This window comes from Panthera leo, chromosome D4 (genome assembly GCF_018350215.1).
Source record: "Panthera leo isolate Ple1 chromosome D4, P.leo_Ple1_pat1.1, whole genome shotgun sequence".
NCBI lineage: Eukaryota > Metazoa > Chordata > Mammalia > Carnivora > Felidae > Panthera > Panthera leo.
Window position 1 is genome coordinate 1,400,383 of NC_056691.1, and position 283,960 is coordinate 1,684,342.

Below are 283,960 nucleotides of genomic sequence, written 5' to 3' on the forward strand. Positions count from 1 at the left end.
AATCTTTCTAATATGTTACCTAATTCCTTCTGCTAGTGTTTTCTAGCATTCCCGCATTAGGACTTCTGCCTTAATTTCCATAAAGGGATCTTGTCGTGCTGTTTTCTTTTTTATAATATCTTTGCCTGGATTTGGTATCAGGGCAATGGTGACATAATATCATAAGTTAAGAAGTATTCTTTCCTCTCCAGTTTTCTAGAAGTGTTTGATAAGGATTTGTGTTAATTCTTCTTTACATATTTGGTAGAATTCATCAATGAAATCATCTGCTCTTGTGATTTTTTTGTGAGTTTTTTTAGTAGTGATTCCATCTCCTTATTAGTTATAGGTCAATTCAGATCTTAAATTTTTTCATGAATCAGTCTTAGTAGGCTTTATGTTTGTAAGACTTTGTACATTTCATATAGATTATACCATATTTTAGCACATACTTTGTATAGTACTTGTAGTAACTTTTATTTTTGTAGAATTATTAATAATGTTACTACTTTTACTTTTTTTAGTAATTTGAGTCTTCTTTATTTCTCAATCCAGGCTATCATTTGTAAAATTTGTGCATCTTTTCAAATCAACAAATTTTGGTTTGTTGATTTTATCTATTACTTTTTCTATTCTCTATTTTATTTATCTCTGTTCTAATCTATATTATTTTTTTCCTTCTGCTAGATTTGAATTTAGCTTTTCTTCTTTTTCTAGTTCCTGAAGTTATAAACATAGGTTATTGATTTGAGATCATTCTTCATTTGAATGTAAACATTTATATCTATAAATGTCCCCCTTAGCATTGCTTTCACTGTATCTCATAAATTCATTTTCACTCATCTGTAATACCTTCTAATTTCCTCATGATTTCTTCTTTGATCCATTGGTTATTTAAGAATGTGGGTTTTTTTAATTAATTTATTTATTTTAATATAATTTATTTTCAAAGTGGCTTCCATACAACACCCAGTGCTCATCCCAACAAGTCCCCTCCTCAATGCCCATCACCCACTTTCCCCTCTCTCCCACCCCCATCAACACTCAGTTTGTTCTCTGTATTTAAGAGTCTCTTATGGTTTGCCTCCCTCCCTCTCTGTTTGTGACTTTTTTTTCCCCTTCCCTTCCCCCATGGTCCTCTGTTAAGTTTCTCAAGATCCACATATGAGTGGAAACATATGGTATCTGTCTTTCTCTGACTGACTTATTTCACTTACCATAATACCCTCCAGTTCCATCCACATTGCTGCAAATGATACCCCAATGTTTATAGCAGTGCTTTCAACAATAGCCAAATTATGGAAAGAGTGTAAATGTTCGTCAACTGATGAATGGATAAAGAAGCTGTGGTTTATAAGAGTGTGCTGTTTAATTTCCACAAATCTGTGGAGTTTCCAGTTTCCTTCTTTTATTGATTTCTAAGTTCATTTTGCTGTGGTTGGAGAAGATTGTATGATATCTGTTTTAATCTGTTGGTTTTTACTATGAATACTTAATTACTTAGTTTCTCCCTCATTTTATAGACAGTCTGCTGATAGTCTTACTGAGGATTTCTCACACATATAAATCCCTTCTGCCTTGCTGCTTTCAAGATTCCCTCCTTGTCTTTGCCTTTTGACAATTTGATTATAATGTATCTTGGTGAAGATCTCTTGGAGTTTATCCTACTTACAGTTCATTCAGTGTCTTGGATTTGTAAATTCATATCATCCATCAAATTTGGGAAATGTTTGGCTATTATTTTTTTTAAATAGTCTCTTTGCCTCCTTTTCTATCTTTTCTTTTTCTGGAACTCCCACATGGATATATTGGTCCACTTGATGGTATCCTACAAATACTGTAGGCAGTATTTTCTTGAAAAATTTTTGTTCAGTTTTTTCTTCTGTTTCTTTTATTCTATTTTATTTTTTAGAATTCACTCTTCTTGGTATACTCTGATCCTCCTGTGTCTGTAGTTTGATGTCTGACACTAGTTTGAGGGAAATCTCAGTCATTATTTACTCAAATTTATCTTATGTTGCCTTGTCTCATTCTTCTCTGTCTGGTATTAACATGACACATATTTTATCCCATATTTTTCATTTTGTTTCTGTTTGCTTGTCAGTTGTAAAGTTTCTATTGATATACATTGCAGCTCAGAATTTACTAGTTTATTAATAAGATTTTCAAAATAATTTTTCATTTCTGTTAAAGTACTTTTAATCTCTAGCATTTCTTACTTATTCTTTCTTAGAGTTTCTACCTAATGCTCATATTACCCATTTGTTTTGCTGATTGTCTACTTTTTCCATTAAATCCCCTAATTATTAATCATTATTATTTCACATTGCACCAACACATGCACAGAGTAGTTAAAAAGTATGTAGTCTTTTTGGAGGTATGATTTTCATTTTTTTTTTTTTTTTTTTTTTTTTTTTTTTTTTGTCCTGTAAGAGAGCTTCAGTTTTGGAAACTACCAAAAACCCTATTTCTACTTTGGATAGTTCCACAGAGTACCTCTAAATTATCAGCACACTGCTGCAATGTATTTATTATCTTAGAAATATGTTTGTTAAGTATTAAGTAAATTTTTTAATTTTTGAAAAATTTATTTATTTTTGAGACAGACAGAGAGAGAGATAGCATGAGTAGGGGAGGGGCAGAGAGAGACAGAGACACAGAATCCAAAGCAGGCTCTAGGCTCTGAGCTGTCAGCACAGAGCCTGATGCTGGGCTCGAACTCACGAGCTGTGAGATCATGACTTGCGCTGAAGTCAGACACTTAATGACTGAGCCACCTGGTGCCCCATAAATTTTTTAAGTTTTTAATTTTGATTCCAGTGTAGTTAAAATACAGTGTTTACATTAGTTTCAGGTGTAGAAGATAGTGATTTAACAGTTCTATACACTGCTCAGTGCTCATTGTGATATGTACTCTTAATCCCCTTCACCTATTTTACCCATTCTCCAACCCAGTCCCCTCTGGCAACTGTTTGTTCTCTGTCCTTAAGAGTCTTTTTCTTGGTTTGTCTCTCTCTATCTTTTTCCTTTGCTGTTTGTTTTCCTTCTTAAATTCCACATATGGGTGAAATCGTATGGTATTTGTCTTTCTCTGACTGACTTATTTTGCTTAGCGTTATACTCTCTAGCTCCATCCATGTCATTGTAAATCATATATGTAAATCATACATATATGGAGCTAGAGAGTATAATGCTATATATATCTCAGATATATATCTCACATTTTCTTTATCCATTCATCTATTGATGGACACTTGGGCTGCTTCCATATTTTGGCTATTGTAAATGATGTTTCTATAAACATAGGGGTGCATGCATTCTTTTGAAATAGTGTGGTTTTGTTTTTTTTTGGTAAATACCTAGTAGCATATTACCGGATCGTAAGGTAGTTCCATTTTTAATTTTTTGAGAAACTTCCATACCGTTTCCCACAGTGGCTGCACCAGTTTGCATTCCTACTAACAGTGCAACAGAGTTCCTTTTTCTCTACTTCCTTGCCAACACTTGTTGTTTCTTGTGATTTTGAGTTTAGCCATTCTGATAGGTGTGAGGTTGTATCTCATTATAGTTTTGATTTGTATTTCCCTGATGATGAGTGATGTTAAGCATCTTTTCATGTGTTCGTTGGCCATCTGGATGTCTTCTTTGGAGAAATGTCTGTTCATGTTTTCTGCCTATTTTATAATTGGATCATTTTTGCATTGCATTTGTATTGAGTTGTATCAATTCTTTATATATTTTGGATACTAACCCTTTATCAGATATATCATTTGCAAATATTTTCTCCCATCATGTAGGTTGCCTTTTAGATTTGTTGTTTCCTTTGCTATGCAGAAGCTTTTATTTTTAATTTAACTTTATTTTTTATTTTTTAAAATTTACATCCAAATTAGTTAGTATATAGTGAAACAATGATTTCAGGAGTAGATTCCTTAATGCCCCTTACCCATTTAGCCCATCCCCCCTCCCACTTACCCCTCCAGTAACCCTCAGTTTGTTCTCCATATTTATGTCTCTTTTGTTTTGTCCCCCTCCCTGTTTTTATATTATTTTTGTTTCCCTTCCCTTCTGTTCATGTTTTGTCTCTTAAAGTCCTCATATGAGTGAAGTCATATGGTTTTGTCTTTCTCTGACTAATTTCACTTAGCATAATGCCCTCCAGTTCCATCCACGTAGTTGCAAATGGCAAGATTTCATTCTTTTTGATTGCCAAGTAATACTCCACTGTATATGTATACCACCTCTTCTTTATCCATTCATCCATCGATGGACATTTGGGCTCTTTCCATACTTTGGCTGTTGTTGATAGCGCTGCTATAAATTTGGGGGTGCATGTATCCCTTCGAAACAGCACACCTCTATCCCATGGATAAATGCCTAGTAGTACAATTGCTGGGTCATAGGGTAGTTCTATTTTTAGTTTTTTGAGGAACCTCAATATTGTTTTCCAGAGTGGCTGCACCAGCTTGCATTCCCACCAACGATGCAAAAGAGATCCTCTTTCTCCGCATCCTCGCCAACATCTGTTATTGCCTGAGTTGTTAATGTTAGCCATTCTGACAGGTGTAAGGTGGTATCTCATTGGGGTTTTGATTTGTATTTCCCTGATGATTAGTGATGTGGAGCATTTTTTCATGTGTTGGTTGGCCATCTGGATGTCTTCTTTGGAGAAGTGTCTATTCCTGTCTTTTGCCCATTTCTTCACTGGATTATTTGTTTTTTGGGTGTTGAGTTTGATAAGTTCTTTGTAGATTTTGGATGCTAACCCTTTATCTGATATGTCATTTGCAAATATCTTCTCCCATTCTGTTGGTTGTCTTTTAGTTTTGCTGATTGTTTCCTTCGCTGTGCAGAAGATTTTTATTTTGACGAGGTCCCAGTAGTTCAGTTTTGCTTTTGTTTCCCTTGCCTCTGAAGATGTGTTGAGTAAGAAATTGCTGGGGGCAAGATCAAAGAGGTTTTTGCTTGCTTTCTCCTCGAGGATTTTGATGGCTTCCTGTCTTACATTGAGGTCTTTCATCCACTTTGAGTTTATTTTTGTGTATGGTGTAAGAAAGTGGTCCAGGTTCATTCTTCTGCATGTCGCTGTCCAGTTTTCCCAGCACCACTTGCTGAAGAGACTGTCTTTATTCCATTGGATATTCTTTCCTGCTTTGTCAAAGATTAGTTGCCCATACGTTTGTGGGTCCATTTCTGGGTTCTCTATTCTATTCCATTGATCTGAGTGTCTCTTCTTGTGCCAGTACATACTGTCTTGATGATTACAGCTTTGTAGTATAGCTTGAAGTCTGGGATTGTGATGCCTTCTGCTTTGGTTTTCTTTTTCAAGATCACTTTGGCTATTCGGTGTCTTTTCTGGTTCCATACAAATTTTAGGATTATTTGTTCTAGCTCTGTGAAGAATGCTGGTGTTACTTTGATAGGGATTGCATTGAATATGTAGATTGCTTCGGGTAGTATCGACATTTTAACAATATTTGTTCTTCCTATCCAGGAGCGTGGAATCTTTTTCCATTTTTTTGTGTCTTCTTTAATTTCTTTCATAAGCTTTCTATAGTTTTCAGTGTATAGATTTTTCACTTCTTTGGTTAGTTTATTCCTAGGCATTTTATTTGTGTGTGTGTGTGTGTGTGTGTGTGTGTGTGCAACTGTAAATGGGATCGATTCCTTGATTTCTCTTTCTGTCTCTTCATTGTTGGTGCATAGGAATGCAACTGATTTTTGTGCATTGATTTTATATCCTGCAACTTTGCTGAATTCATAAATCAGTTCTACCAGGTTTTTTGGTGGAATCTTTTGGGTTTTCCATATAGAGTAGCGTGTCATCTGCGAAGACTGAAAGTTTGACCTCCTCCTGGCCGATTTGGATGCCTTTTATTTCTTTGTGTTGTCTGATTGCAGAGGCTAAGACTTCCAATAGTATGTTGAATAACAGTGGCGAGAGTGGACATCCCTGTCTTGTTCCTGACCTTAGGGGGAAAGCTCTCAGTTTTTCCCCATTGAGGATGATGTTAACGTTGGGTCGCTCATATATGGCTTTTATCATCTCGAGGTATGATCCTTCTATCCCTACCTCCTTGAGGGTTTTTATCAAGAAAGGATGCTGTATTTTGTCAAATGCTTTCTCTGCATCTATTGAGAGGATCATATGGTTCTTGTCCTTTCTTTTATTGATGTGATGAATCACGTTGTTTTGAGGATATTGAACCAGCCCTGCATCCCAGGTATAAATCCCACTTGGTCGTGGTGAATAATTTTTTTAATGTATTGTTGGATCCGGTTGGCTAATATTTGTTGAGGATTTTTGCATCCATGTTCATCAGGGAAATTGGTCTCTAGTTCTCCTTTTTAGTGGGGTCTCTGGTTTTAGAATCAGGGTAATGCTGGCTTCATAGAAAGAGTTTGGAAGTTTTCCCTCCATTTCTATTTTTTGGAACAGTTTCAAGAGAATAGGTGTTAACTCTTCCTTAAATGTTTGGTAGAATTCCCCTGGAAAGCCATCTGGCCCTGAACTCTTGTGTTTTTTTTGGCAGATTTTTGCTTACTAATTCGATTTCCTGACTGGTTATGGGTCTGTTCAAATTGTCTATTTATTCCTGTTTCAGTTTTGGTAGTGTGTGTTTCTAGGAATTTGTCCATTTCTTCCAGATTGCCCATTTTATTGGCATATAATTGCTCATAATATTCTCTTATTATTGTTTTTATTTCTGTTGTGTTGGTTGTGATTTCTCCTCTTTCATTCTTGATTTTACTTATTTGGGTCCTTTCCTTTTTCTTCTTGATCAAACTGGCTAGTGGTTTATCAATTTTGTTAATTCTTTCAAAGAACTAGCTTCTGGTTTCATTGATCTGTTCTACTTTTTTGTTGTTGTTGTTGTTTCGATAGCATTAATTTCTGCTCTAATCTTTATTATTTCCTGTCTTCTGCTGGTTTTGGGTTTTATTTGCTGTTCTTTTTCCAGCTCCTTAAGGTGTAAGGTTAGGTTGTGTATCTGAGATCTTTCTTCCTTCTTTAGGAAGGCCTGGATTGCTATATACTTTCCTCTTATGACCACCTTTGCTGCGTCCCAGAGGTTTTGGGTTGTGGTGCTATCATTTTCGTCTTCTCCCATTCTGTAGGTTGCCTTTTAGATTTGTTGTTTCCTTTGCTATGCAGAAGTTTTTATTTTGATGTAGTCCTCATAGTTTATTTTCGCTTTTATTTCCTTTGCTTCAGGAGACATATATAGAAAAACGTTGCTACTGCTGATGTTAGAGACATTACTGCCTGTGCTCTTCTCTAGGATTTTTATGCTTTCAAGTTTCACATTTCGGTCTTTAATCCATTTTGAGATTATTTTGGTGTATAGTGTAAGAAAGTGGTCTAGTTTCATTATTTGCATGTGACTGTCTAGTTTTCCCAACATCATTTCTTGAAGAGACTGTACTTTTCCCATGGCACATTCTATGTCTTTGATTAGAAAGTATAGTCCTTTATATTGAAAGTAATTTTTGAAGTTTATTTATTTTTTATCTCTACACCCAATGTGGAGCTCAAACTCATGTCCCCAGTATTGAGTTGCATTCTCCTTCAATTGATAGGTATGTATTTATTTCCATTTTGTTACTTGTTTTGTAGTTGTTTTTCTAGGTTTAATCTGATCCTTTCTTCTCCTGCTCTCTTTCACGGTTTTGCTGGCTTTCTTTACTGATATACTTGGATTCCTTTCTCTTTATTCTTTGCACATATATTACTAGTTTTTGATTTTTGGTTACCCTTCGGTTTGTATATAACATCTGCATGTAGCAGTCTATATTAAATTGATGGTCACTTAGGTTTGAACCCATTCTTTACCCCCCCCCCCCGCCATGTTTTAGGTATATGGTGTCACATTTTACATCATTTAATTTTGCGAATCCTTTGATTTTTACAGAAATACTTGTTTTTACTGCTTTTGGTTTTCCTACTTTTGTACTCTCACTTTTGGTCTTTCCTTTCCACTCAGAGCATCCCCTTTAATATTTCTTGCGGGCCTGGTTTAGTGGTCACAAACTCCTTTAGTTTTTGTTTGGGAAACACTTTATCTCTTTTTCTAGCCCAGATTATAGCCTTGCTGGATAGAGTATTCTTGATCCTTTCAGCATTTTGAATATATCATACCACTCCCTTGTGACCTGCAAAGTTTCTGCTGAAAAATCTGCTCATAGCCTTATGCGCTTTCCCTTGTAACTGTCTTCTTTTTTCTTGATGCTTTTAATATTTTTTCTTTGTCACTATATTTTGCCATTTTAATTACCATGTATCTTGGTGTGGACCTCCTTGGATTGATTTTGTTGGGGAATCTCTGTTTCTCCTGGATATGGATATTTGTTTCTTTCCCCAGATTTAGGACATTTTCAGCTATTATTTCTTCAAAGAAATTTTATGCCCCCTTTGCTCTGTCTTCTTCTGGGATCTCTATATTGTGAATGTGATTACACTTGATGGAGTTAATGAGTTCCATATGTCTATTCTCATTTAGCATAACTTTGTTCTCTCACTTACTCGGCTTGATTACTTTCCATTACTCCCTTTTCCAGGTCATTAATTAGTCCTCTGCTTCCTTTAGCCTGCTATTTATTCCATCAAGTACATTTTTAATGTCAATTATTGTGTTCTTCTTCTCTGATTGGTCTTTTTAATCTCTGTGTTAAGAGTCTCACTTATGTCCTCCACTCTTTTCTCAAGTCCCGTGAGTACCTTTATGACAATTATTTAAAATTCTTTACCAGGTATATTACTTATCTCCATTTTGCTTAGGCCTCTTGCTGCAATTTTGTCCTGTTCTTTCATTTGGGACATATTCCTCTGTCTCCTCATTTGCCTCTCTGTGTCTATTTCTGTCTTAGGAAAGTCAACTACATTGTTTGCTCTTGAAAAAAACAGTGTGTGGTGCACACTTTTAACAAGGTGATGCTGGTTCTCCTCCACAGGGGATACACAGCTGCTGTAGAGACAGGGCTGGCCAGTGCCACTCCACAACACCTGAGTGGGTGGGGGGGTGCAGTTTAACAAGGTGCACACATCCTCTGTGGGAGGTTGGGAGATACAGTGTTGGCAAGATTTGCACAGGTATTCTTGGGGAGGGGACCTGCAGCCCTAGGACTGAGGCAGGCCTAGCTGGAGGGCTGGTATGGGGCAAGTTAGGTGGAGAATGCCTGCACAGCACTGGTTCCTGGGCGGGGGGGGGGGGGGGGTTGGACACGAGAGATGAAAGTGGCACCTGTCCATTCCTCTGCCCCTGGAGAAGTCCCTCAGCAAACTCTGAGATTAGTAACTAATTATCCCATATGCCGCCAGGTGTTTTTCAAACTGCTGCTTCTAAGCTGTATTTCCATAGGTTGCTTCTTGTGATGTCTCTTTAAGAGCAGGGACTCAGCTTCCTATCACTCTCTGGAATCTCCTAGACACAAACCTACTGAGTTTTGAATTCCAGGCTTCAAGTCCTCCTGGTTGTAAGAACTCACTAAATTCAGCCACTCTGATTTTCAAAGCCAAATGGTATGGGGATTCGTCTTCCTTGTGCAGGCTCCTTGGTGTGACAATTTGTTTCTCACCCCTCTCTGCACCAGCAGCTTGCTCACTGCAGTGACCAGACATGTGGGTTTTAGCTCTGCACAGTGTCTCTGCCCTTCCTACATACACTCTTTGACATGTCCTCTCCTCTACATTTAATTGTGGGGTTTGTTCTGGAGCCATTTTCTGGGTTATTAGCACTGAATGTTATCTAGTTTAATCTGTTGGATGATGTCAGTTTAGGGTCCTCCTACTCTACCATGTTACTGAGAAGTGAAATTTAAGTAAATTTATCTTTTCAATCCACTATTAAAATAATTGCCAAAGGTGACATATCAGGGGACCAGAAGGTGCTAGGAAGGTTACTTAGAAGAGGATTTACAAACCAAGAACTTTTAGATATGGGTAAATGCAAAGCATAAGGCACTCTGTGGTAGAGATAATAATGTAACCCCGAAAGCTGTCTACATCGTATTCCTCAGAATCTGATCTGTCATTATGCATGGAAAAACAGAATTTTCAGATGTGATTATGTTAAAGAATAAACTCAAGATGCATTATCCAGGTGGGACCAATGTATCATAGTGGTTCACATACAAGAGAGGCAGGAAATCAGATGTGATGACAGACATAGAGATCAGAGAGTAAAGAAGATGATACGATGTTCATGGCCTAAAGGAAGAATGGAATTCAGGCAAGGAAAGCAGGTGGACTCTTCAAGCTGGAAAATGTGGATGAAGCCCTACAAAAAAGCAGCCCTGTTGAAGCCAGGAATTTTCCCAGGGAGTCTGATTTTGGACTTACATTTTCCAAAACCATAAACTAATGATGTGTTGTTTTAAGCTACCAAGTATATGGAGAATTCTTACATCAGAAATCTAGTAGAGGGGCGCCTGGGCGGCTCGTCGGTTAAGCGTCCGACTTCGGCTCAGGTCATGATCTCACGGTCCGTGAGTTCGAGCCCCGCGTCAGGCTCTGTGCTGACAGCTCAGAGCCTGGAGCCTGTTTCAGATTCTGTGTCTCCCTCTCTCTCTGCTCCTCCCCTGTTCATGCTCTGTCTCTCTCTGTCTCAAAAATAAAATAAAACATTAAAAAAAAAAAGAAATCTAGTAGACACAGTAGACTGAGGTTAGTTGCAGTCTAGCCATTACCACTTCCAGATCCCAAGGAAGAGAGGAAATATTGGCTGGAGGAACCCTAAAAAGAGTCATGCAGGCTAAAGCACTTATAAGGGATGTGGTTTTAAGCTCTTGCACAGAGCCACTTCAGGTACCATCGTCAGGAAGGAGCCATGAGATAATTGCCCTTAGTCACATTGCATCCTTCAGTCTCATCCAGCTTCCCCAGCAGCTGAACACAACGAAAACTGGAAGGAAGGGGACATCCTGGAGGCTAACACTTCACAGCTTTCCTATGGGTCTGGACTCTGACTTGAGTCCTGGACCCAGATGGAAAATGCATAAAGGAGCCACATGACACCCCCCACGCCCCGCCGCCAGGTTGTTGGTGACTTTGTGTCTCTGCCTGTACTGTCACTCCTCTCAGACACATTCCTGCCCTCTGCTTTTCGGCCCACTCCAACTCCATAGTCCCACTAACATCCTGGAGAGCCCATGTCTGCTCCCAGAATGGACGTCGCCTGGGACAGCACAGGGTCAAAGCCCCACCGAGACCCGCTGAACCGGAATCTGATTGTAACAAGGTGTCCAAGTGATTGCCACGCTGCTGAAGTTCAGACAGTCTTGTAGGCCACACCCCCACCTGGACGTTACGCCACCACCCCAGGCCCCACCCGCCCGCCAGGATTGCCTGCTAGCGCAGAGTACCATTGCTTGTTTATTTGTTCTCTGTCGTCTGACCTGCCCCTGCGCAGAATGTCAGCTCAGAGGGTCCGCAGGCCCCCGAGGCTGTTTGTTCCCTTGCTGCCTCCCAAGCCCCTAAGCGGTGCCGAAGACATCGAAAAAGCTCAAGAAACATTTTTAGAGAAACGCATGCGAATGAAAGCAGTGAAGCACACACCCAGGTCAGATAGAACCGAGTCGCGTGTCCGCTCATTGTCCCTCCATGAGTCCCGGGCCCCGTGTGGCCCGCTCTGTCCCAGAAGGCTCCGTCCTGTGGGCTGCACAGCCGAGCCCCTGACTGCCCAGTGCTCCAGCAGTGGATGGCCGGGCACAAGAGAGCAGGTGGGGCGGGTTCCCCGGGTCCCTGGACAGCTCCTCTCTGGTTCAGGAGACACCTATTCCCCACCCTCCGTACAGGCCCAGGGTGGGAGCAGTGCCCCCACTGCCAGCGTGTAGGGGCCTCAGCACCCCTTGTCCACCGTTCCCTCCTGTCTGCCCCCAGTCCCCACCCTGCTCTCCTTTGTGTGCCGTGTAGGGATCTTCGGGGTGTGTACAAATGGTGTGTGCGGATGTGTCCTTTCCCACATTGCGTATCTAAGTTCTCTCTCAAGACTGAGAGCTGTCTTGGGGGGCCTGGATGGCTCGGTCGGTTAAGGGTCGGTTAAGTGTCCAACTTCGGCTCAGGTCATGATCTCGTGGCTCCTGGGTGTGAGCCCTTTGTCGGGCTCTGTGTTGACAGCTCAGAGCCTGGATCCTGTTTCAGATTCTCTCTTTCCCTCTCTCTCTGCCCCTCCCCTGCTTGCTCTCTCTCTCTCTCTCTGTTTCTCTCTCAAAAATAAACATAAAAAAAAAAAAAAAGACTGAGAGCTCTCTCTACGTTTCCACTTCGTCTGCACTGTGCCTGTGTGTGCTTGTGTGCGTGGGTGTGTTTGCATCAAGGGAAAAAGTTTCCTTGCATCAGTTCAGCCACGATGAAACAAAGAACATCTTTGAAGACAACACGATGTCAAAACATGGAAGGTAGGAAACAAACGCTTGCAAACTAGCAACTCCCCTAAGGTCATCTGTGAACAGAAGCACTAAACCAATCACAACACGAAGTTGGGATGGAGTGGTTTGTAGTTTATGGATCTTTGCTTGTGTGTTTTCCAAATGCCAAAATTCATGAGTTACGTTTACGGATAAACGGGTAACAACAGCAAGATGGAGTTTGCTGTAAGTGCCCCCTCCCATGTCACACGCCCGGAAGGTCGCAGCACTGACCCTGTGCAGCTCCAGGGGTCACATGACCTGGAAACGGCGGCGTCACGGGAACCACGCTGACCAAACCTTTACCGGAAACCACCAGGTCACACTCATGCGCTCTAGGGGACTGCGCGAAGAACCGTCAGCGTCGCCAAAAGAAAGAAGTACTGAGCTGACCTAAGGGAGCAGTGGGCGTAGCATGGCGGGGGGCGGGGGGCGGGGGGCAGAGGAGGGGCGCAGGAGGCGTCGTGCCCTGGCGGTGGGCGTCCAGGGCCCGGCTGCTAGGAAGTTGCGTCCGACCTGCAGGCGACCCCCGGCCCTGGAGGCCTCGTGGCGCACCTCCGCTCTCTCCTGGGGCACCTGGGGACACCTACCCGGGGGCTGCAGGAGGAGCAGCAGGCGCACGCACGAGGTCCCCGGGGCACAGGCGGGACCGCGGCCCCGAAGGCTTGGGCCACCCTCTGCCTGACGTGGTGGCTTTGTCTCCGCAGCTCGCAGACCTCTCTCTCCGCCCACAGAGCGGCACTGCGGCTGGTCGTGGGAGGAGGTGCTCCTCCGCAATTCTCTGCGCGGGCCCTCGGCCGTCTTCTTGCCGCGTGTCTGTCGCGGTCGCCGACGTGACGGGCGACGGCCCGCCCCCTGCGCGCCTGGGGAAGACGCTGCGTCTCCCCGTGCACGTGCTGCGCCTGCTCCCCAGCCCGCTTTCTCTCCAGGTGCGGGACGTGCTCTGCCCGCACGTGGGGCTGGACGGGAGCGGCAGCTGCGGCTTCTGAGCGTCCCGTGCCAGCTGGGCGTTGTCCCCGTGCAGACTCCTCTCAGCTTGGAGACGAGTTAAGTGTCCCGTGAGCTCCGCGATCCTCCGCTTTCCCTGCATCATTTCCCTGGACGGCTCTTCTTTCTCCGCTTCGGGAGAGTGCAAGGGTGCTTGGAAGTCACCACGGCCGGCCGGCGCTGAGGAGCTGAGGATGGAGGGCCTGCTGACGGTGGCCGCGGTCGTCTCAGGTCTCTGCCTCCCCGCTCCCCGCTGCTCCCGAGCCCCGCCCCCGCCTTCCACGTGAGGCCCAGGGAGCCCCGGCTGGCGCGGCCAGCATCTTCTGCGTGTTCTGGTCCGGGGGGTGGAGTTGGCTCCAGTCTCGCCGGCGACCCGCTGGCCTCCAGGATTCCGCAGCTCCCGGCGTCCTTCGTCCTCCCCCTTTGCCTGCGCTCTGCGCTCTGCGCCTGCAGCTGGCGGGTTCCTGGGCCCGCGGGTGGGCGAGTCCCTGCGGGTCAGGGCTGTCATTGGAGCCGGCTGTTGTTTTCCTGCCGGGGGGCTCTCCGCAGTCCCGCGATGCTCCTGAGACACTACTTCCCTCCTTGCCCTGAGAAAGGTCCACAGTCTGGCTCTTCCCGCCTTCCTTAAGCAGTCGCACCACGTGCTGCACTGACGACCCGCTGGGATCTCCAGTCACGGCAGCCAGAGCCACGATTTGTAATGTGGGAGGGCCGGCCTCCCCCCCACACGACCTGAAGGATTCAAGGGCTTGTGTCTCTGACCCCCTCTCTCCCAGGCCTCTCCCGGTCACTTCACCCTGGCACATCGCCTCCCAAGCAGCCCCTTTGCTCTCCCTGAGCCGGGTCGACTCATCACTAGGAGCACCACCACCGCAGTGCGTTCCAGGATGTCCCGGCAAAACCTGAGACTGCCAGCACCTGAGCCACACTTTGGTACATCACCAGCAGGCCAGCCCACAGCTCTTCCAGGACCCGCTGGGGAGACACTTCGGTGGCCACCAGCTGGCCGTCCATGCCCTCAAGGGCCTCTTAGCTCTGCCTCCCATCACCAGTGTCCTGTGGCCACCACTGACCACTCGGAACCCCGAGGATGGTTCTGCCGACCATCCTCTTGGCAACCAGGGCTGGCCTCATCCCCCCTGTGGAGGGGGCAGCTGGGTTCTAGAAGACCCCGCTTCCTGCCTTTGCTCTGCTCACTGCACAGACAGAAATGGAGACTACTTAACACGGTGAGTGGCGGATGTGGACGTGCTGGCTGCGGCCTGGAGCTCGGGCCTCTCTCGGCCCACTTGGCCCCACAGCACTCCTGGAGGCTCACGGCAGGCCACGCCTTTCCCCTTCTCTGCACGTGTGTGTGTGTGTGCGTCAGGCAGGGGACTTGTCCCTCGGTGAGGCTAGTTGCCCCCATTCTCAGAAGCCTGGTCCTGCCACAAAGCTCCCAGGGTCTCCCCCTCTGAGGCTCCCTCTGTCGTGGTCTTTGGTGAATGTCAGTGCGGCTGCGGCTCTGGACCGAAGGTTGTCACCAGAGCTCCCAACCCAGAGCACAGATTTCCAGTTGTAACAACACACGAGACAAGGTGGAACCGGCAGGCTCTGAGAGTCTTGTGGAAGTTTGGTGCAGCCTGTTTCCCACGTTGAGTCCAAGTGTCCCAGAAGTGGTGAGCCACTGTTCTGGGGGTGACACAGGGACCCACCCTCCTTCCCGACTGTGGCCCTGCCATCCTTAGTTTGTTCTTGTCCAGGTGTCCCTGGGACAGTCTCAGTTCACAGAGTCATCTTCGGAAATGGCCGTTGTGCAGAGTCCGATCCTTCTTGCCTGAATTTGGTGCCTCTCATTTGGTTCGACCACGTCTCCCTGTCCTACCCTCTCTAAAGCAGACCCGGGCTCAGAGCCTCCTGACCCATGCCCTGGATGGAGCCGTGAGGGTCTTGACCCCAGAGCCCTGTCCGCAGAGGAAATGAGAGAAGCTCCAGCTGAGGCCATGGGGGTTTCCTGCGGGGACCCTGTGCCTGCAGAAGAGGGTCTGCCAGCTGGGGTTGAGGGGAAGAAGAGGGCAGAGCCCTGAAGTGAGAGGCATTGCATTGAACCTGTAGATTGCTTTGGGGTGGTATGGGCATTCTGACAATATTAATTATTCCTATCCATGAACATGGTATATCTTTCTATTTGTTTGTGACATTTTCAATTACTTTTATCAGTGTTGTATAGTTTTCAGTGTACAGGTCTTCATCTTCTTGGTTAAATTCATTCCTCAGTATTTTATTCATTTTGATGCAATTGTCAGAGAGATTGGTTTCTTATTTCCTCTTTCTGCTACTTCATTATTAGTGTATAGAAATGTAACAGATTTCTATATATTGATTTGGTATCCTGCAAGTGTACTGAATTTATTAGTTCTAATAGTTTTTTTGTGTGTGGAGTCTTAGAGTTCTCTCTATATGGTATCATGTCATCTTCAAATAGTGATATTTTTACTTCTTTCCTACCAATTTGGATGCCTCTTATTTCTTTTTGCTGTCTGATTGCTGTGGCTAGGGCTTCCAGTGCTGTGTTGAATAAAAGTGGTGACAGCAGGAATCCTGGTCCTGTTCCTGATCTTAGAGGAAAAGCTCTCAGTTTTTTACCATTGAGTATGATGTTATCTGTGGGTTTCTCATATATGACCTTTATTAGGTTATTAGGTATGCTTCCTCTAAACACACTTTGTTGAAAGTTTTTGTTGTGAACAGATATTGAATTTCGTCAAATGCTTTTTCTGAATTACTGAGAAGATGAAATGGCTTTTATCATTCATTTTGTTAATGTGGTGTATCACATTGATTTGTGGATATTGAATCATTTTTATATCTCTGGAATAAATCCCACTTGATCATTATCAATGAGCCCTTTAATTGTATTAGTAAATTCATTTTGCTAATGTTTTGTTGAAGATTTTATATTTATGTTCATTAGGGATATTGGCCTTTAGTTTTCTTTTTTTGTAATGTCTTTATCTGGTTTTTGTATCAGGGTAATGTTAGCCTTATAGAATGAATTTGGAAGATTTCCTTCCTATTCTATTTTTTTTTGAATAGTTTGAGGAGGATGGGTATTAACTCTTCTTTACATGTTTGGTAGAGTTCTCTTGTAAAGTCATCTGGTCCTGGAGTTTTGTTTGTTGGGAGTTTTTTGATTACTGACTCATTTTGTTTTTACTAGTAATCTGTTCAAATTTTCTATTTCTTTTAAATGTATTCTTGTAAGATTGTATGCTTCTGGGAATTTATCCATTTCTTCTAGATTATCTAATTTGTTGGCATATAATTTTTCCTAGTAGTCTCTTATAATCCTTCATTTTTTCTTGGTGTCATTTGTTACTACTTTCATTTATTTTTTTAAGTTTATTTATTTTGAGGGGGAATGGGCAGAGAGGTAGGGAGAGTGAGAGAATCTCAAGCAGGCTCTGTGTGGAGCCCAATGCAGGGCTTAATCCCAGGAACCATGAGATTATGACCCGAGACAAAATCGTGAATCAGATGCTTGACTGAGCCATCCAGGTGCCCCACTACTTTTTCATTTCTAATTGTATTTGTTTATATCATCTCTCTTTTTTCTTGGTGAGTCTGTTGGATCTTGGTTTGTCAATGTTGTTGATCTTTTCAAAGCATCAGCTGCTAGTTTCACTGATCTTTTCTATTTTTTTTTTTTCTCCATTTCATTAACTTCCCCTTTGATCTTTATTATTTCCTTCCTTCTACTAACTTTGGGTTTTGTTTGTTCTTCTTTTTGTTCTTCTTGTTTGTTCCTTTAGGTGAGGAATAAGCTTGTTTATTTGAGGTTTTTCTTATTTCAAGGTAAGCCTGCATTGCTATTACCTTCCTTCTTAAAAGTGCTAAGTGCTATTGCTGTGTCTCAAAGATATTTAACTATTTCATTTTAATTTTCATTTTCCACCATGTATTTTTTTAATTTCCTCTATGAATTTCTTACTGATCCATTGATTATTTAGTAGCATGTTATATAGCCACTATGTATTTGTGTGCTTTCCAGATTTTTCTTTTATAATTGATTTGTAGTTTAATTCCATTGGTTGGAAAAGACACATGATATAATTTCAATCTCTGTTAATTTATTGGGATTGTTTTGTGGTATGACATGTGATTTATTTTGAAGAATGTTCCACAAGCGCTTGAAAAGAATGTGTATTCTGCTGTTTTGAGATCAAGTTTTCTGAATATATCTGTTAGGTCTATCTGTTCCAATATGTCATTCAAAGCTCCTGATTCCTTGTTGATTTTCTGTTTGGATTATCCATCCACTGATGTTGGTGGGTGTTAAAGTCTTCTACTATTATTCAGGAGTTAAGATGGCAGAGGAACCAGAATTTCCCTTGTCCCTCAAAACACAGCTGTCTTGAGATCAGATCACTTGGAACACACAGGAAATCAATCTGCAGAGTGGCGGAAAGATCTCCACAGGTGGAGGGACACAGCTTGGCAGGATCAAGGTGCACGTATGTGAATTGGGGAAGATAAAACAGTGTAGGCATGGAGGGGAGGGTACCCCTTCTGTGGAGAGACAAAAGGGAAAGACAGAGAGTCTGTGGAATTGCAGTATTGAGTTAGTACAAGAGGAAAACCACTCCAGACCACAGACTGGGGAACGAGAAATAGGGAGAGTGCCAGGTTCTATTTTGCAGTTTCAGGAGCTGAAGACCAGAGTTTGCAAAAGTACATGACTTTCTCCAGGCTTCTGACTTTCTCTAGACTGAAGTTGCCTTCATGTGTCCATGCCTGGAGGGGAGGGAGCCAGCCCCAGACAAGGTAGTGATCTCAGGGGTGCACTGGGAGAGAACAGTCCTCTTCCTCGAGTAATGTGAGAAGAGGGTTTATTGCCTCCCCAAGGACAAAAGACCCTGCAGGCACCAGCCAAAGTTATTTTATCAGCAGGACAGAGTGGCACATTTCCAGAACACGTCTGTGGTCTGTACAGTGCAGGGCCCTTTAAGACGTCAGGTTTTGAAACACAGCCAAGTGCCTAGGAGGCGCACGAGACTGTGGAGCAGGACAGGCCAACAGCCCTGCTACTCTGAGGGCTGCCTGAGCAGCATGGTTTGAGACACCTGGTCAGGGGAGGAGAGATTGGGGTGTTGCCATTTGCCTCCCCATCTCCAACACAGTGGGGTTTCAGGGAACAGCACAGCTGCCCACAGTGGAGGTGGGACCCACTTATACCAAACCCCGCCCCTCTGTGTCTAGTAACTGCTTATCTAGCAGAGTGAGACTGACACTGACCCAACCAGACAGCTTCTGCTCCAGACCAGCACAGGCACCGGTCCCATGTGCCAACAGACAACTGTCCTGGGGTTTTGCATGTTACTCTGTCATTTTCTATTTTTTCTTTTCTTTTCTTTTTTCCTTTTCTTTCTACCTTCTTTTTTTCTTTTGGAATCAGGTTCATAGTTTCTGATTTGGGTTATATATATATATAATCTCTTTCTGTTTTGTTTGTTTAACCAGGCATTTATATTCTATTCTTTTTACACTTTTTCTATATCTCCTTCTTCTTTATTTTCCTCTGTCTCTGGATTAAGCCTTATAATTTTTTTTTTATTCCCTACTTGTTCTTTTTCTTGCCCCTTTCATTTTTCTCTTTGTATGGGATCAGGCCTCCCCCCTTTCCTTTTTTCCAGGGTTACTTCAACAAACAATCAAAGCACACCTGCTAGAAGGTCCAAACACTCCACCACTACGAGCAAGGAGGATCTTTGTAGAGGACTGACTAGTGGGATAGAGCAGCCAAATGCAACAAAAGAGTGCATACAACATAGTCCAAAAACACTTCCTGAAGTACCAGGCCCTGGACAGTGTATGGTCCCTTTTTAATAGAGCAGTACTCGCAGGTGCAGAACACATTATAAGCTATTAAAACACATAAAAGACAAAAACCTAGCCAAAATGATGAGACAGAAGAATTCTCCTCAAAAGAAAATCCAGGAAGAAATGATAGCCAGAGAATTGCTCAAAACAGATATAAACAATGTATCTGAACAAGAATGTAGAATCACAGTCAAAGACTAATAGCTGGGCTTGAAAAAAGCATAGAAGACAGCAGAGAATCTATCGCTGCAGAGATCAAAATCCTAATAAATAGTCATGATGAATTAAGAATTACTCTAAATAAGAGGCAAAATAAACTAGATGCAGGGACAGTGAGGATGGAAGAAGCAGAGGAGAGAATAGGTAAAATAGAAGATAAAATTATAAAAATGAGGGTGAAAAATGAGCTGAAAAAAAGAGGGTAAGGAAATTACTAGACCACGAGGGGAGAATTAGAGAGCTAAGTGACTCCATGAAACAAAATAATATCCATATCATAGGAGTTCCAGAAGAAGAGCGAGAGAAACATACAGAAGGCTTATTTGAACAAATTATAGCTAAGAACTTCCCTAATTTATGGAAGGAAACAGGCATCCAAGTCCAAGAGGCACAGAGAACTCCCTTCAAAATCAACAAAAACAGGTCAACACCATGACATATCATGGTGAAACTGGCAAAATACAAAGATAAAGAGAGAATTCTAAAAACAGCTAGGGACAAATGGGCCTTAACCTACAAGGGTAGACACATAAGAGTAGCAGCAGACCTGTCCACTGAAACTTGGCAGGCCAGAAGCGAGTGGTAGGAAATATTCAATGTGACAGATAGGAAAAATATGCAACCAGGAATCCTTTATCCAGCAAGGCTGTCACTCAGAATAGAAGGAGAGGTAAAGGCTTTCCCAGACAAACAAAAACTGAAGGAGTTCATGACCACTAAACCAGCCCTGCAGGAAATCCTAAGGAGAACCCTGTGAGCAGAAAACAATGAAGACTACAAAGGACTAGAGACATAACCACCAACGCAAACCTACAGGTAATACAATGGCACTAAATTCATATCTTTTAATAATCACTCTGAATGTAAATGGACTAAATGCCCCAATCAAAAGACATAGGGTATCAGAATGGATTAAAAAACAAGATCCATCCAAATGCTGCCTACAAGAGACTCATTTCAGACCTGAGGACACCTACAGACTGAAAGTTACAGGATGGAGAACCATCTATCATGCTAATGGACATCAAAAGAAAGCCAGAGTAGCCATACTTATATCAGACAAACTAGATTCTAAAACAAAGACTGTAACAAAAGATGAAGAAGGGCATTATATCATAATTAAGGGGTCTATCCATCAAGAAGAGCTAACAGTTGTAAATATTTATGCCCCAACTGTGGACGCACCAAATATGTAAGTCTTCTACTATTATTGTATTACTTTCTATTTCTTTCTTTGTATCTGTTAAGAGTTGCCTCCATGGTGGGTGCATAAGTATTTACAATTGTTATATCCTCTTGTTGGATTGTTCCCTTTATCATTATGTAGTATTCTTCTTTATATCTTATTACAGTCTTTGTTTTACAGTTTATTTTGTCTGATATAAGTATTGCTATTCCAGCTTTGTTTTTGCTTCCATTTGAATGATAAATGCTTTTCCCAGCCTTCACTTTCAATCTGCATGTGTCTTTGGGTCTAAAGTGAGTTTCTTGTAGGCAGCATATAGATTGGTGTTGCTGTTTTATCCATTCAGTTACCCTATGTTTTTTTTTTTGAACATTAATTTCATATAAATTTAAATAATTTCTTGATAGGCATGTACTTATTACCATTTGTTACTTGCTTTTTGGGTGTTTTTATAGTTCTTCTCTTATTCTCTTCCCTTGTGGTTTGATGGCCTTTTGTGTGTGTGTGATACGTTTGGGTTTCTTTTTCCTAATATTTTGCATATCTATTACAGGTTTTTGAATTATGGTTAATATTTGGTTCACATATAACACCATATGTTTATAGAAGTCAATATTAAGTTGATGGTTGCTTAAGTTTGGAACCCTTCTTAAAGCACTAAATTTTTACTGTTCCTCCTTCCCACCTTTTATGTATATGGTGTCACACTTTACATCCTTTTATTTTGTGAATCCCTTGACTGATTTCTATAGATATAATTTATTTTACTACTTTTGTGCTTTAATCCCTGTACTAGTTTTATAAGTTTTTGATCTGCTACATTAATTATGTTTGTATTTATTTTTGATATTTTTTTCCTTTCGTAATTTTCTTACTCCTCATTATGGCCTTTTTTTTTTCCACTCGAAGAATTCTCTTTAATGTTTCTTATAAAGTTGGTTTAGTGGTGATGAAGTCCTTTAGCTTCTGTTTGTCTGGTAAATTCTTTATCTCTCTTTATATTCTGAATGATAGCCTTGCTGGATACAGCATTCTTGGTTGCAGCACTTTGAATATATCATGCCATCCCCTTTTGGCCTGAAAATTTTCTGCTGAAAAATCTGTTTATAGCCTTATGTGTTTCCCTTGTATGTAACTGTTTTCTTTTCTCTTCCTGCTTTAAAAAATTCTCTCTTGGGACGCCTGGGTGACTCAGTCAGTTGAGCCTCCGACTTCAGCTCAGGTCACAATCTCGCGGTCCATGAGTTCGAGCCCTGCGTCGGGCTCTGGGCTGATGGCTCAGAGCCTGGAGCCTGCTTCCGATTCTATGTCTCCCTCTCTCTCTGCCCCTCCCCCATTCATGCTCTGTCTCTCTCTGTCTCAAAAATAAATAAACGTTAAAAAAAAATTTTTTTTTAAAGTTCTCTCTTTATCATATCCATGAGATACCTAGGAATAAACCTAACCAAAGAGGTAAAATATCTTTACTCTGGAAACTATAAAACACTGATGAAAGAAATGAAAATGACACAAAGAAATGGAAAAACATTCCATGCTCATAGATTGAAAGAACAAACACTGTTAAAATGTCTACATTACCCAAAGCAATCTACACATTTAATGCAATTCCTATCAAAATACCAACAGCAATTTTTATAGAGCTAGAGCAGAAAATCCTAAAATTTGTATGGAACCACAAAAGACCTTGAATAGTCAATGAAATCTTGAAAAAGAAAAGCAAATATGGAGGCATCACAATTCTGGACTTCAAGTTATATTACAAGCTGTAGTGATAAATACAGTATGGTACCAGCAGAAAAATAGACACATAGATCAATGGAACAGAATAGAAAACCCAGAAATTAAACCACAACTATAAGGTCAATTAACCTTCAGCAAAGCAGGAAAGAAAATCTCATGGGAAAAAAGACAGTGTTCAATGAATGGTGTTGGGAAAACTGAACAGCATCATGAAAAAGAATGAAACTGGACCACTTCCTTACACCATACACAAAAATAAATTCAAAATAGATTAAAGACCTAAATGAGACAGGAAATCACCAAAATCCTAAAGGAGAACATAGACAGTAACCTCTTTGACATAAGCCATAGGAACTTCTTACTAAATATGTCTCTTGAGGCAGGGGAAACAAAAGCAAAAATAAACCATTGAAATTTCATGAAAATAAAAATGTTTCTGCACAGGGAAGGAAACAACAAAATTAACAACCAACCTATGAAATGGGAGATTTTTGCAAATGACATATCTGATAAAGGGTTAGGATTCAAAATATATAAAGAACTTATAAAACTCAACACCCCAAACCAAATAATCCAGTTTAAAAAATGGGCAGAAGACATGAACAGACAATTTTCCAAGGAAGACATACAGATGGCTAACAGACACGTGAAAATATGCTCAATATCACTCATATTCAGGGAAATTTAAATCAAACCCACAATGAGATATCACCTCACACCCATCAGAATGTCTAAAACCAACAATACAGGAAACAACAGGAATTGGCGAGGATGCAGAGAAGGGGGAACTCTTTTGCACTGTTGGTGGGAATGCAAACTGGTGCAGCCATGGGGAAAACAGTATGGGAGGTTTCTCAAAAAGTTAAAAATGGAACTGCTCTACAATCCAGCAATTGAACTACTAGGTATTTACCCTAAGGATACAAAAATACGGATTTGAATGGCTACATGCACCCCAATGTGTATAGCAGCTTATCAACAATAACCAAATTATGGAAAGAGCTCAAATGTCCATTAAGCGATGAATGGATAAAGATGTGGCATATATTCCAATATAATGGAATATTACTCAGCCATTAAAAAGAATAAAATCTTGCCATTTGCACAATGTGGATGGAGCTAGAGAGTATTATGCTAAGTGAAATAAGTCAATCAGGGAAAGATGAATACCATATAATTTCACTCATATGCAGAATTTAAGAAACAAAACAAATGAATGTGGGGGTGGGGAATAGAAGGGCAAACCAAGAAACAGACTCTTAATTTTGGAGAACAAACTGGTGGTTACTGGAGGCAAGGTGGATGGGGGAGATGGGCTGGACAGGTGATGAATATTAGGGAGGGCATTTGTGATGAGCACCAGGTGTTGTAGGTAAGTGATGAATCACTAAGTTGTACACCTGAAACTAATATTGCACTGTATGTTAATTAGCTGGAATTTAAATAAAAATTTGGAAAAGTAAAAAGATAAAAGAGAAAAAGTAATAACTGTAGTATTCATTTCTAAAGCCAAGTCTATACATTCCAATATAATTTGCAAAATAGTCTTTGATTATATTTAGTACAGTATACAAAAACCAATACAACATGAAATATTTTGTTTCAGGACAGTTATTTAATGGAGAGGTATTTGATGAGTATGTCTTTTTTGAAAGACAGATATGGACAATATCAAGCCAATAGGACTGATTATTTTCCCCTTATGATTGATAACAGTTTGGTTGATAGCACTCTTTATGGGAATTATTTTCTTACATTTAAAAAATGTAAACTAAAAATCTTAGCTTTGTCTTATGAAAAATTAAATAACGTTATTTATATTATTTATTTACGATTTTATTTATTTTTATTTAATAATTACATATTTTTTATGTACTTGTCAATTTTCAGAAGATAGAGAGTATATTCTTCTGGAATTTAGAAGAGAATTTCATGCAGGGCTTACTTAATGAGGTGTGACTAGTGTTACAGAAATGAAAAAAAAAGGATGTTGAGGGACCCAGGGACTAGCAAGTGTGGGAAGTTGTTACCAAACATAGCCTGAAAGTGCAAGTGTTGGAAATGATGTTATTGATCAGTGTGCTGGAGCTATTGAAGAGAGTTATTATCTGAGTAGGATTCAGTCCCCGATAGACAGGGAATGTGTGGAGATTGACCCTGAAATCTCTTCCTCTTTCCCTTTGACTTTTACCCGTTGACCAAACCCAACCAAAGCAGACAAAGAAGTAAAGCCTACAAGGATCAGTCTCTGATGCACTGAGCAAAGTAGAGAAGGACAGAGGATGAACGGAGCAGGGAGAGCCAAAAGGAAGTTAGTAAGCTATGTTAAAATACAAAGTTACCTCTGTGGTCTTAATATGAGAGATTTTGAAAATTATTAGGTGGGTATTACCAAGATGGTGACCCAGGAAGCTCCTGAATATTCCTCCACCCTTGAAGCAAAACAAAATACATGGATACACACAAAGAAAATACCTTTAGGAGAAATCCAGAAACTAGCTGAGTGACTCCTACACATCAAGTGACTGAGAAAATACGCACATTGAAATAGGTAGGTAAGGCTAAGACACATTCTTACCATAAACCCTACATCTAGCATAGCACCTTATACTCAGGATGAAACCCACAACTCCCAGCATCTGCCTGAGGAGTGAAGAGTTTGGATCATGCTTCACGGACCCAGCCTTTAAGGTTACCACCTATGGTATGGGCCTTTAAATCACCTAGCTTTGATAGTGAACAGGGCTTGCATTCATGAGTCCCACAGAACCATAGAAAACAAAGAAGTATTTTGTTGTCGATGTTATAAGTCATTGTATAACTGACATATAACATCGTATCACTTTCAGGTATAAAGAAAGTTGCACTCCCTGCAACTATACCCTTGGGCTCAGTGTAGACGGAACTGGTAAAAATGTCCATCTCCCCATTTCTCCCTGCAAAGGAACTGATTGCATACTTTTCAAGCTGCTGCTTAAGTCAGGTTTCTGATCTGCCTTTGTGTGGGAGCTCCCTGGGATCCACCCAGAAGCTGAGAGAACTGGTGGTCACTCTCATTTTCCTCTGGCTTATTCCAACAGTAAAACCAAATCTCCAGCTTCTCTCTAGAAAGAGCTTTTCATACATCTAGCACCCCACCTGTTAAGGCTGCCATCTAAATGAAGAAACAAAATGAATATATTATAAATAATAGAGCAGGAAAATCTCTAAAAACTGACCTTAATGAAAGGGAGATAAGTTATTTACCTAACAGAGGTCAAGTTAACAGTCATAAAGATGTTTATCAAGGTAAGGATAGAAATGCTTAAACAAAATGAGAATTTAAATGAAGAGAAAATATTAAAAAGTGCCAACAGAGACCATAGTACAAAAGAATGAAAACTACATTGAAAAATTCAATAGAGAGATTCAATAGCAAATTAGATCAAGTGGAATAAAGGATCAGTGAACTCAAAGTCCTGTGGAAATCACCCATCAAAGGAGGGGGGAAAATCAAGAAGATAGTTTAAGGGACTTATAGAACACCATGAAATGGATATACACATTATATGTGTCCCAGAAGGAGAAGATAAAGAGAAAGCAGCAGGTAGCTTTTTCAAAGAAATAATGGCTAAAAATTTTCTAAACCAAGGAAAAGAAACAGATATTTAGATTTAGGAAGCTGAAAGACGACAACATTAATACCAATTCTTCTCAAACTCTTCCAAAAACTTGAGGAGGGAACACTTCAGTACTCATTTTATGAGGCCATCATTACCCTGATATGAAGCTAGACAAGGACACTACAAGAAAGAAAATTATAGGTCAATATCTCTGGTGGACATAGTTGCAAAAAATGTTCAACAAACTATTAGGAAACCAAATCCAACAGTGCATTAAAAGGATTATACACCACAATCAAGTGGTATTTAACCTTGGGATGCAAGGATGGTTCGTCATATGCAAAGCAATAAATGTGATACACTCCAGTAACAAAATGAGGGATAAAAATCATATGATTATTTCAATAGATGCAGAAGAGGCATCTGACAAAATGCAACATTCTTTAATGATAAAAACTCAGTAAATTAGGTATAGATGGAATGTACCTCAACATAATAAAGGCCATGTTTGACAAGTCCACAGCTAACATCATACTCAATGGTGAAAAGCTAAAAGTGTTTCCTCTAAGATCAGGAAGAAGACAAGAACATCCCCTATCCCCACTTCTATTCAACACAGTACTGGAAATCCTAGCCAGAGTAATTAGGGAAGAAAAGAAATAAAAAGCATCCAAATTTAAAAGGAAGAAGTTAAATTGTCTCTGCAGAAGACATGATTTTGTATACAGAAAACTTGAAAGACTCCACTAAAACCCTGTCAGAACTAATAAACTCAGTAAAGTTGTAAGATACAAGATCAGTACACAAAAATAAGTTGTGTTTCTATACACTAACAAACTATCAGAGAGATAAATTAATATAATCCCATTTACAATAGTATCAAAAGCAATATAATACTTAGGAATAAATTTAACCAATGAGGTGAAGGATCTGTACACTGAAAACTATAAAACACTGATGAAAGAAATTGAAGACATAAATAAATGGAAAGATATTCTGTGTTTATGGATTGGAAGAATTAATATTGCTAAAGTATCTATACTACTCAAAGAAATCTACGATCTTTAACAAAAGAAGTAGATTCCTATCCTTATCAAAGCAATCCCTATAAAATTCCAATGGCATTTTCAATAGAAATTTCAAAAAATCTAAAATGAATGGAACCAGAAAAGACCCTAAAAATCTCAAGTAATTTTGAGCAAGAAGAGCAAAGCTGAAGGCATCACTCTTGCTGACTTCAAAGTATATTACAAAGCTACAGTGATCAAAACAGCATTATATTTGCATAAAAACAGATGCATACATCAATGGAACAGAATGCAGAACCCAGAAGCAAACCCATACACATAGGGTCAATTAATTTGCAAAAAAAGATGCCAAGAAAACACATGGCAAAGGATACCCTTTAATAAATGGTGTAGGGAGGGGCACCGGGGTGGCTCAGTCAGTTGAGGGTCCGACTTCAGCCCAGGTCATGATCTCACAGTTCATGGGTTTGAGCCCCATGTTGGGCTACCTGCTGAAAGCTCAGAGCCTGGAGCCTGCTTTGGATTCTGTGTCTTCCTCTCTCTCTCTGCCCCTCTCCCGCTCATGCTCTCTTTGTCTCTCAAAAATAAATAAACATTAATAGAAAAAAATTTTTAATGGTGTTGGGAAAACCGTATAACCATATGCAAAAGAAGGAGACTGAATCCCTATTTAATACCATTCACAAAAATCAAGTCAAAATGGATTAACAACTTGGATGTTTACAGTGGATAAGCTTTTTATTTTTTTAGAAAAATATTTTATTATTATTTTTTAATATAATTTATTGTCATATACATACAGTGTATACACTGTGCTCTTGGCTTTGGGAGTAGATTCCCATGATTCACCACTTACATACAACACCCAGTGCTCATCCCAACAAGTGCCTTCCTCAATGCCCATCACCCATTTTCCTCTCCCCCCGCCCCCCCATCAATTTTCAGTTTGTTCTCTGTATTTAAGAGTCTCTTATGGTTTGCCTCCCTCTCTGTTTGAAACTACTTTTTTCCCCTTCCCTTCCCCCATGGTCTTCTGTTAAGTTTCTCAAATTCCACATATGAGTGAAAACATAATGATATGTGTCTTTCTCTGACTCACTTATTTCACTTAGCAAAATACCCTCCAGTTCCATCCACATTGTTGCAAATGGCAAGATTTCATTTTTTCTCATTTCCAAGTAGTATCCCATTGTATATGTAAACCATATCTTCTTTATCCATTCATCAGTTGATGGACATTTGGGCTCTTTCCATAATCTGACTATTGTTGATAGCGCTGCTATAAACATGGAGGTACACGTGTCCCTATGAAACAGCACTCATGTATTCATTGGATAAATTCCTAGTAGTGCTATTGCTGGGTCATAGGGTAGTTCTAGTTTTCATTTTTTGAGGAACCTCCACACTGTTTTCCAGAGTAGCTGCACCAGTTTGCACTTGCACTAACAGTGCAAGAGGGTTCCTATTTCTCCACATCCTCGCCAGTATCTGTTGTTTCCTGAGTTGTTAATTTCAGCCACTCTGACTGGTGTAAGATGGTGTCTCAATGTGGTTTTGATTTGTATTTCCCTGATGATGAGCAATGTTGAACATCTTTTCATGTGTCTGTTGGCCATCTGGATGTCTTCTCTGGGAAAGTGTCTATTCATGTCTTCTGCCCATTTCTTCACTGGATTATTTGTTTTCTGGCGGTTGAGTTTGATAAGTCCTTTATAGATTTTGGATACTAACCCTTTATCTGATATGTCATTTGCAAATATCTTCTCCCATTCTGTTGGTTGCCTTTTAGTTTAGTTGATTGTTTCCTTTGCAGTGCAGAGGCTTTTTATCTTGATGAGGTCCCAATACTTCATTTTTGCCTTTAATTCCCTTGCCTTTGGAGATGTGTCAAGTAAGAAATTACTGCAGCTGAGGTCAAAGAGGTTTTTTCCTGTTTTCTCCTCTAGGGTTTTGATGGTTTCCTGTCTCACATTTAGGTCCTTCATCCATTTTGAGTTTATTTTTGTGTATGGTGTAAGAAAGTGGTCCAGTTTCATTCCAGTTGCTGTCCAGTTCTCCCAGCACCATTTGTAAAAGAGACTGTCCATTTTCCATTGGTTACTCTTTCCTGCTTTGTCAAAGATTAGGTGGCCATACATTTGTGGGTCCAATTCTGGGTTCTCGATTCTATCCCATTGGTCTATGTGTCTGTTTTTGTGCCAATACCATACTGTCTTGAAGATTACAGCTTTTTAGTAGAGGCTAAAGTCTGGGATTGTGATGCCTCCTGCATTGGTTTTCTTTTTTCAACATTACTTTGGCTATTCGGAGTCTTTTGTGGCTCCATACAAATTATAGGATTGTATAATTCAGCTCTGAGAAGAATTGTGGTGCAATTTTGATTGGGATTGAATTGAATGTGTACATTGCTTTGGGCAGTATTGACATTTTAATAGTATTTGTTCTTCTAATCCATGATCATGGAATGTTTTTCCATTTCTTTGTGTCTTCTTCAATTTCTTTCATAAGTTTTCTATAGTTTTCAGCATACAGATCTTTTACAACTTTGGTTAGGTTTCTTCCTGGGTATTTTATGGTTCTTGGTGCAATTGTAAATGGGATAGATTTCTGAATTTCTCTTTCTGTTGCTTCATTATTGGTGTATAGAATTGCAACCAATTTCTGTACATTGGTTTAATATCCTGCGACTTTGCTGAACTCATGTATCAGTTCTAGCAGCTTTTTGGTGGAGTCTTTCGGGTTTTCCATGTAGAGTATCATGTCATCTGCGAAAAGTGAGTTTGACTTCTTCTTTGCCAATCTGGATGCCTTTTATTTCATTTTGTTGTCTGATTGCTGAGGCTAAGACTTCCAACACTATGTTAAACAACAATGGTGAGAGTGGACATCCCTGTCATGTTCCCGATCTCAGGGGGAAAGCTGTCAGTTTTTCCACATTGAGGATGATACTATCTGTGGATAAGGTTTTTGACATTGGTTTCAGCAATGAGTTTCTGCATTTGGCACCAAAAGCATAGGCAACAAAAGCAAAAATAAACAAGTGGACTATATCAAACCAAAAAGCTTCTGCACAGCAAAGGAAACAATAAAAAATATAAAGGCAATCCATGGAATGGGAGAAAATATTTGCAAACCTCATATATGATATAGAGTTAATATCTAAAATATAAAAGAAACTCATACAACTCAATAGTAATAATAATAATAGTAACCCAATTAAAAAAGAGGCAAAGGACCTGAATACACATTTTTCCAAAGAAGACATACAAATGGCCAATTGGTACATGAAAAGGTGCTCAACTTCACTAATCAGGGAAATGAAAATCAAAAGGAGATATCCTCAAGAAAATAAAAATAGAACTACCATATTTTCCAGCAATCTCACTTCTGGGTATATATCCAAGGGAAACAAAGTCAATGCTTTGAAGAAATATTAGTACTTCTATGTCGACTGCAGCATTATTATAATAGTCAAGGTATAGAAATGGACTATCTATCTATCTATCTATCTATCTGTGAAGGAAGCCCTGTCATTTGCAACAACATAGGTGAAACTGGAGGGCATTATGTTAAGTGAAATAAGCCAGACAGAGAAAGACAAATATTGTTTCATATCACTTATATGTGGAATTAAAAAAAAAAGTTGAACTCAGAAACAGAGACTAGAATGGTGATTTCAGGACTAGGAGGTGGGAAATGGGAACAGGTTAGTAAAGGCTACAAATATTGTTATAAGATTAATACATTCTGAAGATTTACTGTACAGCATGGTGACTACAGTTGATATCACTGCATTGTGTAAGTGAAATTTGCCAAGAGGGTAGATCTCAAGCACTCTTAGAAAAGGCAGCTATGTGAGGTGATGGATATGATTGTGGGAATCCTTTGATAATGTATACATATATCTTTTTTAAAAAAAATTATGTTTATTTTTGAAAGAGAAAGAGAGAGAAGAGTGTGAGTTGGGAGGGGCAGAGAGAGAGAGGGAGATACAGAATCTGAAGCAGGCACCAGGCTCTGAGCTGTCAGCACAGAGCCCAATGTGGGGCTTGAACTCAGGAGCTGTGAGACCATGACCTGAGCCCAAGTCGGATGCTTCACTGACTGAGCCACCCAGGTGCCCTGACAATGTACACATATATCACGCCATCACATTACACACTTTAAGTATATTACAATTTTATGTGTCAATTTTACCTCAATAATGTTGGAAAAATTATTTAAAATAACACACAGGGGGTCCTGTGTGGCTCAGTTGGTTAAGTGTCTGACTCTTGATTTTGGCTGGGGTCATGATCTCATGGTTCTTGGGTTCAGGCCCCACTTCAGGCTTTCTGCTGTCAGTGCAGAGCCTTCTTTGTATCCTGTGTCCCCCTCTCTCTCTGCCCCTCCCCTGCTCACACTCTCTCTCTCCTTCTCTCAAAAATAAATAAACATTAAAGAAAAAATTTTTTTAAAAACCACCTGCACAAAAAACGAAAATAAAATTCCTTAGTGACCATTGGACTTGGGATAATGTTATCTCCCATTCAAACTATTCTTCAGGTTTTTAATTCAATATTTTCTCTAAGCGTAGAAAGGCTATGGGCCAAAGCTACTTGGTGGTTCTGCTTGAAAAGAATCTATATTTACATATTTAAGATTTTCTAAAGAGAGTTGGAACTTTTAACCTCTTCACAACTGAGATAAAACAGGATTATTTTTCTTTAAACACTTCCTCTATAGTCTTAGCAATTTAATTTAGGGGAAAGTCTAATTCTTATAACAATACTAAACTTCCCATTCAATTTGCTGAATTCTTTATGCTTCATATCTGAAATTTAACAATGTATTACTAAAATTTTAGTGTTACTTTCTTTTATTACCTATAAAAGGCAGCATTTTTAGCAAAATGCCTTAAAAGTATTAATAAAAATTGACTTCATTATCATTTTTTACTTTGAATTCATTGAACCATGTGGGAGTTAATCTTTTGGCCCTTACACATGCAGAACTCTTTAGGGATCATTGTGTGTTTTGTGCATGGAAGAATTAGAGAATTGGGCTTTTGGTTTATTTCTCCAATATTCATTTGAATTGCCCTTGCTTCATTTTCAAAAAGTAGTTTCCTGGATCTCTATTCACTTGTGTACTGCACTCTCTCTTTCCCTTTGTGAATTTGGACAATTCATACCCCTACCCTGTTGGTTTCCAGAAGTTCTGGTCTAGGAACCATTGTTGCTTAGCAACAGGTTAATGAGCTCTTCTTTTCTGTGGTACACTACAAAAGAGCTGATGAGAACCTCCACATACACATCAAACAACCACAGACACTGTTTCTTAAGCTGTATTATTGATGGATTGTATGAGTTTGTCTATCTTTAAACTGCAGCAAGATAGAAAATGTATGTTTTAAAATCAAATGTTTCCTATTTACATAACTTGCTTGACTTGATTTTAAAACAATCTTTTTTCTTAAGAAGAATCCTTTTCATTGAAATAACCTAAATCTTTTCTCGCTATGTTTAAACCAAAAAAAACCAGGCATGATTTTAAGCTGATTACAAAAATTCTTCCAGGATACCTTTTCTTACCAAAGTTTGCTTCATAAAAATAGCATTTTGAATAAAGAAAGTAATGACAAATTAGTCTTTGTATATCTTAAATCAAATTTAAATATACAGCAGAAGCCAATTTGGGATTTGGAAATGCAGTACACCATATTTTGAGAAATCAAAATCTTTTCAAAAACACCTTTAGGAAATGCTAAAGTCAGGTTCTACTGAACTGGGGAGCAAAGGAAGCAAAGGCAAAGTTTGGTGTTTTCTCATTTAGTAATAAAATATCACAACATTGAGGACTCTTCACTTGCCAAACAAACTGTTCTAAAAATCCCTGTTGCTAGGGAAGGACATAAAAAAGAATGCTGAGGGGCGCCTGGGTGGCTCAGTTAGTTAAGTGACTGACTCTTGGTTTCGGCTCAGGTCATGATCTCATGGTTCAGTTCATGAGTTCAAGCCCTGGGCTAGGCTCACTGATGACAGTGCAGAGCCTGCTTGGGATTCTCTCTCTCTCCTTCTGTTTCTGCCCCTCCTCCAGCTCAATCTCTCTCTCTTTCTCTCTCTATCTCTCTCAAAATAAATAAATAAACTTTTTAAAAAATGCTGAAGTCACTTGGAAAAAAATACTTGATTATCTAAAAAATAATAATAATAAACTCAAGGGGCACCTGGGTGGCTCAGTTGGTTAAGCGACTGACTTTGGCTCAGGTCATGATCCCACAGTTTGTGAGTTCAATCCCCAGGCTCTGTGCTGACAGCTCGAAGCCTGGTGCCTACTTCAGATTCTGTGTCTCCAACTCACGCTCTCACTCTCTCTCAAAAATAAATAAAACATTAAAAATAATAATAATAAACTCAAGCTTAAATTTTATAAGATTTTAAAAGTTTTGATACTTCTTGTGCTGGCCAAGACAGTGTAAGCACACTATGGCCTACTTCTCCCACTCATTACAACTAACATTTCTGGACAAAATTATATATCAACTCCCTGTGGACTCTGAAAAGTAAATAGTGACAGAAAAATTGGAGGGTGGGAATCAACACTCAAGAAGAAGTACTCTTTACAGGAATGAGTTTCTCAGACTATTCCAAGCTTTGACATGAAAGTGGTCCCAGTCACAGAACTCCCTCCCCACTCCCCCGTTGTCACATGCAGCAAGAACTCCAAGAAAAGCCCTGTCTTTCTGGCCAGAGGTCCAGGAAAGGATTTTTTGTGAGCCAAAGAGATTTCAGGGGGAAATCCCTGTGTGTATTCTCACTCTCTCTCCTTGATAGGTAGATAGATACATAGATGGATGGATGGATGGATGGATGGATGGAGATATAGGTTTGGTTATAGATAAAAATAGAACATATCTTGCTCTTTTTTTCTTTCTCAGCCCTACTTGAGGGAGACCCCAGTTCTGGAACTATGAAAAGACAGGATGGGCAACAAAAAGTCCAAAAAGTTTCCTATGATTCAAATAGTATGTTGGGGAATTTATAGGGAAGAGAACTAGAGAAGAGGAGCCCTCAATGCTGCACATGACCTGGTGCAAGTCCTGGGCTCGGACCTAAGCTGTACATGCACAGACAGCCCCAAAGACGTGAGCAAAAGCTCTGAAATCAGAGCTGTCATTGGAACCACCATCCACAGAAGAAGACATGGTTTTCAGTCTGTATTTAACTGGGTTAATTGCCTACTTAAATCAATATCCTCCAGGGGATTATAACAGGTTGCAGTGTCTGACAACATAATATTCAAAATGTCCAGGATACAATACAAAATTCCTGGAGACACAAGGAACCAGGGATATATCATTTATTCACAAGGGAAAAGACAACACATGTCAAGCCAAAAATGATACAGATTTTCGATTATCAGACAAAAACTTGAAAGCAGCTATTATAATTATAATATTATAAGCTCTTAATATAAATAGGAAGAAATTCTTGGCAGAGACACAGAATTTCCAAGTGGGAATTTTGGAACTGAAAAATATAATTTCTGAAATTAAAAAACATGTAGTATATGGGCTTCATAGCAGAACAGATATCACAGAAGAAAGAGTCCGTGAATTCAAGACAGATCAATACAAATTAACCAATCTGAGAAACACTGAGAAAAAAAAAGACAAAATGAACAGAGCTTCAGGAATCTGTGAGACAATGTGAAAAAAAAACCCTAGTATTTTTGTCATTTGAGTCTAAGAAAGATGGGGCAGGGGGAATTGGTGCAGAAAAAAATATTTTGAAGAAATAATTACTGAAAAGTTAAAATCTGGTGAACAAAATAAATGTACAGGTTCAAGACACCCAGCAAAATCCAAGATGCTCAGTTTGTCGTGGTCTAACTGCTTAAAACCAAAGACAAAAAAAAATCTTGACTGCAACCAGAAAAACAAAACATCACATTCAATACAGGGAATAACAACTTGAATTGCAATAAGCACAGATGTCTGATAAAAAAATCGTGTAGGCCAGAACACAGTGCAACGATACCTTTAGAGTATTAGTGGAAAAGAATCATCGGCCCAGAATGATATGCAGCGACAATACATTTCAGAAATGTGCTGGTTCTAAGACGTGTGCACAGTTTCATCGACGCTCTTTCACTTCAATAGTGGAGCCTACTTCCCGTCCCCTTGGGAGCGATCCAGTATTGGGGATTCACCTCCAGTTAATGTTATACGGCGGAAGTGACACTTCATGATTGCGCAATTTCAGTTACCACCCTCTAGTTGATAGTAGTGGGCGTGGACATCATTGGAGTTTCAGTTACCACGGCACAGTAACCATATAACGGCACAAAGTACAACCTGGCCGCAAGCTGCTGGGGCTCCTCACGAAACTGCGAAAGCAGAATGCTGAACAAAAATCAAAATAGCTGCACTAACGCTTCCGTGAAGCTTGATTTTAACCCACGGAACCTTTTCCCTCCCTCCCGCAAACCTGCCCATGTCGATTCTTAGCTTTTTGTTCCAGGAACCTGGTACCACCCTGAAGACATGGTGAACAAGGCTGGCGGCAAGTACGCACTTTGTGTCCAAACCAGCTAGCCCCTGTATTTTTCTGTAAGACCCCAGCCCCTTCCTCCAGGTGGGCTTGCAATTTTGAAGGCCTTAGCCTGCAGCAGCCTCCCTGGCCTGGCCAGGCAATGAAGCTATTATTCCTCTTTGTCCCAGACTCTGTCTTCATGTTATACTTTGGCTCCAAAGCGCAGAGGTCGGTTTTTGACGACGCTCAGTCCACCCGTCACTGTGTAAATAACAGATGGCGTCATGCTCAGTGACCCGTGAAGTCACTTCTTGCAGAGTCTGTTGGTGACCGGTCACCATGCACCTCAGTTGACGCACAGACGGTGGAGCATGTGGTTGTGCTGCTCCCTTATCTCCAGGGAGAGACCCACATGACAGTTTATAAAAGTGGGTCAGTGAAGGTGAGAATTTGAATCCAACGTAAAGGGGGTCGTTGGAGAAATAGGGGACCATAGCATGCCAGCATTGCCGTCTTGCAGGGCCCCAGATGTGCTGCCAGAGGGACCAGTCAAGGTGAGGGTATCAAATATGTCAGGAAAGGGCGGTGACAAAACGTGTGAGGATGTCCCGTTCAAGTCACCTGGAGATATTTTATGACGTTAAAAGCACAAAGGAGAAAATGTTGAAAGCAGATCCGGACTTAAAGGATTATGACAAGCTGTCACATAAGTCATACAACTTATGAAAAAGGCAAGCACTCCTCAAAAGACTCTTAATAAACTTCTTACAAAGACAAAAAACACCACTTTCTCTGTATTGCTAGTGTTTGCAGTTGCAGGGTACAAAATAAATATTAATTTTACTGTCTTATTTTCTTATACGTTTATCACTGACAGTATACGTTTTTAATGTTTTTAATTTTAATTTTTAATTTAATTTTTAATATTTTCTTTATTTTTTTGAGAGAGAGAGGGCGCAAGTGAGCGAGGAGCAGAGACAGGGGGAGAGAGAGAATCAAGGCTCACCCGAAGCGGGCTCAAGCTCACCCTAAACGGGGCTCAAACTCACAAACAATGAGATCATGACCTGAGCCAAAGTCTGATGCTTAACTGACTGAGCCACCCAGCAGCCCCGAGTTTTTAGTGTTTTTATGAAACTTTCTAGAAGTCACAGAAACTCATAATTTCACTCATTGATTACCACGATTGCACAACACAGTTTAGCATGCCTGGCCATTTTTACAGTTTCATACTGCTGCGTAAAGCAAAGACTGTCTGCTTTATTATGTTAGGAGACTCTGTGTGCTAAAAGTCTAAACAGTTCTCTGGAGGATGCAGATATTTTTGTTTCAGCCGGCCATCACGGGGTCAGCCTCACACCACACAGGCCTATCTTGCCCTCTGTTGGTGGTGGTTGCAATGCTGGTTAATTTTCAAAGTGCTGCTGCTTTGCCTCACACATGCAGCTCCTGGCTAAGCACGGACATGTGTTTGCTCGCACACAGAATTGGGGAGCTCCCTTTCCAGCACTCTCCTCTCCAGGATGTCTCCCAGACTCTCTGGCTTCCAGAGGCTGCTTTACCTGGGGTTCTTGCTAGAAAGATGGGGTTTCTCCCTGATTATTACCTGCCAACATGCCCCATGATTTTGTCAAAAGGAACTGCCCTCGGGCAAAATGAAAGAAAATGGAGGAAAAAAATAAACATACATTTCATCCACATTCTTCGGACCACAGGTCACTTCTTCCCGCCTTCCGGCTAAAAACACAGTCCTCTCAGGGATGAGCTTACTGCTATCTTGTTGGCCTCTGCAGTGCTTCACAGCTAGGGTAAAGTTCAGGTCAAGACTGAGAGAGAAAAAAAAAATTGGGAAGAGACAGATATCACTGCCATACTGTGTGGCACACAGGAGCCCAACTACCAGACTTTTAAAAGAAAGTTCCAGACTTGTTTCCTATCAACAGTGTGAGAGTTCCAGCTCCGCCACACCTTCATCCTCACTTGGTAATAAGCACTGTTCATTTTAGCTATTCTAGTAGGGGTGTAGTAGGATCTCATGGTGGTTTTTAAAAAGCTTTACTGAGACCTAATTCACATGTGACTCATCCATTTAAAGCTTGAAATTCAATAGTTTTGGTATATTACAATACTAATTTGTTTTAAATTGTGGTATGGTAAAATACATATCAGATAACATTTCTCATTTAACCGTTTTTAAGCGTACAGTTGGCTAGCTTTAATTGGATTCACAATGGCGTGCAGCCATCACCACTCTCTACTTCCCAGACTTTCATCACCCCAAACACAAAATGTACCATTAAGCAATAACTCCCATTTCTTCCATCTCCCCAGCTCCTGGTAACCTCTGATCTGACTTCTTTCTCTGTGAATTTGATCATTCTTCATATATCATTTAAGACAAATTATATAATACCCTTTTGTGTCTCACTACTTTCGCTTTGCATATTTGCTAGGCTCATCCATGTTGTAGCAAGTATCAGTACTTCCTTTTTATAGCAGAATAATATTCCATTGTGTTTATATACCACATGATTGTGGAATGATTGTGTTATCAATCCATTCATCTGTTGATGGACATTTGTGTTGTTTCCACCTTTTAGCTAGTGTGAATAACGCTGCTGTGAACATTGGCATACCTGTTTGAGTCTGTGCTTTGCATTCCTTCGGATAAATACATAGGAGTGGAATGCTGAGTCACATGGCAATTCTATTTTTATCTTTTTTTAAATGTTTATTTATTTTTGCAAGAGAGAGCACATAGCGGGGGGAGAGGCAGAAAGAAGGGGACAGAGGATCCGAAGCTGGCTCTGTGCAGACAGCAGAGAGCCTTATGTGGGACTCGAACTCAAGAATCCACCATGACCTGAGCTGAAATTGGACGCGTAACTGACTGAGCCACGCAGGCGCCCCCATTTTTACCTTTTTAAGAAACCAAAAAACTGTTTTCCATTGTGGCTTCAACATTTTTTATTCCCACCAGGGATATATGAGAGTTCTAATTTCTCTACATTCACATCAACATGTAATATTTTCCATTTTTTAAAACTGTAACCATTCTAGTGTGTTTATCTCAGTGTGGTTTTGGATTGCATTTCCATAATGACAAGTGATGTTAAGTATCTTTTCATGCTTATTTTCCATTTGTATATCTTCTTGGGAGAAAATCTATTCAAATCCTTTTTACTTTTGAATTGTGTTTGGGGTTTTTGTTGTTGATTTGCAGGAGGTTTTTTTAAGTTTTTATTGAAATTCCAGTTAGTTAACATATAGTGTAATTGATATTAATTTCAGGTGTACAATACAGTGATTCAACACTCCATACAACATGTGGGGCTCATCACAACTGTGCAATCCTTAATCCCATCACCTATTTCACTCATTCTCCTACCCCACCTCCCCTCTGGTAATGATCAATTTACTCTCTATAGTTAAAAGTCTATTTCTTAGTTTGCCTCTCTCTCTTTTTTCCCCTTTGCTCATTTGTTTTGTTTTTAAATTATACATATGAGTGAAATCGTATGGTATTTGTCTTTCTCTGATTGACATATTTCACTTAAGTGTTATACTCCCTAGCTCCATCCATGTTGTTCAAATGACAAGATTTCATTCTTTTTTATGGGTGCATAATATTCTATTATACACACACACACACACACACATATATATATATATATATATATATATATATATATATATATATATATCTCACATATTCTTTGTCCATTCATCAGTCGATGGACACTTGGGCTGTTTCCATAATTAGGCTATTATTTGAAAATGCTGATGTAACCATTGGGGTGCATGCATCCCTTTGAATTAGCATTTTTGTATTCTTTGGGTAAAAACCTGGTAGCATAATTACTGGATTGTAGGGTAGTTCTATTTTTAACTTTTTGAGGAAACTTCATAATGTTTTCCAGAGTGGCTGCACCAGTTTGCATTCCTGCCAACAGTGTAAGAGAGTTCCCTTTTTCCACATCCTTGTCAATATGTATTGTTTCTTGTGTTGTTTTTAGCCATTCTGACAAGTGTGAGGTGATATCTCATTGTGATTTTGATTTGTATTTTCCTGAAGATGAGTGATATTGAGCATCTTTTCATATGTCTGTTGGCCATTTGTATGTCTTCTTTTGAAAAATGTCTATTCATTTCTTCTATTTTTAATTAGATTATTCATTTTTTTGGTATTGAGTTGTATAAATGCTTTAAATATTTTGAATACTAACCCTTTATCAGATATGTCATTTGCAAATATCTTCTCCCATTCTGTAGGTTGCCTTTTGATTTTGTCGATTGCTTCCCTCGCTGTGCAGAAGCTCTTTTATTTTGATGAAATCCCAATAGTTCATTTTTGCTTTTGTTTCCCTTGCCTCAAGAGACATATCAGTAAGAAACTGCTGTGGCCAATGTCAAAGAAGTTACCACCTATGTTCTCTTCTTGGGTTTTAATGGTTTCGGGCCTCACATTTAGGTCTTTAATCCATTTTAAATTTATTTTTGTGTATGGTGTAAGAAAGTGGTCCAGTTTCATTCTTTTGCATGTTGCTGTCCAGTTTTCCTAACACCATTTGTTGAACACTATCTTTTTCCCATTGAATTTTCTTTCCTGCTTTGTTGAAGATAAACTGACCATATAGTTGTGGGTTAATTTCTGGGTTTTCTATTCTGTTCTATTGATCTATGTGTCTATTTTTCTACCATTACAATACTGTTATAATTACTACAGCTTTGTAATGTAACTTGAATTCTGGAATTGTGATGCCTCCAGCTTTGCTTTTCTTTTTAAAGGGCACTTTGGCTATTCAGGGTCTTTTGTGATTCCATGCAAATTTTAGGATTGTTTGTTCTATTTCTGTGAAAAACGCTGCTACTTTTTTTAAGTTTATTTATTTATGTTTGAGAAAGAGACGGCATGAGTAGGGGAGAGGCAGAGAGAGAGGGAGACAGAGTATCCAAGGAAGGTCCACACTACCAGCACAGAGTCCGACGCGGGGGCTCGACCCATGAAACTAGGAGATCATGACCTGAGCTGAAACCAAGAGTTGGATGCTTAGCCAACTGAGCCACCCAGGCGCCCCAATGCTGTTGTATTTTGCTAGGACTTGCATTAAATGTGTAGATTGCTTTGGGTAGTATAGACATTTCAATAACATTTGTTCTTCAAATCCATGAGCATGGAAGTCTTTCCATTTCTTTGTATTATCTTCTATTTCCTTCATCAGTGCTTTATAGTTTTCAGAGTATAGGTCTTTCACCTCTTAGGTTTATTCCTAGGTATATTATGGTTTATGGTGCAATTGTAAATGGGATTGTTTTCTTAATATCTCTTTCTGCTGCTTCATTATTAGTGGATAGAAATGCAACAGATTTTTGTAGATCAATACTATATCCTGTGACTTTATTGAATTTGTTTATCAGTTCTGGCAGTTTTTTGGAGGGATCTTTTGGGTTTTCTATATATAGTATCATATAACCTGCAAATAGTGGAATTTTTACTTCTTCCTTACTTACTTGGATGTATTTTATTTGTTTTTGTTGCCTGATTACTGTGGCCAGGACTTCTCATACTATGTTAAATAAAAATGGTAAGAGTGGAATCACTGTCTTGTTCTGATTATAGGGGAACAATTCTCAATTTTTTCCCATTGAGGATAATGTTAGCTATGGGTTTTTCATGTGGCCTTTATTATGTCAAGGCATGTTCCCTCTAAGCTTACTTGGTTCAGGGGCGCCTGAGTGGCTTAGTTGGTTAAGTGTCTGACTCTTGATTTCACCTCAGGTTGTGATCTCACAGTTCATGAGTTCAAGCCCCATGTCAGGCTCTGCTCTGACAGCATGGGGCCTATGTGGGATTTTGTCTCCCTCTCTCTCTTCCCCTCCCCTACTCATGCTTGCCCTTTCTCTCTCTCTCTCTAAAAGTAAATAAATAAACTTAAAACCTGCTTTGTTGATGTTTTTTTAAATCATTAATGGATACTGTATTTTGTTGAATACTTTTTCTGCATCTATTGAAATGATCATCTGGTTCTTATCCTTTCTTTTATTAATGTGATGTTATCACATTGATTTGTGAATATTGAACCCCTTTGCAACCAAGGAATAAATCCCACTTGATTGTGGTGGAAGTTTTTTTTAATGTATTGTTACATTCAGTTTGCTAATATTTTGAGAATTTTTGCATCTGTGTTCATCAAGGATATTGGCTGGTAGTTCTCTTTCTCAGTGGTGTCTTTAATTGGCTTTGGTATCAGGGTAATGTTGGCCTCATAGAATGAATTTGGAAGTTTTCCTTCCATTTCTATTTTTTTGAATAGTTTGAGAAGAATAGGTGTTAACTCTTCTTTAAATGTTTGGTAAAATTCCCCTGGGAAGCCATTTGGCCCTGGACTTTTGTTTGTTGGGAAATGTTTTTTATTACTGATTCAATTTCTTTGTTGGTTTTAGGTCTGTTCAAACTTTCTATTTCTTCCTGTTTCACTTTTGATAATTTATATGTTTCTAGGAAGTTGTCCATTTCTTCCAGGTTGTCTAATTTTTTTGCATATAATTTTTCATAATATTCTCATATAATTGTATTTCTTTGGTGTTGGTTATTTCTCCTCTCTCATTTGTGATTTTATTTATTTGGGTCCATTGTCTTTTGTTTTTGATATGTCTGGCTAGAGGTTTTTCAATTTTATTAATTTTTTCAAAGAACCAGTTCCTGGTTTCATTGATCTGTTCTTTTTAAGTCTCTATATCATTTATATCTGCTCTAATCTTTATTATTTTCTTCCTTCTCCTGGCTTTAGGCTTCATTTATTGTTTTTTCTAGCTCCTTTAAGTATAAGGTTAGGTTGTTTATTTTAGATATTTCTTTTGTCTTGAGGTAGGCCTATATTATCTATACTTCCCTCTTAGGACCACTTTTGCTGCATCCCAAAGATTTTGTACCATTGTGTTTTCACTTTCATTTGTTTCCATGTTTTTAAAATGTTTTCTTTTATTTCCTGGTTGACCCATTCATTGTTATTTAATCCTTGTGTATTTGTGCTCTTTCCAGATTTTATCTTGTGGTTGACTTCTAGTTTCATTGCATTGTGGTCAGAAAAGATGCATGGTATGCCTTTGATCATTTTGTATTTGTTGAGACCTGTTTTGTGACCTAATATGTGATCTATTCTGGAAAATGTTCCATATGCATTTGAAAAGAATGCATATTCTGCTGTTTTAAGATGAAATGTTCTGAATATACCTATTAACTCCATCTGGTCCAGTGTGTCATTTAAAGCCAGTATTTCCTTGTTGATTTTCTGTTAGATGATCTATTGATGTAAGTGGTGTGTTAAGGTCCCCTACTATTAATGTATTATTGATTAGTTCCTTTATGTTTGTTATTGTTTTATATTATATATTTGAATGCTTTCATGTTGGGTGCATAAATATTTACAATTGTTGTATCTTCTTGTTGTATTGTCCCCTTTATGATTACATAGTGTCCTTCTTTATCTATTATAGTCTTTGTTTTAAAGTCTATTTTGTACAATATAAGTATTGCTACTATAGCTTTCTTTTGACATCCATTTGCTTGGTAAATATTTCTCCATCCCCTCACTTTCAATCTACAGGTGTCTTTAGGTCTAGAATGAGTCTCTTGTAGGCAGCATATAGATGGGTCTTGGGTTTTTTTTTTTTTAAATTTTTAAATGATTATTTTTGAGAGAGAAAGAGAGTGCAATCAGGGGAGGGTCAGAGAGAGAGAGAGAGAGACACAGAACCTGAAGTAGTCTGCAGGCTCTGAGCTGTCAGCACAGATTCTGATGCAGGGCCTGATGTAGGACCTGAACTCATGAACTGTGAGACCATGACTTGAGCTGAAGTCTATCACTTAACCAACTGAGCCACCCAGGCACCCTGGGTCTTGTTTTTTTTAATCCATTCTGTCACCCTATGGCTTCTGATTGCAGCATTTAGTCCATTTACATTCAAAGTAATTATTGATAGATATGTATTTATTGCCATTTTATTACTTGTTTTCTATTTCTAGAGATTTTCTCTGATCTTTTCTTGTCTTTGTCACCTTTTATCTTTCCTTTCCACTCAAAAAATCCCCTTAATATTTCTTGCAGGACTGTCATGAACTCCTTTAGTTATTATTTGTCCGGGAAATTCTTTTTCTCTCCTTCTATTCTGAATGATAGCCTTCCTGGATAGAGTATTCTTGGCTGCATATTTTCCCCATTCAGCACATTGAATATATCATGCCACTCCCTTCTTGCTTGTGAAATTTTGTTAAGAACTCTCCAGCTAGCCTTATGGTTTCCCTTTGTAAATTGAGTATTTCTTTTGCTTTCTGCTTTTAAGATTTTTTTCTTTATCACTATATTTTGCAAATTTGATTATAATATGTCTTTGTATTGGCTTGCTTTTGTTGAATTTGATGAGACTTCTTTGTGCCACCTGGATCTGGATGTCTGTTTCCTTCCCCAGATTAGGGAAGTTTTCATCTATTATTTCTTTTTTTTAATTAAAAAATGTTTATTTAAGAGAGGGAGAGAGAGAACGAGAGAGTGAGCAGGGGGAGAGGGGGAGCAGAGAGAGAGGGAGAGAGAGAATCCCAAGCAGGCTCTGTGCTCACTGTGCAGAGCTGGACAGGGGTCTCAATCTTACAACAGTGAGATCATGACCTGAGCCAATATCAAGAGTCGGAGGCTTAACCAACTGAGTCACCCAGGTGCCCCTTAAGCTATTATTTCTTAAAACAAATTTTCTCCTCTGTTTTCTTTCTCTACTTCTGGGACTCCTATAATATGAATATTATTCTATTTGAGGGAGTCACTGAGTTCCCTAATCCTATTCTTGTGTTGCCTAATTCTTCCTTCTCTCTTTTGTTTAACTTCATTACTTTCCATTACTTTGTCTTCTAGGTCATTAATTCATTCCTCTGCTTCTTTCAGTCTGCTGTTCATTGCATCAAACCTGTTTCTAATCTCATTTATTGCACTCTTCATCTCTGATCATTTCTTTTTTAACTCTTTTATTTCTATGGTAAGAGTCTCACTGATGTCTTCTATTCTCTTCTCAATCCCAGTAGTATCCTTATGATTGTTGATTTAAATTTTCCATCAGGCATGTTACTTATATCTGTTTTGCTTAGATCTCTGACCATGACCTTATCTTGTTCTTTCATTTGGGATAAATTCCTCCATCTTCACATTTTGTCTAAGTCTCTGCCTTCTCTGTGTTAGAAAAGCCAGTTATTTATCCTCCTGCTGAAAGTAATGGCCTTATGAAGAAGAGGTCATGTAGTGTCCAGGGCCAGGTTCTTCAGGGCGTGTCTCTCTTGTATGCTGCATGCACCCTGCTACTGTGTTATGGCTGCTCTACCCTTCAGGCCAGTCTTGTGCAGATGTTTGGTCCCTGGAATGAATGTGATGAGTTTTAATTAGGTGTGATTTGGTCTATTTGTGCAATGAGACCTGACACCACCTCCACCATAACAGGCCCTACAGAACTCTCTGTTTGGGAGATGTGGTGTGAGCAGGTGTTTATGCTGGTCTTCTGGGGGAGGGGGTCTGCCACACTGGGACTGAGGTAAGCATGACCAAGAAGGGCAGTCCCGACAGAGCACAAGGGGATGGGGCTTGGTGTAAGCAAGTTAGGCTGCCAGTGTCAGCACTATGCTGCTTCCCACAGGTGACTCTGTATTATGCCAAGACGTTAGGGAGGGAAATGATGCTGGCCTGCTCCTTTGTTCCTAGAGAGGCATCTCTGTCTATGCTGCCTCTCAGGGAAGCATTCCAAGAAGAGCTCATAATCTCCCCACTTTGTGCCCCAGGCACTCTTCAGATCCCTGTTTCCATGCTGTCTGCCCAGAGTTTGTTTGCCTACCTTCCCTCCAGGAGTAGGGCAGGGCCCTCAGGGTTCTATCCCATCCAAGCCTGCTGACCTTTAGAACTCCGGCTTTAAGACCAGCTGGCTATAAGCACACACAAAATTCAGTCTTTCTTATTTTCCAAGCCAATGGCTTTGGGGAAACATTCCCCTTGTGCATTCTCCTGTGTGCCCCTCTCTCCCTCTCACCCTTTTCCATGACCATGCCTCCCTCCTGTCTTCTCTAGAGCACTCATTATTATGTTTCTCCCCTAAACCACATCTCTGCACTTCCTACCTTCTTTGAGGCCTTTTCTCTCCCTTTAGTTGTGGAGTTTGTTTTTTCAGACTTCAGATCAATTTCTGGGGTATTAGGATGATTTGATAGTCATCTAGTTTTGTTTGTGGGATGAGGCAAGCCAGGGTCATCCTACTATGCCATCATTTTCCTCTACTGAGATCACTCTTGTTTTTCTAAATTTTCTAATTTCTTAACACCACTTTTGCTGTGTTCCATAAGTTTTTGTCTGTTGTGTTTTCATTTATATCCATCTCTAAATTTTCTTACTTTCCCTTGTGAATTCTTCTTTGATCCATTGGTTGCTGACAAGTGTGTTGTTTTAGTTTCACAATTTGGTGAATTTTCCAGTTTCTTAATGTTGTTGATTTCTGTCTCTATTTCTATTGTGGTTGGTGAAGATACTTTGTATGATATTTATCTTTTAAAATCTATTGAGACTTAGTTTATGGCCTGATATATATATATGGTCTGTCCTGGAAAATGTCCCAAGTGCACTGGAGAAGAATGTGTATACTGTTGTGTGGAGTGTTCTGTAGGTGTCTGTTAGATCTATTTGATACATTGTGTTAAGTCCTCTATTTTATTACTTATGTTGTCTGGTTATCCTGTCCATTATGGTGAGTGGGATATTGAAGTCTCCACTTATTATTGTAAAATTCTTTACTTCTCCTTTCGATTCTGTGAATTTTTGCCTCATATATTTGATGATCTGTTTGGGTACATAAATGTTTTATGTACCTAATGTTTTATTGAAAATTTTATAACTATATAATGTTTTTCTTTGTCTCTAATTTTTTTGACTTAAAGTTTATTTTGTCTGCTATTGGTATAGTCACTCCTATAGTTTTTGATTACTATTTGATTACTTTTTACATGTAATATCTTTTCCATTCTCACTTTCCAATTTTGTCTTTGTATCTCCAGTCTCTTATAGAAGCATATAGTTAGATCATGTGTTTTTAATCATCCTTCCAACCTCTATCTGTTGATTGGAGAGTTTAATTCATTTACATTTAAAGTAATTTCTGGGGCTCCTGGGTGGCTTGAGCGTCTGACGCAGCTCAGGTCATGATCTCATGGTTTGTGAGTTCTGGTTTGCTGCTGTTAGTATGGAACCCACTTTGGATCCTCTGTCCCGCCCACTCTCTGCCTCTCTCCTGCTCATACTCTCTTTCTCTCAAAAATAAATAAACATTAAAAAAAATAATAAAGTAGGGGCACATGGGTGGCTCAGTTGGCTAAGCGTCTGACTCTTGATTTCAGCTCAGGTCATGAACTCACAGTTCATGAGTTTGAGCCCCACATCAGGATCTGTGTTGACAGGATGGAGCCTGCTTAGGATTCTGTCTTCCTATCTCTCTGCCCCTCCCTGACTTGATCTCTCTCAAATACAAATACACATTAAAAAAAATCTTAAAAAAATAAAGTAATTACTGATAAAAAGGCACTTCTGTCATGCTACTTGTTTTCTCTATGGTCTACAATTTTTGTTGTTATTTTCTGCATTTCTGCCTTCTGTCTTTTGGTTTTTTGTTGTTATAAAATGCTTAATTTCCTTAATTTCTTTTTGTGCAGTTACCATGGAGATTACATTTATCAGCCTAAAGTTGTGACTTTCTAATTGTAATTTATAGCTGCTTAACTCCAATAACATTCAAAATCTCTGCTCTTTTACAGCTCTATTCTGCCCTTTTTAGCTGTTGATGTCACAAAATTACATCTGTATACATTGCCTGCCACAATATATAATAATTCTTTCAAATGCGTTACTGTCCTAAGTCATGTAGAAAACGTTATTTGGAGTTGTAAATCAATGGTACAGTAATACTAGCTTTTACACCAATAACTGTTCTTTCTTTTAATGTATTAGTCTCTTAACTCATGTAAAAAACAAAAAGTACAGTTACAAACCATTATTACAATAACACTACCTTTTAAAGATGCCCCTGTATTTACTTTTATTGAGATCTTTGTTTCTCCATATGGCTTTGAGTTACTATCTAATACCATTTCGTTTCACCTTGCAGGACTCCCTCCAGCAGCTCCTGCAGGGCAGGTCTAATGGTCATAAACCATCTCAGCTTTTATTCTCTGGAAATGTCTTGATTTTCCCCTCATTTTTGAAGAATAGTTTTGCTGGATGTAGGAATCTTGGTTGATAGTATTTTTGAGCACTTTGAATATATTGGCCCACTGTCCTATGACCTCTACAATTTCTGATAAGAAATCTGCAGATAATCTTATTGGAGAACTTGTATGATTTGCTGCTTTCAAGTTTTGTTCTTTGTCTTTTGAGAGTTTGATTATGTGTTTCAATGTGGGTCTGTAGCTTCATCTTACTTGGAGTTTGTTGAGCTCCTTGGATGTTTATATTCATGGCTTTCATTAAATTTGAGAAGTTTTCAGCCATTATTCAAATGTTTTCTCTGCCTCTTTCACTTTGCTTTCTGGGACTCCCACGATAAGTATGTGGCTACATTTTGTGTTGTCCCATATTTCCTTTAGCTCCATTTCTTTTCTTCAATCTTTTTGCTTCCTGTTCCTCAGCCTGAATAATTTCCATTGTTCTATCTTCAAGTTCACTGATTTTTCCTTTTGCCTGCTCAAATCTATTTTTGAATATTGCTAGTGAATTTTCAATTTCAGTTATTGTACTTTTCAGCTTCAGAATTTCCCTTTTTAGGTTTTCTCTTTATAGATATGCCTATTTTGTTCACACCTCATTTTCTTGATTTTCCCTACAACTTCCTTTAGTTCCTTGAACATATTAAGACAGTTGTTTTAAAGTATTCGTTTCATATATCTTATTAAGTTTATTTCAGGGGCAAATTGTCAAATTGTTTTTCCTTTGAATGGGCCACACTGTCCCAATTCTTTCTATGCTTTGTGTGGATTTTGGTTGAACACTGGACTTTTGATTCTAATAATCTGGGAAGTCTGGTAATCAAGTTTTCCCCTTCCCCCAGGGTTTTCTGGGTTGTTTGTTTGTTATTGTTTTGGGGATTTTTGTTTTTGTTTGTTTGTTTGAGGTTGTCTCTGTGCAAAGGATCAGCCTGAGGTATAAATATAATATCTTCTTAGGTCTTTTCTGAGCCTTTCCTTGGGCAAGTGCAATCATTTTTAAATTTTCTCTAGCCATGCAGTTATTTTTGAATATCCAATCTTTAAAGTCTGGCTCATGAAAGGGGAAAGGTGAAAACTGAAGGGGTGAGAAAAGAGCACTGGCCATTTAAATTTCCTGGAAGTCAGCTCAGCCAGAGGGGGAGGGGCTTGTAATGGGGGAATCATGAGGGGTATGGGGAGGGGTGCAGCAAAAATGGCTACCTATCTTTTTGCATCAGAAGCAACAATCAGCAGTGAGAACACAGATCACCAATATTTGGAAGACAGGGCCCTTTTTGTCCACCCTCGCTCCTAGAGGCTGTATGTAAGCTGCTCCAAGAACATGCACACAGCTGCCTGCCATGTGGCTGGGGTGGGGATGGGGTAGCTGCTACTGTGTTAAGAGCTGAAATTGACCAAAATTAACCAAAATTTACCATCCAAGCCTTCCTCTGTAAGTTGCAATGCTTCAAAACATTCCAGAATTCCAAAATAGTTACATCAGATTCTGCCAGTGCCATTTTTGTCTAGATGGGAGACTTGATTCCTGGTGATCCCTACTCCACCATCTCCGTGGAATCATTATCTAGGTTAATTTTAAATTACTATTGAGGGAAGACCTTTTTTTAGTCCTCTAGGTGATGACTTTGGAAGATGTGATTTTCCAATCTGTTGAGAACAGGCACTACTTCTGGTTTTGTGTGAACCTCAGGTACTCTACCCTCCCACCCTGCCCAAAGTTTTTTCCTCTGCCTTGGGTAGCTTGCTCACATGCATGCACTAGTCAATTCTCAGCTGAATATTTCAAGATGATCATCTGCAGATCTCTCTTTACAGCATTCCTCTCTCCAGTATTCTACCCTGAGAATTCAAGCCACTTTGTCCAACTCAGATTCCCAGTTCTATCCCCTCAACTTGAGGAGGCTACCAGGCTCTGTGGGTTCCCTTACTTATATCATGGCCCAGAAACTTCCACCAGGGCAGTGAACTAAGTCAATTGTAGGGCTCACTCACTTTGTTCTTCATTTTTCAAAGATCTCTGTTCATCATTGACTAATGTTCAATGTCATAAGAACAATTGTCCCCCTTACTTTGTCTCAGTTTTTTTGGTTGTTGTTGTTTCAGGTGGGAGGATAGTCAGTCCCTATTACTACATCTTGTCTGATAGTGAGACTGAAGCTCTAATTTGAAATTAGTATCTTCCTCACATGATCTCTTAGGACATATTCTTTGATTTCTCCATTGGTACTAATCAATGTCTTTCCCAAAGGTTGGCTTTGGTCAGTCTAACTTTAAGAAAAGGGAAGAGAGATTTAGATAAGGTGATGAGTGTTCTAGAAATCAATGCTGAAATCACAAACCGGGGCTCAAGGGCAGAATCCAGCCCACAGCCTATTTTGCTTCGCTTAAACAGTATTTTTTAAATGGGATAATTGTAAATAAAGATCTGGATTTCTGGCTTTCCTGAAAAATGTGAAGTCTGGCAATGCTGGCTCAATAGTCCTTTAAGGTTTTTAAAGTTTGTGCATGCACCTCTGCAGGCGCTGGAGAAATTATCGAACACCATGCAGGCATTAAAAAGAATTAGAGGGGTGCCTGGGTGGCTCAGTAGGTTAAGCGTCTGACTTCAGCTCAGGTCATGATCTGGCAGTTCGTGAGTTCAAGCCCTGCATCGGGCTCTGTGCTGACAGCTCAGAACCTAGAGCCTGCTTCAGATTCTGTGTCTCCCTCTTTGCCCCTCCCCTAATCACACTCTGTCTCTCTCTCTCTCAAAAATAAATAAACATTAAAAAAAATATCTTTCTTGGTAATAAAAGTTATCTTTATCTTTTATCTTTTTATAGTAGACTGTGAACTTTTGGAGAGGAAGATAGAAATCTGAGTCACAACATGTACTTGACAAATATAAAAAATATGAATGCTTAATAAGCATCTACCTAATGGTTAAATTTTTAAAAGTTAACTTTATTTACCATACGATTGCTAGACTTATAGGTCATAGAAATGTCATGGAAAAATAGCATATGTTTATAGCTGTAAGGAGTTCATGATGTTTCTTAGGAGACCTTTGTGAAAAAATACAGATACTAGTTTCTTAATTAAGTGAATCATGGTGAGTTAAATAAATTAAAAAAAAAAGACAGATGAATCAAATTTAGACCTGGCCAGTTCCTTACCCATGTGGCTCAGCAGTGATTCAGCATATAATTTCACTTAAGATTTAGAAGGCATGGCTTTATAGTAACTGTGTCTTTTAAGGACAGGGTATAGGAAAGGTCTTATCACGTATGTCATGAACACATGTCTATTTTGGATATTCAGCATTACTTTTCCCTTCCTAAGGTACATAGATGTCTTTCTCAGAAGTTGTATATAGTTTTGGTGAGATGATCAATCCAGGTATATTCTTCTTCATATTAAAATCAAAGGAGCCATATTCTTTTTGCTGTGAGGCTGGAGACATTTGGTCTATTCAACTCTTTTTTTTTTTTTTTTTCCCTATGATTTTGAATCTTAAGCAAGTGACTACAGGACAAGGGAATATTGGAGTTCATTATGTTACCTTCAGTGCCCCAAATGTATTTTTACATGACTAGTGCTTGCCATCCCTCATTTCTGCCCACTTCTAATCCTCGTTCCCCAACTTTTGTAAATTGATTTCTACTTTTTAAAAAATGTTTTATTTTTGAGACAGAGAGATACAGAGCATGAGTGGGAGAGGGGCAGAGAGAGGGAGACACAGAATCCTTAGCAGGCTCCAGGCTCTGAGCTATCAGCACAGAGCCTGATGCAGGGCTCAAATCCACAATCTGTGAGATCATGACCTGAGCCAAAGTTGGACGCTTAACCAACTGAGGCACCCAGGTGCCCCTATAAATTGATTTCTGAGTCCTTAATATCTGTATAGTAAATGCCATTTTGCTTATATTAGAGGGAGTTGTTTCAGTTGCTTGTAACATAAGAGCCCAAACCCTACAGTGTAATATGCTATCTTGCCTGTCCAGTTGACCAGGCTGTGTAGTTGGCTACAAGTTAATGTGAGCAACGTGGGAGAGAAGTCTGCTACAATGGTTTACACAGGCTTGGGCTGCATTCACAGACCTACCCAGATCCCAGGAAGTCAGTCTTGATGTACACTGTGCTGATCAGGCAACAACTTGGGTATCTGGTGTGAGCAAATATTCCTAAGACTACTGACACACTGGAAAGGCATATCTTATGTATGTCCTAGGTGGTAAGAGCTCTACAAACTATGTGATAGAAATAGTGTGGGCTGAAAAATTGAAAATGCAGGGTAGGAGCGTTATAATTTCTATATTTCTGCAAGTGCTAGCCATCCATCAGAGCTGAAGAGATTTTTTTAAGAGAAGGCAATTTGTAAACTATAAAGCATTGTGCAAATGTGATGTTATGTTGAAGTATTACTAAGTAACTCATTGAACAAATTAAATGTAAGCCAATACGATGCAAGGCTGATGCAATTGCTCAGCTCTTTAGGAATTAAGATCTTTCGATATAGTAGCCACTAGCCACTTGTAGCTATTTAATAAGAATTAGGTGAAATTAGAAATTTAGTTCCTTGGGTTTCCTGGGTGGCTCAGTCAGTTAAACATCTCACTCTTAATTTCGGCTCAGGTCATGAGCTCATGGTTTGTGAGTTGAAATCCCACATTGGGCTCTGTGCTCATGGTGTGCAGCCTGCTTGGGATTCTCTCTCTCTCCATCTCTTCCCCTTCCCCACTTGTGCATACTCTCTCTCTCAAAATAAATAAACTTAAAAAAATTTAGTTTCTCAGTTGTATACATCAAGTGCTCACTAATTACATACAGCTAGCAGTTACCATATTGGACAGGATAGCTCATTTTTCCTCTATTACAGAAAGTTCTATTGGACAGTACATCTCAAGAAAAACAAATGCTAGGATAAGATTAGTGAGTCTATTGTCTCTTCTATTTTAATGACACGGAATATTTTATTTTGAAATATAGTGTTTCCTGGTTTGACAAAACTGGAAGTATCTGTACTGAAATCCTTACTCCCAGTTGCACTGATGTGGAGATGGATGCCCTAGCCCTTCAGCCAGGGCTGGGGCTGCCTGTACCCCCATCTGGGACTTGCTGCAGAGAGGGATGGGAGGAGGCAGTGGTGAATAGAGAAAGAGCAGCGGTTTCTTGCTTTCAGCTCTTCCCAGGCTCAGGCTACTGCTCCACCCTGAAGGCATCTGCATTTAAGGCAGAACTGTCTCCCTGCATTCCCCAGGCACTTGTGCTCTGTAGCTCAGCAGGCAACCCTGACCTCTTCCTTTGGCAGCAGAGTCTGTGCAGGGACCTTGGGCTCAGTTTCCAGAGAATGACTGTGTGTTCCTGTGTTCGAGGCTACAGAGTCTCTGGAGGCAGTGAGGTTCATGTGTTCCAGCCTGGTCAGGCCTGTGCTCTTCATACTCTGGTGTGAGAGAAGTGCTCCTTTCAGAAACATTTTGTATGGTTTGAACAAATGTAACAGATCATTTAATGATTATAACTAGTCTCTAAATAATTAAATCTTCAAATGGTTTTGTACTTAAGAATGGAAATTCTTAGTTAAAAAAAATAAACTTCTCATTTTCATGTATATCATGCTGGGAAATAAAATTTAGTTTACAAAAAAAAAATATCATAATTTTGAAGATTCCATCAGGCAGTATTTAAGGGATGACTATTAAGGTCTTCTATCCAAATAAGAGAGACTATATGCCCAACCGAGTACTGTCTTCCAAAGCATCCCTTGGATGTTTGTCCCCTTTTCCTCAGCAGCTCCCAGTGGTGAGGGTGGGAGTAAAGACAATTTGATGCCGGAGTGTCCCATGTCAGTAAGGACGGACGTCTGGAGAAAGAGGTCTTTGATGCCCGGGAAGTGTTGGGAAGGTGGCTGGACATTCCCACAAGTGGTGGAGAAAGGACACAGGCAATCAGTCCTTTGCAGACTTCAGAAAGAATGGACACCAACAATTGTAGATTTTCCTGGGAAGGGAAAATTGTGGTGATAAGGAGTGCAGTAGCCCTTCAGCTAAAATGGTCACCAACCGGGGGTGCCTGGGTGGCTCAGTCGGTTGAGCGTCTGACTTCAGCTCAGGTCATGATCTCACACTCGTGAGTTCGAGCCTCGTGTCCGGCTCTGTGCTGACAGCTCGGAACCTGGAGCCTGCTTCGGATTCCGTGTCTCCCTCTCTCTCTGCCCCTCCCCCACATGCACTCTGTCTCTCTCTGCCTCTCAGAAATAAAGAAAACTAATAAAAAAAAAAATTAAAAAAAAAAGTCACCAACCGATGATGTAAAATGTTTCTTGCCATGCATTTGGGAACTTCCGCTACACTTGAAGAGTGCTAGAAATGTGAATTTATAGAAATCTGTTTATATTTTCCCATTAACTTACAATTAAAACATTTTTTTTACATTTATTTATTTTTGAGAGACAGAGACAGAGCACAAGTAGGGAAGAGGCGGCGGGGGGGGGGGGGGGGGGGGGGGGACACAGAAACCAAAGCAGGCTCCAGGCTCTGAGCTGTCAGCACGGAGCCGATGCGGGGCTCGAACCCACAAACTGCCAGATCATGACCCGAACCAAAGTCAGATGCTCAACCGACTGAGCCACCCAGGCACCTGACTTATAATTTAAAACTATAATTGTATATGCCTGTTTAAAAAATTATGGTTGAAAGAGAAAATAAATTCACACCTGTGAATAGGACTTTTAATCCATATAACTAAAAACAAAAAGCACTTTCTAATTCCAGAATACTAAAACAACAACAACAACAAAATCTTCAAGACTGTAGATATGTGTGTGTGTGTGTGTGTGTGTGTGTGTGTGTGTGCGCGCACTTCCAGGTCATTTAAGTTGACAACAGATTAGAGCTTTAGTACTAGGTAAACATTACAGGTTCAAATCCCAAGCAGGGATTAATGTTTTCTGCCCAGGTCACGGATTCCATGCTTAGCTGTTCCAGCCTGCTGTTCTCCCAGTATATGCTAGTGATTATACGAGTGGGCGCAGAGCCAACTTTCACCTTCCTTGAAGCAATGAAAACTTACCTTTTATTGCTGGTGGACAGAAGCCTCAACTAGGTAGATTATTAATTAAAGGTGTTATTCTACTATAAAGCACTTTACTTTGGAAAGGATCATGTAAATAAGACAGACAGTATTTTCGCTGTAGATGAATTGATCAATAATGAATTGGCTGAAACATGAAAGAGCTGAAAATAAGTATTTGTCATTGATTTTCCATGCATTGATAATTCTGCACACCATGGGCTCTTTATCTATTAATCACAACTTTTTTCTGAGATTTCATTTTGTAATTTTTGTGAGGCATAGGGCCTTGTCCTTTTTAGCGTTATTGTTTGTTTTTTCCGATTTTTCCCTCACTTATATGGCAATCTCCTGGTGAAATTAAAAGTTTTATCATGTGGGGTCTAAGTGAATTGTCCAAAGATAAAGTGGTTGGAAATGAAAGTCCCCAATCATAAGTTGTCATGTGCTGTGAACCCAAGAATATAATTTTTTACTAAATTTTAATTACAGATAATTTACTGTAAAAGTAATGATATTCAAAAAATTTAACTGCAACCAACCCCCAACTCTGAGTTGAGGATGCAGATTACATAAAAGATATGTCAGCCAAACATTTTAACAGCCACTAATGTTAGTCAAAAAGAGAAAAAATTAGTTTTTTAAAAGGTGAACACATAGTTAAATAGGGCAAGTAAGCATAATGAATTTTATATTTTATACTTATGAAAGTGAATTTTAAAGTTTCAAAAAGTAAAATAACTTGTCCATGTTCTCAAGCATAAAGTCTATATAATTATAGTTAAGCAAAAGTATTAAATATAAAAGCCAACATTTACAGAGCATTTGCTGTGTGGTAAGCACACAGATTATCTCATTTAATCCTATAACAATCTGAGAGGTAAGGACTATTAACATCTTCATTTACAGATGATAAAAACCGGGGTTTAAAAAGGTTGAGTAATTTGCATAAGGTCACAGAGCTGGAGGAGACAGATGTGGCAGTCTGACTGCAGAATCCTAGTACTTCACACTGTCTTAAGGTGAAAAAAACTTATTCCCTGAATCCCAGATACCGGCACTAAAGCATTTAAAAAATTAAAAGCAGGGGTGCCTGGGTGGCTGAGTTGGTTAAGCAGCTGACTTACTGCTCAGCTGGTGAGATCGCTGACAGCCCAGAGTCCGCTTGGAATTCTAGCTTTCTCCTGCCTCTCTCTGCCCCTCCCCCACTCGCACCTTTTCTCTCTCTCTCTCAAAATAAATAAACTTAAAAAAAAAAGGTTGTCTTTATTTATTTATTTACTTTTTAAAAAATTTTTTTTTAAATGTTTTTATTTATTTTTGAGACAGAGACAGAGCATGAGCAGGGGAGGGGAAGAGAGAGAGGGAGGCACAGAATCTGAAGCAGGCTCCAGGCTCTGAGCTGTCAGCACAGAGCCCGACGTGGGGCTTGAACTCACTGCGAGATCATGACCTGAGCTGAAGTCGAACACTCAACCGACTGAGCCACCCAGGTGCCCCTTTATTTATTTTTTTAATGATTATTTATTTTTGAGAGAGAGAAAGACAGAGCAAGAAGATGAGGGGCAGAGAGAGAGGGAGACACAGAATCCAAAGCAGGCTCCAGGCTCTGAGCTGTCAACACAGAGCCTGACGTGGGGCTCCAACTCAGGAACTGTGAGACCATGATCCTGAGCCGAAGTCCAACGGTTAACCGACTGAGCCACCCGGGTGCCCCTAAAAAAAAAAAGGTTGTCTTTAAAAAAATAAATAATTAAAAGCAAGCATGTTTAAAATAAGGGCAGCACATAGTGAAGGTAAACATGGAATGCAGTGCTATAAATGAAAATACAGTGAGTGATTAAAACTATCAACCTTGTGGGGCGCCTGGGTGGCTTGGTCGGTTGGTTAAGCGTCCGACTTCGGCTCAGGTCACGATCTCGCGGTCGGTGGGTTCGAGCCCCGCGTCGGGCTCTGTGCTGACAGCTCAGAGCCCGGAGCCTGTTTCAGATTCTGCGTCTCCCTCTCTCGGTGACCCTCCCCCGTTCATGCTCTGTCTCTCTCTGTCTCAAAAAAAATAAATAAACGTTAAAAAAAAAAAAATTAAAAAAAACAAAACAAAACAAAAAAACTATCAACCTTGTGAGCCTGCAGTGGGTTACAGAAGGAAATGTGGCTACTTCTGGGGTGTCAGTATTTAATGTGGCCTTAAATGGCTAACTGCATTTCTAAATAGCACACAATCCTGGCTTCAGCACTAATTTGGTGCATGGGTAAGTGGCTTAGCTTGCACAGTCTGTTTTTAAAAAATTAAACGTTTTTATCAAGATACTAAGAACATTTTACTTATGTATATATCACACTGGCTTGTATTTGAGGTGAAGTTATAAGAAAAGAAATGAAAAAAATCCCACTTGCCTTTTCAGGGACGGAGAGTATGGGGGCTTCTTGGAGCCGCATGGGCGCAGGCTCCATCTGCTCTGCACCTGCTGTCTGGGCTTGCTCCTCTACGGAGGTTTCTTCAGAAAAAGAACAGATGGGAGGGCTGGAGGTAAGTAAAAATGCCACTTTCAAACCCTGAAGAGTTCTGAGTTTCCAAATGCTTCGTTCTGCAAGACATTAATCTGTTTTTTAAAATGTTTTATGGCAGCGCATATGCTTACAGCGTTAACCTCATTTTACAAGCAATTGCGACAGAGATGTGGAGCAGAAATCACGAAAGGATCTCCTTCCAGAAGATGCTCCCAGAGCGACCGGGGTTTGAACCGCTGTTCTTGCGAGGGGCCGCCCAGCTGCTGGGAAGCCAGGAGGTTCGCAGTTGGCACCAACTAGAAAGGAGGCACTTGGGGCGCTGTGACGGACGTGTCCCCGCTCAGGGGTCATCAGTGGTCACCTGGCACTAAGCCGCGGGGCTACACCTGACCTGCGAGTCTGGCGATCAAACCGGCTCCTCGGTGGGTGGGCGGGGTCTGAACCGCCCGCCCCCCCCCCCCGCCCGCTCTCCCCGAGAGGCCGGGGTCCGAGGCCACTCCGGTCGTCAACCGCATCTGCAGGGTCCTGTCCCTCGCTAACCAAAGATGGAGGGAGCCCGTCCCTCCATCCAGAGCACACGCAGGAGCGCAGCGACCTGGTTGCTCCCTCCACCCTGGACACAGCCACCTGCTGCTCCTCGCTCACCCCGACCTCCAAGCTCTCACCAGCCTGCCCCCTTTCCCTCCGCAGTCACCGGCCACAGCGCTGGTTTCGCCTCGGGGTGACGGCTCTCAGGGACCGGACCGGGTCTCCTCGGGGTGACGGGACCCGCGAATGCGGACGGGGTGTCCTCAGAATGACTGGACCCGGGGACGGGGGTCTCCTTAGAATGACGGGGCCCGCGGAGGAGGACTGGGTCTTCTCGGACCCGCGGACGGGGGTCTCCTCGGAGTGACGGGACAAGCGGACGGGGGCGGAGGTCTCCTCCGAGTGACGGGACCCGCGCGCCCCGGGACGGGGTTTCCTCAGAACGAGGGGACCCGCGGCCGCGAGGCCTCCAGGGCGCCCCCTCCCGCCCCCCCGGGCAGGCCGCGCGCCCCTCCCCGCGGGCCGCCCTCCGCCGCCGCGCGGCCGGGATCCGGGCTGGGTTCGGGCCCCGCAGGCCGCGGCGCCGCCTCTTCCGCCCTCCGCCGGCCCGCGTGCGTCAGCCTGCGCCGCCCCGCCCCGCCGCCGCCGCCGCCGCCGCCGCCGCCGCCGCCGCCGCCGCCGCCGCCGCCCGCGCGAGGCCGCCTCAGCCTGGCCCGGGCCTCGAGCGGCGCACGGCGCAGGTCCCTCCCGCCATGGCCCTGGGAGGCGGCAGCACATGGCGGCCGCAGCGGCCATGAGCGCGCCCGCGGCCCGCCCCGGCCCCCCCTAGAGCCCGCCGCCGCCCCGGCCGCGCCACGGCCCCGCCGCCCCCGGCCCCGCCGCCCCCGGCCCCGCCGCCCCGCCGCCCCGCGCCCGCCGCCGCCGCCGCCATGGGCGTGCAGGGCTTCCAGGACTACATCGAGAAGCACTGCCCGAGCGCCGTGGTGCCGGTGGAGCTGCAGAAGCTGGCCCGGGGCAGCCTGGTGGGCGGCGGGCGGCAGCGGCCCCCGCACACGCCGCTGCGCCTGCTGGTGGACGCCGACAACTGCCTGCACCGCCTGTACGGCGGCTTCTACACCGACTGGGTGAGCGGCGGCCAGTGGAACCACATGCTCGGCTACCTGGCCGCGCTGGCCAAGGCCTGCTTCGGCGGCAACATCGAGCTCTTCGTCTTCTTCAACGGCGCGCTCGAGAAGGCGCGGCTGCACGAGTGGGTCAAGCGGCAGGGCAACGAGCGCCAGACGGCGCAGCAGATCGTCAGCCATGTCCAGAACAAGGGCACCCCGCCGCCCAAGGTCTGGTTCCTGCCGCCCGTCTGCATGGCGCACTGCATCCGCCTGGCGCTCATCCGCTTCCACGTCAAGGTGCGGCCCGCGGGGGCCGGGGCCGGGGTCGTCGCCGCCCCCCGCCCCCCCCCGGGATGGGGGGAGGGGCGGGAGCAGGGCGCAGGCCGGGCGAGTCCGGGGTCGGAGGGCGCGGGGGCGCAAGATGGACGCGCGGCCTGGCGTCCGGCGGGCGGGGGAGCCCGGAGCCCCGGCCGCGCCGCGGGCTTGCGAGGTGCGGGCCCCCCACCCTCCCCTCCGCTCCGGGCGCGACGCTCGTCTCGCGGGTGACCGTGCTCGCGCAGCAACAGGTTTTCGGTGCGAGCGAGTGGGCTGCGCGGCCACGCGAGGGGGTCCCGGCGGGGCTGTGCAAGCCGCTCGCTGCTGTCACACGGCGTCCTAGCCGGGGACAGCCTGCCGGGGCCTGCCGAGGTGCACCGCTTTCGAGAGGCGACACGCGCCTTGGGTCCGGGTTCCCTCCGAGACGACACTTTTGAGAGAAATTGTCCGAGTTTTGTGTGCGCCAGATTTCAAAGAATTGTGAGATCTGACATGACGGAATCTCGTCGGTTCTGGGACTTACAGTCTTGGGTTTTGTGCATCTGTTGCGAAAGGCGTAGCGGCAAGAGTTAGGGCGAAGGGGAACGGGAACCCGATTTCCAGGGATGATGTCTCCGCACGGGGGGCCTCGGCCACTTTGGGCCGGGCACCCCGGTAATCAGAGCCTCTGCTGTCCCTTTGGCAGAGGGCTCCACGCTGCACCCGGGCCAAGGGCAGCTTCGGGACCCAGCAGCCACTGCAGAGATAACATGCAAATCAATGACCCTGGGCTTCGTTTGGATTGCTTCCTCGTTCATTGCTTTTTGTAAAAAACTGGGGGGCTGTTTTGGTTTTCTGGCTCTGGCCACCGTGTCTGTCTTACAACTTGTTTGTCTTGCCATTATTTCTGCTCGCAACCGCTTGAGCCCAAAGTTTCTGAAATTCAGTCTTCCTGACTGCCTGAGTTGAGATGGTGGTGGGGAAGCCTAAAGTGATAGCGGAAGTCCCACCCCAACCCTGTTGCAATTGGTGACGGGGTTTGCGAGTCTGCGGGTCGAGGCGGCTGGGAGATCGGGGATTGGTGTGTGGGCCTGGCCGAGACACAGCCAGCGTCCCCTGGGAGTTTGGGTGAGCGCCTAGGGCCGCTGGCATTTTCTGCCCTGGAGCCCGGGCTCAGGGAAGTAAGGCAGCCTGGACTCCCGGCCGAGATCCACCTCCTGACTGTGTCCGAGAAGTATTCCGAGAGGAAACTAGCGCTGAAAAGACAGGATGAGCTTTTGGTCAGACGACTTTCAAATATTAGGAAGGATTGGATTCGGTGTGTCTATCTTTGAGAGCGCTGCTGAATTCTTTATTTAACTGTAAAAAAAGTTTATCTTTGCATCCCTGTGAATGTGTGGCTTGCCTACTAGGTGCTCAGAAGTTTGACCAATGTGTGAATGTTTGGACACTAGATTTAAGATAATTTCTTCCACTTAGCTTTCCAGACACAAGACGATATTTTTTGCTTTAGTTAAGCTTTTGATTCCCAATATAGAAGCATAGTATAGTGTTGGTTGCTCAGGTTAGTGCAATAATAACTCAATTACCTGGAGGCCGCTTGACCTGGCGGTCTCACCGTTTTGGAAGACGTCTAAGAAATTTAGCTACTAGAAATTTCTCAGCAGCCAAACAAGAGATCAGGAAGTTTTGGTACGGTGACCCCCCCCCTCCCCCCCCCAAAAAACCCCACAAAAAACAAAACCAAAGCTTTCTCTTTCCTCCTCACTGGAGAAGCAAATCTCCTTATAGACTGCCCTCTTCTTTTCAGATGTGGTTCTGATAAGCTTGGTTATCTGTTTCTAAGGTCAGCGTGAGAAAAGGGTGTAGAGGAAAGTCTGCCAGAGGCAGGAGCACCATTAATAGCAAGAAGTGACACTTCAAAAGGGAGAAGATTAAAAAAAGCCGTAAAAATCAGACATAATTCTGGGGCTACTTTGGAATAAGGAGAACAATTTTATGTATTTGAGGAGCCCCTGAGGGTTCTCTTAAGAGAATGGAGCGATGTGTACTATTTTTAAAAGATGCCCATTAAAATGGTTAAGTAAATTAAAAGCATGAGAATATATCACTGTATACCTGTTAGAATGGCTAAAATAAGCCATACCAACACTACTAAGTGCTGGCAAGAATGCTGAGCCTCTGGAAGCAGTTCACGTGGCTGGTGGGCATGCATGCGGGCGCACCACCCTGGAAAACAGTTCCGCAGTTAATGTTAAATATACATTCACCCTGTGACCCAGCAGTCCCTCTCCTGGGTAATTACCTAAGGAAACTTTTGTTCATGCAGGAACCCTACTTTGGTGTTCCTGGCAGTTTTATTCATAATAGCTAGTGCTGGAAACAAACGAAATATCCTCTAGTGGGTGACTAAACAAACTGGTCCTTCCATAGGGTGCAGTCTTCCTCACCAATGAGAGGGAGGAAGTATCGATACAGATACAGACAACTACTGGGATGAATCTCTAAGAATTTATGCTGAGTGAAAGAAGGCAGGCTCAGAAGGTGTGATTCTCTTTCTATGACATTCCCCTGAAGATGAGGCTGCATTGATGGGGACCAGATGAATGGTTGCCAGAGGGGTGGGGTTGGAGTTGGGCGTGGACATAAAGGGACAGCAGGAGCTTTTTGGGGTGATGGAACTTTTCTGTACCCTGATGGTGGTGGCAGTTACGTATTTTAAAACATACAGCTACACGTCAGAAGTAGTAAAAGTTCATTTTACTGTACGATAACCACAATTTTTTTCTATATAAATTATATAAAATTGACAAAGGAATTGACGTAAAATCTCACTCTATGTAATGTTGGGCACGTGAGGCACATGTCTTATAAAAATCTGCCATCTTGTTGGCCTCCTAGGCTTTTGTAAACTGGCAGAAAGGCTTAATTTCCTCAGTTTTGCTTAGAGAAACCTTTTTTGACTTAGAAGACTATGTCTTTGGTAGAGTAATAATTGTAATTTTTTTGTACAGTAATAATGATATATTTTTAACCATTAGAAGTTGGCGTATGAATCGGCTAATTTTGTTGAGGTGTTTGGACTGCCTGGCCTGAACTTGGCTTCTGCTAGGTACTGGGAGTGTTTCCTCTTGTGTATTTTGAGTCATCACAACCTTTGAAACTTCAGTGAGGGACTGATTTATTTAAAAATCTTGGTGGCATTAAATCCCTAGACCTTTTCTCAGTGATCCTGCTGCAAGACTGGAGTCGGCGTGCGGGTTTAAAATGAAAACCTTCAGATCTTACCCTGAGTCGGGGCTCTAGCGTGTTTACTTAGAGCTGACATAAGAAAGCCGAGATGCTGTTTTATGACAGTGGAAGTCTGTGAGTGAGATTCGGCTGTGACTTGAGATTTGGGGGATGACAGTCCCTATCCTGGCGTACCTGGTGGGACAGGGACCGACTTGTGGACAGGGACCGACTTGTCGGGTGCCTGCCCTTGCTGGGCCCTTTCACAGAGCTGTCTCATTTGGCCTGCGCAGGGTTTTGTTACTCATTTTGTATGGAAAGAGACAGAATTGCTGAGTAGGCGACATCGGGGGACAAGTAACCAGTAACTTTCTCAAGAGGGAAGTGCGGAGTTGAAGGCAAAGTTCAGTTTCTTTGTGTAAGAATGCCTCGGGGGTGTGCCTGCCTGCAGTTCACTCCCAGGTCAGATCCCATAGCACAGCGCCTCTGCTCTGTTTTCCAGCCACTGTGGGAGTGGGAGCAGCAGGGTTTCTGCCCAGAGACGCTAAACACCAGCAGTACACCTTGTTCTCAAGGACCTCAAATTGACCAGGGAATACTTAGGTTCAGAATTGACCACATTACAAGTAAAACCAGTCATCCTTTTAAAATCCTTAGTTTAAAATATTTACTTTCTTCCATTGTACGGGTTTTAGGCTGGCTTATCTCAGCCTAAGGTCTTCAGGGTTCATCCACGTTGTAATGTTGTGTCAGTTTCCCTCCTTTTTAAAGGCTGCGTAATATTCTGTGGACCGTCCATTTGGTCTGCCCACAGAGGCTTGGGTTGCTTCCCGTTTTGTCTGTTGTGAATAATGAAGAATGCTGCAGTGAACTTGGGTGGGCAAAAATCTGACCGAGTCCCTGCTTTCAATTCTTTTGGAGAAGTGCCCAGAAGTGGAATTGGTCGTTGTATGGTAATTCTGTGTTTAATTTGTTGAGGAATTGCAATGCTGTTTTCCACAGCAGCTGCCTATGTATGTTTTATATTATACTTTGCACAATAATATACTACCAGTAGTTTCAATTTCTTGACATTATGATCACAGACTACATTATTCAGCTACTTGCTTTTTTTTTATAAGGATGTAAAAAACTTTCCATGTCTATATGGTTCTAATTCTTTTATTTTTTATTTTTTTTTAATGTTTATTTATTTTTGAGAGAGAGAGAGAGACAGAGTCAGAGCGTGAGTAGGGGAGGGGCAAAGAGGGAGACACAGAATCTGAAGCAGGCTCTAGGTTCTGAGCTGTCAGCACAGAGCCCGATGCAGGGCTTGAACTCACGAACTGCCAGATCATGACCTGAGCTGAAGTCAGACGCTTAACCTACTGAGCCACGCAGGCACCCCTCTAATTCTTTTTAATGCCTGCATGGTGTTCGATAATTTCTCCAGCGCCTGCAGAGGTGCATGCACAAACTTTGAAAACCTTAAAGGACTATTGAGCCAGCATTGCCAGACTTCACATTTTTCAGGAAAGCCAGAAATCCAGATCTTTATTTACAATTATCTCGTTTAAAAAATACTGTTTAAGCCAAGCAAAATAGGCTGTGGGCTGGATTCTGCCCTTCAGCCCCCGGTTTGTGATTTCAGCGTTGATTTCTAGAACACTCATCACCTTATCTAAATCTCTCTCCCCTTTTCTTAAAGTTAGACTGACCAAAGCCAACCTTTCCCCTCTGTCTGCCTTGTTCGAACCCTTTTCAGTCATCAAAGTGCTCCCGTTTCCTGGGGCTCCTGAAATAAGATAATAGTCTGCTTCTCTCCATTACATGTTCTTCCTTCTCATAATCCCAGCGTCGCCCCTTTGAGGGTACTGCTGTCCGTGTGCTCATGCGGCACCTGCCTGGTCCCGTGGCCTGCACAGACCTGACGGACAGCTGGTGGTATGCGCTTGAGACCGAGTCTACCAAGCCCCATTCACACAGCTGACCACGCACCCCCTGCCTCCTGTCCTTCACATCCAGTGGCCGTTGTGTTTGTGTTTGTGCTTGAGCTTTAGCCACCCCAGAGCAGGACCCTGTACTTAGTGGGAAACTTCACTGTTGACTTCAAATGTCGTCTCCCCTCTGCAGCCCGACCCCTTTTGAGCTGGTCTTCACTGTGTTTCTGTTCCACCCTTTGTGCACTTGGTCTGATGCTGCTTGTAGCCCTAGCTGGTTCGAGTCTCATGACTGTCCACTTCGAGGTTATGCTCCTTGCCTAGAGTCCCCCCCCCCCCCCCCCCCCCCCCCCCCCCCCCGGTATTTTGAGCCCCAGCCTGCCTGTCCCTCCACCAGCCCGGCCACCTTCCACGTGCCCCACTCCTCCTCCTCCTCCTCACTCCAGTACCGCCACCATGTTAACTCACCACGTGGAGCCACCGGGCCTAACAGGCGCTTGTGCAAACGCATCGGTGGTTGTGAAACGAGATCATCATGTGTTTACCACTGTTGGGAAAAAATGATATAGAATAATAAAATTGAGCACAAAGTACAGCGCAAGACTTATACTGAGGGTAGATACCGTTTCATTCACCTGTGTCTGGGCAGTCGTCAGAGTCGCATCTGCATTGTGACCGGCCTCCCACACCCGTCACTTCACTGGTGGAACTCATCCTGCACACCATGTCGTGCCGCCTGTGGGCCCCTCGGGTCAGTCATTCCTGCCAACATCTTGAACAAACCATTGATCCAGACTCCGTGTTGAGGCTCAGACCCTCCTGTGATCTGAGCTCTTTCCACCTGCCTGCGTGGCTCCCGGTTCCTGTGTTGTGCTTCATCAGCGCTCCAGCCAGCCCACTCACTGCTTCCCCAGAAACGGCCTGCTTCCCCGCTCTTCTCGAGGCGCTCCTTCGTGTCTAACTGCCCACATCTGCTGGTCGGAATTTTGCTCATACTTTAAAGCCCATCTCAGGCACGGCCTTCCTTCACAGAGCCTCTGATGTTCCCAGAGGTAGGCCAGGGACAAGCGCAGCGCCCTGCTTTCCTGCGTTCCACCTTGTTGTGGCTACCCGTGTGCGTATCCCCAGCTGTCAGCTCCTGCAGGGCTGGGACTCCGTTCACTCCCGCGTGGGTTTAGTATGGGTGTCGAACTTTCTAGTCACATATTTGCTTTGTACTATTTATATAGACAGAGAAATTTCATTATTTTCTTCTAACGTCTGGATCAATGCCATTATGTAAGACTTATTTTCTCACCTTAAATTTCTGATAATCTCTTTTCTGACTGGTTCCCAGTGATGATTCTTCTTCCCTTTGGCAAATACTGAGTGCCTGTTACTGGCCAGGCATGGAGGAGCGACTACATAGGAAAGAAAGGAATCCTCCAAGGAACTTAGTCTACTGACAGGGGGCTTGTTCATGAAGACTTCTCAAGTGTCACCATCTTGAAATAAGGTAGATCGATCTGAGTTTCAACTTCATAAATTCTGAAACTTAAATTTTCATGTATTGGAGGGGCACGTGGGCAGCTCAGTCAGCTAAGTGTCTGACTTTGGCTCAGGTTATGACCTCACGGTTCGTGACTTTGGCTCAGATTATGACCTCACGTTGGGCTCTGTGCTGACAGCTCAGAGCCTGGAGCCTGCTTCGGATGCTGTGTCTCCCTTTTTGCCTCTTCCCTGCTTGCACTCTGTTTGTCTGTCTCTCAAAATAAATAAACATTAAAAAAAGTTAAAGTAAAAATTTTCATGTAATGTATTTTGGAGTAACATTTTTAACAAGGACAGGATTGCTAGGAGTTAGCTGAAGCTTGAGGAGATTAGTATAGTAGGCTAACTAAACACTGAGGACAAATAATGTTGGTGTTTCTTTTTTTAAAATTTTTAAAAAATTGTTAAATTTTTAAAAAGTTTATTTATTCATGAGAGAGAGAGAGACAGACAGACAGCATGAGTGGGGGAGGGACAGAGAGAGAGGGAGACACAGAATCTGAAGGAGGCTCCAGGCTCTGAGCTGTCAGCCCAGAGCCTGATGGAGAGCTCAAACTCACAAACTGTGAGATCATGACCTGAGCTGATGTCAGATCCTTAACTGACTGAGCCACCCAGGCACCCCAGTTTTTAAAGTTGATAAAGTTTAATTTACGTGTTCGTTATGACATCCACACTCTTACTTGTTTTTTTAGTGGAGAAAGAAAACAGTTTTATCATTGGATAAGCAGTGGCATCAAGGCAATCTATTAAAGAGATCGCAACAAAAAAAAGAATCTCAGCCTGTCACATGGCCTGCAGCCACAGTCTGTGCTAATGGTGCGCTCTGATGTTACCGTCTAAAGGAAAAGTAAAACCTCTGTCTTTTGACAAGTAGGAAGTTACCTCTTGGAGCCAAGTGTCTAGGCTTCCTGAGAGATTGGGGAGATGGGACACAGCCCTCCTTTTATTATTATATGTTTTTAATTTTATTTTTTTAATTGTGGTAAACTATAAAGGTTTTTTTTTTTTTTATACCGTTTTAACCATTGTTAAATGTACAGTGCAGTGTCACAGAGCACGTTCACTGCTGTGCAGCTGTCCTCATCACCCATCTCCAGAACTTCTCATTCTCCCAGACCTAACCTTGTCCCCACCAAACACTAACTTCTGTCCCCCACCCCCTCCCAGCCCCTGGCACCCACCACCTGCTCTCTGTCTCTGAATTTCACTGCTGTAAGGACCTCATGTAAGTGGAGTTGCCCAGTATTTGTCCTTTTATGACCAGCTTACTTCCCTGACCATGGTGTCCTCAAGGTTCATCCATGTCATAGCAGGTGTCAGGATTTTATTCCTTTATAAGGCTGACTAATATTCCATTGTGTGTACACACCACATTCCCTTTATTTATCTGTCGATGGACACCTAGGTTGCTTTTGGCTATTGTGAATGATACTGCTACGAAAATGGGTGTACAAATATCTGAGTTTCTGCTTTCAGTTCTTTGGGAATATGCCTGGGAGTGGAATTCCTGGAATGGAGGGTGGTTCTGTGTGCAGGTTTTTGAGGAATGGTCCTGCTGTTTTCCATGGTAGCTGCGCTATTTTACATTCCCACACCCAATGTGCGAGGCTTCAGTTTCTCCACATCCTCATCAATGCCTGCTTATTTATGTTTTTTTTTTTGTGTGTGACAGTAGCCATCCTAAATGGGTGTTGAATGGTATCTCATTGTGGTTTTGATTTGCATTTCCTTTATGATTAATGAAGTCGAGAATCTTTTCATGTGCCACTCCCTTATTTAAAAAAAATTTTTTTTAATGTGTTATTTTATATTTGAGAGAAAGAGAGAGAGAGAGAGAGAGAGAGAGAGACCATAAGCAGGGGAGGGGAAGAGAGAGGGAGACACAGAATCTGAAGCAGGCTCCAGGCTCTGAGCTGTCAGCACAGAGCCCGATGTGGGGCTCGAACCCATGAGCAGTGAGATCATGACCTGAGTCGAAGTCGACGCCCAACCAACTAAGCCACCCAGACGCCCCTCCACTCCCTTATTTTAAAAGAAATTCTTTTTCCTGGCTTTTAAGACCACTGCAACCAATTCTTAGAGAATACAAAAGAGATGTGTAAGGTAAGAAGCTGTTCAGCTCTGATTCCAGATTTCATGATGGGTGAGACGTAGTTTTAGACATCTCTAATGTATGTTATAACTTTAAATTGCTCTTTAAACAACAGTAAAAACCTTCCACCAAATCGGAGTTAACTTTTACGTCCTTGTTCCTGTGCTGGACTTGAGCAGGATCTCACCCACCTAGGACCTGGTTACTAGAGCTCAGATCAAGGTGTCGTTTTTGAAAAAACAAAAGAATTTAGGTGACTCATATCCTCTTATGTTCAGGTTAACTGACATCTTCTAAATCTCATAGGTGGCAGGAGGGTGTGTCGCATTCTTCCCTAAGCTGGCGTGAAACCATTCTAAACAAAGACCTCACACGGTATTTTTGTTTTCTTTATATCAGAAGATCTATTTAAGACAACTCACTGTGTTTCAGGTCCCATATGTTTGAAAAGTGTGAAGAAGCCCATCCTTTCTCACACAGTTTCTTAAAGACAAATGGTAGCGGACTTTTGTCAGCACTTATTGATGAATGACTGAGCTGTTTACAGGTAGTAGCTCATTAACTGTCGCTGCTGCCCTGTGAGATAGGGAGGGCATGATTTGCAGATCAGGAAGGGAAAGTGCAGGAAGTGTTAGAGCAGTGGGGCTCACCCACCTGGCGCCAGAGACAGAAACCTTCCTGTGCCAAGTGCCTTGACCCTGGAGATTAGGAGTATGTAGCAGTGTGAGCTCGTCATCTGACGGGACCGTCCCCATAGCTGTTGTCAGCATTAATAAGTAGCTATACTCTCAGAGTAAGCTTGGGGAACTTTTTGGTAAGCATTTCTTGTGAAAATACAGAGTTCTAATGGACATGCCTTTTTTAATGACACGCATGAGATGAGAAGATTCACCTGGGGTTTGGAGGCTGGAACACAGGCTAAGTGTCGGAGGCTGCATCGAGGCTCAGTGCAGCGTCCCTCACTGGGACCAGCGGCGGGCGTTTTGCCAGCTGCTGAGGCTCTTCCACCCCGATGGTATGTGTTTCTGGAACCAGGTGGGCATGGAGGCAGGCGAGGCGCTTTGTGCTTCCCACGTGGTTCCCAGCCAGGGGCCGGAGCCGGAGCCGGTGCTTGAGTTGTGCGTGCAGGGGCTCTGGGGTGCACCCCACATCTGCCCAGCAGTGGCAGCCACAGCGAGTCAGTGAAGGCCTAGTGCCTTTAAGGTGGTGGTGGTGGTCTCGGGGAGCCAACCCAGGGTTTTCCTTACTGAGGCTATACACAATTCCAAGTTTGGCTCGCTCTGGGGGAGGGGAGGCTTTACCCCCTACTACCACTCGCTTGTAGGAAGGAAGGTCTCAGGGCGTTGTGCTTTAGCTTGCTTTATAGTTTCTTGGAGTTAAGCTGAAATAATTATCCCAGTATTGTATGTGATAATTTTTACTCACTTCTAAAATTAGAATTAAGAACTAGGTGTACCAGTTTCGTTGTATTGCGCCCAGTTTGCGCCTGGAGCTGGAGGCCAGGGAATCAGAGAAGCAGGTGCTGTCCATGGGCAGGTCAGGTGGGAGGCGAGCCCGGGAGCGCAGGGTTTGCAGGCTCAGAGAGAAGGTGCTTGGAAGAGAAGGACAGCCAGTGCCTATCAGACCCTGCTTCTCTGAAGCTTAACCTCTGGCATTTAAGTAAAAAAAAATTGTTTTTTAATTTTTGAGAGAGAGCAAGAGCGAGAGTGAGAGACAGAGAGAATCCCGAACAGGCTCCATGCTCAATGTGGAGTCTGACATGGGGTCCATCCCATGACACTGGGATCATGACCTGAGCTGAGATCAAGAGTCGGACGCTCAACAGACTGAGCCACCCAGAGGCCCGTGTGGCATTTAATTTCTATCTTTAATTAAATCATTACTTCTCAAGTCCTGTTTTGATGCAGCCTAGACCCTTGTCCTGTCCCCAGCTGACCTTGCACTGACCCAGTCCTGCACCCTCGCTTTGATCAGGCTCTGTGATGCGGGTCCTGAGGCGTTGTCCACGGGCCCTGGGCAAGTGGACTTGGTTCACATGGTTGTGGGTCTGTAATGACCCAGGCTCACCTGTGGTGGGCTCTCCTGCTTCCCGAAGCCCCACCATCTGCGGAGAGAGATGTTTTCACATAATAGGCTCTTTGACTGTGCTGTTCATGCCCGTTAATGCTTTGTTCACCTGGCGAAGTAGCTTAAAATAGTCTTCCAGCTGGTGTCTTGTAGACTGTTGACTTTTTTCTTTTTAAAATAAACTTCTTACTGTGGAATAATTTTAGGTTTATAGAAAAGTTGCCAAGATGGTACAGAGAGTTCCCGAATATCCTTCCCTTTGCTTCCGTGCGTGGTAACAGCCTGTGAGCACGCACAGTCGTCAAAACTAAGAAGCTCGCTTCGGTGTGCACGGTGAACTGGGGTGTGCTTCGTTCCCATCTCTTCCCTCCTTCCACCTGGGGCCTTTTAGGCTCTGGGCTGATCTGGGGTGCCCTGTGGCCTTCAAGTGTCTCGTCTCCCCGGGCCCTTGTGGGCCAGGACAGCTCTCAGCCTCTGCTTCTTTGGTGACCTTGGCACTCTGGATCCGTGAGCAGCTGTTTTGTAGGCTGGCCTCCAGTTTGGGCTGCCTGATATTTTCTCGTGGTTTTTTTTTGGGGGGGGGGGGGGCCCAGAGGTGCAGTGCCCTTTTGTCGCGGCGTACCATGCTGGAGTCTGCCGGCCTCTGCCCCGGGACACCACTTCATCCTGTTTGCTGGTTTGCTGCTTCGCTGCTTCGGAAGTGGTCTTTTAGGGCAGCCCCTGTTTGAGGGGCTGGTGTGGGTGAGCTTCAGCTGCTGGGGAGGGATTTCACGTTATTGCTGGAATTCTTCTGTAGGGCATCTTCTTCCCCTTTGTTTGGACTCTTATAGGCCCGTGTATCTGTCTCATACTTTGGGGTAAAACCCAGCATGACATTCTTTATTTTCTTGCGCACGCTGTTCCAGCTTTGGCCATTGGGAGTCTTTCGGGTGGGTTCCTGTGTCCTTCATTTTCTGAGCACCTCCTTCCTTTCTGGTACACAGGTATGTGGCTGCAGGCCTGTCTTGGATTTCCCTGCCCCAGCATCACCCATTTTTCTCAAGGGCCCTGGTTCCATTTAGTGAACGGAATTTAGAAACCAGATGGAGGTGGGGTGTTCTTGCTCCTAAGGTGTGGCTTTTCAGCCCTTGGTTGACAGCTGGGAGCTGTGCATGTGCTCACTTACGTCTGATGATTTCTCTGCCTGTCTGTGTTGTCACCTACACACCAGTTCGTAGGATGTCTCCATGGCTCAGCTGGCACCACAGGGTTGTGCCAGCCTCCTCCCTTTGCCCCAGCGTAACCCCGTTCTCTGACAGTGGGACACCTGGCTCGTCCACCACACATGAAGTGGTCTCAGTGCTGTCACCTGCACCCCTACACCCTCGAGATACACATTACCAAGAGGGGTCAGTCCTGTCTGATCTGGTTTTAATTTGCATATGTTAAAGTTCATTCTCAGTGTGAGATGTGCAGTTGTATGAGTTGGACAGTGCATAGAGTCATGTGTGTCCACCACCCAGACCTCTGGCTCTTATCTGTGTCCTCTTGTGGTACGGCCCCAACAGGCTTTCATCACTCGCCTGTTGGGGAGGATTGTGTCTCTGTCACCTTGTGGTCTTGAGGCCATGTTGCCTTTCCTCAGTTAAAGGCATGGTATTTTTTTTAAAATATAATTTATTGTCAAATTGGTTTCCGTACAACACCCAGTGCTCATCCCAACAGGTGCCCTCCTCAATGCCCATCACCCATTTTCCCCTCTGCCCCACCCTGCATCCACCCTCAGTTTGTTCTCAGTATTTAACAGTCTCTTATAGTTTGCCTCCCTCCCTCTCTGTAACTTTTTTCCCCCCCTTCCCATCCCCTATGGTCTTCTGTTAAGTTTCTCAGGATCCACATATGAGTGAAAACATATGGTATCTGTCTTTCTTTGCCTGACTTATTTCACTTAGCATAATACCTTCCAGTTCCATCCATGTTGCGATAAATGGCCAGATTTCATTCTTTCTCATTGCCACGTAGTATCCCATTGTATATACAAACCACATCTTTATCCATTCATCAGTTGATGGACATTTTTTAAAGTTTATTATTTTATTTTATTTTTGTTTTATTTTATTTATTTATTTTGAGAGAGAGAGGGACAGAGAGAATCCTAAGCAGGCTCTGTGCTGTCAGCACAGAGCCTGATGTGGGGCTTGAACTCACTAACTGTGAGATCATGACCTGAGCTGAAATCAAGAGTCAGTTGCTTAACTGACTGAACCACCCAGGTGCCCCAGGGCGTGGTGGGTTTTAATGGTGGGAGACAATACCAGCATTTTGGAAGTTGAGGGAAACTTAAAGACCTATGAATTGTACATTCCTGGCTTGGCAGATGAACTTCAATCCAGAACTGGGACCTAGGTGTTCTGGTTCTGTCCCCCCTTGCCAGCACTCAGGGTGCCTGAGGTGGAACCATGAGCAGAACCGGGGGGGGGGGGGGGGCGGGGCGGGGTGGCCCTCCTTGCTTGGAGGTTTGAAGTCTGTGCTCATGGGCTTGGTTCCTTCATCTTTTGTTTTATGAAGTTAATTCTCTTGGACAGCTATTTGTCTCATGCTGGGTATACTTTGAGGGAGGATTAAGGTATTGTTAATGATTTGCAGATTAGTGTTGTAGTGACTTAACAAGAACTCATTCACTTTGCCTTTTTTATAACTTTTTATTTTGAGAGAGCTAGAGAGAGAGAGAGCACTCATGCGCGCACTTGAGCAGGGGAGGGGCAGAGAGAGAGGGAGAGAGAGAATTCCAAACAGGCTTTGTGCTAGCAGCACGGTATGAACCGTGAGATCATGACTGGAACCAAAACCGAGACTTGGATGCTCAACCAATTGATGAGCCACCCAGGTGCCCCAAGTTGACCAGTTTTTTGGCCATTGAAATATACACACTTACTGGCAGGCTCAGGGGTGAGCAAGGACGTCACTAATACAAACATATGCACTCCTTACATGAATGAGTGGCATGTAAATTGTCTCTGTCTACCCAGCCATCCTCTTTGCTAGCTATTTATTTATTAAATTAGAAAAAAGATGTTTATTTTTGAGAGAGAGAGGGTGTGAGCAGGGGAGGGACGGAGAAAGAAGGAGACACAGAATCCAAAGTAGGCTCTAGGCTCTGAGCTGTCAGCACAGAGCCCGACGCGGGGCTCGAACCCATGAACTGCCGGATCGTGACCTGAGCCGAAGTCGGATACCTAACCAACTGAGCCACCTAGGCGCCTATTAATTTTTTTCTTTTAAGGAAGTTTTCATTAAGCATAATTGCACCATCCCGACAGAACTGGTGGCATTTGCTTTCTCCCTTCAGTGCTTTCCTACGGAAGCAGCTCTGCGTGGCTCTGCACAGGGGCTTGATTCTGAACGGTTTGCTTGTGGGAAGCCTTCCCCACGTTTGCCTCCAGCACAGTGGGCTGCCCTGTTGACCTGGCTCATGGATGTTCAGTCCCTTTCTCCTGAGGAAGCCTGTTCCTTGGACCCGTGTTATGCTCCCCACGCTTGTTACCAGTGCACTGGTTTCTTAGGCTCCCTTTCATGGAGTAAGGTTACTGGGTCAAGTAGTGCGAACGTTTTATGGCTCCGGAAAAATGCAGGTTGTTTCCTCTGAGTTTTACTCCCATGGTCTCCCGTGCTCACCTCGGTCAGTGCACCTGCTCTTCCCCCTGGAGGGCCCGTGTGGGCGATGGCACAGGGCTGGCCCTGCTGCCCTTCCCGGGGGGGCTGTGACCGGCCTGTGGGTACTCAGGAGCACTGCCCCTGCCTCAGTGTCCCGGGAGAGCGGTTTCATCAACTCCCTCCCGGGACACTCAATATTGAGTGTACGGTGTGCGGCTCCTGCACGTAATTCTGTGCCCTGTCCACAGGGTGCCCGGCTCTGGAGCAGGCAGCCACGCTGCCTCTTCACCTCCTCGGAGGGGTGGGGGGCGAGGGGTGGCCACTCACAATCTCCTCTCATTTTGGGGCTTCCGGGCAGATTGTGAAGATTTATGATGAAGGATGCCTGGATGACAGCCGGGGGTTGCTGGTGGTTTAGAAGTACTTTAGGACATTGCTGTCATTAGAAAGTTCTACGTCCTGAAGTGATGGGGGTTGGAGGCTTGGGCTGGGAGATGTGGAGCTGGCCTGATGTCAGAACTTTTTAAAACTGTACTTTTCCATGTTAGTGAAGGGACGAAACTGCGTTCTTCTAAGACCTTGTTGTTAGATGAAGGGACAAAACTGCGTTCTTCTAAGACCTACAAGTGAATTGACTGTATGTTATATTTTTCTTGTGAGGTAAAACATTTTTATCAAAATATTTATCAAGAGAATGCAGGAAGTTACTTTTCCTTTATGCATATTTCCTTTCAATATGCCTTGCTTCTGAGTGAGATTTCATTATAACTAACTTTCCAACAAAATATGTGACTACTTGTCCTGTGAAATTTGGTGAGAGATGGGAGAGATTGTATGGTCCTACCCAGCAGGTGACCAGTGAGCACTCACTGTTTGCAGGTAATCTAGTTTTAATTTTAATTCAGTATAGCCACTCATTGGACAGTATAGTTCTAGAAATTTATGTTTAAGTAAATTTACATTTATGTTTTTCACCTTTAGGGCTCTTTGGGGAGTTAATTTTCCGTTGTTAGCTGTATCATGGGATTTAGTTTAAAATTCTATTTTCTTTCTTTCTTTTTTTTTTTTTTACATTTTTAAAGTAGTTTTTTTTTTTTAAGTTTATTTATTTGTTTTGAGAGAGAGTGTGAGAGTGAGTGAGCACAAGCATGGGAGGGTGAGAGAGAGAGAGAGAGAGAGAGAGAGAGAGAGAGAGAGGGAGAGAATCCTAAGCAGGCTCCATGCTGTTGGCACAAAGCCAGATATGGGGCCCAAACTCATAAACTGTGAGATCATGACCTGAGCTGAAATCAAGAGTCAGACGCCTAACTGACTGAGCTACCCAGGCGTTCCTAAAATTCTGTTTTCTCAAATACCTTAACTATTGTAGAAACAAACAAACAAAAAACCCTGCCAGATTTCAGTTGGTTAAATCAGTTTGGGAAACAGGAGAATTGATTGTCTTTGACTTCATATATTTTAGGAAGGTGGTTTTCAATGCCTTTTGGTATGTTTTTGGGAGCAGAGAGATTTGCAGAGCCTTTTACTTTTCTCCCGGTACTGCCACTGCCCTTCCCTTAGCATGCTGCCGACCCGGAGATACGGGGGGCAGACCACTCACAATGAGAGAGCCAGTACAAGGAAAGAAGCCATGGCTTGTGGTTTTCATCACTGAGCAGGCAATGAGGTTAGCCCTGGTTCCCATGGCGGTCCTGTGCTGGGGCTGCACTGCCAGCTCTGGTCCTTTGCACGGGGTAACCACATTACAGTGATGTTTGGGGTAAATGCTCACCCTTACTACTATCCCCATGTGCCAAGTGCTTTAGGGTGTAAATAACTAGTGGATTGGTAGGTGGTGGGTAACATGTGGCTTCTGTGTAAAAGACCAATCCTTCTGACCTATTTGACTTATTCCTACTTGGAAGAAATTATTTGGTTTCCCCAGGGTGGCTGGCTTCTCGCTGTCTCTTGCTTTGACACTTCTTTATTTTCTTCTTCTGTCCCTTTTTGCTCTTTCTGTTTTCCTTCATAATACTGTAAAGGGAATCAACTGGCATTGTGTATTTTGAAGCAGGTGATCTTTGAAACGGAAAATTAATTTGCTGGCTAGCTGGGATTTTGGTTACCGACCAGGAGATGGTTCCCACAGAGATTTCTCATGTGCGCCACGTGCCGTGCCCTTTATTGTGGTTTTTTGACTCTTTGGCCCTTTTGGGTGTTTCTGTGTCTGGGATTTGCAGATTTTGCACAGGGGAGTCTGTGTGGGTGCTGCAGCGGGGCGGATCTGACCGCGTGCTCTTCTCTCTTGCACAGGTGGCTCAGAGCATTGAGGACCATCACCAGGAAGTGATCGGTTTCTGTCGAGAAAACGGCTTCCACGGCTTGGTCGCCTATGACTCCGATTACGCGCTGTGCAACATCCCCTACTATTTCAGTGCCCATGCCCTCAAACTGAGCCGGAACGGGAAAAGTCTCACCACGAGCCAGTATCTGATGCATGAGGTCGCCAAGCAGCTGGACCTGAACCCAAACCGTTTCCCTATCTTTGCCGCTCTGTTAGGTAGGTGGGCAGTGTGAAAACTGCTTCATTTGATAGGGTTCTACACTAGGAACACACTGGTATTTAAAAAAAAAAAGTCAGTGTTGGAATGTTGTGGATTATACTTAACCAGGGAATGTGCCCCTCCTCAGTAGTATTCCTTACTCAGTATTATTTTTTGGTGCAATTGATAATGTGCTTCTTTTGTTCATACATATTTGTTTATGTGTTCTGTTCAGGCTGAACAACTAATTTTGGGAATAAATTCACTGATACTTTGGGGAAAGTGACATTTTAAAATCACCAATGTTAAGCACATTCTCACTATGGAAATTAGACATTTAACCCTTTGGCACAAATTATGTTTGTTTCCGAAGAAAATACGTTGTGCAGTTAGCGCTGTCGCTTTCCTGCATGTTGGGGACGCTTACTGCTTTGAAAGGGAAACAACAGACATAAGCTATCTTGCCTTGTTTCTAACACCTACATTTCAAGTAGATGTATAAATATCTTTAAAAACTTCCTTGGAGGAATGCTTCATGCTGGATGCCTAGAAAAGACGAACTCTTGTTTTGATTAAAATTTGATACATTTGTTCCTGTAAAAATGACTTTCCGATAGGTATTATATTCTCTGTCACTTTTGTTTGCAGTTTGCAGTTTTTTTCTTTCTTTTCTGTCCATCCTGGTCTGGTACAGCGTGCATATCTACAGCTGCTTGAATACCCAGCTCTAGAGGCTGCTTTTCTAAGAATCATGATCACGATGTGGGTGGGTGTGCTCCGAGCAAGGCCCTCCTGTGACTGTGGCCTGTGGGCCACAGTGGCAGGTAGGGGGCCGCTTGGGACACACAAGTGGTTGTGTGTGAACGCTACGTGGTCTCCAGATTAGTGGGATCTTCCTGTGCATTCTGTGTTCTCTGCATTCTGTTTCCTCTGGAGTGTGTAAAACGGCAATTATACTGTGGGCTGTTTTTAGATTTCTATGTATCAGAACATTTATAAACATTCCAAAAGGTTTTACATAATTAAAAATTACACTGAAGGAGCCACAGTTTTTCATGTATTATTTGGAGTAGCATTTCAAACTGTGTGTAACCACATTAGTCAAAAATTCTGATTTTGAAAATTGTCCTTGTTTGAATCTAATCTCAAATATATGCTGTTCAGTACTTGGTATTTTCTGTCCATTTCTGACTTGGGATTTTGGAGAATTAAAACTAATTTTCTAAGTATAGTTTCATATTTTCAAATATTATAATGCAAAAGGTATTTCTCTGATGTTAAAAGTGATTATGTAGATGGGGATATTATGAAAAACTTTATATTAAATATTATACAAAATGACTGCGGCATATTAATTGAACTTAAATGAGTTGGAAAATTGTATGCTTCCAGAATATTGAATCCCTTAGCTAATTTGCAATATGGGAAGGTATTCATTTATTATATTTAAGAAACGTTGAATATATTTTTGTGGAGATAATTTAAGCTCTGTATTCTTCTAGCTAAATTATTATGTGAAATTTTAAAATAAATGAAAAGCAATAGTTAACATTTTGAATAATCTAATAATGAATTTAGGGCTTGGAGTTTCTATAAAAATTTAGATAAGTTAAAAAAATTTAGACAAGTTATAGGTAAGTTCTTTTTTTTTTTAATTTTATTTTTTATTTTTTAAAATTTACATCCAAGTTAGTTAGCATATAGTGCAACAATGATTTCAGGAGTAGATTCCTTAGTGCCCCTGACCCATTTAGCCCATCCCCCCCTTCCACAACCCCTCCAGTAACCCTCAGTTTGTTCTCCATATTTATGAGTCTGTTCTGTTTTGTCCCCCTCCCTGTTTTTATATTATTTTTGTTTCCCTTCCCTTCTCTTCATCTGTTTTGTCTCTTAAAGTCCTCATATGAGTGAAGTCATATGATTTTTGTCTTTCTCTGACTCACTAATTTCACTTAGCATAATACCCTCCAGTTCCATCCACGTAGTTGCAAGTGGCAAGGTTTCATTCTTTTTGATTGCTGAGTAATACTGCATTGTGTGTGTGTGTATGTATGTGTGTGTGTATATATATATACACACACCACATCTTCTTTATCCATTCATGCATCGATGGGCATTTGGGCTCTTTCCATACTTTGGCTGTTGTTGATAGTGCTGCTATAAACATGTTGCATGTGTCCCTTCAATACAGCACACCTGTATCCCGTGGGTAAATGCCTAGCAGTGCAATTGCTGGGTCGTAGGGTAGTTCTATTTTTAGTTTTTTGAGGAACCTCCATCCTGTTTCCAGAGTGGCTGCACCAGCTTGCATTCCCAACAGGTAAACTCTTAATTGGGTAAACATTTTTAGTTTAGGTTTGGTGTAAAGGTTTCAGTGTTCTCAACTGAGAAAGGATATTTCCTTTCCCTTGTTGTAACAGGAAGAGCAGCTATAGGAGTTGTTTTGTTGTAGAGGTTGGGTAGAATATTCAATTAAGTATGTGACCCAGATTTTAACAGACTGTTACTGATGTTGGAATTGACTTCATATTTTTTTTCAAATAGAAGCTTCACAAAAATCCAAGACATGTCCTACTTCACAGTAAAGTTCTGTGCAGGTGTGAGCACAGGAAAGCAGTGCAAAGCTCAGCAGGACAGTAGGACTTAACTCTGCTCCTCAGGACTCCTGGATTGTATACTTGTATGTTTAGAATATTAAGGTTAATTAATTAAGAACTCACCTTGTTTTGCTTTCCGTTAGCAGCCAGTTAATGAATCTGGCTTCTCCGTGTGGAGGGGACTAAATCATGATCTAAAAAATCACAGAATTATTTAGGAAGTTACCACTTTTAAATATCACCGAGAGAAGTAACATACTAATGATGTTGGTATGCTGGCATTCGAGAACTACAGTGAAGGGAGAGTGTTCCCCAAAAATGTGGTTTCTCAGCTGGATGCGATTCTTGTTTTTGACATAGCCCTGGTGATAGGGCACCCAGCCGAGTGGCATTCCTGGTGGTAGGGTGGGCTGTGCTCCGTCATCTGTTTGCGGGTGGTGGTGGAAGTGACCAGAGGAGGTGGCACAAATCATTAACCTAGCTCAGAACGATTTTGTAACTGTGCACTCTGCCTCTGCTGTGGAGCCCAGGTGACAGAGTGTGGTTTGAAGCCTGGGGTCTCACGAGCAGATGAAAGCTGTATCCGTTAACCCCCGCAATGTCAGACCGACCTGAGTACCTGGCGGCCAAGCGGCTCAGGCTCTGTACAGTTTGTTCACCTCGAATGCTGTGGGAACTGTCCTGTCCACATCATGCGGCAGCTGCAAGAGATCTGCCTGCTGTGTGTGGTTCTCTAGTAAAAGATGAAGAAGCATTTTCAGTTTTTCTGTGGAAGTTTTACGTGACGTGTCGAAGGAGGCAGTCTTGCGAAGTCCTCGCAAAGTCTGAAGTGAAGCTGCAGAGGTATCTGCAGATGATGATGCGTGTGGTGTTGCCGGCTTGCCCCGTGTCGCTGACGCCGTGTTCCTCACTGTGCCGTGTCTGTGTTGCAGGGAATCACATTCTACCTGATGAAGACCTGGCTTCCTTCCACTGGAGCTTGCTTGGCCCAGAGCATCCTCTAGCCTCACTTAAGGTACAAGTTCATTTCTTCTCCAACATGGGTGGTCATCAGCTTTTGAGTTTGCTGTAATTTTAATATGTGAATGACATTCCTTTATCGTTGAAGGAAACAGCTGCACAGCTAGGATCGCACCCATCCCCTCCCTTCCGGGTCCGCACCGCCTTAGAACACACACACACACACAGCCTCCCTTATCTTGTTCCCAACCCTACACTTTAGGGAAATTTGTGAATGACCTTAAAAATTCTCTTGGAGGAATTCACACTGTGTTCCTAGGTAGGTGGAGATCTTTTAGCTATAGGTTTTTAATATTGTTTTACAAACATTAATATTTTCAACAGGTGATACAGTTGCCTGTTACTTGGATCATATCTTAGCACATTTTGATAAATTTCATAACTCTATAATCTAAAATTGTAAAAGTCTAATTAAGGCTTTAATGTTTTCTGAGTGATGGAAGAGACCCAACCAAGTTCATCAGAGAAGTGTTCCCTTTGTACTGGTTTTGAATGCTTCGTCTTTTTTCTCTCTCTCGCCTTCCTGTTGCGACCGTGATGAGCGTGGGAAAGCTGTGCTTCCCGCTTCTCTAACGTGGGAAGTTGGAGTCTAACGTGGACTCAGAGTCCCCTTTCCTGGCGGATCGGCACCGTGACCACAGCTGCCATCTGTCAGGTGCCGATGGGAGGTCTGCTGGGCAGCCTGGGCCTCGGCTCCTGCAGTGAAGGGGGCTACTTGCCATGCTTCCCGGAGGCACAGCTCCCTTGAAATTCTGCCTCCTGTCAGAATTACCTTCCCTTCACAAACTGTCTCCATCCGTGTTTAGGTTCAAATTGCTTTTTGTGATTTAACTTGGAGTGAACTTTGGAGAAACCTGATCATTCAAGGGAAACTCTTTATTGCCTCTTTGCTCCGACTCCTTGCCGCCTGGACCCCGCTCTTCGTTGTGCTAACAGTTCTCGGGCCCCGGGTTTTCACCTTCCGTCTGAAAGTCCGTTTTTCTCCTCTTGTTAGAAATTACTTGTTTTCCTTGCTTTTTCTGTGCTTGAAGGAGAGTAGCTTTCTCCTGCTGTTGGCCGCAGTGCTCTTCCCGTGTCCTCATGGATGAAGTGCTGCGGTCTGTGGTCCGGGTGGCCCCACTGCTGATGTATGGCCTGCAGGCAGGTGCACTTGCGTTAGGTGTTGTGCTCCTCAGGTTTGCCGAACAGGAGCTTTTGTAAGTGGAGACGAAGGGAAGCCTGGCTTAATACAAGGTTCGTGCAGTTGTGGATAGCGGCGGAGAGGCTCCCGGGACCCCAGACCATGTGTGCATCTCGGCCGAGCTGGCCTTGGTCACGTGTCAGAGGTTAGACGGCAGCACTGTTTGTGGGGTTATTGGGGAACCAGCTCAGTCTGCTGGCAGGTCACTAACATCATTAGAGTGTGTCTTTCCTAATTTTGTGTTAAGAAAAATGTTAAGTATGTAAAAAATTGAGATGGACAACGTCCATCCATGTATCTAATTGGTTCTACAGTTAACATTTCGCCAAGAAGTAGATTTACATCTGTCTTTGCTTTTTAACTCCACTATTTGGAAGTTGCAGATACCCTGCCACTTCACCTGTGAAAACTTCAGTTTATATCATAATTACCTAAAATTAAGGCTAATGTATCTTAAAGTTTATTTATTTATTTTGAAAGAAAGTGAGAAAGTGTGAGTTGGGGAGAGACAGAGAGAGAGGGAGAGAGAGAGAATCCCCAGCAGGCTTCGTGCTGTCAGTAGTGCAGAGCCCAACGTGGGGCTCGAGCACCTGAACTGTGAGATCCTGACCTGGTCCGAAACCAAGTCAGTCGCTTAACTGAGCCACCCAGATACCCCGAGGCCAATCTCTTTCTTACTTCTCTTACTATTATCATGTCAACTGCATGAACAGGAATTCCCTAATCACTTAGGATTAAGTTCATACTCAAATTTTTCCACTGTTCCTGTAAGGCATTTGTGGCGTTGTTTGTTGTTTTCGTTTAGTCAGGATCCAGTCAGGTTTTATGCATTATCATCATGTGTATTTTGAGTATCAGCTGGGGGTTTTGTGGTGTGATGGAGAAGCAAGCCGCAGTTAAGTTTTCAAGGACTTGATAAGTTGTAGGCATTTTAAAGTCACATTCTAAAATGCAAGCACATCTGCTTTGAGTTCACATATCGCAGAGCTTTTTTGTGTTAGTCCTTTACACACACAACATCTGTGTGCTGCGATGTCATTTAGGCCCCGCGACACATGTTGGGAAGTGGGATGCGATGGTCTCCTTTCTCACGAACATCGCTGCTGGATCCCGCTGTCCGTATCCTGTATGCTTACTCCCACTCGTGAAAGTAACTAGGTGACTTGAGAATTTGGTTAGTTGTTGTGTGTAACCCTTTCTCCTGATTTTTAGCAGTCTGTGGTATACACAGCTCTCACAGGCATCTGATTCATGTCGCCAAGTGCACTTGTTGCCCTTCCTTGTCCTGCTCTGTAGCATTTCACCAAGGTCATCCCCTCCAGATTGCTCTTCACAGAGGGTGGGCATTACATGAACCCGCTGCCTAGTGAGCCCGGAGCACCCCTTGCCGTGGAGCACCACAGTCTTCCCCTTCCCCCTGCGACCTCCCCGTCCACAGCTCCGGTTGTTAGGCGAGCACGCCCGGGGTGGGCCTGTGGGTGCAGCATAGCGCAGACGACCCGGTTGCAGGGTGATAGCTGCAGACAGCGGGCTGGGAGGGGAGCAGAGCTCTGTGTGCCGTGTTGATGATCAGGGTTGTGTTCCCCGCAGTGAGAGGGCAGTGGTGGACATACTCAGAACCTGGAATCTCCCAAGGGCAGTAGAAAAGCGGAGGTGAAGCAGCTAGGCAGGATCCTTTTCAGATCTTTCGTTTCCATAGAAGAGGTGCTGGGAAGGTGGCATCATGTTTCTCAGATTTGATTTGTCAGTAAAGAATATTTCATTTGTGTTCAGGACAGTAGGAGGCCATGTTATATGATGGAAAATTCCAGAACCAGGGATGGGGCCTTTGGAGCCCGGGTTAGTCAGCCCTGGCGGGAGTATCCCCTGGCCATAAGCATGTGCTGAGTGGGCTGTCTTTCTTTAATGTGCTTTTTGAGTTGTTACTGCTGTATGATTTTGAGTCCTAGTAAGTGGTGGAAGTTTTATTTTGAGTAAGCACTTAGTTGTTTTAGTTTTAAAAATGTTTTTAGGTCGGACCATTATTTTAATGGTTTTTGTGTTCCTAAACTTCATGTTAATTTTCACGCATTTGGTGTTTTTATCCCCATCAGTTGTTCTGACCCACGGGTGTCTCTGCCACGGAGCCCCTTGTCCACCTGTTTGGTTGAGCCCCTTTGCAAGTGTGTGCTGGCCTTTCCTGTCCCCAGACCCCCCTCACGTGTTGGTCTCCCCCGTCGTGGACGGGCCTCTGTTCTGTGTTCAGCACCACACCCCAATTGTGGTCAGTGGGTAGTGCTGGTGTCCTCTAGGCCCCCCTTCCTGCGCGGTGCTTGGAACACCCCCATAGCTCCCTGGCTTGCTTCCGCCTCTTGTGGAACTCTGTCCACGTTAGCCTGTGCGTGCCCTCCTTTCTGATTCGAATACCCTGCCTTCCTTCAACCAACGTTACCTCTCTCTGAGGCTTCTGGACACCAGGATGACCTGTCAGGTCACATCAGGAACATTTTATCTTAAATTTTATCTATAGACTTTAACCCAGAGTTCTTTGCTCTGAACATGTGTGCACACGTCTGTTTGGACCCGATTCCCCTTTCTCTCAGGTGTGTGCCTGGGGGCCAGAATTGCTGGTTACGTGAGAGCTCTGTGCTCAGCTTCTCGAGACGCGACCAGGATGCTTTCTGTTAGTGGCTACACCGTTCACTCCCTTCCCAGCGGCCTGTGAGGTTTCTGATTTCCCCGAATCCTCACCAACGCTCGTTATTGGCTCTTTTATTTTTAGCTGTCCCAGTGGGTGTGATGTGGTTTTGATTTGCATTTCTCTGATGAGTAATGATGTTGGACATCTTTTCCTGTGCTCCCTGACCATTTGGTTATCTTCTTTGGATAAATGTCTATTCAAGTCCTTAGTCCATTTTTCAATTGGGTTGTCTTTTTATTATTGAGTTGTAAGAGGGGTGTGTGTGTGTGTGCCCTTTTTTTTTTTCTTTTGTATTCTGGGTACACAGGTGTCATCGGACACATGATTTGCAAATACTTTCTCCCATCCTGTGGGTTGTGCTTTTAAAAACTTTCTTGATGTGGCTCTTTGATAATTCTTTTGAGATTCAATTCATCTCAATACCACCTTTCACTGCTCCTAGTGACTCCACTCAGTCACTTTCTGTCATTTAGGGGAGCCTTGGGGGACCTTGCCAATCTTCCTCTTTACCTTGCAGAGCCCTTATGAGCTCAGTGCACAAGGGCAGCCAGACAACTTGGCCGCACATCCTCTGCCTCCTGGGCCCAGAGTGCTGCCCTGGGTCTCCTCCCAGAAGAGCTCCGTCTTCCCTCCTAAACTTCACTACCCCTCCCTCTGTTACCACCCCCTGCTGCTGGTAGTGTTCTCACGCGCTGACACTCGCTGTTGGGCCTCCGGGGGCCCGCCACTCACCTGCCGGTGTCTCCCTTCCCCCGGGAGCCCGAACCTCCCGGTGGGCCCTCGCCAGCTGGTTGGGCAGCTCCACCTGCCTCCGGCTCCGTGTCCACCTCCTCCCTCGATGGGAGTCGTGGGCGGCGCCGTCCCTGGCTGAGACCACACCTGACCTGACAGTGAAAATGTACAGTCGCGGCTGGGGAAGGACCTAAACAAACGGAAATAAGCACTGCGCTCATGGATTCAAAGACTTACTTAGATTTTACTACTTCCCTATCAGAATCCTAGCAAGCTTGTGTTTTTGTAGAAATTGAAAACTGAGCTTAAAATTCACGTGGAACTGCAGAGGACCTAGAATAAACCACAAGAGTGTTGAGAAGGGACAAGAGAGTTGGAGGGCTTCACATCTCCCTGTGAGGCTGTGCTAACCCAGGAGGTGTGGTCCTGACACGGGCCAGTCACTGGGTCAGCAGAGCGCAGTAGAGCCCAGTGGAGGCCTGGACACGTGGTCGGAAGGGGGAAGGGCTGGTGTTTTCAGTAACTGGACATCCCTGTGCAAAAGTGAAGAGAATATAAACATCAACTCCAGAGTAAAAATCAACACTAGAGGAAACGTAAGAGGAGACCTTTGTGACCTGGACTGAGGCAAGGATTTCTTAGTGAAGTGCATAAAAAGCAAGTGGCTGAGGGAAAGGAACAGAGTGTGTCTCTGGTAAGGAACCCGTGGCCAGAATTTGTAAAGGACAGCGCAGTAAGAAGATACAACCCAGCCAGAAAAGATGGGGGCACGTTTGAACAGGCATTTTCTGGAACGTCCAGTAGGTGCACAGAGGCCCTCCGCGTCATTAGGGAATGGCGGTGGGACCGCCACTGTGGCCACTGCTCTGCCAGGTGATTGCTGGGAGCACAGCCAAGCGGCCACCCGGATGTGGCCGGGCAGCTTCTTACAACTTTGAGCACGCACCTGCCATGTGACCCACGGGACCTCAGACCGACCCCACGGTTGGCTGGTGAATGGTGGGTGGAAGGGTCACACAGGGAGGCCTGGGAGTGGGGAAGGAGCAGACTTCTCTTCACCGAAATGGCAGATGCCAGACACTGAGGAGCTCTCTGAGACTCCTGTGTGAGCCCAGAAAGAGTGGCGCCCGGAGAGGAAGCAGAGGGCAGTCGCTGTCTGGGGCTGGCTGTGAGGGCACGGGGGCCATGGGGCTGTGGAAGGGCTCTCTTTCCAACTGTGTGGCGGCGGCACTGAGGTCTGCCTTCCTCAGAACACGGTGACCTGTCTGCCTGAGGCTGATGGGTTTTATTGCACATAAAATACCTCTGTAAAACGGATTTGAAAATCACGGTTCCCGGTGTGAACTGGACTGCAGGTGTCCGCAGGTAACCCTCCCTCCTGAACGTGTCGTACACATGCGTTGCTGTCTTCCAGGCTCTCCTGGTTTTACTGCCCCCACTTACAGGCCCTTCACCCCATGCGGGGCTGCCCCCGCTGCCCGTTCCCCCGGCCAGGCCCACGGCCATGGCCCTTTTCCGCTCGGTCCGAGGCTGGTCTGTGCTGTGTTCTCATCCGCGGCCCTGCACACCCGCCCCTTTGCTCTCGTGGACCTCGCTTTGTATTTGTGCTCCAGTCTTCCCCACCTCCTCCCAGCTCCCTGTTGCCCCACATGTCTCCTGAAGATGGTCTCTAGTAATGTGTCCAACAGCTTAACCCCGTGTTGAATTTGGGCCGCCACAGTTGGCCTTTGTTCAAGGCTGCTGAGGACACAGTTGACATCCATGAATTAATGAATGGTTTTCACCTCCCGGGGGCATGAAACACTCAACCCTCAGCCCCCCCTGCTCTCCTCACCCTGGCAAACCCCTGCCTTGCTTCCTGGACCCCAGCCTGGTTCTGTGTGCCTCATGTGCCGTGTCCCCTCCCTGACTCCTGTTGTGTGTGGGTTCCCGAGGGTCCACCCGCACCGTGCTGTGGCCTCATGCTTTCTGGCACGTGTCGATGACCATCCAGTGGACCCAGTGTCCAGCGAGACCCCTTCCCCGACTGCAGCGTGTGTCTCACCCCCACCCACCAGGGCATCTCTGTGTCCACACCAGATGTGGCCCTCCAGCTTGTTGTCCGTGTGGGTTTATCCTGTTTCTTAGAGAGTGATACCAACTGGCCCTGTGATGTCCAGGGTAGAGTTTGGCGGGTGTCTCTGATTCTTGCCCCCTCCTGCATCTGGTCTGACTCTTCCTGACCCGCCCTGCCCTTCCTGACCGCCTCTGGTGGCACTGCTCAGCTGTGTGTGGAGCCCTGGGCCCTTAGGCCCCACTTCCCCACATCTGACATAGTCTGACCTCATACCTCTCCTGCGCCTGGTCTTTCCGTGGCTCCCTTCGTCAGTAGCGTGGATTTGGGTTTCATGGGCCTGTTGAAAAAAAAGGATGGGGGGGGAGGGCTACTGTAGTGTTGCCTGTTCTTAATTAACCATTTCAGTAGGAATATCAGAAGGAAAAGAAGCTCGCCACCTGCCATTGCTTCATAGGAAAGACGTCTCAACCTTAGAAGAGGTGTCACTTAGACGGTTGGAGACCAGGGTGTGGTCTGCCTTGGGGCCGTGGCCGCGCCGCTCACTGGGTGCTTCCGCGAGTGCCTTGGTGGACCCCTCTGTCCTGTTGGGACATCCAGAGTGCACCACACGGCGGTGGCCTGAGGGTGAAATGCAGTGATGCTTGTCTGCGGGGTTCTCTGAGGGACCTCCTGGAGCCCGGCCAGCAGGTGTCTCCACGTGAGCCTCTGACGTCCGGGCGTTGAGACGCTGCTCCGTATGTACCGTCCTCACACTTTGCAGCTTTCCTAATGGTGATGGGGGGTCAGGTTCTGCTTCAGCAGAGCCGTTAGTGAAACTGGTGCCTTCCTCTCACCTGTCTTCCAGCGTGCGGCCAGGAGGTCGTGTGGGAGCCGCAGTACCAAGCCCCAGAATCATGGTTTTGTGGTGTGTTTATTCGGTTAGTGTGCGAGTCTGTGGGAATTGACATGGCTCCAGAGCTCAAGCCAGATGCTGTGCAGCGACCGGCCTGAGGGGGACCGAGTAGCCATGACAGTCACCCTGTCCTGGCAGGTGATGTAACAGTGATGTGCGTTCCAGTTTGCTTGTGGCTTCATGTTGAGCAGTTAGCCGGATGAGAGGATAAAGAATTGAACATCCATGCACTTGCAGAAACATACATGATGGATGGATAGCATTTCTGCAAAGTTTGGACACAAGCTGAGAGAGATCTTCATGAAGGGTGTTTTTGTTCCTGTTTTTTTCACTTAGTCAAAATTTATTTTAGACTAACCAAAATGGTAGCACTGTACCTGTGTAAATACTTGATGTAAAACTTCTTGAAAATGTTGATGTTATTACCTAATCCCTAACGGCACGCTATAAGATTTTCAAAAGCAAAATAAAATACCAGTGAACCTTGACATAATTATGATGACATAATTATTAGCAGAATAAAAATACAACTACAGCATTTTCCAAACAAAACAGAGACACGAATCTGTTGTAATTGGCATATTTTTACCTTTGCTTCACTTTCAAGTATTTGGATTTCTAACATTTATATTTTCTAAGTATCTTTATAAAAAAATATTTTAAGTCACAAACTGTATTGTTTACCATAAACTAATGTGCTACGAAGTCAAACGTCCAGCTACATGCATCCGTCTCCCCATCTGGTGTCCCCTCTAGACGACCTTTTCAAATGTACTTTATAAATATTTTCGCTGAAGTCAGCTGTGCAGCCCTTTGTGCAGGTGGGGACAGCGGTGGGTGATGAGGTATCCCCTGTGGTGACCTCCTGGGGGCTGCACACCCACACGCTTGTTGCTGTGGGTGCTCCACGAATGTCTTCTTGTTTCCACGAACATCTGAGATTTCAGATTCCCATCAGTATAATCAGTATAGACTTCAGTGGCCCCGGATCATCTATTCTGTATGAAGGAAACAGGATAAAGATTACTTTAAAAAAGTTTTTTAATGTTAATTTTTGAGAGAGAGAGAGAGAGAGAGAGAGAGAGATGGTGTGAGCAGGGGAGGAGCAGAGAGAGAGGGAGACCCAGAATCCGAAGCGGGCTCCAGGCTTCCAGCTGTCAGCATAGAGCCTGATGCGGGGCTCGAAGTCACGAACCGTGAGATCGTGACCTGAGCCGAAGTGGGACACTTAACTGACTGTTCAGTGCCCCATGTAAAGATTATTTAACCAACAGGTGAAACTTCACTGTTGGCTCTGTTCCCCGGGCCTGGAATACCGCATATCCTGGGGTTCAACTGCATGTGTGCACGCGTCTGTGATGCAGTGTAATTGGCTCTTGACTAGTTCCCAGGGTGTGTGCGGGGGTACATTTTCCTATTCGGAAGCTGGTGTACGTAAACCTGCTCAGCGAAGTCGTATATCAGAATGCCGATGCTCGTTTCCTGAAGATGCGGCAAAGATGCACGTGCCGCGCCGCTCACGGAGCAACGGGCGTGGGGTGGGGGGAACACATTTGGGCTCTTGTCAGCATGCCGGCGTGAGGTGCAAAGACAAGAGCCGAAGCGAAGAAAAATTCTCAGAATATTCGTTCTCTAAAAAGGAGAAAAAAGTCATCCAACACAAAAATATGATCTGTGGATTTGGGAACACCCATTTTCTTTGTTTTAAAAAGCAAACAAAACGCGTGAATGGGATTGAAACCTCCGAGGAGCAGGGCAGGATGTGTGCAGAAATGGAGCATGGGCCAGTGCCTTGACCTCGTGAGAGAAACGACTGATTGTACAGCTAGCTTCCCCTTGTCTTTGCGGCTGTGACACCACGCGGGATGCCCCGCGTCCACACAAGGTGGCCGAAGCCTTAGCCCACAGGACACTCACCTGCCGGTGTGCTGTCGGTCACCTCTGGAAGGGAGTTGCCGTTTCAGTGGAAACGTTTCATCCCATCATGTGAAAGTCGAGGCCCTGTCAGATGATCCTTTCTGGTGGCACGTTTCAGAAAGTGTTAGAGGAGACTTTAGCGTAATCAGCATCCATCTGGGAGAGAGTCTTGGATTTTAGTGGAATCCTTTGCGGCTGTGACATAATGCATTTAACATTTGAAATGTCATGTGGTAACTGCGTTGTGTCATTTATTATTGTTATTTTTTGATGTTTTATTTATTTTGAGAGAGACCACAAGCGGGGTAGGGCTGACAGAGAGAGGGAGGGAGAGAATCCCAAGCAGGCTCCGTTCAGTCTCCTGAACTGTGGGGCTCGATCTCACCAACTGCAAAATCGTGACCTGAGCCGAAGTCAGGAGTTGGATGCTTAACCGACTGAGCCACCCAGACGCCCCTGCTTTGTGCCTTGAAGTGACTTTGTGGAAAAATGTTTGATTTTTTGAAACGTAACCGAGATGACATGACAGACTTACGTAAGTAGTGAGACACTAGAGCATGGCTTAAAGTTGATTCTGTAGTGGGACCCTCGTTATTTCCTTCTTTAGGGATGGGAAGAGATTGTTTTCTCGCGGTGCCAGATGCTAACTCAGGTTGTGGCCCTTGAATGATTAGTACCATAGGGAGGGGGAATCGGGGCCCATTGCTGCCTGTGACGGCCGCTGCTTGCTGCACTGAGAGGCGTGTGGCGAGGGCTTCCGCGGACTTGGTTGTGTCCCCGCACAGTGGGTGTGTCCTGTGCTGACACCACTGGATTCCGAGCAGCCCCAGCAGGGGCACGGGCCTGTGGGCATGTGAAAGAGCTGCCTTCCTGAGCGCCTTCCACACCCTCCACCTGTCCTGACCCACGGGAGAGAGCGGCACAGTAGGAAACGGGCCCGTGGGGGAAAGATGAGGCTCCGTGTAGGCGGCCTCGGCTGAGGGAATTTGTGTGGAGGTGACTGCCAGCTGCCACCAAGCAGCGCCTGCTTACCACTGGTTGTCCTGTCTGGGAGCAGGGAGCCGCTCTGGGAGGTCTTTTCTAGCTCCAAATTTTTGTTCCTTTGCTTGCAAAGCAAGTAACTGACAATCACTGAAATTACTACAGAGTGCTGTAAAAAAGTGCATAATCATAAACGTTTGCTTTTTAAAAAAATATTCATTTATTTATATTGAGAGCAAGAGAGTGGGGGAGGGGCAGAGAGCAAGGGAGACAGAGAATCCCAAGCAGGCTCTGCACAAAGCCCAACATGGGGCTCTAACTCACAAACTCTGAGATCATGACCTGAAACCAAAATCAAGGGTTGGATGCTTAACCGACAGTCACCCGATTGCGCCGATGTTTGCTTTTTATTTATTTTAAAAGTATTATTACTTTTAATTTTCTTAATTTTTTTTTTTTTTTTTTTGAGAGAGAGAGAGAGTGTATGAGCGGGGAAGGGGCAGAGAGAAAGGGAGAGAGAAAGAATCCCAAGCAGGTTCCGTGCTGCCAGCACAGAGCCCAGCATGGGGCTTGAATCCACAAATCATGAGATCATGACCCGAGCCGAAACCAAGAATGCTATGCTTAACCAACTGAGCCACCCAGGGGCCCCTGCTTTTTAATTAAACAGAATTTGCTTTCTATCCTTGGACACAGAAAGTACATGTTTCCAACTTTAATTTAGGTATACTATTGCATTTTATTTAACTTTTGTCTTTTTTCCTAATGTTAAGCTTTGGGCTAAAGTTAAAGTACAACTGCTGAAAGAAAAGAAAAAAGGAGGGGCGGCTGGGTGGCTCAGTCAGTTAAGCATCCAACTCCGGCTCAGGTCATGATCTCAGGGTCTGCTGACAGCTTGGTGCCTGGAGCCTCCTTCGGATTCTATCTCCCACTCTCTCTGCCCCTCCCCCACTTGTGTGCGTGCACTCTCTCTCTCTCTCTCTCTCTTTCAAAAATAAATAAACATTAAAAGAAAAAAAAAAGGAGAAGTGGGACTTTCATTAAAATATTTTGAAGCCCAGGGGCGCCTGGGTGGCTCAGTTAAGCATCCGACTTCAGCTCAGGTCATGATCTCGCCATCTGGGAGTTTGAGCCCTACGTCAGGCTCTGTGCTGACAGCTCAGAGCCTGGAGCCTGCCTCCAGTTCTGTGTCTCCCTCTCTCTCTCTCTCTGCCCTTCCCCCGCTCACTCTCTGTCTCTCAAAAATGAATAAACTTTAAAACAAACTTTTTAAAAATATTTTGAAGCTTGTCGCCAAGGAGCAAACATTTCATTTGTGTGGTTTGAGTGTTAATTTTGATTTAAGATTGACAGTGACATCTTGCTCTAACTCTCCTGTAGTTGCTGCGCTGATGGGGGAGCTGCATGCTCTTCTACAGCATCTTTGGGAAGATTTAGCCATGTAAAATGATGATGCTTTTTGAGGGTCAGCAAGTCCTGATGCATTTTTTTACCAGCTGAGCGTCTGCAGAGATCCCTTTGTGCATGTGGCATGTATAGATCTAGAGAGCCAGGAGCCATATTTGGGGTGGCCAGGATCTTCAGGGACTTTTTTCTTTCTCCATTGGGTTGGTTCTCTTAGCACTCAGTTTTCCAGCCTGTGGGAACATGTGATTTCTCCCATATGTGTCACGGCAAGGTTTTTTTCCCTTCATTTTCTTCTTCTTCTTTTTTAATGTTTTTTTGAGAGAGAGAGAGAGAGAGCAAGCATGCACCAGAGCCAGGGAAGGGCGGAGAGAGGGAAAGAGAGCATTCCAAGCAGGCTCCATGCTGTCAGCTCAGAGCCCGACGTGGGGATTGAACCCACAAACCATGAGACCATGATCTGAGCTGAAATCGAGAATTGGGCACTCAACTGACTGAGCCACCCAGGTGCCCCAACGCAATGGCAAGGTTTTTAAGGAAAGTACAAATTAAACATTGTCAAGAGTGTTAGAAGTTTAATGAATGGGATGTTTGCAAATATATCCATATTTAAATGTACTAGGAACCTTACTACTAAAAGGAATTCTGTGGTAAATCCTTTTGAGAATTCTATAATCTCTCATTCAATGTTTTGAGGTTATAACAGTTCCGTCTGAGTTTTAGAAGTTGTTTTGTGTGCTCTTTCTTCCCGAATTAAAGCTTCTCGTGTGCACTGAGTCCCCCGTTGTGTGCCCTGAGCCGAGCGCACATCCTGCCATCCCCTGGGCCTGGCCGGGGCTGCTGGAGTGAGGGCATCCGGGTTGTGGGGACTTCCCTGCCCCTCAGGCAGCCTTGGGGGCGGGCGCAGACCAGAGATGGTCCACAGGAGCAACGGTGACAGATGGTCCCCTTCACTGAGGCGGGATAGACGGTGTGCACCGAGGACAGTTGGCCTGTGCTGCCCAAGTGCTCCTCCCCCAAGTGGGGCTAGCCCTTTTCATATTTTGTCCACTTTTGTATCACATTCGTTCTGTTCTCACCGTGTCGTCATTGGTCTGTCCTGTATGTAACATCCTCACACTACAGCCAGCTTACCGTTGTGGTCTGATCGTAGGGTCTCAGCGTGCTGGGTCGCACCTGCTCAGCCAGGCCCACGCCGCATTGCTGTCCCTGTTTCCGTGTGCGTTCACTGAGGGGAAGATGTTCCGTGAGGACAGCGTGGGGCTTCTGTTCTGACTCCTCTCCTGGGCTGCCACCAGCTGGCCTTGCTCCTGCCCCGCCGGGGGGCCATACACCCCGCCAGTGGGAGAGCAGACGGGACTTGTGTTCCTCCCAGACTGGCTGGGATGTGCTGTTTCTGGGGTTCGTCCCCGTGGAGGATGTGCGAGCCAGTGGGCTTTCATTTTCATGGGGTGCTGGGTTTCTAGGACTGAGCGTGTGATCTATGTCCACAGATGTGTGCGTGGCTCTCTGCAGGCCTCCTGCTGGGATGTGCCTTCACGAGCACTAACGACCGGCACACTGGGGCCTGAGAACGTGACTCGGACGTGGCAACCAGTGCTTCCAGAAAACCTGTTGTTTGTGTAAAACGAGAGTGATTGTTGTGTGTGCATCTTGAAAATTTTCTTGATGACTTAAAAGTGTAAATGGTTTTCTGGTGGGTCTTCCATGTCATGTGCTCAGGCTCAGGTTTTCTGATTTTCTTCTTTTGTGTGTTATGTGTGTTGTGTCTTAAAACAACTCAGATTTGTTATCTTATGGTGCTCAAGGTCAGAGGTTCACAGTCAGTCTCACTGGGCTCAATCAAGGCGTCAGCAGGCCACGCTCCTTCTGGAAACTCTGGAAGGGTGTTTCCTGCCTCTTCTAGCATCTGGAGCCACCACACTCCATGGCTCATGGCCCTTCCTCACTTCTTACCTCTGAGGCCAGCTGCCCTGCGCCCCGTGCACCCTAGAGGACTGTGGTGACGCTGGGCTTACCTGGACAGTCCCACGCTGGTGGGCAGGAGTGGACAGCTCTGGAGGCACAGGGTCTTTAGGGGCCTTTGTGGTCTTTGTGGCTACATATAGGAAATCAAGGTTATTTCATGCTGTCGTTCGGGTTTTTTTTAATTGCCAGAAACATAGTTAGTACCTGATTCATCTTTATTTCTCAGAGAAGGGCATTACTGTAGTTATAGCTGAAATTGGATGTTTTTTCATAGTTTTTTAGTTTTCACGAAAGAGTCTAAAGCCTTTTTTTTTTTTTTTTATTCTGTTTAATTTTTGTAGAATCTGCTATTCTCGGATAATATAATATTCCGCCACTTACTCCGTGTGTCTTTACCAGACATGGCCCTCAGCATTGGCAGTCAGGGATACCGTTTCCCTCCCGTTCAGAGCCGACTTGCCTTTCTGTGGTGCTCGGGCACCTGGGCTATGATCACCCAGCACTGCCTCCTTTTGGCCGTGCGGGAAGAACGGAAGTGTCTGTGGCCCAGCCTCTCGCGGCACGTTCACTATGGTGGGGCACAGGGTTCTGGGCTCGGAGTTGACGGGAGCCCGGCTGCAGACATGTCGGAGTTAACACATGGCTGCCAGGCTCCGTGTGGCCTTGCTGGGTGGAAGTGGCTGGCTTGTATTTAATGGTTCCCGCGCCAGTCTTCGGGCCGAGACTCACAGCAGGGTAATGAGCGGCTGTGTAAGGAAGCGCTGCCTGCAGCTTCCGGCCCCTGCACGTGGGATTCATGTGCTGACCCGTGTGCTTATTTCTCAGGTCCGGGCTCACCAGCTAGTCCTGCCGCCCTGTGATGTGGTAATCAAGGCTGTGGCCGACTACGTCCGCAACATCCAGGACCCCTCAGACTTGGATGCCGTAGCTAAAGATGTGTTCCAGCATTCTCAGGTACGGGCTTGGGAGGACGCCTGTGAGGTCTGCTGCTCCCAGATTCTTTACCGTGATCGGGACCTTTCTCCTAAGAAGACAGACCTGTCACGTGGGCTGAGTAGAAGTGAGGACATGACTTGTCCATCCTTTCGGGCGATGGTCAGGGATTTCTTCCACCTTTTTCTGGAAAGGAACGTGAGTGGGTCAGGGTAAATAGAAGACGTGAGGTTGGTGTGAACTCCCTGCCTCTCTGGAAAGGTGAAACCACTGCCCCATTTGCGGGAGATGGGAAGGAAACCCTCTCCCGGCAGCAGGGGAAGCCTGGGACCCCGCGGGCTGCGTTGCAGACCCGGCTCTCCTGACTGCGTGCCAGGAGTCAGTCTGAGTAGCGTTTGATTCATTGATTTTCCAGGAAGATTTTAACGTTATTCTAATCTGTTGGTAACTTGAAAGCTGCAGGTTATGACACATGTGCTGAATTGTGAAAGTATGTTCGTGCACATGACCAGTGGCATGTGATTTACAAAGGTTTTCCTACGTTTATTTCAGTCTAGAACAGATGACAAAGTTATTCGATTTAAGAGAGCAATTGGATATTACTCAGCGACTAGTAAGCCTATGGCATTTCACCCACCACATTACTTAGGTAAGTAAATCAAAGCCTCTGTGAGGGTTGCTGACATGCAGTCATCGAAGAGATTTAAATGTTGGCCCGGTAGTCTTGGAGGTTTCTTCATGTGAAGTGAGGCATCCACAGTTACAGGGACGCATAGAGCCGAGGCCCCTGGGAAGACTCTGCAGGAGCCCCTGCAAGGATTGAGGAGCAGGAGAAACGGACCTGGCAGTAGGGGTGGGCCGGGGGGTGTCCAGGCGTGCTCTGCGGGGATGCCCTCTGGGCCACTTCAGCAAAGCGGATGGCTGTTTTCTGTTTTGTTGCCTAGGTTTTTTTGTTTTTTTGTGAAAGACCAAATTTGACTCAGATTTGAAATCGGGCAATAAAAATAATTATAAGCCATTTGCCTGAGCCTGCTTGGGAGTAATGCTGTCATGGGAGGCTGTGAAGCCGAGTGGACCTGCCAGACTCCTTCCTGAGTCCAATGGCCTTTCTCTGGGCCCAGAGCCATGGAGCTCTGAGAGATTGTGCTGTTTGCCTTCAGTTCCTGGGGTGGTTAGCAAGCTCCACTGTTTACTGGTTTCAAAAGATTAATCCCAGAGTCAGAATGTCCCAGATAATTGTTCTTTATGTGGTACGTTTGTTGGCTTGCTTAGGCATAGCGCTGCAGCAGTGTGCATGGGGGGCCCATAGGTCACAGGTGAGTGCTGGCTGCTGGTGGCAGTCTCTAGGGTGCCGAGTGGCTGAGGAGGGGGGGGTGGCATTGGCTCTTCTGCTGGCCTGTCTGCTGTGACCCACGTAGGGCGGGGCTTGTCTTCCTGTGCCTGGGACATCGCAATTTCTGAGTGTCACTGTCCAAGGCCATCAGCTACCAGCCATTATGTCTCAGCACCTTGCTTTAACTCTCTGCGCACCGGCTCCCGCCCCTCCCCTAGCAGTGTCGGGTCGGGGGCAGCCAGGGCCCCACCAGCCACCTTTACCCTCCTGTTCCTGTAGGAAGGTATTTGACCGAGTGATTTAATCCAGGAAGAGCTGTTGAACCAGGACAGTGAGAGGACCGTGGTTTGGGGTCACTCTGCTGGACAGAGGGTGACATGGTGGGGCAAGGTCACATGGGGCCGTGGACACCGCCGGGACAGGTGACAGGCAGGGTCTGACGCCAGGGGCGAACATTCTGACCCCACGGCCTCTGGCCTCAGGCTTCCTGGTTACGGAGATGGCTGCCTGGATGCATGTTAACATGGAAAATATACATGACATGCTCTGTGACACTGTTCTCAGGGGGAGGGGGTCTAGAGAAGACAAGGAGCGGTCTGCAGCCACAGAGCTGAGGAGGAGCTCGCAGAAGGGTGTCCTTGCCCCTTGTGTGTCTGCCCTGACGCCTGGTCCTCGTGTGGCATGGTAGTCGAAATGGTCGCTGCAGTGCACCTGGGACTAGAACGTTGATTCAGGAGGGGAGGCAGGACGGAGAAAAAGGTACTAGTTGGCGCTGGTCTGAGCTGCTAACAGGGTTGGCAGTGTGCAGAAAGACAGGATGGGCTTTAAATTTGCTTTTAAGTTTGTGCTGCTGAAAAACTTGTAGTGTCATATGAAGTGCTTTCATGTTCTTAAGTCATCAGACAGCACGTGAGGTAAGCATTTTATGGATGAAGGTGACACTCCCGGAATTTAGTTTCACTTCCTCTCAGTGGGTTTTGGAGAGCGGTGGTGGACTGGTGAAGAATTTGAGTGTTTGGGGCGATATTTTCCAGCAGGTCAACGTGGGCAGTAACCAGCCGTACAAGCCTTCTCTGCAGCGTCTCCTGGCGCTTCTGACTGTGGCAGAGACCTCAGCCACGGGGCAGGGGTTTGGGGCAGCGGAGAGTGTGGGGTGGCAGGAGTGTGGCCTGAAGTGTGTGGTGACCCAGGACAGAAGTCAGGGCAAGACTGGGCAAGGAAGGTGCGTTTCAAGTTGCATACACAATTTGGAGCCAGCAGAAACCGAGTCATGCGAAATTGCCTGTGTTGTTTTTTTTCCTGACAAATGGAAAGAAACAGTAATGTGAAGATAGTGCCTTTTGCCTGTTAAGTGCTGTTAGGTTCCCGCTATGGCACTGAGCAGGGAACGGAGAGCCTAGAAGGAGCAACTTGGAACGGGGGAGAGGCTTTCTCTGCAACTCAAGGTAGAACCCAACACATATTTTCCATAAAAATGTTTTTGTAAGCAGTAGACAGATCCGAAATGGTCTTTTTTGACCTTGGTCCTTTACATTATTGTCTAGGAAGACACATTCAGAGTTTTCAACGACCACTGTTGGAAGGTAACTTTCTCATTCATTAGAACCTGTCTGTATTAATCATTTTAGAAACAGGAATATGTATAGCTTTATAGATCTTTTAAGCATCATGCTAGCCCTTGGAGGCTGTTGGGAGTGAAGATGGGGAGAGTTGGCTCTAACCAGAGCTTTCTCAACCTGGTTGGAATCGAGGTTCTTCCCCAGAACTGCGATATCCGGGTCTTCACAGGGCCTCAGGAACCTGTGTCTTCCAAAGGAAAACCTCCCTAGTCCGGCCCAGGTCAGGTGGACCAGTGCTGGGCAGGGCTGCCGGGTTCAGGCATCTTCTTCTGAGCCCCGGTCCTCTGCAGCATTGAGGAAGCCTCTGCTCTCCGCACAGGGGCCGAGGGTGTGGAGTTCACAGGGGGAGATGCACACTCACCTGCCCCGTTGCCCCACGGGGCTGGGAGGCCTGGTTTGCACAGCGTGTGGTCCTTTTCAGGGTGAAAGATGGACCCAGTCCATACTGTCACTGTAGAGTGGGCCCCCAGAAACTATCTGTTCTTAGGTGGGTTTCTAAAATCAGTTACAGGTGAAATTAGTATTTATTTTGTGGGAATTTATTTGTCAGAAACACGGTATTGGGACCGGGGACCTAGAGATGGTTATGTTTTGTGCTTTCCGCCCCAGCACACGGTGCCTGCCACGTCCACCAGAGTCCCCAGTCTGAATGTAGGCGCACGTAAGACATGTCAGAATGGAGTTGGCAGCAGCGTGTGTGGTTCCTGGATGAACCATACTCCTTAGACCCTGGCTGTGCTTCAGAATCATTGCTGGAATTTTTGAAAAAAAACGACAGAGCTGCTAGAGGCCCACCCACCTCAGGTCTGTGAATGGAGATGTTGTAGGCTCTAGCGATCCTGGTGTGTTTGTTCAGAGCTATGTGAGTGAAACCGAGGCCCAGTGAGTCTGAAGATACATGTGTGTTGTCTTCCTGGCCTCCCCCGTGAAACGTCGATGAGCTCCTGCTGCACATTCTTCAGAACCGCCGAGGTCTGGAGCACCGACAGCACCACGTGCTGGTGAGGAGGCAGCGCGGCAGGAGCGCCCGGTCACAGCTGCCGGGAACGCAGACCGGCCACCGTGGATGACCACGTGATGGTTTCTTGGGAAACTGCTCATCCTCTTACCATAAGGTTCCAGCAGTCACGCTCTTTGGTATTTACCCAGAGGAATTAAAAGCTTATGTCCCCACGAAACTCTGCACACGATGTGTACGGCAGCTGCACTCATAATGCCATGACTTGGAAGTAGCCAAGGTGTCCTTCAGCAGGTCAACGAGTAAAGAAATGGTAGGCCCTCCAGGCAATGGAATGTTCTTCAGTGCAAAAGAAAACGGGCTATCAAGTCAGAGAGACGTGGGTGAACCTTGATTGCATTCACGAGGTGAAAGAAGCTGATCTGAAAAGGATTCCGCCTGTGTGACATTCTGGAAAAGGCAGAACTGTGGAGACAGTAAAAAGTCCATGGAGGGATGAACAGGGGGACGATAGGATTTTAGGGCAGTGAGACTATCATGTGTGACATTGTAGGGGTGGATGTATGTCCGTGTACGTTTGTCCAGCCCGTAGAATGAACACGTAGAGGGAACCCTAACGTAAAATGTGGGCTCTAGTCAATAAGCACGATGTGTCAAAACGGGGTCATCCGCGATGACTGCTGTGTCACACTGACTAGCAAGGTGTACGGTGTGTGTTTCTTCCCTGAGTTTTCCTTACACCTAAAGCTGCTAAAAAAATAATGTCTTTTAATTGAGAAAAATCTCCTTGATGCATCTGGCCCGTGCCAGCACTTGCCGGGTGCCGGGCAGCGTGGCCGCGCAGGCATGCGGTCCGGGCCCTTCCTTGCACATGAGTGAGATGCGGCTCCCATGGCATGTGAGCAGGTGGTTCAGACTGAACCGATGCTGATGAAGTCAGGCCCTGTTCTGCTTGTGGAACTAGTGTCTGAGCTGAGGTTTGAAAGTAGAGGAGGAGTTGAGCATGGTGATAATGGGGAGGAAGTCTCTTCCCTCAGAGGAGATGGAGGAGATGCGTGTGCGCCGGCCCTGAGGTGGAGGCGCTGGGTGTGCAAGGAGCCCAGGTGGCGGCGAGGGGAGGAGACGGCAGGGGCAGGGGTACAGTTGGGTCCCGGCACGGCCCAGGCTTCAGACTTACCGTAGGGGCAGTGAAAGAGGGAACGGGTTGTTACAAGTTGCTTTGTAACTGTCACACACCCCTGTGTGTGTGTGTGTGTGTGTGTACAGTCAAAACCAACTTCAGGGGAATGTTCCCGACAGCCCCTCCCCATCTCCCCATCAGGTTCCCTGCCCACCAGCTCTCCTAATTTTGTATCAGTGGTTCTCTTTGCCTTATCGTGTGTACCCCGAGTGCTAAGTGGAGACGTGGAAGAAGGCAGGCTTCCCTGGGGGGCTCCGTGGGTGGAGTGGCCCTGGCCCGGGTCAGGGAGCACAGGTGGAGCCAGGAGTAATGTGGGCTCGTAGGAGATGGGAGCAGTGTGGCAGGAACTTGTGTGGTCGGAGGTGAGGAGGAGGCTCCCGGGGCTCCCCCAGGTGTGTGTGGCCCTCAGCAGGTGCAGGGAATCGGAGGACAAACCGGCTGCTACCGCCCTGAGGGACGTGGAAGAGGGTGGGGTAGGCGGCGGGAGCGGCCCACCCCCCAGGCCTAGTAAAGGGTAGGGCTCGGAATGGGAGGGGATTGAGCGGGCTTGCACTGTCAGAAGTGGGGGTCTCGTGGCACCTGGTGCACGCGTGGGGGCTGTGGCAGGGAAGTCGGGGATCTCAGAGGGCTTCGCAAGTCACCGGCCCCAGAGCCTACAGGCCAGGGGAGCCTGCCGGAGCAGGACTGTGCCGGCCTGTCAGAGGCGGTCTCCCGGGGCTGTGCCGGGACGGGAGCTGCCACCAGGAAGCCGAGACCTCTGGGTGCCCACGTCCTTGCTGGCCTCCTTCCACCAGACCGGCCGCAGGCTGTTGATGGCCGGTGACGGGTCTGCAGGAGAGCATACCTGCCTGCTCTCTCACCTGGGAGGAGGGGGACTTGCTGTCGGCGTCTGGGGGCCGGGGCTCGAGAAGGTGCGTGTGCAAATGTGAGGGAGACGAGGGCTGGTCGGTGACGTCATCGGACTGTCCCATCAAGTGGCGCTGGGCTTTCTGTGTTAACAGTCTCTTTGTAAATACAGCTCTACCTCCACACAGCATACCTCCCAACACGTCGGGGCAGGGTCAGCAGATGTCACCCCAGAAACGGAGACACTGTGAGTAGAAGGATGTGGTCCCCACAGGGCTTCAGCTGATAAGGCAGGTCCATCTCTAGGAACGCAGGGTCGCCCAGGCATGACCACGCAGATGCAACGGTCACGCGACCTGCTAGGAGCAGAGAGTGATGGCATCTTCACCTGCGCCAGTGGGGCGAGTGCGAGTGAGGAGCCCACGCTGCCCTGTTCTGCCCTGTCCGATGCCACCTTGGCTGGCCTGCCACTGCGCTCACCCCTGGGCCTCGGGGCCATGCGGGACGGCCCTACACGCTATAGACGACCTGCCTGCTGCCGGTTGGCGGTGCGTGGCTCAGGCCCATCGCCCCAATCACCGTATGGAGGTCTGCCTTGGTCCCGCGGGGCAGGTGCTGCGCCATCCTGGCTGCTGCCTGTGCGTGTCCCCTGGAGCACTTCCAGCGTTGTGCTATCGTAACGATCACTTTTTAGCATCCCCAGATGTTCCACACTGTACCGTTGCTCTACTTGACTAGTAAGTTTTTGAAATTTGGCATTTAAAAAACATTTACGTGATAGTCATATAGTTCTTACCAAAGCCACCATTCCTGTGGTCTCTGCTTAAGCTTTTTTGTTACGGAAAGACTAAATGTGACAGTGATGCAGAGGGCAGCGTCATGAGCAGCTGTGTGCCCACTGGACGGCTTTAACAGATGGTAAAGTTTGTTTCACATCTTTCTTTAAAGAAATACATTATTAGGCTTTTCTGGAAGTCACATCTATCTACCTCAAGCAGGTTTTTATATTTTCCTACCTCATACATATGGAGTAACAAATGGTGGTGTTGATCTGTAATCAAATGCCGTGTTGCACGTGTCATTCTGCCCTTGCTGTTTTTGGCGATGTGACCATGTTCATCTCTTTCTGTTTTTATCTTGTAAAAGCCGATGTGCATGGGATTAACGTCAAGCCCCCAGGGGTCTGACAGCGCATTCCGCCGCAGAGAACCGTGGTGTCTCGTGTGGAACGGAAGGTCTGCTTACTCTTCCTCCCTTTCGAGTCTTGAGCATCGTCCTCAGACTCACAGTGTTTTCCCAGGACCTTTCATTCAGATTTTTGTGAGTTTATTTTAGTCCATGTGCTATGAAGTGATACAGGCCATCTGGTCTCATGTCTTTTTGAAAGGTCGTTTTTTTAAAAAAACCTGAAAACCAGTCATTTTTTAGGAACTGAAACCGCATCTGCCTTTAGCAGCCGCTCGGCAAGGTGTCTTTGGGAGGTGGACCCGCTTGCCGTGGGGTCTCCTGGTGGCTTCTCAGGGCGCGGTGACAGGAGGGCACGGCCTGTCCGGTCCGCAGTGGACAGAGACTGGCTTGTTCTGTCGGGCTCACACAGCCACGTGGGTGGTGTGCCTTCCTGCCCCCGTCTCCGTCGGCCCACATGCACGGCGTTCTTTGCTGCGGGGCGCTGCCATTCCCGCTCAGAGGGAGGGGGCCAGGGGCTAGACAGATTTGGATATGACTCAGGACGCGTCCATCACTCGTGAGACCCCTGCTCTTGAAGACTCGGGCACCGCGTGAGCTTTGGCAGTGCTGCACCCCGTGAGGTCCACGTGTGCTGCCCAGACTCGGCAGCGGTGGAGGTGCTGGGTGAGCACCCCGGTGGCTCCTGGCCCTGGGAGCTCTGTGCCCACAGTGCCGTGGTCAGGAAGGCAGCCCTCATCCTGGGGAACCGCTCGCGTTCCTGGAGTTTGGGGCTCCTGCTGGCCCGAGTGGCTTCCCCGGGGTCCCTGGTTCTTTCGGGTGCCCGCTCGCTTTTATTAGCAGAGCTGTGCGGAGCCTGCTTCTCTCCGGGTGACAGCCTCTGGCTCCTCTCGGGAAGGCCTTGCCTGGTGTCAGCTGCCCCAGCCGCCCTGAGTTCTGGGAGCTGGTGCTTCTGGAAACTGACAGCGTTCGGCCCCTCCCGCCTCTGCCTTCACGCCGGTCTTTGGCCCGTGGGGCCTGCCTTCCAGAGGTTACTCATCTGGAAGAGGATGGAAATAAGTTACACAAAATTCTCCTTCATGTGGCTTTATGTCTTAACTTCTGTAGAATATCACTATTGAGTAAATACATCCCTTTGAATACAGTTAATGGCGTTGGGAAATTTGACCTTTTTTGTAGGTCTTGAAACCTAGTATTGGTGATAGGGAACATATTGACTTACTCTTTGAATCTGAATTTTCAAATCTGTGTTTTTTATGCCACACCTGAAAATCGTGCATCGCGCTCATCGGCATTAGAGAATTTAAAAATTCGTTACTTCGTCACTCTTGTTGGTTTTGGCTAGCGTGGCTTCTCTGTGGTAACGTGCCTGGTGGTCAAGTCCGTGCTGGCTGGCCGGGCTAGCTGGTTCCCGGCAGAGCCTCCCGGTCGACACCGTTCCTTCCAAGATGTGTGTGGTCTTTAGAGGCCGCTGGGGGGGGGGCGGGGGGGCGGGTTGCTGGCAGCATGTCATCCCGGGTGGCTCCCATGGCACGCTGTCCGGCCGCCGTGTGTGTTTTCCTCATCATTCGCAAAGAAGTCTCTAAACATTGTTTTCATCATGAGAACATTTTTCATACGGCGACTAAATGCCTTTTTCACGTGCCTCTCTCAGTCTGTGTAGTCTGCTAACAACAGCTTCTCTTGATAGAGCATCTGTGACAGGAGAACAAGGACCCCCATGCGTAGCCGGGGTCAGTCCTGAGAGGCGTCCTTGTCACGCAGCACACAGTGCTCCGCTTAGTGGTGCGAGGGCACTGAGAACCAGAACTGGTACACAGGGAGGCATGCCGCGCGCAGAGGCAGGCCTGGCTTATCGGGCAGTTCTCCAGCCTTCAGAGAAGTGTAGACAGGTTAATTCACTTATTAGACTGGGTTCTGAGAGATTAGTAGCTCACTTTGCAGGTTCTCAAAGGTTTATTGGAAGTCAGTGACTTCAGTATGATTTTAGAAAATGTTCTTTCTTTGGAAATCTTTGTTCTTAAGTTATGGTTTGTTTTTAGGGAAAGTCTGTGCTTTTCAGGAAGTTTGTAGTGCATGATGGTCAAAATTTTAGGGAAACAAAAGGGTCCCCTTCCCTTGAATGCTGCTGTGTATTGGCATGGCCGATGTTCCGCGTGCTTTCTCAGAAGTTTCGTGGAGCAGGTCAGCCACAGGAGGCAGTAAATTGCACTTCTCACAGTGATTTGGGGTGTAGTGTTAGAGCTCGAATGGAGTTCATAGTGTTCTTTGCAACCGAATTTGGCCACAATTCAGAATCACCCGAGAAGGGACTTAACCAGTTACAGCATTGTGAGTCTCCGACTTTGAGGCTCTAATCTCCTGGGTCGGAACTGTTTGATCACAAGTGTCTCCTCGTATGCTTGCGTGTGCATATGTGTATGTGGGGTGAATATGTGTGTATGTGGGGTGAACATGCATGTGCACGTGTGTGTATTTGGGGTGAGTGCGTGTACATGTCTGTGCAGCGAATGTGTGTGTGTGCGTGCATGTGGGGTGTGTGTATGGGTGAGGGTGCATGTATTTGTGATGAACACGTGCATGTATGTAGGGTGAGTGCGTATACGTGTACGGTGAATGTGCGTATGTATATGCACGTGTGGTGGACGTGTGTGTGAGTGCAGGCACATGTATATAGGGTGAGGGCGTTTGTGTGTGGTGAATGTGAACATGTGCATGTGAGTGTATGTGAAGTGAGCGAATGTGCATGTGTTTGCATTGAACGTGTGTGTGTATGTGGGGAGAGTGAGTGTATGTGTGGTGAATGTGTGTGCCTGTGCATAAGTGTGTGTGTGGCAAAAATGTGTGCACGTGCACCTGTATGTGTGGTGAGCATGCGTGTGTGGGGAGTGTGCTCTGTGGTGAATGTGTGTGTGCGTGTGTGGTGAGTGTGTGTGTGTGGTGAGTGAGTGCATGTGGGGAGTGTGTGCGTGTGGTGAGTGCATGTGTGTGAGTGTGCTGTGTGGTGAGTGTGTGTGTGGTGAGTGCAAGTGCATGTGTGTGATGAGTGTGCTATGTGTGATGAGTGTGGTGAATGTGTGTGTGGTGTCAGTGCATGTGTGGGGAGTTTGTGAGTGGTGACCATGCATGGTGTGTGTGTGTGTGTGGTGAGTGTGCTGTGTATGTGAGTGCGTATGTGTGGCGTGTGAGTGTGCATGGTGAGTGCATGTGTGGTGAGTACAGTGTGTGGTACGAGTGTGTGTGTGGTGAATGTGTGTGTGGTGTGTGGTGACCACACGTGGGGTGTGTGTGTGTGGGGGGGGCAAGTGTGTGTGTGTGGCAAGTGTGCATGTGGCAAGTGTGCGTGTGTGGTGAGTGTGTGAGTGATAGCACATGTGCCGGCACCATCACTCTCAGCTAGTTGCCCTGCAGTTGTGGAAGTGACATCTCGAGCTTCCCTCCCAGCAGGCCGTGGGCTAGGCACTCGGAGATGGGCCCTCGCATTGGACCGTGACCGTGGCCTCCGGGTGCGTGGGTACCGTCGGGGGGAGAAGTTAGTCACCGTCCGGTGCTGCCTGCACCAGGTGGTTCTGGGAGCTCCGGTTAGGCACTGGGGGGAGTTCAGAGAATGGGAGGGAGGGCTTGGGTTTAGGGATGCTCGTTCGTTCTTATATTTATTTAAACGTGTCTCGGAGAGTTGGCGGGGCGGGGGGGGCAGGGAGAGGTAGGGTTTGTGGGCTGCTGGTTTTCCTGGTGTCGCCCAGATTCTGAAGTTGGAGGAACGCTCTACCTGGTAAAGGATGTTGGCGTCCAGGGGTCTCTAGGCTTGGTTTTGTTGGGTTTCCAAACAAAGCTTAAGGAGGAGATGGTGTAGCCTGAGGGCCCCGTGTCTGCTGTCTGTCCCCACTGTTTGGGCTGTGGGGACACTCAGGGCTCAGGTGCCTGAGGCCTGACTTCATAGGCACCCCATCCCTGGCTTGTGCGGGGGAGCAGAGCCTTGAAGGGTGTCTTCTCATTTTTATGACATTGCTAAGTAGTTTATGGTATTTGGAAGTGTTCTGACGTTGAGGCCACGGGCCCCGTCAACACACGTTGGTCACCACGTGTCATGCTGGCCGATGGTGCCCTCTCAGGCTCCGGGAGACCGAGGTCGTGGGCATGCAGGTGTGTGGGCCCGCGGGCCCAGCTGATCGTCCTGCCTCCCGTCTGATGTGGGGCCTGGTCCTGCGTGTGTCCACAGCCATGTCTCCGCACGCTTGTGCTCGGGGCTGTGCTGGCACGGTCAGCACGAGGGGTGGCAGAGTGAGTGCGGCGTCCGTAGGACAGGTGTATAAAGTCACGTTCTGAGAGCACAGATCCCAAGTCCGGTCCATGATGTATGTGAAGCGTGCGGCCTGGTTGTGGTTTTGCCTAACGGCTGCAAACTAAGTGTAGGGGCAGCACCTGCCACATTTCACCGTTTGTATCAAGAAGCTTGTCAATAGCTGAAAACTGAATTTTAGTCTCAATAGGAAGATTCCATTGCCTCACAGACGTGAGGGGAAGGGTCTGTCCCCACTGTGTCCCTTCGGAGCCTGTAGTCTTAGGGCTTTGAGAAGCCGGCAAGGGGCGGAGGGAGGGTGGTCCGGATGCCTGCAAGTTAAAATCCTAGCTTCAGTCTGTAATGTTGATCACCGTAAAATTAACTGTGTTTTAATGTTAAACATGAATTTCCAAAGGTGTTTGGGAAGCGGGATCAGTGTTGTGTTATCCCCTGAGGAGGGACAGGGCAGATGGGGACACGTGCTTGCCACTCTGGTGTCCTGAGCTCGTGCTCTGCTAACAGCTGCATCGTTCTCTTTCCTTGTCGACGGAACAGCCAGACCAAATCCGTTCGGAATGCCTGGGATAGTGCCACCGTATGTCCCCCCCCAGATGCTCAACATTCCGCAGACCTCTCTGCAAGCAAAGCCTGTGGTGAGTCCTCCTCCCACCTCCCACTCCCTGCTCCCAACCTGCCTGCCTCGGGGGCTGCTGCCCTTGGAAGCTGCACAGGCATCCGATTTTGGCGAAAACTAAGATCATTTCTGAAGCTGTCAAGCTGCTCTGTGGACCAAGTGCCAGTGTTCGTTGAATTAAAGCTTAGCCAAGACCAGGCAGTGCTGACCGGAGTGCGCGCGTGACCTCTGCCCTCTCTTTCAGGCCCCGCAGGTGCCCAGCCCAGGTGCCGCGGGCCAGGGTCCACACCCGTACAGCCTCGCTGAGCCGGCCCTCACGTTGGAAACGAGTGGGAAGAGTCTGACCGAGCACAGCACCTACAGCAACATTCCTCACGAAGGAAAGCATACCCCGCTGTATGAACGGTCGTCCCCGATCCACCCAGCTCCGGGCGGCAGCCCCAACCACGTGGATTCAGCCTACTTTCCAGGGTCTTCTACGTCATCGTCTTCCGACAATGATGAAGGCAGTGGAGCGGCTGCAAAGTGAGTGGGTTGTGGAGCAGCTGTGGCTTCCCCGGGGTCGGTTGGCTGTGTCAGGCGCATCAGGCAACCTGGGCTCTGGGGCGGTCGAGAGCTGTGCATGGAGGCGTGGGGGTGTTGTTTGTTGCAGGAAGGCGATGTCACTGTGCACGGGTTGGGCTTCTTGGACATGGGCGAGGGGCAGTCAGACGCTTCCTTGAGGCTTCACAGGCTGGAAGTCTGTGCTCGTCAGCTGGGGCCTCGGGCCACTCCTCTGCCTCAGTGGAGGTTTAGGAAAATTGGTTCGTGTGACCCCTTAGACGTGGTGAGTTATCTGGTAAAGTGCTGCTGACTCTTCCTTTCCCCTGGCCTGGGGGACCCCAGTCTCACCCCCGAGAAGCATTTTAAGTTAGACGCTGGTGGCTTCTAGTCTTCGCTCCTGGATTGAGGGGACCTTGAATTTCCTTCCCTCCTGAATTGAATCTAGCAATTCAGATCTCAGCTCAGCAGCTCGTAGACCGTTCCTTAAATCATGCTGTTCGCCTGACTGGAACCAGAGAAAGCTGCAGTCAATGTTGGAGTCATTGCTGGAGGGGAGTTTTTTTTTTTTTTCTTAAGTTTATTTTTGAGAGCGAGAGAGTGAGAATGAGAGCAAGTGGGGGAAGGGGCAGAGAGAGAGGGAGATAGAGCATCTCTAGCAGGCTCTGCACTGTCACCACAGAGTCACATGTGGGGCTCAATCCCACAACTCTGGGATCATGACGGAGCTGAAATCGGGAGTTAGATGTTAAACTGACTGAGCCACCCAGGCTCCCCAGTAGAGAGGAGTGTTTTAAATGTGTGTCCCCGAGTAAATGAATTTTTAAATACGTAACTTGTTAAGAGTCTGATCAAGAAAGTTTTCAGTGCGCTATCTTCCTTCTCTTCCTAAAAACTCTTGAGTTTTAAGAAACCTGACTCACAAACAAGGAAGAAAAGGGGAAAGGAAAGGAAAGGAAGGCCTTTCTTATTTCTTCATCTCCTCTTCTTCACTGCACTCTGGCTCGTGGCTGGACATCCAGGGCCCCTTGGCCCTCCATCCATGGAGATGGTTTCTCGTCTTCTGCAAATTCGCACTAGGCCTGAAGGCTGAGGCTAGACGTCCCCTCTCTCGTTCTTCCCTCCATCTGTAGAGTGGATGCAAGTGTCCCCTGACCTCAGGCAGGAGTTACCGAGGGCTTTGCTGCCATGCAGGGGCTGTGTGCTCCGTGGAGCAGTGGTGCATAAGTCCATGCGGTTCTGAAATCCCGACGTGAAGTATTAAGCTGCACTTCGCGTTCATTTTTCCCAGTTAACTTTCTGGAAAGGGCGTATAGTGGAGACTGTGACTGGGCCGGGGCCTGGGATCGTGTGTGTGCAAATGAGAACAGCTGGTCAAGTCTCAGAAGCCCTTCCGCACTGAAATTCTAAGGCACTGAGTTCTCTGTTAATAACTGGTACAGATTTGGTCTAGTGAGAGACATGCTTTCTAGATGGCTGGGAGCAAGGCCCAAAGCAGGAGGGTGTGTGCCTGGGCCACCTGCGGGGTCCCCCACAAGTGTGGCCAGCCGCCTCATGGGGCTGGGAGATGAGGGGGATACTTGCTGGAGGGCCCTCAGCTCTACCCTGACTGTGTCACTTGTCTGGCCCTACCCTGTGCTTTCATGGTGCTCTTTGGGGGAGCTGCTAGAAGGGGGCTTCGTGTCTGGGGCAAGCATCCTCAGCCTCAAATGCAGACATTGGGAGGCCTTGTCGGCCTGTCACACTTGAGTTTTCTTGAATCTGCTTCGCCTCCCTGTTTATCGTGATCAGCAGACATGTTAAAACAGAGAGGAGGAGGGAGGGAGGGAGAGGAGGGGGATGGCTGTTGTGCCCGAGGCTTTGGGGCCAGACGCCAGGCAGAGCAGGACCTGGGGCAGCCCTCACAAACGTCCCTGGCCCGCATTCCTGGTCTCCAGCGTGAGCTCTCCAGCCTGAGCGTGTTGTGTGTTGTGTGCACTGGCCACGAGCACAATAGGGTGTCTCTATTCTGGCTCAAAATCTTGGTAGGAGTGGGAGGTCATGACTTGCTTTGGTTTGGACTTGAATTGGGACCTCTGGACTTGGATCTGTTGTTGGGATGGTCTTCAGGGAAGGAAGTACATTAAGCCAAGGGGCACTGAGCACTTGCTATGCGACGGGAACATGGCAGCTGTTGGCATGTTTCTGATGGATGGTGCTGATAGGTGACAGGGACCACTACTGAACAAAAGCGGACCGACCTGTCCCCTCCCCCAAAGCATGCTAGAAATGAAAAAGACAAGTATTTCAAGTAGCAAAGAATATAACATGCAGTTCACAGAACAAACACAGGTGATCAGGAAGCATAAAAGATGTTCACTCTCACCAAAGAAGAAAAAAAGGAATGTTAAAACATAACGAGGTACCTTTTTGTGTAACCTATAAAGTTAGCAAACATTTATTTTGAAAGATAAAGTTCAGGGGATGCAAGGCTTCGGCAGACGGAGAGGCTCTCCTGGCATGTCCGGGGGGCACAGCTCCCTGCCACGAGGAGGACATGAGGTGCGCCATGAGCACTGCAGGTGGGTGCGCTCACGGCCACCGCTCAGGTTCACACGGTGGCACGTGAACCACGCGTGCTCGGCAGGCCCGCCCCTTATCCCCCTGCTTGCATACCTCGGTGGCAATCTTGGCCCTGGAGGCGGAGGGGCCATTGTTGTCACAGGTGCCTGCGGAGCCCCGGGCCAAGGGGAATTGGGCTTCCTTAGTAGGCATGGCTGCCGCCCAGGCTGTGCTGGCTCTCTCACCGTGGCCCTGTTTCTGTCAGAGGACAGAGGCACCTGAGGATTATTTTCTTTCTTTCTTTTTTTTTTTTAATTTTTAATTAAAAAAAAAAATTTTTTTTTAACATTTATTTATTTTTGAGAGACAGAGCATGAGCAGGGGAGGGGCAGAGAGAGAGGGAGACACAGAATCCGAAGCAGGCTCTAGGCTCCGAGCTGTCAGCACAGAGCCCGACGCGGGGCTCAAACCCACAAACGCGAGTTCATGACCTGAGCCGAAGTGAGACGCTTAACCGACTGAGCCACCCAGACACCCCCCCGAAGATTATTTTCAAGTGACGAAAAGAAATATTCTGCTTTCTAACTCCGTGTTTTTTCTCCTGTTTTATTGGAGTGTCATTAGCACGTACTTCTTGCCCTATTCTCGGTTAAGTCTTTGTGAAACGAAAACTAAGGCACTTGTCTTTCTTCCTGGCCTTTGTCAAATCTTTGTAGTCTTCTTTTGGTAGAATTAAAAAGTATGATGGAATCCTTGTGGAGGTGTTTGTCTTATATTATTTTCACATATTCATTGGCTTTTAGATACTGAATCTGTTCTGAGTTTGCTAATTTAAAGTTTTTAGTTCTTTGTTCTGTATGTTTTTCTAAGAAATACGGAAATCTCTGTACAAAGTCAGAGAACTGAGACGTTAGAAAATACGGTACAGGAAGTCTCTCAGGAGCCACCTCTAGAGACACAGGTGTTTTCACAGACAGGTGAACACACAGGTACCTTGTTTTTCACTGCGTGTCCTAACGTGACTTTCTACTCATGGGGTCTGATCTTAGGGTCAGCAGCTTGCCTTCTTTCTTACACGTGGTATGCTTCTGTAATAGTGTGTTCATGATCGTGCGTGGAGACGGGAGTGTGCGTGTGTACACTGTGCATCGCTTCCATGTTTGGCTGTGATTACTGACATCTTGAAATGGATGTTTGAAAGTCCTGTTAGGAGAGAACATGAATATAACATCTCTGTGCTCTGTGGCATTGTTTGTATGGATTGCTGTTTCGTGTTCCTGTGCACGTGGGTGTTGGTATGGGGTCAAGGTGGCATCTGTCAGATAAGATTTGCCGGCCCCTGTGAGTCCTGTGGGATCAGATCTCGTCTGTGGAAGGTCCCTGTCGGTGCCGAGGGCCTGCACACCACTGTGGGCACACGGTGCCGTGGGGACCCAGGCCCCAGCCTCCTGTGGCTGGTCACGCCAGGTTTTGGTGGCCTCGTGGTTGTGTGGCCTGGAACTCACTGGGCCAGGCGTGAATGGAAAGCGTCTAGCTTGTTTGTGAATTGAATCAGCTGATGAGTAACCACAGTAAGTGATACGTAGCACCACTATTTTTTCGGAACGCCAATTCCATTTTAATGTGAAACACCTCAAGAATTTCATTCTGTGCCCTTGACCTAGTGGCCCAGGAAATGTGCTTCCTCTGCCAGGTGGTAGTGATGTTAGGCTGCTTGTCTCCTATTCTTTGTCCTCTCAGGTTCCTTTCCCAAAGAAACGTGTGGTTCACAGAGAGAGCTACATCTTACCCTGCCTGATCGCCCCCAGCCCCCGACAGGCTCAGCACAGCTGCAGCCTTTTCTGTCCAGATTCTTACCCTCTTTATGTGCTAGAGTAGGGCAGCATACCTTGTGTATCCTCATAAAAACAATTCTGAGTCACTTTTATGTGTTGGTCAGGTGTAATCCCGGAGACGGGTGTCTTCGTGTGTCCTGGCCGTGCTCTGACATGTATGGGTGTTTTGTGTTGAGCTCGTCCGCCTGTGTTAGGGGTTTGAACCCTCCCTCGATGGCGGAGAGTCGTGAGGAGTCCTGGCAGATGCATGAGAGGCACACATGGACGTCCCATCTGACTGTTGGGTAGGAATTGGAGCATCACTTTCCGTGTTCCCAACTTCGTGTGTGACAACCTGAACGTGTGACATTAGCTTAAATCAGGGCATTAGGAGAATGTCCTTGCAGGGGTGTTGGGGGTGTGACTCGTGGTCCCCCATCCTGGTGCCCAGTCCCCCGTGCTCTGTGGTGGGAGTCTCAGGCCTCCTCAGGGCTCTGCGGGGCTAGGGTGGGAACAGGTGCGCGTCCAGGCCCCTTCTGTCCCAAGCTGGGGAGCACACAGAAATGAAGATGTGTGCATGCCTGTTGCAGGCTGGCCGCACTCGGTCACCACATCTGTGACCTCGTGCATACACTGGGTATTTCTACTGGGAGTTTGGTCTTTTATCTTTCTTTCCTGTTTTGTTGCCTCCCTTCTGGTTTTATTTGCCTTCCCTCCTTCATTCCTGTTGACAAGTCCCTCAGCTCGTGGTCAGTGCCCCTTCGGGCAGCCTGCACCCACGTGGTGGTGACGTGAGTGAGAAGTCAGCATGTGGGCCAGACGCTTTCACCTCCGGTGCACGCAGACACCAGCACCGCGCCAACGACACCCACAGGCAGGAGGGTCAGGTTTGCTGTCTCCCCTGTGTTCAGTGCAGGATGACCCCAGGTGTCCTGCTGCAAAACGAGCCCCGCAGAGTCCGGTGACGTGTGCCGGCCTCTGTCCTCACCACTGTTCTGGGTGTGCTGATGGCCTGCTGCGACCCAGTCTGTGTACAGTCCCTTGGGATGGCCTCATCCCGTAGCGGCACAGGGTCACTGGAGGGATGGCGGGCCGCGGTTGGCCTCCAGTCACTGTTGCCGTGCTGCACATGGGTCCTTTCCCTTCCCTCTGAGCCTGACTCCTGTCAGCAGAATTCAATGTGAGCTTGCAGGCTTCCCGTGGCCTGTGTGGGTCCCAGCAGGTCTCTCCAAGGCATGGCTGGTGACAGGTCGCCTTTCTGAGCAGTTGTGGAGAGTGAAACCAAAATGTGTGTTCTTCGAGGCAAGGCGTCTGTCATACACCCAGTAGCTTGTTTCAAGTTGTAAAGTGACATAGTCATCCTAGTGAGATGTTCTGGACTTTGGAGAAACTCGCTTTTGACAAGATGCTTTTCAGGCAGAATTTTAGATTTTATAGTATGGTTATTAGGAGGCCATGTGATTATCTAGATTAGGACATTACCTTTAGTTTGGTAGTGACCTATAAACAGTAACACTGGTAGTATATGTAAACGTAGGTTCTGTGTGATCTTCGGTGGGACAAGCTTTCCACTTCGGTAGCAAGTAGGGCATGGCCGCCCTGCCCTGCCCCATGCTTGCCGGCGTCGGGCCCATCGTGAGGGTCTCGTGCTTACGGGGCTGCATGTTTGACGAGGCTCTGTGTTGAGCTTCGTGTGGTATGGAGGAGAAGTCAGGCTTAGGCCGTCTCCGCCATATACCTTTTGGCTGTGGTTCCGTGATTCCTTCTTTCAGCCGTTGGCTACCTGCTTGGCGGTGGCGTGAGTGCTTATCTTCACGGCGTGTGTAATCTAGTGATGGAAATGGACGACAGTGCAGTGCCAGTGTGACGCACGCCGTGAGGGACATGGCCGTGAGAATAGCAGACGGGCTGGGTAGGGAAGCCTGCAATGAGGGGACGTGGCCGCCAAGGCCTGAAAGATGAGGCGTCATAAATCAAAAGCTCTTCTGTCGTGAAGAGAGGGGCTGGAAGTCCCAACAGAGTGCGGGGTCCCTCTGCCTCGCCAAGAGCCTGTAGGACACAGGACTTCCCGGAAGTCTGTAAGAAGAACATGGTGCACTTGCCGCAATGAAGGAGGAAGCGTGTGGACGATCTGTGCAGGCGGCCCCAAGAGAAGATGTCACACGTGGAGAGGTGCCCGTCTCCATCTTCGTCAGGGAAGTGCAGACCACCAGACCATGCTGGGGGTCACCGCACCCCAAGAACGACTGCCAGGGGAGCCACAGAAGACTGGGCGCATTCAGGGCGGTAGCTGGACCAGAGCCCCAGCGGCAGTGTGCTGTCCCGGGGGCTCATCTAGCAGGGATGCTGGGTCCAGGCCTCTGGACGCGGGTGGCGGGTTTCCAGGGCACTCAGAGCCTGGGAAAGTCCCGAGTGTGCTGTGAGAAGTCTCGTAACCCTTACCCTTGGGAGGGGGTCTGGAGCGGGGCGAGGGGCAGCCTCCGGCGGGTCAGCCATGCCTCACTTTGGTGACTTGCATGCGTGCTCAGTTTGTGGACATCTGCTGAGCTGTGCCCTTGTAACTGGTGCATGTTTTTATAGGTATATCCTACTTCCAGTGTCTAGAATTGTGAACGATAGAGGTTACGTTTCTTTATAAAACCTATAAGTATCTGAGTAATTTGTTCTAAAGTTTCACTAGATAAATGTCACTGACTTTTTAGTGAAAAAGTACATAAGCGTCTCTATTTATGCCACGTTTTGGATCACTGCAGTGCCGCTAACCTTTCCTTCCCGGTGCTGGAATGCTCCTGCTGGACGCAGCACAGCTGACAGCTTGTGCGCCGAGCCCTGCTCCAGGCCCTCTGCCCCCACAGTTGGTGCCTTGTTCTTGAGTTTAAACAGAATGATCTTGGAATGATCGTTGTGCTCCTGGAATACTCACGTTCAGTTTGGTGCCTCCTCATCGCAAAGGATCCTTCTAGTCTTGCAAAGCTGTGGCCTCAGAGGGTACAGATGACTCGGACCGAGCACTGGTCGCCCTGAGTCCTTGCAGAGGACCAGGAACTGGACGCCGGGCAGCTGTGCAGTGTCCCTTCACATGGCTGGGACCGAGGAGCCGGATCGGGCTCTGAGAGGTGCCGCATGGGGACTCTTGTTTACTGTGGGCGCCTGCTCCTCCTCTCTCCTTCTTTTTGCCGTTTGTTTGGTTTGGTTTGGTTTATTTTATTTTATTTTACTTTTTTTAGTAGCAGAACTGACATGAAGTCTGTTGGAAGATGGGAGAATCAGTGGGTCTTAAAAAAATCTGTCACTTGAGTCTGTTAGGAGGCAGGTCCAATAAATTGCGCTCTTCCCTGGCCTGCCCTGTGGCCAGCACTGATTTCAGAAGCTGGTTTGGGCGCGGGCCCTGTGGGGAGGGATGGGGGGAGGAGCCCTGCCAGGAGGCAAGGGAGGCCCATCTGCGGGGAGATCCTGTCCGTTCCCCGAGCCCGTGGTGAGCTTCCGTTTATGTTGTGGTCTGCGGTCTACGGATGAACAAAAACGTTTATGAAATAATGCCATGTGTACCACGTTTACTGCATTCTGTTCCATTTCAGTGTTTACAAAATGCCGGTTGAACTCTTCTGGAGATACTAATGGGTCACAACCTCCAGTTTTTAAAAAAATGCCGATTGGAATACCTCAATCTGGCCTGTGAGATGCTCAGTGCTCTTCCTGCTGTCCCTTTCCACACCCTGATTTTTACTGCTTTCCAGTGGAAGCTGTCCCCCAAATCCCATTCTGCCGCCCACTCTCTGAGCGCACTCCCTCTCCTGGGCCACCTCCCTGCGCTCCCAGGGCCTCTCGGAGAACAGGCCGGGCGTCCCGTGTCTGGTTTCAGCACGTGATACGTTACACATATTTATGAATGATGAGGAATATCCGAGCCAGATAACATTTAATCCTCCTCTGCCTGATCTCTCTCAGTGGAGTGTGATTGTTTTATCCTGTTTCTCCAAGACGACTGAACTCCTCGGAGGCAGGGCTGCGCTGCCCGCTCTGTGGCCCACCCTGTCACCTTTGAGGCGGGTGCTGAGGTTGGGTTAGGTGCTCTGTGTTTCCTCTTCCAGGGAGTGACTGTTGCTGCCCAACCGAGTAGGCCGAAAGCGCCCCCAATGTAGGGCTGTCTCCGGAGGTGGTTTGTTGGGGGAGGCGAGGTCAGTAAAGCTGAGGTGTCGCTGAGTCTGTGGGCTCCACGTGGGCTACTGTGGTGGAAGGCCCACGCCATTCAGTAACCATGTTCCTTTTGTTTATGTTCAGCCATATCAGCGGGAACAAAATTGGCTGGGAGAAGACGGGAAACCACTCAGAGCCGCAAGCACGGGGAGACCCAGGAGACCAAACAAAGGTAGTGGGTTGGCATTTATTCCTTCACGTTCTGACTCTTTGAGCCTGTGATGTTAGGAATTGGTTTAAAGCAGAGTACTCTCTCTTTTAAAGCATGTTATGAGTAAGAGACACTGGCATGGGGGTGTCACACATTTTGGGGATGGGAGGGGAAGGGGTCACATTGGTGAGGGGGTCACAGACATGGGGGTGGGGGTCACAGATGTCTGTGCAGGGGAGGAGGTCACAGACATTGGTATGGGGGAAGGGGTCGCAGATGTCAGTGTGTGGGGGGGTTGGGGTCACCAACATGGTGGGGAGGGGTTCATAGAGGTTGGTGTGAGGGATAGGGTCATAGATGTGAGGGGAGGGGGTCACAGAGATAGGGAAGGGGGACGGGGGGCATCCTACTGTCTCACGGGGCGGGTTGAGGGCCTGGTGGAAATCCTCCCATCTGCTGGCACATGCTTTTGTCAAGACCCAAAGCCTTGCAGAGTTCTCGCCTCCTGCAGGATTTTGTGGGGATTAAATGAGAAATCACTTGGGATGTGCAAGTTAAAGATGAAAATAAAGTAAATTCCATTCCCCATTTGGTCTGCCTCTGCCTGTTGCTAGTGATATCTAGAAATACCTTTAACTACAGTCACGTCTGTTCCCACATGCGGTCACTTAGGATGTGCCTGTCTCTAGCAGGAGAGGGCTTGTTTTCTGCACAAGGTGACACAATGTAGGAAATTCATTTAAGACTCTGAAATACGCTCGCTTTTGAAGGGTTATCCTATCAATAAGCAACAGAAATGCTTGCTGGATGCTGGTTTTTAGCAAAGCACCTTCCAAAATTTTTAGCTATTATTGTGTCTATATTCTGAATGGAGAGTATAGAAAACACTTATGAGTTATCCTTGAGTTTTTTTTAAGACCAGTTTTGGTACTTTGTGTTTTAAAGGATAAAGTTAAGCACTTCTATACCATTGTAAAGAATAACGTTTTGTATCAAAACAGAGAAATGTGTATTCCTTAGATTGGCACAAAGTCAAGCAATATGCAATTATTATTTCCAGCATTTGTCACGAGAAAGAATAACTCCGTTTATTGTGCAAATAATAATTGGTCTCAGCAAACAGTTTGGACTTGGCTACAGTTTATAAAGACAACAGGAAGGGTGTCCCTTTGCCCTCCATGTCCTTAGCTGCTGCCTGCCACCTTCCGTCCCTGAGTCCCCCACTCACTCTTTCCTGTGCAGCTTGCACACATTCTGTTTTGGCGGTTGGTTGTTACTGAGTGGGTATTTTTTCATAGTGTTTTACTGTGTACATATTTCTGTCATGTAGGTCTGACTCCTCAGTTTTAATGGAATTAGCTTGATTTTTGCTTTATTTTTTGGTAAATGGTTTCCTGTGCGTACTTAATTTGGGGCTTTGTAATGACAGAAGAGAATGCCCAAGTTAGGGTTTCTGTTTATTCTCCCACTGCCGGCCGTGGTGGTGAGGAGTAGGTGTGAGCCCCTGTTGTGTGCACTGCTGGGCAGGGACACAGCCTTTCCGGGCACCCCCTTTGTCATCTGGGCAGAGGACCTTGCCTTCTTGGCACTAGGCAGGGTCTCCACGGAACTTGAATCACACGGATGGGCCACACGGGCCACACGGAGCAGGTGGGACAGGGTGGCTTCCCAGGGGTCAGCAACCACAGAATGCCACTTCCCCCCTCAGGGGCCCTGGGGACTAGTCATGTGAGGGGGGTCACCCGGCAGAAGGTGCAACCCCCCCCCAACCCCCCTCCCGCCCCGGGCTCAGGGGGCAGCTCCCATACCCTGTCTTTGGGGACTGGTCCTTTGCACAGGGGGAAGGTGAAAGAAGGGAAAACATGAGCTGACTTGTTCCCCCCCCAACCCCCCTACCCCTGCCTGTGGCTCTGCAGACAGAAGGCTCGTCTACGGCCTCCTCGGGCAGCCAGCTCGCTGAAGGGAAGGGGAGTCAGATGGGCACTGTGCAGCCGATCCCGTGCCTGCTGTCCATGCCCACACGGAACCACATGGACATCACCACACCGCCCCTGCCCCCGGTGGCGCCTGAGGTCCTGAGAGTGGCAGAGCATCGGCACAAGAAGGGGCTGATGTACCCCTACATCTTCCACGTCCTGACCAAGGTACGGCGGGCGTTTTCTATCTTACCAGGCAGGTATCTGAAATGGAATGCATTTCCGCTTCCCAAACCTGGAAAGGGCGGAAACGTGTACCAGTAAATGCAGTCGGAGAACTTGGGAAAATCTTACTTTCCCTTCCATTTGGTATAAAATACTTTTGAAACTTCAAATTGATGGCACATCGTGTTATTTTCTGACTTGTAAATTTATTTTTATTTCTAATTTCAACATTCCTTGCATCATGTTGATGCTCTGATGTTAGGTGTAATTTGATGTCACATACAAGACCTGTCATGTGTCCTGGAAGTGCCCCTCCGGGGTGGCCGCTGGAGGGCTTGCTTGTCGAGTGCAGCTTCTATGGCACTGAACAGAAAATCCAGTACGGGATTGTGTAACACGTTAGCGGTCAGAAAATGCAGTTTTCTGTTTACACAGTGTCATAATTCCACTTGAGTAACGTCTTAACAAATGTACGCTCAAATATACATCCAGCGTGGCATTGGTTTTGAATCCTGGTGTCTTGAATGGATCTACGTGTCCATTTAAATTTTCTCAGTGATTTGTAGTCTTTATGTTGGTGTTTATAACCCTAGACCCACAATTCAACATGTAACCTTGGTGACCACATTTTTCATGTAAAATTGGTTTATTGCTATCCGGTATTTTTAACACCTTTTCATCGGTGTCTGTACCACCACAGATCATCAGATGTTTTTCTCCCTGTTTTGCAGTCCATCTGTGGTTTGTAAAGTGGGGTCTGTAAGTGCAGAAGCCCCCTGCCCCACAGCAGTTGGACGTGGCTGCGACCATTAACTGGCCGACCCGAGTGTCGCTCGCTTGTATCAGTCAAAGGGCACCACAGTAACTCAGCTCCTTTCATTTATTTTTAAATTACAGTTGCCTCCAAGTCTCACGTACTATTTGCTATGGGTCTGCACGTATGCTTTCGCTTTTCAGATTATGGTTGTGAAGTAAACATTTTATTTTTCAGGGGCAACGCATATTGTAAGGGTAAGTGGAAAGTTCCTCTCGCGGGAGAAGGACTTGTTGAGTTTAAAGGGGCCCAGGTTCGGGGAAATCGCGCCCTGTGCCGTGGGGTTGTGTGGGCTGTGAGGTCCCGGACCCCTGTGCTTCTGCCCTGCCCGCTGTGGTCTCATTGGGGACGGTCTGAGTGACAGGTGGCCTGTCCTCTTCCACCACTCACTGATCTATCTCAAGGGCAAATAGTAATAAAGTGACTGTAGTTGACAACAGTAAACAACTATCTTTTCAGATTTTAAAATGCCACCTAAAATTTTTCTGTATGTTAGGGAAAGCTTAGACTGTCAGGCACGCCGTTTCCTGCAAGCTGCGTGGCTCTGGTATTAAATTTTCAGGCCAAGATGTCCTCAGTGGGCGAGGCTTCACACTCACGCAGGCAGCCAGCCGAGCCGGGGCCTGGAGAGAGTGCCCACCACACAGCGGTGCCGGCTTCGTGAGGATAGGGAGAGACCAATTTTGAAATTAAATTTATGTGAACAAAGAGCAAATACTACGGAATTCTTGAAAGATACGTATCGATAAATTTAACAGCCATTGGAGGTCATATGGACGTTCTTACATTAGGAATACAACTGAGTAAAACTCCTGCCGAATCTCTTGATGGATGTTGACTCCCTAGCACATCTGAGACAGACGGGGCCACAGAGGTCCTGCCCCCACGAAGGTGTGGGACACATGGCCCCTCGTCTTGTGCCGAGGCCGGCCACGTGCCAAAGCCTCGCAAATCAGACAGCACTGAAGAGAGTGCCCGCAGGGGGACCGTGCTTGCACGTGGCTGTGTTTTACGGAAGCGCTTAGTGAAGACAATTTGACCATTTTGTTTTCAGGATACTCATTTCTTGGATTGTACATAGGCCATTAAAAATTATGAATTTCATGACTCATAGTAAAGTTTGCAAGTTCTCAGCATTTTCTATTCTATTTGTTGTCTGCTGTTATCTGTCTAGATGGTTTCAAAGATTTGGGGATCGTCTGTGGTTTCTTATGCTTTGGTTCCAGATTCAGGATGAAACCACATAGATTTTATTTTGACTCTCTGAGCATATGTTTTGACAACTGCTAATGAACTCCCTAAACATCCTGCTGCACACAAGTGGTTAAGCATTGATGTGGAATAGAATTGCAATGTCGTTAACTGGAGATAATACAGTATATTTCTGTGAGTTTGTTGTGAATTCAACATGAAAAATGTGCAATATTATTCTGCTTTCTTCCATGCAAAGGGTGAAATCAAAATTGCTGTTTCTATTGAAGATGAAGCCAGCAAAGACCTGCCTCCCGCCGCCCTGCTCTATAGGCCAGTTCGCCAGTATGTTTACGGAGTGCTGTTTAGCTTGGCAGAAAGCAGAAAGAAAACTGAGAGACTTGCTTTTAGAAAGAACAGACTTCCACCAGAATGTATGTACTGTGAAATCCATTGTTTGTTTTCCTCGGTACCTCGTAATCTCTTGTGCATTTTCTAAAGCCTTAGAGGATTGTGACTGAGTTCACCCTGAGCGTCCCCACGTGAGACGGTGGGCTTCACGGGGCCCTTCGGAGAGGAGGACAGGCCCCGGGCTGTTTTCCTCAGTAATATTCCAGTCATGGTGTCTGTTTGGTAAACCGTTTCCACTTTAAACTGGACATTGAGCTGGAAACGGTCTAGACGGGCGCCATCTCGCCGTGGCTAGCGCGTCCCGGCAGGGCGACGGTGGCATCTGCTCTGGTGTCCGCAAGCGCGTCCGCACTGCAGAGTCTGTGTTCCCGGGGAGGACCTCACCGCGTTGCAGCTGCTTCTGTGCGGGCGGCGCGTACCTGCGCACGGCCCGCGGCAGACAGGGTCCTGGTAGCGGTCTCCCTCCAGGGCTGTACCCGACCGACCCTGGGGTGGAGGGGAGTGGAGTGGAGGGACACAAGGTGCTGCTTGACATGCTGGCAAAAGCTGAGGTCAGAGCGCGTGTTTTCCATCTTCCAGCGAGTGGGCCAGTGGAATACTCGGGGAGAACCGTGCCTTTCTGTTCTGGGTAATTTTATCTGCTGACGTAGGGAATGTAAAAGTCACTGTATATTTCTTAGGAAATATAGGAAAGTTTTCCAAAATGTACAGTCTGAATTAAGAATATCCTCAGCTGTGGAGATTAGGTCACGAGATCATCCCCTCAGCGCAGGCTGTCTGGGGACGAATCCCCTGCGTGTGTAGTGGGGCAGCATGGGCCTGGTCATGCTGCAGTCGGGTGGCACTCGGGGACGCAGGTGACAGTGGGTCTTACCTTTGGACTCTAACCTGGAGAGATTCTGGCAACTTTGAAAACTTGATCCGTAGATCCTGATGTCTTGTTTCTGATTACCGTGCCAAAATGTGGTTCTGTAAAAAAATGAAGCCTCTGTCTGTGAGGCCATTTGAGGATGGCCGTTGAGCTCTGCAGCCCCTGCTGACACATCTGCCACTTTGACTGGGGCTGGAGGTGCCACGGGAGACACTGGGCATCGTCAGCCGGCTCTGCGTGGCCGGGACGTTCCTGGTGCACGCATCTGCTTTCTCACTTTGCACAGGGTCAGCCACTTTTCCGCACTGGCCACCTGGGCCCCCTAGCTGTGACCTCCCCTCCAGTGTCCACCAGCCCTGAGCACCCTAGGCCCCTTGCTTCTCTCCTGGGCCTGGCCTGCCAGCTGCTGCAGAGCCCTGGGCAGCCCCACTTCCTGCCATGTCCTTGGCTCCAGAGCACCGTTTTGACTTTGGTGGTAAAAGCTGGTCTTTTCCTCACTTGCTTCTGTTCCAGAAACACACTTACTATTATTTAGCACCCTCCCTGGAAGTTTTCAGTGATCACAGCTTGGGACCCTCAGGTGGTCTCCGGGATGAGTCCCCTCTGCAGCGCCCACAGCCTTGTAGAGCAGTCTGGGTGGGTGGGTGTTCTCTGCTCGCGCCCCTCCTTTCCTAGGGTTCTCTGCCGCCGGTGAGCTGTGGGTGTGGGGGATGGGTGGGAAATGAGAACTGCTCTCCACCTTGTGCGTGCATTGTGACCCTGGGCGGTACAGGTGTCGGGCTGGCCCGTGGGCAGGCAGCAGGCGATCAGGAGGCACGGGACAGCGCTCACCGCACAAACCAGCACCCTCTGGGCATCAGCGAGAGAGCAGCGCGCTGTGCTGCAGGCCGGGTGTGTGTGCACCCCATGTGGTGGGATCTGGCACTGCGGAAGGACGACGGGTCAGGGCTCGGGGCTAGGACAGTGAAGAGAGGAGGGGGTGGGGGGAGGGTACAGATGGGCTCTGCCAGCCCTGAAGCTTTTATGCCTGGGGGTGCACGGACCGGTGGACGTTGTGGGGGGTGTTGGTGCTGAGCGTGCTGCGGTCTTTCTGCTCAAGTGACGAAAGAAAGTGGGTCCTGACTTCTGCGTCAGCGACCACGGGCAAGCCACTGAAGGTGAGGTAAGAGTGACGTTTCTGTTCAGGAGGATGGGCTGGGTAGGGACAGGTGACGAACTGAGGCAGCGGGAAAAGAGGGGTGCCCCTGCCTACGTGGAGCTGAGGCAGCCCTGGCACGTTGGTGGTACCCAGACAAGTGTGTGACTAATGTGTGTTACAGAGAACCGTGGACCTGTAAAACTGGTGGAGAGGTTTGTCCATCTGACCTCTCAGTTTACAAGTAGAGAGGTCTTAGTTCGCTCTCTCAGGAGCAGCTTTGGAACCCAGGCCTGTTTGGTCTTTTCGGGGACCTGTGGATTTGTTTCATGCCTTGGTCGTATTAATAAGGGAAAACAGCCTATGGAGAAGGTTCTTATGTTGGTAATCCGTGCTGCTGTTTGCCGGCTGTCCCGCTAACTGGAGTGCTAGCTCTCCACAGGGAAGAGTTTTGTCCTTCAGAGCTTTTGTGAGCGTTGAGCCCGAACACTGTCTGCTCCCTCGGAGCAAACCTTGTGCAGGAGACGAATGTGCACCGGTGACCTGATGCGGCTCGTTGACACTGCGCCACGATTGTTTCCTGAGGCCCACTCCTAGATGCCAGCCGACTCTGAACGCCAGTGTGGTGACACTCCTGCTGTGGACTTCCTGCCTGAGCTGTGTCCCAAGTGACTACATCTCAGTGTCCTTAGGAAGCAAGTTCTTGGGACTCTGGATGAGGTGAGGGTGATAATGCTGGTCGTGCTGGAAGGAGACAGCTGCTCAGGAGGCCCCGGTCAGCGAGCTTTGACAGAGGAGCCTGTTAAAACCCTGTTTTACCTATGGCCACTCTTAGACTGTCTGCGGATGAAATGAGGTCAGTGGCACTTTGCAGGAGATTCTGAAAGCACTGACTGTGTGCTGTGAGGTCTTGGGGGCAGGTTTGGTTCTCAGATGCCCTCTGGTCCCGCCGTCCATTCTGTGGGTCCCAGGTGAGCCCGCCTCCTGTGGCAGGTGAGGCTCCTGATCCAGCACGGTGTCAGCATGCTGTGCATGCCAGTGTGGGCTCAGCAGGCTCACCGTGACCACCGGGCTTCCCCAGAACGGCTTTGTTGTCAGAAGACTAGTCCCAGAGCATATGGAAGTCTACAGGGTTGTTTAAAAGTACTGAGCTCTGGTCACATTTAAGACCTATATCCGTTTGGAAATGTAGTCTCTCAATCTGTCTGCATACCATACAGTGTACATGACGTACGAGTGCTCGTGTGACTTTGCCAAGCTTCCTTTTTAAAGTCATCATATGGTTAAAACAGGACATCCACTCTCAGGTCCCTAAAACTCTGGCCTGTGAAAGTCATACTGAATTACATGCTGGCAGTTTATTTTCTGTGTGCCCATCCCTGGTCTCCATCGTGTTACTGTTAGGAAATTCATCAGGATCTTGTTCATTAGGACAGTAAGCTGCTTGCAGTCACCATCGGGGGCTCTAGGCCCCTCCGGCAGGCCAAGCGGAAGACCACAGACCTGGCACAAGCGCTTTGCCCCGGGTGGTGGATGGGGACAGCGCAGTTGCTCTGGGGCAAGGCGGGACCAGGGAGCTGCCTCTGTGGCTGCTGGCATTTGGGCCTGGGGCCGGCGCCCCGGCTGGAGGCTGGAGGCTTGGAGCGTGACGCTCCTGGCCTGCTGGTGGCTCTGGCCTGGCTGCCTCCTGGCGGCACCCCTCAGCTGCCCCTCACCCGGCCAAGGGGAACAGGAGGGGCTGGAAGAAAGGGTCAGGTTCCAAAAAGACTGCAGGGTAACAAGACTCCTCAGCTGTAGTTGATGAGGAGAAAACCCAGGAGGTAAAGTTCTGTGCTGTGTACAGTTTAAAATTATTGTCCACTTACGAAAACTGGCCTCTGTTTTCTGTAAAAGACTCCCCAGGACCTCAGAATTAAGTAAATGACAGAGACAGGCTTGTAGAAAACAAGTGGATGTAAATTACAGACACAGGAGATGGATTTGTGGCTGTAGGAAGCAAGTTTATGTACCTGAGTACTATTTTAGAAAGGATTTCCCCAGAGTCTCCATTTTATAAATCATCAGGAAAAGCCAAAGGGAACATGGATTTTTTTGTGTTCCAATTCGCTATAGAAATTTTGTGTCAAATAATTGGGACTGCTGATGAAAAATGAGTAAAATTAAATTGGTTCACATGGATTATATTATAAAATTTTGTAATGTTTACTTTTGAGACAGGCAGACAGAACATGAGCGGGGAGGGGCAGAGAGAGAGGGGGAGACACAGAATCCAAAGCAGGCTCCAGGCTCCGAGCTGTCAGCACAGAGCCTGACGTGGGGCTCGAAGTCATGGACTGCAAGATCGTGACCTGAGCGAGTCAGACGCTTAATTGACTGAGCCACCCAGGCATCCCCACATGGATTATATTATAAAACAAAATACTTTAATGTGGCCAACGTCAGTGTGCTGTTTTAGAATGTGTGGAAATTGGTTATCATAAACATTTTCTCCATGATTTTACAAAGGCTGTTTATATTGATCTGAATTTCTTTATTTTATGAAGCTTTCCAGAAGTAGCATTACCGACTCTTTTCCTCACGGACCTCTGAGTAGCCGAGCCTGTGGATCAGTGCTGTGGGCCAGTGTTCAGTGGCAGTGTTCAGGGGGGTGTTCAGTGGCAGTGCTGTGGGGCACTTTTTCAGAGCAGTATTTGTCATAGGCCCTTGAACTCCTGAGCTTCTGATGCCCTGGGAATGATGTATGTGGGGAAAGTGAGGACAGGAATAGTTGCGGGCCTGGTCTGTAACCACACGTTGTGTGTGCTCTGTGGCTTACGAGTCCTGGAGGGTGTCCCCACACCTGTTCGCGCGAGGAAGTGGAGAGCCAGCTGGACCCCACCAGCCCGCATGGCAGTGTCCCACGAGAAGGAAGGAACAGCCGCCATTGTGCCCAGTTTTCTGTATCTGCGTTGATGCGAAGGAACCAGAGTTTGTTTTTACATATATGTGTGGTTGTGTTGTTTTTCTGTGACCTTAGTTAGCGCAGCAGGTAGACCAGGACCCCCCCCACCCCTGCCCTGAGCCCCCGATGCACATTTGCACACACGCCTGTATAGAGACCAGAGGTCCAGCCGGTTGCAGTCGTGGGGGGTGTTTGTCTCCATCTTCCCCTCAGCCGCACCTGTGTTGCACACTGGGCCGGTGGCCGGTGTGGCCAGTGCTCACGGTGCTCTGGCACTGAGCTCAGAGACGTCCTTCATCTCGTGGCTCGTAGGCAGCCACCACCGCTTGGTTGAAATTGGCTTGCAGAATGAAGCATTTTCGTTATTCCTGGTCTGGGATGGATCCCAAGTCGGCATTATAACATTTATAGCTGGTGGTCATGTGTTTATATGTGATACCGTGGACCGTGGTTAACATCTGATAGAAACAGGTTCTCACGGACAGCTTAGGTATAATAGTGTTTTATGTCCCCAGATTGTGTTTTGCAGAGGTACTTTCTGTAAAGAAGGTGCAGTAGCCTCTACTAATACAGAAAACAGATACCTTGGGGTTTTTGCTCTAGCGTAAGCAAAGGAAGATGATCTCATGTTGAGTGTTTTCAAGTCTGCCTGAAATGGTGAGTTTTTTCTGTCAGTGGAAAAGCCGAGATGGGTATTTGTTGATGGTGGCGTGGGTTTATTCACCAATAGCAGCTGGCTTTGCTGACCTCTGGGCGTGAGGTCACATCTTTGAACATGTCTTTCTAAAATGGAGTCGTCATGGACATGCTTTTATATCCCACTGCTCTTGCCTGAATGGCAGACATGTATGCTCACTGTGTTCTTAATAACCCAGTTCCCTTATGCAGTCCCCATATAACCAGTGTTTTTTGCAGACGTAAGAGCCCAGATGGCTTACCGTTAGCTGGCCACTCTCATCTGTTCTGTGAGTGGAGTCACAGAGCCCGAGCCCTCCGTCCTGGGTGGGGCCGGGGAGGGCTGTACACATTCTGTGTGGGGGGCACGTACGTGTACACAGAGGCAGCCGTTTGTCACCCTGGAAATGGATGTCCCTGGGATTCTTTATCAGCACCAGTCTTTAATTAGTCAGTCCTGGGTAACGAGCCTGTAGTTGATCTCACACGGTTGTGAATGGCTGCGAGCCTCGTGTGTCCTCATCAAGACTGTGTTAAAGGGAGTCCTTGGCCCTTTTCCCTATCCTGGTCCCAGGGCTGGGACTCAGGGTTTAAGGAGACCCTGAGTGTGGTGTGGCACATGGGGGTTGGCCCCTCAGCCCCATGTCCCCCACCCCTATTTGGTACATAGAAGGTATCCTGTAAAGGTCTGTTAGGTTTCTCGTCGGAGGTTTCACCACTAGTAAGTGGTGGCATACAAGATCTCCGAAAACAGATACACATAGGGTAAAAATAAAGCAAGTCAGGAGCAGCTTTGCTTTTGTTTTTGGAACAAAGTTTTGTGTTCCTACACCTTGATTTTCTTAAATTAGACATGCATTTCCAAAGTTAGATTTGAGCTGCTCATAAGCAGTGGAGATGAGAAGTGAGTATGCGAGACCCTCCATCACAGGGAACAAGGCCCCCTCCCGCCTCCCTCTTGGTGGGCGCAGAGCAGGTTCCCTGGATCTCCGGTACTTCCCCGAAGCCTCTGCTGGCTGGGAGTACGTGTGCACAGCAGCTCCCTGGAGGTGTAGGCGCATGTGGGGCCCTTTGAGCCCGCCCTATGCATGGGCTGCTGGGGGGCGGGCCCCCAGGGGAGGGGGACAGGTGGGCGTGAGCAGCTGGCTCAGCCCCCTTCCCTGTGGGGCCTGGACCATAAGCATTCTGACCTCAGGAATGAGTATGTGCTCCCCAAACCTGTTTCTAACTTTTTTAACGTTTATTTATTTTTGAGAGAGAGACAGAGACAGAGTGTGAGCAGGGGAGGGGCAGGGAGAGAGGGAGAGAAGGAGACACAGAATCTGAAGCAGGCTCCAGGCTCCGAGCTGTCAGCACAGAGCCTGATGCGGGGCTCCAACCCATGAACTGCGAGATCATGACCTGAGTCGCTTCGCCGACTGAGCCACAGGCGTGCCTCCCCAAACCTGTTTCTAGGTGAAAGCAGGAACTGATAAAGTGGGATGACCACGGAAGGTGTTAGAAAGCAGTGGAGATGGAGCTGATGCAGGGGAGGTCACAGGCGCAGGTGGAGACGGACTCTGTGGGGACGCCTCCAGAGGGGGTCAGAGCAGAGACCGGGCACCGGGCAGCCAGCCTGTGTGTGTGTGTGCACGGGTGTAGGCGTGCACGTGTGGTGGGGAGAAAGGGAGAGGAGCTACATTAGCTAATCCTACAACCAAAGATAAAATCTAATCATCGCCTTTAAGTCTTTGCCACAAAGAGGAGTATGTTACAAAATAGATTTGTTTTTGCTTTTTTGGCATGAAAATTAGCTTCGTGGATCAACCAGTGGACACACAGCCTGCTGGTTAAGGGCTTGTTTTGTGACCAACCTTGGCCTGTTTATCTGGAGCTGACGATTGCCAGTCCCTGACACTAGTTGGGCAGAGGGGACCTCGTGGCGATGATGGCCGCCCTGTGTGTGCCGAGTATGCTGGGGCTTGGCAGGCGTGGGGCTAGATTGTGAGTCCAAGGACAGGGTCGGCTGGGCAGTGGGGACTGCGTGGGGGTGTGGCCGGTATCTAAAAGGAAGGATGAATACAAAGGTGCATGTATTTATACATACATGTGTATCTGTTTGGACTTGATGGACTTTAAAATAATCATTTTATGTGTTTTAGATTTTCCTTTGATATTTAAACACTAAGATACTCAAATGTGAATGAAAGGGCTTTTTTCCCTGTGACAAAACAGTAACTTTTTTGTAAGAGGACGATTTGGGGGAATTTTGTTGACCTGCACCCCTGCTCCAGCAGCCTGCTCCTGGGGTGGGAGTCCTGGGCTCCTTGCGGCACACTTTCCCTGCCTTGTCTGGGGCTGGGCAGCTGCCGACGACCCGCAGGACCATATGCTGGTGGGAGGGGTGGGGCTGCAGGTGGGCAGAGTCTGGGCCTTCGGTCTCCTGTCTGCCTTGGGCACTACTTTAGGGAACATGAGCCCCGCCTGGGTGCTGCCATTTGGATAGAACGGCCTTGTGGAAAGTGCCCGGGAGTCACTGCGCCACCCTGCTTCTGTTCTGACGGTCACGGACCGAAGTGAGCCTTAGTTCCCTGGCAGTGCACACCCCGAGCCCAGCATCGGCCTGTCCCTTAGCGCCAAGGAGAGGGGCTGGGACGTGCTCTCTCCCTGGTCTGCACTGTCTCTCCTGCCACGCTTCATTCCGACTTCATTCAGAATGATGTGGGGAATGGTGCATGTCGTGGTTTAAGAGTTAACTGAACTCAAATAGTGGTAAAGCAACTGTAGATGAGAGGCCACTGTTGTTTCTGTTATATCAACTTGGACCTTCTTGCCTGTTTTGAGATAAAATGGGGAATTTTATGCTTTGTCTTCAGTCTTCCTGAATAGAATTACTGTAAGCTGATGTCACTGGGATTTCAGAACACTGACTGTTGCTCCTGCCGCCTTGCTAGGCTTTTGGGGTCTCACTCTGGGGTAGCTTATGCTTACTAATCAACGTTTGTGGAAGGAGACCTTTACACGAAGTGGCACCAAGTGCAAATTATTTCTGAAATCTGATTAGTGAAAGTATCTGTTTATGTAGAAAAAGATGAGCTATCTAAATTGGATTTCCCAGGATATGTTGATAATCACATACTTTTGTAAATTTTGCCAGTTGTTACTATTAAAACTTAATGGCTTGAAATAATAAAATTCTTCTAACCTCTTTGATTTATACGTATTAGTTATATGGGGAAGTCAAGTCATAATTTGATCGAGAAGAAATTTATTGGTAGCCTGACTGGAAATCCGAATGTGCCACGAAAGTGTGCGTAGGGGACAGAATGTTCTAGACCTGAGGACTGGTGGCCGGTGGCTTGCTGATGAGAGAATGCGTTGGTGTGTGAGCAGTGGCACCTTCAGACTGTGATTACTGGAGGGTTGGTTTTGTTCGGCCTCCAGTGGCTGAGCCGGGGTGTAAATGGTTTTCCTCTGCTCTTCCCCTGCAGTTCCCCCTGTGATCATCAAAGAGTGGGCAGCTTACAAAGGGAAGTCTCCACAGACGCCGGAACTGGTGGAAGCACTGGCCTTCAGGGAGTGGACCTGCCCCAACCTGAAGCGGCTGTGGCTGGGGAAGGCAGTGGAGGACAAGAACCGCAGGATGAGGGCCTTCCTGGCCTGCATGAGGTCGGACACGCCAGCCATGCTCAACCCGGCCAGCGTGCCCACCCATCTCACGGTGCTGTGCTGCGTCCTACGGTAGGTTAGGTGTGGCTGCCCCCCTCCCCCCCCCCTCCCCCCCCTCCCCCCCCGCAGTCGTGTGTGTTGTGGGGACACAGTCTGGGGCAGTGTGGCGTGGGTTTGAACTGATCCTGGGTGGTCTGTGTGCAGAACAGGTGTATTTGGTGAACATGTAGTTTTTGGAAATACCATAATGATTTTAAATGTACTTTATCCTCCAAATCTTAAAGATTTTGAAGGCTGTACACATTATGTATTGTTTGGAGCTCTGTAGGGAAAACATATCTCTCCCTGCATGTAGTTAATCACGTGTAGATCAGTGTGGACTTGAGGTTGTCTGTTTTAATTCCTGGGGTTATAACTTGATGTGTGGTTGATTTGGTTACTCAGATGTTCCAGGTCAGGCTTTGGAGTGCTCATTCCGTGGGCCCTTGTGTCGTCTGTGCCCCCAGCATATTCTTGCTTTCTGCCCCCCACAAGATTAGCCCTGGACCCTGCCCTCTCCAGGGGGCTGGCTCCTGTCCTTGGAGAAGGATTGAAAGCTGGATTGGGGTGCTGCATGCTTCCATGCCCTCAGCTGACGGCCCCCTTAAGTCTGCGTGGACACTGTTGGTGTCTGGGAGTTAATTTGAGTTGGCATGCATACCTGAATTAGATTCAGTAGGTTTTTGAGGGTTTTTTTGAACCAATTTTCAACTTGGGAAAAGGTTGCAAGGACAATACAAAGAGCTTTTTTTTTTTTTTTTTAAGAGTTCGATTTTTTTTATCGAAGTGTAACTGATATATAACGTTATGTTAGTTTCAGGCATACAACACATTGATTCAGCAGTTGTACAGGACTCCATGCTCATGGCAAACAAACAGACTCCTATATACAGAGAAGAAGCTGGTGGTTGCAGAATGGGAGGTGGTGGTTGGGGGCAAAATAGAGCTTTTTTTTTAAACCCACATACTTCGGTGTGACCGTCTAACAAATCAGGACATTTTCTAATACAGTCATCACAATCAACATCATACCTTCTTTCTGTGTGAACTTCAGGGTCCATTTAAAATTTTCTCTTTGTGTTTGGAGGTGACCAGTCCGATTGCTTTATCCACCAAACACTGGCCGTCCCTCTGTTGCTGTGGTCTTGTCTGGGCTGTGTGCCTGCACCCTGGCCACTTGGAGAGGCAGATGTTCGCAGGGCTCCTGTGGGGCCGCTCTGTCCCATTTTGTGGGAGGCACTCAGTTTAAACATTCCATCAGCCTCAGCAGACTCACAGCTTCTGTCTTTTTCTGTGGCCCCTAGTCCACTATTGGCAGACTATATCTGGTGCTTTGTGGTCACCTGCTGGGGTCGTGTCAGGCTGGCCTCTGTTCTTCTGACAGTTCTCCATCATCCTGGGAGCACCTCCCTCCTTCCCTACAGAGATATTATGGCCCCTTTCTCCCAGTAGCCCTGCTTCCTAGTGGTAGAGACAGTCCCTATTTCCCAGTCTCTCCCAGGGTGTTTGCAGTAGGCAGGCACAGTGCACATATGGACCCTACCCCTGTTGGCAACCTTGGGGTCCAGCCCTCTGCGTTTTCCTTCCTGGCCACCAGTTCTCCTGTTCCTCACCCTCAAGGAACAAGATGGAGAACAGAGCCTTAGCCGAGTGTTTGTTTCCTGACGTTTCTTAAGTTCCTCACAGGCTTGAAGACCAGTAACTAATTTAGAAGCCTCTCCTTCAGGCTCTTCCCTTTACCTGCTTTGAAAATTAGCTCGTGGGAGAGACTAGATCTTCGTTTGGAAGCTTCTGGTTTCTCGAATGGAAAGTTCATTTATGGACCGGTTTTTATTAATACAGACCTTACGTAGCCAAACATTAGAGGTGGAGACTTCGGCTGCTCTGAGATCAAATTAGCAAGAATAAATTTGTTCGATTGTACTTCTCTCCTCCAAGTTTAAATTGGTGTGTGGCCTTTACCCCAGCGGATGCTGCCTGCCTCACCTGAGGCTTATGCGGCTGACCTGGACGGAGCGGCCGCACGCGGAGCAGGACGAGGCGCTGTGGTGCTGGGGCCTCCCCGGCCATCCGTGCACACAACCTGGGATGCACTGTGGCCGCCCTCTGCACCTAGTCTCCATCCTGGTCCTCGCCCCTCCTAGGCCGTCACTCTGGCATTGTTCAGACGGCCCTTGTCAAGCCTTCCAGATTTCAGGATTGTCCCGGTGCCCATTTTTAAGATAGTCGTTACGGTTGATTTTTTTGTGGTTAGTAGAGAATGGAAGGATTAGTAAGTGGGACTGGCCATGTCACCAGAGGCTCTGGCACTGTGGTGGGAGGCAGGTGACCTGATTGGCTATGGAGATGGGCAGTCCCCTGGGGTTTCCTGCATGGAAAGCCTCTCGTGGTTTCAGGTCCTGAGGAGGTGGAGCTGGTTGAGGAGAGGGAATCAGGGAGAGGTGAGAGACTGCTGTTCACGGGACAAGTCCCTGGGGGTTTGGGGGCCAGGGCACCAGTAAACGGGCCAATCCGCTTCCACTAAGAGGGTCTCTCTCCCTTCTACACTCTGGGCTCCAGGATGGGCTGGTGCTGGGGGATGCAGGTGCTCCACGGCACATGCTCTGGTTAAGTGGGTGGGCTGAGTTGGAGGCCTCACGGTTTGGAGGAAGGGGGGGTGTGTGGAGAGACCCGGCAAGGGCGAGTCAGGGTTGATGTGTGCCTCCGCGGCCCTGGGGTTGGGCCTAGGTCCTGGGGTGGGGGGCAGTGAGGTCCTGTGATGCCCAGCAGACAACCTATAGCTGGACAGAACTGGTTCTGACCTCAGGCTCGGCTGCTCTCCGCTGGAAAATCAACACTCGAGAGACGAGTGATGGTGGGAAAAGAGAGGTCGCTTTACTCAGGAAGCCGGCAACCTGGGAAGAGGGCGGGCTAATGTCTCCAAGGCCATCTTCCCCGTCCAGGCGAAGCCCAGGCGAAGCGGGTGGGTTTTCAAGGGGAAAGTGTGGGGAATGGGGAGGGGGCTGCGTGCAGGAGAGGCGGTGCCCAGGCGATGGGTTCTGTGTCGCCGTGACCCTGGATGGACCTGCTGGCATCCGTGGCAGGTGTTTTCAAGTGTGGTCAGGCCTTATCGTCCTTCACCCTCAAGGCCAGTGGTCTGCAAACCCAAGGCAAGTAGGTTGGTTCTGCTGCAGACCAAGGACTCGGGTCAACCAACAGGAGCACCTGAGCTCGAGGCCAGCTCCCTGCGAAGGCCGGTGGGAGTGCGGCCGCAAACCCTTGGCGTTGGTGGCTTGGGGCGGGGGCGGGGGTGGGCAGGGGCAGGGGCAGAGGTCAGCAGTCACAAGGCCAGGCTGTGGGCCACAAAAGTGTTTCCCTTCCCTTAATTTTCTCTTTCCCTTTTCTCTCTTTCTTTTTGCATAACTTCAAACTTGAACAGACTGCGAGAGGAGTTGAAGGAGTTTGTGGCTGTCCTTCACCCCGACTTCCCACATGTTAGTGTTTTACTGCAGTCGCTCTCCTTGTGTGTCTGTGTGCTCATGCGTCCTGACCCCTTGAGTGGCAGTTTTGGGTGCGACACCTCTACCCCTGAGCTCTTTGGTGTGTGTTTCTAAAAACAAAGACATTGTCAAAATCGGAAAAGTCCTATCCGTACATCTCGTTTACGCGCCTCAGATTTTGCCACTTGCCCCGTGACGTGCTTTGCTGACAGGAAAACATCGTGGCTCGCGCTTAAGTTTAGTTACCGCGTCTCATCCAGTCCTGGGTGGCTTCTCGTCTTCCTCTGGGTGGATGTGGCATGAACGCTGACTTGTTTGCAGATATCCCATCGTGTAGACGGCACATGAACTAACAGGGTGGCAGCCGCTGGAGGCAGTGCTTGAAAACAGGGGACCCGATAGATTCTCAGTCTGCCTGTGCCTGTGTCCCGTGAGGTTCTGTTCCTGCCTCCAGGGCAGGGAGGCGGTGGTGGTCACTTATGCCCCAAACTCAACGCTGTGACCGCAGTGGGGGGTGGAGTGGGCGGGGTGCAGACCCGAGCCAAGATTCAGTGTGGGGGTGAAGCTAGTGCCCGAGACAGAGCAGAAGGGGGCCTTCCCAGGGTAGGGCTGAGACCCTCATCCCAGAGAGCTCACGTTCCCCTGAGGAGCGGGCTAGGTTCAGGCCTGGAGATGAGATAAGGGAATGGAGGGCTTGAGCCCCCTGGCAGGACACAGGCAGCCTGTGGCGCCTGTCCCCATACCCTAAGGAACGCAGCCTTTCTGGGAGGGTCACGCAAGGACCTGCCCCGACCCAGCTCCCCAGCATGGACAGGGCAGCAGCGGGCAGTGGAGGGAGCCCCAGACACCTTCCCGCCCCAGGCCCTGAGCAACGGGAGGCAACGGGAACCCCGTCTGCCCAGGTGGAGCGGTGTGGCAGGGGGTACAGGCAAGGCCGTCGCCCTGGTACCCTTTACTCCTCACCGTGATGCCCTCTGCACGGCCTGTGTGGTGTGAGTTAGTCTGAGCATTTACGCCCAGGAAGCCTTTCCGAGGATGGAAGTGAGAAACGGGTGATGGGTGGTTTTGTTTCAAAAGGACCAGAAAGCCAGGTGGAGGAAACATCAGGCATTCGAACAAAAAGACTGTTCGTTGTTCAGCTAAATTGGCTTCTGAGTCTTTGCTGCCAAGAAGACCAAGGAAGATCTTGAGAAAACCAGGCTGTCCCCAAGACAGCCTTTTTTCTCATTCAGGGTGTTAAAAGGAACATGTGGCTGGGGGGGAGGGGGCATTAGTGTCTTTTGGGTTGATGGAGGGAGAGGGCGGGAGGGGGAGGTGCCGAGCAACAGTGTGGGCGGATCTGATGCCCTCACTGTCCACTGGCACGTGGTTAAGGTGGCACATGTTCTGTGTATTGTATCACAGTTTTTAGAAAGGAAGAACTAAAGATAGTATAGCACAGACATGCAGGCAGAGGACATTGTATGCGGAGCACAGGCGTTCCCACAGTAACTTTCTCAGATGTCGTGGGGGGCTTCCCTCACGCTTGCAGGTTCTTGCACAGAACCCCACAGTCAGTAAGACCTTGTGCTGCACGTGGCAGGGTCACAAGGATGGAGGCTTTGTCCTTGCAAGTAGTTTAGTGACAAAAAGCTTTTGCATTTCTTTCAGATACACACACCTGCATCTAAGTACCGTAGAGATTTAAGGTCTACTCTTCACTTACTTGAAACGACAGTCACTTTCCCCTTGCCCTTTGTAATTTTACCGCAAAGTGTGTAAGCTCTGTGCCTGTGTCTCCTGCCTGTAACGTGGACAGCGGTGGTCCCTCAGGATTACGGGGCCCGCGTGATGGGAGGCGGTGTGTGCAGAGCTGGAGAGGCACCGGGCACCTGGCGAACTCTTCCGTGTTTCTCTCGGGCTGTTTTGAAAATACGTGTCTTCGTCAGCTGGTCAGAGCCCCCTGCTTTGCCCAGTTGTGTGTGCTCCCGTGAAGTATTGATTATTTCCACGTGAGGTGGGCTCCACACCGACTCGTCCTCTTTTGTCGACTTAGATTTTTCATTTTAAGCTCTGAGAAAACTTCCTTAGCAGACAGGACTGGGAAGAGCTTCGTGAGGCCTGTCGCCGTTCTCTCTGCTCTTTCTGAGCCGTTTGCCAGAGGTCGCAGGGCCCGTCACCATAAGTTAATCAGCGGCAATGTGCTGTGTCATCCTTCAGTCTGCTGAGTGCAGGGCTGGGCCCATGGGCTCTCGGGGACAGCTGGGCCAGGGCCGTAGCAGCCGCCCCTTTGCTCGGTGCCCCAGGGTTGTGATAGAGGCAGTACACGTGGCAAGGTGAGTAAGGGAAGGAGCGTGGGCGCCTGGCAGCTGGCAGCTCCCGGGCTGATGGCACACATGGACGTTGCAGATTTATAAATCGATACCCCCCCCTCCCCCGCCGCACTGCTGGCTGCCCTGGGAGGTCAGTGTGTCCAGGGCCTGCGGGCACCGGTTCTGAGGCCACGGCGTTAGTTCTCATTCCCGGGACCCCTTTCTGGTGCTCACCTGCCGGCGCGGGAGCCTCTTGTGCACACTCGTCTCCTGCAACACTCGCCCCTTGTCAGGAGACACATCTTTCTTATTTGGACCTAGAGTCTGCCTCCCAGGATTCCGGTCTTGAATTGAAAAAAATAAATCATGTAAATTGATGCTTCCAGTGTGTTTCCAGGGTTTGAATACCTTACAAGAGTGAAGTTGTATCAGAAATCACTGAGCAGCTGGTTTGCAGTCTGTGCAAATGTGGTGTGCTATTTTAATCACTCTGAAAGCAAACGTTCTGTTCAGCCCAGGTGATTAGACACGAATTTGTAGCAGGTGTCATCCGGTGTGCATAGAGACGCTGGGTAAGAGCTCTTGGTGCTCCCCCCCAGCTCGTGTCATCCCGAGTCCCCTTGGAACCTGGATGCCAGGTTGTGCGCGTGACCGGTGAGCGCTCCATCCTCACGCCAGACCCTCTCTGTCCACCCCCTGTAGGTATATGGTGCAGTGGCCTGGAGCACGGATCCTGCGTCGCCAGGAGCTGGACGCCTTCCTGGCTCAGGCGTTGTCCCCCAAACTCTATGAGCCTGACCAGCTGCAGGAGCTCAAGGTAATTGACAAGCCTCATTCCTTGTCTTGGGAAGCGTTGCTCCGGAGTGCTGTGAGGAGGGCCGGCCTCACCGGGCAGCGCCGCTCAGAGTGCCAGGCTAGGAAACCGAGCCGCGGACTCGGGAGCCTTCGGGGCAGAAGCGTATCCATCCCAGTTCCGGAAGCGGTCCAGTCTGCTTCTGTCAGATAAAGGTTTTCCCTTGTTACCAGTGGGCGTCTGCTCTTGTGTTCACGTCAGGGCGTAAACTTGCTTTTGTTCCAGGTGGGGACCCCGGACCCTGGGGAGGGCTTGGGCTTCAGGGTTTTCTCACATCTGGCCAGGATTCTTTTCTCGTTTCGTTCTGTTCCTGATTATAGCATTCGTTTCCTCTAAAACATAGTCTTGCCCTCCTAGACCGTAAATCCCTTTACAAACCACTTGAAGAACAATGTTACACCATCATTCCTGAGCCCCTTTTACTTAGCATTTAACATCGTGTTCCTTTTAATTTTTCCTTCCAGTAATTCCTTTTGTTCTTTGTTTTGGCAATGTTAATTTTCTCCAAGTTGTCCCCTGATTTTTCGGGGTACTTATCTTTTCAATGCACTTTGGTTAGTTGCTGTGTTTGCACGGCTGCACTCGCTTTCTGTAATGTCTGTGCTAAACTTTAGAAAGTTTAAGACTTTCCAGAGTTAGCTAAATCAGGGGATCTGCCTTTTCTTTTTATGTACAGGGTTTTGGGTTTTTTTCTTTGCATTTGTTTTTTTGTTTGTTTTGTTTTGTTTTTTTTTTTGTTTTTTTTTAATTATTTGATTTGTAATCAAATAATCTCTTTTGACAAATTGCCTTCACTTTTAGATCTTTTTGCCATTCTTTATGAAGGCATTCTTTCCCCTCAGGAGCATTTGAGGCTCACTTTATAGATTATCAGTATTCTACAGTTGGGGCCCAATCAATTTCTGGTTCCCCTAAACTACTGAGTTAAATTTAGTAATTTGATGTTGAGTGGCCCTTGACTGTGCGGAGCCCAGGTCACGTGTGGTCACCCCAGGCTTCTGATGACTTTGAAACAAGCTGAATAAGACAATAAAACTCAGAATCCACCCCAAATTGTATTCTTTACTTTGTAGATCAAGATTTTCTGTTTGCTAGACAGAAATTATTTTCATTTGTAATGTTTTTGAATCTAAGTTTTCGTTCTAGAGTATTTGGCTGGGTGTCCCCCGAAAGGCTGGCCCTAAGCGCAGGCTCTCACTCCCGTGCCCCCGGCTGGTGGTGCCGTCACCACTGTCTTCGTCACCAGCCCGTGCTCAGGGGTGTTGTGAATACTTTGACTAGCGTGTGCTGCCATCCCTCTACCTCTACTTCCTGTTTCTCTTATTTAGATTATTACATCAGTATTGACATCCCAGTTCTGAAAATCAGACCGCCAGGTATCAGGTATGCCCACCAAGCCTTACTCACCATCAAGTTGCTTTTCCTCAAAGTTCATCTTCTCTCCCATATCCTTTTCATTTTGGATCAACACACAGGGTATAACTTTTGAAAGACAGCCACACTCTAAGCTTTCATTTTGGTTCTTTTGAGGTCTTAGTGCTTTCATGGTTTTCTCCTGATCCTTCATCTGAAGCCAGGTGTTTCTAGAACTGTGTTTAGAAAGACCTATTTTATGTGCAGTGACTTGAGGCCACCGTCCCTTCGGCTCTTGCTGGTCTGGAGGCCTGCCTTCCCTTCACCACGGACGGCCTGCACCGCTGGCACCTCACGCACAAGCAGCCTACATTCCGCAGAGCTAGGGGGATAAGAGCATTCGTTGGGGGGAAAGGTAGTTTTTTTGTTTTTGTTTTTTTGTTTGTTTTTGTTTTTTAAGATTGAGGATTCTCTCAGCTATCAGATTTAGAACTAAGAGGAATAATCATTATTTAAATGCTACAAAAGTCCCTACGCAGAGCTGAGAGTCCCCAAATTCAGTGATAGAAAAGTAGACTTTTAAATTGCTTTTTCATTTAACCATTACAATTTTTTTATATATCGAATGCAATGACGATGCTTTTCCATGAAACGCCATTTCACTGTTTCGGATATAGTCAACTCTTGATTTTGGTGGCTGTCTTAGGGGCCGCTATCCAGTTTGTGGATTGCCCAGACCCTACTTTTCTTCTCCCATTTTTGTCCATTATGTGCTTTGAAAATAAAGAGGAGAAGAAAAGAAAAAGACCCAGTTCTGACAGTTTGGCCTCTCGTTGGCTTTTCTGATTGGGAGATTCGGTGGGGAAAGGTGTTGAAAGTTTTAATTTAGACTGACTTTGTAAGAGTGCTGTCTTGTCTGTGCGTGCTCTGCCTGCCGTGACCGTGAACAGGTGCGTGTTCTATGTGGCTCCTCACAGACCCATGACAGGGATCCACATGTTTTCCTCATGTTTTCCCTGGTGTATTTTTTAGGCGCTTCTCCTAGGTTCTGAGCATGGATGTAATGACGAAGGTAGATTAGCAATGTTTGGAGGAGGGCGGGGAGAGGGTGAGAAGGACTTTTGTACAGGCTTCATATTTGTCCAGTTTCTTTCTCCCTTGCTCTTGACATCCTTGTAATTGCTTTCAGTTCTTCTCACAGTTTCACTGACTGAGTGCAGAATATGAAAGGTGGAGGAGGAGGGGCTTTAAGACGGTATCAGGCCCCTGTGGCCCCTGAAGGAGTTAGGGCAGGTGCAAGTAAACATGGCCGATCAGAGGAGGGGTCTGCAGTCCAGCAGTGACACGGCGGGCAGTGCACCCTCGCTGGAGTGGTTCTGAAGCTCATTGGGCAGAGATTAAGTTCCAATTTGTACTTCCTATAAAGTCAGGAAACTGTACTTTCTTTAGTTGAGGAGCTTTGGATAATGCTGATAATTTTATCTTCCTGTGTAGAAGAGAATGCGATTGGACCGTGAATATTGTAGCCATGTCTGTGATCAGGCATTCAGATTCTGGTGCTGCTAGTTAACAGTTTGATGGCATTGAGCTTTCTGTGACTCTTTCTCCATCTGTGACACGGAGTACGAGGAGCAGTACCTGTGTCATACAGTTGCTGAGACATCAGTGAGATAACGTGTGTGGAAGTGTGCAGAGTGTACCTGACAAGTCCAAGTCTGTGTTAAGTCTCCTGTAGGTATTACTTAGTATTATTTGTGTAATTAACATGTAGGGAAAGACACATAAAACACTATGTGAAGTGATTTAGAAAGCTTTTCGGATAAGCCAAGATCTGCATGGCAGAGTTGAGATTTTATGTACATTATTTAAATAGCTTTTATTTTGAGAACTTTTTCTGTGAAATTAATGGTAGTTGCCATTACTTAGCGATAGGATATTCATTTTTGAAACCCATGCAAACAGTTCCTTCGCTGATGGCAAGTCCAGTTAGAATAAACAGATGAGTGTGCATGGCTGAGGCAGACTTCCCCGTGCCCCCTGTCGGCTCACTGGGAGCGCGCTTGTCCTAACCTGGGTACCTCCGCCCCCGGCCCGCCCGCCTGGGCGGCGGGGGCTCTGTCTGCTGCATTGAGGGTCGGCGTGTCCACATGGCCACCTCTGGGGACCAAGCACTGACAACAGCACTGTGCTTCCTGGGCTTCCCTAGAAGGCGCTTGCTGGGCTGCAGGACAACACTGGGTGGCGGAGTGGCCTCCATGCCACCCCTGGTATCCCCTCGCCCCGTGTGTGTCGGGGCCACTTTCCCAACAGTGTCAGCTTTCAGGGAGGAGAAGTTCCCTCTTTCTGCCTTGAGACTCTCAGAGAAGGGAGTTTCCACTTCAAGTGAATTCTTTCTCCATTTTGATTTTCCCTTTCCCCACTTTCTGCTCATAAATATAAAATGCATGCGGTCCCATCACCCAGCCCTGCCTGCCCTCAGCCGAGTGCACTGTCCTTCCCAGCGAGGCTCAGGCTCCGGAGAAGCAGGGGCCAATGGGGCTGGGCGGCAGGCGGGGCCGGGGGTGTGGATGGGCTTCTCCAGGTTTGGAAGGTTCTGAACTACATTGACTGAAAATCCAAAAAACCAAGGTTGGAAAACACAGCGTTAGCGGATTGTGGGGAATGGTGGCCCCTGAGCACAAAACAGCAGATAGTCAGAAATTCCTCAGTGTCGGGCATGGGAATGACCTTTTTTCTTGTGAATAATGAAAAGCCGGCGTACCTGCCACATTTAGGCATTGCTTAGGGTGATACCCCGTAAGGTCTGTGTTCTTGAGATACCCTCGCCTTAGAAAATAAGCGTGAAAGGTAGGAAGACAGAACCCTGGCAGTTAAAACTGCCTTCTGGATAATCCACAAACGAGGTCCTTCATAGACAGACAATCAAGAGTTGACTGTATCTGTCAGTGTTCCTCGCCCTGCGTGTCAGGTGCTAGGAGCCAGGGCCGTGCGCGCAGGGAGGTGCAGCGCCATGAAGGAGGGGGCAGGAGAGATAGTCTGCATGGTCCAGATACCGTGTTTTTGTTGTTGTGTTCTTCCATTTATAAGCTATCCATTTCTCCTGAAGCATTTGACAGTCTCATTAATGAGTTGCTACCTAAAACATTAACATGAAATAATGTAAACATGAAGTACAGGTTTTAGAATGGAATCATGCTGAGTAATTTTTAATATACTTGAAAAAATGCAGAATCTTCATGGAATGTTGCTTGTTATAATCTTTTTGTTCATACATTACCAGTGTGTAGAATCTGAAGGGTAACTTACTTTCATAAGTGGATAGTGGACTTCCTAACTGCTAAGGAGACTATTAATAATCTGTTACTATCTCATGTCAACTGCAATACAGTATTACTTTACGCTCCTATGATGCTTTACAAATTCCAAATTGAAATACTTCAGTATGTTTATAAAACAGTCTTGAAAATTTAAATCTGTTAAGTAACATAAAAAGTCTCTGTGTTCAGATAGTGCTAGGTCACTGTAAGGAAATAGCAGGTGTGCGTAGGGAGCATTTGGTGGAGGGGTGTCCACGCTAACCGTGGAGAGCTGTAGTCAGAAATGGTGAGAATCGGGTTCTGCAGTGTTCTTACTCCATAGAAATCATTCTTTTCCATTTAAAGATTGAGAACCTCGACCCCCGAGGCATTCAGCTGTCAGCTCTCTTCATGAGTGGTGTGGACATGGCCCTGTTTGCAAACGACGCGTGTGGCCAGCCGGTGCCCTGGGAGCACTGCTGCCCTTGGATGTATTTTGATGGGAAGCTCTTCCAGTCCAAACTCCTCAAAGCCAGCCGGGAAAAGACCCCACTCATCGACCTCTGTGATGGTCAGGTCAGTCTCAGGAATGCCGGCCAGCGGGGGTTGGCGGGTGGGGAGAAGCCTCCGGCCACCTCGGCGGGATGGGAGGAGTGCTTGCAGGCTGGTGAGCTGGGCTGTCTGCACAGGTTGCAGGCGCACACGTGATGTGCTGCACTCGCCTGGACCTCGCTCCCGGGAGGGCCTACAGGCCTGGGTTCCTACCGGCCCCGGCCACATCTTTGTCAGCCACTCAGTACGCTTCCTTGTTTAATGTGTGTTTCTGTTGGAAGTCCTCTTGATGAATACGTATTGTATTGTTAAATTACTCACCTTATACATGTGGTCAGCAGCGCTGGAACAGCCCAAACAAAGCACATGGGACACACGCGGTGTCTCCACAGGGCACATCTCACGACCTGGCACTTAGGGACATGAGCCAGCACTCGGCACTGTGCTTGGGCCCATTTCAAACAGAATCACCCACAGAAATGTGAAAACTATGGCACTAAGTGGATGGTGAACAGGACACTTGTTTCCAGTGTAAAGTCTGAAACAAGCGGTGCCCCCTCTGCATGAGGCCTCGGGCACGATTGTGGGTTACAAGTACATTTCAGCAAGCGGCTGGGTCCACGGACGTGGAGTCATGAATAGCGAGGACCGAGCGCATTAGTTGGAAGTCCTGGTCTGAGCAGAAGGTGCGGTCCACCATCAGACCGTCTTGTTCTCTTGCAGTCGCCTCAGGCTTCTGACGGCACGTTCTGCCCGAGCTGCCATGACCCTCGGGTCAGGCTCAGCATAAGCACAGATTTGTGGGGTGAGCAGGTTTTCAGATTCTCTGGTTAAGGATCGGTGTTGCTACTTGAATTTATGTATTTATTAACAAAAGACACTGCAGGTGAATGTCGTACAGGCTCTTTCACAGTGGATCTGATGCCCACTAGCTGTGTTGTCCGCATCCTTGGGAGCGATGTTATTCACTGTGATGTGATCCCCTCAGTCGGCCTCCCGCCCCCTGTCAGCACGGTCGCTGGGCCTTGGTGCCCTTTCTGCCGCACGGGGCCCACAGCTGGCCGAGTGCTCGGTCGGTGGGCATTGTCTGCGCTGCAGTGGGACCTTTCTGGACTCAGCTGTTGGCTTCCAGAACCAAAACCACTCTTTCAGTTAGTACCTTCGGTAGTGAATGGTCCTCACCTGGAGATCAGCTGAAAGCTGTGGCTTAAGTTGATGTTGTGTCTGTGGGAATGATGTAATGGAAGCAGGCGGTATGTGTGCGTTGATTGCATTTTCGGTGTGCTTGCCGACCGCACTCAGTGTGGCTGCACAGACCGTGACTGACTCACGGGAAGAGAGCACATGCATCCTGGCAGCTGGTGGGTCTCACTTCTTTCCTGTCCATTTCGATTCGAGCAAAACTCTGTGAACCGAGTTTTCACGTGTCGGCACTTGACTTGCAGGCCGAGCAAGCCGCCAAGGTGGAGAAGATGCGGCAGAGCATTCTGGAAGGGCTGAACCTCTCCCGGCAGAGCCACCCGCTTCCCTTTCCGCCGCCCACGGCGCTGCCTTTCTACCCTGCCTCCGTGTACCCCCGGCACTTCGGGCCGGTCCCCCCGGCTCAGGGCCGCGGGCGGGGCTTTGCAGGTGAGTGCACAGGCGACGTCGGGAGGGACCGTGGGGTGGTGGGGACGGATGCGCCGTGTCATGCTGTGCTGGGACCTCGTTCATGGTCAGGCTCATGACGAAGTTTGCAGTGTCAGCTCCTCACCATAGACAAACGCAGACCCCCGGAGAGATGCGGGTAAGGGAGAGAGGGAAATACGAAGGCTGTTGCAGAGACTGGATTTTACGATTGGTCGGCACAGCTGAAAACTCAGCTTGTGTTTGTGGTTTACGGTTTGCTCACCTGTGGGGTCAGAGGAGGCCTCTTCACTAAGGCCACCCCCTGCCCCCGGGGATGGTTCAGCCAATGGTATGGGAACAGCAGGTGAAGGAGATGGGGTCGTTCTGCCCAGAGGCCCACCGGTGGCTCCCCTAGAACCTGCTCCTCACAGCTTCTCCGTCTCTCTCCACCCGGGTCCCACAGGAGTCTGTGGCTTTGGAGGCCCCTATGGGGACACTGTAGCGACAGGCGCTTACCGTGCCTTCCGAGTGGCAACAGCAGCGGGACACTGCGGAGCCTTCTCAGGCGGGGACAGCAGCAGGACTAGCAAGTCGCAGGGCGGTAATTATGCCAGCACGCCTTCTCCTAGAGCTTCGCCGCCCCGCCTGGCCCCCCTCCGCGTCCTCCCCGCCAGGCCCGCTCCCGGCCCCGGCCGCCCCCAGGTCTCTGCCTTCCAGTGGGACGGGCGGGTGTCCACGCAGCCCTTGAGCCCGGCCCCAGCGCCGCCTCCCCGAAGGAGCAGGCTGCCCTACAGGGCTCGTTGGCGGGCTCCTTCCCCGACGACGGAGGTCCCGAGGCCATAGCAGTTCCTGGCATGGAAACTGACCGCAGCTTGTTTTGTAGGCAACGTTTTTGAGAAAGATCTAATAACACATACATAAATGAGCTTATTTTAAATTCCCTTTGCTTCTCTTCTTGTACGTATTGGTTTTACAAGGGAGAAAAAAGACTTAACATTTAGTTTTGAAATAATGTCTTGTGATTTTGCTGTAATTAAAGCCTGTGACTTGTAGTTTTGTCACACGTCCTGTATTTTGGGACCGCAGAGCCAGACGTGGCCATCAGGTCCACACCACAGGGCTGTTCAGATACATTTGTGAGTAACTTTAGGGTACACAGGCTTTCTATCCTTTCCAGGAATGTTCTTCCAGCTCTGTTCCTTGGGGTTGGCGGGAGACCTCTTTTGCAGCAGTAAGATGCACAGGCTAGCACAGCCCCCAGAGGGGCTCTGGGGACGTCTCCCCCTGCACCGGCCCCGCATGCCCTCTCCTGCCTCCCACTGGCTCTTGCAGCTTCCAGGGCGCTTTTCTTCCTGCCCACGCCATGCAGCGTGCAGTGACGCCTGCTCTCTGCTTCACCATCGGCTTCAGCTCCTTGCACCCCTTGCCTGGACACTCACGTCAGCGTGCAGTTGGGATAAACCTATGGGTAGGGTGGTGGCTCTAGACATTGTAGGGTCAGAAGTGGTTTTGTAGGCTGAAATGACCAGAGGAACTGCTTTGTTACTTCCCCCAGACTGGGTCTGGAGCTCAGCTCTGCTCTGTCCAGTGTAGTAGCCACCGGCCACTGTGGCTCTTGAGCACTTGACCTTGCTATAAAATACACGCCCAGTTTTAGATCTAATATGGAAAAAAGATTGCAAAATAATTAGTAGTTTTTATATTGATTACATGTTGAAATAATACTATTTTGGATATATTGGGTTAAATAAAACAAATTATCAAAACCTATTTTATCTGTTTTTGTATTATTTCATTGTGGCTACTAGGAACGTAAGGCTTGTAGATTTGGATGTTGGGCAGCGCTGTCTGGCAGCTAGAATGGTCATGGTGAACACCTGAATGATGGAGACTTAATTATAGTCCATTCCATCTGCCAGAAGATAGGAAGCTTGAGGTTCTATTCTGTTTGGGTTTTATCAGAAGTTTTGCTATCAGTTACATATTTGAGAATTTTCTTAGTTAAGTCAGAAATCCTTAGAATATGCAGGCTGTTGGTGGTTAATAGAAGTTACTGATACAGTGGTGTTGGTGACCCCACTGATTTAATTTAATTTAATTTAATTTAACAATAAGAAATAACAGCCACATTTACTGGTTAACTTCTGTAATGTTTGGTTAAGGCAGGAAACTTGGAAGCAGTTCCCCAAAGAGAAAACATGGAGTTTGCAGGTATCCATGTTGGTAGGGGAGGAGGCTGGCTGTGAGCGCCCAGTGGCCATGCTTTATTGAACTGTTGCAGCCAGAAAGCCTTGCACATTTTGCATTTTAAACTCAGATCAGCTGTTGTGGGTTCTCTGAGTGGCCAACACTTTTGTCTGACTTTCAGGTGTATTTTTAACAACAGTTAAAACCCATAAACAATATGTACATAGATACTTTATGTAATAAATAAGAAGTCTTCACAAAACTTCAGAGAAGGGGGCTTTATATGAAATATAAACCACAATGAAAACAAATTGCTCGCTTGTTTTCTTTTTGCTGTTTTTAATTCTCTGATTGTCAAGATGTATTTTGTCTATTTTTCGTGCAGGAATCCAACCTATACCTTCTCAGGGAGGGAAGCTAGAAATAGCCGGCACCGTGGTTGGCCACTGGGCTGGGAGCAGACGGGGCCGTGGAGGCCGTGGGCCTTTCCCCCTACAGGTAGTTTCTGTTGGAGGACCAGCAAGAGGGTAAGTTCTGAACAGTGAAAACATGTTTGTGTTAGTTAGAAAATAGCCTCTTACTTATTTTAGTCATGAGTTTATTAGAAACATTTTTTCATCATTAGATACATTCCTTAATGTCATTGTGGTTATGTAGGATTCCATTGTATACAGCATTATGTAACTAAGCCATTATTAAATAGTTACCCACACATTCAATTAACAATTTTTTAATATTTAAAAAAGTAGCATTTTGAAGTATATTATTTTTCAAATTGAATGCACTGGATAGGGACCAAAAAACTCAGATTGATTTCTTGGAATCTTGAAATAAGTCCACGATGTGACCATGATTTATTTAATAGACCGGTGCTTTCTACAGCGTGGGATCGGCATCATTTTAAATGTTCCAGCTGCCTCAACAGATTCAAGCCTGTGTGCTTTTGTCCTCTTTTATCCGTTCAGGCGTCCGAGGGGAGTTATTTCCACCCCGGTGATCAGAACGTTTGGAAGAGGCGGACGGTACTACGGCAGAGGCTATAAAAACCAGGGTGTGATTCAGGTAATCCATGGGGCAGCGGTGCCTCACTCCGGGCTGGTGGCTCAGTGCCTGCGTCCAGAAAGGTCTGCCGGGGCCTCTCTGTAGCTGTCGAGCGCAAGGCAGACACAGCGGTGGCGTCACCTGCTCGCCGGCTGTGACTCCTCAGCCCACGGCGGCCGGCGTCGTGGGTGCTGAAGAGTATGGTCGCCTGGTCACTGCTAACTGGGGAGTATTCTGGGGCTGTTAGCGGCAGTTATGTTCTAAAATGTTATTTAGGTAAATAGCAGTCAGGATTTAAGAAGAAAACTGACGTCTTTTTCTCCTCCTGGACTGTCTTGACTAGCACTTCGCTGAAAGGCTGAGCCTGTGAGGAGACAAAATCACGTACCCATCTTCATGACCGAGCTGGAGTTTCCTCCCACTTTGGATAGACCATGTTGGGACATGGATCCTGATGAATTTCCCCTTGAGAAGGATCTTTTAGAAATGCCAGGCAGCCTTACTGCTGTGTTTGAAGTTTCATCAAAGTGTGCATTTCTTCCCGTGCTGTGCATGCAAATGTTCCAGCTCTCCCTTGGCTCCCACATTAGTAGCCCACGTGTGGAAATGTATTGGCCTGCCTTTACCAGGTGATCTCACCACCTTGGGAACTTCTGTGTTGATGAAATACATCTAGTGAGTCAGGTACAAGGGCAGCCCCCTCTGCAGTGTAGCATGCCCCAGGATGGGGCATGTGCTTGGCTCACTTTGCCCTCCTCAGGCTCACCTTGACCTTCCTCTGCCTTCTGAGCCCTTTTAAGCTGAAGGCACTGAGCCTCTGAACGGGTTTATAAGGTGGGGGGGAATGCACCCATGCTGTGCTCCAGCCCGGAGCCCATCCTGTACAGACAGCCCCTCGTGGAGCCATCACCCCTACTGATTAAGGGGGCCTTTCACATAAAACACAGACACCGGAACCACACAAGACAACTGGGTGGCCTGGCCTCTTTCTTGTTCCCGTGGGGAGCTCACCTTCTTTTATTTTGCTGCATCTTTAAAGTCCCTGAGTCCACTGGCTCCCCTCCCCCATGCCTGTCTCCTTTGCTTTGCGTGTGGAAGGACAGACAACACCGCCTTTTGCGCCCAAACGCCCAGACTTTCTTCATCTTGTCGAGCGTGTGCTGAGCGGCTGCCCCCCTATGACCTGACCTTGTCTTTCTTGCATCCTGGTGGTGGGTCTGGGCACTGAGCCAGACTCTGCACCGGTCTGCGCCTGTGGCAGGACTGAGGTGGACCTGTGTGCTTTTGTCAGGGGCACGAGTGTCTGCTTCTGCACATTGGGACCCTTCGATGTGTCACAGGCTGGATCCCTTCATTCGCTGGAGATTGCCAAAGGAAGATAGTCTTGTTGCGTGATTTCTTTTTCGTTATTTCTTGGGGTGTTTTTATAAAGAGATGCTTCCCATTGGCTCCCATTTGGTACCTGAGTATTACAGTGCTTGCAGGACAGATACCTTGCTGCCCTTGGCCACAGGCCCTTTGCGTGGCCTCTGGTCTGTGGTGGCTTTCTCTCTGGGCATCGCCCGGCCCAGCAGAACCACCACATTTCTCTCGATTCCTTGGTCTCTTTAGTGGGAGATGGCATTTGAAAACCACCGTCTGGGCACCCTGAGTGCTGGAGGGCCAGTGACTGTTCCTAGTGTTCTCTGAGCACAGATCTGGACGTGCAGTCCTGGTCTTCATGCATGAACACACGACATGCGAGCTTTTTATTGTCTTTTTCTTTAAAGATAAAATCCTCATAAATTCACACTGACGTTTCCAATTTAAACTGAGGGCTTTTACTTACATCTCTGATGTTACATCTACATGTCCTTTCCTCATGCTGAATCACTGTTTCTGGGCTTCTCTGTGAACAGGGCTAGAGGAGATACGTGTACTCGCGTGCACCAGGCACCCAGACCCGCACGTGCTTGTGCTGCTGCACGCTCTTGTGTACCACACGCACAGGGGAATACGCATGTGGATGCCGCTGTTTTTATCTCAAGAATTTAGAGCGACTCTTCTGAATCAAATTGAAGACTTCAGGAATTTGATTTAAACTTTACTGTTCGTGTCCATGTCTATTATCTTCCACCCTGAGAACCGGGGCTCGTTAAGTTAGAGTCAGAGTGCCCCTGGCTGGCCCTTGGCTTCGTCCACGGGCAGTCACGGTGTTGACACACTCACCCTGTTCTCCCCCCAGCTCTCGTTGTGACAGTAGCCGTGCGGTTATCCGCTGCATTGTCCCAGCGTGCAGCCTCCACCCACCACCCCACCCACGCCTCATTGGCCTGGCCTCTGTGGACCCGCGTCCCCTGCCCGCCGGCCTTGTCCCTCCAGGCTCTCCTCAGGGGACTCCACAGGCGGGACGTTCAGAAGCACTTTGCTTTCCTAACAGTTGAAAGTGGTGGCTCATACCTCCTTCTCATGCGTCTCACGTATATTGTCATTTTCTTCTGTCATAAGCTTTGTGTCAAAGAACGCTAATAATTGAATTGTCTTTCCCTCAGAAGACATTCGCGGTTTTGGCCTAAATGCCCAAATTGTTTTTGTTTCTCTGCCAAGGTTTCGTGATGCACCCCGCTGCTGGTCATCCTGGGCCGGTGCACTCAGCACACAACGTGTTCTTTCTAAACACAGTTTCATATCTTGTCTTACATCAGAAGCTTTTCTTGAATTACTGGGTTTTCATTTCTGTTGTTCTCCCTTGCTTTGATTTCATCTCTGGTGGTTCCTGTTGAGCTAGTCTTGTGTCTGTCGCCAGTGTTTGGCACATTCTTGACTCCCTTTGACGTCTTCTTCTTTTGAGATAGAACTCACCTACTATGCAGCTCACCTGCTTAGAAAGTACAGTGCGGCCTGTCCTCACTGTCATGCAGGGACACCGCCAATTCCAGAACGTTCATCACCCAAGAAGAAACCCCTTACTCAGTTGCAGCCACGTCCCAGCCCCCGGCGGCCACGGATCTGTTTTGCCGTGTATGGACTTGCTCTGTGCCTGTCATGGATGCGCACCTGTCGTCGCGCCACCGGCCCTTGGGTCCTCGGGATTGCTGTGAGGGCTCCACTGAGGGCGAGGCTCACTTTTTCCATTTACCATTTGCTGGGCATTCAGGTGGTTTGCACGTTTTTGGTTATGAGTAATGCTGCTGTGAACATACATACATAGGTTCGGGTTTTCCTCCAGCTTTACTGAGATGTAATCAATATATACCATCATGTTAGTTCTGGGTGCAGCATAGTGATTTGTATTTGTACGCATTGCAAGATGATCACCACGGGAAGTCTCGTTAACGTGCATCTCCTCAAATGGTTACAAAAACTTATTTTCTTGTGACGAGAACCTTTGAGGTCTCTCAGCAACTTGCAGATATGCAACAGAGTATTGTTAACTACAGTGGTTGTGTTCAGGTGTTTGTGTGGACATACGTTTTCATTCCTCTTGGGTACATACCTGGGAGTGAATTCCTGGGTCCTTGTGTATCCTCAGAAAAACAATTCTGAGTTACTTTTTTGTGTTGGCACCCTGGAGATCCTGCTTCAGGCGTTTTGTGTAGCGGCCGGTGGGCTTTTCCCTCCGAGACTGAGGGCTTAGAGGTGTGAGCAAGTACTTGAAATCTTCAGTGTTATTTCCCCCTGCTTTGTCCTCTTATATATTTTAATTTTTCTCAGGATTCCAAGAAAATGGCAGTAGTGTTGACTTGGGGGAGGGTTTACATGCATATTTCCGAACTCTGGGATTGAGCACTGAAGTGAGAAGACCTGTGGGAATGGAGCCCAGAGGGGAACAAACGCAGGGACCACTGGTGTGAGACAAGGCGTCCCCAAGGCGAGGGTAACACATATCTCCAGCCCCACTTGGCTGAGCAGAGAGGGCCTTTATTCGTAACCAGGCAAAAACGCTGGTTCTCAGCAGGGAGGACTAGAGGCACCCGACACCCTGCCATCTGGGGTTGAAAGGCAGCTTTCCTGTTCTGGGTCTCAGTTTCTTCACTGAAAAATGACCACATAAGGGTGAGACCGTTAAGGTTTCCCTCAGCACTGAGTCCGCCTCCAGCAGTGGTTCTCAGCCCTGGGATGTTGGCCCCAAGGGCCACTGGCTTTGGGGACATTGTTGATCATCATAGCTCAGTGTGCAAGTGCTTCTGGTGTCTTCTGGGGAGAGGCCAGTGATGCCCACCACTCTGCAACACACAAGACGGCCCGTGACAGAATTACCAGGTCTACAATGTCGAGGTGCCAGGCTGAGAAACCCACGGTCTAAGATGTAAACAGCTGAAAGATCTCGGGCTGTCTTCCTCGTCTCTTACCGAGAGGTCTTGTCTTTCACTCCAAAAGTTCATTTTTTCTAGAATTACTTTTAAGTTTGTTAAGAGGAGCAGGGAGACCTGTTCAGAAGAGATAGGTCACAAACACACCTGGCGATTATCAGCTTAGACTTGTTTCTTGTTGGGTTGTCCAGAGAGGACTTAGGTTTGCTTCCGTTTTCTAGTAGAAATGGGCCTCCCACTGCCCGCGACAGGTGGATGTGTAAGTTGTTGGTGGACACGTAGTGAGGATGGTGGTTTGTAATTTCAGAGAGGACGTATCGAGGAGCGGTGTTAGCATAGATGATTTGGTGCTGTCCAGAAGGATTAGGTAGACCTCTTCAAGTGGGGTCTACTGCAAGGTCAGGATATTAACTACAGAGAAGTGGAGGGAAGGGGCCCCAGGACGAACCTGCTGAGACCAGCTTTTGCCAGCTGCAGGTCAGTCAGAAGCAAAAGAGAGTGTGTTAGAGTATAGAGTATAGACTAGAGCACACAGACCATAGAGAATATGTAGACTGTTCAGGTTATGGAGAGTATAGAGTACACAGACCATAGAGAGTATGGAGTATAGAGAGTGTGTAGACTGTGGACTCCGGAGAGTATAGATGACAGTACAGAGCACACAGACCGTAGAGAGTATGGGGCATAGAGAGTATATAGACTGGACCACGGAGGGTATAGACCATAGTACAGAGTACACAGACTGTGGAGAGCATGGGGCCTAGAGAGTATGTAGACTCTGGATTACAGAGAGTATAGACTAGAGTACACAGACCATAGAGAGTATGGGGCGTAGAAGGTATGTAGACTATGGACTACGAGAGTATAGATGAGAGTACAGAGTACACAGACCATAGAGAGAGTATGTAGACTGTGGACTATGGAGAGTACAGACCAGAGTACAGAGTACACAGACTGTGGAGAGTATGTAGACTGTACATAGACTGTGGAAAGTATAGAGTGTAGACAGTATAGAGATTAGAATGTATACACTAGAGTATGTAGAGGATGCAAACTATAGACTATAGAGTACATAGGTGATACTAGAGAGAGAGAGAATATATATTACACAGATTACAGAGAATGTGGATTCAAGTATGGAGTACAGAGAGAATACAGACTATCAAATATATACAGTATATAGCCTATAAAGTATATACACAGGTTGTGAAAAATACAGACTGGAGCGTATAGAGGTATAGAGAGTGTAGAGTAATGGACTGTACAGACCACAGAGGATTAAGAGAAGGTATAGAGCAGAGAGCAGAAAGCGTGAGGAACACACCCATGCAGTGTACTGTGCTGTTGAACCTGAAGCACAGGCCTCCATAGGCGTCCCTTCTCCCACTGTGTATCACAGCTGCCTTATTGCTTGTTATCCTTGATTTTGACCAGGGCAAGCCTCCTTATGCTGCTTCAGCAGAAGAAGTGGCCAAAGAACTGAAGTCAAGATCCGGGGAATCCAAGTCGTCTGCCGTGTCTTCGGATGGGTCCCTGGCTGAAAACGGAGCGGTGGCTGAGGAGAAGCCTGCTCCCCAGATGAACGGGAGCGCGGGCGATGCCAGGGCCCCCAGCCACTCGGAAAGTGCCTTGAACAATGACTCTAAGACGTGCAATACAAATCCTCACTTAAATGCACTAAGTACAGACAGTGCTTGCCGCAGAGCTGATGCTCTGGAGGCTGCTGTCTTAAAGAAAGAAGAGTAAACTTATTTTTTATAGAGGGTGAAGGATGCTGGAAGGGTAGGATTCAGGAATATCTGGAGAGAAAGAGAGCCTACAGTTATGTACATTTTTTCCTTTCCGTAAGAGAAAAATGAGGACTTTGGAAATTCGGATCCCTCTTTGATATCAGAGATTTAAACAACACATTTTTAGTTTTAACCAGTTGTAGTCAAAATGCTACAATAAAACAAAAAGAGAGAAAGAAAATGAAGAGCATTTGACTCCCACACTTAAAATGAAGTACACACAAAGTTTAAACTGGTTATGACAAAAGCCTATAGTTGTGTTTCTTGAACTATAAAGAAAACAAATTTTGGCAGTCTTTAAGTATATATAGCTTAAAATATCATTTTTAGCATTTGGCACCATATGTATGCCATTATCTTTGATTTTGCATTACTGTTCACAAGGAAGCTTTGTCTAAGGCTTTGATTTTATGATTATGAAAGAAATAAGGCACACCACGGTTTTTCTTTCTTACTTAAATCTCATCACTGTTGATGTGGTTCTTTTGTGTTAAAAAAAAAAGTGCAACTATCAAAACTAAAAAATTATAGAGTAATATTGCCGTTCTGCTGATTTTAAATATGCAGTACATCATACTTACTTTACAAGCAAGTTAAATGGAGATAAAGTTGAAATCATAGAAGATGCAAATGACCTTTCAAAATCAACACAATGTGTTCTGAAACTTTTCGTGACTTAATACCATGCATCTGTGATCAATGAACTATGTGGTTTTGAATCGGATGTAGACCATTAGTGCTACTACTTGAGCTAACCTTCTGCATGGTTCATAATTTTTAAAGTGTGTAGTTAATATTATGCATGTTATTGTCCTTCCATTCTTACCAGTATGTGCCCATTTGCAAAACAAAATGCTAATAATCAGTAATAGTCCTATAAAAGATGTTAACTCTGTTTAGTCACTGACTGATCTTGCTCTAACCTTAAAATTTTGTGATTATTGACCTCTGTTGCATTTATTCTAAAACCCCCCCAAAATTATCTAGCTGTTTCAAATATCAACATTACCCTGGTGTATTCACTGCTGTATGCATTATTGTTCTTTGTTGCTGTTTTATGCCTTCATATTAGCAAAATATGAAATTCTGTGAAAAACAAAAAAAAAAAAATCCCTTTGATCTTAAAAAAAAAAAAAAACAAAAAAAACAACCCCCCCTTCTGTAGCAGGAAACAAATTGCTTGTTCTTGAGAACTTTCCCATCAAGAATTTAGTAGAAGCAGGTATACTTATATCATTTTGATGTTTTTGTTAATGTTTCCAAACAATGTACTTTGAAATCAGAATCACTTCTTATTCGTTTTCATATAATTCTCCTGATGCTCTTCATCACACATTAGTGATCAGAAATGAGATGTAATTCCCCAATCCCTGCCCGCAAGACCTGAGTAGGATCTTACTGTAAGTTGAAGGGAGTTCTGCCCTAACTCATGGATTGTGCAAGAATGAACTGCTGTTGGGTCTGACTGATTGTAGGTGGGTTGTGGCGTGGTGTATCGAAGGCTATTGAATGCAACTTACAATGCTTAATAAAAATCTTTATTCTTTTAGTATAAAGTACGGTGTCGCTTTTAAAGTTCTTGTAGCAACAGAGGTTACTGAGACTTAATTCAAGTTGGGACCGCTACCGCAGGCACCAGGCCTTCTCGGTGCGAGGACGAGGTCTGGGGATCCTGACTTTGAGTCCACGCGTGTGTCGGGGGCGAGGGGCAGTGGGGGAGTGGACTTACATAATTAAAAAGCTCAACAGCTGCCTGAGAGCTCGCTAGAGTGAGTGCAATTCAAAACTGTTGTGCGAGGGGGTTACGGTCTCCAGCCCGAAGGGACTCGCGCTGTCATCCTCGTCCCCATGCTGGGAAGCGGGGCTGAACGTGGAGAAAGAAGCCCAAGGAAGAAACGCACCAGATCCCGATAGAAGCACGTGTATTACTGTCCCTATTGACCAGACCCACCCTTCATTGTGGTTTTCTCCGTGTGCACCTCGCGCCCTTGGGCCCACCACCCTCCAGGGCCGACCCTGCGGGGGCCACACGACTCTGACCGCCTGCAGCTGTGGCGTCCCTAGGGTCGCACAGCCGGCAGCAATGGGGACAAGCCCCGCCGCGGGGCTTAGAGAAACGGGACAGAAATACACCTCCCCAGTCTGAGGAGCTGGGCGCTTCCGGTCTATACAAGGGGAGGGACACAGCCGCGACTGTTTCCGGCCCCAGCTTCAGGCGGGTTGGGGCGGGGCCGTGAGCGCTTCCGGCCTCTGCGCGGGGCGGGAAAAGGACGTGTGCGCTTCCGGCTTCTGTGCGGGGCGGGGCCGCGAGTTGCTTCCGGCCTGTGCGCTGGACGGCGCAGAGCGGTGCCGTGAGAGCTTCCGGATTCTGCGCGGTTCGGGAAAAGGTCGTAGACGCTTCCGGCTTGTGCGAGAGGCGGGGCCGTTTCCGGCCTGTGCTTAGAACGGGGCGGGGCCGTGGCCCGCTTCCGGCTTGTGCGCGGGGCGGGGCCGTGAGTGCTTCCGGCTTGTGCTTGGGACAGCTCGGGGCGGAGCAGCGAGCCCTTCCGGCCTCCTCGCCACCTGCGCTGGCAGTGCGTGCGCACCGTCCACGCCCCGCGGCGGTCCGCGTCGCTCGCCCCGCCGCTGGTCGAGCATTCTGGTTCACCGTTTTTTGTTTTCTTTTGTGAAAGAGCTCTTACGGATCTCGTGTGTTTCAAACGTAGTATGTCTATTGTAGAGTTTCAAACACTGCCGGTGCACAGAAAGGACAGAAAACCCCTAGTGATGTACGCATACGGACACACCTGTTCACACCTGGTCCTTGTGCCCCCGCCGGCCTAGCGCGGATGGAGCCCGCGCACCTGCCGTTCAGGGCCGCAGGGGCCGCGCCTGCATGGCATTCACGTTTCGGGGCGCAGGACAGGTGTGTACAAGCAAGGCCGTATCAGGTAAGAACACGGGAAATAAAACAGGGAGGGGACTGGGGGGACGGGGGTCTGCAGGGCGAGGCTGGTCTCAGGAAGCAGTGTATAGAGAGAACCCACCAACGAGGGGAGAAGGGTGCTGCTGGCCCCTGGAAGGTGGCTTAGCCCTCAGCATTGGGCCAGTGTCACAGGAAAATGGGCATCCCTCCTTGTCATCTGTCTCCTCCCAGGCCTGTGGGCAGGCATGAGGACACGAGCTCCTTCCTGATGCACTCCCTGCAGGAGCGGTTCTCCCCTCCAGCGATCTTATTCTCCCGCTGATTCTTTGGAGAATGCCTGTTTACTGTCCTTTCCCCTTTACTGCTTACCCTCACCTGGCAGAGTGAGCTCTGCACAGGTTGCTTCCCCCCAGCCCCAGGACTCTTGGCTGCTGGGCCTCCGCTCCTGTCCCTACCACAGCCCGGGGGGGGGGGCAGGGGCCTCACGGACCCACAGATGGGCCAAAGCAGGCTCTGTACTAGGTGCTTCACCCTGTGCTGTGGGCTGGACTGTGCAGGTGAGGTCTTGGAGACTCCATGAGGGGCCACCTGGGGGCTGGCTGGAAATTACTCAGGCAGAGCGCTAGCCACTTAAGGGTGGTGTCTGGGATGGCCTTGGCCTGGTGTGCCCAGAAGGCACCAGCAGCTCATGTGGCAAACAGCTGGAGGCATAGGAGCAGACCCCCCCAGACCTCGTCACACCATGTCCCCTCCTGGCCATTGTGCATATCCATCTCTTCAGACATGACTGACCCCAGCATGGGTTCTATAAGTGTTACCCTGGTGTTGGTTTTCCCAGAGTGGCCCGTTTGTCTTGTCTTGTTCTGGTGTTTTGTTAATAGCACCCTTAATGTAAATTATATGGTTATTTGGCAGAGGGGCTTTGGTCTACAAACTCATTGTTTCAAAACATCACAGGGCCATCCTCAAGATAGTCAACAGAAGGGCACTCTCATAGCTATCAGAAAAACCCAGAAGGCTCCCAAAGTTCCCATGGGCCACTGTTCATTTCTGGGTTCTGGATCAGGTCTCCCAAGGGCCTGCTCTTAGAACTCTCTTGACATTCACCAGATTGCTTCACACATCCAGCCTTGAACTAGTATCTCCTGTCTGTCATCTCTGCCATATGAACTCCTTGGAGGTGGGACGCGTCTACCTGGTTCACAGCTTTAAAACCTACACTAGTTGTGCACCAACACATTGGACAACCTAGATGAAGTGGACAAACCCACACACACACAACCCATAACCCGCCCAAACTGAATTACAAAGAAACAGGACATCTTAATATACCTGTAATTATTACAGAGAGTGAGTCAATAATCAAAAGCCTCCCAAAAAGAAAAGCCCATGACCAGATGGCTGGTGAATTTTACCACACATTTAGGGAAAAATTAACAGCAATCCTTAAATTCTTCCCAAATGTTGAAGAGGAGGGAATGCTTCCTGACACTCTCTGAAGCCAGCATTGCCCTGATACCAAAGCCAGACAAAGACTCTACAAGAAGACTACAAAACAGGGGTACCTGGCTGGCTCAGTTGGTAGAACATGTGACTTTTGATCTCAGGGTCATGAATTTGAGCCCCACATTAGGTGTGGAGCCTACATTAAAAAAAACAACAAAAAAGGAAAACTGCAAAACAGTATCCCTCATGAACCTTGATGCAAAATTCTCAGCAAAATTCCGGGAAACTAAATTCACCAGTGTGTTAAAAAGATTCTACACCTTGATGAAATGGAGTTTGTTCCTGAAATGCAAGGATGGTTCGGTCTCAAAATCAATCAGGGTGAGACATCACACCAACAAAGGGGGAAAAGCCCACAGGATCATCTCAACTGATGCAGAAAAAGCATTTGATAAAATTCAACATGTTTTCATAATAAAAATCCTCCATAGGGGGGCACCTGGGTGGTTCAGTAAGTTAAGCGTCTGGTTCTTGATTTCAGCCCAGGCCATGATCTCACAGTTGGTAAGTATGAGCCCCAAGTCTGGCTCTGTGCTGGCAGGGCACAGCCTGCTTGGGATTCTCTCTCTGCCTTCTCTCTTAGCACCTCCTCCACTTGCATGCCCACTCCCTGTCTCAAAATTCAAGAAATTAGAAATAGAAACTTTTTCAGCATAGTAAATGCCACAGATGAAAAGCCCAAAGCAAACATACTTAATGGTGAAAAGATTAAAATATATATATACCACAAACACATGCACAAAACCCAAAACAACTTTTCCCCTGAGATCAGAAAGGAGAAAGATGCCACTGCCACTTTCACCCCTTCTACTCAACACAGTATTGGAAGTTCTAGCAGGAGCAACCAGACATACCTGCGTAAACAAGCAAATAGCATCCAAATTAGGAAGAAGTAAAATTATCTCTGTTCATACATAACAAGATGTTATATAAAATCAAAAAGACTTAGGAACTCCACAAAATACTGTCAGAACTAGTAAATTCAAAGTTGTAAAACTAATCCTGTAAAGTTGCAGGATAACTAAATAAACACTAAAAAATTAGTTTTGTTTCCAAACACTAAAAATAAACAATCTCAAAAGGAAATCAGGAACACAATTCCATTTACAATAACATTAAAAAAACCCAAAAACCTAGGGGTAAGTTTAACCAAGGAGATAAAAGACTTGTATGCTGAAAACTGTAAGACATTGCTGAAAGCAATTAAAGAAGACAAATAAGTGGAAATATCCCATGTTCATGGATCAGAATATTAATATTGTTAAGATGGCAGTACTACCCAAAATGATCTACAGATTCAATGAAATCCCTGTCAAAATTATCATAGTCCCTTTTGCAGAAGTGAAGAAGCCAGTTCTCAAATTCATAAAGAGTTGTAAGGGGCCTGGAAGAACCAAAACAGTCCTGAAAAAGAAGTGCAAATTTCGAGTTTCACCCTTCCTGATTCTGAAACTTACTACAAAGCTACAGAAACCAACACAGTATGGTATAAGGTTAGACATACAGACCAATGAAAGACAATAAGAAGCCCAGAAATAACCCCTTGCCCACATGGTCAAATGATTTTGACAAGGGTGCCATGATCACTCAATGAGGAAAGGACAGTGCTTTCAACAAATGGTGCTGGGAAGACTCCATGTCCACCTGCAAAAGCATGACATTGACCCTTACCCCAACTCAAAAATTAACTTAAAGTGGATCAAAAGCCTAAACCTAAACCTATAAAAATCTTGGAAGGAAACACAGGATGAAATCTTCATGACATTGGATTTGGCAATGGTTTTTTGGATGTGACATCAAAATGCAAGGGCAACAAAAGAAAACAAAATAGATGAACCTGACTTCTTCAAAATTACAACCATCTGTGCATCGAACATTTGCAAATCACCAATCTGATAAGAGATTAGTATCCAGAATATATAAAGAACTCCTATAATTCAACAACAAGAAAACCCAACCCAAATCAAAATAGGAAAGGGCTCAAATAGACATTTATCCAAAGAAGATGTACAGATGGCCAATAAACTCATGAGAAGATCCCCAACATCATCAGTCATTAGGGAAATGCAGATCAAAACCACAGTGACCAGAGTTTCAATGGAACCAAATTTTTGCCATCAAAAACTAGCATATTGAGAAATTAAGAATTTTTACTTCAAAAAAAAAAAAAACCCACAATGAGATATCACTTCATCCACTTTAGGACAGCTATCATCAACACATGTACACACACACACACATACATACAGAAAATAACAAGTGTTGGCGAGGATGTGGAGAAACTGGGACGCTTGTGCACTGTTGGTGGGAATATAAAATGGTGCAGCAGCTGTGGAAAACGGCATGGTTCTTAAAAATGTTAAAAATAGAATTATCATATGATTCACCAATCTCACTTCTGGGTATACACACAAAAGAAGTAAAAGCAGGGACACGAACAGATATTTGCACACCCACATTCATAGCAACATTATTCACAACATCCAAAACGTGGGAACAACCCAAGTGTCCTTCAACAATGAATGGAGAAATTAAACATGGATTATAAACACAATGAAATAATAGTCTTAAAAAGGAAGGGAACTCTCACATGTTACAACATGGATGAACCTCGAAGACCTGATGCCAGGTGAAGTAAGCCAGTCACAAGAAGGCAAATACTGTAGGATTCCACTTACTTATCCGAGTTCCCTACAGTGGTCAAGTTCATAGAGACAGGAAGTAGCTGGTGGGTGCCTGGGCCTGGGGGAGTAGTGATGGGGGTTAGTGTTTACTGGTGGGACAGTGAAAAACTTGGCGGAAGTGCGTGATGGAGGCTGCAAACAGTGTGAACTTACTTCATGCCACATAACTGTACACTCAGAAATGGTCAAAACGGTACGTTTCATCTTGTGTATGTTACCACAATTAAAAGAAAAGGCTGCGCTAGCGTTCAGTATATTTTGTCGAGAGGGAGTGAATCAGCAGGTCCTGGAACGTGCTGTTTTTCCATTGGGCAATAAGGTGAATAATACGTGTCTCACGCTTGGGACTGGCTGGGGGATGCGGGGTGCATGCTGTGGCTGTGCTTCCTTGGAGCAGCAGGGTGGAGGGTGGGGGGCATGCTTCTGGGGAGCCCATCCTCTTACCCCAGCAGCATGCCTGGCCACTCGGGTGGGTGGTGGTCTTGATGCTTATACACAGACTCAGGAGTGGGGTGGACTCGGTGGGCATGGAGGCAAAGAGCAGACCATGTGAAAGGGCCAGAGCTCGGGGGACACCTCATTTCAAGGCCACTGCCCCTGCTTCCTGGGGCCTTGAGTCCAGCCCCTTGTGCTCCCCCTCCCTGTGTGACCTGGCCTGCTCCAGGCCTGTGTCCCCAGGGCGCCGTGGGGCGTGTGTCACTGTCCCCCTTGACAGCAAAAGGAGCTGCACAGGAGTTGGGACTGCTACCAAACTGCGAACACAGCAGGCGCTCAATGCACAATGAGTGAGGACTCAGAAAAGGAGGGCTTTCTGGGGGGTGAGAATGGGGAAGCCCAACAAAGGAGCATTTGGGACCCACGTGGGCCCTTACTTTCGTCTGGAGTTGGCCCACAGCGTCCGAACAGCCTGGACTAACAGGAAAGCATCTCTGTGGACACACGCAGAGGCCGTGGACACGTACAGACCAGGAGGGCAGGATGGCCAGGCGCCTGGGGGAGTCTGGGCTCCCAGCCCGCTCCTCCCCCTGGTCAGCCAGCTGCCTCCTCTGGGAGGCATTTCACTGCTTCCAGCCTGCGTTTTCTGGAGAATGGCAGGAGTCCCCCCCCCCCCCTCCCCAGGACTCCCATTGGTCCTGTATACCTGTCTGTGGAGCAGCAGTGCCGAAGTGTCCCTGCGAGTGCGGAGGGTGGAGTGGTCACCGCCTAGAGCTGATGCTGAGCGCGTCCCAGGCACTGCTGGAGTCTGTAGAGAACCAAGCACAGGGCATGGCACCTGGTCAGTGCTTGACACACACTGGTAACTACTGTCCTCGCAGACAAGGACGAGGAAGTGTTGGGTGAGGCCCTGCACCACAGTGGCCTCCAGAAGCTTCTGACCACACTGGACCACAAGTGGGTGGAGGTGGACACTGCGGGTTTGAGCATCCCAGTACTGCTGTAGGGGATGGTCACTCAGCAGGGCCCAGGCCAGCCGGACTTGCAGGCCGGGCACCGCTTATCTGAACTGACCCACACCAGGGTGTTGGTGGGGGACAGTGCTTCCCAGAGCCCTCCGCACCATCTCCGGGAGGAAGGACCCCAGAGGGGAAGGGCAACCACTGCAGTTCAGGTGGGAAGGACTTGAGGTCGAGCTTAGCGAGGTGGGGGCAGTGGCAGAGTGACCTTGTCCCTCTCCCCTCCCCCAGCTTCTTCTGGCTGGTGCCTCCCTGCTAAGGGGGGCGCACCTGCCGGGGCAGGAGGCCGGGGGCAGCTGGCACAGTAGGTTGGCCTCCAGAGGAGGGAGGACTTCAGATGCACTGCTGGCACGTGGGCCAGGTGCCCTGAGGGGCTGCAGGCCTCAGCTGGGCACCTGTCGGGGGTGCTGCTGTGAGGGGCCTGCACCTGGCTTTCCCTCCAGTCTGGCATTCTGTGCTTGAGGTGGCCAGCATCCCCCAGGAGGAGGCCCAGGGGAGGGAACACCTACTGGCCCCTCACTCCTCACTCCACAGCACGTGGATGCAGCTGGGAGCGGGCAGGAGAGGGTTGGTTTCCAGAAGGCGGGGAGGAAGGAGCCCTCAGAGCCAGCCCTTCCCCCACGCACCACAGACCCTGACCACTCAGGTGAGGCTGCAGGGCCCAGAGCAAGGCAGCGGCACTTCTGGCCCATCCCTCCAGCCCCTGCTGTCCTGAAGCCACCAGCAGGGCTCCATAATCCTGACTTGGACTGGAGGCCTGGGGGCTCCTTGGGGAGGGGGGGAGGGGCTCAAATTCTAGGTAATCACTCCCTTTACAGAGCTGACCTGTGCCAGCGTGCTCCTGGCTCCCCAGAAATCTGTCCTCTAGGGGCTCAGCAACAGGAGAGTCAAGGATCCTGTGTGGGAGGGCTAGCTGTTCCCAGGAATCAGGGGGAAAGGGAGCAGGAAGGAAGAAACAAGAGGAAACCCCAGCTGCCCCCTGTCCCTCTGCTGGTGGGGGTCCCTGACCACCTTCTCAGAGGAAGCCAGGCCTGCCTTCACCCAGAGGCTCCCACCTTTTCCCTGGAGGGTCCTCCTGCCCACTTTCTCCCCCAGAGTGATCCCCAGCCTACCTTCTCGCCCAGAGGGGTCCCTTTACCCTCCTTCACCCTGGCCCACCTTCTCTCCAGGAGGGGTCCCTTGGCCCACCTTCTCCCCGGCAGGTCCCCCCACCCTCCTCTTCCCCCAGAGGGGTCCCCCGGCTCACTGTTTCCCCAGCAGGTACTCCCCCCTCCCTCGGAGGGGTCCCCAGGCCCATCTTTTCTCCTGGAGGGGTCTCCCGGCCCACATCCCCGGCAGGTCCCCCTGCCCTCCTCTCCCCCAGAGAAGTCTCCCCCAGCCTCTTCCTACCCCGGAGAGATTCCCCCGGCCCACCTTCTCTCCAGGAGGGGTCCCCTGACCCACCTTCTCACGGCAGGTCTCCCCGCCCTCCTCTTACCCCAGAGGGGTCCACTGATCAACTGTTTCCCCGGCAGGTATCCCCCACTCCTCTTCCCCCAGAGGGGTCCCCCGGCCCACCGTTTCCCCGGCAGGGTCCCTCCGGCTCTCCTACTCCCCCAGAGGAGTCCCCCGGCCCACCTTCTCCCCGACAGATCCCCCCGGCCCTCCTCCTCCCCAGGAGGGAACCCCCCAGGCCCACCTTCTCCCCGCGGTCCCCGGCCCGCCTTCCCTCGGCGGGAGCGGCGGCCCAGGCCGGCGGGCGGAGGCGGCGCCACCCGGGGCGCTGACGTAGAGGCCGCTCGGCGGCCGGGGGTCCCTTCGGTGGGGCCGCGGCTCCCCGCCCGCCGCCCCCGCGCGTCCATTCCCTTTTGTGTCCCGCGCGCGGCCCGGCCCCGCGCACACTCGCGCCCTGCGCCCCGGGGCCGGCGGGCGGCTCCCGGCGCGGCCCTGCTCCGCGCGCCCCGCTTTGTGTGGACGCGCCGGCCGGGTGCGCGCGGGCTGTCGTGCGCCCCCGGCCCCGTCCCGGCCCCGGCCCGGCGCGGCCCCCCGCCCGGCCCGCCCGGCCCGCCCGGCCCCGACCCGGAGCGCAGCGCGGGCCGAGGGCGGGCGGGCGGCGCGCGAACATGGCGACGGTGCCCGTGTACTGCGTGTGCCGGCTCCCCTACGACGTTACCCGCTTCATGATCGAGTGCGACGCCTGCAAGGACTGGTTCCACGGCAGGTGAGCGCGCGGCCCGCGGGCCCGGCCCGGCCCCCCGGCGCCCCGGCCCCCGGCCCCCGGCCCGCCCGGCCCCCCGGCCCGGTGCGCGCCCGCCCGCCGCAGGCCCCCGCCGCTGCCGCCGCCGCCGCCGCCGCCGCCCGCCGGCCGCGCGCCCTTTTGTGCCCGGGGCGGGGGCCGGGCGGGCAGGCGCCCCTCGCGCGGCGCACAAAGCGGGCCCGGGGGCCGGGGGACCGGGGAGTTGGGGCGCCGCGGGCCGGGCCGCTGACAGCGGGGCCGCGGGGAGGCCGGCTCCAGGCCCAGGCCCGGCCCGCCGCCTCCCCCGCGAAGTTGCAGGAACTTTCCCCGCGCGGGCCCCGGAGAGGCGCGAGCGGCGGCCCGGACGCCGGCGGCCCCGGCCAGGGGTGGGGGGTGGGGGGCGTCTGGCGCGCCCACCCTCCGCCGCAGCCCCCGAGCCCCCTGACCCCGGCCGGCGCCCCCTAACCCCCCGCGGGGGTGGGTGACAGGACGGCGTCGGTGCGGGTGGGGGTGTCGCGGCTTTGCCGCCTCCTCTCGGGGGCCGGCGTGGTGCCCCGTTTCCCCCTTCTCCGCTCCCGACGGGGACGCCCCCCCCTCCCCCGGGGCCGGACTTGACCTTATGCTCTCTGGGGGACGTGGGGTGGGGGGAGGTAAAGCTGGGCCTTTGCCCCGGGCTGTGACCTGGCCCTGCGCCTAGTTTTCAAAGCGAGGCCCCTTCCCACCCAGAAGTAGATGGGGAGGAGGAAGAGATGGTGATTGCGGTGTCCGAACTGCTCCAACAGGTTCTCACGTGTTTGGGCCTGGGCAGGACCGCGGTTGCCCTCCTGGATACCGCCTCAGACCCACCAGGAGCAGGGCAGGGGGCACGGGGGGGCGGGGAGTGTGTGGTGGCGGCTGGTCCCTGATCCCCCAGAGAGGAGAACCTCCCGCTCATTTTAAGGGTGGATGTTGGGGAGCCAGGCAGCCGGATGTGACAGGACCTGCTCAGGTTGGTCAGCGCCCGGCCAGGGTCCCAGCCCAGTGCCTGTGACAGGGACCCCAGTGAGGAGGGGGCGGGACTCTACTGGCCAGGGACACCACTGAAATCCCCTGGGCCTCCGGGGCTGCCTTCCTGTGGATGCCCAGGGCAGCAGAGCCCCTGCCCCGGGGTGCAAACACTGGACTCCCCAGAACGGTGTGTGTGTTGCTGCTATGCACACCCACCAACTGGCATCCTCTGCAAGTTCATGGCCGGACCAAGGGTGAGAGCTGCCATCTGATCCTTCAGGGCTCCTCAGTTCCAGACATGCTGAGAAGCTGACCCTGAGCGCCCTGGATGTGGAGGGCACTCTCTCTCCTCCCCCGCCCCACCCAGGGCCTGCTGAGCTCCCTGGGTGCCCAGGCTTGGGGAAGGCCTGGAAGGACCTTTGGCTGCCCAGGGGCCAAAGGTCGGGAAGGAGGAAGGCAGGCCAGTTCTGAGCTAGGCTCTGAGATGGCGGGGGGGGGGGGGAACCCTAGGAGTGAGGGGCAGGCAGGGGAGAAGCTGAGGGCTGGCATCCTGGTGGGTGGCATTTGCTGGACTGGCCAGGGCAGAGTTGGGGAGAGGGATGCATCCTGACACCTTAAAGGGGACATTTGGGGACATCTTCTCTCCTCATCGCCCATTTGTCTCTGGAGGTCCTTGATTTGACCCAACATGAGTACAGGTCCTTCCCTCAGCCCAGACTCCTCTCCACCCACACAGGGCGGCCCTGGCATCTGAAAGGGGCTCTGCTTTCCCTGCCGTGGGCACATTTTCTGTGCATGTGATCGAGGGCCCCTTGCAGGAGTGAGCCCTGAGCTGTAGCATTCCCAGGTGGCTCAGGGCAGGAGCCCGGATGGGGAATGTTAGGGTTGGGATGGGCCTCACAGCCCTGGGCACCCTTTCTCCCTGCCCCTGCACCGACCCCCTCGGCTTTAATGGGAAGGTGTGTGACATGAGCCCTGTGCTTCCCCACCCCCAGGTGCTTTGGGGCTGACCCAAGACTTTTCAGATCCAATGTGCCCTGTATCCTTGTTTACTTTGTATTCAACAGCTCATTTTTTAAAAGTTTGAATACTTTATAACTTTTTATTTTAGAGAATTTTAGACTTAAAGAGTTACAAAAATGGTTCAGTGTCTGTTCACCAGTCACACGGACTCCTCTGGAGTCAGCATCTCACCAGACCATGCTGCAAGAATGGAAACTGAGGCAGAAACACAGGGGCAGTGCTGTGAGCCATAGCACAGAGCTCAGCAGGTTTTTCCCCGTGCTGTCCCTTTTCTGCTCCAGGACCCCGCAGTGTATTTCACTCTCCTGTTACTTTCAGAAGGAAACCTCGTATCATTCCCTGAAATAGCGCATTAGTATAACTTGTCGTAGACGGTGCATGTAAAAATAAACATAACCGTTAAAATAACAGGTTCCAACTTGTCCCACCTGTGATCCGTCACGTCCCTCCTGAGCACCTTATTTTGGCGGGACTGGGAAGGGTCTCTGAGGTTGCACACGCTCACAGTGGCTCAGGATTTGCTGGGAGGACTCCAGCGGGGTTGGTGGGTGAAGATGTGGTTGGGGCGGCTGCATTTTAGGGGCAGAACCCTCTCCCGGTGTGTTTGCTCCCAAGCAGCCCTCTCTGCTGTGCTGGGCTGGAAGCACAGGCAGCCAGGAAAGCGGGAGCCCGTGTTGCACCCCATCTCCGGGGCTGGGGCACCTCGGCAGCCCAGCTGGCCTTCACCGCTGGCACCTCTGGTGGCTTTGCCTAGGGAGGGATGGAGCGTGTGGCCATCCGCCTTCCGGACTGTCTTGTCTGTGTGTCCAGTAGGGAGGGTGGCAACCCATGGGCACCGGGGGCCTTCCTCCTCAATTCAGGTGCCGCAGAGCCAGTGTCCTCCACCCCTACCCACAGGGAGGCGCGTGGCTGCCTGGGCCCGTCGCAGTAGGAGCCACCCAGCGTCTCACCTTGTCACCACCCTGGTGTGAGGAGTCTCTGTCTCTGGGCAGTAGGGAAGATTCTATTAAGGTATCAGACATTCTAGAGCTTCCTGGTGCCCTTCCAGTTGCCTGTTCTGTCGACTCCGAGGGGCTTTGGAGACATAATTGGTAAAGTTGATTTTAAGGAGCTCAAAAGCTGAAGGTGCAGTGCGAGTGCTTTGGTGACGGAAGTTGCACTGACTTCTCGGTAAATGTTTCTGGGCGTGCGTTCTTCATGGGGTGCTGTGCTGGCCGCAGAGGCTCCTGGGGTCACAAGGCAGATCCGTCTCCTCTTGCGGGGTTTCCTCGACCAAAGTCAGACCTGTAGGTGAGGAGATCCGTGCCACCCTGGGGGACCCTGTCCAGTCCCGAGGCAGCGCTGTGGGGGCAAGAGCGGGCGAGGAGTCCGCATCAGGGACAGCCAGGGGGTCTGTCTGTCCTGGAGGGGGAGCGGAGGAGTGGAGGGGAATGTGATGGGCTCCTCTGGCTGTCAGGGAGATGCGGGGGACAAGGGCAGGGCCTCACCACTTCCAGGTGAGGGGTGGTGGGCAGGTGGGGGTGGGGCTGCTGTGGGTTCTGGAGTGGGTCTCCTCGGATTCCTGCTTGTCCGTCTGTCTGACTGGGTTCCTCCTCGCAGGGTCCCTGTCTCTGTGCTCACCTCCCCGGGGCTGGTTGGCTCTTGTGAGCTCTTGCCATGCCCCCCCCTCCCACCCAGCCGTAAGCTTTTTGGGGCAGAGCCACACCTGGGGGTCCACGGCCTCCACGGGTGCCTGGTGACACTGAGCATGGCCAGCAGAACATGTGCGCGTGGAGGGAGAGGAGGGCCCGCCGGGCATCAAGCTTCAGCGTTGCAGCCTCTACAATTAAGTCCTTGATCTGGGGATTCCCAAGTACAGGGGAAGGGGCCATCCACGTGAAGATGGAGTCGCGGTGTGTTTGACACGGTTGGGGAGACGATTAATCGTCTTGGAACAAGAAATTCCCACTGTGTTGAGTTCAAGAACCCCAAGCAGGTGGGGGCAGTATGCTGCCAGCGTCTGGAGGGCAGAGCGGAGTCCCCGTCCCGCAGGCCTAAGGGGGTGACACGGAGTCGGGCTCACTGTAATGGCCAGAGTTCATCGGGGTCGGCGTTCATCGGGGTCGCTGGGATTCAGGCCCGGCCGCGGGTGGCCTGAGATCGGGCCAGGGTTTCGGGGGCTTGGTGTGGACCCAGCCCTCTCCCCCGAGACACCCTCTCTCCTGGGCCATCCCCTTGCCTCTGTGCACATAGCACCTGGCCATGTGGCAGGACTTTATTCCAAAAGAACGAGGGGACTGAGGGCGAGAGTTGGCCAGGAAATAACGTCCCTCGATGGAGTGTGCTGGGAGAGTGGAGCTCCTGAAAGTCCTGGTGTGGGGGAAGCCGGCCCCCCGGTTGGCTTCTGAACGGCTGCCGTGGCTACGGGGCTGACCCTCGCGCTGATCTCTATGGCGTCAGGGTTAGATCTCTGGTGGTTCCCACAGTGACCTGGCTGGTCGCTGGGCCGGCCACCTCGCCCTCTCCCTTCAAGCAGAGAGGGGACTCTGGGCTCCTCACACGCGGCAGGTGGACACGTTCGGCCTCAGTTACTCTGGCTCAAGGGCATGAACAAACCCCGGGCACCGGCGACCCCGTGCCTGTCGGTGGCTTCGCAGACACAGCAAGGGTGGAAACGCCTTTGCCAGCGGGAAGCCACTTGTGTCAGGTGGGGACGCTGGGCTCTGTGCTGTGCCCTCTGCATCTGGGCGTCTGCCCCACCGGGCCCGCTCAGAGCCGCGTCTCCGTCTCGGCCGCTCTCCCCCTTGCTCTGTCTTCTTTCCTGCCTGTCTTGGTCCTCAGCTTTTTGGTTTGGTGGTGGGTGACCCTAACCCCGCATTCTGGAATGGGGCTTGGCTCTGAGTCTGTTCACTTTCCCGCAAAGTGCTGGGTCATCTGCAGGAGAACAGAGTTCCGGCCAGTGATTGGCTTTGACCTCAGAGCGTAAGGACTGAAGGTCCTTGTGGTGTTTGTCCCGGCGAATGGAGAAACCAGACTTTTATCTTTTCTTAAAAGTTGGGAGTGAAATTTATATATGGTGGCAATAACTATTTTATTTATTATTTTATTATTTTATTTTATTTTTATTTTATTTTATTTTATTTTTAAGTGTTTATGTTGAGAGAGCGAGAGTAGGTGTGCATATGTTCGTGGGAGAAGGACAGAGAGAGACTGAAAGAGAGAGAGACAGAGAGAATCCCAAACAGGTTCTGGGCTGTTAGCACAAAGCCTGACATGGGGCTCGAACTCATGAACCGTGAGATCATGACCTGAGCCAAAATCAAGAGTCATACTCTGAACTGATTGAGCCACCTGGGCACCACAATAATTATTTTAAAGTGCACAGTTTGTGGCATTTAGTGCATTCAGAATAGTGTGCAATAGTCACTTCTGTGGTTCCCACACATTTTCATCACGTGAAAGGAGACTCTGAGCCCATCAAACAACAGCCCCCAGCCCCATATACCACCCCCCCCCCCCCCCCAGTCCTGGACAGCCATGTGTTTTCTGTGTCCTGATGGATGTAACTGTTCTGGACGTTTCTGATAAATGGGATCATACGATATGTAACTTTTGTGTGTGGCTTCCTCCACTCAGCAGAATGTCTTTGGGTCCATCCAGGCTGCGGCAGGTATCGGAACATGGTTTTTTTATGGCCGAATACTGCTCCATTGGGTGGACGTACCACATCTGTTTGTGCATTCACCTGCCTGCCCATTTGGGGTTTTCCCGCCCGTTTGTCAGTCGTGCCGCTATGAACGCTCGAGTACAAATATTTGTTTGAAGACCTGTTTTCATTTCTTTCGGGAATTGCCGTGTCATATGGTTATTCTGTGTTTAACTTTTTAACTAACCACAAGCTGTTTTCCACAGCGGCTGCACCATTTTACGTTCCCACCGCCAATGTGGGAGCCGTCTGATAGCACTTCATCTTCGCTAACACCTGTTATTTTCCACTTTTCAAATCATGGGTGTCCTAAGGGGTGTGAAGTAGGATCTCATTATTGCTTTGATATACATTTTCCTAAAGGCTGATGGCGTTGAAAGTGGTTAAGCCATCTTTGGAGCAATGTCTGTTGAAACACTTTGCACATATTTAAATTGGGTTATTTGTCCCTTTATTGTTGAATTGTGAGAGTGCTTTATATATTTTGGACACTTACCAGATACACAATTTGCCGATATTTTCCCCTTCTGTGGACTGTCTTTTCACTTTTGTGGTAACGTCCATTGACGCACAAAAGTTTTCGTCCTGATGACTTCCAATTTGACTTTCTCTTCTGTTGCTTGTGCTTTTGGTGTCATATCTACAAATCCACTGTCAAATCCAAGGTCATGAAGATCTGGCCCTTTGATTTCTTCTAAGAGTTTTAGAATTTTAGCTCTCATCTTTGGTTTTTGATTCAGTTATTTTTTAATATATGATTTGAGGTAGGGATCCAGCTGCATTGGTTTGCAAGTGACTGTCCGGTTGTCCCTGACCTATTGTTTAAAGGCTGTTCTTCCCCTACTGAACGTCTTGGTAACCTTGTTGAAAATCATTTGACCGTGTACGTGAGTGTTCATTTCTGGACTCTATTCCATTCCAGGGTCCGCCTGTCTCCCCTACACCACTGCCACGCTGTGTCAATGACTGTAGCTTTGTTGGAAGTTTTGAAACCAGAAATTGTGACACCTCCACCTTTTTCTTTTTAAGATGTTGTTTCAACTTTTCAGGGTTCCTTGCAATTCCGACTGAATTTAAGGATTGGCTTCTCCGTTTCTTCGGAAACTCCTGTTGGGATTTTGACGGGGATTGTGTTGAATCGAGATTGCTGGCCGTGGGTTGTACTGACGCCTGAACGGTATTCCGTTTGCTGATCCATGACCCCCAGACCAAAGTGCACCTCACTGGGGATGCCAGCTGACACCTGGAGCTCCTCCTGTAACTCTGCCACTTTGGCCATCATTTTTGCCTCCCCTTAGAAACCCCGTCAAGCCACAGCCTGGGTATGAATCTCGGGAAGCAGGGCTGAGCGGGAGGGCTGCGAGAACATGCTTCAGGGGAGTATTAGCACATCCCTGGGAGGCACAGGGCTGACACTGTCCAGGCCCCACCTCCCCATCCTCTGGGCTGACCCGCCAGCGGCTGGAGAGATGGCTCCCGCAGGAGTGACGGAGGCCTGGGGTCTTGCAGGATGACACTTGGCATCCTGGAAAAATCCAGAAACTGTTGCCTGATCCAGTGTGCCTCCCGGATGAACAGGGCTGGGGAGGGTGTGGGGTGGGGGTGGGGCTGAGAGCTCCCCAGACCTCTGGGGAGGCAGCGGTGTGGGGTCTGCTGGAGTCGAGCTGGGTCCGCACTAAACCTCCTGTCGGGAGCTTGCATCTAGTACACAGTGGGAGTCTCCCAGCGGCTGTTCCTGATGGAGGCTTGTGACAGTGGCATGCGGGAGGTGAGGGCGTTTCCTTCCACTTGCTGGGAGAGGACCACCCAGCCCCCTCTGCGCTGCAGCCAGTGAAAGCCAGTAGTAGTTTCGTGCCACAGGTAGCGAGGAGTTCCCGGACCTCAGGCACTGGTGGCTAGGTGCTGGGCGCTGCGGTGGCTCCTTGCCCGCCAAGCGGGGCAGCTGTCTAGTCGTCCGTGAGCACCTCAGGCAGCGCCAGGCACCCTCATGCTGGGGCACCCAGAGTGCCTGTGCGGGAGGGAAGGTTGGTGGGGAGGCGCCCTGGCATGTGGGCCGGGGGTGCGAGTTCCCACTTCATCCTCAACACAGTAGGATCAGGACGGAGCGGGATGTTCCCTGATGTACATCTGGTTCACCAGGTTCTGTCCCAGTGCTTCAGGCTGTGGGTGGAGGGGCAGGAGAGGGAGCCAGCTGCAGGGGCGTGGGGGTGGGGCAGGGGGATGGGGGCCCTGGAGGGAGGGGGACCCTGGGGGGGAGGGATGGGGGACCAATGGGGGAGGGAAAGGGAGAGCAGTGGGGCCACAGATGACAGAAGCTGTGTTTGGAGACTGAACAGTGGACCCGTCTGGGCCTGTCACCCTGCCTGAGCCTCGGTAAGGTCTGAGTTTCCCAGGCACTGCTCCTGCCCTGAGCTCCATCCAGGCTCTGGAGAGTGAAGAGTGAGCTGCTGTTTGGTCTCACGGCACTGTGTCAGGGTGACCCGTGGATCCTGGTCTGGATGCTCTAGATGCCCGTGGAACAGGCCTGGCCTGGTCCAGGTGTGGGTGGGACCTCTCCAGTGTCCCTGTCCCCGGCAGCCTGGGCCCCTGTCTGTGCAGGCGGCAGGTGTTTGTGTTTTGGTCCCAGGCCTAGGATGTGGAGGTGGACGCATGAGTGACCTGCCCTGGCCCGGGGGTGCCTGAGACAGAGGTGGGACCGCGTGTCTAGGGGCCCTGCCACATCTCTTCCCCTTCCCTGAGCCGCGGCTGGGCACGGTGCACCTGGCTCCCGCCCCAGAGGACAGGTACAGGTGCTTTCTGACTGACCTGGGGCAGTGGGGCGTCCGCTGGGCCCCCTCCCAGCCCTGCCGTGTCCTCTCCCTACTCCTCTCCCCAGACTGAAATTTCTGTGGGGCCCCCCAGGCGATGCCAGCAGTGACCAGCGGGGTTCCCCTCAGGGGTGGGTGAGGGACTGGCGGGAGCACGGTCCGCCCTGCTCCCTGCCCTCCTCCCTGCCCTGCCCGCTGCCCTGCCCGCTGCCCTGCCTGCTGCGTTTCCTCCATGGACACTGGGAGGTGGGCTGGTGGGATGGAGCGTGCCCTGTGGTCCCCACCGCAAGTGCCGAATGACAGCTGGGGAAAGGAGGCAGGCAGAGCTGGGGTCAGGCTGAGAGGAGACTTCCAGGTAACTGAAACCGACCCCAGACAGGACGCATCGGGGACAGCGTGGCACTGGGGCAGCATTGGCCGACCTGGGCTCTGAGCACGGGTGGAGCAGCACCCCCGGGCGCCCACTGGCAGGTTTGGGGCATGGCTTGGGGGGCACCGTGGTGCCCAGGGGCGGGGCGGGAGGCAGCTGAACTTCTGTGGGTGTATCTGCCATCATCAGGTGGGAGTCCCAGCTTCTGACTTTTCTCGTATTTATTACCGGGATAAGGGACAACTGCTTTTGTTTGCGCACGAATGGGTAGCGGGACGGATTTGCAAGTGGAGTGCTAGTGCCTGGTCTGTTCAGATGGAGAGCGAGTGAGAATTGGTCATGAAAAGCCCGTCTTCTCCCCGGACCCAGCCTGATTCCAACTTCTGGTGCGGAACTCGGGAGAGACTCCTGTCCGTGCAGCACTGTGTTTCACTGCCCCCCCCCCCCCCGACCCACCACCTCTCATGCCCTGTGACCTCCGGGCTGCGTCCCGTCTGTCTCCCACAGCTGGCCTCCTGGTTGGCTGTCAGCTCGCTTCTCAGCTTGAGCTCCCATTTTGTGCAGGGACTGTCCTGGCTCCTGTGGCTGCCGGTGGTGGGGCCCACTGTCCACCCTGCACCTGTGGGGTTTCCTAAGTAGCCGCGTGCTTTCGGACGACGTCAGAGAGAGCAGGTCGGGCCTGAGAAGTGAAATGAGAGGCTGCTTCCTCGGGTGGATGGGGGTGCCGTCCACGGCTGCCTCCTGCTCCGTAGGCCGCGGGCCTCCAGGGCTGCCAGAGGGTTACTGAATGTCCCCGTCCCCGCCCTTTTCGGGGCTGGTGTGAGGTCAGGCAATGTGCTTTTTTTCCCCCCTGTAAACTTTTTATTTTACACTTGTTTTAGGTTTACAGAAGAATTGCAGACACGGCAGCATTTGTGCATGCCCCTGACTCAGTTTCCATGACCGTCAGCACCTCATGTCACTGCCGTGCCCTGGTCACAGCTCCCTGGGCAGCGACCTCTGTCCTTGTCCTCCCACCGTCCAATCTCCTCGGCCCCCTGTTCCCAAGCTGGCTTCTCAGACTGACCCCTCTATGCTGTGATCCTGACACCAAAGACTCTTTATGGCTGGTGCACCATCGAGGAGCCACGCCTCACCTCCCCCTGCTGTGCACTCCCCGCCCCCCCTGCTCCCGGAGGGCAGCCTGACCACGGCAGTCCGTGGGGCACTGGCTTCCCTTGGCCCTGATCACAAGGGCGCAGGGTCCTGATGCTTCCCCTTCAGGGGTTCTTCCAGTTCCCAAACTTGTTGTGGGGTTTCGATCTGCTGTTTGGAAAAGAAGGATGTAATTAGACTGGTCTACGGACTGTCCTGTCCTCGGAGAAGCCAACCAAGAGAGCAGCCTGGACCTCAGGCTCTGCCTCTGGGCAGGTGTGTGAGTAGGGGGGCCCCAAGCCCCTCTTTCCCACAGCCTCTTCTTTCAGCCAGTGGTGTTTCTAGATCCTGGGGCGTCCTTGCGAAGGGCCCGAGCCCTTGGTTGGTGTTGACCTCGGGGAAGGGCCCCTGAGCCCATGTGGGGCGGGAGGAGGCAGCTGGATGCCTGTCCAGGTTATCTGGCCAGAGCCCCCTACGCAGGGCCTCTGTGTGACCCAGGGACCTGGCCGCCTCCCAGAGGCCCCTTTGTGGGTCAGGAGCCAGGGTTGCCAGCCTCCTCTGGAGCTGGCGGCCGCCAGAGGCCCGAGGGGGAGGGGTGACGGGGCCAGCCGGATGTCTCCCTCTGGCCACTCTGGGACTGGGGTTCACTTTCCAGCTCCTGTGGGGTCCCTGCCCCCGTTGTGCGGGAGGGTGCTTGCCGTGGGGAGCGTGCAGCCACCACCCGCAGGGCGCACTGCTAGTTAGCAGTGGAAAAGCCTCTTGCAGAGATAGCCCACGCCACTTGGCAGCCTGCCCTTCTTACCTTCCTCAGCGAGAGAATCCTTGAGGCCTTCCCGGAAGTGTGCTGTCTGGGGTGGAAGTCACCCCAGGAGTGCGTGCAGGAGTGCGTGCTCCTGCCTCTGTGCTCGCTGGGGGTCCATCCGTGTGAGTTCGCCAGGTCCAGTGCGCCCTGCGCAGTGAGGGCTGCGGTTCTCGGAAGCGCTCGGGGTGCCAGGCGGGGTCCCCGATTACGGGGACGACACTGATGCTTAGTGTTCCAAGCACACCACTAGGCTGCAGGTGGCCAAGCCCAGCCAGTGCCCCTCTCTGAGCTCACAGCCCTCAGGCCATGCTAGCTGCTGCTGCTGTATGTCTGGAGGTCTGGTTCGGAGTCCCTGCTCCAGGCCCCACACCCCGCTGTCGTGGCCCCTGGGGGTCTGGGGCAAGGCCCTCCAGGTTTCCATATCCTAATCTTTGCATTTCTTGGCATTTATGGTTTAAAAAAACTGGCAAAGAACAGATCTGAGAATGTTCCAGCAGGACAGGACCTCGTGGTACACCAGTCTCTGTTCCTTCCAGAGACACAGCCCTGGGAACCACACACCTTGCACCAGGCCACCGCACACACCCTCCAGGCTGATGCCCTCAGGGGTGCAGTGGGTGGGGACTGAGGACAGGCCTCACCTCCCTCGGTCTAGAGTCATATTTCTGTTAATATGACCTTGACTGCTTTTGCTGTCTGGTCAAACTTGTCTTCCCAGCCACCTTGTGGGTCTCTGAGAGGTTACGAGAGGGAAGGTTGCAATTCCCAGAGATTCCGACAGGGGCACTGGCTCTACATCTGCACACAATTGGTTTCCCTAGAAACTGCTGGAGTAGACTCCAAAACCTGCTTCTGACTTTTAAAGGGACCATGCCCTTTATCTGGAGGATCTGTTGCAAATCCAGTGGAACGGGTTTCGGAGTGCGTACAGAGAGGTTGTGAATGTTCCTTTAATCTGTCAAGAACCCTAGACTCTTAGGCAATGAGGTACACACACACACACACACACACACAGAGTCATCAGCAGTGATGGTCACCGGGAAATGTTTATGCCGCCAGCCAGGAATAAAAGCAGGATTCAGGCTTGCCTACATAGTGTGATAAATATGCCAACGCGCTAAACGGGTTAAGAGAGTTTTCTTCCTGCTGCTTTTTTATACTTTTCTGCACTTCCCAACTTGTTTTCTAGGATCATAATATTGCTTCTTTTTTTTTTTTTAACTTATTTTTTAATGTTTTTTTATTTTTGAGAGAGAGACAGAGCATGAACAGGGGAGGGGCAGAGAGAGAGGGAGACACAGAATCTGAAGCAGGCTCCAGGCTCTGAGCTGTCGGCACAGAACCCAACACAGGGCTCGAACTCAGGAACCATGAGATCATGACCTGAGCCCAAGTTGGACGCTTAACTGACTGAACTGACTGAACCACCCAGACGCCCCATAACATTGCTTCTTCTAATCTGAGATAAAGTACGTGGGAGTAAGATTGCCAGAGGCTAGAGACCATTCTGCCCTGGCCCATTTCACAGGCTTTGTGGAGTCTGGGTTTGAGGGTTTCCCCACCGCACTCTCACTCTCTCCCGGACCCCGACTCTGGGGTGTCTCTGCCCCTCTGGCACCCCCCACTGCTGACGTGACCCCCGGGGCCTGCAGCCCCCAGGGCCCTGCCCAATTTGAGTCCCTCCTGTGAGGGGACCTGAGGGCACATGCCACCGCGTTGGGGGACAGCAGGCTCCCTCTGTCAGGTCCTGACACTTCTATCCTGCCGGCCAGCAGCTCCACTTGAGGGAAGACATGCAGGTTTCGAGGCCTATGGGGATGTGACCCGAGAGGGGCCGTTGGGCAGCGCCTGCGGATACGAGCCTCGCCAGACAGGTGGAGGGCATGGCCAGCGTGGTCTCGGTCGGTTCCAGTCCGGGAAGCTGACGCTGCTGTGCAGCTGGGGGTCCTCCTGCTCGGAGTTTTAAATCAGCCCTTGCATGTCCCATGTTGTCTGTGGGCCAGGAGGAGAGTGACCTAAGGTCAGAGTAGGAGGAGCTTTTCAGTTGGACCTATTTCATCTTTATTTCTATAAATAAACATGAACATCTATTCACGTTTATTTATCTTGAGAGAGAGTGTGAGTGGAGGAGGGGCAGGGAGAGAGGGAGACCCAGATTCGGAAGCAGGCTCCAGGCTCTGAGCTGTCGCACAGAGCCCGACGCGGGGCTCGAACTCACTAAGCACGGGATCATGACCTGAGCCCAAGTCGGATGCTGAACCTACCGAGCCGCCCTGGTGCCCCTGCGGTTACTTGTTTCCCAGCATCCGTCTTCTTGGGTGAGCTGCCCCCCGAGCTTTCTGTCAGGAAGAGCTGCTCCTGTCCTGTTTTTTGGGTCTGGGGTCTTTGCTGAGGCAGCTCCAGGGAAGAAGCCGAGGAAAAGGCAGAACCCGGTATGGAGTGGTGGTTTTGACTTTGAACAGCTGTGAGCGGGTAGAAGTCATGGCAGGCCCCCTTGTTTCTGTCCTCATCCCATGCCAGGAGGGGACTCATGGGGGAGGTCTAGGGCTGACTGCCACGAACCAGGGCCAGACCCACCTCGAGATGCCACCTTGCTCAGGACCCCTGGCCCTGCGCAGGGTGGAGCCTGGGCCGGGGAGGGCAGTGGTGTGACGGCTGGGAGGGAGAGCAGAGGCTGCCAGCCCCGGGGAGCCATTTGCGGGCGTGTGGGTGGGGGTGGGGGACTTGCAGGGCCAACGGAGACGGGGCTCGGCCCCTCCTGTGTGTGTTTGGGGTGCTGGAGGTGCTCAAGTGTGTTGGAACCTGCTGGGAGAGTTCCGTGCCGTCCCGCCCCATGAGGGCCCTGGCGCGTCCTCCTGGGGGACTAGAACCTGTCCGCAGGCAGCATTCAGGTTGTCCTGCTGTGGAGACATCCGTCCCCTACCTTGCTGGGCTCCTTCTGTGCCCTTTCCATGCAGTGTGGGAAGCCTCCATATAGCCCCGCTTGGGGGGTTTGAAGAATGCTATATTCCTGGCCCTCGGTGTTTGCACTTTTCCAAGCCCCTTCCCTCCCGGGGACAGCATCTCGCCTGGCACCCTCGGCCTCTAGACACCCAGAGCGAGCTCAGTGGACTGGCTGGTGACCACTCCCCAGGGGCCCAGAGGTCCCGATGCCCTCAGGGGAGGCGGGGGGGCCTGACCCAAGAGGGCGCAGCTCTGGGAACCCCGCTTTCACTCACAGGTGAAAGCCAGTCCCCATGAAAGTGGCCGTGCTCTGCATTCCCAAAACTTGGAGACTTGGCTCCCAGCCCCCCAGAAAGGCCATGGAGGAGGCACTGGGTGCTTGCAGGCCGAGCTGCCAAGCCCACCCTGAAGCGGCTGGGCCATGCTGGTCCTGGCACCTCTTGGCCGTGACAAGGCCCAGGACGCTGGGCCTGCGGCCAGGGTGGGTCCCCAGCTGGGGAGGTGGGCTTCCTCGTCATCTAGCACAGGGGCCCCAATGGTGGCCCACTGGCCTCTCGAGGAAGCTGCAGCAGGTGCACCGTGGGGGTGTTTGGGCAGCACGGCCACCCGGAGCCCCGGAGGGGGGCACGGGGCAGCGTTCCCCATGCAGGGAGCTTGTAGTCACCACCAGCTGACACGGGCAGGCATTTCCCTGAGAGGCCGCATTCAGTGCTGTCCTGTGTCCTTGCCCTGCCCCCACAGCACTGGGGGTCTGACACGAGCCCCCACCTTTCCTGTGGGTTCGCACCTGCATCCTTGGAAACGGTTTTTATTATGTGTGCTCTTTGTAAGCGGTTTCATTCGTACCCGTTTTGTAGTGGGTTCGTCCCTCAGCACAGGCCTCAGTGAACTGACCCTGTTGGACACCCTCAGATGTTGTGGGTCCTCGGGGTGAGGCCCCCTGGGAGGACAGGCATCCCCGCGCCCTGCAGGGGCTCCTAACGGTAGGGCGGGCTTGCGCTCAGGCCTGCCTTTTATGTCCAGGGCCAGTGACGGGAGGGTCAGGTAGCCCTGGTCTGGCTGGAGCGTGGCGGTGCCTGAAGGCACCCGTGAAGGCCCTTCCGCAGCCCTGGGTCAGCCCCTCCACTCCCACGGTCCAAGAAGCGTGCCCCAGTGGGACGGAGGCAGGCCCAGGCTAATTGCAGCTGGGGTGGGGAGCGGGCGGCCAGTAAGGGGAGCAGGAAGCGCCCTGCTCTGTGTTTGAGCACCGCTAGACCACCAGGCACCTGACTGCTGGCCATGATCTCTGGGTTCCCGGGCCCTGGGCCTGCGGAGGCACGGAAGGCCGCAGCTGGGGCGGGTGGGCCCAGTCTTCCTTCAGTGTGTTGATTTGGTAAAGATCAGCCAACTCTGGACGTAAAAAAGTCAGTGTTGCAGATTGCTTGGCCCTTCCAAGGGGCGGTTGTGTGCGGCTGGAGGGTCTGCCCGGCCCCGAGAATCAGCGACTTGCAGCCGGTCCTGCCCGGCGTGTGCTTCTGGGTGCTGAGCGGGCCGTGTCCCCGTCCACTCATGCTCATTCCCTGTCCCGCCACGTGCCGCGTGCTGGGGGCTCCGGTCCACTTTCCTTGAACCGAAGTATTAGACAGATGTGTCTAATTTGCTGCTTAAAGTGTTGGTGGAGTTTTAGATTTTAGCGTCATTGTTCATTCCCAGAAGTTCTCGTTTTGCAGAGTTGTTTGATCACTTGTTTCTTCCCGTGCGTGTACGAGTGTGTGTCACACTTCGGAATCCTCGCTTTCCTGCGGCTGTTCACGAGGACTGTGTGTTCCGTGAGGTGGTGACATGGCTGTCTTGTGTGACGTATGAGGGCTCAGTCCTCCTTTCCCTCGGGTGGGTGGACCACCTCCCGAGTTTGGAAATTTGAGCTGGGGTCTGAGGCATGTGCGTGCTGCCCCTTGGGCAGAAGCCTCTGGGATGCCCCCCCCCCCGCCACTCCCCTCCCCGCCCACGGCTTGCCCTGCCCCCCCCCCCCCCCCCCCCCCCCCGCAGCCTCCAGCCGGCAACCGCCAACCTTCCTGCTTCGGGGCCTGCCCCAGATGGCCTCCCTGGGCCCACTGTCCAGCCTCCCACAGCCTCCTCCGAACGAGGCCCGGCAGCCCACTCCCACTCCCAGGGCTGCCCTGGACCCAGCCAGAAACAGGTCCCCGTGTGGTGGCCTCACATCTGCCGGGCGTGCTGCCCACAGTCCCTTGGTTGGTGGCGTTGCCCCCTCAGGCCTCCTGTGTATGCAGGAACACGTGTTTGGGGCAGAGTCCAGCAGATGGCTGTTTCAGTTAAGGGTCCAAGACGCATTGTGTGGCTCACCTCCCAGGACGTTGCCCCTCAGGGGCGGCTGCCGCGCTGGGCAGATGGGCAAGGCCCCGGGAGACCCAGCCGTTGGGGTGTTCAGCCGCCTCCCCTCCGAGGCCCCCGTGTGGGCGCCCTGATCACGTGGCACAGGTGGGGCACGGCCCCACTAGCCGCACCTGCTCCCCCGCTCCCAGGGCGGGAAGAGACCCCCGGCTCCTAGCTGGGGTGGGTGTTTCCAGCTGCAGAGCACTGAGCGTTCACAACCACGGACACAGTCTGTAGCTGTTCCCCAGAAGCCGTGGTCCCCGCAAAACCCTGCTGGTGCTGGGCTCCTCCTGCCCACACAGCTGAGGTCATGGACTGTCGCTTGTGCTCCCCCAGGCCAGCCCTCGCTTGCGCTTCTGGGGACTGGCCAGCTGGGATCTGACTGCACCCGCTGCCCAACCTTCACATGCAGGGCCCCCCGAACCTGCAGACTCAAGCGGGAACCCACAGCCTGAGTCGGGGCACTCTGGGTGCGCCCTGAGACCCTGCTGGCCTGTCATGAGCCAGGACCTTTTCCCAGCCTGCCCTCACCTGCCCACCTACATATAGAAAGAAGCCTTACCGCCCCCATCAGGGTGGCCTCCTCCCATGATGCCTCTTGGATGGCATCCCCAGGAGGCTGTGTGTGGGCCCGGCACATGCACCCACCTTTAAGCCCACCTTGAGTGGCCCCATAGTCAGCACCTGTGGAGCCCCAGCCCTTGGCTGGCTCTGGCCCTGATGGACCCCAGTGCCATGTGACTGGTTCTGGGGTGGGCCGGCCTGTGCACATAGGACCCACGGGACTCTGCCAGGCTGTCTGTGGTCTGCCTGGACACCTGTCGGCCAAGGGGACATTTTTGCTGATTGGGAGGACACCCCAGCCCTGACCCGGGGAGCAGATGCAGGGGCACTGGGTGCCCCGGGGAGAGGACCCCGAGATCAGGAGACCCCTCCAAGGTGGGAGAGGGCAGACGGTGCTCCAGAGATCAGACCAAGAGGTGGGCGGTGGGTGGTGGAGGGAGGCTGAGGGCCTGGAGCCTGGACTCCATCCCCGCATCCAGGAATCACAGGGCGGGGCTGGCGTGCGGGGGAGCAGGAAGCCGTACTTCCCGATCAGCAGAGCAGGTTCTGAGGTTGAGTGGAGTGAGCCTCCGACCGCATCACCAAGCACCCGGCTTCCCGCATCCTCCCGCCTGTCCGCGTGCTCATCGCTTATTTACACGGCATCTGTGACACATGCTGTTGCCATAGGCTTTATTAGCGTTCCCGCCATAGGGTTTCCGTGTCGGGCGGCTTGTCCCCAGCACCGTGCTGGACAAATCCTTAGGATTCTCAAAGACACGCATGGAACTTTTATGATTAAAAAAAAAAAAAAAAAAAAAAAAAAAAAAAAAAAATATATATATATATATATATATATATATATATATGGGCTTTAATTTTAGAGCAGTTTTAGATGAAAGATGGAGTGGAAAATGGGGAAGGTCCCCATGTGCCCCCTCACCGCCTGCAGCCTGTTGTGAACGTCTCGCACCGGTGTGGTGCGAGTTACATCCGATGAGCCGATCTGGTGCATTGTCATTAATAAGTGAGGCCCATAGTTGACCTTGGGGTTCACTCTTAGTTCTGAGTCTGGGTACCCTGTGGAGTTTGAAAATGTGTGAGGACAAGTACTCCGTTGTAATAGAAAAGAGTAGTTTTGCTCTCTAAAAATCTTCTGTGTTCCACCTCTTACTCCCTCCCTCTTCCCCATCCATTGGCCACTGCTGATCTTTCCACTGGCTGCGTGGTTTTGTCTTTCCCAGAATGTCGTACAGTTGGAATCGGACAGTATTAACCTTTTCAGACTGGCTTTTTCTCCACTTAGTCATGTGCATTTACGGTTCCTCCGTGTCTTTCCATGATAGCCCCTTCTTCTCAGCGCTAGCAATATCCCCTTGTCTGGAGGGACACAGTGTATTTGTCCCTCCCCCACTGAAGGACGTCTTGGATGCTTCCAAGTTTTGGCAATTGTGAGTAAAGCTGCTGTAGACATCCGTGTGCAGGTTTTGTGTGGACTTAAGTTTTTAACTCATTCAGGTCAATACCTTGGGTTCGCTCGGCGGATCAAATGGTAAGAGCGTGTTCAGGTTTGTAAGAAGTGGCCTTCCCATGTGGCTCCGCCGCTCTGTGTTCCCTGCAGCCATGACCAGGCGCCCCTGCCACTGCGTGTCCTCGCCAGCACATGGTATTCCGTGGTCTGGATTTCGGCCTTTCTAGTAGGTGCACAGTGGGTGGAATCTGTTTGCATTTGCATCTCCCTGATGACGCGTGACGCTGAGTGTGCTTGCTTGCCGTGTGTGTGTCTTCTCTGGGGAGGTGTCTGTAGGTCCTTTGCCCATTTTTAAATTGGGTTGTTAGTTTTTAAGAGTTGGGTTTTTAAGAGTTGTATATTTTGGATACAGTCACTTATCAGATACATGTTTTGCAAAGATTTTCACTTAGTCTGTGGCTAATCTTTTCATTCCTTTAAAAGCGTCTTTCACAGAGCAGAAGTTTTAAAAAATGTCAATCACGTCCAGGTTATCAGTTTTTTCTTTCATGGATAGGGTCTTGGTATCTGTACCTAACAAGGCGTCACCACACCCATGTTTTCTCCTGTGTCATCTTCTAGGAGATTTATAGTTTTGCGTTTTACATTTAAGTCTAGGATCCATTTTGAGTTAATTTTTTAAAAAAAAATTTTTAACGTTTATTCATTTTTGAGACAGAGAGAGACAGAGCATGAACAGGGGAGGGTCAGAGAGAGAGGGAGACACAGAATCTGAAACAGGCTCTGAGCTGTCAGCACAGAGCCTGACACGGGGCTTGAACTCATGGACGGTGAGATCATGACCTGAGCCGAAGTCGGACGCTTAACCGACTGAGCCACCCAGGGGCCCCATTTTGAGTTAATTTTTGTAAAGCTGTTAGATCTATGTCTGAATTTTTTTTGTGTGTGTATTTGTGCGTGTGTGTCATGTGTGTGTGTATGTGTGTGCATACATGTGTATGTGCATGTGTGTGCATTGTGTATGTGTGTGCGTGCACATGTGCGTGCGTGTGTGTGTGTGTGTGTGTGTGTGTGTGTGTGTGGTTGTTCCGGCACCATATGCCTCCATTGCTCCTTTGTAAGAGGTCAGTTGACCGTACTTACATGGGTCTATTCCTGGGTTCTCCATTCTTTTCCACTGATCTTTTTGTCTGTTCTTTCATCAAAACCACACTGCCTTTATTAGCATAGCTTTCTGGTAAGTCTTGAGGTTGGGTAGTGTCAGTCCTCCAGCTTTATTCTTTTCCTTTAGTATTGTGTTGGTTGTGCTGGGTCTTTATCTCTCCATATAAATTTCAGAATCAGTTTGTTGATATCCAAGAAATCACTTGATTGGGATTTTAATTGAGATCCCAATGAGTCTATAGATCAAGTTGGGAAGAACTGACATCTTGACAGTATCGAGTCTTCCTGTCTATGAACATGAAATACCTTTCTATTTATTTAATTCCTTAATTTCCATCATCAGAATTTTGTGGTTTTCCTCATGTAGATCTTGCACATGTTTTGTTAGATTTATACCTAAGTGTTTCATATTTTTGAGTGTTAATAGTGTGTGTTTTTTATTTCAAATTCTAATGTTCATTGCTGGTGTATGAGAAAAGCAACTTACTTTTGTATATTAACTTCATATCCGGCAACCTTGCTATGACCACTTGTAGCTCCAGGAGTTCTTTTGTTGATTGCTTGGGATTTTCTGCATTAGACAATCATGTCATCTGCAAACAAAGACAGTTGTATTTCTTCCTTCCCAATACGCATATCTTTTATTTCCTTTTCCTATCTTATTGCATTAGTAAGGCTTCCCATACAGTGTTGGATAGGAGTGGTGAGAGTGGACGTCGTTGTCTTGTTCCTGATCTTAGCAGAAAAACATCTAGTTTCTCATATTAAGTATGATGTTAGCTGTAAGTTTTGTTGAGCTTTATTCTTTATCAAGTAGAGGGAGTTCCTCTCTGTTCCTAGTTGGCTGTGAATTTTTATCATGAAGGAATATTGGATTTTGTCGAATACTTTTTCTTCATTTATGGATATGATCATATTATTTTTCTTCTCTACTCTGCTTCTGTGGTGGATTGCATTAATTCATTTTTGAGTATTGAACCAGCCTTGCATAAGGAATAAATCCCTATGGGTCATAGTGTATAATTCTTTTTATACACTGTTGAATTTAATTTGCTAATGTTTTCTAGAAGAGTTTTTTTTTTTTTTTTGCATCTGTGTTTATGAGAGATGTCAGTCTGCAATTTTCCTTTCTTATAATATCTTTGTCTGGCTTTGGTATTAAGGTAATGCTGGCCTCATAGAATGAGTTAGGAAGTATTTCCTCTACTAATTCCTAGAAGAGATTAAAAAAAATTGATGTAATATCTTTCATAAATGTTTGGTAAAATTTATCAGTGAACCTGTTGGGCCTGGTATTTTCTGTTTTGGAAAGTTATTATCGATTCAATTTCTTTGACAGATGTAGACCAATTCGATTACTTATTTCTCTTTGTGTGAGTTTTGGTAGATTGAATCCTTTAGGGAATAGGTTTTCTCATCTAGGTTATTAAATGTGTGGGCATAGAGTTGTTCATAATATTCCTTTACTGTCCTTTTAATGTCTGCAGGATCTGTAGTGATGGCCTCTCTTACATTTCTGATATTAGTAATATAGGTCTTCTATCTTTTTCTGTTACCTTGGATAGTGGTATATCAATGTATTGATCTTTTCAAAGAATCATATGTTGCTTTCTTTGACCTTTCTCTATTTGCTGTTTTCAATTTCATTGATTTCTGCTCTAATTTTCATTATGTCTTCTGCTTATTTTGGATTTTCTTTTCTTTTTCTAGTTTCCTCTGGTGTAAGTGATGATTGATTTTAGACCTTCTTTTGTAACATTTGCATTCAATGCTGTAAATCACCCTTTAAGCACTGCTTTCACTGAATCCCATAAATTTTGGTAAGTATGTCATTTCCATTTAGTTAGAAATATTTTAAAATTTTTCCTTAAATTTTATCTCTGTGTTATTTGGAAGTGTGTTAATCAGTCTCAAAGTTTAGAATTATCCAGATATCTTTCTATTATTGATTTCTTAGTGTAATTCCATTGTGGTGTGAGAGTATCTTTTCAAAGTTTCTTTTAAATTTGTTCAGGTGTGTTTTATGGCTCAGAACGTGATCTCTTTTGGTAAATGTTCTGTGTGAGCTTGAGAGGAATGTTTATTCTGCTTTTGTTGGTTAAGTATTCTATAAATATCAATTAGATGCAGTTGATTGATGGTGTTGTTCAGTTCAGCTGTGCCCTTACTGATATTTGTCTGCTGAACCTGTTAATGGTTGATAGAGGATGTGCACGTTGCCCGTACAGTAGTGTCTTCATCTATTTTTCCTTTCTATAGTTTTTGCCTCATATAGTTTGATGCTGTGTTATTAGGTGCATGAAGGATTTTAATGTCCTCTTGGAAAATTAGCCCCTTTCTCGTTATATAACGCCCCTCTTTATCCCAGTTATTTTTCTAGCTCCAAAGTTTACTTTGAGATTAATATGGTTACTCTGGCTTTCTTGTTATTAGTATAAGCATGGTTTAACTCTCTTCATCCCTTTCCCCCCCCCAATTAAACAGTTTTTATTTTTATTTCTTTTTTAACAGTTTTTTAAATAATTCTTTTTTAAAAAAGATTTTATTTTTAAGTAATCTCTACACCCATCATGGGGCTCGAACTTACAACCCTGTGATCAAGAGTCACATGCTCTGCTGACTGGACCAGCCAAGCACAGCCAAACTTGTTTTTTTTTCGTCCCACAAGCACAGAGAGCTTCCCCTTCCCTCCCCCACACTATGCCTTTACTTTTAGTCTATATGTATTTTTATATTTAAAGCAGATTTCTGATAGTCTGTGTATGGTAGGGTCTTGCTTTTTTTTTCTCATAATATTCCTTACAGTCTCCTACAGTCTCTTGTAATTTGTATGTTTAGACCACTGGTAATTAAGGTGATCACTGATGATGCTGGATTAGTATCTACCGTATTTGTCTCTTTTTTCTATTCGTTGTCCCTGTTCTTTGTTTTGGTTTTTGTCTTCTGCTCTTTTTCTTCCTGTTCTGGTTTTTTTTTTTTTTTTAATTTTTTTTTTTAACGTTTATTTTATTTTTGAGACAGAGAGAGACAAAGCATGAATGGGGGGGGGGGGGGCAGAGAGAGGGAGACACAGAATCGGAAACAGGCTCCAGGCTCTGAGCTGTCAGCACAGAGCCGGACACAGGGCTGGAACTCACGGACCGCGAGATCGTGACCTGGGCCGAAGTCGGCCGCTTAACCGACTGAGCCACCCAGGTGCCCCCCTGTTCTGGTTTTAACTGAGCATTTTACATGATTTCATTTCTTTTTCCTCTTCTAGTATATCAATAATACTTCTCTTTTAACTTTTTTTTTTTTTTTTTTTTTTTTTTTTTTTTTTTTTTTTTTTAGCAGCTGCCCTTGTGTTTGCAACATATATAGTTATGGCTAAGTCAGGCCCACTTGCAAATACATGGTTATGGGCAGATAAGCTTCTTCTTTTTAATTTTTTTTTTAATGTTTATTTATTTTTGAGAGAGAGAGAGAGACAGAGAGAGCGTGAGTGGGGGAGAGGCAGAGAGAGAGGGAGACACAGAATCCGAAGCAGGCTCCAGGCTCTGAGCTGTCAGCACAGAGCCCGATATGGGGCTCAAACTCACGAACCTTGAGATCATGACCTGAGCCCACGTCAGAGGCTTAACCAACGGAGCCACCAAAGTGCCCCAGTTTAAGCTCCTTCTAACAGCATTCCCAGATTTTCCTTCCGTTCTTATGCAAGAGCTGTCATTCATATCATTATCCCTAAGCTATAATCAAGTACACTGTGGCTATTTTATTTTGAACAAACTATTATTTGTTATAGCAATAAGAATAAGAAAATAAAATATTTTACATCTCCTTAATTTATGCCCTAACACTCTTCATTTCTTTATGAAGATCCAAATCTGTGACCTATATTCTTTCCTTCTCTCTGAAGATATTTAACATTTCTTGCAAGGCTGGCCTTCTGGTGACAAATTCCCTCAATTGTTTGTCTGAGAAAGTCTTTATTTTTCACCTTTGAAGGATAATTTTTCAGGATACAAATTCTAACTTGGTATTTTTTTTCTATCAACACTTAAAATGTTTCATTCTACTCTTCCTGTTTGCATGGTTTCTAAGCAGAAGTTTGCTCTAATTCTTACCTTTGCTCTTCTTTAGATAAGGTATTTTCCCCACTCTGGCTTTTTTTATTTTCAAGATTTTCTCTTTTTGATTTTCTGGAGTTTGAATGTGATACGCTGAGGTGCAGATTTATTTGGCATATATCCTTGGTGTTCTCTGAGCTTCTTGGATCTGGGCTTGGTGTCTAAAATTAATTTTGGAAAATTCTCAGCCATTATTACTTGAGATCTATGCTCAATTCCTCTCTCTTTTGTCTCCTTATGGCCTTGCCATCACACATATGTTACTCCTTTTGTAGTCATCCCACAGTCCTTGGATTTTCTGGTCTGTGTTTTTCTTCCTTTTCCCTCTTTGCTCTTTAGTTTTGGAAGTTTCTGTTGACCTGTCTTCGTGCTCACAGATCCTTATGCTGGCCTTGGCCAATAGATGCCGAGCCCCTTGAGTGCATTTTTTCTGTTGCAGTGGTTTTGATTGTTAGCATTTCCTCTTGTTTCCTTCTTTGATTTTCCATCTTTCTGTTTACACTGCCCATCTGTTCTCACATGCTGTCCACCTTTTCCGCGAAAGCCCTCGCGTATTAATCCTGGTCATTGTAGATTCCTGATCTGATCGTTCTGAGATCTCTGCTATACCTGGGTTCTTATGCTTTCTCTGTGTCTTCAGACTTTATTTTTATCTTCTAGGCCTTGTAATTTTGTTGCAAAAAACGATTTTAAAGACAAGAAAACTGTCCCCCTTATATGCCACCGTCTTAGAGGTGCTCCCTCGTAAACTTTGTACATGTTTGCCTCTCTCCTGAGTGAGTTGGTGTGCTTTTCCCCCGTATCACAGCATAAGTGTGTCCCCGTCAGTACCACATTTGGGTGTGTAATGGTCTGTTAGGTGGGTCCTGACCTAACAGTTCCCCTGTTGTTGGATACTTTGGTCTGTGAGGTTTTGGTCTCTGCTGTTCCCAGGAGGCTGCTGGGCAGGTTTTCTTGCTATAGCTTGTGGACAGGGCTGCTGAGGGAGGCCGAGAGGGGCAGTGCCCAGGCCAGCTTCCTCCCCTGCCTGCCCCAGCCATCCTGATGCTACTGAGGCCCGGATTGGAACCCAACTAATGGTGTCCTGTGGCTGCACACCAGCCAAGCGGATGTCCCAGAGACGCCCCAGCCTGGCATCTGCTAGGACACATGTGATCCCCAGGCCACTGGACTGCCTCTTGGTCAGGGTGTGTGCAGACCCTGTGTTGGCTGGGGAGGAGGCCTGGCACCCCAGATGTCACCACTGAGGCTCGACTGTGAAGGGAAGGCTTGAAGGCCTCAGAGACTGGAGGGATCTCTCACCACTAGGCTGCGGAGGGAGGCTCAGGTGGGCGGGGCATGCTGCTCAGGTGACTCCCAAGGGGAAGTGGTGTAGAGGTTGCAAACTGCCCGCCAGCCCCAGCACGACTGTTGGGCTCATGATGTTGGTCCATGCCGGTTTTCAAAAGCAGTTCCATTAACTGTGATATATGAAACTCAGGAGATTTCGCCTAAAGATGTGCATTTGCAGATTTTCTTGAGAAACCAGGGGATCTGACAGTGGTCAGTGCACATCTGCAGAGTGCCCGATGGGCCTATGCTGCCCTCTGCTGTCATACCCTCTTCTCTGCTCCTGGCTGGGCTGAGTGGGGACCGCGCCTCTGTTCCCACACCTGTCCGCTCCCTCCCTGTGGGCTGCGTGCTGTGTCCCATGCACAGATGGTCAGGGCCTGTTTGGCAGGTTGTCCTAGATGACCCCCAGGTCCCTGCTGTGCAGAAACATGGTTCGTCTCTGGGGGCCTGTGATCACAGGGGCTTCTGAGGCCTCCCTCCTCCCTTGGGGCCCCAGAATAGCACCAACCATGATTTGTAGAAGGTGTGAGCATGGGCTGGGTGGGCCCCCTGTCCACACTGGGCCTCAGTGTCTCCGTCTCACAGATGAGTGGCCTGGACAGGATGGAGTTTTGCTAAGTGTCCTTTCACTTCTCGTTCCATGGGAGCCTTAGCTTCTCATCCACTGGAAACCACTCTCAGAAAGTTCTGGCCACTTACCACGAGCACAGATCAGCACTCGCACTTGACCTGCACGCTATACAGGTTTATTTTTGAGAGTCAGAAGAGTATTTTTTAAAGACCGCACATATAAAAGTTTGAAAGGCTCTGCTTTGAATCAAATCAGCTTATTGTGATTATAGTTGTTCTTTAAATTTTTTGAAGGAGGACAGTAATATGCACACACAGGAAAATATCCAACAATCAAAAACTTGTCTCCAGTGGTGAGTCTGTCCCTTCCCTGCTGACCACCAGTCCTAAAGAGATGGCCACTGGGGTCAGGTTTCTGAGTCTTCCCAGAACATTCTGGTCACAGAGGGGCATATTTATGCATTTCTAACAGTACCCAACCAAAAAAAAAAAAAATGGGTGTGCACCATATACACTGCAACTTATGCTCTTTGTTGAACAGTATGTCCTAGAGACTGTTCCGGGTCAGCACGGGAAGGGTCAGTGCATCCTGGAGACCGTTCCGGGTCAGCACGGGAAGGGCCAGTGCATCCTGGAGACCGTTCCGGGTCAGCACGGGAAGGGCCAGTGCATCCTGGAGACCGTTCTGGGTCAGCACGGGAAGGGCCAGTGCATCCTGGAGACCGTTCCGGGTCAGCACGGGAAGGGCCAGTGCATCCTGGAGACCGTTCCAGGTCAGCACGGGAAGGGCCAGTGCATCCTGGAGACCGTTCCGGGTCAGCACGGGAAGGGCCAGTGCATCCTGGAGACCATTCTGAGTCAGCACGGGAAGGGCCAGTGCATCCTGGAGACCGTTCTAGGTCAGCACGGAAGGGCCAGTGCATCCTGGAGACCGTTCCGGGTCAGCACAGGAAGGGCCAGTGCATCCTGGAGACCGTTCTAGGTCAGCACGGAAGGGCCAGTGCATCCTGGAGACCGTTCCGGGTCAGCACAGGAAGGGCCAGTGCATCCTGGAGACCGTTCCGGGTCAGCACGGGAAGGGCCAGTGCATCCTGGAGACTGTTCCGGGTCAGCACGGAAGGGCCAGTGCATCCTGGAGACCGTTCCGGGTCAGCACGGGAAGGGCCAGTGCATCCTGGAGACCGTTCCGGGTCAGCACGGGAAGGGCCAGTGCATCCTGGAGACTGTTCCGGGTCAGCACGGGAAGGGTCAGTGCATCCTGGAGACTGTTCTAGGTCAGCACGGAAGGGCCAGTGCATCCTGGAGACCGTCTGGGTCAGCAAGGGTAGAGTTTGTACTTCTTGGCATTCCATATATTTACCTAAGCTTTTCATGGATGGACCCCTGGTTGCTGCTGCTGTAAATGTCCAGGTCACTCCTGCACCTGTGTACCTGGGCATTTCTGGAGCAGGACCACAGACAAGGGTATGTGTACCTTCTGTCAGCTGCTCCCACCCCAGAGGCTGTGCCGCTGTGTTTCTGCTGAGGACACATGAGGATGCTTGTGTGTGTGTCACGCCACCACGTCCCCTGCAGCCCCTCAGGCTGTGCAGCAGATGGGTGGGAAGCTTCTCACAGTTGGGTTGCATATCTCACTACGGTGCTGTTGCATTTCTTCCCATGTTTAAAGGCCACTTGTGTTTTTTTCTGGAAGTATTTACTTAAAGTCATGATTTAAATCACTGGTCAGGCATAGTTTTGTGTCTTCCCACCTCTTCCCATGTGGTCCCGGCAGGCTCAGGCCTCTCCGGGCCTCAGTTCCCCTTGCACACGGTGCTGAGGCTCTCAGGGTGGAATCAGCAAACTCGATGGACAGTCGCTGCCCAGCAGCGTCCCGAGCGGGCCCTGCTCACCGTGTGTGGCCTGGGGGCTGTCATGTCCCTTCTCACCCTGTGGTCCATCCCTTCACATGGAGAGGGTCCTGTGGCACCTGGGCCAGTGGCTGACTGCTAAGGGACTTAGCTGCTGTTGGCACAGTTAGGGTCTCAGGGACTGTGTTGAATATGGCACAGGGCAAATGACCATCTCGAAGCTGAGTGATGACCAAGTTGTGTCCCCATGGCTGCTCCATGTGGAAGTTAATGACCAGTTTCTGGGCATCTCTGGAGACCCACAATGGGTCAGCAGGCAGGAATGGGGGGAGCAGAGCAGTCCTGAAAGGGGGCGGCTTGACATGGGGTGAGGTTGCCACGAGGGAGAGGGCAGGAGGAGGGAAGGGAGTCACTGTGGCCGGTGATGGGCTTTCAGGACACCCCCACCATGCCTTCTGGTACTCCCTGGCTGCTCACACCTGCACGCAAGTGTCTGCTGGCCTGGCCCTCCCCCAGCAGGCCCTCCAGGGGACACCCAGCAGCCCTCAGCCGTCCCCGAGGTGGGTGTCCCAGCCTCTCTGCGGGGCGCACAGCTCGGGAGGCCTCTGTGCGGCCCCAGGACCTGGGAAAGATGGGAGGAGCTGAGCTAGGGAGGGGCGCTGGGAAGCCCTTCCGACCTTCAGAAGAAAGCAGGACCTTGCTGCTTCTCACAAAGGGAATGCGTGCTCATTTTCCGAGAGTGTGAAGAGAAAACAAGTGCCGTCACCTGGTGTGAGGCGTGGGGAGCCCTCCTGGGTGCAGCTGTGCACCAGGCTATAGTTTTAGTGCCTGCAGCTCTTAAATGTCTAAACCCAAACACGTGTATGACCTGAGTTTGAACGGCTGTGTAACATTTCTGCTGTGAGAGCACAGCGTGCCCGGGTGTCCGACCTCCTGGTGGCGGGTTTGCTGCTCCTGATTTCTGCTATTTTAAGTAATCATGGACGACCCACTTTGCGCGTCAATCTTGTGTGCATTTCTTTTTGCCTTAGAACAGGTGTGTAGGTGTGGAGTCCTGGCCTGGAGAGTAGCAACCTTTAGGAAGCTCGTGGCCGTAGCTCAGGAGACGCCCTCCCACGTGGGTCCTGCCACGGCAGGTGCACACCCAGCACCTGCAGCCCCGCCCGTGTCGTGACAGCTCGACATTGCCACTGCTGAGCTCCCGGGAGCCGCATGAGGGCAGGCTGTGCCCACCCCTCCCCGCTGCAGTTGAAAGGGGCCACTTCTGGGGCGCCTGGGTGGCTCAGTCGGTTGAGTGGCTGACTTCGGCTCAGGTCACGATCTCGCGGTCTGTGAGTTCGAGCCCCACGTCGGGCTCTGGGCTGACGGCTCAGAGCCTGGAGCCTGCTTCCGATTCTGTGTCTCCCTCTCTCTCTGCCCCTCCCCCGTTCATGCTCTGTCTCTCTCTGTCTCAAAAATAAATAAATGTTAAAAAAATAAAAAAAAAAAAAAAAAAGAAAGGGGCCACTTCTTTTTTTCCCCCCAGGCTCCTCCTGTAATTTAAACAGTAAATGTCAAGACAGGGCTACAGAAGTTGTGGCTTACGTTAAATCAACACTCTTGACAGCAATAATAGGAAAAGCCATGATGCAATTTAATTGTGGGTTCAGGACATAATTCATAAACCCTAGCAGTGTGGTGTGGGGTGTCCAGGCTGGGCGGGAGCTCTGTGTGCAGGGTCCTAACCCTGGGGTTCCACAAAGTCTGCAGGCTGGAGGGCAGAATGGGTGGGCGGGGGGTCCCTTGGGATGATCTTGGAAAAGCCCCTTCCTCCCTGGGCCCCTTGTTGCCATGAGGGCCTCATAGCCAGAGCAGCTCCAAGGGGCACATGTGGGTTTTGCAGGAGGAGCCGAGAGCCCAGGCCTCCCCGGGGAGGACAGCTGCTGTATGGAGTGTCTATCGTCCCCTCCGCCCCTCAGGGCCTCCTCTTGGCCTTCTTCTCCGCTGTTTTGTCCCCCGCGCCCCCCACCTGCTGTCTTTCTACTTACTGGGCTCTTGGCACCACATCAGCTTGAACCTGTTTGGGGCAGACTCTGTGCCAGATGTGGGGTCACTGGTGGCTCAGGTAAACCAGCCTCCAGCCTCACGGGTCACACGCCTTGGGAATGCGCCTTCTGCCTTCTGCCCTCAGTGGGTGTCACCGCTGGCTTCCAAGCCAGTGGTCGAAGGAGCTCTGACAGGAGCACAGGCACACATACGTGTACACACACACACACACACACACACACACACACACATGCAGGTACACTCTTGGGCATACAGCACACACACACACACACACACCCCACCTATATGTACATGCACACCCGCAGATGCATGTACACACACCTACATGCATGTATACATGCAGACAACATATACATATTTGCCCACGCATGTACACATGCACGCACACCCACCCACGCATGTACACATGCACGCACACACCACACGTGCATGTACACACATGCATTCATGCACACACATGCATGTACACACTCAGGCACACGTAGACACTCACCCACACATGCATGTACACACCCACACGTGCATGTACACACACATGCATGCACACTTACCCACATGTGCACACACACATGCATGTACACACTCAGGCACATATGTACACACCCACACATGCATATACACACACATGCATGTACACACTCAGGCATGCAACACACATGCATACACACCCCCACATGTACACACACACCATCATATATATACATGTACACACACCCACACAGAGCACACATGTAGCCCCACATATACACACACACCATGCATGTACACACACTAACATACATGTATCTGCCCATGCATGCACACACCCCACACATGTACACACATGCATGCACCCATGCCTGTACACACTAACATGCATGTACACACCATGCTCACATGCATGTGCACACATGTATACACTCACACACAAGTACACAGCACCACACACATGTAACACCAGGCACACATGTACACACACACACAGTCACACACACAGACATAATTTTGTTCTGGGTTCACCAGAAGGAGCTGTGCACACCTTGTGCTCCAGTGTGTTTTCTACTTCAGGACACACTGGATTCTTTCCTCCTCAGCATGTAAAGATGTACTTTGTTCTTCTGAAGATGGTCCGGTGGCATCCTGGTCACACAGAGCACCGAGCACATGGTGACGGGTTTGTTTCCTTGACTCTCTGTTTGTGTGGCCACACGCCCAGAGTGGCCAGCCCCAGCTCTGACCTGTGGCCCGTGGCCCGTGGCTCTTGCTGTGTGGGGCCTCGGTCTGTGTCCTGGATGTGCATTGAGCATCTCACCCCAGTGAGGGCCGCTGGCTGGGCCTGTGGCCTCCGCTCCTCTAGGCTCCGGGCTGGGTCCATGCTCCGTGCTGCCTGTCTTCTCACTCCGCTGTCACGGCACTGCCGCCCTGCGCCCCAGGGGCCTGCAAGTTGTGAAGATGCTCACTCCTGGAGCCTGTGTCCTGGGGTCCCAGGAGGGAGGGCAGGGTCAGCAGGGCCTAAGGCCATGTCTCAGGTATGCTCCTGAACCCACGCTCCTGCCTGCTGCCCACCACCTGGGTGCCTGGCCTCCCACCAGGGCCGCTGGGGCTAGGTCACCTGGGTGGCCCCTGAGGCCCCTGTCCACCTGGGGATGCTGCTCACACAACAGACAGATGATGCCGCCCTGTGGCTGCCCTGTCCCTGCCGCTGAGGCTGTTTTTGTTCTGTTATAGAACCGATGTCCTAGGGTCTTATCCTGTGAACCCATGACACCCCTCCAGCCCCTGGTTTGCTGTCTCTGTCCCCTCCTGTCAACTACCCTGCTCGCCTCCTCCCTGTGTCCCCCTGTCCTCCCCTCCCACTTCTCCCTCCTCCCCTCCCCCTCCCTTCTTTTTCTCCCCCCCTCCCCTCCTCCTTACCTCCCCTCCTCCTTCCTCTCTCTCTCCCCTCCCCTTCCTTTCCCTCCCCCCTCCTCCTTCCTCCCTCCCTCCTCTTCTCTCCCTCCCCTCCTTCTCCTTCCTCCCCTTACCCTCCCTGTCCTTTCCCTTCTTCTCCCTCCTCTCCCCCTCCCCTCCCCCCTCTTCCCTCCCTTCCCAACTCCTCTCTCCCTTCTCCCCTCCTCCCTCCCTTCCCTTCTTCTCCCTCCCCTCCTTTCCTTCCCCATCCTCCTTCCCCCTTTCCCCTCCCCCTTCCCCTCCCCTTCCCTCCCCTCCCACTCCCCCTTCCCCTCCCCTCCCCCTGCCACCCCCTTCTCCCTCCCTTCTCTCCTCCTCCCTCCCCTCCCTCCCTTCCCCATGTCCTTCCCCCTTTCCCCTCCTCTCCCCCTCCCCCCTCCCCCCTCTCTATCCCTCTGTGCCCTCTTCCCTGCTCCCCCAGGCACCACAGCTGCTCTCACTTGGTTCACAGCTCCCAGCCTCAGAGACCTTCCGAGGTCACAGTCTCCGCAGGGCCAGTGTCCCGTGGGACTGCCTTGTACAGATGCCATGTGAGCGCAATGTGGGGACGGGACACAGCAGACCGGCTCTCAGCTTACCCACACCCCTTGTCCCGAATCCGTCCCTGGACCTCAGCCGGTAACTTTGAACCCCTGCTTGGGTCTGGAGCCTGGGGAGGCTCTAGTGCCCGCTTCTCATGCCCACCTTTGGTGGAGAAGCCGGAGTCAGGTGTCTCCTCACCCCTCCTTGGCACACCAGGCCCTCCTGAGCCTCTGTCCGCTGCAGCTCTGTAGAGCACCCACATGGGCAGGGCCAGGCGAGGCCTCAGGCGTCCCCTTCAGACGTGCAGCAGGATGGAGGGGCGGCGGGCAAGCCGAGCCCCCACATCCGCCCAGCGAAGCCCTTGGGCGCCCAACTCTTGTCCTGACCCAGTAGCCGTCTCCACAGGGAGGTGATCTCCGAATCAGGGGGCCCTTACAGGGTGGGGGTGGGGGGTGCTACAGAGGACGTGGTGTGGAGCCCACCTTCAGGTGTGTGCATGTTGGGGGTTTTCTTCCCGCCGACCTCTCCTCTCCGACCACCTGCCGGCTGAATCTCCTTGGGCAGGTTAATGAGGCGGTTGCTTCTGTTTTGTCTTTGAAATGAGGATTGCTCACCTAAGGAGATTTGAAGGCACACACCCGGGGCCTGGGCCCTAGGGAGTCTCCTCCAGACTCCACATCTTTGCTGCTGGCTTTAGGGCGGGGAAAATGCTTGTAGCTTGTCCAAAGCTGTTGTTCTTTTAGATTTTGGGGTGATTTCCCCAGTAATTTCTCAGGAGGTACTGGGGAAGCCCTAACTTTGGGGTAATAAAGTAGGCGAGCTGTTTCAGGAGAACTGCTGCTGGGCAGTTCACACTGACTGTGGGGTCCTAGGACCCTGAAACACCGGAGTTAGGAGGTGTGGCCTCGCGCCCACACACAGCCAGGGGGCTGGCTCTGGGGCCTTGGTTTCCACACTCAGGTGGCCCTAGTCAGGGTTACAGGCACAGGTGTCAGGGCCTGGGTGGTGGCACATGCCAGTCGTGGGGGAGTTGCTGGCATCACCCATTAGGGGAGAGGCCTTGGCTGTGGCCGCAGCACCTGCCCTGGGTCCAGGCCCTGGGTGGCCCTCCCAGGTGAGGGGCAGCCCCAAGGTGTCTTGGGCAGAACAAGGGACCCACACCCCCACCCCCCACTCTCCCTTTTGGTCTGGCCTCCCTGTGCAGGGCAGCAGGTGGCCAGCCCATCTGGGCTCAGGTTGACTAGCACCCCTAAGTAGTGGTGTGGTAAAGAAGGAGCCCTCAGGGCTGGAAAGGGGTGTTGGCACGCACATTTGTGACCCCTGGGCCTCAGCTCCCCCTCCTGTCATGTGGTTCATGCCATGGCCCTTCCAGGGCATGATGGGGCTTCTGGACACGTGGGACCAGCAGGTGGTGATTGGGTTGGGGGAGGTTAAGGCATGTTGATGTCAGCCCCCATTCCCTCTGCTCTCTTAGAGCTAGGGTGGAGCCCCCTTCCACCGTGCACCTGACCCCTGACCAATGGAAGAGCCCCCGTCTGTGTGGCTGAGTTTGATCTGACCTCAGACATCCTATGTGCATGGTGGGCTCCTTGTGTGTCCCTAGAGGCTTGTGGCCAGGCAGGAGTACGTGATGGGACCTAGGTACCCGTGGCCATCCTGGACATCTGTCTGTTCCAGGAGCTGCCAGTGTGACAGGCAGCCTGGAGCAGTGTGGACTCAGGGCAGGGACTCCAGGTGTGGACACGCGGTGTGGATGTGGGGTTTGGCCATGAGGTGTGGCTCTGGGTGTGGATAAAGGATGTACAGTCAGGGCATAGACCTGGGGTGTGGACTCTGGTGTGGATGCAGGGTGTAGAATTGGCAAGTAGACATAAGGTGTGGACATGGGGTGTGGACACAAGGTGTGGACGTGGGATGTGCACATGGCTGTGGGTTTGGGGTCCGGTTTCTAGACCCAATGGGACCTGAATGTCTGCAGGGCTCTGCCTCTTGCTCAAGCGCGCAACTGCTGGAGGGTGCGGGTGATGGGGGCTCACCGCGTGCCCAGCTGTGCCGTTGCTCAGCCCCTGCTGGCCTCACACCAGTGTGGTCTCTGATCGACAGACGAGCACACTGAGGCCAGCTGACCCAGGGTTCGGGGTGCAGAGCTCCCCCTCCCGGGGGAGGGGGCTGAGTGAGCTGCCAGGCTGCCAAGGTGGGTCTGAGGCACGGGAGGGAGCTGGCTGCCAATAGGGGGTGGGGACAGCGTGGGAGATGTGCCGTCGCTCGCTGGGGCACTGGTGGGCAGGGTGGGCTGTGGAGACAGACCAGGGGTGATCTGGCTGTTTGCTGTCCCCAGGGTGCCCCCCGCCTGCAGTGTTTCCAGATCAGAGTGTCTGGTCTGATGCATCTGCCGGGTGGCTGACCTGGTAATGTGGGTCTCGCTCCTCCCTCTCCTGGTGGTTAGTGGGCCGCAGACGTGTTCTTCCACTGGGGAAATGCGCCTCCTGCATGGTTCCTGGCGGGCAGGTAGGGACACTGCGTATTTGCTGCAGGTGTTTTCTGTAGTTGGGACTTCAAAGTTTGCCGTGGGCCTGGAGCTCTCTCTCAGCTCGGCAGTGTCCTCTCCGATTTGCTTTGTGTTTGTTTGTTTGTTTAGAAAGCGAGCAGACAAACGCACCCTCATAGCCTCTCTGGACGGCTTTGTCTTTTACACCTGACTCTTTAGGCCGCGGGGACTTCAGCTCGATTTGTGTTCTGAGGTGAAGAGTAGACTCCATGTGTTCAAAATCATTTGCCAGGGCCTTTCTGGGCTCAGGCTCTGCTCCCGGGATGGTGGCCCGTGGCAGCTGTGGCAGGCAGTGTCTAGGGCCCTGGGGCCGCAGTGGCTGCAGAGGGTCTTGTGCGCAGAGCGCCCCCTGGGCCAGGGGGCAGGGGCCACAGTGCGGGGGCGCTTGGGGTCTGGGCAGCAGCCTTACCTGGAGCACCCGGGCTCCTCCTCGTGATGGGGCGAGTGATGGTCATCGCCGCCGCGGGATCGCACGCGTCCAGTACAGTCCTCGATGCTGCCCGGTACAGAGGGAGCGCTCAGCCAGCCTTAGTGATGGCTGGGTGACGGTGGTGACCAATGACATGGACACAGGCAGGTCCGTTGTCTTTTTGATTGACATAAAATTCACATAACGTGAAACTTAACCATTTTAAAGTGAACGCTTTAGTGGCATTTAGTACCTTCCCCGTGTCGTGCAGACATTGCCTCCACCCAGTTCCAAAATATTTGACCCCAAAAACGGACCCCGTGTCCACGGAACCGTCACTGCCCATTCCCCACCCCCAGCCTCTGGCTCCGCTGGTCGGTCCTCTACCTCCTCCGAGCACTGCATACGGATGGAGTCGTCCCACAAGTGACCTTCTGTGTCTGGCTTCTTTCACTCAGCTTGAGTTTCTGGGGTTTACCCATGCTGCAGCAGGTGCCAGCACCCCTTCCTTTTTAGGGCTGAGTACTGCTCCGTTATGTGGACGTGCCATATGTATCATCGATTCATCAGCTGATGGACGTTTTGGTCGTTGGGATCCATACTGCTGTGAACATTGGTGTTGGAGTCCCCATTCCCAGGTCTTTGGGGCACAGACTCAGGAGTGGGATTGCTGGGGTCTCTCGTAATTCTGTGTGTGAGCTTTTGGGGGACCGTCAAACCCTTTCCATAGATGCTGTGCCATCTTTATATTCTCGCCAGCGATGGAAGAGGGTTCTCATTTTACCACATCCCCACCAGCACTTGCTGTTTTCCCAGTGTTTTATTCTTGTGAAAGTTGTAGCCATTCTCATGGGTGTGGGTGGCATCTCATGGTTTTGATGCACATTCCGGTGACTTTAGATGACTAAGGATGATGAGCGTCTTTCCTGAGCTTGTGGGCCGTTTGCATCTCACCTTTGGAGAAATGCCTGTTCAGGCCCTTTGCCCGTTTAATAGTTGATTTGTGGTTCCTTTTGTTGCTGAGCTGTAAAGCTCGTTGTGCCTTTTGGACGCTAGTGCTTTGCAAATACTTTCTCCCATTCTTCATGTTACCTTTTTACTTTCTTTGTAGTGACCTTTAATGCACAAGAGTTCTACATTTTGATGATACCCAGTTTATTTTTTGTTTTGTTGCTTGTGTTTTTGGTGTCCTATTTAGGAATCCATGACCAAATCCATGGTCATGAGGGTGTACCATGTCCTCTTCTTAGAGCTTTACAGTGCTAGGCCTTGTATTTAGGTTGTTGATCCATGTTTAGTCAATTTTTTATATGGTGTGAGGTAGGGATTCAACTTCATTCTTTTGATACTCAGTTGTCCCAGCGCTGCAGTACCACCCCCTGGGACAGGAGCCCCCCATGGGGTCAGGAGGGGCCTAACCCATAGCCCCGAGCTGCCCCGGTGAAGTGGTGGGGGCAGCCCACCTCTGAGACACCCTTGGCCTCTCTGGTTCTAGGTGACAGGATAGCGGTGGCCTCATGAAGGCAGGCCTGCTGGACGGCCTGGTCCCTCTGTGTGTGCTGGTCATGCGTAGCAAGATCGTCCTTGCCCCTGCCTCCTTCCTCCTCCTCTTCCCCTGTCCTGTCCTTGTGGGCCACGGTCCTCACACATGGTCTGCTCCGTTTGCACTCACACCACTGCGGGCCCCTCCTGTGGGCTGAGTAGGAGTTGCCTAAAGTTCTGCTGGGCGAGTACTTGAGGCATTGAATGCTGGCCACATCTGTGTTTCCTCTGTTTCAGCTGTGTGGGAGTGGAAGAGGAGGAGGCCCCGGACATCGACATATACCACTGCCCCAACTGCGAGAAAACCCACGGGAAGTCTACCCGTAAGTAGGGGCTGTGCTGCTGACCCTCAGTTTGCAGTCGCCCTGGCCTGGCTTTCTGGGTGAACGCCCTGGGTAGTTGCACACTGGTGCCTGGGACTACTGCCGGCCCTGCTCACTGCCCCTATGGACCTGTCACTGCCCCTCCCGACCTGCTCCTGCCCCTGTGGACCTGTCACTGACCTCCTGATCGGCTCCTGCCCATGGGTGCAACTGAAGCCACCCAGGTTGTACTCTCAGAGAGGCCAGGCCCATCTGAGATGGGAACACCATGCAAGGTCTGGGAGTGCCTGTGTTGGGGATCTGCTGTCTCTTCTCCAGTGCCCTCTGCTGGGAGAGGCCCCTTCTCAAACTGCCTGCTGGTCCCGTGGGGGTGTGGCACATCCTGTGGGGGCTCCTTAGGGAGCAGGCTCATCCATGGTGGCTCCATGGGGGGCTGTGTCCCTGCTAGGAGGGGAGTTCTGAGTCTGAGACCACATAGCGGGTGTGCCCTGGTCCGCAGGTGTCTTGGGAGGGGCCTGGCCTGGGGACAAGACAAATGGCATGGGGGTATTAACGTGGCCTCAGGTTTCTGGCCTGGGCTGGGAGGCGTGGGTGCTCATAGAAGGTGCGGGCTGGACACTGACCCTGGCTGGGTAGCTGATGACAGCCCTGTCATCCTGAGCCCTGGGTTAACTGGGGGAGGGGGGTAGGGGCCACATCTGGCCCCAGGCACCAGGAGGCCTTTCACCCCCTTCAAAGGGAGCGCCCCTCCTGGTGTCCAGTCACAAGGCAGAGACTGGATCCCCAGCTCATGGGGGGTGATTACTGTGGATCCAGCGTGGGTAAGCGAGGGTGCCAGCACCCTGTTCTGTGGGGTGGGGCTGGCCCTGGCGGTCTTGGGGGCTGTGCCCTGGTCACTTGGGAAGCTGGGAGAGGCAGGTGGGGTCACCTCTGGCCTGTGCGCCATGGTCACCAGGTGGCCGTGGGGCTGCATCGGCTGGGCTCTCATTCTCCAGCCCCTGGCACATGGTCATCACGCGGTAAAGCATCAATGTGTGAGAGCAGCAGGAAGGTTCCCGGGTCCCTGAATTATCCTCGTCCCCCAGGAGCTGGCGCTCACAGTCTGCTGTGATTACCTGGACATCATTCTGGTCACTGCTTTACAGCAGATGTGGGAGGGTGACTGTCACCCTGTGGGTTAACCGACATCTCCCAACACCTCATGAGCCACAGAGGAGGCTCAGGGCCTGGGGGGATGAATAGGGTGGGGACTGGGCGGTCACACCATGTGGTCCTGGGGCAGGGCAGGGACAGAGCAGGACTGGAGCTAGGAGACCCCGCCTGCCCCACAACAGAGCCGAGTGGCCTGAGGGAGGGTGGGGCAAGGCCCTGTGGTCTGGGGGCTCTTCCATGAATCGGGGCTCAAGTTGGGCGATAGTGGGGTGCCGAGGTGCGTGGTGGTGCTCACATACAATGTGACTTCCACATCGCCGCGTGTCCTGGAACCCCCTTTCCCTGACCGTGAGCTTACCCACTGTTGAGGGCATGTGTGCCTGCTGACTGAGACCCTGCCCCTGCGCTGGGGAGTCCCAGCTGCCCTGTACCGGGGCCCTGTACCGATGCTGAAAGCCAAGTGCGGGCGACCCTTCCTGGCACTTCTAGCCAGGTAGCCCCCGGGGCATGTGGGCACGGCGGCCCCTCCCTGGCTCTGCGTGTGTGCGCACAAGCATGTTATGTGTGTGCATGAATGTGTGCAGAAATGTTCACATGTGCGTCCACGTGTGTGGGTGTGTGCATGAACGCGGGCACACGTGTGCATGAGTGTCGTGTGCGCACAAGAGTATGCACGTGTGGTTGCACGTGTGTGCATGTGTGTGCCTGTGCACGTGTGTTTTACAAGCCTTGTTGCTACTGGAGGCCACGTGTCCACGAGGGAGAGAGGTGCAGAGGCTAGGACTTCCCACCAGTGTGCACACCGGTCACCCATCAGTCTGTGCTTGAGGTGTGTCTGTGCCCAGACCGGAGCTCGTCACTGTCCGTGACACGCTGGTCAGTTTGCCGCATCTGCTCCAGTCACACCCTCCATGGTGAGGGCTCCCGCTGTCCCGACATCCCCAGGAGGCCCCCCAAGCCTGTGGGCTGCGCCAGGGGCGCCCTGGGTGGGCTTGGGGTGGGCACTGAGATGAGGGTGGGGGCTCACAGGTTTACCCAATTCACACAGATTTGGGGCCTGGCAAGGAGTCAGGAGGGCTCCCAGGAGTGGGGGGCTCAGCCCTTACAGCAGCTCTGACCCTGCACTGCGTGTCCAACTCTGGCTGCTCCCCTGATGCTTACACCCCTCCTCCCCGTGCCCATGAGGCTGTGCTGCCCTGGGGGGTGGGCACCTGGCACCCCCACGCTCCAGCCTCCCGCTGGGCAGATGTCCCAGGGTGCCTTGTCAGAGGGGGTGGGGTGCCACGACAAGAGGACCCTGGCCTTTGGGCCCCAGGGAGGGAAGGAGCCCGCCGGCCAGGGCTGCGCGAGGAGTGCCCAGAGCTCACCCTGCCTCCCTTGAGGTTCCGCGTCTGGCTGTTATCCTGGCCACACGCTCCGGCCACAGCGTCACGTGGGCCAGTCTCTCCTCCAGGTGCTCCTCGATGCCCAGTCCGGAGTTAGGGCCCAGGAAGGCCACCAGCCCGGTCAGCCCCTGCTTCCCAGGCCTGGGTCCTGGCAGGAGTGTGGGGGCGCCGCTGCTTCCCCCACTGCCCTTTACATCTGTACCCCCATCACCCGGCTGCACCTGCCCTCCAAGGCTTGGTTTCCCCACACGGCCCCTGGGGCCAGGGCCCTGGTGCCAGGCATCTGTGTCCTCTTGCCTCCGCACACCTGCTGGGGAGACCTTGGGATGTAGGGAGTGGGGCAGATGCATGTGCCAGCTTGGGACCTCGAAGGGCCCCCATGGGGTCCCCTCCGCAATGCCTCCCTTCTCCCGACCTCAGCTGCCCCCCAGACAGCACTGGGGTATCTGTCTCCCCGCTGGTCTCTCCCACCTGCGGTGTCACCCATGGTGGCCAGTGTACGGGCTGGGCTGCCCCTTCCACCCCCGCCTTGATCCCTGGATGCGTGGGACCCCTGGTAAGTGGCCGGGAGCCAGGCTCGCCTCCCATCAGAGGCAGCCCCATCACTGAGGCCCACAACGCTCCTCTGTGGCTATGCACGGCTGCCCTCGCTCTCCACGCCCTTCGGTGGGGGGCACCTGGTAAAGTCTAAAGCCTGGGGCATGAGAGGCGGCCCAGGGTCACGTCCTGATGCAGTTGTGGGCTCAGAAGAAAGGATGATGATATGGAGGCTGGTTTCAGAGTCAGGGTGACCTGGGCCATCGTCAAAGTTGTGTCCCCGCTCCAAGGCCCTGCCTTGGCTGTGAGCACCCTCTCCCTCTGAGCCTGCTGGCTCTTCAGGAAGCAGGGATGGCTCTCAGGCCAGCTGTGGCTTTGGTGACCCCCGTGCGGAGCTGGGCTGCTCAGCAAGCACTTGGCAAACCGCTGAGAAGAAAAGGCCTGAGCCAGGGTAACCAGAGGGAGGAGGGTGGGCACTGAGGTGCCAGTGCAGTGCCCAGGAGACCAGCCATTCACAGACATCCTGCATACCCACTAGTGCTGGGCTGTGCCAGGCACCGTGGGTGTGTGGGGAGAGCCCAAGGGTCCAGAGTGGGACTGAGCCCTGTGAACAAATGGTTTCAGCCCAAGCAGCCTTGCCAAGAGGAGGGGCCGTGCGCGCAGTGGGCCCCACAGAGCTCCTGGAGTGGATGGGGCACTGTACACCCTTCCCCTTCTGCAGCTCATGAGGGTCCCGGACCTCGCTATTAAAGATGCAGCACAGAGATGCGCAGTAACTTGCCCAAGGTCACCAGTTACAGGCTGGCAAGAAAGATTTGGACAAGTGATGGAGCCCTTCCGTCTCTCATCTGTGCCTCGGGCCACCACCAGAACCCCCAGTTCGAGTCCCCCCTCTACAGGATCTTGCTGGGTTTCCATAACATCCACTCACACCCTGGCCATGGCAAACAAGGGTGATGGAAATATCACACCATTGTTGGAGGCAGGCTCAAGGGTCATTGGTGGCAGCCCCCTCCCTGTCCTTGTCTGTGAGGGATGGGCATCCTGGGGGTCCTCTGGCAGTCCCTCAGATCTAGTCTCATGTCTGTCATGGGGCCAGCTTGTTTCACAGCCCAGCCAGCAGCTGCCAGGGACAGGTCTCTGTGCCAGTGCTGTCCTCACTCACCGAGTCACCAGGGGCTGCCCTGGGCAGAGGCTGGGGCCACAAGGAAATTGCTTCCCTCCCCTCCAGGGGCTTGCAGTCCAGTAGGAGTGTGTGAGTGTGTGTGTATGTGTGTGTGCACATGCATGTTCTGTGTGCACTGCATGGGCGTGCACACGGGTATGTCCTTGTGCGTGCACACACATGTGTGCACATGCACATGTATGCAAGTGCACCAGAGTCCAGTAGGTGTGTGTGTATATGTGTGTGCACGTGCATGTACTGTGTGCACTGCATGGGTGTGCACATGGGTGTGTGCTTGTGGGCCCAAAGGCACGTATGTGTGCATATGCATGCGTGTACAAATGTGCCACAGTCCAGTAAGTATGTGTGCACATGTGTGTTCTGTGTGCACCTCATGGGTGTGCACATGGGTGATTGTGTGTGCATACCTGTGCACATGTATGTGTGTGCAAATGTGTCAGTCCAATAGGTGTGTGAATGTGTGTATACATGTGTGTGCACACGAATGTTCTGTGTCTGCTGCGTGGGCATGCACGGGTGTGTGCTTGTACGTGTATAGGTGCACATGTGTGCGAATGTGTCACAGTCCACTAGGGGTGTGTGCACACACTTGCGTGTAAAGAGTCCAGGGTGGGGGTGCCCGGTGCCCTGGGAGCACACACGAGGAAAGGAGAGTTGGAGTCAGCGGTCAGGGTGGTGGTGTCAGAGGGGGACACACAGGAGTACAAGGTGGCACAGGAGGGGTGTGGGAAGGGCGGGAGCTACAGAGGGCGGTGCCAGCCCGCTCCTGCCCCGGTGGTGGGCTTAGGGCAGCAAACGTTGCAGCAGGGAGGTGACAAGCTTGAGGGGAGGCGTCCCCTTGGTGGGACCTCCCGGTAGGTGCCTCTGACGCGCTCTCAGCGGACTGGGTGCTAATGGGAAGGGTCCCGGGCTCCCCCAGCTTTGGGGTCGGCTGAGCCAGAGGGGTGGGAGGGGCAGGGGTGGGGCCGTGACCCAAGGAGGGTGGGAGGTCACAGGGGCCGGGGGTGGGTGGGTGTGTGGGTGACCCCCCGGGGACATTGGGGGCGCTGCCTCTGCGGAGGCTGGAGTCTCAGTGTTCACAGCTCCTCAGCTGCCCTCTGGGCCGGGCCCCTGTGGTGCGGGGAGGGGAGGGCCCACGCTGGGTGCCATCTGCCCCTGTCTCCCCACAGTGAAGAAGAAGCGGGCCTGGCACAAACACGGCCCAGGGCAGACGCCCGACGTGAAGCCCGTCCAGAACGGCAGCCAGCTCTTCATCAAGGAGCTGCGGAGTCGGACCTTCCCCAGGTGGGCGGTGGCGGCCTCGTCCTGGGGGGCTCAGGGGCACAGCCTTCCCTCCAGGGGAGCGGCACAGCCCCCCTAAGCCCTAGGCGCTCCCCGCTCTGGGGCTGACCTCTTCCTTCTCAGCACCTGCAGGTGTTGGGGACCCTCTTCCTCTGGGCTCATGTATCCCCCCACCACCTGGTGTGGCCCTTTCCACGGAACCTTCCTGAGGGGGAGGCTGCTGAACTCAGGTTCTGGCGGGCGAGGAGTGGGGGCTGGGGTCCTGCCCAAGACCACCCTCCAGACGTGGCCCTCTGCCCCTGGGCCTGACAGGCTGTCCCCAGGTCCCCTTCTCAGAGACCGCCTGCCCGCACCCATGTGCTGCGTGCGGGTCGAGGGCAGAGGGCAGGGGCAGGGCTGCGGGGACCCTGACTCGTGGACATGTGCTCTTCAAGCTGCTCTGCGCCCCCTCGGCCCCTCACAGCCGGAAGACTTTTGTTTGTCTGACAAGGTTTCTTCTCTACTTTTAAAGAGTAACTCACTGGACCCAGAATCCTACGTGGTGGGTCCTTTTCCTTTTAGCACTTCAAATATTTTGCCCCACTGTCTTCTTGCATGCATAGTGTCTCGTGAGGGACCCAGTATGACTCTTACCCGTGAGCCTCCACAGACAAGTTACCTCCCTCCTCTGGCTTCTTTCCTTCCCGCGACTTTTACTGAGATACAACTCACAGACCTTACAGTTCGCCCATTTCAAGGGTACAACTCAGTGGTCTTCGGTGCGTTCACAGACGTGTGCGCCACCAGCAGCCGGTTTAGAATGTTTGCATCCCCCGCCCCCCCCCACCGGTGTCTGTTTAACATTCTGTTGTGTGGACAGACCACACGTTGTTTATCCATTCGTCAGCTGACACGCTGGGGTTCTGATGTTTGGCTACTGCAGATAGTTCTGCTATAAACGTTCTTATACAGGATTCTGGGGGGACATGTGTTTCCATGTTTTCAGGAGTAGTGGCTCCATGTTCAGTTGTCTGAGAAACTGCTGGACTGGTCTCCACAGTGGTTACGCCACTGTCGTTCCCAGCAGCGGAGCGTGAGGGTCCCAGTTTCTGATCACCCTTGCCGGCCCTTGCAATTCTCTGGCATTTTGATTCGAACCATCCTTACGGTGTGAGGCTTTCTCTCTCTCTGGTCTGACCTGCATTTCCCTCATGAAAACTCACGTTGAGCATCTTTTCATGTGCGTGGTAGTCGTGTGTATGTCTTCCTTGGAGAAATGTCAGTTCGGACCCTTTGCCTATTTTTAATTTTTGTGTCTTTTAATTATTAAGAGAGTTTTTTATATATTTTAGATACAAGTCTCTTAACAGATAAATGATTCGTGAATACTTTATCCTGTTTTGTAGACATTTCACTTTCTTGATCATGTCCTTTGAAGCACCAACATTTGTAATTTTGACGGAGTCCAGTTTATCCGTTTTTTATTTTGTTACTTGTGCTTTCGTTGTCATAGCTGAGGATCATTTGCCAGATCCAAACCCCAGGTCATGAAAATTACCTTCTACAAAACTTCTAAGAGTTTTGTAGGTTTTAGGTCTTACGGTTTTGTTTTTGATACATTTTGAGTTAATTTCTTCATATAGGGTGAGATAAGGATCTAACTTTTTTTTTTTTTTTTTTTTTTTGCACGCATCTCTCCATTTGTCCCTGCACTATTTGTAAAAAGACCTCTCTTTTTCTATTAAATGGTCTTGGCTCTTAGCTGTAAGTATATGCATTTACTTCTGGACACTCAGTTCTGTTCCACTAATCTGTTTATCCTTAGGCTGGTCTCACATTGCCTGGACTACTGTGCTTTGCAGTACGTTTTGAAATGAAGAAGTATGAGTCCTCCAGCTTTTCTTTTCTTTTCTTTCTTTCTTTCTTTCTTTCTATTGAATATTTTTTAATGTTTATTATTTTTGAGAGAGCAGAGAGACAGAGCACGAGCCAGGGGAGGAGCAGAGAGAGAGGGAGTCACAGAATCCCAGGCAGGCGCCAGGCTCTGAGCTGTTAGCACAGAGCCTGACATGGGGCTCGAACTCACGAACCGTGGGATCATGACCTCATTTGAAGGAGGACGCTTAACTGACTGAACCACCCAGGTGCCCTTCCAGCTTTGTTTTTCTTTTTAAAAATCCTTCTGGCCATTCTTGGTCTGCTGGAATTCCATATGAATTTTAGAATCAGCTTGTCAGGCCTACAGAGAAGTCAACTGATATGGGTTGTGTTGAATCTGTACATCAGTAGAATCAAAGTATTGGCATCTGAAAAATGCAAAGTCTTCTGACCTATGAACATGGGTATTCTTCCATTTATTAAGATCTTTTATATTTCCTTCAATAGTGTTTTGTAGTTTTCAGAGTTTTGTACTTCCTTTGTTAAGTTTATTCCTAAGTAATTTATTCTTTTTGATGCTCTTTTAAATGAAATTGTTTTCTTAATTTTATTTCCAGAGGGTTCGTTGCTACGGTACTGAAATAGAGTTCAAGTATATTCATCTTGTATCCTGCAACCTTGCTGAGCTGGTTTATTAGTTCTAATAGCTTTTTAGTAGATTCCTTACACCTTTCTATATACGAGATCATGTCATCTGTGAATAGTTTCCTTTCTTCCCTTCCAATCTGTGTTACCTTTTTTTTCTTGCTTGATTGCTCTGGCTAGGACTTCTAGTAGAATGTTAAGTAGAGACCAGACAAAGATGATCAGGGCCCCATCATTTTCAGGGTGCTACGCTTGGGGTACAGCCTCAGTTCCACAAGTGTGGGCCAAGGGGAAGAAGGGAGCTCCCCCCCATGTCTTGTCTGCCCTTGCGTGAGACTGAGAATCAGGAACAGACGGCTGGTGCAGGATGAGAAAGGCTGCCGTCCTGTTCCTCCTGGACAAAGCCCTCTGCTTGGAAGCTGGGGAGAGCTCCCACTCAGCTTTCCTGTGTCCTTGGCCGCGGCCTTCCTGAGGGAGGTCTCCTGGCCGATCCAGTGAGGTAGAGGGAAGAATGGTCTCGGCCCATATATCACAGGCACATGCCTTTCCTGCCAGGTTTTCATAGATTTTCTAGACTAGATGTTTCTCCATTTGCTATTTGCTCTTAGAACCATTTCCAGAGGTTTTGAATAGTTGTTTTTCACAGTAATTTTCACCAGTTTCATTGGGTTTTGGGTCCTCAGGGCTCTTCACGCTGTCATGCCAGAGGTAGATCTTTCTCATGTGGCCTCTGTCAGGATATTGCCTCCCCTGTTTTGCAGTTTGATTACGACATGTCTAGGTATAGTTTTCAAGTATTTAATCCTACTTGGTGTGGTCTCAGTTTTCTGGATCTGTGGTTTCACATCTGCCATTAATTTTAGAAAATTCTCAGCCATTATTACTTCCAACATTTCTCCTGCTTCAAACACTGCTCCTTTCTCTCTCTTTTATTTTTGGTGTTCTCGTCATGCACACGTTGCTCTTTCTGTAATTGTTCTGTATATTCTTGGATATTCTGTTCCCTGCTTTTTTCATTCTTTTTTCTCTTTATGCTTCAGGCTGAGCAGATGTTATTAACTTCAAGCTTACTGAGTCTTTTCTTAGCCACATCCAGTCTACCAATGAGCCCATCAAAGGCATTCTTCATTTCTGTTACCATTTTTAATTATTTCTATCATTTCCTTTTGAATCTTAGAGTGTTCGCTTCTCTGCTTACATTTTCTTCTGTTCTTGCATGTTTTCCACTTTTTCCATTAGCACTCCTAACATATTAATCATAATTAAAAAAAATTCCTATCTTATATTTCCAAATTCTGTGCTATAGCTGAGCTATGTCCTGATATTTTTAAAACTTTATTTTTTAATTGAGGTATAATTAACATACATTGTTATATTAGTTTCAGGTGTACGATATAATGACTCAATACTTCTGTACATGAGCAGAAGTATCATCTTCTGCACATGAGTATCACTCAGTGCTCATCATGATAAACGTACCCTCAACCCCCTTCACCTGTTTCACCCGTCCCCCCACAGACAGACTTCCCTCTGGTAACCGCCAGTTTGTCTTCTATATTTAAGAGTCTGCCTTTTTTGTTTGTCTCTTTCTTCTTCTTGTTTTTTTTTTTTTAAATTATTTTAATGTTTTATTTATTTTGAGAGAGAGAGAGAACAAGTGGGGGAGGGGCAGAGAGGAAGACAGAGAATCCATGAAGCAGGCTCCAGGCTCTGACCTGTCAGCACAGAGCCTGACATGGGGCTCGAACACATGAACTGTGAGATCATGACCTGAGCCGAAGTCGGACACTTAACTGACTGAGCCACCCAGACTCCCCATTCTTTGTTCATTTCTTTTGTTTCTTAAATTCCACATATGAGTGAAATCATATGGTATTTGTCTTTCTCTGCCTGACTTATTTTTATTATACTTACCATTATACTCTCTAGCTCCATCCATGTTGTTGCAAATGGCAAGATTGCATTTGTTTTATGTCTGAGTAATATTCCATCGTGTGTGTATGTGTGTGTGTATATGTGTGTGCGTATACACACCACATCTTCTTTGTCCATTTATCAGTCGATGGACATTTGGGCTTTCTGTGTCTTGGCTGCTTCTGATAGCGCTGCTATAAACTTCAGGACGTGTCTTTTTGAATTAGTGTTTTCATTTTCTTTAGGTAAATACCCAGTAGTGGAATTACCGGGCCACCACGTAATTCTATTTTTAATTTTTTAAGGACCCTTCACGCTGTTCTCCAGAGAGGTTGCACAGTTTGCATTCCCACCAGCAGTGCAAGAAGGTTCCTTTTTCTCCACATCCTCGGTGACACCTGTTGTTTCTTGTCTTTTTGATTTCAGCTGTTCTGACAGGGGTGAGGTGATTTGCTTTGTGTCTTAAGACTATGGTCTTTTGCAGTTTAGCGCATCTTGTGATTTTTTGGTGAAAGCTGGACATGATGTATTGAGTCAAAGGAACTGAGGTGATTATGCATTTAGAGTGAGGTTTTGTGTTGACCAGACCAGGGACTGGGTTGTGTTGCTGTAGCTGTAGGTGCCAGACACATGACTTTCTCCTAGTTTCCTTGTGTTTTTCTCCTCTCCTGTTCTTGCTGGGTGTCCCTAACAACTCCTTCTTAAATAGAATCTGTCCTGCAGCTGTCTCGGCTATACTCAACTACCATTATACTGTTGTATGGTAGTAGGATTGGGGGAGGGGAAGTGTCCTGTAATTGAATAACACACCTCAGTGTTTCAGTGGGCCCGAGGCTCTGGGCTGTTACCTTTGGAAGCATTTCTTGGCCTTCGCTTTTGCTCTTCTTCCCTAAGACAGGAAGCTAGTGGCGTCAGGGGTGTGGGTGGGCACTTGCCCTTCCCCCATCAGAGGAGGATGGTCTGGTTAAGTAAGTGCTCCTGGAAGGTAGACTTTTGTTATGGAGAACACTCGGAGTATATTTACACATAATTGCTCTCCCCCAACCATGTCTGAAATAGGACAGATCTTCACCAGGAGAACCTGTGGGCAGAACCCATGAAGGTGGGTCTCCTCTGAGGCTGGGCCCCATGAGTTCTTAACTCTGAAGCTAGTTCACACCCAGCCTCTGCACTTCGTCAGAAATCACTTTAATTATCCTCTCAGTTACCGCCTCCAGCCGCTTCTGCCTCAGGTAAGGTCCTCTCAGTGGTGATTCTCTGTGTTTGCCTGTCTCCCCAGATTCTGGGGGTGACTGTTTGCCCTGTAACCCTAATGTTCAGTGAATCTAAGAAAATTCCTTGGTATTCAGTCTGTTCAGCTTTTTTCTTGTTGTGAGGACAGGAATGACCATTTCCAAGCTCTTTACATGTTGGAGTTGAAGCCATTAGTCCAGTTCCACTCATTTGTTGGGTTGTCTTTTTATTGCCTACGTATTCTAGGTACTTGCCACCAATCAGATACTTTCTCCTGTCCCGTGGTTGCCTTTCCACTTTCTTCATGGTGTCCTTTGAAACGCAAATGTTTATAATTTTGATGGCATCGAATTCATTCTTCTTGTTCTTGCTGCTCGTGGTTTTGGCTTCTAGGAAACCATTGCCAGGTTAAAGGCTGTGAAGATTTATGTCTGTGTGTGTGTTTTCTTCTGAAAGTTGTACAGTTCCAGCCTTTATGTATAGGTCTTCAACTCAGTTTGAGTTAGTTTTTGTCTATGACGTGAGGTAGGATCCCGCTTAATTCTTTTGCATGTGGACGTCCAGTTCTCTCATGCACCATTTATTGAAACGACTGTTTTATTCTCCATTGAGTTGTCCTGGCGTTCCTGATGAAAAAGCAGTTGGCCACAGATGTTTGGGTTTATTTCTGGACACTCGGTTCTGCCGCACCGATCCATATGTCTCTTCTCTCTTCTCATGCTGGCACCACACGGTCTTGATTACTGTAGCTTTGCAGTGAATTTTGAAGTTGGTCAGTGTCCTCAACTTTGTTCTTTGTAAAGACTGTTTTGGTCGTCTGGGAGCTTTGCACTTCCCGTCAGCCTTCCAAGTTCAGCTTGTCCATTTCTGCAAAGACGTCAACAGGTGTTCTGACAGGGATTGTGTGAAATCCGTAGCTCAATTTTCTCTTATTTCTTGAGTCTCATTTCTTTCTTCTAGATTTGATTTCTCTCTTATTGAATTATATCCTTTAGTGGTTTAGTAAAGGCCTATAGAAATATTCTATTTTTGAAAATGTTTTCATTTCATCTGTGTTCTTAAATGATTCTAATTTTCTAAAATGGGCCTAAAATTTTAGAGTAAATTTATTTTCCTTGAATTCTTTGAAGATACTATTATTCTGTTGTCATTTGGCATCTCTTGTTGTTCACGAGATGTCTGTTGTCAGCCTAGTGGCTGGTGTTTGTTCATCTGTTTACTGTTTGGTTTTGGCAAATCTGTTTTTTTTATCTGAAGACTTTTCAGATTGCCTCGTTGTCTCTGATGTTCCACAGATATGCTACAGTGCGTCTGGATGTGCTTTGTTTTTATCAGTTCTACTCAGGACTCAGTAAGATCTTTTAATTTGAGGAATTGTATCTTATCTCAGTTCTGAAAAATGGCCTGTTTTCTTTTTAAGTAGCATTTCACCCCCTTTCTCTGTATTATTTTTCAAGTATTCCATCAAATTGACCATTTTGGGGGGCGGGCGTGCAGCTACTATTGAATGCATCTGTTGAGTTTTTAAATTTTTTCAAAAGTGACGTTTTTCACGTGTAGAATTTCTGCTAGGTCATTGTCAATGTTGCTTGCTCTGTTGTCCTCCCTCCCTGCCCTCTGCTGCGTCCTCCCATTATCCCTGTGAATGTGGTTAGTATGTTTCCCAGCCGTCCATTGTGCTCAGTCCCCGGACCCGTGCTCTGGTGGATATGTCTTCCGTCATTCTGTGAGGCGGCCTGTCTGCCCTGGGCCCAGAGGTGTCCCCGTAGAACCAGTGTGTGTTTGTCTTTGCTGGGTCCTCATGGGTTTGGCAGTCCCAGACCTGGTACGTGGGGCTGTGTGACATGAGGGCATGGGATCCCGGTTTGTCCGGACACCGTCTCCCTCTGGCTACCCCGGGGCTTCCACAGATGACCCTGCACTGTCCCAGTGCTGCCGCTCACACACCCGCCACCCACTCCTGGCCTGAACCTAATGCTCTGTCAGCACTGGTCCCACCCGAAGGTCCCTCCTCCGTCCTCACCCTAACTGCCCCACGCGTTCCCTCTTGGTGGGACATGGCCTTGCAGCTCCTTCCTCTCGAGCACTGTCTTCCTTGGAGCCACAACCCCGTGCTCCCCTGGCTGTCCTCCACCTGCCTGTCCTCCTCTCCTGCTGACCGCTCTCCCTGGGAGTTGTGGGGACTCTGCTCTCGCCCCTGGCCCTCGGAGTTTACACCTCCCCCTGATCCCCCGCCCTGCCCAGGCTGTCTCTTGGCCGGCGGCTTCGGTCTCCCTCTGCAGCCTGTGAGCTCCTGACCCGTCCTCAGTCCAAGTCTGTCCCAAGTCAGCTGCGGATCTGTCCCCCGCACACGCCTGCTCTCCTCCAGCCCTTAGTCCCTCAGCTGTCTGCCGTCACCTCCCCTGTTCCTCCACCCTTTCGCCCACCACTGCCTCCTGGTCCGTGAGCTGAGCCTCCTCCCTGGTCGCGATGTCCAGCCTGCTCCCGCGGCAGCTCTCCGTCCGTCCACACAGCCATCGGATTGACCTCCAGCTGTTGTTGCCCTGCTCAAGCTGTCCAGTGGCTCCCCAGTGCTCTCGGCGCGAGGCAGAGGCCCGCTGCCGGTCAGACAGGCCACCTGAGCTGCTGCGCACTCGGCCCGCTCACCCCCTACCCCTGGCTGCTGGGCTCCTTCTCCCTCCCCACCCCTGGCCACATTCTCCCCACTCCAGGGCTTGGCCGGCACCCCCCTTCTGCCCAGGCCATGTGCCTCTCAATCCTGCCCCTCCAGGCCTGGACAGGCTGCTCTGACGCTGACCCCTGCTGTCTTCCCCCTGAGCTCTGCTCTCAGCGGTGGGCTTACGACCTTGCATGCTTGTCTGATGGAAGCCCATCTCCAGCGTCACCATGGAGGCTCTCCCGCTGGGCCTCAAAGGTCCCTGGTGCCCCGGGCAGTGCCCAACACGCAGCTGGGCAAGCTGGGCAGGGGAGCCACTGACCGCAGCACCCCAGGTTGCCCTTAGACCCTGTGCTTGGCTTGTGCAGGGAGTGGATTCTCCCTGGAAGGGGTTTGTCTCTATCTGCTGTGTCCTCAGGCCCAGCCCCAGCGCCGTGCAGGATCTAATCTCTGTGCACATGGGAGGAATGTTATGGAGGGTGGGCAGGTAGGGCAAGGGGCAGGGGAGGGATCCTGCCCACGCTCTGCCTTTCTCTGCTGTGGTAGGAGGGTTGGTCTCTGTGTTTCCCCTTCCTGGGCCTCCTGGACCTTGAGGTCCAACGTCTGTGATGGATGTGGGTCCAAGCCACGTCGCCCCCCCATGACCCCTGGGCGTGGTGCTGGGGACGAGCCCTCCTCCCAGGGCGTGGGAGCCCAGGTTGCATGTCTCCGGCTCTGAGGCCCTATCCAGGCCTGTCCCGGTGCTGCGGGGCCGGGACCCTGGCCGGCGTGACCTCCGACCCCCGCTTTTCCCGCAGCGCGGAAGACGTGGTGGTCCGTGTGCCCGGCAGCCAGCTCACGCTGGGCTACATGGAGGAGCACGGCTTCACTGAGCCCATCCTCGTACCCAAGAAAGACGGGCTGGGCCTGGCAGTCCCAGCCCCCACCTTCTATGTCAGTGACGTCGAGAACTACGTGGGTGAGTGGCCACCCTGGAGCCTGCTCGCCTTAGGCCCTGGCTGGTCCCCATGCTGTGTGAGCGCTGTGATTCGGGGTCTCCGTGTACGTTCAGGGCACTCTTCTTAGAATTAGACCCCATGTCCCACTAAAATGACACGTGACCCTGGCCGTCCCCCCAGTCAGTTATTCTGACTGCAAAGGGGACTGTCTTGGAACCCTTTCATTCTGCCAGCTGCAAAATCCATTCTGTTGGGTGCTAATGGCGGTAATGGAGGGCCCCTGCCTTTGAGGTTTGTGCTGTGCCCCCCTCAGCCTCTCCTGGGCCAGCCTGGGGCACCCTTGGTCTGCCCCAGGACCCTTCCTCTCTGGATCCCTCCGGCTCCCGCTGGTGCTGCCCTGTCCAGCCTGTCTCCCGTCCCCTTGGCAGCAACCAGCACTGTGGGCACCCTCAGTCGGGACACCTCCGGGTGGAGGGAAGAAACTGTATGCTTGGGCATCGTCTGTGAGGTGGGGCCACACGGCCCAGACTCTGAGGCCCCAAGGTGGCTGGGGCTTGGGGGTGTGGCCCGTGCAAGAGGAGGACAGAGCCCAAGAAGGCTGGTGCCCAGGCCCCCTGTGGCAGGCAGAGAGAAGGGAGCCCCATCGGGGCCATCTGTGCCCGGCCGCAGCCCCTAGAATAACAGCTAAGATCTAGTTCACGCCTGCCAGGTGCTGGACGTCACCGGTAGCTAGTGTCATCTTGCCACAGCTGGCACCCAGGCCCTGGCTCAGCTGGCCACAGAGAGCACAGAGGGCCGGCCCCAGGCACTGCCCGCTCGACCATAGCTCTGTCTGCGGGAGCTGGAAGCAGCTTAGCCGACGGGGAAGCATGTCTTAGAGGCTTGTGTTGTAAATGCTCTCCCTTCTCCTTACTTGTTTTATTATGGACGTTTTCACACACACACACACACACACACACACACACACACACACACCCCAAGGGAAGTAAACTCCCCTGTGCCCAGTACTGGCCACAAAACCACAAGATCTTGGCCGGCTTTCTGTGTCTGCACCCCCAAATTTAAAGCAAATCTGTGGCACGTACGTCACTTCTCCCACGGAAACCCCGGCAGGGGCTCTGACAGATGATTTGACGTCGTTGCAGCCGCGGGCTGCTCAGTAGCATCAGAGCCCCGCCTCAGTCACCCCAGGCGCCCCAGACGCCCCTTCCAGTTTGCTGTTTGAATCAGAGCCCAGACCAGACCTGCACACTGCATGTGGTTTTTATGCCTCTCAGCATCTCCCCATTCCCGAGGCTGTGGGAGGGTTGGGGTTGCTGGTCCTAGAGAACGTCCCATGTGGGGGATCTGGCCAACGGTGTACCCGTGGCGTCATGTAACTCGCTCCTCTGTCCCCAGTGGTTCCTGCACCACCTGGACAGACACTCAGATTCACATTCAGGGGGACGGCAGCCGCTTCGGGGCTGAGGCGCTCCCGCCCGTCAGCCTGTGGTGCCTGGCCACCCGCACAGAAGGGCCCGTCAGCCCGCAGCCCGGGTCTGAGCAGCCCCTGGGGACTGCTGGGAGGGACGAGGCCGTTAGTCCTGTGCGCCTTTCTCCCACTACTAATTAGGAGTCGGTGTGAGGAGCTCACCCTCGCCAGTTCCTTAAGGAACTGTCATCGGTGATTTTCACCCTGAACGTTTCCTCGTCAACTACAGAAAAAAATGTTTTTCCTTTAACTTACCAGTTTTCAGGATAATAAGTTGGAGCCCTAGAAGTGTAGGAGTTTTTGATTTTTTGATTTTTAAAATGTGTGTCCCATGTCGTTTATGGGGGGTTCCCGTCTGCCGGGCCCCCTCCCGCGGAGGCTTGTGTCTCAGCCGCCTCCCTGCACCCCTGCCTCTCAGCAGGGAGCCCACAGGGCAGCCCGGTGCGGCGGGGGCGGGCTGCACACCCTGGCCCCTCACGGCCCCACCCCCTGCCCTGCCCGCAGGCCCAGAGCGGAGCGTGGACGTGACGGATGTCGCCAAGCAGAAGGACTGCAAGATGAAGCTGAAGGAGTTTGTGGACTATTACTACAGCACCAACCGCAAGCGGGTCCTCAACCTCACCAGCCTGGAGTTCTCCGACACCAGGTGAGGGCCCCCGGGCCGGGACTGCGGCTGCTCGGGGAGCCCGCACACACGTGCGAAAGCGGCATGCGGTGCTGGTCTGTTTCTCTTCTCAAGACCGGAAGTGACGCACTGTGACAAATCCAAACGGAACATAAGCAGCAAGACGCGGACTCCTCTGGCCTGCCCCCACCCCGTTCCCCAGAAAGAGCCCCAGGCCACACCGCGGCATAGGTTCTTCCAGAACGCACGTGCTCATGCTCATGCGTGACGTTCCTTGAGACACTGACACCCCCACACGCTCCCACACGTGCCTGCACACATTCACAGGTGCACTCCCCAGTGCACACTGTGGGCACAGCAGGGTCGCACTCTGCACCTGCTCTCCCTGCGGCCCCAGCCTGAGCTCCTGGAGCCAGGCCTGCCCTGCTTGCTGCTGTTCTCAGGGTGGAGGGTCCTGCACCATGGCCGTCTGGACCTGCCTAGCCCCAGCTTCTGTGTGGTCAGGGGCTGGTCAGCCACCAGCACTGCCCCTTGTGCCACGGCCCTGCTCTCCCAGGACCACTGCTCTGCTGTGGCTTGGCCAGCGCCTGCCCTGGCCCTGCCTTTCCTGCCCCTCTGTCAAATCCTCGCTGTTCTCCCCCTGGCCCTTTGCTCGGCACAAGACCTGAGTTGTGGCTGGTTTAGTTTAAGCATGATTTTACTTTCAGACCCTTTCCACCCTTGCCAACTTCTGAAAAGCACATGTGATAGCCAGATAGCTTGTGTGCAGAAGGGCAGGTAGGAAAAAGGAGTTACTGAAAACCACACTGAGAAGGAGAATATAGAACTGTGCCAGGAGCCCAGACAGGATATTGTAACTGGATGCTGGGGTTTGTTTGAGCTTCCCGACAGCATAGGCGTAAAGGGAAATAGGATAGATTAGCGTATCGAGAGAAAGCTATCTCCTGCGGCTTCACAAGCAGGATTGTCCCCAAGGCTGGGTTCTGATGAGAACACACTCAGGAGCTTGGTCTGCTGGCCCACCTGGGGGCTTCAGAGAGAGCTGCCAGCGTGGCAGAGCTGGGGAGCTGGTGCTTTGGTGTGTGGTTTCCCCTTGGGCCTCTCGGGGCCAGCCCTCTGCTGGCAGAAAATGTGTGGTGCCTCCGGTGTCCTCAGGCCCGGTCCAAGGATCACAGGGGTCATGAACACGTCACACCAGGCCATTTGTGGGCTTGGTGCCAGGGCTGTCGAGGGGGAGAGGGTGGCTTCCACGTCATCAGTGCTGTCTGTCCCTGAAGACGCCAGCTGGGGCTTCAGGGGCCAGGCCTGATCAGTCTGTCTGTGGCTATGTTGGGGTCTGTGGGGATCCTGCCGTGACTCATGTGTTCCCTGATCCCAGAGGCGCCTGCTGTGACAGTGACGTGTCAATTATGTGGACGTACGTCGTACTGTACCTCTGCACTGTCACCCACGGTGACAGTACCTCTGCACTGTCACCCACGGTGGCCTCAGGTGCCTGGGGCTATGGGACCCAGCCTGTCCACTCTGGGAGGCTGCAAGGAGCAGTGGGCCTCGGTGGCAGGAGGGCAGGCTGGCTGTATGCTCGAGGAGCCGTCCAGCGAGGAAGTGAGGGCGTTTGGGGCCATGGGGGGAAGCGCTCGTGTGTGGTGTGCAGAGGTCTTCTCTCCTGTGGCAGCAGGGGGCCTGGGAGCCACCTTGGGCATGGACGGTGGGGAGGAGGGCTCAGGGGACAGAGAGGAACACCAGCTTGGGACAAGCCGGAGATGTCAAGAGGGTCTGCTGCCGAGGTCTGGAGGGCGGAGTGGTGGGGCCTAGCTTGTGGTTTGTGGCACTCTTGTCTGGGCCGGCAGGGCCTCCCGTGTGGAGCTGTGCGGTTCTGGCCAGCACGTGGATGTGTCGGGCTGCTGACCCGGACGACTTTGATGCCATACTGGCATTTTTTATTAATTTTTTTTAATGTTTATTTATTTTTGAGAGAGACGGAGACAGAATGGGAATTGTTTAGGGGCAGAGAGAGAGGGAGACAGAATCCCAAGCAGGCTCCAGGCTCCGAGCTGTCAGCACAGAGCCCGACGCGGGGCTCGAACTCACGAGCTGCGAGATCATGACCTGAGCCGAAGTCGGACGCTCAACCGACTGAGCCACCCACGCGCCCCCATACTGGCATTTTAATCAGGCCAGTGACATTTAATTGAAAAGGCCACCTTTGCCTGTTTGAAGACGAGTTAGCTGGTCTGACAATGACCGATGTGGCTCCTGGCTCCAGGTCCCCTGTGGTCTGCTCTGGAGACCAGTGGCTTCTCACCAAGCGATATCCAGCAGCACCCTCATGGGCCCACCTGGGCCATCCCCTTCTGGGTCCCCAGGGAGGGGCGTTCTCTGGCCTTCCCCCTCCCCCAACTTTGGATGGACAGACCCCATGTTAGGCACCTGCCGTGGCTGCACCCGGCGGCCAGCTGCGATCTGCCCCCGCAAACCTTAGTTTGCTCATCTGTAAAATGGGGGCCGTGTCACATAGCCCAGGTGGAGAACTGCTGAGGGACGTGCACCACCTTTCCCGCCTGGGGGCCCGGCAGGTGCAGGGGAGCTTCCTGCCGCCAATGCCCCTCCTCCTGTCTCCCCCAGGATGTCCAGCTTCGTGGAGCCGCCTGACATCGTCAAGAAGCTGTCCTGGGTGGAGACCTGCTGGCCGGACGATGCGCTGCTGGCCAAGCCCAAGGTGACCAAGTACTGCCTGATCTGCGTGAAGGACAGCTACACCGACTTCCACATCGACTCGGGGGGCGCCTCTGCCTGGTACCACGTGCTCAAGGTGGGCGCACCCGCCTCCACGAGCAAGGCTGCCTGCGGTCCCCACGGCCCCCATGGGGCCAGCACCTGGGGGGGGCATGGGCATGTGTTTCTCCTGCCCTCGGGAGGTGGGGGTGGCGGAGCCTCGGGGCCAGAGTGGCCCAGATGTGTTGCCTTTTTCTGGGGAAGGGTGAGGCTCATGAAGCCCACTGGAGGGGGCCTGGCGCTCTGCATTCCGGACCCCTAAGGAGGGGAGTGCGGTGCTGGGAGGGCTTCCTGGAAGAGGGGGCGAGGGAACGTGTGTGGGGGCCCACACAAGAGCGGGGAGGGCTGGGGGCCCCTGCCAGGGGACAAGGGAGATGTGAAGACAAACAGAGAGGGAGACCCCAAGTCTTGGGCTCAGGCACCGGCCCCGGGTCTCCCTGCACCTGCCTGAGCCTGACTCGTGGGGCGGCGGGGCTCATGGTCCGGGCCCTGTGGAGCGCTGAGTGTGGGGCGGGCCGGAGCCTGGCCATGGGGGCCATCCTTCCATCTGCAGCCCAGACGCAGGAGGCTCTCAGGAGTGGAGCAAGTCATGACACAGCGGGGCTGCCCCTGCCACACGTGGCATTCCCAGTGTCGCGCAAGCGTGGCGTGTGGGGTGCCCGGGCTCTGGTGCCCATAACCTTCCCACAAACAGACTCCTGAACTGCAAGGCCCGTGTGTCCCCAACATCTCAGGGAAGGGACGGTGTCCCTGGGTGTCCATGGTCCCTGGGCAGTGGCCGGCTCTGCCCCCCAGCAGTGTCCCCTGCCTGTGGTGCCCCTGCCCCCCAGCGTCCTGGGCGGTGGCGGGCTCTGCCAGTGGCCTCTTGTTGGCAGGGGGAGAAGATCTTCTATCTCATCAAGCCGGCTTCGGCCAACATCTCCCTGTACGAGCGCTGGCAGTCGGCCGCGAACCACAGCGAGATGTTCTTTGCAGACCAGGTGGACAGGTGTTATAAATGCACCCTCAAGCAGGGCCAGACGCTCTTCATCCCCTCAGGTGAGCATCCGCGGGGCTGTCCGCCTTGTCCTGGGGCCCTGAGAGCCGGCCCTGCGCCCCACGTTTTTGCTCATCTGGACAGTTCGGCCCTGAGGAGGAGGAAGGGCCTTACAGGCCTCATGCTGCTTCATCCTGAGACGTTCCTCCTTCTCCAGAAGGCCTCTTGCACGTAGCATGATGTCAATACCTAAGCAGCCACTGCTCACATTTCCTAATTACAGATATTTCTTCCCCCATTTTCAATCAGGATTGAATAAGGCCTCATACTCCTATTCGTTTAGGTGTTCGGAGTCCTTCCTGAGAGACCCCTTCCTCCCCCGGGTTCCCCCCTTCCCCCCGGCCACGGTGACATCCCCATGTGGCCCAGGTTCCCCTCTGAGGACGATCCGGGGACCAGCCCAGCTCTCCCAGGGCTATGGCAGCTCGGCTTGGGCCCCCCACACCCACCCCCACGCCCATGTGTGGAGGTCGGGGTGCTGGGCAGCCCGGGCCTGGGTGGGAAGCTCCTGGGCCTGGGCCAGGCAGGAAGTGCACTGAGCAGCCCGGCCAGCTTGGACGGGGGCACCAGGACAGGCTGGAAGGAGCCTCGAGTACCACGAAGGGCTGGCCACCTCCCTGTCTCCCCAGGCTGGATTTACGCCACGCTCACGCCTGTGGACTGCCTGGCCTTCGCGGGACATTTCCTCCACAGCCTGAGTGTGGAGATGCAGATGAGGTAGGGCCACGCCGGCCTGGGTTCCACCAGGCAGGTCCCCTGCTGCCAGGCCGGTGTGGTGGCGTCTCCCCTGAGTTCTGGGCGTGCCGTTAGCCTCTTCCTTGGGAGGTGGGCTGTGATCTCGCAGGGGCCCCTGAACGGCCAGTGGCCGTGGCCCATGGAGCTCATTCCCATGTGGTCCCCTACTCTTCCCTGCTGCGCTGGGCCCATTGTGGAGGCTGGGGCAGCATAGCCGCGCTGTGGCCTTGTCACAGCTGTGACTCGTGACTCTGATGTGGGCTCACGCTTAGTGTCGCCCCCTCAGAGCTCAGTGCTCTGGACAGTTCTTTGCTATGGTTTCCAGAGCATATGAAGTGGAAAGGAGATTGAAACTTGGCAGCCTGACTCAGTTTCCCAACTTTGAAACTGCCTGCTGGTACATGGGAAAGCATTTGCTGGAGGCGTTTAAAGGTACGGATGTCCAGGTTGGCATCTCTGCCTGTGGGTGGAGCACAGCCTTCAAGGGGCCTGAGCCCTGCTCTGCAGTGTGGGGCTGGGGGATGCTGGGCAGGGTGGTTCATGTTTTGGAAAGAACGCTGCTGTGTGTCCCCGGGCCTGGTGTACGCAGCCTTCTTGGCTCCTGGTGGGGCTCAGTTGGGATGTCAAGAGGCCTGAGGGTCTGCCTGGCTCCCAGCTGCCAGCTGAGGACCACTGCAACGTCCCTGCCATCCTAGGGGTGGGTGTGCCTGTTGGGGTCCCCGCGGAGGCTTGTGGAAAGGGGTGGGCCCCTTGGGTCCCTGCTATCCGTGGACACCCAGCTGCCTTGCACCCCAGGCCTTCAGGGTCAGTGCCTGGCTCCTACAGCCAGCTGAGACCCCTTCCTCAGGGCAGGGGCTCTGGCTCCTGTTAGAGATGGGAAAGCTAAAAACTGACCTTAGTCCTGGCTGGCCAGGTTTCAATGAAATTCATCCATTGGGCCCCAAGTGCAGAGCACTTCACCCTGGCAGGGGCGTGTCTAGGAGGGAGTCCAGTCCTGCCCCCAGGGCTCATGGTAGGGAGGTGAGATGGGGGCAGCATAGGCAGAGCACCCCCCCCCCCCCCGCTGGAGACGGCCTGATGGGGTGACCACTGACCATGGACCCGCACGTCTGTCATGTGGTGGCTCGGAGATCAGGCCGCTTGGCCTCTGCAGCGAGCTACCCGGCCGGAAAGGGGGCACTCTGTCCCCTTCCTGGGGGCTCGCACGGCCCCCCAGGGCGTCTCTGAGACCGTGCTTGCCCTGGCCCACCACCGCAGGGACACCCGGTACCGCAGCTATGCAGGGGCAGCGTGAGGTGTGGGTGCGCCTATGGCCCCTCACTGAGGTGGGCGGGGAGCCACGTGGAGGGGGAACACCTGGGCCCTGCGGGTGGACGGTGGGGGTGGGGGGAGCGCCAGTCCTGCCCTCGCGGGGCACCTGGATTGGGTCCCCGAGGTTCCGAGAGCAACCGTTGGCAGTTGGGCAGGTGGCAGTGGGCAGAGGTCCGGCCGGACTCCGCCCCTGCCCCGCCCACCGCGTGAAGTCGCCCGCAAGCTGTGGGCGGGGAGGGGCGAGCGGGCACACGCCCACCAGATCAAATCCCTCTGTCTCCCCACCCAGGTTCTCACAAATCTGGGAAGCAGCTGCCCCCTCATCTAGTCCAAGGAGCTAAAATTCTCAATGGTGCTTTTAGATCATGGACGAAAAAGCAGGTAGGGAGATGTGCCCCGTGTGAGCGGGCAGAGGGGTGGGTCCGGGCGGGGAGCCGTTCCTCTAGTGGGAGCCAGCCTGTGAAGAGCTCACCTGTAGCGGGGTAGGGGGAGCAGTGCCCGGCCCAAGGCGCAGCGGGGGGGCCCAGGGGCCTGGAGAGTCTGCAGGGGGGAAGGTGGGTGGTGGAGATACCACGGAGTGCCCCTGAGGGGGCAGGGCGGGGTGGGGCAGGGGGGCCCAGGTCGTGGGCTGGGATCAGCCTCTTGGCCCTGGGCCCATCTAGGCATCAGCTCATCAGCTCAGAAGTGACCTTTGCTCTGTGATGTGGGCATCCCTTTACACTGTGTCCCCACATTGTGCCCTCCACAGCAACAGACCTTTTACCCTACAAGGTGCCCCCAGCAGCACTGCCCTGTCCCGCACGCCCTGCCCCTGCCGTGTCCCCCAGCAGCACTGTCTGGTGATCCCCCAGGGCTGTCCTATATCCCCATCTCTGGCTTCAAGGCCTGGAACAGTATCTGGTGTCCATCCCACCTCCCCTCAGCCACATGGCCAGGTGTAGCAGCCTTGTGCCCAGGAAGAAGGGACCGCCCACGTCCACTCTCCAGCCAGTGGTGGCCTCGGGCATGTCGTCCTTTCTGGGACTTTGTTTCTCCACCTGTGGAGTGGGGTCATGACAAAGCCTTCCCCCTGCCTGTCTGATGGGGCCTGGGTTGGAGGGCCCCTGTGGGTGGGAAGGGGTGGGGTGGCGTGGCCTAGAAGGTAGACGGCAGCACCCAGCCCGGGCCTGTGTGTGTTGTCCTTCAGGCTTTGGCGGAGCATGAGGACGAACTCCCAGAGCACTTCAAACCTTCCCAGCTCATCAAAGACCTCGCCAAAGAGATCCGGCTCAGCGAGGTAGGGCGGACCCCGGAGGCCGCCAACCCTGGCAGGGGGACCCTCTGCCTGCCTTCCCTGGCCCTCCCCAGAGCTGCCCGCCAGGGACAGTGGTGTCTGAGATGGCTCCTCCCCCAGCCCTCTGGGGCAGGGTCACCGGCACAGTACAAACTCCTAGGCACCTGTGGCTGCCTGTGACCTCCTGGCAGGAGCCCTGGGAAAACGGGATGGGGCTCCTCTGCAGCTTTCCCAACGGGTGGGGAGGAGACTGGAGGAAGGACAATTCCAGCCTCTGGAGACCCTGCTTGCGTGAGCCCGGACTGCCCCCAGCTTCTCTGTGCTGCAGGGTGGGACAGCAGTTCCCACCAAGGAGGTGGAGGGGTCAGGTAGCTGATGGTGTAGACGAACGGCATCCTATCATGTGGGTACTGTAGATGGATGTGTCACATGATGGTGTAGACAGATGTGAGGGTGTCCTATGGATACTGTAGGACAGACACGAACATGTCTGGTAGATGGTGTAGCCAGGTGTATCCTACGGACCCTATAGGACAGATGTGAGTGTGACCCATAGGTGGTGTAGACAGGTGTATCCTATGGATACTGTAGGACAGACGTGAGGGTGTCCCATAGGTGGTGTAGGTAGTGTATTCTACAGACGCTGTAGGACAGACGTGAGTGTGACCCGTAGGTGGTGTAGATGGGTGTATCCTACGGATGCCATAGGACAGATGCAAGCATGTAGACGGATGCTCTTTTCTGCTGGGTTGTCTCCCACGGCCTGGGCTGAGGCCCTCCTGGCAGGAGGTGGTTGACCACCTCTTCTTGTCCTTGCCCCAGAATGCCTCCAAGGCCACCCGACCTGAAGTGACCCCGGCCATCTCCTCAGATGAGGTCTGTTTTGGGGACCGGGAGAAGGAGGAGCCCCCATCCCCTATTGAGGCCAGCCCTCCTCGGTCCTTCCTGGAGAAAGTGTCCAAGAAAAAGACTCCCAAAACCGTGAAGATGCCCAAACCGTCCAAAGTCCCCAAACCCCCCAAGCCTCCGAAGCCCCCAAAGCCCCCCAAGCCCCTAAAGCTCAAGGATGGGGGCAAGAAGAAAGGGAAGAAGTGCAGGGGGGCAGCCTCTCCCACCATCCCCAACCTGGACCTGCTGGAGGCCCACACCAAGGAGGCGCTTACCAAGATCGAGCCACCCAAGAAAGGCAAGGTGGGTGGTCTCACCCTCCTGTCAGAGGGTCCACAGACACCTCAGAGGCTGGCCTGCGGCCCAGAACCAGGGCTGCCGTGTCCTTGTACTAGGGGCCGGGGACAGCCCAACGAGCTTGGCACAGTGGGGACAGAGCCTCCCAGTGAAGGCAGTGGTGTCTGTGCTGGGACGGGGGTCCCACACGGGGTCACGTGGGGGGACGAGCTGGCTGAGTCTTCTCTGGGACCTGAAGGTGGGCCAGGCACCCATCAGAGAGCAGTGGGGGGCGGGGGGTAGAAGGGGGACTGGCGATGTGGGCAGTTACTTGAGGAGCCTGAGCCCCCATAATCAGTGAGAGAGGCAGGCCTGGCCCTGACCAGTGTAACCAGAGGGCCTTAGGCGTGGGCTTCAGGGACCGTGAGACACTGAGACCCGGCCCCATTGAGTGATCTCCTGCTAGTGGGAGGCTGATACCCCTTCTCGGGGAATCACTGACAACCAGGGCCAGTGTCACAGGGCTCCGGTGGGGCACATTGGTTTTCCTTTCCTTGAGGCAGAGAGGGTGGATGAATGAACAAATGAACAGGTGGATGGATGGCAGGAAGAGGGAGGGAGGGCATGAGGGGGGGAGGGTACATGAATGGGTGGATAGGTGGGTGGATAGATGGTGGATAGATGGGGTGGTGGGTGGGTGGGCGGATGGATGGATGGGTGGATGGTTACGATGGTGGGTGGGTGGGTGGATGGTTGGGTGTTTGGGGTGGATGGATGGATGATGAGTGGATAGATGGGGTGAGTGGATGGGTAGCTGAGCTGCTGCATGTGAGCCAGCAGGAGGCAGGGGCTCTGTGCCGTGCGGCTCTCACTTTGCCCTGTAGCCTCAGAGATCCTTGACCCTCTCCTGTGTCCACTGCTGGGTCATGACTGCTATTTTCTAGGCCACAAAGAGTGTCCTGAGTGTGCCCAACAAGGAGGTGATCAGTTCACAGAATGATGTGGAGAGGCTGGAAATCCGAGAACAAACTAAGAGCAAGTCAGAAGCCAAGTGGAAGTACAAGGTGAGGAGTGTGTGCGTGTGTGCGCACGTTTGCACACACGTGAGCCTAGGCGCTACAGAGAATGGGGTTCCTGGATGATGTGGTCCGAGGGAGGAGGCCGGCCGGTCCCAACACCTCCGCCCACTGGCTGCCTGCATGCAGCCGAGTGACAGCCCTGGGTTTGCTTTTCAGAACAGCAAACCCGACTCCCTGCTGAAGATGGAGGAGGAGCAGAAGCTGGAGAAGTCTCCTCTCTCAGGAAACAAGGACACCAAGTTCTCATTTTCTTTCAACAAGAGACTGCTGGGGTACGTGCACACTCAGCCTGCAGGGGCAGGCGCACACGCTTGCACACAGCACACACGCACAGAAACGCACCCCACGTCACACAGGCTCGTACGCGCTACACACACACCCCACATGCACACACATGACCTCCTGGAGGGGTCCCCAGGCGAGCCCCCCCACCCCTTCCAGAGCTGGCTGACCTCACCAGGCAGAACCTTTCCCCACCTCCCAACCTGATAGCTCTGGTGGGTGGAGAGGGGCCAGTTGGTGTGTGCTTGCAGAGGGGAGAGCGTGACTGGGTGGCCTCCAGCCCGGTTGCTGCCCTGGGCTGGCACACAACATGTAGGGTGGGTCAGGGTCCTGGCCTCGGGGCTCAGAGGCCTGTGTGAACCCATCGTTCTCAAATGTGCCCCAAATTATGGCTGTGATGGAGGCTGTGGAGGATAGAAGTGCAGGGCTTGTGGGGCCTGAGAAATCGGGAGGGCTTCCTGGCGGAGGTGGCACTGAGCTGAGAGGCAGGAAGGGTGTGTGTGGGAGTGGGCATGTCGGTGTTCCAGACGGCAGAAGGGGTCTGTGTCTGCTGAGCAGCTTGGCAGCCGAGAAGCCCCTTGGCAGCCAGGGTCCCACGTGCAGTTGCTCGCTGAGTCTCATGTTGGGGTGGGTGCCCCCCGGCTGGGAAGCAGTACATCCCAGTGGGAATGGGGCCAGTTTTCTGCCATGGGCTTCAGTTTCCTTGTTGCAGGTGGTGGGGAAGCAGGGCAGGGCAACGTCCAGCGCCGTGCAGAGCCTGGCCCGACATCCCGTTAGTCCCAAGACCTCTAGACAGTGTGCCGAGACTGCTCAGTGAGCAGGGGCCTGGGTCTGGTCTGGGTGGTCTTGGGGCCCAGAGGCCCGTGGGGAAGGGCCCGTCGCCTGGACCTCATGGCCCTGAGCACATGCTTGATTGTCTGAAGCTCGGTTGCTGGGCGCTGAAGCTTTGGAAATAGAGAAGGCAGTGGTGGATGGGACTCTGTGCGTGCACACGTGTGCGTGGACACCGTATCACAGCTGTGTGTGCACACACGTGCGTAAACACTATCATAGATGTGTGTATGGATACCATATCACAGCTGTGCATGCACACTTATGTGTGGACGCCATATCACAGCTGTGTATGGACACTATCACAGCTGTGCGTGGACACCGTATCACAGCTCTGTGTGCATGCCGGTGTGCACATCCAGCAGGGCTCCCTGCCGCCTGGTGTGTATGCTTCAGATGCTGGCAGTTGGAGCTGCCCTGTGGGGAGCAGCGGAAGGCCCAGCCCTGGCTTGCTGTCCCCATTGCTGGATGCGTCGGAGCCCCGCCTCACCCGAGTTGAATGATAGCTTTTAGAACATTGTGTCTGCACCGCAGTCGGAATTAATTTTTCCAACACAGCTCCACGGGGACCCCAGGCCGTGGATGCTGGCTGCCTCTGAAATCGAGCTGGGACCAGAGCCTCGGGGGGGCGGGGGGAGCACACCCTCCAACAGCTGGAGGACGGGCCGGCCACTGTCCCATGGTACTGACCGGCCCGCGTGTGCGCCGCAGCTCCAAGGCCCTGAAGCCGCAGCCTGGCCCCGGCGTGTTTGGGGCCGTGCAGAGCTTCAAGGAGGACAAGCCCCAGCCCGTGCGGGACGAGTACGAGTATGTGTCCGATGATGGGGAGCTCAAGATTGACGAGTTCCCCATCAGGAGGAAGCGGAGCGCCCCCAAGAGAGACTTGTCCTGTGAGTGAGGGCTCAGGGGGTGGGGGGCGGCCGTGCTCCCGTGGCCTCTGCCAGACGCATCTCTGCTGTGCTTTCAGTCTTACTGGACGGGAAGGAGCCGCTGCCCACGCCCGTTACGAAGCCAAAGCTGGACTCGGCACTCTACAAGGTGTGTCTGCCCCGGGTCCCTGGGAGGCCAGGCCACACGCCCATCCCTGTCTCTGGCCGTCCTGCTTCGCAGGGGACGTGGCTCATCTTCATGCTCCCCGGGCGTTTCCATGGGGGTTGGCCTGGGTTCTGGAGTGGGGCCACGTGCCATAGGACCCACAGGGAGGGATGAACGCAGGGGTGGGACTCCAGGAGGGTCTTCGGGTCTCTGTGGGTGGCTGTGCCACCTTGAAGATGATGAATGGTGGGGGGAGCGGGGCCAGGCCTGCCGGGGGTCCTGCACCATGGTTGGGGGGTGGTTAAGTTAGGCTGCGTCCAGCCCAGGACACGGTGGCTGTTCGCAAGGAGGCCAGGGGTCCCCAGAGCTACCTGCCAGTGGCTGTTAACTGGGGCTCTGCGTGTGGGCCCGTGCTCCCACCGGCTCCCTGCCCACCCACACGGGCTCTCCTCCCATCTGTTGTCAGTACCGGTGCTCCTGTGGAAGGCTCGGTGAACCAGGGTTTCCTGGGGAAATAGGGCAGCCTTCCGGGACAGGCCCCTGGGGCCCGACAGAAAGCTCTGGGGTCTAGCCGTTTTGTGTGTGTCTCGCCAGCAGGCCCCGCAGTGCTTGTTCTAAGGGCCGGCTCTTGAAAGACTGTGAGAAACCTGTTATGGCCAGAGGGAGACAATGGCTGTCCCTCAAGCCCTGTCTGATCTGTGGCTCTATCCCCGTGGCAGAGTGACGAGTCCTCTGATGAGGGCTCGCTGCACATCGACACGGACACCAAGCCTGCCCGCAACGCCAAAGTGAAGAAAGACAGCGGGGGCTCAGCCGCGGGCATCCTGGACCTGTTGCAGGCCAGTGAGGAGGTTGGAGCGCTCGAGTACAACCCCAACAGGTAGGCCTGCAGGGCACACATGGGCTCTCTGGGCCTACGTCCCAGAGGTAGGTGAGTGGGCGCTGGCCTGCTGTTCTCGAAGGTCTGTGGAGCCCCTGAGTAAGGGCACGGAGCTCCCCCCGACCCCGCCACAGTCCTGGACACCTGCACTCAGAGGAGGCTGAGCGGCTGCCCTCCTTGGGGGAATGCGGAGAACCAGGGCTGGGCTGGGCTCCTGGCTGGGACGTCTAGCAGTCTCTATCTAGACGCTTCCCAAATGCTGTGAAGGTAATGTAGGAAATTTTCCATGGCCTGTGCCCAGCCTCCGGGTCAAGGGCACCTGGTGTCTCTGGGACCCAGGGCTTCAGAGACCTCACCCTGCAGGGAGAGAGAAGGTCGTTTCAGAGCCTGGGGACAGGAGTGACGTGCCCTGGGAGGGGCCACACCTGCCAGGTCCCCAGATGACCGCACCTGTCCGGGGGCACGTGCAGACCCACCCAACTGCCAACGTGCAGTTGACCCCTGTGTGCAAACAGACATGCACTTGCCTGGCAGGGCTGGGAGCCCACTTCCTGCGGCTGTGGGGGCCCCTGGATGCCGGGATTCCTCCTGCCCAGGCCTGCTAGGCCCCAGACCTGCGATCCGAGAGACACGGATTAACCCCTCTGGGCTCGTTTCTCTGGTGATGGTCCCAGCTGAATTCTCTGCCCATCCAACTAATTTTGTTTTTAGGCATTGTGGTCATTTTTTGCTCACGTGGAATTGCCACAGGTACCACAGACAGATAACCGAGGGGTCAGGGCCTCCCACCTGGGAGTTTGTCCCCTGCCCATCCCCACGACAGCAGCACGTCCCGGCGGCCCAGGAGACACTGAGGCAGCACAAGTGGCGGAGGCCAGAGCAGAATCCCTGTCCTGCCCGATGACAGGGCTCGGTGGGGGCCCGGGACGGTGGGCTGTGCTGGGCGGTGACATCCAGGCAGGAAGGGCTGGGCCTGAGGAAGGCAGGGCGCACGTGGCCTGCCCAGAAGTCGGTCCCCTAGCTCTGCCCCCGAGACCGTGTTCCCAAAATCGCAGTCCCAACGCTGCATGAGCTGTGGGGAGGCCGCAGGGCCCCCAGGAAGCGCATTAGGCTGTGATCGGAGAGGATTCTGGCTAAGTCACTTGGCTGTGTTTTCTTTCACAAATCACGGTGTTTTGTGCAGTACTGTGTTCACAGACAGCTGTAGGTGCTTTCTCTCGGCGTGTGGCTGGCAGTGTCTGCTGCCCTTTGGGGTATGCGTTTCCTGCTTGGCATTAAGTGGTTTCTGTACACGCACAGATATGAGTCCCTCACGACAGAAATGCCCTGTGGCCTTTGCTATGGCGGGACCCTGGCCTGAGGCTTTGCCAGGAGAAGTCTGGCTGTGACCCCCTTTCCAGGAGGGCACTGGCCCCACGTGGCCTTGGGGTGCCCTTCTTCCGGAAAGAACCCTGGCTGGCTGATGCTCGGACTCTGGAGGGAGGGCTGCCTGTCCGAGGTGCACCGCTAACTGCCCTGCACACACACACGTGTGCCCCCACACACGTGTGCCCTCACACCCACCCGCACATGCACACGTGCCTGCCAGGCCCACCCGGACCGCCTGCTGCAGGCAGTCCCTCTCCCCAGTCTCCCATTTGGAGAGCGGGTCAGTTTTTGATGGTCCGTTTGCTCTGTTTTAAGTATTTGCTGCTGGGAAAAAACAGCTGAAAAAAAATGGAGGGAAATATGTTAATTTCTTGTGGATGGTTTGCTTAGCGTTCACCGCTGGGGATTGCGGGGAGGATTCTGGTATGATAATTGGAGGATTAAGAGATGAGTTTCCATGTGCACCGGCTAGACTTTGCTCCTTGGTGCGCCTGCCCTGCGTGGACTGACCGCTGGCCCGGGCAGCATGCAGCCCTGGGCTCCACAGGCCTCCCTCCTGGGTGCAGCAGAGCTGGGCTGGGACCACGCCAGTTCCCCAGGGGAAGCTCCCGGTGGGTGTCCCGGCCCCCTGCCCTCCTGTCCCTGTGGGAAACCTGGTGTCTGCCCAGCCTTGAGGCTGCGTGAGGGGGCCCAGAGCTTCGGGACAGGGCCGGACAGGGCCACATCCGTGCCCCAGAGAGCCTGGTGCAGAGGGTGACGGGCCAGCCATTGGCTCCTGCTGTCTCCCCTGCAGGTCGGGGGTCTGTGCTGCTCAGAGACCACCGGTGACAGTGGCACAGCCGTGGTATACTGTGTGCTCCTGGCTAGGTCTGGACAAGCCTTTGCCTGTGCAGCGTGGACGGGGCAGAGGGGCCAGGAGCTCCCGATTCTGACCATCCGACTTGATTTTCCTATCGTTTTGGCTTTGGAACTGCAGTCCTGTGTGGTTGCAGCAGAAGCCAGGACATTGTGGTCCAGGGTATCTGGGGCAGAGCCCGAGAGGCGGTATTTGTGGGAATGCTGCTTGGAGAGCCCTCCCCAGCCCCCTCCTCCCTGCTCCGGACAGAGTCCCTGGCCTAGAGCCCAGCAGTGACCCAGCCTGACTACGTGTGTCCAAGCTTGTCTCACTGGGCCCCTGGGACCTGCAGGGACGCTCTGTGTCTGTTCTCCCTGGGGGCCGGCTGTATCTCCCCCAGCCTGCCGGCCCTCTGTTTGAGAAGTTCTCACTTCTGAGCCGGGACTTGTGGCTCCTTCTCGTTATAATGGTCTTACTACTAAATGTGTTTCCAACACTTCTGGAAGATGGGGTGGGGGTGGGGGGCGGCATGAGAGAGGACGAGGCAGAGCCCCCAGCAGGGCCTGTGTGGACTGACACCCTGGGTGCTGCTTTGGGGTCACAGTAGCCTCGAGTGGGTCCATCCCCCAGGACACATGGGGCAGGCAGGAGAAGCATGGATGTCGGACACCAGGGCTGGACCCTGCAGCCGCTGCCTAGGCCTTCTGGGTCTGTGATGGGGAGGAGGGCTAAGCGCCTGTGGCTTCCCCACCCCATTCGGGACTCCTGGTCCTGTCTCCCAGGGAGGGTCAGCTCAGGAGTGCCTGACACGATGGTTTGGCTGGGGGCCCACAGGTCAGGGTGGGCTGTCCTGTCCCACGGGGGTGAGGCCAAGGGTCAGAAACGGCCCCTGAAGAGAGATGCCTGCTGGGCCAGGCCCACTGGGAGTTTCCTGGGCTGGGCGTTGGGTGCCTTGCAGCGAGATGTGGAGGGCTGACCAGGGTGAGCTGTCTGTCCTGGTGCAGATAGGCTAGGGGAGGAGCGGGGGGCGGTGGGTGGCTGGCTGCAAGGAGGCATGGGCTGGGGCAGGGGCAGGAAAGCAGACCTGGCGGGGGGGGGGGGGGGGGGGGGACATGGATCTGAGGTCCCTGAGAAGGCCCAGACAGACCCCATGCGGGGGTCTGCGGGGACGGGGAGGAGAGCACAGCACCTGGAGGAGCCCAGGCCTTGGCGGTGAGAGCTGTCCCCATCCAGCCTCGTCCAGGCCTCTGTTCTGTCAGGGGGGAGGGGGGCTGCCACCCACCCCTCCCAGAGCCCAGGCCAGCGGAGGACGCAGCGTCAGTCAGCAGCACAGCCTCACTGGGTATCTGGAGGGAGGGGAGTCAGTTCAGCTGGGAGGAGGTGATGGCGGAGGGGGTGGGGCAGGCGAAGAGAATGTGGCAAGGGGGCCCGGCACTGCCCAGAGCCGGAGGGTGACAGGTGCCCGGATCAGGTCAGCAGAAGGTGGTGTTGGGAAAGCTGCCTGAGGGGGCGGCTGAGCGGAGCCGAGCTCAGGCCGGGCTGAGGTGTGGCCAGCAGGTAAAGAGCAGGTGGGAGAGAGCAGGCGCGATCAGAGGCTGGTACAGGCCCGTCCTTCTGCCACCCTTCTCTCTCTGCCCCCTTCTGCTCCCTCTCTTCTCCTGTGTCCCCTCACCATGCCCTGTCTGACCCTGCAGGGTGTGGGGGCAAAGGGCTGGAGAAGGGGGTGGTTGGCTCTTTCAGAGAGGGAGTCATCAGCTACTGCTGTGCTCCACCCTGTGCCCTGTGCCACTGGGGGGTGGGGGCTACATGGGCTGTGGACCATGGCCTATGGACTGCTTGCTGTGGGCTGAGTGCTGTGGGACGTGGGCCACGGGTCATAAGCCGTGGGCTCGGTGCTGTGGGCCGTGGCCTGTGGGCTGAGCGCCGCCTTTCTCTCTGTGTCTCCAGCCAGCCCCCGGCCTCCCCCAGCACGCAGGAAGCAATTCAGGGAATGCTGTCCATGGCCAACCTGCAGGCCTCCGACTCCTGCCTGCAGACCACGTGGGGCGCCGGCCAGGCCAAGGGCAGCTCGCTGGTGGCTCACGGTGCCAGGAAGAACGGGGGTGGTGGCAAGGGCGCCGGCAAGCGGCTGCTGAAGAGGGCAGCTAAGAACAGCGTGGACCTGGATGATTACGAGGAGGACCAGGACCATCTGGATGCCTGCTTCAAGGACTCAGACTATGGTGAGGCCCCGGGGGTGCGGGCGGGTGCCAGCAGTGCCCCCGGGCTTCTGCTCGTGCCGGGAGCTGAGCCGTCTTCAGGAGACAGGAAAGTCGGCCTCAGAAGCATATGGTCGCCACCCAGAAAGAGCCCCTCCCTGGCCCGTAGCTCACACAGTCTCTCCGTCTGTGTGCGTCACGTCCTGAGCACAGACCTTCCTTCTCGCGTGCTCTGCCGTGGCTGCCTCACGTGTTGGCCCCTTCCAGCCACTCTCGGCCGCCTGCTGGCTTCTGCCTCTCAGCCACCGTGGACGCTGCTGCTGGGAACGTTAGTGCAGGGGTGCCGTGTGGCTACGTTTGCAGTGCGCCTGGCGTGGACCTGGGACGGGGCGTTGCTGGGTTGGAGGTCCACGGCTGTTCTGCCCTCTGAGGACAGACCCCGCTACCCCCTCTGCGGCCACACTGTGGCACGCTCACAGACATGTTGAGACCACGGCCGTCCCGTCTGTCTCTGTGTGGGTTACAACACTGAGACCCAGAGTGGCCCACATCCAAGGTGGGCAGTGAGCAGGGGGGCTTAGGGCATGACCCTCCCCCCCAGCCCTCCAGGCCCTGCTCTCGGGGCTCCGGGCAGCTCTGGGGAGCTGCTGTTGGCCGCAGGGGAGGGCTCAGGAGTGAGGACCTGCCTCCACACCTTGGCCTGCCCCCCTGGGGATGTCTGGGGCCCAGGGGTGTACTACCCCCGTGATGCGGGGTCTGCCTTCGGCACGGTCCCCATGGCCCAAGGGCCTCAACTCCCCCCTCCTGCCCCTGGAGAGCCCTCCCGAGGGGAGGTTGGCCCTGCCCTGTCGGGTGGACACCTGTGGGCCTGGATGTGGGGCCTGCCCTATTCTGACAGACTGACAGCAGTGAGCGCTGTGGCGGGGGCACCCGGGAATCCCCCCAGAGCTGCTGTGCGGGGCTTCCTCATCAAAGACTCGCTGGGGCAGGCCTGGGAGCTCTTCTGTGGCCAGTCCCTGCCCTTGCTGTGCCTCAGGGGGCCTGGGCTGGATGGCTCCCAGGGGACTTGTGCCTGCGTGTGTGTGTGTGTGTGTGTGTGTGTGTGTGTGTGTGTGGCAGCCATGACAGGAGGGACAGTGCTCTGCAGCTTGAAGTCCCCCGGTCTCAGCAGGGGCTCAGCCTCCCCCCCCCCCCACCTCCTAGTTTACCCCTCCCTGGAGTCTGATGAGGACAGTCCGGTCTTCAAGTCCCGGTCCAAGAAGAGGAAGGGCTCGGACGACGCCCCCTACAGCCCCACAGGTAGTGCAGGGGCCGGGGTTGGGGGACTGCCTGCGGGGGGCCGGCCCCTCACCTACATTGTCTGGATGAGCAGCCCTAGGGGGGGTGTCTCTGCACCTGGCCTGGGGTGGGGGTCTGAGTCCACCTTCCGTGTGACCCCAGCCTGCTGTCCCCTGTCTTGCTGGTGTGGGGCCCCTCCCTGAGTTGTAAGGTGTTGGACACAGATTGACGCAGGGGTGCACAGGCATAGGTGGCCACTCGAGGCAGGCTGACGTTCTCTCCTGCAGCGAGGGTCGGCCCATCGGTGCCAAGGCAGGACAGGCCTGTGCGTGAGGGCACCAGAGTGGCCTCCATCGAGACTGGGCTGGCAGCTGCCGCAGCCAAGCTGTCCCAGCAGGTGAGACGGGCCCTGCCTGGGCTCAGCTCCCCAGATGCCTCTGCTCCTCACCCCAGCCCCCTGCCCAGGTCTCTGCTCCCCCCTAGCCCTGTGCCCAGACCTCTGCTCCCCCCCAGCCCCTTACCCAGGCCTCTGCTCCCCCGCCCCAGCCCCCTGCCCAGGCCTCTGCTCCCCCCAAGCCCCTGCCCAGGCCTCTGCTCCAACCCCAGCCCTGTGCCCAGGCCTCTGCTCTCCCCTGCCGCTGCCCCCTGCCCAGGCCTCTGTCCACCCCCAGCCCCCTGTCCAGGCCTCTGCTCCCCCCCCCAGCCCCCTGCCCAGGCCTCTGCTACCCCCCAGCCCTGTGCCCAGGCCTCTGCCCGCCCCCAGCCCCTTGCCCAGGCCTCTGCTCTCCCCCTCCCAGCCCTGTGCCCAGACCTCTGCCCCCACCCCAGTCCCCTGCCCAGGCCTCTGCTCTCCCCAGCCCCCTGCCCAGACCTCTGCTCCCCCAGCCCCCTGCCCAGGCCTCTGCTCCCCCACCCCTGCCCCCTGCCCAGGCCTCTGTCCACCCCCAGCCCCCTGCCTGGGCCTCTGCTCCTCCCCCCAGCCCCCTGCCCAAACTGCCCAGTCTGGGAGCTGTCTCAGGCTTGGGGACATTTGAGTCTTGCTGATCCCTGTTCACAAGTTTCTGGGAGTGAAGGGGGTTAGGGAGTGGGGTGCTGGTGGCACATCCCCCCCCATCGTCCGGGAGTCAGGCTGTGGGTGGAGGAATGGGGCAGGGGGCACGTCCACTGCAGCTGAATGGTGCTGTCACCGTCCATGTGTCCCCATGTCCAGGGCAGCTCACCTGCAGGGGGGCAATGGTGGTCCCTGCACGGGTCCCGGTGCTGCTCGGGTTCACGGTGGGGGAGCGTGGGGCTAGGTGTGGACCCAGCCAGGTCTCCTGGGGGCCAGCTGGCCCAATGCCAGGGGAGTGGCCTCACGCACGAGGGACCAGCCCCTGCGTCTGAGGCCCGGCCGCATGCTTTGTCCAAAGGAGGAGCAAAAGAGCAGGAAGAAGAAGAGCACCAAAAGGAAGCTGGCCCCCAACACCCCCTCGCCCTCCGCCTCGGCCTCCGCCTCTGCCAGCACCACCCCGGCCTCCGCCACCCCGGCCTCCGCCACCCCGGCCTCCGCCAGCACGGCCAGCAGCCAGGCCTCACAGGAGGGCAGCTCGCCCGAGCCCCCGCCTGAATCCCACAGCAGCAGCCTGGCGGACCACGAGTACACTGCGGCCGGAGCCTTTGCAGGGGCCCAGGCCAGCCGCGCCTCCCAGCCCATGGCCCCCGGGGTCTTCCTCGCGCAGAGGCGGCCCTCCGCGTCATCCCCCAACAATACTGCCGCCAAAGGTACCGCGCCCGCGTGCCCTCAGACTGCACGCTAGAGGACCACGGGTCCCCTCTGTCCCCGGTGGCCACGTCTACAGCCACGTGCTCGGCCAGGGCCCCTCACAGTGCGAAAGCTGCTCCTGCTCGCCTTGGCTTTGGGGCCCAGCTTGGAGCTGGGTGTGGTCGGCAGTGTGCCGAGGGGCCCAGGGTGATCCAGGCTCCCTGGGTGGTTCGGGGGCAGGACAGCCGGCTGCGTCCCCAGGTCCCCACTCTCACCCCCAGACCCCCGATCTGCCTGCACCCTGGCCCCCAGGCCCAGCTGGCTGTGGACACGGGAGTGTGGCTCCCGCCGCCAGGAGGAGGGCTCGGCCTCACTCCCTCGTGGTGCTGTCCCCCCACCCTCATCCCACAGCCTCGCAGCAGGGCACTTTGGTGACCACTGGTGGGTCCGCGGGGTCTGGAGCCCCAGGGCTCAGGCCCGCAGGCCTGTCTTACAGAGAAGATGGGGGCTCCAGGAGGGGAGGTTCCTCTCGAGCTCTCACACCCGCCACTTTTGTGTCTCTTGGTGCAGGAAAACGTACAAAAAAGGGCATGGCCACCGCCAAGCAGAGGCTTGGGAAAATTTTGAAAATTCATCGGAATGGAAAACTACTCCTTTAAACTTTGGAAAGCCAGGATCCTTCCGCTCCGCTCAGGACCCCCGGAGCCCCGCTAGAACATCCGCCCCCAGGAGGGTGGCCGCGCTGCCTCACCCCGGGGAGGGCCTGGCTCCCTCCCGGCCACCACTCCCCCCCCACACGAGCATCTGTTGCTTCAGCAGGCGGAGCTCACCAACGTGGACAGATGTCCTTTCTCAAGTTGCTTAGAGTGACCAGTTCCCGAAACTCGGCCCTGCCCACGTGAGGACCATTCCAGTTTCAGGACAGCCTCCAGGCACCCCTGAGTGTGGGTGTGATTGCAGGGCCTCCGCAGCTCTGCTGGGAGCATGAGTCCTTCGAGGAAGGAGGAGTGAGCCAACGCTCACCAGGCCCAGAGTCTGAGCTGGCCGCAGGCTGGTAGCCTCCAGAGGCTTAAAAAAGGCAAAGAACACTAGAGAGGAAGAGGAGGAGAAAATGGGATCTTGTGTGCCCCCCTACTCTTCCTGAGTGATTCTCAGTCCAGAGAGCGTTCGGCCCGGCCAGGAGAGGGGCCTCTATGCTCCGTGGCCGGCAGGTGGCGGGCCGGATGGTGGATGTCGTGCCCTGACCTGCCGGGGCGTTTGTTGGGATGCTGGGGCCGGCGGCAGGGTCTGTGTTGGGGGGGGGGGGGGGCGCTATCGTGGGGGTCCCCCTGGAAGGGTCGGGCCCAGCCACGACCTAGGGCCTGGGAGCCCAGGCTAAGCCATGTGGGCGGGCCCCGTCCAGCCCCACCGGCTACACTCGGAGAAGCACTTGTCAGCCGAGGCACCTGCCTGGCGGGGCTGACGGCAGCTGGGCGGCCCAGGGACGCAGGGCCCGCACTTCTGTCTTGTCACCTGTCGGTGTTTGGTGTCGAGGCCACGGGCGGACCCCAGACCGCACGTCCTCTGCCCAGTGACACGGAGGGGCTGGATTTGTTTCTCAGGCAATCCTGTATTTTAATTTTAGATGTATCTCCTGAAGCATATTTTTCATAGAATGTAGCGTGTAAATAGCTTTTTAAATAACTTCTTTTTTATAAGAGTAAAAGTATCTTTAGGAATTTCTTTCTATAGAGTCCTTCATTAACATTTATACGAGTTTTTTGCCGAGTCTGATGAGCAGTTGGGTTTCCAATGCTTCTCCTTTCCTTCTTTCTTTCTACTGTTATCGTCGGTATTATTTCTTTCTCTTAGGAACTAAGGTATTGCCTGAAAAACAAGTGATGTCTGTGCAGCCTTATATCTGTCTTTACAGAAGCAAACCGTACGCACGAGACCTGTTCCAGACGCGATCAGAGAGGGGTCTTCAACTCGAATACCAGCTCTTTCTTTCCTTCTTGTTGGCGAAGGGGGTGGGGACGCCGCTATTTTACTAGCACCTTGTGAAGTGTTTCTGTGTTTTGTGATGCTGTAATTTATTAATGTTTGTAGCTTTTTATATTTGTACATTTCTTATGAGCTTTGTTTATACGCCCGTCCCAGGGCGCTGTGTCCATGCGCAGAAGTGGCCCGCGCTGCGGGGGGGGAGGGGCGGGGGGGGGTGCGGCCCCGCCCCGAGGCTGGCGGGCAAGGTCGCCGGGCCCGACGGAGCCGCCCTGGCGTCTGCGAGGTTTCCTTTCCCGTCCTTGTTGAACATTTATATAATCTAACCCGGCCATCAAGCTGTTCTCTTTCTCTCTCTTTTATTTTTTAAAGTTTATTATTATTATTTGGCAACATGTACATTTCTAACAAAGTTTACCGTGGCTATTAAAGTGTTTTATTTCCCGATTCATATTACTCTTGTATCGAGTCCATGAGGTCTAAGGCAGCTTAGATCAAAGTTTTAAAAGAGTAAAAATATTTCAGGTTTTGTACAGAACCATGTCTGTGTCATTCCTGCTCATCCGCGGGAGGGGTGGCGGGAGGCGAGCGCAGGGGAGCGCGGGGCTGGGGCGAGGGTGGGCAGGCAGGCCAGGCGGGGCGGCCAGCCTTCTCCTCGGAAAGCCTTTGGATTGCCCGCGGAAAGCCAGAGTGCCCCAAGCCAGCCTGCAGGAGCGGCCGCCACGGCCCCGAGCACCCCCCCGGAGCCTCTAGAACCACGTACGGTTCACAGGTGAACGGTTTAGCTGAGTCAGTGAGCCCAGGGCCCGCACCCTGTGGTGTCAGCATGTGGGATCTGAGAGTTATTCACAACAGGTCCTGCCTGGACCCCCTCCACATGCACAGCGCAGGGCAGCTGAGGAGGGAGAGCATGGGCAGCTGCAGAAAAACCAGCCGCTACTCTGGGAGAGGTGCCTGCGCCCACCCCCACCCCCGCACCTGCTGAGTATCCCTGGGCCCGTCATGGGGCATGGTGGAGGGGACGGTGGGTGGTCCTTGTGCACCCACTTCCCAGATGGCCATGGCCCAGGGCATCGGCTTCCCAGGTAGCTGAGCAGCTGCCTGTGGATGTGCCCACCAGGCCACTGTGACCACACAGCTGAACACGCATCGGTGGGCGGCAGTGTGTTCAGGTGACGTGTCAGTGCCATTTGCCACGGGGCATAGAAATGCAATGCACAGCATCCTCGTCCCCCTCTCTGAGCTTTGGTTTCCTCCCCCCTGTTGGGTGCCCAGCGTGCACATCCTCTGTCCCGCTCAGCGGCTGAATGCCTCTGGGGCCTCGGCTGAGCTAAGGGAGGCTGGGGGTGGGGGCTCTGGGCCCCCATCCTGCCTGGAAGGTACTGCCACCAAATGATGCCCCGGGTCAGGCCAGGGCTGCCCCTCCGCCGGGCCCGTGCATGTGACGTTCTCCCAGAGCTGCCCAAAGCCCAGTCCCCTCCATCAGATCCCACGAGAGAAAGTGGCCTTGGCACACCCCCCGGCCAGGCCCTCCCCCTGCTTGCGCTGTCCCATCCCTGCCCAGATCCAGCCCAATTCTTCCCTGTGGCTCCCCCGGGGGTACCCGCAGCCACCAGGTACCTGTGCCCAACCCTGTCCTTCAGGCCTCACTCTGGAGCCCCACCGAACCCAGATTGGTGGGTCCTGAGCCCACATCCTGGAGGCTGGGCCGTCTGGGCACTCCTCAGGTCCCCCCACCTTTGTGGGGCTCTCGGGACTGGGCCTTCAGAGGTCGTCTGGGGGCTGGGGCCCGGGCGTGCCCTGTGCCCTCACTGTGGCCCTGACAGCCTGTGTGAGGCATCCCCACGAGGTCCCTGCCCGGCCATGTCTGTGCGCGGGCTCGGGACGTGCGTCTCTGGGTAGGCCAGGCGGGCCCGTGCCGGGGCCTCCCCAGGTCATCTCCCCTTCTCTGTGGGAGGCCAACAGCCCCACGCTGGTAAGCCGGGAGGGTGGGGGCCCAGTGAGCCCCCAGTACAGCCTGCAGATAGCCCGCGGGCCCCTTGGGGGCCAGTGGCTGGGCTCCTGGGTTCCCCCCACCCCAGGAGGGCCTCCCTGGAGATAGCTGCTTGACTGCAGAACACTTTGCTAGAGCAACACGCGAGCTGCACGTCAGGCCTCTGCGACGCTGAGCAGTTTGTTACTGCTGTCTGACAGGCACAGGCGGCACACCGAACACTAAGTACACACGCTGCTCCTTAACTAGTTTTCCCAAAGTTCAGCTGGATCCCATGGTCACAAACTGAACACCTGCTGTGTGCCGGTTGCTGTGCTGAGAACCTTCCGGAGCCGTCATGAAGGCCGACCAGAAGCCCATTTTACTGAGGAGGTCACCGCGTTTGGAGGAGGGACCCGCTCTCCTGCCTCGGGGAGAGCCCCAGCCTTGCCAGCTCCGGGATCACAGCGTGACCAGCTCCCTCGCACGGGTTGGCCATGCAGAGACAAACCCCAGTGTCCGTGCACACCGCAGGCAGAAGGGGTGTCTGAGAGGTTCCCTGGAGCACCTGCAGGAGATGAAAACGTCTTTAGCAACATGAGCAAAGGCCCCGGGGCAGGAGGCATCCCTCTGGAATATCGTCCTCCTGCCCCTCAAGGCTCCCCTCCCCTGAGGGTCCCCCTGCGCCCTGGCCCTGTGCCCAGCAGGCACATGTTTCTGTCGTCTCCACGCGGGCGGGAAACCAGTGCCTCGGGCAGGTGGTCTGTTTTGCGTGGCCGCCTCTCCGGGTGCCTGGAACCTGGGGACCAAGCCAGTCCCAAAATGGTCAGGAAATACCTTGGGGAAATACCAAGAGTGACCACCAGGGGGCAGGGGAGGGCCGAGAACCGGCCGGCGGCCGCGGGCAATGGAGGCGGGAGCTCCTTCCCAGCCCTGGGATGGCTGCCTAGGGGACGCAAGGCCTAGGGCACGCAACCGCCGCCGGAGAGGTGAGTGACCAGCGCCTGAAGTGCCAGGAAGGAGAGAACAATAATCCCATCAGCGTCGTCGGCACCAGCCACCTATGGGTAGGTTCACACTCACCACCGTCCTCTGTAGAAGGTCTGGGGACTGTCTTTATCTTATCAATGGGGAAACTGAGGCACGCAGTCTCACAGCTTGTGGAGCTGGGGTTCAAGTCCTGGCAGAACAATTCCTGGGTCCCAAAGGGAGGAACTGTGCCAGAGCAGAGAGCAGGGGCTGTTGTGCAAAGGCCCTGATGTGGGGTCAGGGTGAGGTGCATCTGAGGGCAGCTAGGAGCAGGGGCTCGAATGCAGGGGAGGCAGCAGGGAGTCGTGCTGTGGCACCTGGAGCTGTGTGAAGGGCCTGGCTCACCCCTTCACCACGAGGGTCTCTTCAGTTCCGCAGGCTGCATGAGACCTCCGACACTGCCTCCCCCTCTGAGCCCTGCCTACCCTGCCTCTCTCTGCACAGCCCCAAGCAAAGAGCCCTCTTTGCAGATAGGGACACTGAGGCAGGTCTTTTGCAGGAAACATGGCTGCAGGAGGTCTCTGCCCCCGCCTTGTTCACAGTACTGAGTCTCCGGATGGGGTGTAGGAAGGAGAGTCAAGAGGCCTCTCCATTCAGGGTTTGAAAAAGGATGTTACCGGCATAAGAATCCAGGCTGGTTCCCAGCCCCGTGGAAGCAAGGCTCCTTAACAATAACTCCCAGTGATAACCGTGGCGTAAGATTTGTATCAAAGACTGTGCTGCCAGCGTGGCTGCATTTCCTGAGCTCCTACTGTGTGCCAGGCAGGGTGCTTCGAGCTTTCCCACAGCTAGTTGCCTACCACTGCGCCTTGGCCTCAGCCTGTGGAGGAGAGGAGGCTTGGACCCTGGGGCCGAGAGGCCTCTTTGAGGAGATGGCCTGAAGGAAGTGTTGGGGTTGAGGGTACAGCCTGTGCAAAGGCCCTGGGGTAGGGGTGGCTTCCTGAGGAACAGCGGGGCGTAGTGCGGGTGGGGAACAAGGGGTGGGGAGCTCACCGGGGCCAGGGTTCCAGCAAGGTCTCGTGTCCTCCGGGCCTTGGCCTGGGACGCCTGCCCTGGTGAGGGGGCTACAGCACAGGCCTGAGCGGCCCTTGGCAGGCTCCCCTTGCCTGCCTGCCTGGCTGTGGGACCTCAGGGAGGGCCTCGGCTCCATCCTTGCACAGAGCGGCCACCGGCCTGCCTGTCCCAGGGCCTGTTGGCTGCGTGATCTTGGGCAGTCATGTCCTCTCTCTGGCCCTCTTCTTCCGCCGCCGACAGCAAGCAGCTGTTGCTGAGTGGGAGTGTGTCCCCCTGCTCTTCCCTGCACCCTCTCTGCGGAAGAGTGCCCACGTGGGGGTCCGGCCACAGCAGGACACAGACGGCCTCAGGCGGCCGAGAGGCCTGCTGCTGGGCGCGCCCACTTGGCCTGTGTCCACTGGTGTGGATGCTCAGTTAGACTCACTTTCGGTTTGCAGTCTCCTATTTTGGAGTGGGTCACTACTTTTCACATCCCCAGAGCTTGGTGGACAGAGGGACCTGGGTGGGGCGGCCGGGCTGTCGGGCAGCCTGACAAATGATCTCCCTCCTCAGCCGCTGGCCTGCCTTTCCCAGACCGAGTCCCGCCGGCCGCCTCATCCAAACATCCCTGGGGATGCCACCTCGGCAGAAAAATGATGCTGTTCCATTAACATCTGACACGGATTTGCAGGCCCCAAACAGACGAGCGAGCATGTAAACACCCGGCCTGGCTGGGCCCTCGCCCGGCTCAGAGCGGGATCCTCGTAATTAATTGTCCGCCTGCTCGCCTGCTGGCCCGCCGGCCTCCCCCCAGCTCCAGCCAGTGTGATTTCAAGATTGCATTCCCTCCTGGCCCCCCCCACCCCCCCACCCCCGCAAACTGCATTTCCCAAACAGCGGATGTGCTTGCTTTTAGGAAGGAGGACAGGGAGGGTCCTGGTTCCGCGAGCCTCGACTTCCTCCCTGTCTCGTGGACGCTCCTCCAGGGTGCCCCACGGCCACGGCCGCTCGGCTGCCCCTGGCCCCTCACTCTTTTGTCCTTTGGATCCTGTGGGTCCTTCTCGCCTGACTTCTCCCCGGACCCCAGGCCTGGGTTGGTTCTGGCTCTATCGGATCACAGCACCAGCTGGATCCCTCAGCTGCCCCCAGGAGCCCCCACAGTGGCCCCTCGTAGCCCCTCCCCAGGACCCGCCACATGAGCCCCCTCAACACCCCCTAGCACCCCAACACTGGCTCTCCCTGTCTTTGTCCCTCTGATTTCCTTCTTCCTGATCTCCACATTCAGCCCAGACACTCTCCTGTGTTTGCTGTCCAGCTCAATCACTTTCTGTGGCTCCCTACTAACTGCCTGCGGGGTTCCCCACATCCCTCCATCCTCTCAGGGCATCTGATGGGTGGTCAGAGCAGCCCTTGTGCCTCCTGAGGACAGTCTCCAGCCCCACCCTCTGCTCAGTGCTGGGGTCCAGGGCAGCAAGGGCGCCAGTGGCCACAGGGCAGTGGGACAGACAGGTGGACTGAAAGACCCAAGGCCAGGGAGGAGGGAGGGGCAGAAAGGTTGGGGGGTGGGTTGTGCGGAAGGGGGGCTCCAGGTGGAGGGATGTGTGGTGTGGGGGGTGGGGAGGGCTGCACAGACAAGTTAGGGGCAGGAGTGGAGGGGGCTGGGTTGAGCCCTGCCCTGCAGGGTGGATTAGAACAGAGCATCAGGGGGTGGCCCTTCTGGAGCCTGGGGTTATCACTGCTTCCTCCTGTGAGGCCACTGTGATTCATGTCTTGACGGGTGAAGGGCAGGCTGTCAGGGGCACGGCTAGGTCGGCAGGGAGAGGTGGCAGCCGGTCCTTCTGTAACTGGCCGGGCTGACGTGTCCAGGTAGGCCCGGGGCCCCTGGAAGCACAGATGGACAAGCGTAAGAGCCCAGGTTCTGCTACGTAGTCCCCGAGCCCGTTCCAGACAAGTGTCCTCCATCTCTCCCCCCGTGACGGGGAGCTCATGCCCAGATCTTGGTCTCACATCCCAAATGCGGCTGGTCTCAGAAAGCAGGAACCTGTTTTCCTAGGTGGCCCTGAGGCTTAGAACATGGACCAGCCCAAGAGAAATGAGCATGCCACCCCGTGGGTAGTAGCACTGTCCCTCCTCTGTGTCCCCCTGCAGACCAGGGGGTGACTAAGAAGTGACACTAATGGCTCAGCAGCCCATCCACACCAGGGTGCAGGCTTGTGGGGGACACAGGTCACACCCCACTGGGGAATCCTGTGGGACCGCAGGCAACGGGGCCATTGCCATTTTAGCAGGCTGGTACAGGGGCAGGAGGCTGTGTTGGGGAGTTTGAGCAAGCTGGTGCAGGGGCAGATGTCTCAGTCGGAAGCTCCTTCTGGAAGCAGAGATGGGGAAGACAGTCAGGGCTGGAAGGAGGCAGAGGAACCAGGATGAAGACCTGAGCTGGGGCCAAGGCCACGTTCATCAAGAGAACGGGATGGATCAGAAGACCACTTGACCTGCCCATGAAGCTTTGAGAAATGCCTTGCTAAGAGAGATGGAGCCAACTGAGGACTAGACCTCCCACCCCCAGAACAGGGCCATCCGGTGGAGTTATTTCCAAAGATATGAATGTTCATATAATGCAATTGAGCACTTGAAATGCAGCTAGTGTGACTGAGTTCTGAATTCTTAACTTTACTCAAGTTTAACTGCTTTAAGCTTAAGTTTAAATATTCACATAAAAAAGCAATGAAATAGATAAGCAATAGAGAAAATTAATGAAACCAAAAATTGTTTCTTTGAAAAGATCAGTAACATTGATACACATCTAGCTAGACAGACTCAGAAAAAAATGGGGAAGATACCAATTCCTAAAATCACAGATGGAAAACTGGTCATTACTACAGACCCTGCAGACATTGAAAGAATAAAAGAATATTATGATCAACTTTATGAAGTAAGTTCTACAGATAACATGGACAAGGGACCTAAGTAGCCACAGCTACAAGAAGAGATAGGAAATCTGATTAGCCCTCTGTGTGTAAAAAATCTGAATTGGGGCACCTGGGTGGCTCAGTTGGTTAAGCGTCAGACTTCAGCTCAGGTCATAATCTTGCAGTTTGTGAGCTTGAGCTCCGCATTGGGCTCTGTGCTGACAGCTCGGAGCCTGGAGCCTGCTTCGGATTCCGTGTCTCCCTCCCTCTCTGCCCCTCCCCGCTCACACTCTGTCTCTCTCTCAAAAATAAACATTAATTAAAAAAATTTTTTTTAATCTGAATTAAAAAGAAAATCTGAATTCACAATTAAAAAAACCTTTCCCCACCAAAAAAAATCCCAGGCCCTGGTGGCTTTAATGGTGGAACCTAGAGACATTTTAAAAAGACTTATAAACTCTTTCAAAAAATATAGGATAAGGCAATGCTCCTTCTTATCTCATTTTATGGGGTCAGCATTACCCTGGTATCAAAACTAGAGATATTACAAAGAAAACTATAAACACTATGTCTTTTCTGAATAAAAGCATGAGATTCTCCATAAAGTATCAGAAATCAAATCCAGCAATATATATTTAAAAATCATCATGTTTAGGTGGGGTTTATCTCAGAAAGATGAAGTTGGTTTAACATTTTCAAATCAATCAATGTGATTCATCATATTAAAAGAATAAAGACAACTATATGATCATTTCAACAGACTAAAAGAAAAAAGAGAAACAAACAAACCCTTTGATAAAATGGAGTACCCGTCGAGAACAAAAAATTTTCAGGAAACTGGAAATAGAAGGTAATGTCTTCAACAGATGTCTTGATTAAGGACATTATTATTTACAGTGAGAAGACTGGATATTTTCTCCCAAAACAGAATGGCACACTCTCACCACTTCTGTTCATTAGTGTACTCAGCCAGTGTGATAAGGCAAGAGAGAAAAATAAAAGGCCTATGGATGAGAGAACATTCATAGATGGCATTACCATGTACATAATGATCCCTAAGGAATCTAAAAAAAGAGGTACTGGAACTGATCTGAGCAAAGACCGGTGCATAAATCAGTTTTCTGTGTAATGACCAATGAAGGAGAGAAAGAGGAAAAAGTGGCGAGTGGACAGGTTGGCAAAGGCCAGTTTGTCAGGGTCACAAGATACAAGATCAGTATTTAGACATCAATCATATTTCTATGTGCTAGCAATTAACTACTGGAAAGTGAAATTATAAAGCAATACTTTCCACAGTGGTGTAAAAACATGAAATACTTGGGAATAAATTTCACAAAAATATTTGCAAGACCTATGTATGGAGAACTTCAAAAACTGCTGAGAGAAATCAAAGATTTGAATGAATGAGCAAAATTGGACTTACACTGGATGATTTTAAAACTTGGCATAAAGTTATAAAGCCTTATTTTCAAGCTAAGTACACAAAACAATGTAGCAGATACAGAAAAATGGAACTTGGTGAAAGGTCTAGAAATGAATCCACATGTCAAGTGCTTTTCCATAGAGGTACCGTGGCAATTCAACATGGAAAGGAAAGTCTTCCCAAGAGATGTTATTGGAAAAACTAGATGTCTGAGCCTTGGGTCTTATCTCATTCATACACAAAAGTTAAGGCCAAAGGGATCAGAAACTTAACTTAAAAGCTAAAAGTATACATTTTATGGAAGAAAACATAGGAGACGTTCATCACATACTTGTGTAGGCAAAGATTTCTTAGACTGGACACAAAAGGAATAAAACATAACATTAAAAAACTGAAAAAATTCGTCAAAATAAAAATATTTTGCTTTTTGTAAGTTTTGATAAGAAAAGGCAAACACTGGCTACGTGAAAGACATAAACCTGAAGCTTCAAGAGGCCGAGCAAATGCCAGGCAAGATAAACCCAAAGAAATCCACGCCAACCAGAACACACAGCAGCTAAACTTGTGGCAAGTAAAGACAGAGAAAAGGCCTTTTTCAGGAGCCAGAGAGAAATGGCGTGTTGCCCGCAGAGGAGCGCCGCCACCTCGGGTGACAGCGGAGTCCCTGGAGTCCTGGCTGAAACAGGCTCAGGAGGGGGCAGCCTGATTTTCAAGAGCCGGAGGAAAGGGCCGTCCACCTCGTGGTGGTGCCCCTACAGGAAGCGCTCCAAGGAAGGAGGAAGGACAGAGCAGGTGAAAATACAAGGCAAGAAGCAATCATTTCACCTCAAGAGTTTCATTCATCACACACCCCTGAATGCCGTGCCCCAAGCCTGTAGAGGTAATAAGTAGGAAAACTGCATTCTAAAATTTGGGAGAGGAGAAGAAATCTGAATGGCAATAAGGTTTGTGCACGTCCCTCAAACTGGTAAAATCTCTCCACCGCTAGGTAGTGAAGGCAATGTCAGTGTGTGCTCGTACCACAAGCAGCCATTAACAAAGCTACGTAGACTCACAATCGTCATAAAACATAAAACGGAGCCCACAAAAATGTCCAAGTAACCCACAGAAAGGCAAGGAAAAAGGAGAAATGGGAACAGACACGAAAGGAACAAACAGAAAATAATAATACAATGGCAAATGTAAGCCCTAGCTTGTCAATGATTGCTTTACATGAAAGTGATCTTAATACAATACATCAGTTACAAAACACAGATTGACAGAATGGATAAAAACGATTCCAGTTATAGGCTGTCATCCAGAAACTCACTTCAAACATAATGACACAGATAGGTTGAAAGTTAAAGGATGGAAAAAGATATGTATCCCCAGCATTCATTTATCAAAAGATAACCGGTTACATTAATGTCACATAAAGTAGAAGGCAGAGCAACAAAAATCACCAGCGGCAAAGAGAGACTTTACCTAACGACAGAAGCACCAATGCACTAGAAAGACAAGGCAATCCCAAAGGTTGATGCACTAAGCCACATGTCTCCCAAGTACACGGAGCGAAGCCTGGAGGGGCTGAAGGAGAAACAGACAGAGCCACAGTCATAGCCAGGACGCCACCATGTCCCTCGCAGCAGCTGAGAGGACATAGAGCTGTCTACCAAACCACAGCGGGGCACACATCCTTTTCACATAGCCGAGGGCACTTCCCAAGACAGACCATAACACAGACCTCAACACGTTCGAAAGAATGGAAATGGTGTAGGGCGTGTTCTCTGACCATAATTGATTTACCTTAGAAATCAATGCGGTGAAGACAAAAGAAACACTTGAGAAGTGATCAATGCTTTTCTAAGTAATCCATGTGACACACAGGAAGTGCTAAGGAAAATACACAAGTAGGTTGAACTCGGTAAAAGACACAAATATGACATGTCAAAATTTGCAGGATCCAGCAACGGCCATGCCGACAGGGAAATTTGTAACACAGAATGCTTATGGTAGAAATGAGAGAAGTTCTCAGGGAGATAATCTATGTTTGTGCCTCCAGAAATGAAGAAAAGAAGAGCAAAATATATCCAAGGCAATCTGAAGAAAGGAAATAATAGGATGAGGATAAGAGCAGAAATCTATGAGCTTGAAAAGAGGAAAGCAATGCAGAAAATCAACGAAAAGGATCATTAAAGCTGATGGGGCCTTCTAGCAAGATTGACTATGTGGAACAGAGAGAAGACCCAAATCACTGACCAAAGAATGAAACGTCACCAGAGGTTCTATTATTTAAAACACAATCGGAAATACTGTACAAAACTTATGATCATGAATCTGACCATTTAGAAGAAATGGACCCATTCCTCCAACTTCACAAATGACCAAAGTTCAACCAACATGAGTGAGACAGCTGACTAGTCCTCTAACCATTGAATAAATTGAATGGGTGATTTAAAAGCTCCTGAAAAAGAAATCTTCAGGCCAAAATGATTTCACTGGAAAATTCTAGCAAACATTTGAAAAAGAATTAGCACCATTTCTGCACAACCTCTTTTAGAAAAGACAAGAGGAGAGAACACTTCCCAGTTCATTTTATGAGGCTGGGAGCACCCTGGTACCAAAAGAGATAGTGTGATAGAACACAACTAAAAACTAGTATTGCTTATGATTTTAGAAGCAAAAACCCTCAACAAAACATGACCAAATCAAATTTGGTGGTGCAAAACAAAAATCACGCACCCGCAGTGGGATTATTCCAGAAACGCAAGGCTGGTTCTGTATTGTAAAATCAGTCAACACAGTCCACATCAACTGGTTAAAGATGAAAAATCATATGATGATATCAATTGAGGCAGAAAAATCATTTGACAAAATTTAACACACATTCATGATTTAAAAAGCTTCAGCAAACTAGAAAGAGAGGGGGGACCTTCCTCAACTCTCTAAAGAACACCTACAAAACCCCTACAGCTAACATCATACTTGATGGTGAACGACTGGATGCTCTCCTTCTGAGTGTGGGAACAAGGAAAAGACGCCTGCCGTCCCTGCTGTCCCCCGTCATCTCACCCAGCCACTGTGATAAGGCAAGGGGGAGACAGGCACACAGATAGGAGGGTGGAAGACATTCAGCTGACTCTATTTGCAGATGACACGATGGTCTATGTAGACAATCGAGAGGAGTCTACAGAAAGCAAACAAACCTTTAGAAGTAATAAGTGGGTTCAGCAAGGTCGGAGGATAAAAAGATCAAAATACAAAAGTCAATTGCGTGTCTGTATAGTTAACGATGAACGTTTGAAAATTGAAATTAAAAACAACATTTACACTCACTCTGAAGAGACTAACATACTCAGGTGTGAGTGTGATGAACGTGTATCGGATCAAAATGCTGACAAGTATAAAATGTGGGTGGAAGAAACCAAGACCTACATGACTGGAGAGAGCCACGCCAGGTTTGTGGACCAGAAGGCTCAGCCTGGTGCAGAAGTCAGTCCTCCCAAATCGATCTGCAGACTTCTTGCAGCCCCTGGCAAAGCCTCAAGAAAGTTTTCGGTAGACGCAGACAAGCTGTTCTAAAATTCACACGGAAAAGCACCGACCTTAAAGTAGCGTCGGGGGTTGAATTGTGCCCCCTCAGAGTCATGTGTTGACATCCTTACTCCTCGTACCTCAGAATGTGGACTTATTCAGAGATAAGAGGTGACCGAATTACATAGAGGTGATTAGGGTGGCCGGAACCCGGTACAACTGGTGTCCTTATAAAAAGGGGAAAGTTGGAGACAGACGTGGGACAAGGACACCATCGACAAGCCAAGGGGAGCACAGGCCTCCCTCTCGGCCGCAGAAGGAACCAATTCTGACCTTGGGTTCCCAGCCTCCAGAACTCCAGAGAACAAATTCTCCTTTAAGCCTCTCTCTCATGGCATTTTGTTACGGCCGCCCTGCCCCCGGGAACAAATATGAGCAGCAGGCGGCCGTGAACAGGCGGACGACGCTGGAGGGGCCCCTGGCCCCACAGTAAGGTCCCTCTGTAGCCACAGCAACGGGGACAGGGTGGCGCTGGGGGGACACACACAGGCATCAACGGGGCACGGCGGGAGCCCCACAGCGGGAGCGGGGGGGAGGGGGCTGCCAACCGTGCGAAGGGAGGAAAAAGAGCCTGTCCACAAATGGCCTCGGAGGACGGGACCTCCACAGGCAAACAAGAAACCCGACCTAAACCGCACGCCTGATACACACACCAGCACAAAGTGGGTCATAGATGTAAACGTAAAATGTAAACTGTCAAACGTCAAAAAAAAAAAAAAAATAGGGGAAAATCTTTGGCACGTAGGCTAGTCACAGCGTTCTTGGGCTTCCTATCAAAAGAATGATCCCTAAAAGGAAAATTGATCAAAAATAGAAGCTTGTGCTCCTCTGTGAAAGATACTCCATCAGCAGGGTGACCAGGTATCCAGAGACGGAGAGAACGTGCTTGCAGGCCACACAGGTGGCTAAAGCCCAATGCAATATGTACAGACGCCTCAATATCCCAGAGCGAGAACAAACCGTCCCGTCAGGACGTGGGCCCAAAGCTTGGGCAGAAGTTGAAAAGAGATGATACGCAGAAGGCAAACACACTTTGTGAAAAGACCCTTGACCCCAGGGGCCGTCCGGGGACACGCTGTGACTCCACGCCTGTCAGGACAGCTGAGACAAAATCTGGTGAGGACACCAAGCACGGTGAGGGCGCAGGGACCCCGGGCCCCTCCCACGCTCCTGGCGGGAGCACCGGGCAGTGTGCGGCTGCCTGCAAACTGCTCGGGCGGTTCCTGTTAAACCTATTAACGGAATTACTAGAAGACCCGGCAATTACCCTTTTGGGCATTTATCCCAGAAAATGGACATTTATTTTCACACAGAAGTTTGGACAGGAATGTTCCTATCAACTTTATTCGTAATAGCTAACGTCTGGAAACAGCCCAGTGACCTTCACCACGTGGAGTGGGAATGCTGGTGCATCCAGACTTTGGAATGCTGCTGTTGGAGAAAAGGGGATAAATACTGATGCACACGGAAATGTGGGCCAGTTTCTCGGGGACTACGCTGAGGGAAAGAGCCTGTGTCAAAAGGGCACACGTGGCACGGGTCCTTTCATGTCTCATGTATTGAACAGTGTAATTTTTAAAAAATTGTTTAATGTTTATTTATTTTTGAGAGAGAGACAGACAGAGTGTGAGCAGGGGTGGGGCAGACAGAGAGGGAGACACAGAATCCGAAGCAGGCTCCAGGCTCCGAGCTGTCAGCACAGAGCCCGACGCAGGGCTTGAACCCACGAATCACGAGATCATGACCTGAGCGGAAGTCAGACGCTCAACCGACTGAGCCACCCAGGCGTTCCTATTGAACAATGTAATTATGGAGCTGGAGCAGAGATGAGTGGTTGCGGGGGTTAGGGGTGCAGTGGCTGTAAAGGGTGGCATGAGGGAGTCTTCTGGGGCTGGCACAGAGCGTCTCCACTCCGTGCTGGCTGCATTAGGCACAGAGTGATTCGAGTGCAGCCGCAGAGGTGAGTGGCTCGGGGCACGGGCGCCTCCCTGTTCCAGTGTGGCTCTACCATAGGGCTGTGTGCTAGCGTTGAAGGGTCTGGGAGAGGGGCGTGTTGCACCTCCTCTTACATTTGTTTTTGCAACTTGCTTTGAATCTACGATTATTTCAAAGTAAATAGTTAAAAAGGAGGGGGCGTCTGGGTGGCTCAATCGGTTGAGCGTCCAACTCTTGATTTCAGCTCAGGTCATGATCTCACGGTTCATGGGATGGAGCCCCATGTCGGGCTCTGCGCTGACAGCACGGAGCCTGCTTGGGATTCTCTCCCTCTCCCTCTCTCTCCCTGCCCCTCCCTCACTTGCGTCCGTTCTCTCTTTCCCTCTCAAAATAAATAAATAAACATTAAAAAAAAAGTTAAAAGCCAAGTTGAAGTTCAGAGGGAAAAAAATCTAAATAGGACTTATATACCCAAAACATAGACATCTTAAGTATTTTTTTAATTTTTAAAATTTTTATTACTACTTTGTAAAGTTTATTTATTTTTTTGAGAGAGACAGAGCCCGCACAGGGGAGGGGCAGAGAGAGAGGGAGACACAGAATCCGAAGCAGGCTCCAGGCTCTGAGCCGCCAGCACAGAGCCCGACGTGGGTCTCGAGCCCATGAACCGTGAGGTCATGACCTGAGCTGAAGTCAGACGCTTAACCGACTGAGCCACCCGGGTGCCCCTTGAAACATAGAAGTCTTAAATTCAATAAGACAAGCACAGAAAAAGGGGTAAAGGATTCGAAAAATCTTTCTAGGAGAGGGTATTCAAGTGGCCACTAAGCGCATGGAATAGTGCTCGTGGAGAAGCACAGACCACACCTGCGACAAGATGCCCGAGGGTGCAGTTACGAAGCCGGGTCATACCGGAGTTGATGGGAATGTGGAGCGGCTGGGACTCCACCCCCCGCGGGCGGTGTAAGGTGGGCCTCACGGGGTGACAACACTTTGGTAGTTTCTCGTGACGTTGAGCACTCAGTTACCGTAAGACTGGCCAAGCTTCCTTGTCTTCCGAGAAGCCAGCGGCCAGGGCGGCCGCCTCGGTGAGGACTTGCTTGAACAGGAAGCAGCCCGAATGTCAGCAATGGGCTCCCAGACCCCGGGGCCCCGCTCGGCAGCACGGGGAGTGAAGTCCAGGCACACGCAGACGCGGGGGACACGGGGTGTGCCCGCCTCCAATGCGGCAGGCCACTGGGCCGGGACGAGGACATGTGTCAGGAAGGCGGAAACGTCAGATCCTTGCTGCCCCGGGGGGCCACGTGTGCCCAGCCGTGTACGTCAAGTGGGGGAGCTCCAAGCACTGGGGGGAAAGGGGGTGACTGAAAAACACCTGCCGTGTACCCCTCATCGGAGACTGACACCCTGCCCCGTGAACACCAGCAGCCCTGCCTGGCGCTCCAGAATGGAATTTTCCGCGTGAGGCACTTTCCCTCCTCTCTGCCTGGGGCTGCTGTGCATGACCCACATACCCTCCGCAGGCCCGTGTCCAGTCCTCTCTCAGGGCTGCCCTCACTGCCGCTCTGTCCACTCCTACTTTTCCTTCCAGTCTCTGGCTCAGGCAATTCCTTCCTGATTCCTCAGGTTGCGTGGGCCTCCTGCGGGTCCCTTGCTGTCCCTCACCTCACTGCCCCCCACCAGATTTCCTCCTGGGGATCCTCCACCCCAGCTGGCACAGGCCTGTCCCGAAGGGCGCTGGGGACTTCCGCTCCCCAGAGGGCGGAAACCTGCATCCAATCTCCTGAGCAGCCGTACCTATGTTTGGAAACGCAAGTCTGACAGGTGGGGTGGGCCTGGCGTGCGGGTTCAGGGCTGATTCGTTAAAAGGTTTTATGAAAGCATGCTAAATAGACCGTGCAATTGCAAGAGTGGGTCCTTCTCTGGTGGAGATTACTCAGCCATTTGGTTTTTATTTTTGCAAACGCGGTTCGGCCCTTTTGAACACTCACTTGATATGCCTTCGCTGCCAGATATGCTTTGAGTTCTCTGTGAGGCCCCCGTGTAAACACCAGGCTTACGGGTAATTGCAACACACAGCCGGCTCTGGGGGCCTTCCTGCGGCCTTTCCTCCGTCTCCTGCCCCAACCCCCGCCCCACAGCTCACAGGGTCAACGTGCCAGCCAGGCCCCCACCCCAGACGGAGGGACAAGGCTTCTGGAAGGCTTTTCTCTGTGGGGAAAGGGAGCTTCCGTGGGCCCCTGGCCTTCAGACATGACGTCCCTCCCACTTAGCTCTTACTCGTCCCTTGTCCTGCGTCCGCCGGGGTCGTTCCCGACGGGGCTCCGCCTCAGCAGCTTCTGTCCAGCCTGTGAGCCACTGCCCTGGCCCCACGGCCCGCTGGGGCACACACTGCTGGGTCTGTGCTCTGTGACGCCCAGCCTGGGACTCGCTGCTGTCTGCATTCCCGCCACACCTCAAAGCAGCCTTTCCAGAGCTCCAGGGGGACGACTTCTTTCTCCACAACTTTCTGGAATCTTCCAAGGCTGGTGCTGATATATGTGGCTTTGCCCGAGCCCGGACTAGGATGGAGCCCGTGCCGTCTGGAGAACCCGGGCCTGTGTGCAGGGCATTCTAATGGATGTTTTCACCAAAGCCCCAGACCGGCCATTCCAGTTCCAGAGGCAGGTCCGGAATTCGCACAACTCGGCCCTGTGCAGTCAAGCAAAAGGAGTCAGGGCTCCCGTGGGGCTTGAGGGGCTCATCTCTGCCCCTGGGAGGCCCCTAGCCTAAAGGAACAGAGGGGGTCACCGGGGCCACTGGACGGAACCTCCTGGCCAGGCCAAGTGCGGCGACCGGCATGGGGATCCCACTTGGCTTCCCAGCGCCCCCACCCTGCTCTGGACACAGTGTCAGGCTCCCAAGTAGAAACCGGAGGGACTGTGGGATGGCTTTGTCCCCTTGGGGACCTGGGGAAATGTGGACAGGCCAGCGTCCAGCCTCTACCGAATACCAGAAGCTTTCGTCCTGTGTAGGCACTGGCTCCCCTGCTTGAATGCCAGTGATGCCCCTCTGTACCCCGGGCATCTCCCTCCATTTCGCTGAGCTGTCCCGGGAGGACCCCGCTCACAAGAGCCACCAGGGCCTGAGCTGGGCAGGAAAGGATCTCCCGGCACTGGGGCTGTGGACTCAGCCAGGTGCTGGCCAGAACTGTCCTCGTGCTGTTTGTGCCTCAGTTTCCTTGTTTGTATAAAGATGCGGGCTGTTCCATCTGAACTGGCAGGACCGTGGTGGGTGTTAGGAAGAATAACGTGTGGGGACCTCCTGGCAATTCTGGGTACAGGATGGTTGTGGTTACTGCCATGGTGCTTGGTTCCAGAAATGCCCTCCACACTCTCCAGCCACGGTCCTGCCTCTTGGGTCAGCCTGAGGAATGCAGGCCTTCTGCCCCACCGCCCGAAAGGCCGCGGGCACGGCTGACCACGAGCCCTCTTCCGGGCGGCGCTGTGCCCGAGCAGACCTGAACTCTGTGGTGGCCCTGGGAGAGGCCCCGGGCCCAGGGTCCCGGGGTCACTGGGGTCCAGGTGGACCAACCAGCCTCGGAGGGCAGCCTTGACCCCATCACCGTGAACCCCAGTCACCCGTTCTTACATGTGCTGCCAGGAGCCGAACGCAGGCCAGCCAGACTGCATCGAGGGAGAGTGGCTGGCCTTCGGCCCCTGGAGGGCACATGGCTGACAGAGGCCCTGTCACCTGTCACGTGGGGCTTATGGATGGGTCTCAAGAGGCAAGAACCCAGTCAGGACAGGGTCCCATGGCAGGGGGAGTACAGGGAGGCCAGTCCCGCAGAGTGGCCTTGCGTCTGGCCAGCCACGGACAGAAGGACTGAGGCCCACACCTGGGCCGGGACCGTCCAGGCCTGCAGAGCAGTTCTGGACTGGGAGTGTCTGGGGCTCGAGGAGTGACCCGGGAGAGGTCACCTGGACGGTAGGTCTTGGGGACCTGACAGTCGCAGGGAATGTAAGCTCGAGTCCCACAGGCCCCTCCCTCCCCACCCCAGGCCACACGGGAGGTCTGCAGGGCCAGGCCCTGCCGTCCCCAGGGGGACCTGGGAGGCAAAGCCATGGCCACTCCCAGCCTCTGCTCCTGGATCCCCGTGGGAGCGAGGGCAGGCAGGCGCAGTGAGGAGCCGATCAAAGGCCCCCCGCCCGGCCTCGCCCATCGGGGAAACATCAGTCTGCTCTGGAATGAGGTGGTTTCGAGCAGCCAACGTGAGGAAATGGGTATTTATGTAACGGTGGGCATGGTTTTTATTTTCCCTAATTTTCAGATTACTTTCGATTAGGTCTCTTCGGCGTAGACAAGGCTTGAGGTGAAATAGATCCTGCCTAAATCATTACTGCCCCCGCCCCAGGGCCGCCTCTGCAGACAATTACCCCGACCCAGGGGTTAGGGGCAGACTCCAGGCCGGGCACTTCCTCAGCGTGCACACGGCCCGGAGGACCCGGGGCCTGGCCATACCGGCCTTTTGTGCTCCCGAGGACACACAGTGGCCATTGATTCCAACGTCCCTCTGGCCGGAGGGGCTGGGGGAGGGAGAGAAGAGAGCGATTCCCACCAACATCTGGACTCTATCTCTTCTCCCCGCCCCAAACTCAGGACAAGGCGGGGGAGGAGGGGAGAGGGAAAAAGGGAAAAAAAAAAAAAATGCCCAGGCCAAATTCAAATGCTTTCATAAATTTTGCGCCAGAAATGTTTTGACATGAATATTTTTGTCAGTCTCCAGCGTTTGCCAAAAGAAACTCAACTCCACACGACAGCTCGAATATATTCTCTAGATGACCCTGGAGCCGCTGGACCCCAGCACCTGCGAGGCACGCGGGGCGGGCGGAGGGGCTGAGCTGGGACACACGAGCTCTTCATCCAGTCTCTGTCTAGGCAAGGCCTGGTGTGGCCCCCGAGGCAGGGGGCACTCTCCTGACGCCGCCCTCCGGGCAGGTCCACGTGAGAGCCGGGCTGAGCCAGGACAGACAGCTGCCCACAAGGAAGGCAGACAGGAGCGGAACTGGACGGACAGAGGGAGTGGAGGCGTGTTCACACCTCCAGAGGGAACCACACACATGCGAATAGCTGTTTCCTTCCGCAAAGCTGAAAAAACAGTCATTTTGGGGTTTCTCTTTTTCTTGACTATATTTCTCCTACTTTTCTATAATCGATGTCAATTACCAAAAATGCCACTTAGTAACACGTGTCTCTCTTCCTCAAAAACTTGAACGTGGGATTGTTGTATGAGACAATAACCATACCTCTGGGCGTACCCCCCAAGAACCGAGGGCAGATGTTTGCACACCCCCGTTCGTGGCACCGCTGCTCACAAGAGCTGAAATGTGGACGCAGCCCAGTGTCCCTCCGTGGCCGAACGGGCAAGCCAGCTGTGGTGTGTGCAGATGATGGACGGTTACTTGGCCTGACACGAGGGGGACACCCTGTCCCCGGCTCCAGCATGGATGGACTCGTGGACACTGGCGGGCGAAGTAGCCAGTCACAGAAGGACAAATGCCGCAGGAATCCACTCGTACAACGGTGAGCGGTAATCTAATCATGCAGAGAGCAGGGCAGGTGCCAGGGCTGGGGCGCGAGTGCTTAGTAGGGACAGATCTCGTTCTGCAGGATGAGAAAGCTGTGGAGACAGGGTGGGGGTGGGGGGCGCTACACGACTCTGAGAATGCATTTAATGCCACTCACCTGTACACTTAAAAATGGTTAAAACGGTACATTTTGTGTGTATTTTACCACACACACGATCCAGCGGATAGGGGTCCCGTCTCCCCAGATCAGTTGTCCCCGTGGTGCAGTGACCCTGCCCAGAGTCGTCCACTAGGGACAGTGGTCTGGCTGGAGGGCGGCTCCCTTGCTTGCTGGCCCCATGGCCTTGGACTGCTCACCTGTGAAGTGGGTCCCTGCCTCTCCTCAGCACGAGGCTCCGAGGAGGGTAGAGGTGTCCCCCAGCAGGTGTCCAGGGGCTGATCTGGCTTCCAGGAGCCGAGTTCCCCTGCAGACGCCCAGGGCACTGGGAGATGGAACCAGGCAGCATTCTGAGCCTGGAGGTGAGAGGAGCACGCCCCCCCGCCCCCCACCGTGGCGGGCACAACCAGCCGCTGGCAGGTGCAGCCAAGCCCCACCTTGTTCCAGGGCCCGTGGTGGCTGAGGGCAAGCTCCTAACTCTTCTGTGACTCAGTTTCCCCATCCATAGACGGCGATGATGATGCCCAAGTGCTGACCTTGGGGCTGCCACAGGGACGAGTGAGGGTGATTTCCCGTCACATGGCACTGTGCCTGGCACAGGGGGATTAGCCAGCACCTTGTCACAGAACCTGGCATGTGCGTGTGGGAAGCAATGTTGTCTGAAGTCGTTTTTATCTGAAAAATGGAGACCCCATGCATTCACGTGTTGTTTCTTCCAAAATATTCCGAGCACCTGCCCTGTGGACCTGATGCCCCTGGACAGAAAGGATAGGGCAGGAGGTGAAGTGAGGCGTCTGAGAGCAGGGGCAGAGCCCGCGAGGCCAGCGGCTTTGGGAGAGGCGGCACCTGAGGGAGGGCAGAGGAGCAGTGCAGGCGGGCTCGGGCGGAGATGGCCTCGTGGGCTCCGCTCTGCTTCCAGCTGGCTATCAGCACCTGGCCTCCAGTGCCTGTCACCACTGGCTCGTGGTCCCGGTGCACTGCCTACCTGCAGGCGGGTTCTGTGCGGCCCACGCACGGAGCAAAATGGTTTAGCGTCAGCTGCCAGCGTTACACATCAGGAGGCAGGCGGCCGACCGTGTTGTGTGCTTGGCAGGGACTTCCTGCCATGTTTGTCCAAGTGCCATGGTTGTCTCCAAAGTCAGCCGAGTCGGGTGAGCAGAGGACTGGGACTGGGCATTTGGCAGCGGAGTTGGGGTGGGGTGGGGAGTGGCCTCCAGAGCTCTGTGCTTGCCATGGGGACACCTGAGACGGGGAATCTCCTCCAGCTGGCGTCCATGAGTCCAGCCCCCACAAATCCCCTGGTAAGTCACATAGGACATGATGATGGTGACCAGGGGCCCTTGAAGACTATATGGGACAGAGTGTAGCTGAGCAACAAAAAAAATCTTTTCCTTTCATCTGCTGAGGTCCGGGTTTGCTTGTTACTGCAGCAGAACCCAGATGGTCCTGACTGCTCACACATTTCACTCAAGTATGGGCATATTTGGGTTTTCTAGAAAAAAATAGGAGCTCTGGCCACGTGGGCCCAAGCTCCTGCATGGCAACCACTGGCTGGACTGAGTGGCGGCTTCATTTGGGGGCAGGGTCACTCTGCTTTGCCTCAGTTTCCCCTTGGTGCATTCTCTCATGCTACCACTCCGCATTAGCATTCGTTTCCCCAAAGGGCCTCTGTCTCTGAGTCTCCCCGTGACTGTGAGCTCCTTCTCCATGGAGGGCCTTAGACCCAGCCCCCCTGGTGTATGGGAGGCTGTTACCTTCTATGGACGCTTGCATTCAATGCTTGGCAGCCTGGCGGGGACTGGTGTTCATGATGCATCTGCTGACTAAGAAGCCCTATTCTCAAGCAATGACATCAGGGGGTTGGAGCCCCCCAGCATGGAAGCCTGACCACACACTCTGTTGGCCACAGTGGGAAGATTTTGTTCTAATGGCTCCTAGGCACCTGGAGTAAGAGTCTCGGGGATGGGGTGAACGGATCAAAGGTACACGGCTAGCGAAGCCCAAGCCAGCGCTCACCTTTACTCACAGGGTTTCCTTGTGCGGCTCCCCAGGGGAACTCCAAGCTCTCCTGGCTTCTCCACCTGCTTTCCTCAAGGGTCATCAGGCTTCCTACGGTTTTCTTTATTTTTTTTCAGGGTTTAACATATGTTTGGGGCTTTTGTTTTTGTTTTTTAATTTAAATTTTAGTTAGTTAACATGTAGTGCAATAGTGGTTTCAGGAGTAGAACTCCATGATTCATCACTTACATACAACACCCAGTGCTCATCCCAACAAGTGCCCTCCTTCGCACCCATCCCCCATCATGTTCTCAGCTTGTTCTCTATTGAGAACAACCCTCAGCTTGTTCTCTATTGTTAATAGTCTCTCATGGTTTGTTTCCCTCTCTTCTCTATTTCCCCCCCTCCCATATAGTCATCTGTTTTGTTTCTTAAACTCCATATATGAGTGAAATCATATGGTATTTGTCTTTCTCTGATTGGCTTATTTCACTTTGCCTAATACATTGTAGCTCTATCCACATCATTGTAAATGGCAACCTTTCATTCTTTTTCATGGCTGAGTAATATTCCATTATATATAGACATATACCATACCTTCTTTATCCATTCATCCGTCAGCAGACTGTATTCTCTCCACAGTTTGGCTATTGTTGATAATGCTGCTATAAACATTGGGGTGCATGTACCCCTTGGATGAAAGACCTAAATGCGAGACAAGATTTTCAAAGAATACTTGGTCTTACACCTTTCCAGAAGAGAAATCGCCCCGTATGCTTCCACCAACTGGCTGTTTGTCCAGCGACGAGTGGATATTCACTCCCTTTGGAAAGCCTATTTCATTACCCTTCCACCTTAACATGTTAGGAAGGAAAATATATCAGACCAAGAGAATGTGCCTCTCCCGGGGTGCCCACCTCAAGCAGAGGGAAGGAATCAGACCAGGCACCATAAATCTCCCCTGAATGAGTCCTATAGGCTATCACCACAGTGACTCAAGCCCACGCCCCTGAAAGGCAGACGTTCAGATCCTCCTTTTGCTGACAAAGAAAATAAAGCACAAGGAGGTGGAAAGACTGGACCAAACACATACAGTGTGTCGGGGCCAAAGCCTGTGAGGTGAACCTTCCACTTCCGAATCCAACATTTCTCTGCTTCTGGCCTGATGAAGCCTCCCTTCCATTCCTAGGAATCAGGAGAAAAGATTCAGGGTCCATTCTCGACTCTCCTATGTATCATAACTATGAGACCTAGGGCCAATTCATGGATTCTGTGTCCGTGGTTGGGGCAAGCACCCGCTCCTGATGGGGGAGAGCAGTGACGACCAGGTGAGGCTCATGCGTGGATAGTCATAACTGCTCGCTCACAACCCTGGCTTCCTCCTAGAGCTACTTCACATGAGAAGTAGGCTCTTCCTGGTGAGGAGCTGGAGGAGAAACCTGCCCCTCCCTCAGCTTCCTTCTCTGGGATTCAAGCATCCTTCTGCTTACTCTGGAAACGAGCATGCCCACGGGAGAGCCCGGTTCAAATGCAGGCTGATCGGCACTGGGAAGGGGAAGCCCAGTTGTCTGGGGCCATCAGGCTGGGGAGCAGCCAGGATGGCCGGGATGCTGAGCCTCCTCCCTCCCTCCCTTCTTTCCTTTCTTTTCCGATTATTTTTTATTGTAGACAAATACATATAAAATTTACCATTTTAACTATTTTAAAAGAGACAATTCAGTGATGGCGTTAAGTACATTTGCAGGGTTATATGACCATCGCTGTGACGCACCCACGGAACTTCTTCATCGTCCCTAAGAGAAACCTGCCATCCCTGTCTGCCAGCCCTTGGTGACCACCATTCTACTCTCTGCCCGAATTTCCCTATTCTAGGGGCTTCGTCTATGTAGAATCAGAACACGTGCCCTTTTGCGACTGGCTTACTTCACTTAGCGGTGACACCTTGAGGTTCATCCACGTGGTAGCAGGTATCAGAATTTCCTTCCTTTTAGTGATATCCCTTTGTACGCATGTATCGTGTTTTGCTATCCAATCACCTGGTGGTGGACACCTGGCTTGCTTCTACCTTTTGGCTTGTGAATAAAGCTTCAATGAACATGGCTATCCAAGCATGTGCGTGAGTCTTTCAGTTTGAGTATGTACTGAGAAGTGGGATGGCGGGATCATATAGTAATTCTATGCTTAACTTTTTGAGGGACCACCATCCTGTTTTCATTTGACTTCCAATCAGTAATGTGTGAGGGTTCTAGCTTCTCCACACCACCACCAACCACACTTGTTATTTTCCGTGTGTGCGTGTTTTACTATAGCCGTCCCAGTAGATCGAAGGTGATATTTAATTGTGGTTTTGACTTGCGTTTATCTGATGACTAATTGATGTTGAATGTTTTTGCATGTGTTGTTTGGCCATGTGTATGTCTTTGAAAAATAGATCTATTCATTGCCCATTTTTGAATTCAGTTGTTTGTTTTTTGTTGTTGAGTACTAGGAGTTCTTTGTGTTTTTTTGATATTAATTCCTAATCAGATAGATGATTTGGAAATATTTTCTTCCATTCTGTGGGTTGTCTTTTCACTTTCCTAATTTTGCCTTTTGATGCACACACACAAAAAGTCCTACTTAGTTTTTCTTTTGTTGCCTGTGCTTTGGGAGACATATCCAAGGTATCATTGCTGTATCTGATATCATGAAGATTATTCCCTATGTTTTTTACTAAGAGCCTTATACTTTCAGCTCTTATGTTTAGGTCTTGATCTGCTTTGAGTTAATTTTTGTATATAGGGTAAAGGAAGGGTCTTTTGTATGTGTATAAGCAGTTTTCCTACCACCATTGGTTGAAAAAAACTGTCTTTTCCCCATTGAATGGTCATGACTCCCTTTTTGGCAATCATTTGGCCATATATGTGAGGGTCTATTTCTGGATCTCCATTCTATTCCATCACTCAATATGTCTATCTTTATGCCAGATCATACTGTTTTTATCACTGTGGTTTTTTTAGTAAGATTTGAAATAAGGAAGTGTGAGTCCTCCAACTTTACTCTTCTTTTTTAAGATTCTTTGGCTATTTAGGCTTACTTGAGACTCCATATGAATTTTAGGGTAGGTTTTTTTTTTTTTAATTTCTGAAAAACAAGTGCTGTAGAGATATTGATAGAGATTGCATCGAATCTGTAGATCCTTTTGGTAGTATTGTCACCTTGACAATTTAAGTTTCCTGATCCATGAACATGGGATATCGTAACATTGATGTTTGCTTTAATTTCTTTCAGCCATGTTTTATAGTTTTATGTGTACAAATTGTTTGTATACTTTGTTAAATTTATTCCTAAGCATTTTATTCTTTTTGATGCTGTTGTAGATAGAATTATTTTTGTAATTCCCTTTTTATCATTAGTGTACAGAAATGCAACTAATTTTGGCCTGTTGATTTTGTATCCTGCAACTTTTCTGGATTCATTGATTAGCTCTGACAGCTTTGTTTGTGTATAGATTCTTTAGTGTTTGTACATATAACATGTACATAAATGTGTCATATTTGGACATAAATAATTTGACTTCTTCCTTTCCAATTTTGACTGTTTTTCTTGTTTATTCTTTTATTTCTTTTTCTTGCCTTTTTTATGTTGAACAGGGTGGTGAGAGTGGGTAATTTTGTCCTATTCCTGATCTTAGAGGAAACCCTTATACTCTTTTACAATTGAGTATTAGATAAGTTGTGGGTTTTTCATACACAATCTTTCATGTTGAGGAAATTCCATTCCATTCTTCATTTATTGAGTATTTTTAATCATCAAGGAGTATTGGATTTTTCTACATTGATTGAGATGATCATGTAGTTTTTCCTGTCATTCTATTAATGTAGGGTATTGCATTGATTGATTTTCATATGTTGAACTTCCCTTGCCTTCCTGGGATAAATCTCATTTTGTCATAGTAATAATTATTTTGATATGCTGCTGGATTTGGTATGCTAGTATTTTGATGAAGATTTTTGCGCTTATATTCATAAGGGATATTGGTCTGTAGTTTTCCTCTTTTGTAGTGTATTTGTTTGGCTTTGGTATCAGGGTAATGCTGGCTTCATCAAATGAGTTAGGAAGTATTTCTTCTCTTAAATTTCTGAAAGAGGTTGGGGAAGATTGGCATAATTCCTCTTTAAATGTTTGTTAGAATTCACAAGGAAGCCATCTGGCCCTGGATATTTCTTTATTGGGAGATTTTAAACCACTGATTCGATTTCCTTACTAGCTATAGTCCTATTCAGATTTTCTATTTCTTCACAAGTCAGTTTTGGTACATTGTGTGTTTCTAGGAATTAGTCCATTCTTCTAGGTTTCAGCCAATGTGTTGGTATGTAATTGTTCACAGCATTCTTTTAAATTCTAATTCTTATAATTCTATTCATTTCTGTAAATTCAGTGATATCCTCACTTTCATTTCTGAATTTGAAAGCCATACCTTCACTCTTCTCTGTCAGTTTAGCTAAAGGTCTGTCAATTTGGTTGATCTTTTCAAAGAACAACTTTTAGTTTCATTGATTTTTCTCTATTGTGTTTCTATTCTGTAGTGTATTTATCTCTGCCTTAATGTTTATTATTTCATTCCTTCTTCTCACATTGGGTTTAATTTGTGTTTCTTTTTCTAGTTTTTTAAGGTCTGGGGTTAGGTTATTGATTTGAGATCTTTTTTCAATGTACGTATTCACTGCTATAAATTTTCCTGTCAGTCCTGCTTTCTCCATGACCCATAAATTTTGGTATGTTGTATTTTTTTATTTTATTCATCTCAAGGTATTTTCCTATTTTCCTTTTTTTTTTTTTTTTTTTTTGATCATTGGTTGTTTAGGAGTAAGTTGTTTAATTTTAACATATTTGTGGATATTCCAGTTTTCCTTCTGTTATTGACTTCTAGTTTCATTCATTGTGATCAGTAAAGATATTTGTATCATTTTATTTTTTTTAAATGTGTTGGGACTTGTTTTGTGGCCCAACTTATTTTGTGGCTCTCTCTCTGTGTGGCTTAACCTTCCTCTTAGCATGTTCTATCATGGAGAATGTTCCATGTCTACTTGAGAAGGACATGCATTCTGCTGTTGTTGGGTGGAGGGTTCTGTACATGTCTTATAGGGCTAATTGGCTTATAGTGTTGTTCAAGTCCTCTATTTCCTATTTATGTTCTGCCTGGTTGTTCCGTCCACTATTGAAAGTTGGGTATGACATCTCCAACTATTATTGTTGAGTTGTCTGTTTCCCTTTGATTCTGTCACTGCTTCATATATTTGGAGGCTCTGTAGTTTGGTGCATATATGTTTACAATTATTTTATATTCTTTGTGAATTGACTCTTTCATCAATATATAATGTAATGTCCTTGCCTCTTATAATAGTTTTTGACCTAAAGTCCATTTGTGATATCAGTATAGCTACCCCAGTTCTACTTTGTCTACTATTTGCATGAAATATCTCTTCATTCTGACTTTTGATCTATTTGTATCTTTAGATCTAGAGTGAGTCTCTTGTGACAGTATATAGTTAGATCACTTTTCTATTCATTCTGTTAATTTTCCCAGTGTTCAATGATCTTGTATTCGAATGACCTTTTGCATAGAAAACCACCCCAAATTTTGTGGTTTAATACAAGAAGAATTTTATTATTCCCACAGATTCTGTGGATCAGAAATTCAAATGGCACAGTGGGGACAGCTTGTCTCTGTTCCACAGTGTCTAGTGCTTCAGCTGGGAGGATTCAAAGAGTTTTATGCGACTGAAACAGCTACAGGCTGGACGAGAGGGTGAAGATGGCATGCTGCTGTCAACAGTGCTGGGATGGCTGGGGTACAGGCCCTGTGGGGACTGTCAACTGCTGTGGCTTTCTGTGTGGCTGAAGCTTCCTCTTAGCATGGTGGCCTCAAGGGATGAGACTTTTTTCGTGGCAGACCAGGGATCCAAGGTGGGTGTTCCAGCGAGCAAGGTGGAAGTCACATGGCATCCTGTGACTCGGACTCAGATTCTAAGACTTTCCCCAAGTTATTTTCTGGAAGCTTTACAGTTTACATTTTACATTTAAATCTATGATCCCTTTTTGAGCTGGTGTTTGTATCAAGCATGCAGTTTAGGTCGGGTTTCTTGTTTACCTGTGTAGGTCCCATCCTCAGAGGCCATTTGTGGAAAGGCTCTTTTTCCTCCTTTTGCATAGTTGGCAGCCCTTCCCCCCACCACCCCGCCTCGTGGTGGGGCTCCTTCTGGGCTCCCTGCTGTGCCCTGTTGAAGTCTGTGTCTGTACCCCGCCCCCCATCATCATCCAGTCCTTTTTGCTGTGGCTACAGAGAGACCTTACTGTGGGACCAGGGGCTCCTCCGGTGTCATCCTGCCTGCTCACAGCCACTAGCTGCCTGGGGGCTCATGCCCTCCATGTACATTCTGGAATGAGCTTATTTACATGGACCAAAAATCTATTTGGAGTTTTTATAGGAATTGCATCAATACTATATGTCAGTTGAGACTGACTTCTTTACCATGCTGAGTCTTTAAATTCATGAGCATGGTATGGCTCTCTGTTTAGTTAGGTCTTTTGGGGGTTTTAAAATCAACATATTGTAATTGTCAGATCCTGTACATTTTTGTTACACTTTATAACTTTTGGGGGGGCATGTAAATGATATATCTTTAATCTCTATGTTCACATATTTATTGGTAGTATATAGCAGTGTGGTTGATTTTTTTATGTGTTGGTCTTGTGTCCTCTGGCCCCACTGAGCTCACTTAGTGCTAAGAAATTTTTTTGTATATTCCTTTGAGTTTTCCACATAGACAGTCATGTCATCTGCAAATAGGGAAGTTTTAAATTCTTCCTTTCCAATCTGTGTGCCTTTTCCCCCTTGCCTTAAGGCAGCGGCTAGAACCTCCAGGACTATGTGAAGTGATCGTGGTGGTTGTCCCCAAATTTAGAGGCAGAGAACCCAGCCCTTCACCATGAAGTATGATGTCAGCTGTAGAGTTTTTGTAGGCATTCTTGGGCAAGCTGAGGGGGTTCTCCCTCTATTCCTAGTTCCTTAAGTTTTTATCATGAGTGGGTTTTGGATTGTATCAAATGTTTTTTCTGTTTCAATTGATGTGATCATTTGACTTTTCTCCCTTAATCTTTGGATGCAGTGTATTATATTGATTTTAGAATACTGAACCAGCTTTGTATTCCCAGAATAAATCTCACTTGGTTATGGTGTGTAATGTTTTGTGTCATAATGCTAGATTCAGTTGGCTCATATTTTGTTGAGAATCTTTGCATCTGAGTTTGTGAGAGATCTTGGTCTATTGTTTTCCTTTCTTCCTTTTTTTGAAGCAGTCCTTGTCTGATTCTGGTGTCAGGAAAGTGATGGGTCTTCTAACAGAAGTTGGGAAGTACTCCCTTCTCTATTTTCTGAGCCACATTGAGTAGACATGCTTTCCATTCTTCTTTAAATGTTTGTTAGAATTCTCTAGCAAAACATCTGGGTCTGGAGACATTTTTCTCAGGAGCTTACAAATTACCAAGTCAATTTGTTAAAGATTATAGGATTATATAGTTGGTCTCATTTATCTGGTTGAGTTTTCATTGTTTGTGGTATTTGAGAAAATACTCTCTTGTTTTTTCTCTCCATTTCTTCTCAGTTGTTGAATTTAGGAGGCTCAAGCTGTTTGTAAAACTCCCCATCATCATGTGAGTGGTTTCAGGACTTTTATAGTGGTAGTGCCCTTTTCGTTCCTGGTGTTGGTTACTGGTATCTGTTCTCTTGCTCTCTTGGCACCTTTAGTCTTGCTAGATAGAGGATTATCTTTTTTTTTAAGTGGTATCAATCTTTTTTTTTTTTTTTTTTTTTGAGAGAACAACCGAGTGCGAGTGGGAGAGGGGCAGAGAGACAGGGAGACACAGAATCCGAAGCAAGCTTCGGGCTCTGAGCTGTCAGCACCAAGCCCAAACGCGGGGCTCATACTCACGAGCTCTGAGATCATGACCTGAGCCGAAGTCAGACGCTTAACCAACTGAGCCACCCAGGCGCCCCTGATTTGTACCTTTAAAATTTTATTTTTATTTTATTTATTTATTTATTTTTTTTTTTTGAGAGAAGAGAAGATATGGGGAGGGGCAAAGGAAGAGAGAGAGAATCCCAACCAGGCTCCACACCTAGTGTGGAGTCCAACATGGGGCTCAATCTCAAGATTTTGAGATCACAACCTGAACCGAAATCACGATCAGATGGTTAACTGACTGAGTCACCCAGGTGTCCCAAGGATTATCTGTTTTATTGGTTTACTCAAAGAATCAGCTTTTTTTCCATTAAATTTTTATATTGTTTTCCTGTTTAATTTTTTATCAATCTCTAAGCTTTGTTTTTAAGTTAAAAAATTTTTAATTGAAGTGTAGCTTATGTGTGATATTAAATTAGTGTCAGGTGTACAATATAGTACAACAATGATTCAACAATTATCCATGTTATGAAATGCTCACCATGTATGTGCATTACAATATTATTGGCTGTATTCTCTATGCTGTACTTTTCACCTCATGACTTATTTATTTTATAACTGGAAGTCTGTACATCTTTTTTATAAATTTATTTCTTTATTTTGAGAGAGAGAGAGAATGAGCTCTCTCAAAGGGGCAGAAAGGGCATGGGACAGAGGATCTGAAGCAGCTCTGTATTGACAGCAGAGATCCCAATGTGGGGCTCAAACTCATGAATTGCGAGATCCTGACCTGAGCTCAAGTTGGATACTTAACCGACTGAGCCACCCAGGCACCCCTGGAAGTCTGTACATCTTAATCCCCTTCACCTAGCTCACCCACCTTTCTTTGGCAACTGCCAGTTTGTTCTCTATGAGTCTATTTCTTTCTCTCTTTTTAGTTGTTACTTATTTGTTCGTTTTGTTTTGTTTTGTTTTGTTTTTAGATTCCACATATAAATGAAATTATATGGTATTTGTCTTTCTCTGTCTTGCTTATTTCAATCAGCACAATACCTTCTAGGTCCATATTGTCACAAATGACAAGATTATATCTGATAAGGGGTTAATATCCAAAATATATAAAGAATTCATACAACTCAACACCAAAAACAAAACAAAACAAAACCAGATAATCCTATTAAAAATGGGCAGAAGACATGAACAGACGTTTCTCCAAAGAAGACATCCAGATGGCTAACAGACACATGAAAAGAAGCTCAGCATCACTCATCATCGGGGAAATACAAATCAAAACCACAGTGACATACTACCTCACACCTGTCAGAATGGCTACAATCAACAACACAAGAAACAACAGGTGTTGCAAGGATGCAGAGAAAGGGGAACCCTCTTGAACTGTTGGCAAACTGGTGCAGCCAATTTATGTATGTTCAATATATTTTGAATATATTGTGAAGTGTAGAAAACTTAATTCCTTTTAGGTTCATTACCTGTCCCATTTAGAAAAACAGATGTTAAGTATTTCTTCTTCGTACGTTGAGCACCACACCGGATTACAATTTTTGCTTCACTCATCAAATATGACTTAAAAACTAATGAGAAGGTAGTTTATTACATTTGCTTCTATTTTTAGCCATTTCAATGTTGTTCTTTCCTTTTCGACATTACGAACTTTTGTTGTTCTCAGCTGCTAAGTTGGGGTAATTTGTTTCACAGCCACAGCTGACTGCCACAGATGAGGGGAGGGAGGAGTGCTCTGGGCATGGGGAAGAGTCTTAGCAAAGACCTGGTGACGGGGCCAGGTCTGGGACACCCTTGCGAACATGTCATGGGATGAGGCCAGAGCAGCTGGTGCGCCTTCCTGACCAGCCCGGCCCCCAGAAACCCTCCCTACACAGAGCGGTTGGGGTGACATTTCTCAGAGGAAGCTCTGATGGTGCCTCTCCCCTGGCTTTCACATGTGTCAGGGAAGCGTCTACCCTGCGTGCAGAACGGGGGCGTCCGGTTGGCCCTCCCCAAGCTGCCTCTTGTTTATGTTGTGTTTTGTTTTTTCTGGGTTCCTCATTTACAGCCACCAGATGTTGGCTGCTTTCAGACGCGCTGGCTGGCGCTCCTGGGGTTCTGCAGAGAGACGCTGCCCAGTGATGCAGAGAGTTATAAATGAGTCCATTAAGGGAGGTGGATTTGCTAAAAGGTTGTCTCCGTTCCACCTGGTCCTAAGCAGTCCTCACGTGATGGATGGTTTCAGAGCCTCGGACACGTCTTAAAGCTCAGCGCAGTCTTAATGCCTCAAAAGTTTCCAATTAAAGTCAAATGGCTCTTGGCAAAGTCCAAGGCATTTTCACTAACTAAAATAAATACCTGGGCAAGCTCCATGGTTTATGCCTTCTTCACGCGGTTGAGGATAAACAGCTAGAGGCTGGGGTTAGAGGCGTGTCAGGGACAGGAGGCCCAGCCAGCCTACAGAAGTCACCGAGAGCCCCAAGCCCCTGTGGGCCCAGCAGGGAGTCGCGTCCCCACAGGCTCTGGGCTCAGGAGTCCTGTCATCCCATCCCTGTGAGGAAACCAAGGTCAGAGGCAGGCATGAGCAGGGGCCGTGTGGAGCGGGGCGGTGGGCAGGAGGAAGGGGCCCACAGTCAGCCCTGGCTCGGCTCCCTCCTGCCCAGAGCCTGCCTGCACTGCCCCCTGGCCCCCTCCCCGGGCCAGGGGCCGAACAGGTGCGTGAAATCTCCCTCGTGGGGAGCCCACGGGCACGCCAGTCAGTACCACCTGCTTGGCCACCTCCCAGTGTGGGCGGGCCCTCCGCCTGCCCTCTAGAACGCCTCAGCCTCTCGCCTCCTTCTTGCCCCTCTGGCTGGGGGCCTCTCGGCCACCCCATCACCCCGGGGCACACGCAGGGTCACTTCGGCAGCAGCTGGACTCTTGGGGCGCTGTGAGGCCGGGTGCGGCTCAGGAGAGCCAGCGTCCCATCCTGGAATCACGGTGACCCTGCCTTGGAGGGGTGAGCAGGCACACCCTGGACACCTCCACAGGAGGGCCGCTCCTACCCCCTCTCCTGGTCCCAGGGATTCCTCTCTTCTTCCTCCATGAGGCTCCACTGCCCACTGCATAGGTGGGCCTCCGAGGGCACTGGGGGCTCCCCACGGACACCCCCAGACAGTGGCAGCTGCTGCTCCTCAGTGCCAAGGAGCATGGAGAGTCCCGACTGAGCCCCTGTTCTGTGATGGCCACCGTCTCAGGTGCTCCCGAGGTCTTGGAGCAACATGGTCACCGCCTCTTCCGGGGGACAAGGACTGAACCCTGGCTCCAGCCTGCCGGCCTGACCCCAAAACCTGCCCTCATCGCCCAGGCCCTCATGCTACAGCCTGGAGCCCCCGAGACCTCAGTGTCCTTGCGGGATGGCCTTTCGGGGCCTGCCCCACGCATCCCCAGAGCAGGAAGACAACAGGAGCCCAGGCCGGGACCCCGAGGGCATCACAGAGAACACAGTGGTGGTTCCAGAGGAAGGCGGCGGCTGTGGGTGTTACGGCAAGAACGAGCGTGAAAAACACGGTCTCGTTTCCTCACCGTGGAGCCGTTGGTCAGATCCGCCAATGGGGTTATTCTGTGATGTTGGTGAGCAGTATTCTGGCAGTTATGAAAAGCATGGGACACGGACCCCAGAGTCTGAGGGGCGGGGAGCCGAGGGCGTGGAGCAGCACAGACCCCCACCTCTCACCAGGCGGGTGGACCTGCCCAAGGCACCTGGATCGCCGGTTCAGCATCAGTGGGCAAGACTGAGCGAGGCCCGTCCTGCTCCTGGGCGAGTGTCTGCGCACCAGCACCGCGACCCTGGCAAAGGAGCGTCCCCAAGACCTTTCTCGTGGCAGCGACGCTGTGGGGCAGCCACGTGTCCCGTGACCAGAGAATGGACTCACTGCTTGTATTCACACAATGAAAACAGTAGGGCCTCGAGCACGAGTTCATCACAGCTCTGTGCTTGGCCATCCGAGGGGGCGAGTCACAGAAGGATGCGTTCAGTGAGTCTAGGAGCAAGAAGTCTGCCTGCGGGTGGGATGGTGGACGGCGGTCGGGGGCGCACGCTGGGTGCCGAGATGCGGGTGCAGGAAAGGAGGAGGCTGACACAGTGCTCCGGGCGGGTCATGGGGGGCGGGGCGGTACCTGGAGGCCCTGAGGGACCGCAGCACTCATTTTCTCTACGCCTCACACACTTCACAAGTAATCACTTCTGCCAACGGTGTTGTCACAAGTAGTCTCTGAAGCTGTCTGGAGACAGCCCCCTGCTCCTGCCCACCTGTGGCTGTCTGTCTGCGCCCCAGGCGGGGTTCCACGCCCCCCACTGCCCAGTTGTGCTGGCCCCGGATGCTGGTGTCTGTACTCCAGGTCGTCCTCAGCTCATCCCAGGCACGTGCTCCTCCCTGCCCAGCTCCTGCCCTCCCCAGTCACCCCGCCACAGGTGTCCTGGTGGCTTGCGGTTACCAGTGTGGACAGAGGCATTGGCGGTCAGATCCCTGCCTGGCGCCCTCTGCCCTCTTGCCCTGGATGCAGCCTCCACCTGACCTGGCCAGCTTCTCCTCTGTGGAGCCGGTCCCCCTTCTCGTGGAGGGCTCTGCAGTTGGGGCACCGCCTGGGGGCTCCCCCAGCACGGGGTGGCTGTGACTCTAGGGACACAGGAGGGTCAGTCTCCAAGGCGCGGACAGTCCTGACCCCTGGAACCTCAGGATGTCAGTTAAGACGAGGTCACACCGGAGCAGGAGGGGCCTCATCCCACATGACTGGTGTCCCTCTGAGAAGGAGACGTGGCCACTGACGCAGAGGACAGGCGCCAAGTGATGACTGAGGAGATCAGAGTGAGGCCGCCGGCCACGCCTGGGGCCACCGGAGTGGGAGGGGCAGGAAGGAGCCTCCCTGGAGAGAGCAGAGAGAGTGGACACCTGTCCTTGGAGCCGCCTGTCTGCTTGCGGCAGCCGTGGGGGCCGCACACACGGGGTATCGTCCCAGAGTGAAGACAAAACACCTGCAAAACCATCACCCAGAGGAGATGCAGCTATGCTTCTGACGGCCACCCCTCGAGCAGTTTCTGTGCACAGAGGCGGCGCTGACGGACGGCGCTCTGACACCTGCTCTGACGCGGACCTGCACGTGCGGGTCTGCAGGACCTTTTACGTGGAACAGACTTCCACAAAGCCCTTTAGCAGGGTACTCGGGTCATTCCCTTGTCCCCCTTCCTCCTGCCTCTCCCCCCTCTCCCCTCCCCCCTCTTCCCTCCTCCTCTTCCCTCCTCCTCTTCCCTCCCTCCTCTTCCCTCCCTCCTCTTCCCTCCCTCCTCTTCCCTCCCTCCTCTTCCCTCCCTCCTCTCCCCTCCCCCCTCTCCCCTCCCCCTCTCCCCTCCCCCCTCTTCCCTCCCCCTCTTCCCTCCTCCTCTTCCCTCCTCCTCTTCCCTCCTCTTCCCTCCTCCTCCCTCCTCTTCCCTCCCTCCTCTTCCCTCCCTCCTCTTCCCTCCCTCCTCTTCCCTCCTCTTCCCTCCTCTTCCCTCCTCCCTCCTCTCCCTCCTCTCCCTCCTCCCTCCTCTCCCTCCTCCTTCCTCTTCCCTCCTCCTCTCCCTCCTCCTCTCCCTCCTCCTCTCCCTCCTCCTCTCCCTCCTCCTCTCCCCCCTCTCCCCTCCCCCCTCTTCCCTCCTCCTCTTCCCTCCTCCTCTTCCCTCCTCCTCTTCCCTCCTCCTCTTCCCTCCTCCTCTTCCCTCCTCCTCTTCCCTCCTCTTCCCTCCTCCTCCCTCCTCCTCCCTCCTCTTCCCTCCCTCCTCTTCCCTCCCTCCTCTTCCCTCCTCCTCTTCCCTCCTCCTCTTCCCTCCTCCTCTTCCCTCCTCTTCCCTCCTCTTCCCTCCTCCCTCCTCTCCCTCCTCCCTCCTCTCCCTCCTCCCTCCTCTCCCTCCTCTCCCTCCTCCTTCCTCTTCCCTCCTCCTCTCCCTCCTCCTCTCCCTCCTCCTCTCCCTCCTCCTCTCCCCCCTCTCCCCTCCCCCCTCTCCCCTCCCCCCTCTTCCCTCCTCCTCTTCCCTCCTCCTCTTCCCTCCTCCTCTTCCCTCCCTCCTCTTCCCTCCCTCCTCTCCCCTCCCCCTCTCCCCTCCCCCCTCTTCCCTCCTCCTCTTCCCTCCTCCTCTTCCCTCCCTCCTCTTCCCTCCTCCTCTTCCCTCCTCCTCTTCCCCTCCCTCCTCCCTCCTCTCCCTCCTCCTCTCCCTCCTCCTCTCCCTCCTCCTCTCCCTCCTCCTCTCCCTCCTCCTCTCCCTCCTCCTCTCCCTCCTCCTCTCCCTCCTCCCTCCTCCTCTCCCTCCTCCCTCCTCCTCTCCCTCCTCCCTCCTCCTCTCCCTCCTCCCTCCTCCTCTCCCTCCTCCCTCCTCCTCTCCTTCCTCCTCTCCTTCCTCCTCTCCCTCCTCCTTCCTCTTCCCTCCTCTCCCTCCTCCCTCCTCCTCTCCTTCCTCCTCTCCCTCCTCCTTCCTCTCCCTCCTCCCTCCTCCTCTCCCTCCTCCCTCCTCCTCTCCCTCCTCCCTCCTCCTCTCCCTCCTCCCTCCTCCTCTCCTTCCTCCTCTCCTTCCTCCTCTCCCTCCTCCTTCCTCTTCCCTCCTCTCCCTCCTCCCTCCTCCTCTCCTTCCTCCTCTCCCTCCTCCTTCCTCTCCCTCCTCCCTCCTCCTCTCCCTCCTCCCCCCTCCTCTTCCCTCCCCTTTCTTCCTCCCTCCCTCCTCCTCTCCCTCCTCCCTCCTTCCTCCTTCCTCCCTCCCCCTCCCTCTTCCCTCCCCTTTCTTCCTCCCTCCCTCCTCCCTCCCCCTTCCTCCTCCCTCCCCCTTCCTCCTCCCCCCCTGCCTCTTCTTTCCCTCCTGCCTCCTCTTCCTCCCTCTTGCCTCCCTCCTGCCCCCCTCCTCCCCTTTCCCTTCCCCCTCCCTCCTCCCTCCCACTCTCCTCACTCCCTCACTCAAATCTCCTGACACTGTAAAGAAATGAGAAAACACAGACCTTTCTGATCACAAATGTTTTAAAATGCCTGCGTAGTAATGACTGGTGAGTATGTGTATTGGCGAGCAGAGGGCAATCTTTCTTGTCTTAAATGAGAAAAAGTCATAGGAAAAATGGGCTTTGTGTTGTCAAACATTAGCCTGAGCAGACACTCTCTGAGAGCTGGACCCCAAGGCCTTCCTGAGACCAAGTGCATTTGTCCTGAAGGAGTGTGTTTAACGTCAGCACCCTGAGGAGCTTGGCCGAGGAGAGTCCCGAAGGCCAAATATTTACACAGCCAACCCCAACGCCCGTGGACCTGACCTCATATGACGCGGTGATAAACGGGACGATGGCTATGTCTGACATGCACTGCTGGGCAGTGGAAGTGGGGCCCCGGGCTCCCGGAGGCAGGGGCTCTGGCCAGGGAGAGGGCCTGGTGCAGGTGGATGGGCATCGGCACTGACTGCAGCCACCTCCGAGGCCCGAGTGGCCTGACGTAGGCCACAGCAGCACTCAGCCCCCCCGTGGAGTATAGTCAGGAATGCGTGTGGACCCCTCTGCCTGCAGATCTCTCAGCGGCAGTAGGGCCGGGGGCCTGTGTCCACCGTTGAGGTCTTGGCAAAGAGTCACCGCGCCCTGACCAGGGTGAAATGAGGCAGTGGGAGTTTCCAGGCAAACAGCCAAGCCAACAGGAGGTATCAGAGGTGCCCTCTCTCCCTCCCAAATTTGGAAGCCCCTGGCTCGTGGAGGGCTGATGAGTGATGTTGTTTGGTCCACCGCCTGGCACCTGTCCCCATCCATTTGGACCTCAACAGCCTACCGCCAGCTGCCAGCACCTGCGTCTCCACCTGGGGCCACCTGCCCCCAGGGCCCTGCCCTGCCTTGGGGAGGCCGGCCAGCAGAGCCTGCGGGTGAATGCCCGGGACCAGCCCTCAGCCCCTGGCTGGCTCCCTTTCCTCTGTCCCGTGCCCTGAGGTTGGCTGCCTCGCATGTTCCCCCAGGGCTTCCGGGATTCTTGGGCAGGGGAGACGCCCACTGCCGTGGCGCTAACCCTTACATCACGCCTGCGTCTGCCTGCCTTCCTCCCCTGCCTTCCGTCCCTTTCCCGTTCTGTGCTGCCTGGATCATCTCTCAAGCTGCTCGCCCTGTAATTTCTGTCCATGACTCTGCTGAGGCAGCCTGAGGGACACAGCTCCTTCACTGAACCGACCAGACCGCGATTCCTCACAGCCTGTACCAGCTGCCTTCTCCGCAACCTGCACCCCGTCTTTCCAGCTGTTCAAGCTCAGACTCCTGGCAACATCGTTGATCCCTTCCTTCCTGGCCCCCCACATTGGTGATGGATCAGCATCCCCAACGACCTGCTGGCTCTAACTTCAAAACATGCCCAGTGGCTTCAAGTTCCATAATCGTATTTCTTTAAAATTATTATAAAGGAAAGACCATAAGAGAAAAGAAACATTGTATAAGAAAACAGTGGACTTCTTGTCAGAACCTGTGCAAGCCAGAGAGTAATGGAGACACATCTTTAAGGTACTGAAAGAAAAAAAAATTGTCAATCTAGAGTCCTACACCCAGCAGAAATATATTTGAAAGTGAAGGCAAAGACAACACAAAATTCTCATTCGCTGCTGGTGGGAATGCAAAATGGTGCAGCCGCTCTGGAAGCCAGTTTGGCGGTTTCTCACAAATTGAGCGCGTTCTCACATACTATCCAGCAATCACTCCCCTAGGCACTTAACGACCTGAGAACTTATTTTCACACCAAACCCTGCACATCAATGTTTGTACCAGCTTTATTTCTAACTGCCAAAAACTGGAAACAACCAAGACGCCCTTCAGTAGGCGGATGGATCAGCAGTGGTCCATCCACACGGAGAATATCGTCCAGCACTGACAAGGAATGGGCCGTCAAGCCATGCAAAGATATGGAGGAGCCTTGAATGCATAGTGCAAGGTGATAAAAGCCAATCTGAAAAGATAACGTGCTGTATGATTCCAACTATGTGACATCATGGAAAGGCAGAGCTATGGAGGCAGTAATCAGAGGTCACGGGGCAAACAGCTCCCCTGAAGACTGGAGTATTGGGCAGATACACGGAATCACAGCTTGCCATGAGCTGAAGCCACACTAGAGCCCGCACCTGGGGGAGCACCGGGGGCAAGGGACCAGCTGCCAGGGCCCGAGCATGGGCTCGCGGAGAGATGCAACGTTCGCTTTTAGGAGTTCCTTCTCCCAGGCCCTCAGGATGAAGAGCAGAGGAGGGAAGGGGAAGGACAACCCAGAGCTCTCTGTTTCCCCTGACAGTGAAAAAATTATTAAACTTCCAGAAGATGACATAGGAGAAAAATCTCGATGACTTTGAGTTTGGTGAAGAGTCTTTAGATACAGTACGCAGGGATGGTCCATGAAAGAAAAGCATAGTAAGTTGGATTTCATTGATGTTAAAAACTTCTGATCAGTGGAAGACACTGTTCAGAGGAAAGAGAAGCACACACTCAGAGAAGACATTTGGAAAAAAAAAAAAACAACCCACAGGGCGCCTGGGTTCCTCGGTCGGGTGAGCATCAGGACTCTTGACCTCAGCTCGGGTCTTGATCTCAGGGTCCTGGGTTCAGGCCCTGCGCTGGGCTCTGTGCTGGGCATAAAGCCTACTTAAAGAAACCCAGCAAACTGTTTTATAAAGGACTTGCGTCTGAAATACACAAGGAGCTCTTACAAGTCAACAGTGAGAAAACACACACCCCAGCTAAGAGAAAGGAGCAGAATATCAACACACGACTCACCAGAGAAGACGACAGATGGTGAAGAGGCGTGAGAACATGGTTAGAATCACACGTGATTCAGAGCTGCACCTTCAAAGAAGGAGACTCCACTGCTCACCCGCCAGAACGGCCAAACTCCAGAGCTCTGCCAGCACCACGGAGCGGCGAGAGTGCCCGGTCACGGCTGGTGGGGATGCAGACCCGAGCAGCTGCTTCGGAGGACAGTTTGGTGCTTTCTTAGAAGCCCAAACATTTCCTTTTCCTACAACCCAGCCATTGTGCTCCTCGATACTTTCCCCCAGCTTTATGGACATATTACTGACATATAACATGTGTAAGTTTAAAACATACAAGGTGATGTTTTATTACACGTATGCATTGCAAAATGGTTCTTACAATAAGGTTAGGTAAGACCTCCAGCCCCTCACATAAATGCCATTTATCTTTTGGTGATGATAACATTTAAGATCTACTCTTTTAACACCTTTGAAGTATATAGTGCAGTGTTGTCGACTGCAGTCATCGTGCTGTACATTAGATCCCAAAAACTTAGCATCTTATAACTGAAAGTTTGTACCCTTTGAGCAACATCTCCCTCACTCTCAGCCTCTGGCAACCGCCATTCTGTCTGACTTATTTCACTTGGTGTAACTCCCTCACACTCCATCCACGTTGTTTCAAATGGCAAGATCTGCTTCATTTTTATGGCTGGATAATATTCCATTGTATACATATGCACTCAGCTTCTTTATCCGTTCATCCATCAGTGGACACAGGTGTTTCCATATCGTGGCTATTGTGAGTAATGCTGCGATAAACATGGGGGTACAGATATGTCTCCAAGGTAGAGACTTTATTTCCTCAAGATATATATCCAGAAGCAGGGTTGCTGGATCACATGGTAGTTCTATTTCCATTTTTTTTGAAGAACCTCCATACTGTTTTCCAGAGTGGCTGCACCCGTTTTCATTCCCACCAACAGTGCAACAAGGTTCCCCTTTCTCCATGTCCTCACCTGCTGTTTCTTGGGTTGTTGATTTTAGCCCTGCTGAAAGCTGTGAGATGGTATCCCGTTGTGGTTTTGATTTGTATTTCCCTGATGAGGAGTGATGTTGAGCATCTTTTCGGTGTCTGTTGGCCATCTGGGTGTCTTCTTTGGAAAATGTCTCTTCAAGCCCTTTGCCCATTTTTTAATCTGATTTTGTTGTTGTTATTGAGTTGAAGGAGTTCCTAATGTACTCTAGATATTAATCCCTTATCAGACAGATGGTTTGCAAGCATTTTCTCCCATTCTGTAAGTTGTGTGTTCGTTCTGCTGGTCGTCTCTTTTGGACTGCAGAAGTTTTGTGGTTTGATGTGGTTCCACGTGTTTATTTTTGCTCTCACTGCTTCTGATTTGGTGTCCTATTCAAAAAAAATCTTTGCAAAGATTAGTGTCAGTGAGGCTTTCGCCTATATTTTCTTCTAGTTGTTTTACAGTTCTGGGTCTTACATTTAAGTTTTTAGTCCATTTTAAGTTAATTTTTGTGAGTTGTGTAAGATAGTGTTCCAACTGCATTCTCCTGCGTGGTTATCTGTTTCTCCCATCGTCATTTTTTGGAAAGACTATTATTTCCCCCATTGAGTCTTCTTGGCTCTCTTGTCAAATATTTGTTGACTATATGCATGGGTTTTGTGGGTCCCTCAATTATTTTATATTGGTCTGTTTTTATGTTTATGCCGGTACTATACTGTTTTGATTAGCATATAGCTTCATAATAAAGTTTAAAATCAGGAATTGTGATACCTTGAACTTTGTTCCTTCTCTGGATTGCTTTGGCTACTCTGTAGTCTTTGGTTGTTTTATATAAATTTTAGGATGTTTTTTCTATTTCTGTGGAAAATATTGGAACTTTGATAGGGATTACATTGAATCTATAGATAGCTTTAGGAAGTATGGACATTTTAACAATATTAATTTTTCTGATCCACAAACATAGCTTGTATTTATTTGTGTCTCTTAACATTTCTTTCATCAATATCTTGTAGTTTTTAGTGTAAAGATAATTCACCTCCTTGGTTAAATTGATTTCTAAGTATTTTTTGGATGTTATTATAAATGAGATTGTTTCCTTTATTTCTTTTTCAGAGAGTTTGTTGTTAGTGTATAGAAATGCAATTGACTTTTGTGTGTTGTTTTTGTATCTTGCAACTTTACTGAATTTGTTGATTAGTTGCAATTGGTTTTTGTGGAGTCTTTAGAGTTTTCCATCTAAAAAATCATAATATCTTCAGACAGAGACAGTTTTACTTTTTCCTTTCCAATTTGGATGTCTTTTATTTCTTTTTCTTACCTAATTGGCTAGGGCTTTTAAACAGGAGTGATGAGAGGGAATTTTTGTCTTATTCCTTATCTTCCCAGGAAAACTTTTAATCTCTCACCTTTGAGTATAATGTGTTCTGTGGGTTTGTCATATATGACCTTTATTATGTTAGGGACATTCCTTATATACCCAATTTGTTAAAGGTTTTTTAAAAAATCATGTTCAATTTTGTCAAATGCATTTTCTGCATGTATTGAGATAATAATATGATTTTTATCTTCCATTATATTATTGTGGTATATCCGTTTCTTGACTTGCATCTGCTGAAATATCGTTGCTCCTGAGGATAAACCCCATTTGATCAAGCTGTATGACCCATTTATTGTACTGTTGGATTTGGTTTGCTAGTATTTTACTGAGTATTTTTTTGCATCTATTATCATCAGGGATATTAGCCTGTAGTCTTCTTGTAACATCCTTATCTGGCTTTGGCATCAGAGTAATTTTGGCCTCATAAAATGAGCTTGGGAGTGTTCTTTCTTTTTCAGTTTTTTTGGAAGAGTTTGAGAAGGATTGAGAAGTATTCATTCTTCTTCAAATGTTTGGTAGAATTCACCAGTGAAATTATCTAGTCCAGGATTGTTCTATGATGGGAGGTTTTTGATCACTGTTTCAATCTCTTTATTCATTGTTGGTCTGTTCAAATTTTCTATCTCTTCATGATTCAGTATTGCTCTAGGATCTCAATAAAGCTGATTTTAAAAACCCTACCCAAAATCCACCCCCTTACTGCCAAGTTACTGCTGCAGCCTGGGCTCTCTCAGAACAACTGAATTTGCCCCCACAGTGCAGGTCTGTTCTCTGCACACACCAGAGGGCCCTTCAACACTGCAGGACGGTGAAATGGGTCTCTATAAACAGACCTCAAAATTTCATAATCTCTTCATTTAAATCCCCATAGCAGCTTCTTATTAATTTCAGAGAAAACCCACACTGGTCTGTGGCCTCCCCTCCCTCTCCTCTCCCACCTGTTCACTGCCCACCACCCACACTAGCTGCAGGTGACTTCAGGGCATTGTGACATGCCACCTTCCTGCTGCCATTTTGGCCCTGGCCTCGGCCCCTCCCCTCATGACTCAGGCCAGCTGATGCCACTTCCAAAACCTTTCAGTTGGCGTTTCCCACACGTGACCCATTTGTGAAATCTCCTCCTGATTTTTGCTATCTTAACGTCTATACTGTCATTTTGTAATATTTTACTTAAACCTATTCCATGTTTATTGAAACAAGTGTACTTCAAAGAGGAAACTAGTGTGTGGGGGGAGGAGGAAACCGGACGTGGCTCGGAAAGGGCCACGTGAGGGGTCCCTGTGGTGGAAATGCTCTGCGGCCGGTGACCGGTGGCAGCATCCGGGTTGTTATCAGCCGGAGAACCTGGGAGACGTGTACCCCAGATGTCTACTTCACACACCTGCAAGAGACTACCATCATCTCGAAATGAAAAGTTTACATGAAGACGCGTAGCATGAATGTGTGCGGCAACACTGATACAGGAGACGGAGGGGGGTCAGTGGAGTTCATGTGTTGTAAGATCCTGGTGCTGCCTAGCAACTGGTAAAAATACAAATTTAAATGAGACTTTCATAAAATAGTGTTACACGTTGTCATCTCTATGGTTACTATGAAAAGAGCAATAACAAATGTAGAAGAAGCTCATAGAGGGGGAAAATGGGGAGATAAAATCCAGAAGAAAGCAGAGAAATAACACAGAACAGGTGAGAAAAATAAGAGTAAATGCTAGAGGTAGACCCGAATATATCAGTAAATACATTAAATTATACCAAATATAAGTGGGCTGAGTATCCTAAGTAAAAGGTAAAAGCGTCAGACTGGATTTTTAAAAAGTCAACAACGTGTTGCTTACAACAAATATGTGTTGGTTGTAAGGTTAAACAGTAAAAGGATGTAAAAAGTGTATCTTTCAAGCTATTCAAAAATGAGCCAACGCCAGACAAGACACGCATTAAGTAACAAGATAAAACACGAAGGGCGATATCACAGAATTCAATTGTACTGTTTTACATTTACATGCACCTTATTAATAGAGCCTCCAAATATCGAATGCTCAAGAGTAACAAAACAGAAAGACGAGACGAGCCCGCAACCGTAGTGGGAGGTTTTCAGGCATCTGTCCCAGTGACTGACGGAGCGCAAGCACGTCTGGACGTGTGGGAGAGACTACAACAGCACGAGCACCGTAGTGTTGCTTGCAAGGACAACGAGACGTAGTTCATCCTTATCGGGTGAAGCGTTCCACCGTGTTTTCCCTGGGAAGCGCCAGAGAAGAGAGTGTGCAGGAGTAGGGTGGGTGTACGGCTGGGGGCGCCTCGGGACCGAGACTCTCAGGTCACGTTCCTGGTTCAGCTCCTGTTCCCTGTAAAACCTGTATAAGCAACACCAGCGATGACAGAATCAGATTCGCAGGCTCTTCTGATGGTTGGAAACACTGGCAGCTTGGGTTGAGACCGAGTCGAAAACTTAGCTGTAAAAAAGCAAAGTCTCGTACGTTGCTTCGTCGGTGTGACAACAGTTGCGTGTGTTAAGAAGTTGGGAAAGAGCGTACACATATACGAAAGTGCCCGGCTCGGTGCCTTTTCCTGGTGTGCGCACTCATGGAACCCAGACAGAGACTGCTCCCGGCACCCTGGAAAGCTCCCCCTGCCTCTTCCCAGCCAGCACCCTGCCCTACAGCAGGGACCAGCGCTCTGCCTTCTTACCATTTAGTGTTGCCTGTTCTTCAGATTGGATAAATGGAGTGTCTCCAACATCTGTGTCCATGTGTGATGTGCATGAATGGACATCTGTATCTCTACCTACCTACTTGTATCGTCTATCTCCCTATGTTGGTAGCTGTTTACCTGTGTGTCTGTCCATGTGCCCATCAGTCTATCTATCTGAAGGAAGCCAGGTCATGCTCATAAGCAAGCAGCAGCACTTTCCAGGACCTGCAGTCACCTGTCACGAGAGCCAGCCGAGAGTCTGTGCTGGTGTGGAGCTGCATGTGTCGGGGCTGAGTGAGCGAGGGGTGCTCCTTCTGCTCCAGACGACCAGAGGGGTGCTCAGGAGGACGCCGTCGCCGAGCTGAGCGTGTCTCCCCGGTGCGACCAGAAACAGGACAACAGACCTGCAAGTGCTTTTGCCGGGTGACGCCAAGTTTTAACTCCACATCCGGGAGACTTGAAAGTATCTGGCCTGCCTTGAGGGCGCGTGTCCCGCTCACCGGCAGTCGCTGCTTGGCGTTTCTCCAGTGTTCTGGTGAGGGGTGAGGGGCTGAGACCCCTCAGTGGGCACCTCCTCCTCTGGGTCGGCCTCGGTCTCAGCAGGCCTTGGGACCTCAACTGTGCGTCCACACCGCACCCTAACGCTGCCGGACAGGGCTGCACCCTGTCTCCCTGGCCCGGCCCTGTGCTTTCCACTAGGGCGGGTGTGCGCAGACCCGTGACCTGTCCCAGGCCCAGCTCCCTAACTCCGGTCAGCATGTCCAGAGAAGAGATGCGATTTTACCCTGGATGGGCACATCTGAAGACCCCCAGCCCACCCCAGCCTTCGAGGTCATATGCCAGGGAACCCTCCCTGGCAGGGCCTGGTGCTCCTCTGGTCCCACAGCCCCTTACACACCCCACAATGTGGGCCTCTCTGGACGGGGAGCTGGGGGCTCCACGAAGGCCAGAGCCTGGCCAGGGGCCACTGGGGCTCATTTCCTCCTCTGTGTAAGACACTGAGCTCACTGGGAGCGGCAGTCACGCCCCAGGGAGCCCGGCCAGCCAGGCCTCAACGGGGGCCGCGAGGGGAGCGGATGCCGAGCCGCTGCCTTGTCCGGTTGACACCTCTTCCGAGCCAGGGAGGCTCACCGGCCATCCCAATCTGCCCCTCCTGGTGCGTGAGCTGCA

The 283,960-nt window shown here is 50.3% G+C and overlaps 2 protein-coding genes and 3 long non-coding RNA genes across 7 annotated transcripts; 2 read left to right on the plus strand and 3 right to left on the minus strand.

The window, feature by feature from the left end:
• Nucleotides 1-52,701: 52,701 nt before the first annotated feature.
• On the minus strand, nt 52,702-56,742 carry LOC122204711. The gene is made up of 2 exons (XR_006195756.1): nt 56,703-56,742; nt 52,702-53,777 (listed from the first exon to the last, which is right to left on the minus strand). It is a non-coding gene; the product is annotated as an uncharacterized LOC122204711 (long non-coding RNA).
• Nucleotides 56,743-58,792: 2,050 nt separating this feature from the next.
• Nucleotides 58,793-154,088, plus strand: FAM120A (family with sequence similarity 120A). 2 transcript variants are annotated; one of them, XM_042912308.1, is made up of 18 exons: nt 58,793-59,290; nt 76,055-76,301; nt 79,814-79,896; nt 94,537-94,665; nt 95,197-95,293; nt 106,603-106,700; nt 106,926-107,206; nt 115,858-115,945; nt 117,841-118,068; nt 120,330-120,504; nt 129,574-129,823; nt 136,263-136,377; nt 141,429-141,638; nt 143,060-143,243; nt 143,686-143,823; nt 145,795-145,936; nt 146,375-146,471; nt 152,177-154,088. In XM_042912308.1, exons 1-18 carry the CDS (start codon nt 58,817-58,819, stop codon nt 152,486-152,488), a joined length of 3,348 nt encoding a protein of 1,115 aa, XP_042768242.1. In that variant the 5' UTR covers nt 58,793-58,816; the 3' UTR covers nt 152,489-154,088. The 2 variants fall into 2 exon arrangements, with proteins under 2 accessions (XP_042768242.1, XP_042768243.1); XM_042912309.1 differs by lacking the exon at nt 143,686-143,823.
• On the minus strand, nt 62,842-66,008 carry LOC122204709. Its single transcript, XR_006195753.1, has 3 exons — nt 65,073-66,008; nt 64,906-64,984; nt 62,842-63,357 (listed from the first exon to the last, which is right to left on the minus strand). It is a non-coding gene; the product is annotated as an uncharacterized LOC122204709 (long non-coding RNA).
• Nucleotides 154,082-163,281, minus strand: LOC122204708. Of its 2 annotated transcripts, XR_006195752.1 has the most exons (4): nt 163,234-163,281; nt 161,907-161,994; nt 160,769-160,870; nt 154,082-155,262 (listed from the first exon to the last, which is right to left on the minus strand). It is a non-coding gene; the product is annotated as an uncharacterized LOC122204708 (long non-coding RNA). The 2 variants fall into 2 exon arrangements; XR_006195751.1 differs by lacking the exons at nt 161,907-161,994; nt 163,234-163,281 and adding an exon at nt 162,760-162,911.
• Nucleotides 163,142-238,994, plus strand: PHF2 (PHD finger protein 2). Its single transcript, XM_042912310.1, has 22 exons — nt 163,142-163,281; nt 199,690-199,775; nt 205,205-205,319; nt 214,419-214,579; nt 216,535-216,676; nt 219,281-219,467; nt 220,306-220,468; nt 221,096-221,183; nt 221,527-221,633; nt 222,802-222,893; nt 223,699-223,788; nt 224,608-224,976; nt 225,894-226,013; nt 226,185-226,300; nt 227,853-228,031; nt 228,109-228,179; nt 228,896-229,056; nt 233,207-233,481; nt 234,661-234,756; nt 235,023-235,132; nt 236,145-236,496; nt 237,047-238,994. The coding sequence occupies exons 1-22, from the start codon at nt 163,184-163,186 to the stop codon at nt 237,133-237,135; spliced, it is 3,267 nt and encodes a 1,088-aa protein (XP_042768244.1). The 5' UTR covers nt 163,142-163,183; the 3' UTR covers nt 237,136-238,994.
• The last annotated feature ends 44,966 nt before the right edge of the window (nt 238,995-283,960 follow it).

Bases quoted from the DNA above. Each gene is read 5' to 3' on its own strand.
- FAM120A (XM_042912308.1), top strand. From the start codon at position 58,817: ATGGGCGTGCAGGGCTTCCAGGACTACATCGAGAAGCACTGCCCGAGC. The intron at 136,378-141,428 runs GTAATTGACAAG...TTCCATTTAAAG, and splicing joins ACCAGCTGCAGGAGCTCAAG to ATTGAGAACCTCGACCCCCG. The intron at 143,824-145,794 runs GTAATTATGCCA...TTTTTCGTGCAG, and splicing joins GACTAGCAAGTCGCAGGGCG to GAATCCAACCTATACCTTCT.
- PHF2 (XM_042912310.1), top strand. From the start codon at position 163,184: ATGGCGACGGTGCCCGTGTACTGCGTGTGCCGGCTCCCCTACGACGTT. The intron at 214,580-216,534 runs GTGAGTGGCCAC...CCCTGCCCGCAG, and splicing joins TGACGTCGAGAACTACGTGG to GCCCAGAGCGGAGCGTGGAC. The intron at 228,032-228,108 runs GTGAGTGAGGGC...CTGTGCTTTCAG, and splicing joins CCCCAAGAGAGACTTGTCCT to TCTTACTGGACGGGAAGGAG.